The 288,358-nt window shown below is 35.5% G+C and overlaps 1 protein-coding gene across 1 annotated transcript; it reads left to right on the top strand.

Moving 5' to 3' along the window:
- Positions 1 to 63,928: 63,928 nt before the first annotated feature.
- Positions 63,929 to 264,089, top strand: Pdgfc (platelet derived growth factor C). Its single transcript, XM_026395953.2, has 6 exons — positions 63,929 to 64,905; positions 176,266 to 176,458; positions 215,333 to 215,513; positions 251,204 to 251,411; positions 256,066 to 256,283; positions 262,578 to 264,089. The coding sequence occupies exons 1-6, from the start codon at positions 64,788 to 64,790 to the stop codon at positions 262,692 to 262,694; spliced, it is 1,035 nt and encodes a 344-aa protein (XP_026251738.1). The 5' UTR covers positions 63,929 to 64,787; the 3' UTR covers positions 262,695 to 264,089.
- The last annotated feature ends 24,269 nt before the right edge of the window (positions 264,090 to 288,358 follow it).

Below are 288,358 nucleotides of genomic sequence, written 5' to 3'. Positions count from 1 at the left end.
CCTCAAAAGTAACTTGAGACTCATATATAATCAGATGCTACTTTTAAAAAATTTATTAGACATAACATTGTCCAAGAGTTTAATTCTCTTTGTTTAAAACAGCTACAAGAGAAACAGCACTATAACAAATGCACTCGTTTATCAATTGGTAGTACAGCTGCTACATGGCCTCAACATCTAAGTTCTCAGGCCAGAGTAACCTTGCTCTGAAGGAAGTTGACATTGACCCTGAAAGATGCTTAGTGATGAGGAATGGGAACCAGAAAGAGTCAGTTATGTAAATCCATTGTTTATTGAAATGAAACACAGTAGAATGATTTCATCTTCACAAGAAGAATTAAAACTACCATAAGGATGAGTCAGGTCTGGACCATCACCACCAGACCACACTCAATCCATACCAGAGACTCCCAAATGTTCTCAGCCCATAGTTGCCCTTAGTGGCTTCAAATTTGGGTTTGTTTTTTTTTTTTTTTTGAGCGCTAAATGGATGAAAGAACTACCTAATGGTTTCTTTTATTAAGCTGCAAAGGCCAAATGATTTAATAAGTATTAAGGTCCTCATAACTTAGCAACCAAAAGAAAAGCAACACACGCAATTTTTTAAATGTAACATATTTCATTCTACAATTTCTTACTAAGTGTGTCCGTGGAACCTATATCACTTCTCAGACCTATATAACTTGAAATCAAATTAGACAACACCATCTCATTTCCTGTTTCACTTTGAATTTCATGGGGAACTTGCTCTTAATCACAGAAACTTCTGATAACCCAAATGTCCAAGAATGTGACATCATTGAAAGGAATATATAAAATCCAGTATTTGAACCATGAGTTACCTAGTAGTCTGTGAAGTGTCTGACACAGGTCAAATACTGCTGTGCTTCCACTGAAAATTTGTAATATAGTATCACACTCCAGTGTGAACTTAGGGAGCCCTTGATAATATTTGGACAGGCACAAACTGACCCCATTTATGTGAATTAGTCTATGGTATGCTGAATGATCATTTCCCATAGACTGGGCTTACCTTTTCTTTAGTAAAGTTAATGTATTCTACCTGGTACTTTGGTCTGGGGTTAAGTCCTTTAGACTCTCACACTGACTATATAGTTTCTTAGACTGATTATTGCTTCATTCTCAGAGGGCAGCTTCATTTGCCTTGTTCCCTGTCCCAAAAAAAGAACTTCAATACACCTCCCTTGGACAAATAACAGAAACTACTCAAAACCACCTAAGAAATTGGTATGGAAACTACCATAACCATGTTGGGCAGATCATTGATGTAAAAAGCTTTGGACTTATCACTGTGCTATTTTAATATCAGCCCAGTCCCCAATAAAATGTACACATCAGGCCTCGAGGAACCCCAACTCCTCACTTCCACTACTTGGACTTATTTTAGAAACTCTACAACAACATACCTGAACAGGCTGATGTTCCCATGAGTATCAAAGCATCCTCTGTTTACTGCACACAAAGTGTCTTCCCTCCATTGACTTAGCAAAACATGTTTCCTTATTTTTTATAACAAAGAAAATAAAACTGTATTTATAAAAACAAATAAACATTAACTAATATATTTGGCTACCAATGAATACATTTCTCAACTACTCAATCACTGTTGCTTCAGAGAATTCAGCAGACTCTTAAAATGCCACTGAAACATAATTCTTAAAAGACTGCTCTAAATATTGTTTCTAATCTAGTCGTTTCTATTTTATATATTTCAGTAATAGTTAAGGAAGAATTTGAGTTTTTATTTTTCCTCTTTTCAGTATAGCATATGTCATTATTGCTCAAATGTATTAAATACATAAAATCAGGGAAAATGTTATTTTAAAATTTCTTTTTTCATAAAAGTGATTCTCCTGATCAATAAAGTCCTTCAGTCTGAAGGCATACCATTACTGTTGAATAACTCCCTTTTCAGTCTTTATACTCTGCTAATAATTGAAGGTAAGAGTGAAGATTGCTGAATAATAAAACAATCTTCTGGGACTGGGGTTGTGGCTCACCAGTGGAGCACTTGCCTCTCATGTGTGAGGCACTGAGTTCAATCCTCAGCACCCCATAAAAATAAATAAACAAAATAAAGATGTTGTAACTAAAAAATATTTTTTAAAAATCTTCCCCTTAACATACAAGAAAAAGTTGGGGAGGTTTTACTTATTGAGATTTTTCTCTGTTAGTTGATTCAAATACTTTGTTTTACAAATACATATACTTACACTTTAAGGGGATTGAATATTGTATTTGCTGTTACACTTTGGATTTGGAATGTCCCCCAAAGTTCCATGTGTAAAAAATACTACCAGCCTGGTACTATTGGGAGATGGTGGAACCTTTAGAGGTAGGGCCTAATGACAGGAAATTAAGTCACCGGGAATGTTCTGGAAGGAGATTACAAGACCCCTTTCCCTTCCTCTTCTCTTTGCTCCCAGATTGCCTTAATTGAGCAGCTTGCTACACCACATGACAACAAATGGTGCAAATGGTGTTCTGCCTTGACACAGGCCCAGAGCAATGGGACCAAGCCATCAGGAGCTCAAATTGTGAGATAAAATAAAACTTTCCTTCTTATAAGTTGATTATTACAGTAAGGAGAATCTAACACATGTTCCTCAAGTACTGGTCCAGGCCCTGGTCAATTGGGCTATGTTCTGACTCTAGAAAGCTGATCTCATATTAGTCAGATTTTACTAGTTTACTGTGAAATTCTGGGAGCTTTTAACTACATATTTTTACTTCCATAATACATGCTGTGAGATCTCCCAGGACTGCAGTCCAGATACAGATGTTCTTCCTGTACCACTTCCTATCCTAGGACCCAGGTGTGAAGCACCCCTACCTCAACTGTGCTGCTCATCTCTTAAGGGACAAGAACAGCTAAGAGTTCAGTGCTCCATAAAGCCTCAACTGAGACCTTCTGCTACGTCACTTCATTCTCTATTCTACTGGCAAAAGGAAGTTGCACAGTAATATAACATTAGTGGGGCAGGGAAATATACTTATCAATCTACCTAAATCTGTTGTTTTGACCATATTCACCTGTTTCCTTTGGAATACAAAATTTTCTCACCCCTTTTGCAAGATAGAAAGGCACCGAAAATTTTCATCTAACCTCAGTCCCAAGAGTTAAGTCCAGGATCCCATAACTGTCTTTGCATAAAGTTAATGTGACTCCTGTTGATTTTTGAGATCTTTGAAGTGAGAAGACAGGTGATCTCCTCACAGTTCCACTCCTGGTACAATTGCAGGCAAAGCACATTAACCAAGAAAGTACTCCTACCTGGAAATTCGAAGAGTGGGAGACACAAAGCCATCACTGGCTCTTGGAAATTTTGAAATTCTTATGAGAAAATATTGCGAGGAACCTTTATTCCTGGAGGTAGAAACTTTTATCTATCTATCTATCTATCTATCTATCTATCTATCTATTTATTAATAGGTTTCACCTTACTTCCTGGGAATAGCTCCTCAATCTATTTTTTCCATAGCTCTTAGAACCACCTTCTGGAAAGTCCTTTCTCCTCTTTATTTTCTTGATGACATATCTTAAGAAGTCATTGTGTTTTTTTTTTTGACATTTGGGATTCCCCAGCTGCTGCCTTTAGTCTGGTTTTGCCCATAGAATGTGGACCAAATGTCAGTTTAATATAGTTTGTATAAAATGTTTAATATAGTCACACTCTTTTCTAATCCATACTGGCAGTACCATTAGTAATACAACTCTCCAAGAAAAATACCAGAGACTTATTTTTTTATTTTAGAGGTATAATCATACCAAATTATTTTCAAACCAAGTCTCCCTAGATGTAATTACAAATGCTTTGTCGCATCACCCCTCCCAGGGATTATGTCCCTTGTCTCTTGAACCATTTTATCCAATTGGGATAAAAATTGGGATGGGAGGCCTCAATCACCGTCTTAAATAAATGTATTCTTGACGTGCCTTGTTTGATCTTGCTTTGAGGTTGTGTCTTGACTATTAATCAGTATTTATGGCTCAAGCAATTTCTCAAATTTACCTTTGATTAACTAAAAATGAGAAATCACTTCACTTTCTAACCCCCTAAGTTTCCTTTGACTCCCTGTATTTTTCATTCTCCCTACAAACGGTATTATCTTCATAAATCTAGAAAATGACAACAAGCTCCAAAGACAAAATACAATAAGTACATGCTTAGCCTTCCAAATATTCAAAAGTATTTAAAAACATTCAAAAGTTTAGTCACACATATCCTTTTCGAATAAAACGGGCTGTCATTTTTCCAGATTTTCTAAGTTTCTACAACATACCAATGGTGCTCATCAGATTTTTGTCCTTTCTACCAAAATACCTGTCAAGGACAACTTACAGGATTAAAAGTTTATTTTGGCTTATAGTTTCAGAGATTCAGCCCGTGGTTCGCAGAGTTCATTGCTCTGTTCTGCTCTGAAGCAAAACATCATGGTGGAAGGTGGTGGAGGAAAACTGCTTCACTCATGGCAGCCAGAAGTTGAGAGAGGAAAGCAAAATGGCCATAGAGAAGATGAATTCTTTCAAGGAACACCCTCAGTGACCTACCTCCTCCTGCCACAGCCCAACTGTCTATGGTGACCACCCAATTAATCCATTCAAACTAGGATAGCTGACTAGGTTACAACTCTAACAATATTGAATCATTTCCCATATGAATATTACTGCATTAACACAGGAGCTTTGGGGGAGGGGACACCTCATATCCAAATAATAACACCAACCAACCAACCCCAAGCTAATATCAGATCTTTTGTGTCTTTATTGTTATTGGGGTAAACATTTTAATTCTAAGTATCAATATTTATGTTTGCTTAAAAATAACAAAATGATTAAATATCTCAAAATTTCAATGGCTTTTATTGCTCCTATCGATTGTTGTGGTTCAGGGGTGCTGTGGCTGTGCTCAGGCTGTGAAATGGGTTCAGGTGTCCTCCACAATTTGCTGGATCCTGGTAGTTAGTGTCTTTTCAAGTCCAGAACTGTTAATGTGTCACTTCTGCCCACATTCCATTGGCCAAAATAAGACATAAGACCAAGCTCAATACTGATGAGATAGGGAAACTCATTTTTCTCAGTTGCAGAAGAAAAAGGGATTAAATATTTTTGAAGAATAATAAAATCACCATAGTTGCTACACATTTTTGGGTCTTACTGTGGTGAATCCATAAAGGGAAAGTGCAACATTTAAGTATCTATCCTATGTCACTAAAAATTAGAAGCTGGAACATCTTCTATGTTTCTGGTATTGACAGGGGAGTTTTAATAATGTCATACTTGTTTTGAAATACAACTAAAACAGATATATTCCTTGGTCTCCATAAATGCCTAACTTTCCTACTATTAGCACATATGCTAAGGTAAATGAGTATATAGTGATGACATTTTGGTGCTGTATAAGTTATGTGTAATTCATAGTTACAATAGCAACAAGAAGTGATAATATATTCTCTAGCTATAATATCAAAACATACAATTTTTTTCCCTTTGGACAAATTTTAACCTTGTTAAATCACTATAGTGCCACCCTGAGTTTACCATTTTAGTATTACCATAGTATTATCAGTCTGCTATAATCTCTGGCTTTCCATTTGGAAAATGTTTTTCTATAACATGAAAAGGAATAAGGCAAAGCTTCTTTCACCACCAGCCCCCACCTCTTCCTTTCAGTATTAGTAGTGAGGAATTTGGAATTCTTTTGTATTATGTGAATTTTTAACTTTCATCCTTCAGAAAATATATACAACAGTCAGACAGACTTGGAGCCATCATCTTGAAGCCTAGCGCTGAAAAGGAAGTATAAACAAAGATAATGTGTGCTTCTACGATGAAGAAGTTAGCTTATCCATTCTCAGCACCTTTAAAAATCCCACTCTGCACCTGATCATCATTTCAGAATGCTAAAAGATCCCTGGCACTCTGTAATAAGCAACTACATCAGTGCCATTAGCTTTGTACATGTGTCCTGTTGTTCAGCCATTCTATGACTATTATGTTATCCATCTGTCAGGCTTCTCAGCTATAGCGATGAGGGTGAAAGATTCAGTGCTTCTGAAGGAATTTTATACCAGCTGCTGATGTCAGTGTTCCACCTGTTCCTTTTATAACAAGCTCAAATTCATAAGGAGCATAACTATGTTCAAGGCAAAGAGTAGGGCAATTCGTTCCAGGGTTAGGACTGTCTCCTCAGTTCTTTGGGGCATAATGTCATTTCATTCACTCATCACAGTAGCTTGACCTGCACTGGGATATGAGCCAGAAAATACCAGAGTGAGTGAGAAAGGGACAGAATTCTGATTCTGAGAGACAACCGGAAGTCCCTTCTGGGTGCATAAATTAAAATGAGGTTAAAACTCAAAAGGTGATTAATGACCCAAATATATTAAACCTGGATTCTCAGAGGTAAATCCTAACTCTTTATTATTATTTTTTTATTTATATGACAGTGGAATGCATTATAATTCATATTACACAAATTTCTCATATTTTTGGTTGTATACAAAGTATATTCACACCAATTCGTGTTTTTATATATGAACTTTGGATAATGATGTTCATCACATTTCACCATCATTTTAATCCCATGTCCTCTTTCTTCCCCTCCCACCCCCTGCCCTATCTAGAGTTCATCTATTCCTCCCATGCTTCCCATTCCTACACCACTATGAATCAGCCTCCTTATATCAGAAAAAACATTTGGCATTTGGTTTTTTGGGATTATCCAACTTCACTAATCTCCATCGTATGGGATTAGGCCCCAACTTCCTTAATAAGACTCCTTTGGCACAAGAATTAAAATCAAGAATCAATAAATGGGATGGATACAAACTAAAAAGTGTCTTCTCAGCAAAAGAAACAGTCTGTGAGATGAATAGAGAGCCTACATCTTGGGAGCAAATTTTTACCACTTACACATTAGATAGACCACTAATCTCTAGGATATATAAAGAACTCAAAAAAGCTAAACAACAAAAAATAAATAAATAACCCAATCAATAAATGGGCCAAGGACATGAACAGACACTTCTCAGAAGATGATATACAATCAATCGACAAGTATATGAAAAAATGTTCATCATCGTTAGCAATTAGTGAAATGAAAATCAAAACTAAGCTCTAAGATTTCATCTCACTCCAGTCAGAATGGCAGCTATTATGAATACAAACAACATAAGTATTGGCAAGGATATGGGGAAAAATGTACACTCATACACTGCTGGTGGAACTAAAAATCAGTGCAGCCAATATGGAAAGCAGTATGGAGATTCCTTGGAAAATTGGGAATGGAACCAACATTTGACACAGCTATACCTCTCCTCAGTCTATACCCAAAGGACTTAAAAACAGCATACTATGGGGACACAATAGCTAAACTGTGGGACCAACCTAGATGCCCTTCAGTAGATGAATGGATAAAAAAAATGTGGCATATCTACACAATGGAATTTTACTCAGCAATAAAAGAGAATAAAATCATGGCATTTGAAGGTAAATGGATGAAGAAAATCCTAACTCTCTACTATTTTCTTCCACTTGCCATAAGTAATAAGGAGAATTTATGTCTGAAAACAAATGATAAAATGAAGTACCATAAAATAAAAATATAAACACCGCTTAAGATTAGAATGACAAAAATTCAAAACATCTATAAAATCAAATGCTGGTGAGGATATGGAGGAACAGGAACTCTCATTTACTGCTGGTGGGAATGCAAAATGATACAGATATATTTGAAGCCAGTTTGGCCATTTCTTATAAAACTAAGCTTATTCATACAATATGATCCAAAAATTTCACTCCTTGGTATTTACTATAATTAATCAAAACCTATGTCCACATAAGTATATGAATATATAGTAGTTTTATTTCCAATTACCAAAACATGAAATAAACTAAAATGTCCTTCAATAGGGGAAAGGATAAATGAAGTATGATACATCCATTCAGTGAAATATTATTTAACATTATTAAAAATCAGCAATCAGGTCTTGAAACAACCTGGAGGAAACTTAAATGCATATTGCTAACTGAATGAAACCAATCTGAAAAGGATGCATATTGTATGATTCAAACTATATCACATTCTGGACAAGGCAAAAATATGGAAACTGTGAAATTATCCATATTGTCAGGGCTTCTAGGGAAGGGAAAGAGGGATAAATAAGTAGAAGGGATTTTGAGGGTAGGGAAACTCTTCTGTATTATACTGTAGTGATGAAAACAGGTCACTCACTATACATTTACAACCGAGTACAATGTATAATATAAAAAGTGAGCCCTAAAAAATGTGAACCTTGGAGTGTCTTTAGTAACAATGCATCGATATTGGTTCATCAATTATAAGAAATGGGTTACACTAATGGAAGATGTTAATTAGAGGGAAAACTGGAGAGTAGGAAGATATTTATGACATTTCTGTATTTCCCACTCAAGTTTTCTGTAAACTTAAAATTGTACAATTAAAGTCCCAGTGTAAGAGAAAATTTTAGGAAGACAGAGATGTGGGGAGATTAACTAGCCTATATATTATATGGCATCATGAGTTAAAATTAATTGAGCTGATTCTACCAGCTATACATGAAAATAAATTGAGTTACATATGACCTTTTTACATATTAATTCCAGATATATTGACAAAAAGTTTTTAAAAGGTTTCATGAATATTGATACATATCTACTATGTGCTTAAAAGTTTTGCATTTTTAAAATATTGTTTGTCCACTAACAAATATTAAATGTCTAAAGTAAAAGTCTTTTAAATAATTTAAAATGTAAATATTCTCTTTTAGAATAATTTTAAAATGAAGATGATTTTATTTTTATTATTTTTCAGAGTTGAGGATCAAACCCAGAGCCTTGCGCATGCTAGGCAAGCACTCTATCGCTAAGCTATGTCTCTGGTCCCTGAAGACATCTTTAGTAGTACTTTTATACTGATTTCTGCCATTTCTTTAGTTAAAGGGCCTATTATATCTTGCCTAGAATAATAATTCACTTGTTCAAAATATAATGAGTACTTAATATGTATTACATATTACCCCAAACATTCCAGTAGAAAAGAGAGATAAATAAAAGAAGACCTATGAGCTCAGCAAATACACAAAATGTAATGAGATGTCATATACTATTTAAATCAAAGTGGATTTAATTCTACAACAATGTCAAAATTTTAGGAGTATATCACAATGAATGCCAATTTTCAATTTATATCATAGTTTCATGTGGATTGATGTGCATGTGGCAGGAGGTGGAACTTGGATAGAGGAAGAATACTCCATGCAATGACTCAGAAATTCAAACTCTATCTATTATCTCTAACTCTAAAATTGAATGTTTACATTTTTCTCAATTAAAAAAAAAGAAAGAGAGATAGAATATGGAACACTGTGAAGGAGTTCTATTGTAGGTATATATGTCATACGGCCCCAAACCTAACTATAAATGAGGGTAGAAAATAGAATCTATGTGACCAGGAGAAAATGAGATGAGTTAGTAAGGAACACAATGTTTTTTCTATTGCATAGACATACAAGAAAATATTTACAATATAATGTAGTAAGTGATATAACAGCTATGTGTGGGCAGTTTTATTTTATCCAAGGAGGTAATTTCCAAAGACTCATATTAAAATATAATTCACCTAATTTTCCCATAAAGAGAAATGTAAGATGAGGAAGTTTATGTTCTTTGATGGTATAACTCTCCAAGTATTTTAGCATATTGTTGCTTGAAAGCTTTTTTTTTTCATTTTTCAGCAACTGTAGTAAAGCCATCACTAACAAATAACCTCCATATGACACTAGTAAAGGATATAAAAAGACCCTAAATTGTGATACTAGAAATGGTAAAATATAGCCCAGTAACCCTAAATCACCTAAATTTAGCCCAATAACATAAACCAGTTCACTCAATACTGAGTAAATATGAATCAAAGACATCTGTTTACCAATCTGCCATCATTTGGAGTTTAAGTCAGCTTTCTGTCACTGTGGCAAAATATCTGAGTTAACAACTTTTAATGAGAATTTTTATTTCATGATTTTAGAGATTCTAGTTCATGGATGGTTGTTTTGTTGCTTTGTGCCTATGACAAGGCAGTACATCATGGCAGGAAGTGGGTCTTAAAGCAAAGCTGCTCACCTCTGGGCAACCAGTCCCACGAAGGAGACAGAGAAAGAGAAAGAGAAGGGACCAGGGTCCCAGTATGCCCTTCATGGGCACACCTCCAGTGACTTTCTTGCACTAGGCCCCAGCTCCTGAAGATTCTACCACCTCCCAATAATTTCACAAGCCAAGGTCCAAATCCTCAACACATGTGCCATTGGGATACATTCAACATTCAAACTATAACATATGGCAACAGTATTAACACAATTTAAAATTTCCTCTTCTTTGATAACTTTGTAATCTTGATGAATATTTTATATTTTATCAGATTCTCAATATTTCAAAGTGTGATCTTAATATTTTAAGTTAGATTATTTAAAATTATATAAGAATCTTTGCATAAAATTTCACCAAACTTATAAACTGTTCTTATAATGGCCTCATACACTTCAGATCAATCTGTGATAGTTTTTCTAGTCTTAGCTGCCTCTCCGTGCTTCTATATGTTGTCCGTGAGAATTATAACTAAGAAGCAGAAATCTCACATTACTCATGTGAATAGAAGCCTTCCTACTTCGTCACCCACTGACTCTGCTACATGTATGAACAAGACTAAATGCAATGATTAAATACAATTTCTGACAACAAATATTTAAAGAAAATCTACTTGATGACAAGTGTTTTTGGAGGAACAGAATTTTAAAACTCTATAATTTTTGCAAAACTTACTCTTCATTCCCTATTTTTTTAACCACTTTCCATCTTGGGCTCCAATATATTTAGCAGATAGATATTCCCTAAACATAGAATAGTGTGTGTGTGTGTGTGTGTGTGTGTGTGTGTGTACATATTTCCTTGCCTTTGTGTGCTGTCTAAGCCAGGGTAGAGTGTAGTAAACAGATATTATTCCAAGACTGGGATTGGTCACAGGATATTAAATGCTTACAAAATGATTAGAAGGGCTGGAGGAGAAATAGTCATGTGACTGCCATTGGACTGGTGAATCACAGGACAACTAGACCTTAGTGTGCTGACACTGGGTCTTGCAATTACTATGACTGCCTTTAGCTACAGTAAAATCTGAAATTTCAAGTCAGCTGCCACAACTGTCTTTAAACTCTAATGTCTCTGTGTCATTATTTGCTAGTTAAAATAGCAGCAACAAAAAGGCTCCCATCAGATAGTTACATTAGAATTTTCACAAGAATGCATCTAATTAGCATAACCTAATTTGCAATCAGGCATTGGACATCAGTAAGTCTAGGAGATGGTCTTTAGCTCTCTGCCAAACATCATTCCAGTGGACACATAGAGGGGAGTAAGAATGAACACTGAGTCATATCCAGAGCACAGTACATTTCTAATGCCTGGATCTCTTTCTCACACTCCCCTCTTCCCCTGTTCTTTTCCTACCACAATGTGCAGTCCAACATTCCGCTCCAGTCTCTTTTACAGGATGATCTCCTGGCTCCAAGTCAGGATCACAACATTGTTCAATATGGTGGCACCATTCTAATAGAGGGTATTGAATAAAAGGTCTGTACTGTCTTAGGTTCTGAGAGAAGGATGTCTCCTGAAATTTCTCACCATAGAACCCCACCCTAAGTCTGACTCTTCCCTCCCACAACCAATATTATTGTGCTATGATGTTTGTTCTGTTGACCCCACCCGTTGGTTACTGTCAGAACACAACAGCCATATCTCATCTTCCTTTGTATATTTCCCTTTTCTTTTTCTCATGCCACACTGTATAAAGGGCACCTGAAAAATATGTTTTTTTTGTTGAGGGAGTGAATAAAAGAATTAATGAAACCACAAAATACCTTTAAGTTTATTTAAATTTAGATTTTGATTAAATTTAGGTTGTCATATCATTTTTGCTTGGTATTATCAAAGCTTTTGTAAACTTTGTTTTTAAATAAATATGGAGAAAATGTTCTGTGAGAATTCTAAATATTTAGGAGATCCCATTGACCACAGATTTTACATATTTACAATGGCTATTTGGAAAAAAACAGCCCATTAATATTTAATGATTTCTATTTCCAAGTCAGCAATCCGAAGTCATTTATGCTAGTTTTTAGCCATGTATTTGTGATCTTCCAGGCCCGGGGTTTCTTGTTGTTTTGTTTGCATGTTTTTTTTTTTTTTTTCTCATGTAGAGTTTAGAATTAAGCTGTAAACAAAGGATTGTGTGATGGGTATACATTCTTTCTAAAAGTTTGCTGTTGCTGTGGCAAGGAGCAGATACTCACTTAGACTGTGAGAAGGGAAATGTGTTTCATAGTTGGAACACTACACACAGACAGGAACATGAACTAAAGCTGAAAATCCAACAAGCAGCTGCAAGGATGAGCCCTGTCTCCCCCACTCCCACCCTGCCCCGTTTCTCTGCAGCCACATGACTTCATCATCTCTCTCTTGCTCTCTGTACATTTATACTTGTTTCCCCCCTCAACTTTTCAGCTTGATAAAGTAGCCTTCATTCCCACCTACTCATTCACATTCTTGCTCATCACAGGTTTGACTTCTCTGAGAAACTTTGTGGCTCTGACTAGATTGATGGCATCCATCTTTTCAGTCTTTTTACCCTTTAAGATGCTGCTATTTGATCTCATTTCCCCTTCCAATCTTGAGAGAAAGACCATGATTGCCCCAGCTAATCTTCTCACACTAGCCTACATCATGGTGAATTTTCATACCCAGCCTGTGCATACAACCAGTGCAAGGTTAAGACAGCTTTTCTTTGAGTTGCATATCCTAAGTGTTCCAGGTGTGTTGGCTTCTCTATAACCAATGAGAAGATTATTTCTTTGAATTCCTTAAGCAGTCCTGGGTTGCTTCTCTCATAACTCCACAATTTTTTATTCCTGATGTTCTGGGGCATATCAAATATTTTCACTGCTATTTGTCAAACAGTATCTTGATCTTTACACAAATCATAGTGGTGTCAAAAAATAAGGATTTGAGATTATTATCCTGCTTGTAAGCTAAGTCAGATTGCCACAGTTTCTTGGTTGTGCAAAAAACATAATACTTTTTGGTCAGAGAAAAAGAAATTTTATTATTCACAGAGTTGGAGTTTAATAAGCGTCTCCCAAGGGCCCGGGTGGTAAAGGCTTGGTCCTCTGCCTGTGGTGCTATTGGGAGGGAAGCTTTAAGAGCTAAAGCCCAGGGAGAGGAAATCACTGGGGGTGTACCCTTAAAGGGAATACTGGGATCCTCACCTTTTATGTATCTTTCTGTCCCTTCCCCATTGACTGGAGGTTAGGAGCAAAACTACTTCCACCATGATGTACTAGAACACTGCATGCCTAAAAGCAACAGAGCCAACCAACCTTGGACTAAAACCACTGAAACCAAGAACCAAAATAAACCTTTTCTCCTTAAAGTGGATTATCACAGGTATTTTATCCCAGTGGTGGAAAGTTGACTAACACACACAGCAACAGCAATAACCAGAATATCATCATTTTCTTTCACCAGTTCTATAAGCCTCCATAACCACTGAGCAACATGACTAGGGCCAGATGATTCTGGTACACACAGTGGATTGTGTTATAGGAAAGAATTATCAGGCTTAGGATGCTCTAATCTTTTACAAGACTAAAAGCAAACCTGCACACAACCTATACTCCAGAGAGAGAGATAGAGAAAGATAGAGATAGAGATAAAGAGAGAGAGAGAGAAAGAGAGAGAGAGAGAGAGAGAGAGAGAGAGAGAGAGAGAGGGAGGGAGAGAGATTGTCTTTATTACTGTAGTGGACAACAAATACATGTGCCCTCTGTCCCAGAGTGAGATACTGTATCTTTCAAAACTATGTGCTATACAAATACCTATGAAAAAATAATCTCAAACAAAAGGTATAACTACTTCTGCTTGTAAGATACTCAGAAAGAAATACAAGAGACCAAAGAGGACTTTTTCTAGCATCAGTAGCTTATTCCTTCATACCCAAAGAGAAATGGACATTTCATGATTCATATAACCAAATGACAAGTTTAATTAAATTTAATATATTTACCAGTACTAGCCTTGCTCACTTTTTCCTTTCTAAATTGGTAATAAATTATAATTATAGGCTGACTCTCTTGATATCAAGATTCTGTTTTCTCCATCAATGGAAAACAAATTTGCATTGAAATATTTCTTTATTTGAGTAATCTTATAATATTCTTTTGATTCATATCTATTAATAAAACGTTATATAAATTTGTGTTTATATTTTGTTTTCATTATCAGATTTTATTAGACTGCTTAACAAATTTATTAAAATAAATGAGTCTAATATTTAATGTAGATTTATTTAGCCCATAAAAATAAAATTGCATTCCTAATTTATTACAATAATTTATTGGTTTTTTTTTTTCTTAACAAAGTTTATCAAGGGCCTTTATTGAGTCTGGGCATCACATTACAAACTCTTGCTTTTGCTAGTTTTCATTTTTAAATAAAAGATTTATTAAAGCCAACCACACATATATGCTACATTTGGTAGAATCCAGAAATAAGTACAGTAATAAAATTAAGAAAATACTATAATCTCAACCACCACAAAGGAGACCAAGGCCAATCAATAGTCAACAACCCAAATCAGTCCATTTGAGTCCCCAGTCGAGGGTGCATTCTTCCTTTTATCTTGGGTTAGCCAGTTGGGCAATCCATTCCAGCTCTGTACCTTTTCCAGTTTGTTCATGTCAGAAGTCCCTGCAGGGAGGAGGCTTTCTGAAAATAACCTCTGATAATATAGATGGGGCCCTCTCACTAGCTTAAACTCTGATGGGCGACACTAGCCCAGTAACAAAGAGCTAATACCAAAGACAATAAGCAGGATGCATGAAAGTGATGCTAGTCGTGAAGTTCTTTGTGCAAAGCGCCTATACAACTGAACAAGTTCTCCATATGCTGATGCTCAGTCAGGTTGCTTCCACTATCCACTAAGAAGGACAACTGGCCTCCAAGCTCTTTCACTATCATTGGTCTGTTATTGTTGGATCCTTATTGTTGTTATTAGGTAAGTTCATTATGACTCTATTATTATTTCCTGAATTGGGCAGAATTCTATTCCTTTACATTATTCAAGGAAAGAAGTTGTATTGACACAGACTAAAATCCTGATGCCTAGAAACCTGATGACTGACTAGATAGTTTCACCTTGATATTTGGTATCACAGATGAAGCCACAGCTCCTCTTACTTCTATTTGGGAAGGAACACTTTTCCACTGCATCCCAGCAAAGAAAGAAAAAAACTATTCTATCAATTCCAGTATATCTGGATGTTTATCAAATAAAATGATTCTTACTGGGTGAAGTTCTCTTTTTCAGGCATCCCCACTGAACTCTCCCATAAAACAGACGTCACATGCCTTTCCCTAAAACTCTAGTCCTTATCAGAACTCCTGCCTACGCCCAGTTCAAATCATCCCTGATTAGTATAGCTAGACCCCAAAAGTTAGGAAAATATGTTTTTAACCATTTCCTTCTTTCCCTATATCTTCTGTTGTTTAGAACACTAGGAATTCAGTGGAAGGAAGGTAGGATTTGAATTGGGCCGTTGTTTCTTTTTTTGGTATCAGGGATTGAACTCAGGAGCATTTATCCACTGAGCTACAACCCCAGCCTACAATTTTTTTACTTAAAGACAGTGTCTCACTAAGTTGCTTAAGGCCTTGTTAAGTTGCTTAGGGCCTCACTAAGTTGCTGAGGCTGTTTTTGAACTTGCGATCCTCCTGCCTTAGCCTCCTGAGCTGCTGGGATTATAGGCAGGCGTGTGCTGCTGTTTCTTCTAAATTGTTCCCACCTCCCCCATCACACTTTCTCAGCAGAAAGTTATTAATCAAAACAAAATCTTCACCTCACATTTCCCCTTATCTATATCTGATCTCTCCAAAACCCAACATGTCACACTTTGATGTTCCAACATGCAACTGTTTAGTGTTTACCTGGAAATGGGAAAGCTTTGATGTCACCACCAGCCCCAAGGACCACAGAAATCTTCACCAGTTGAGTTCCCATTTCTGAAACAAATGCCAAAATCGCCCTGTCTAGTTTTTAAAGTCCACAAACTCAGCTTAGTTGTTGTTGTTGTTGTTGTTGTTTTTAACTGCTCTTCTCACAAATTGTAGCTTCCCTGGGTTTCTAGTATCTGAATGTCTCTGCATTTCTTATATTAACTAACTATTCATTAACTAAAGGCTAACTTACTAATCCTTTTCAAAATCTGATATTCTAATGTAGCCATGACTGGAAACTCATTTTCATCTTTTTTACAGATAATTTTAACTGCCCTCTTAATGATGCTTAATATGTGCTATAAGAACACCTGTACTCTTCCAAAGGCATCACTATTAGACTCTGAAGTAATGTACACCTAAAGTACTAGGAAATGACCTTCAGAGTTTAGGAGAAAGAGTCAATATATCTACTTTTATTTTCTTTCTCTGTAAAACATAGAAATGGCTTTTGAGCTTCTGGAGCTGTCTTGGCTAACAGCAGAACAGATCTGAGCAAAGACTTGCTAGGGAAGGGAAATGGCTCCCAATACATCACATAGCCAATTCAAGCATTTGGTAGAAAGAGGAAACAGAAGAGACTCATTGGTAACTTTCCTTCCATTCAAGTTACAGAGACAAAGAAAAGCACAAGTCAGGTAGATCAGTAAGTATAGATTTGCTACAGGTAAATCTGGAAAGCTTATTTGGTTTGGGGAAGGGAGAGGAGTGGTTCTATGACATAGAACCTCAGACTTTAGAAGAGATTGATTCTCTGATTGGAAAGACTATCCTTTCTAAAAGTTTCAGGAGACATGTAGAGGGAGAAGAATGCATGGGGACTGGTGGGGGAGCACCTGTCCTCTTGGACAAATCAGTCAGCCCTGATAATCAAGAAGGTATCAAATGAGCATTCATGTAACGAGTTGTTGTTGTTGTTGTTGTTGTTTTCCCCACTATGCAACCTTCTTCAGTGCCAACAGCCTACAGGCACAGAGGGCCGGAAATGGTTCAGGGCACGGTTTGTTCTGGCATGGGACACTATGAGAGTAATGAATATTTTTGAGTGCTTACTAAGTGCCAATAACACTTATTAACTTGAAGCTAGATTACCTTTATATTGAACTTTAAGTTCTTAATGGGCAGGAACTATTTCTTTTACTTCTTTGTACTGGACAAAACCTAGTATACTTCAGATCCTTAATTTAATAATGGATTTCAAATGACTTATTGAAAAAATATTTATTATCAGGATTAAGTAGTATCAGATGTCTATCCCTTCAACCATCCCCTTCAATTTTATAATTATATAGGAGATGAAATGAGATATGAGAATCTTGAAGTGGGTAACAATGGGTGTGGGACTGTGATGAGCTTTAAGGAGGTAGAGAAGAAAGTAAAGATAAAATGATAAATTGATTCTTTGACAGTCCCGATTTCTATTGCATGATCCGTTCCTCAGCTAAAGCTGAGCATATACAAAAACAGTTGAAAAGATGTCAGAAGAAAAGAATTCACTGATATTCAGTTATATAGGACCCTGTAGAAGTTCTCTCCCAGTGTGTGATTAAGAAAACAGAGGGATGGGGATATATCTCAGTGATGGAGCACTTGCTTAGCATGTACAAGGCCCCATATTTGGTCCCCAGTACTGGGTAGGGTAGGGGAAGAAAGAAAAAGAGAGAAAAATAGATTTTTGATGTGACTGATAGAAAAATAGTAATGACTCTAAAGTATGTAAGTTACAAAGTGCTAAAAAGGAAGAGAATGGGGGAGGAAATAGAATTAATTATTTGGATGCCACATTCCATTTTTCCACCCACATTTGAAGACAAAAAGATAAAGTACCATCTACATTTCTTACCCCTGAACTGTCTTACATAATTCTCTTCCCACTGCCACACTCCCAACCAAGAATACTGTTTACCTAACTGCAAGATTTGCATGTAAAGATGAAGTAGCATTTGCCTCAGCCTTCACAATAAGCTAGTTTAAAGTCTTTGACAGTCTTCATTTAGATCCTTCTAGAAGTGATCGTTTGCCTTCTGTCCTGCTTGAAGGCAGGGGCAGAAGTGTTCAGTCCAGCATCAGCCTTTGACATTAGGCTTCTAAGAATCTTCATTTTAAAATGTTTAAAGTCACTTCATATTTTTCAAACTTTAAGATATAATAGATTTATTTTGATCAATTCTGGACACCTTTCAGGGGCATGTGACCTGGTATCTAGCCAGGACAAATATGGCTGAGATAGCAACAATCAGAGAGTCATCCTTGTCCCCAGTTATCGTGGGCATTTTTCAAGATTTTTTTTTTTTATGATGTCAACTTGACTTTCCCTTTTGAATCCTTGTTGGTATGAGTCTCAGAGGGAAGAGAACCCTTTTCTCAGGTTTTCTGCTGCATCTGGCTCCATGCCTAGCTTAATCCCAAAGCAGCATTCTGGGTGTGTGGGGCCACCAGCCAAACAAGCCCCTATGGAACAAAAAGTGTGTCAGTGTAGACAAGAATGAGCCTCCAAAGGTCTGTGGGAGAGGAAGGCAATGAGCCCCAGAAATGACACAGCAGCTTCACTGGCCCTGGCCCATGTGGACCTATGAGACCAAACTCTGGATTGGTTCCAGTACCAGGCTTAGCTACCTTCTTAAAGTCACTGGGCTTGCTGCCAGTCTGACTTCCTGACACATAAGTGGTGACTGGGTTAAATGTCTCTTCCTAGTTCCTTCCAGTACCTGTCCACATGGCTGAGTTCAGAGTGCAAGTTCCTATGCAATTGGCTGGGATCATGTCATTCAAGATCCTATACAAATGTCTGGAATAGTGCAGGCATAGAAGATGCTGTGTTCTCATCTGAGTTAAAAGGTACTAGCACTTCTGTGCTATGCTGGGGCCTCCCTGCCCCTTCTTTCTATAGTATCATATTTTAGCATGGTCCATAATGGACATTCCATGGTTCTCAGATGAAAACACTCAGGAGAAGCTACTTAAGTTGCTTCTTCATCCCATGCCAAGTCACCAAAGTGCCACCATGGCACCCTAAGAACAAGGCCATGCCGGCATCAGCTGATGGTGCTGACTGTCCTAGGCCAGAGCTACCAAGCCAGTAAAGCCTGCCAGAAGAGTTATCTGTATGGCTCCACCTTTACTTCCTCTCATATAACACTCAAGATTTAAATATAAATGACAGTTCCAGTATTGTTGACAGTAATATGACTGATACAGGCTGATCTATGAGAAAGGGAAAGAGGATTAAGGGAATATATTGGCCATATCTAAAGAGAATCCCCCAAAGCTGCAAGAGAACTAAAAGCATTTAGCTAACATGAATTTGGAGAGTCCAAAGCAAGTCCTCAATATTATATAAAGGTCTATGGGGGAGGGGCTACAAAAAGATAAATCCTGGCCTTCTATGTGATGGATCTTTAAAATTAAAGTTTTAAGATTAGAATTATAAGTTCAAGGCCACATTCACTTCTTGTTTCTGGTGACAAAATGATGTGGTTACTCAGACTGAGCTACAACAAAGTCAAACCAAACTAGAAAGGACTGGTGATTTCCTGAGCAATCTCCTACCCAGTGCAGGGAGTCCTTTCATAGTATCCCTGAGCAGTCACCCTGCTTCTACTTAAGAGAACTCACTCTCTCATGAGGTCACTAGCTCCAGTTATAGGTACATTTTAGGGAGCTCTCCTTTTTCACCCACGGCTGCTATTCCTGCCCTCTGGATACAAAGAGCACAAGTCCACTTCCTCTGTCTCATGTAAACAGAAGAACATATTTTTTTTTTTATGGCAGAATCACATTGGTTACACACTCACATTTTTACCTAATGGCATATTAGTGACTGTTGTATTCTGCTACCTTTCCTATCCCCTACTACCCCCCCTCCCCTCCCCACCCATCATCCCTTTCTACCTCATCTACTGTTGTTCAGTTCGCTCCCTTGTTTTCCCCCCCTTTCCCCTCACATCCTCTTCTATGTAATTTTGTGTAACATTGAGGGTCTCCTACCATTTCCATATGCTTTCCCTTCTCTCTCCCTTTCTCTCCCCCCACTCGTCTTTGTTTAATGTTAATCTTTTCCTCATGCTCTTCCTCCCTGTTCTGTTCTTAGTTGGTCTCTTTATATCAAAGAAGACATTTGGCATTTGATTTTTAAGGATTGACTAGCTTCGCTTAGCATAATCTGCTCTAATGCCATCCATTTCCCTGCAAATTCTATGATTTTATCATTTTTTATTGCTGCGTAGTACTCCATTGTGTATAGATGCCACTTTTGTTTTTATCCATTCATCTATTGAAGGGCATCTAGCTTGGTTCCACAGTCTAGCTATTGTGAATTGTGCCGCTATGATCATTGATGTGGCAGTATCCCTATAGTACGCTCTTTTAAGATCCTCAGGGAATAGTCCGTGGAGGGCGATAGTTGGGTCAAATGGTGGATCCATTCCGAGCTTTCCCAGGAATCCCCATACTGCTTTCCAAATTGGCCTTACCAATTTGCAGTCCCACCAGCAGTGTACAAGTGTACCCTTTTCCCCACATCCTCGCCAGCACTTGTTGTTGGTTGACTTCATAATGGCTGCCAATCTTACTGGAGTGAGATGGTATCTTAGGGTGGCTTTGATTTGCATTTCTCTGACTGCAAGAGATGGTGAGCATTTTTTCATGTACTTGTTGATTGATTGCATGTCCTCCTCTGAGAAGTGTCTGTTCAGGTCCTTGGCCCATTTGTTGATTGGGTTATTTGTTATCTTATTGTCTAATTTTTTGAGTTCTTTGTATACTCTGGATATTAGGGCTCTATCTGAAGTGTGAGGGGTAAAAATTTGTTCCCAGAATGTAGGCTCTCTATTCACCTCTCTTATTGTTTCTCTTGCTGAGAAAAAAACTTTTTAGTTTAAGTAAGTCCCATTTATTTATTCTTGTTATTAACTCTTGGGCTATGGGCGTCCTATTAAGGAATTTGGAGCCCAACCCCACAGTATGTAGATCGTAGCCAACTTTTTCTTCTATCAGACGCAGTGTCTCTGATTTGATATCTAGCTCCTTGATCCATTTTGAGTTAAATTTTGTGCATGGCAAGAGAAAGGGATTCAGTTTCATTTTGTTGCATATGGATTTCCAATTTTCCCAGCACCATTTGTTGAAGATGCTATCCTTCCTCCATTGCATGCTTTTAGCCCCTTTATCAAATATAAGAAAGTTGTAATTTTCTGGATTGGTTTCTGTGTCCTCTATTCTCTACCATTGGTCCACCTGCCTGTTTTGGTACCAGTACCACGCTGTTTGTTACTATTGCTTTGTAGTACAGTTTGAACTCTAGTATCGCTATACCTCCAGATTCACACTTCCTGCTTAGAATTGCTTTTGCTATTCTGGGTCTTTTGTTTTTCCATATGAATTTCATGATTGCTTTATCTATTTCTACAAGAAATGCCATTGGGATTTTAATTGGCATCGCATTAAACCTGTAGAGAACTTTGGGTAGTATCACCATTTTGATGATGTTAGTTCTGCCTATCCATGAACAGGGTATATTTTTCCATCTTCTAAGACCTTCTTCTATCTCTCTCTTTAGGGTTCTGTAGTTTTCATTGTATAAATCTTTCACCTCTTTGTTAGGTTGATTCCCAAGTATTTTATTTTCTTTGAGGATATTGTGAATGGAGTGGTTTTCCTCATTTCCATTTCAGAAGTTTTGTTGCTGATATACAGGAATGCCTTTGATTTATGCATGTTGATTTTATATCCTGCCACTTTGCTGAATTTATTTAATAACTCTAGCAGTTTCTTTGTAGACCCTTTTGGGTCTGTTAAATATATTATCATGTCATCCGCAAATAGTGATAATTTAAGTTCTACTTTTCCTATTTTTATGCCTTTAATTTCTTTTGTATGTCTAATTTCTCTGGCTAGTGTTTCAAGAACTAAATTGAATAGAAGTGGTGATAGAGGGCATCCCTGTCTTGTTCCAGATTTTAGAGGGAATGCCTTCAGTTTTTCTCCATTTAGGATGATGCTAGCCTGAAGTTTAGCATATATAGCTTTTACAATGTGGAGGTAAGTTCCTGTTATCCCTAGTTTTTCTAGTGTTTTGAACATAAAGGGATACTGTACTTTGTCAAATGCTTTTTCTGCATCTATCAAGATGATCATATGGTTCTTGTCTTTAAGTCTATTGATGTGGTGAATAGTATTTATTGATTTCTGTATATTGAGCCAGCCTTGCATACCAGGGATGAATCCTACTTGATCATGGTATACAATTTTTTTGATATGCTTTTGTATTTGATTCGCCAGGATTTTATTGAGAATTTTTGCATCCAAGTTCATTAGAGATATTGGTCTATAGTTTTCTTTCTTTGAAGTGTCTTTGTCTAGTTTCTGGATCAGGGTGATGTTGGCCTCATAGAATGAACTTGGAAGAGCTCCTTCTTTTTCTATTTCTTGAAATAGCTTGAAAAGAATTGGTATTAATTCTTCTTTGAAGGTTTTGTAAAACTCCACTGTATACCCATCCGGTCCAGGGCTTTTTTTGGTTGGTAGTCTTTTGATGGCTTCTTCAATTTCTTCCTTTGTTATTGGTCTATTTAAATTGTGTGTGTCTTCCTGACTCAATCTGGGCAGATCGTATGACTTAAGAAATTTATCGATATCTTCACTATCTTCTATTTTATTGGAATATAGGGTTTCAAAATACTTTCTAATTATCTTCTGTATATCTGTAGTGTCTGTTGTGATATTACCTTTTTCATCACGTATGTTAGTAATTTGAGTTCCCTCTCTTCTTCTCTTCATTAGCATGGCTAAGGGCCTGTCGATCTTATTTATTTTTTCAAAGAACCAACTTTTAGTTTTTTCAATTTCTTCAATGGTTTTTTTTTTTGGTTTCAATTTCGTTGATTTCTGCTCTAATTTTAATTATTTCTTGTCTTCTACTACATTTGCTGTTGTTTTGCTCTTCCTTTTCTAGGTTTTTGAGGTGTAGTGTGAGTTCATTTATTTGTTGGTTTTTTCTTTTTTTTTGAGGAAAGAACTCCAAGAAATGAATTTCCCTCTTAAAACTGCTTTCATTGTGTCCCATAGATTCCGGTATGTTGTGTCTGTATTGTCATTTGTCTCTATGATTTTTTTATCTCCTCCTTTATGTCTTCTGTAACCCATTGATCATTCAGTAACATAGTGTTCATTTTCCATGTGATGTAGGATTTTTCCTTCCTTATTTTATCATTGATTTCCAGTTTCATTCCATTATGATCAGATATGGTGCATGGTATTATCTCCACGCCTTTATATTTACTAAGAGTTTCCCTATGGCATAATATATGGTCTATCTTTGAGTAGGATCCATGTGCTGCTGAGAAGAACGTGTATCCACTTGATGATGGTTTATATATTCTATATATGTCGGTTAAGTCTAGGTTATTGATTGTGCTATTGAGTTCAATAGTTTCTTTATTCAGATTTTGTCTAGAGGATCTGTCTAATGGTGAGAGCAGTGTGTTGAAGTCACCCATAATTATTGTGTTGTAGTCTATTTGACTCTTGAACTTGAGGAGAGTTTGTCTTATGAACGTTGCAGCTCCATTGTTTGGTACATACAAATTGATAATTGTTATGTCTTGTTGGTGGATGGTTCCTTTTAACAGTATATAGTGTCCTTCTTCATCCCTTTTGATTAACTTAGGTTTGAAGTTGATTTTATTTGATATGAGTATGGCCACTCCTGCTTGCTTCCGAGGGCCATGTGAGTGATATGATTTTTCCCAACCTTTTACCTTCAGCCTGTGTATGTCTTTTCCTATCATATGAGTCTCCTGAAGGCAGCATATTGTTGGATTTGTTTTTTTTTGATCCAGGTTACTAGCCTATGTCTCTTGATTGGTGAGTTTAGGCCATTAACATTTAAGGTTACAATTGAAATATGATTTGTACTTCCAGTCATGTTTATTTATTTATTTTAGTTTGGCTAGTTTTTACTTTTTGATTATTTTCCTCCCCCTTTACTGAGATACCTCCTGCTGTTAGTTTGGGGCACTATTTTTCAATTCCTCTTCTTGTAGTATTTTGCTCAAAATGCTTTGCAGTGCTAGTTTTCTGGATGCGAATTCTTATAGCTTTTGTTTATCATGAAAGATTTTAATTTCATTGTCAAATCTGAAGCTTAATTTTGCTGGATACAGTATTCTTGGTTGGAAACCATTATTTTTCAGCAACTGAAATACATTGTTCCAGGATCTTCTCGCTTTTAAAGTCTGTGATGAAAAATCAGTTGTTAACCTAATTGGTTTACCCCTGAATGTAATCTGCCTCCTTTCTCTCGTAGCTTTTAATATTCTCTCCATGTTCTGTAGGTTGGCTATCTTCATAATTATATGTCTTGGAGTTGGTCTATTACAGTTTTGAATGTTTGGGGTCCTATAGGCTTCCAGGATTTGGCAATCCATTCCATCTTTTATCTCTGGGAAGTTTTCTAGAATTATTTAATTTAATAGGTTGTCCATTCCTTTGGTTTGATTCTCTATGCCTTCTTCTATCCCGATGACTGTCAAATTTGGTTTTTTTATGACATCCCATATTTCTTGAATAGATTGCTTGTGGGATTTAAGCATCTTTTCTGTGTTGACTATATTCTTTTCACGTTGATAAACTTTGTCTTCATTATCTGATGTTCTGACTTCTACTTGATCTAGTCTATTTGTAATATTCTCATTTGAGTTCTTAATTTGGTTTATAGTTTCCTGCATTTCTAGGATTACTGTTAGATTTTTTTTAAGATCTCTATCTCCTGGTAAAGCTCATTCTTTGCCATTTGAATTTGCTTGCTTAATTCATTTTCAAAATGTACTTTTATTGCTTGGACTTTCTGTCTCATGTCTTCTCTAATATTCCTTTCCATCTGAGTTAGGTATGCCTTGAGTTCTTTCCCTATCCCTGTTTCTGATGCTTCTAGGTCCTCCTGTAGAATTAAGTTGTCCTGCATTGTTTGTACTCCTTTTTTCCCTTGTTTTTTCATGATGTTCACACTACTTTCCAGCTCTATTTGACTGCTGTGTTTCTGCTCTATTCTATAAATTTGTTTTGGTTTTTTATATCTCTGTTGTCTCTCCTTTGTGTTGGTAGACTATGCTTGCTAAAGTGGATTCCGCTGGAAATGAATTCCGATGGCCGAGCTCCAGTGACGTCACCTCTCTGCTATGGCGGGCCCCAGGCTCCTTACTGGGGTGTCAGAATGGAGGGGTGGGACTGGACTGTCTCTGGTTGGTTTCAGCTCCCAGACGCCGGTGGCTGGGCGGTCTCCAGCAGCCCAGTAGCGCTGGCAGCTGGTGGGCGATTGGCCACTGGTGGGCGATTGGTCGCTGGCGGGCGTGGGGTCTCCAGCTGCCCAGTCGCAGCGGCAACGGCCGGCTGTTGCTGGTGGGCGGGCGATCTCTAGCTGCCCAGTAGCAAGGGCAATGGGCTGGCTGTCGCAGGCAGGTGGGCGGTCCCCAGCTGCCCGGTCGCGTGGGCAGTTGGCAGGCGATTGGTCGCTGTCGGGTGTGCAGTTTCCAGCTGCTCAGTTGCAGGGGCAATGGGCTGGCTGTCACTAGTGGGCGGGCAATCTCTAGCTGCCCAGTTGCGGGCAGCCGGCAGGCGATTGGTCGCTATTGGGCATGCAGTTTCCAGCTGCTCAGTCGCAGGGGCAATGGGCCAGCTGTTGCAGGCGGGCGTGCGGTCTCCAGCCACCCAGTCACAGGGGCAATGGGCTGGCTATTGCTGGTGGGCGGGCAATCTCTAGCTGCCTAGTCGTGCAGTTGGTCGCCGGCGGGGGGCGGACTCCAGCCGCCCAGTCGCGAGGGCCTGGCCTCTAGTCCCCTGGTTTCTCCTGCTAGACCAGATTTCCCCTGAGTGATGCCTCTAGGCAGTTCAAACTGTACTCTGGGCGGGCTGTTTGTTGGGTGTGGAGGGTGGCTATTGAGAACCCCCGCCCCCCGCACTCTATTGTTGTGATTTTTTCCGCTTACCTCTCCCCCCAACGCTGGCAATACAGGTTTCCTTTTCCCGACTGATGGGAGGGGAAGTTGAAGGTGGGGTGTCTCTAGTTTTCCCCGCATCTTTATGCAGGCTTGCTCTGATAATCCCTCCCCCGGAAAGCCTAGGAGAGATTTTATGCGAATTCCCCGCTGTATGGGAGATGAGCTGAGTAACAGGCACCTGTTTTATTGTTGCAATCTATCTGAGAGTGGTGGTGATTACTTCAGCTCTCCAAGATGGTGGCCGCTGGTTTCCTTGGTGGAGTTTCCGTTGTGGGGGATAGAACTGTCCCATTTCCTTCCCGTATGAAATCCCGAACTCAGCCTGGGACTCCGTGAGTGCTCAGGCGGCAGGATTCCACAGAATCTGCAGCAATCTCCCTGCTTGCTGGTCGCTTCTCGGCGGCTCCCCGCCATCTCTATCCGTGGGGCGGGCCGCGCGGATCAGTCAGCCCGGATCTCCAGTCGCACAGTTGGCTCCTGTATGAGAGTCAATTACCGGACCTCGGTGCTGGAAATCCTTCCTCTGGGTTTCGGTGCACCCCCATTTTGCTGTAAGTTCCTAACAAGATAGTTTTTTGTCGTTCTAACTCATTATTCACCTGCGCAGTGGCACTGTACATGGGGTGTGATGCACTCTATTCGCGGCCATCTTGGGGATCCAATTTATTGTTTTTTTCCAATATAAAGATATCGTATTTTGTAAAACATTAGTACATATTTCCATTGATTCATACTAGTACTTTGTTCTATATGTAGTGACCTATTTGAAATATGTGACAATGTATTACTCTTTAATTTTTAAAGAAAACAGTACTGTTACAGCTGGAAACTCCCTAAATTTATAGTCTTCCAAATAAAATTATGTACTTTTTTCATATTAAAATGCCTATTGAAAGCAGTAATATAAACGTTCACACTCTCATTCATATAATGGAATGAACTGGTAAAATTTAATAAAGAAAGGTACTGGGTATTTTTTAGTTAAGGGAATTGTTATTCCACAAACATAGTAACCACTGTGAAGTTACCTGCCATCTTTATGGTTTGTGTAGAACAGCATATAAAAGTAATAGGTCTTGAATTAAGGAGTAGACAATATTTAGAAATCAAATTACTCACTTTAAAAAGAGGAATAAACTATATTTATATGGAAATCACATGGGAACAATACTATATTAACATAAACCCAATTCTTACACAAGTTATTTTCTATTACAAGCTTTTTCATTGTCACCTCAAAATGCAAACGTATTTATGAAAAATGATCTGATCTAATATTCAGGCAAATTGATTATTTAAAGAAATATAAATATTTGTGTAAACAAATATACATTTGTATAGTGTCTTAAGAAAGTGATATTAACCAACTTTCTGGGAAAGGAATTATGATATAGCAAGCTCTTATTTTACATATTCTAGGCATTTTTATATATATTAATGTAATATGCATGTGACTTGTAAAGTAAGTGCTATTACCACTAGTTTTAAAATTAAGGAAATAAGAAAATAATGTCACACTGTAATTAATGAAGCTTACTAAGTAGCACAGTCAAAAAGCAAACTCCAGCAAACTTTGCCTCCAAAGCTTGTAAATTCTCTGCCTATAGCATTGAGACGGATATTTAGTGGGAAGACTCATCTAATTAGTGTAAGAAATTACATGATCATCTTTGCTTCATTTAATTTGTAATGAACAAATGGAACCTCATGTATTTGTCCTTGTACTAGGGCAGATAGGTGTGGTCACCCTTATCATGAACATGGTGCTCTGAATGAAGGAGATACTTCTGCCGAGTTTGTGCATCTTCTTGCTAGTAATGTATAGATAATACAGGCTTCAGAGTTGATCCAGATTTCCTTACTCTCCACACTATCTAATAGCTGTATGATCTTGAGCATTTTAAGAAACTTCTGTCTTGATCTTTCATTTATAAAATGAGGATAACAAGAATGCCTAATTCTCCCAGCATTTGCAGAAATTAAAGAAAATAATAATGTGCAAATCTACTTGCAAGATTCCTGCACAAAGTAAGCATCCAGTAGAGTCTTATCATTTTTATCACTCTTCTAATATATATGCACACACATGTAGCCTGAATATAACAGGGCCAACCTAGACTACACTGTTATTAATAAATAAGTAAACACAAATATCGCAAATTCCATGTTTCAATAATAATAAAGTTCTTACCAAAGGGGTGGCCACACATAACCAAGCTTCTGAAAAATAGTCTGTAGGCTTCTTTCTTCCCAGTTTCTAAGTAGGTGCTCTCTTCATTTCTATGACAAATTCTGTGTGTCTCCATCTCTGCTACTTTGGATCTTAACTGTCCCTCAAAAGCCCATGTGTTGGAAGTTTTGTGCTTAGCCCATAGCACAAAGCCTTTGGGAGGCAGGGACTAGGAGGAGGTCTTATCATTGGAGATATGTCCTTCACAGGGATAATGGGATGCCAACCTTTTGCTGTCTGTGTCTCTTGTACTTCCTGACTACTGTAAGGTAATGGGCATCCTCTACCACATGCCCCAGCCAAGGTGTTTTGTGCCATTGCAGGCCCAAAGCAATGGGAGCCAATCAGTCATGAAGTGAAAACTCCAAAACTATAAGTCAAAATAAACCTTCCCTCATTATAAGTTGATTTATTTGGGGTTATTGCTATAGTAACAGAAAGCTAACTAACACAGTCTTTGTCAATCTCTCTCTCTCTCTCTCATTCTCTTAGCTTCAAAATCAAGCCTAGGAAGTAGAGTTGGCTTATCTTAAAGGAGAGTGGTTTATGCTAAATAAAATTATCCGTTCTTTTATACAGAAAGCTAATTTATGCTGAAGATGATGAAACTGAGTCTTTTGGGGCCTAGGAAAGAGCTGTAGTAGTGTATTCAAATGATTATGAGTTCTTACAAAATGTGCAAATGTTAGATATTGTCACTGTAATCCTTTAATGGTACTCTGCTTCCATGCTGACTCTCTCCAACACAAATTCCTTTATAACAGTGTGGGTGGATATAGAGCTGAAGTAGTCACAAATATGTTGGGATCCATGTAAAAGAAAGTAGATACATTAAGTAAATCAGTTCTAGGGAAATCCTACTGAGTAGTAACTGGCAGTTAGGAATTGTTAAGATTTGGATATAAGATGCCCCCCCCCACTTAAAGTGCTCCTGTGTTAATGCAGAAATTTTAGAGGTGAAATTATTGGATTATGAGAGATATAGTATAATCAGTATATTAATCCATTTTATGGATTAATAATTTGAAAGGATTACTAGAATCACTGTACTGGGTGCAACTGTAGGAAGGTAGGGTATGGCTAAAGAAAGTAGGTCATTGGGGACTTGCCTTTGAGTTTTATATTTTGTGCCTACTGAGTGGAGTGTCTCTCTGCACTTTCCCACTGCCAAGAGCTGAGCAGCATTCTTACTCCATGCCCTTCCGCCATCATGTTCTGCTTTACTGTGGACTCAGAGCAATGGAGCCAGCTGATTTCCATTGATGGAAACTGTGAGTCAAAATAAAGTTTTCCTCCTTTGAGTTTTTCTTGTCAGGTATTTTGGCCACAGTGACTAACACAAGAATCAAGTCAAAGTTTGTCTAAGACTGATATTTCTTGAAGCCCTTTAACCAAACACTACCAAAAACATTGGTAGTCAAAAAGTTAGTGGAATGTTCCTTTGTTGGGTGGACTATTGGGATTTCTTCTGTTGTCATCATCTTGTGTTTATTTGTTTGTTTCTGCTAGTTGCTGAAAGGGATAAAACCACTCAGAGAAGCTATGGAATGTCTCAGAAAAGAGCTTTGGGGATATGTTTCTTGAAGATCAGAAATTTATGTTTGATTAGGCAACAAGCTATTCCTAGGTTGGACATGGACAATTTAGTGACTGGGTACTGAGTCATTCTAGAAAAGCAGACAGGAAAGATTTCAGGTTTTAGGCATTGACTGGGAGAAAGAGTTTTTCCCACCTTGTGTGTAATGTTCTCCTTGAGAAAAGGTATCAGATTGATGGTTCCACCTTAAGCAAGTCAGAGGTACCAGTCACTAGGTCAGCACTGGTAAGTGGGACTCTGTTCAGTTGGTGTTGGGAGCAGGGAATGAATTTTGGATCTTTGAACTGCCCAGAGATAGAGGCTGGTACCTTCCTTGTCAATTTCTTGGTGCATAGGTGCTGAGAAGTTGGTGCACATATGTGCACCCTTTTCTGTCACTATAGTTACCTTATCTGTGAGCCAATTGTGACAGTTTGAGGATGGACGATAACCAAGTCATTTTGTCAACATGATTGTTTGGTACTTTTTCCATGAGGATGTTCTCCAATAGGCATGAGTATGGGATTAAAAAAAAAAAAATACCTTCACACTACATACTCACTCCCACACATCTACCTACATGCCTCTACCCTCCAATTTTAGTTCATTTCTTTCCAGGCCCCTGACCAACTATCCAGGAAATTAGCCACTGCCTAAAAAATCTTAGATCCTAAAAATTACCCAATCCCCTTTTTGGCCTACTTCTCTTTCTACATAATGGAAGCTCCAGTCCCATTGCTGAGGAAGGTATTCTGATTCACTGTCCCCTCAAACCTTTCCATTGTTGGAACTGCCACACTGACAAGGCCATTGCCTTCCACCAGGACATATTCCCAGGCTTTCCGGTGAAATCTCCAGCTATGGGGCTGCCACCTCGTTCCAGGGATTATCTGTGACTCTCACACCCCTTGAGTCAGTCTTGCCTTTGCCAATCAGGTGATAAGTGATACAGTCCACAAACCCCATCCTCCTTCCTGCTTTCTCAATCTACTTGCAATACCAACTGTGTCCTGGTAGGTCCTCCAGAAGGAAGGCACCAAATCGTAATTAGAAATGCAAGATTTATCAGGGGAAACATCTGTGAAGAATAAAGGGAAGAGGAAGGAAGAGCAGGCAGGGTAGCCTACAGACCACAGTGTTGATCTGACCTGTGAAGAGGAAAAGCAGGACTGGTTAGGGACAGTCTGACTCTAGTGCTGCTATGGCAAAATCTTGGCCAGGCCAGTGGGGAAACCTAGATTGTCCATCAGAAGAACTCGACATCAGGCAGAAATGTCCATGCTCTAATATTTCTGCCACCTGGGATCACTTGCTGGGAGTCACCAAGGAAAAATGTGTCTTCAATGTGGACACTGATACATTTCAAAGATGGAGCAACTACCAGCCATCAGCTACCTGCTCTCCTGGAGTCAGGGAGATCTGGGCAGTGGATTATCATGGCTGCCACATGTATCTCAATAACTTTTATCTAGAAGGCAGGAAAATCAATCGGAAAGATGGAATTGCCTTTGTAAAAAGGCAGTGTTTTCTTTTGTTAGTCACAGGAAGGAAATGTCTAGTCCCTTTTATGGCTGCAGAGTGAAACTCCCTTGTCTGTGCATTGTTTATGCCTGTGAAGAACACTGTGGACTGTCTGCCAGCAGAGATATTTTTCACTTTCTCTTCATCGTAACAGTAACAGTGCATTCTATTGCTTTCTGTTGTCTTTGTGGTCTACTCCCAGGCCTGTAACTCTGGCAATATGGTCATTCTCAACTATTTACCAGGACTTAGCACCTCCTATCTGGATCTCCCATACTTTCCTGATCAAATCACCAAGTGACTCCCTACTCTGGCTCTGCACACCTATCTATCTAACTGGATGCCTTAAATTGCCAGGCCATTCCTCTGTCCATGTTGGTTCCATAGTCTGCAACAGGCTTAGCCATGTCTCTGCCATTCAGCACCTTATTTATTTCTTGCTGACTTTAAGAAGAAATACTAACATCAATAAAATCCATATATAATTCATATTTATGCATGCAACTACAATGAGGGAATTGACACTATAATGAATGACCTTGACATTCTGGATAAAATGGATCATGGCACAGAAAAAATGAAAACCTTAAAATCATATAGCTCTCATTTGAAATAAAGAAATGGAAACTTTCTTAAATTTAGTGAAAATTCTAAAAATTAAAAACTGTTTCCAATAATAAGTTGAAAATCTGAGGTGATCACTTATAAACCATCAATAATGAGAACTAAATTTTGACCCCACATCCATGCTATCAAAAATAATGAATGGTTTCTTTATTTAAGCAATGATACTACAAAATTGAAGTCACAGAAAGAGATGGATTAGAGCATACATCAAAATAATTTAGGGGAAACAATATAGGGATCTATCTGGGAATTAATTTATTAAGGTAGTATATTATTTTGCTCAATTTTATGACATTTATATAATTAGTCCTTTTTAACTTATTTGTTTTAATGTGATATATTTTGTCCTTCTAAATAAAAATTGAGGCTAGTGTCTACTTTAATGTTTATAATTTTGTTTTACTTCTCATGAAGACAATGTTCCAAATTGTATAAACCCTATGTTTCCAAATTATATAATTACTGAGAATTGAACCCAGGGGCACTCTACCTTTGAGGTAACACTTTTCATGTTTTATTTTGAAACAGGATCTCACTAAATTGCTGAAGCTGGCTTGGAACTTGTAAGCCTCCTGCCTCAGCTTCCCTGGTCACTGGAGTTATAGTTGTGCATCAAATGCACCCAAGAAAGTTAAATATCAATATGCAATGTTATTTGTGTTTTAAAAATCTCAATATAGTTTGGATGTGATGTAAATTGACATAATCTTATTGAAATAAAATTCTGAATTTTAAGACCACTTACAGACTATTTTTTATTAGTTCTTTTTAGTTATTCATGGCAGTGGAACTAATTTTGATATAATGGTGTAAGCATGGGCTATATCTTATTCTAGATAGGACCCTGCCGCAGTCTGGCTGGGCACAATTCAGGAGCCACTTGTCAAAAGAAACTAACTTTATTTTTAGAACTACAAAGGCCAAGCAAAACAGCTCCTCAGGAAAAAATCCTCAGAGCCCAACTGCCACCACCGGCTTCCACAAGCCTCTCACCCACACAACCCTCTCCACCTCACACAATCCTCCTGCTCTTGAGGCCGATTGGCTGGGTTTCGTGGGCGGAGCCAAAGAAGTCCCCCAATGAGCAGCTCCGTGGAGGAGCCAATCAGCTAGAGCTTGCTGGGGCCCCTGTGAGCCAATCATCAGCTGGCAGTCTGAAAGGCAGGGAAACAGCCCAATGAACATCACTGCAGAGGAGCCAATCAGCTAGATGTTGCTGGGGCCGCTGTGAGCCAATCATCAGCTGGCAGCTGGAAGTTTGCTGGGGCCCCTTTGGCTGGTTCTCAACAGGACCCCATTCTTATAGATGTACATGATGGTGGGATTCACTGTGATGTATTCATATAAGTACATAGAGAAAATAATTCTATAATTAATTCTGTAATTCTGGATTCATTTCACTGTCTTTCCTTTTCCTATCCCCTTCCCTTCCCTTCATTCTCTTTTGTCTAATCTACTGAGCATCTATTCTTCCCCTCTCTGCTGGCCTTTAATACATATACAAGGGGCTGATAAGAGCACTTATGCAATTGCATTTGGAGAAAAGGGAGAACATACTATCCCTTTTAAAAATACTGGCATTATTAGCACAGTAGAAACTACCAGTCTGAAAATCAGTATTTTTCATAAGCTTACTCTGAAGAAGCAAATCAAAAGTAGGAAGGAGTTTGGGTCTGAGAGACTGCTAGTTTCATTTCTACCATAAATTAGGGATTTTTTTTTCTTACTTTGGTCAAGAACTTTAATCAGTCTCTTTATTTGAAAAATTAGTAGTTTGGGCAAAGTTTCTTGCTACTCTAAAATTATAGGACAATTGCTATCAATTCAAAAGAACATATGAAAACCATTATTGCAAAAGACATTCTGCTTTGTACTGTGGAACAAAACCATGAAAAGTTTTAAGTATCATAACAGTTTACTCAGTGCTTAATATCATCGTCAGTATCAATGTTTATCAAGCTCTCATTTAGATATGTCTCAGCATTTTTTTAATTGTATTCAAGATGACTCCATTGTTAGAGGGAAAATGAGAAATAGCTGCAACTTCCCAGGTCAATTGGAATCCGGATTAGCAGTAACACAGACTCAAAAAAAAAATGGTGGCTTAAATAAGATAGGATTTTCTTTTCATGTAAAACTGATCATAGGTAAGCAGTTCAGGGTTAATAGAGCAGTCTCTTAAAGACTCTACAGACCCAAACTCCTTCCTACTTTTGATTCGCTTCTTCCAGAGTAAGCTTATGAACCAAATGGCTGCCAGAGTGCTCCCCATCATACTCACATCATATAGAAAAAAAATCCAGAAATGATATACAGAGTATCTTTAAAGTATATTTCCTTTAAAATATCATGCCTCTAGGAAAACTTTTGCCACAGTCCATTGGCTAAAATTCATTAATTTGGTCATAACTAGCTAAAGGAGAGGGTGGTGACATGTCTCCACATTTTCCTGAAGTACAATATGTTCATCAAACTTCAAGGTTGTTATTGATAAGAAAGCAAGGGAGACTAGATACTAGTATACTGTTAACAATCTCTGCCATAGTTTATTTACTTTATCTTCTAAGAATTTATTGCAGTTACTACTCTTCATTTCTAAGAACTAGTTTAGGTCTAGGTCTCTGTCCTCCATTCTTTTTTCCTGATTTCTGCTTCATTGCTTTAATCTGATTTTTTTTTCCTGTTTCTAAAGAGATTGAATTATGGTTCACTTGGATATCTGCCTTACTACTAATTTGACTTCTTTCCAAGACAATCTCTATGATCATAGCTGCAACTGAACTCAGCCACTTGAGCCAGAGTCACATGTCCCTGTCCCCCAGCTTAGTTACCATTCAAGCCTGAACCTAACACTCTGGGTCCCTCTCTTTTGGGAGAATTTGGTCACAAATAGTTCATGCTTTTATCTTTATTTTTAAAAATTTACTTATTTATTTGTTGTTATTGTTGTTATCGGGGAGTGAACCCAGGGGTGCTTAATCACTGAGCCACATCCTCAGCCCTTTTTTATATTTTTATTTAGAGACAGGGTCTCCCTGAATTTCTTAGGTCCTCGCTAATTTGCTGAGGCTAGCTTTGAACTCTTGATCCTCCTGTCTCAGCCTCCTGAGCCATTGGGATTATAGGCATGCACCTCCACGCCCGGCAAATTCATGCTTTTACAATGAAGATTCAAACCTTAGGGAAAAAATATTTTTGAAGTTTCATTCCAGTACAGCTTTTTATTTTCTAGACCAAAAGCTCAGTGGCTGTATTATTTGATTCATTCATTCCTGTTACCAAAATTTATAAGGGTACCTTCCACCCACTACACTTTGAATAGCAGAGGGTTCTTTTTTCCTTCATATTGACATAGTTTTACAAAACACACTCTCAAGACCTCGCAGTAAAAGTGGGTTACTCATAGATAGCTTTCTTTCCCCCACCAGAACACTTTGCCACATGAAACAAGGGATCACTGTGTACTTTCACAATGCCTTCCCAGTCTAATATTTCAATATTTCAAGACAGTTATAGCACATTTCCTTATTTATCTCCCTGACTCTTTCAACTGCTAGGTTTCAGATGTTGGCAGGTATACTTTGGCACTTTTCAGTGGATATTCTTATACACCTTCCAGCAGGAATGGCTTCAAAGAATTAGTCTATTTACTGTTACTGATTACGCAAGGCATCATTTTTGACAGACATAGCACTACTTCCTGGAATAATGAGAACACATTGTTTTTCACTGGCAATTGGTAGAAGAAGGATAAAAACAGTTTCCCAAGAAAACAGTCTATGAAAAACTAAAAACCATTTAAACTCTTCTTTGTATTCAGTGCTTTCTAAATATATTTTAATAATCTAGGGGATGTAGGAAGAGAGACTATCATGGAGTGTTAAGAATGTCTACCATACTCACACTCTGTTTATTTTTAAAAAATAATCATATTTCCTAAAGCCTTATATTTTATTAATTTAATTTTTTGCTTGATTATCCTTCCAAAATTTAATTATTACCTTTCCAACTTTTTTTAACCCTTAGACAAGGTTGCAGACATTCTTTTTATTTATTTATTTTTGTTGCTGCTTTCAAGACAGCATCTTGCTAAATTGCCCAGGCTGGTTTCACACTCCAGGACTAAAGCTGTCCTCCATCCTCAGCTTCCCAAGTAGCTGAAATTATAGGTGCATACCACCATGTTTCGCATCAGTCATCTCTTTTAAAAATCAAAAAATTGACCTTGGCCTCTGTGTCTGCACCTCAATGGATTCATTTGGATTTCTTTCCCTGCGCCTTCTTGCCAATCCACTAGCAATCACTCCGTGTCCCTGGTTCCTATGAAGAACAGAAGCATTTGACCCTCACACTCAGAAAGGACACTGAGAAAAAAAACCCACACTTTACCGTCTGTGTTAACAGGAATTTGCTATTACACTGTCTTTCATTAGTATTATTTTACCTTCCCTGGGGACTCTTACCCAGGCCAATGATCTGCTCGCTCATTGGAAGAACTTTCTGACAGGCTTATAAACTTTTCAAAGGGAAGCACTACTAGGTAGAACCCTGATGCTTTGAATACCTCTGTTCAAAATCCTCACCTTGCGGTTTTCAGCAGTCCTGCCCTGCAGTGTGAGCTCTTACCTGATCCTCACCAAGTCCCTGAATTTATGGATCCACCTTCAACTTAACTTCCCATTGTCAATAAATTCTGGCTATTACTTCCCCCTATTCTGAGACACTATCAGTGTTCTGTGGAGTTGGGTTCTTTGGTAATATTTGGGGAGCCAAGACACTCTCTTACCTGATTTCTGATTTTTTGTCTCAGTAATTAAATGAAAGTTTTGTTTAAAATGTCTTTTCCTTTCCTGATTTTAATTCCATTGCTGACTCCATCTTTCATTACGGTTAATATTATCATCTTTGGCTTTATACTCTGTAGAAAAGAATCAGTCTACTCCCACCTCATTAGTCTGGCTTCCAGATTCCCTCCTGAATCTAACTTCCTCAAAAAGCGTTTTTCCTACAGAATAGGGCAGAACACTGATTTGTTCTGAAAACCCCACTTTTCTCCAAGTGACCCATAGTGGGTTGAATAGTGTCCACCACAAGTTCATTTATAGCCAGAACCACAGAATGTGATCTTATTTAGAATTAAGGATTTTGCAGATCATCAAAAATCAAGAGGAGGCTTTCATGCTAAGTGAAATAAGCCAATCCCCCCAAAAAACAAAGGCAGAATGTTCTGTCTGATTTGTAGATGCTAACCCAAAACAAAGGAAGTCGGGGAGGGAAATAATAGAAATCCACTGGATTATACAAAGGGAAATGAAGGGATGATGGGAAGGTGAAGGGGAATAGGAAAGCTAGTAGAAAAGATAGTAGAATTAATCAGCCATACCTTTCTTAGCTTGGTATTTGTATACACAACCAGGGTAACTCCACATTATGTACAACCACAAGAGTAGGATCTTAAATAAACTATACACTGTGTATGCTTAATCTGCCAAAATACATTCTGTCATGTTTAAGTAAAAAGAACAACAACCAAAAAAAAAAAATCAAGAAGAAATCAAATGGGATTGGGATTGGGATGAGCACTAAAATCCAAAGACTACTGTCTTTATAAAAGGAGAAGAGGACACACCAAAAAAAAAAGAAAAAGAAAAAAGAAAAAACAGAGAAGACGACTACATGAAAATGAAGGCAGATACTGAAGCAATGCTGCTACAAACTGAACAATCCCAAGGATTGCTAGGAGCAGCCCAGAGCTAGGAAGAAGCTAGTAAAGATTATTCCCTGTAGCCCTCAGAGGAGTCCTGTCCGTGCTGACATCTTGAATTAGGATTTCTAGATTGCTGAAGTGCAAGAGGATAAATTTCTAGTGTTTGGTTCACCAGTTGTGGCAATCTGTTATAGTAGCCTTAGGAAACTAGTAGTGATTTTAATCTAAACTAGGAAAATTTTGGAATCTTCTTTCGTTTCCCATTCTCCCTTGTCCAATAGCATCCCCTTGTTATCAAAACAGGCCTGTTTTGCCTGCTGGGCAATCTGTCAATAAGCAATGGGTTTTGGAAAAAAGGAAGAGTTTATTCATGAGATGAAGAGATGTGAACTTCCAGACTCAAACCTGCCTCCTTGTGAATAGGACTTCTGGGTATTTATGGGATAAAGAAACAGGGTGGTATGAGGCATGGGGAAAGGCAGTTGGAGGTGAAGTAATAATTATTGGTCTGCACGCGTGTAAACAAACTTCACATCTCTTCATAAAATTCATGTTCAGAAATGGCAGCATTAATCAAGATCTGTGGGGAGAGTTTTGGGCCCTCAACTACCAAAAGGATGCCCGGGTACTTATGCAAACCAAAAACTGAAGAGGTTAGTGGCTTCAACCGGTTTAAGCCACATAAAGCTATCTACAAATCACTTAAGGAAAAAAACAACAACATCAACAAAGAAAATCATTACCAAGGCGATCATATATCAGAGGCATTAGTAAAGCTAGTAGGGGTCTGTTACTTTATTATTTGCTAAAGTGACTTCTAAAATCAGTGATGAAAGCAAGTAAATAGAGAGAACCTAGAAGGTTTATTCAGGTTGTTCCTAGGTCTCAAAAGTAGGAATGTGCTTTGGGGTATCTCAACTTTCACTAGGGAAGGAGAATGGCTCAAACCTCTCACAAGAAACACACACACACACACACACACACACACACGTGTGTGTGTGTGTGTGTTATGTGATTTTTAAAATTTATATATATTTCATTATAGAGAGTAACTTACATCCTCTTGCTCCATGGCAAAAAATATGGCTGCCAAGTTATATAAATTTTACTTCTAGGGATCTCTTTTCCTCAGTGTCTGCCTTTTCCAATATAACTTTCATTGTTTTCTTAGATTAAACCACAATCTTTCTCTTATCAGGTAAATAAAGTTTCAAAAACTTCCAGTTATTCTCCTTTGTTGATGAATGAAATATAAATTCTTCATCTTGACATTCAAGACCCTTGAGTGCCCAAATGATATTTCCAAATGTTCTAATCTAGCATCCATTTGCTTTATTTTCTTTCTGTGTACATCTTGTACTCATTATAATTTGGGGGAATGCAATCATCCCATTAAACTGTTTCTGATTCTTCTAACCTAAGATTACCTAATTTTCAAAAAAGCTCCATAACTTACCTCTTGCCTTTACATGGGTTATATTTTGCCTTATAATATATTTATATATGTTTTCTCCTTGCTCTCTACAACTCCAATATGATTTTATGTAAATAAAACCTATACTTTCTTATATTCTTATTTGTCATACATATTATCCTGGCATGCAATTTAAGCTGATAGTTTAAAAATTAACTGGAACTTGTTAATGAATTTGGAAATAACAAATCTGAAGTCTGTGAAAAGTAGAACTTGGGAGGAAGGATGTAATTAACAGACTATTGACATCAACCTCATTTAAGATACAACACAGATGGGCAAACTTTCAATGCCAGTGTTTAATTTTTATTTATTATTTCTTAAGCGAAAGGACATCCAATTAATCCTTGTAAATGTGAAGAAACTCGTTGAAACCATATGGCAATTTTATGACTGTCTAGGTGTTGGTTTATATATTCATTATTATTTTTGCTGAACTCAAAGAAAAAAAATAGCATTCAGAGAAAGAGGAGAATACTCTTCATTGTCTAGACTCGACACTCTCCTGGTTATCTGATCTGAATTTTATGGAATGTATGAAAGCTGTTTCATACCTCTACAAGTTGTAGATAACCGATAGCAATGCAAAGTTGATCTTTTAGATATACATGCAAATGTTCTCCTGAACAGTAGAGGGTCAGTCAATGAGCCCCAATATCATGGAGAATAGGGTTTGCCTACATTGATACATTTATTTCAATACTCCTTATCTTTAAATATGTCTGTTCTTTGGATTTCTTTTGAATCAGTTACAATATCTGCCTGATTTCCTCATGGATTCTAAGTTTAATGAAATCTTTAACAAGTGTTCATTTTTTGTTTGTTTTTGTTTTTGCCACTGCTGGGAATCATACCCAGGGTTTCTAGCATATTAGGCAAGTGCTCTATCACAGAGCTATAATCCCACTATATACCCATTTTTATATATGATTTTAGAATGTGAAAATTAACTTGTCACAAGTGTGAACCTCATGTCTTGTTTTACCTGGTGTTTTTCAGACATTTTGGGCACACAACAAAGTGTCTACCAGCAGATGATTGCATAATAAAAGTGTTGTATATATTATATATGTTGTATATATTTGTATTTTATATAATATTGTGGAATAGTATCCATCCATGAAGATGAGTGAAGTCTGGCATTTTGGACAATACAAATGGAGCTAGAGGAAATTATGTTAAGTGAAATAAACCAGGCACAAAAAGATAGAAATCATATAATCTCACTTATATGTGGAATTTTAGAAAAGTTCATCTCATACAAATTGAGAGTACACTGGTAGTTTCCAGAAACTAAAGAGAGTAGAGGAGATAGGGGATGGGGAGAAGTTACTCAATGAGCATATCCCACTTAGAAGTAAGTTCTGGTGTTCTGCATAGTAAGTGACTATTATTAAAAATAATATACTGTGTATTTCAAAATGAAAGGGAGAACTTTAAATATTCTCCCAAAGAGACATGATAAATGTTTAAGGTGATAAATATGCTAATTATCCTAATTTGAATATTACAGAAAGTATAACTATTTTAAAACATCACATTGTACCTCCTAAGTATTCATCATAATCATTATGCCAATCAAAAGAAAATTTAAAAACATAACTAAGTAACCCTTATGACCATCATACAAGCAGTATGCTAGAAAAAACTAGAAAACAAAAAAGAGGGTCCCAAAAATATTAAGGAAACCTCAAAAAGTGCCATATAATTGGAAAATTGGGGGGAGGAGATTTAGTTTAGTGAAGCTAAATTAAATTTAAAAAAAAAACACAACAAATCCCAAAGTGGGTTTTATGACTCTGATTTTGCTCTGATTTTTCAGAAACTCCAATTAGATTTTGACCCTTTCAGAGAATCTAACCACGCTCAGGTCAAGTTATGAACTTTCAGAGGATACATTTGAAAAATTGGGTGAAATTTGCATGTAGGTAAACTTTTACTCAGTTGAAGTCCAAATTTCCCAATAATTAGAATTATGGGAATGGTTTGGTTTGTCAGTTTTAAGAAAATTCAAGGATTGTTATGAGAATTCTTTTGCTATTGATGAAATTATTGTCTATGAAATTGGATCAGATATTCTATGGAGAATTCCATGCAGAAAACCAATTTTATTATTCAATTTGGTTTTGAACTGGAATTTTATGAGCATGAGAGCCAACCTGACATACTCTCTTGAAGTTATGTAATTTGTCTGTTTTGTAGGAGGATGTTAAGGTAATATGCTTCCTTTTGTCTCAGGCATTCTGAGTTTTGGCCCAGGCTCCAAAGTTGAAGACAAGGCAAGATAAGAACCCTTGAAGTGAATGATTTAAGACAGTCACTTATAGAGAATGGGGTGCTTGTCAGCTTGCCAGAAGCACAGAAATATATCTCTGCACCCAGCTGGGTGCCGGTTCAGCTGCAGAAACTCAGGCCTTCTCTCTGAACACAGTGACAAAGCAGTTGGGAGTTTGCGATCTCTGGATTTTAGTGGGAAATGGTTGGTTGAGACCCTGGTGATTGATTCCTCTGTGAAAGAGTCAGTCCAGTATTGAATTTCTTGACAATCAGATCAAAGATTGCAGTTGCCCAGGGAGTGGCCAATCTTTAAAAAAAAAAAAAAAAATTGGTGGACAAGAGAAGTGTAATATTTCCCAAAGCCAGAGGTAATAGCCTGGAAGACAGCCAGGTGTGAGTCATGGGGAAAGAACGCTACACCAGCAACGGCTCCTCTGTGAATTCCGCTGGGGCAAGAGTTGAGTGGCATTTGCAAGGAAACTCTTAGCCAAAAAAATTCATTGCTTGAGTTAGGAAATAGTACAATGTTAGAGGGGGGAGAGTGGGTGGCGATGAGAGTAAAGAGTTCCCAAGTCCAATCTGAGAGAAATGTTATTTGGACCTATGCCATGACATAAGGCCCATATTCCATATTGCAGGAGCACAGTGCCTTAAGACCATGTCCTTTCCCTCTCATTTCTCCACCCTCTATGCCTCCGGAACCAGAGGCAGCATGGTGAGTGAGACAGTCTACTGCCCCACATACAGAACTGCAGAATGTATGGGTAGGGTCTAAGCTGGGATGGGGAGAAGCTATGAAAGACAGGAATTATGACACTGGATTGGTGCAATAGTTTAATAACCCCAAATAAGACTGTACCAATATCCAAAAGGCACTGAAAGGTTGTGGCCTCTGTCCAATTTATTGGGCAAACACAGAAAAGTGGAGCCTAAGAAGCAGGTTTATAGAGCTGTGGTGAGGAAAAAAAGGTTGTTTTCAGCTCGCTCCTCAGTAAGTACAGCTAATTTTATTAATCCGCCTCGGTTGTCACAGCAAACTTTCCTATCCAAGCATAAGATCACTTTTCACAGTTAGATATGGAGCTGATGACAAAATGTCCCACATTGTGATCTGAAATTCATATCCCTCAGTGAACACAGAGTTCATAGATTTAATTTGTTGAAAATATTCTTGTTTTCATGGCCTAGTAGGATATTTAAGTTTTCTCTCTTTGTCTACCTCTGCCTATAGAAATAGGAAATGTAATCAATTTGGGGTAGTGGTTATCTGAGAACATTTTGTTTTACTGGAGAGTTTTTTCTCCTTCTTGACCATATCCTTCACCAATGACTCCCCTTTTTCTATTCATTCCCAGCTTGAATGAAACAAGAGAATGGGAAGAAATATTAATATCATAAAAAGTATATCTAAAAAAATAAATTGAAGTCGGTGAATGAGAGAGACATTTGTGTAGCCTACTATTGGAAGCTCACATTGAGGAAGGCCGTTAAACTTAGAATTTGATTTTCATTTAAGTAGTCCATCTTGAGGTTCCATGATTTTGAAGCTCTTGGTCCTCAATCACCCACCTCTGCCCTGGGAGAATCCTGTGGAACAGAGGGAGGAATGGGCAATGGTGAGGATCTCTGCTATTAAGGGATTCAGGACTGAGGGATGGAGGGAAAACAGATTGACAGCGAGGGCCTATAAAGCAAGTGCTATGACAGACATCTTTGAAATGGAGTCCTCTGTCTGGGAACTGAGCTATAGACCATGTGGAAAGAAATGAAGCCATTCAACAATCTCTGGCTATCTTATGGATTTTATATGGGCCAAAATATCCACTTCTTCCCTTGTTTAAAAAATAATTAACTGACACATAAAAATAAAAATTGTAGATGTTAATGAGATGCAATGTAGTTTTGATACGTGCATAAATCGTATGCTGTTGAAAACAGGTTTAACATATCTTCTCAAACATTTATCTCTATATTCTAAAAATGTTCAAAATGCCTTTGGCCATCTCTAGTTCAGTCTTTAGCCTACATCTGGAGGTGCTGCTCTAAAACAACCTTGGAATCAAGTCACTCATCTTACCCCTGGCCCTGCAGCATGAAATCCCCAACCCCTACACTAGGCTTGCCAATGTTGGTACCTCTCTGGCCTTCATGTTGACCTCTCCCTTTCTTCAGTCCCCAAGAGCTGGTAATACCGTGATACTGCTTATCTTTGTTTCAAGGGCCCCTATAAGCCATTCTCACTTTTGCTCCAGATTTTAATACATGATTGATTATTTGTATATTTCTGATTAGAAATTTCTTTCCCTTCAGATTTATCTGAGTATCTCTTATCAATTCTTGATATCTTTCCTTAGAAAGATATCATGTTTCTGGAAATGCCATTCCTGCACCCCAATCTGGTGAGGCTCCTTTCTATGTTCTTCAAATGCTAGCACTTTTTCTTGCCTAGCGCATGGCACATTGAGCTAGAGTGAGGTGCATACAGGCCTGTCCTTTGCCCCTGCTGCAGGGGCCTCTGTAAGAGCAGAGACTTTATTTATTGATTGATCCTTAACACCCAGCATATGTGTGGCATTCATTAGCTACTTGATGACTTAGTCAATGGGTGATATTAATGTTTTCTACAAGACACATTTTATTTTTAAACTAAATTTAAGAATTAAGAATTCGCTTCTTATAACCAAAAAAAAAAACAGTATCAATTTTCTAACGCTTCTTGGCAAAAATACATATTTTGATCTCAGTATTAATTTGATCAGATACATGGAAGGACTTTCTTTATCTGGGATTCTGGGGTTGTTTATACTTCTCTTTTATGTAAGTTTTAGATTTATTATAAAAATTTAGCTCTAAAAAGTGCTTCCTTTTGGTCCTCACAGGAAACTAAACACATCTCTCCATTTAAGTTTTGGGTTACCACATAGTAGGTATTCATTATTGCTTGTTTAATAATTACCTTATAATCCATTCAGAAAAGTGATCCCCCTAGTGGCTAAACTACATCAATACTTTTTTTTTTTTTTTTAATTTTGACAAAACCACAATTTGGCAACATACATAAAGTAAACATTAAGTTTCATTCTTTTGGTTTTATGTGATATTAACAATAATACTTGTTTTTTGTGTAACTTTTTATTAATGAGAAGAGGAAGATATGGAAAGGATTTATTACTAATGCCTTAAAAATACAAACAGTGCATTCTAATGATTATTGATTTAATGTATGCCTTTGAGCAATAATAATTCTTTAAAAACACTAAAGAAGAAAATATTTTTAGGTTTTGTGGAAATATTAATAAATATTTAAAATAAAACTTGTTTATTATTAAAAAAATTTTAAATATTCTTTCTAATTTTTTTCCTACATTGCTGTGAATCTAGTAACAGGGAACATAGTAGCTTAGTGATATACATTTCTTATCTAGAATCAGATTATGGATGGATTCATAAGTTTGTGCCTCTTAACATTTGACTTGATGCCATGAGTTTCCAAGAAAACAAATTTTAAATCTGTTTTTATCTTCTCTTCTTCATATTAGTGGAGTCTAACATTTGTGGAAAAAATATCCTTATTTGATAAAAACATTCTTAGCAATTTTTGCATTGGCTCTATGGGGATGAAAGTGGAAATAAAATGGGTTAACTCCAATTTTCATACTTACTGCATGTTGTACCTTAAATAATTACCTTCCAGTAGTTTAATGATGTAATAAGAATCTACTTTTTAATTTATACTTATACTACAACTACATGTGTAAGTTAACATGGCTAATTTGATCTCAGAAAACATCTAATCAAAAAATCTTTTTTTGATTTTAAAAGGCCTTTAGGGTATCCATACTTATACTAATAAAGCTGACATTGCTCAAATATATTTTGGGGTTCCCCTTTTTAAAACATCTCTTGTTTGTACATTTTGATCATACATACACTTATTCATTCTTTTAGCAAGTATTGAGTGAACATCGACCATGTGCCTGCCTTTAGGATACAATGAGTAATTCAAGAATTTGGGGAGTGGGGTGAGTAGATAATTATAAACAGTATAGTAAGTGAAATGATGTTTGCTAAGTTTGGTTCTCAATGTCCCCAAAAGGCCCAGGTGCTAAATGTGTGATCACCAGGGTGGTGCTCTTGGGAGTTGTTGGAGGTTTTTAAGTTAGGGCTGGTGGAAGGTCTTATATCACTGTGGGCATTTTCTGAGGAGTGTAATGGGACCCCAGTGCTTTCCTTTCTTCTTTGAATCCTGGCCAAGAGGTAAGCAGCATTTTCTACCACAAGCTTGCGGCCATGAAATGTGTCATCAACACAGGCCCAAAGCTATAAGGCCAACCCGTCATGGACTGAAACCCACGAAACTGTGAGTCCAGATAAATCTTTGCCTTTATAAGTTGATTTTCTCAGGTAGTTTATTACAACAATGGAAAGCTAACACAATGTAAATCATGATAAACTCTTGTAGAAACACTGGGAAGAATTGCTAACTCAATAAGAAGGTATCTAGACAGTTTCCAGAGGGAAACGGTACCTGAGTTTTGACTTAATGTATAGATGGACATTAATCAGGGAGAAAAAAATTATTAGCTTATAGGAATGTGAGAAAGAACAAGATGTATAAGAGGAAACACAGGCAGTTTCTGGTCGTGGCTAGCAATCTTTGACATTGCTTGGCTTGTAGCTGTGAAAGTACAGTCTCCATCTTCATCTGATATTTTTGTGTGTCCGTGTCTTCACAAGATCATCTTCCTATAAAGGCACCAGTTGCATTGGATTAAGATCCACACTAATAACCTGTTTTATCTAGATTAAATCCACAAAGATTCCGTTTTCAAATCAGATCACATTCACAGATGTGAATATGTGCTAAGATTTTAAGCATATTTGGGGAGGATTACTCAACCCTTAACAAGATGACATGAGTATATATATAGGAAATCATAAGGAATCTACAAAGAACTAGTAGAATTAGTAAACAAAATTTTTAGGTGAAAAAAATTCAATGCACAAAAAATTGATATTTAAGTTGACTAGGTACACACAATTAGAAAAAACACACCATTTCATTTATAATGGCAAAACAATAATAAAACTATTTCAGTGCAAATTTCACAGTGAAAACTATAAACATCGTTTAAAGCAACTAAAAACTAAAATAAATGGAGGACCACAATGTGCTCATGAATCAGAGACTCAAGACTATTATGATGTCAATTCTTCCTTTACTTATCTGTAAATTTAAAGTAATTTTAATAGAAATTTCATCCAAAATTTTAGGGGTAGAATTTTATAAGCTGATGCAAATTATTTAGGGTCATGAAAGCAATTTGAAAAGGAAAAAGAATGAAGCTGAACGACTAGATTTCAAGTCTTATTTTAAATTTACAACAGTTGAAAATACTATAGTATTTTGGAAAAAAATAAAGATCCAAGGTACTGAATAAAGAATTCAGGAATAGACCCACACAAATACATTCAATTGTTTGCTAATATAGGTGCCAAAGCAATTCAATGAGGGAAGTAGAACTTTTTCACAAATGATTTTGGAACAAATAAATATTTATATTGTAAATACTTTTTTTTTTAACCATTCACCATTATCTAAATGTTAACTTGAAATGGTTTATAAACCTAAATACAAAATGTTAAACTATAAACCCTCAGGAACAAAACAAAGGAGAAAATCTTGCAATCCTGAGGAGGCAAAGTTTTCTTAGATAAGACAAAATGAAACTCAAAACCTTGAAATAAAAACATAATACACTGGACTTTATCAGGATTAAAAACATTTTTTTTGAAAGAGGCCATGAAGCAACTAAAAAGCCTAACCACATAACAGGAGAATACATTTACAAACAGTGTTTTTGACAAAAGAGGAGAATACATGGGAAACTCTTATAACTTAATTAGAAGACAGCCAGTAGCAACAGGGGAGCAAAAACCTTGTGTTAATTTAATAGGGCTCCAAAACAAAATACCAATACTACAGTCTGTGTGGCTTAAATAAGAGAGGTCTATTTTCTTACAGTCTGAAAGTTAGAAGTACAAGATTAAAGTATCAGTAGATTTGGTTTCTTTTGAGGTCTCTTTCTTGAGCTCGCATATAGCATCCTGCTTTCTGTGTCTTTTCACGGTCAACATTCTGTCTGTGCATGTTTCTTGTGTTTCTCAATGTGTCCAAATTTCCTATTATGATGATGTCAGTCAGAGAGTACTACATCCTACCTTAATATTTTATGATACTTGAATAGAAACTTCATAATACTTGTGTAGATGTCCCATAAAAGAAGAGTTATAAATAGCCAATAAGAACATAAAAAGATTACAAACACATTAGTTTTGGGGCAATAACAAATGAAAACTATAATAAGATATAAGTACACATTCATTAGAATGCCTAAACTTTAAAATATTGACAATGTGAATAATAGAGCAACTAGAACTCTCATAAACTGCTTAAAATGAAATGGCACGAGCACATTAAAAAAAATGGACAACTTTTAAAAATGTTAACTATACACCTAGCATGGAACCTAATGATTTTGCTCAAAAATATTTATCCATTATAAGTGAATTCCTATATTTTCACAAAGAGTTTTACATGAATAATCATAGAAGCTTTATTTATAATAGTAAAAAAAAAATCCCTAGGAACTACCTAAGTGTCCATCACTAGGTGAGTGAATAGACATATCATAATATAATTATTAAAGGGACTAAGTCTCATCAATAAAAAGTAATAAATCCCTACCTCCAGCAATATGATCAATTTCAGAACCAGCACACAGACTAACAGAAGCCATAAACAAATAGAACATGATTCTACTTAAGTAAAATTCTATCAAGGAAAACTAATCTAAAGTGACCAAAAGTAAGTCCATGTTTGTCTAGGAATGGGTAAAGAGAAGGTTAGGAAATGACACAAAGAAGTTTTTTGGAGTGATAGAAATGCTCTGTATCATCACATGAAATCATTGCACTTGAAATACCTGCATTTAATTGTGTATACATGATGATTCAATGATGTCCATTTTAAATAATTAGCAATTTGTTCTTCATCTTATTCCGTTCTGGCTTATGGAATGACATTATCACTAGGGCTGCTTTTGCTAAGGTCCCCTATAACTTCCACATTTCCAAACTCACAGCATTTTAGACTCACAGCATCTATTCTATTTCCACTGGACTCTCCCCATTAGCTGTGTTCCATACCTCTGGTCTCTGAGAACATACTGTTTTCTCAGCTTCATTTTCCTTTTTTTCTTTTTATTATGACAATACTCTTTTGTTTTTATTATACCTCACGAGGTTGGCTTTTCTCAGTCATTCTTCTCTACCCAAAGTCTACATAATAGAGTGCAGTCTCAGAATAAATCTGTAACAAGACAATATTATGATTCACAATCTGAAATGTCTTTTAAAGAGGTTTTTAATGACACTTTAAGTAAATAAATTACTTTATTAAATTTAATTCCCTGTCCCCTCATTCTAAAAATTATTTTGGCTACCATACTCAAATCCAATATATGCATTATTTATTTTAGTTCCTCTTTATGACTCCTTTTGTTCCAGATGACAATAAAAGTCAAATAAGCAGCAGAAGCAATAATTTGAGCAAGATTTGCTGTCTCCAGAGCCTATATACTTAATAATGATATAACATTTTTATGAATAAAACTAAAAGTTGTGGTTTACTATTCATAAAAACTCAGTTTGTCTGTGTTGTTGAAATTAGTTGTGTTTTCCTTGAGAAGAAAAACAGAACACATGCAACTTCAAATGGTTTTTAAATGTGATGTCTACTTCACAACAATTCTGAAGTACTTGGACAGTGATATTTTAAATTTATGCATACATGATAGTTGCTTTCCTTTTAAAATATGCCTACTGGTCACCATAGTAACATATGCTGAGTCTCCTCTATGTGCCTCCTGGTGTTATCAATGTGAATAACAGCACAATATTAGACTCAGAGAAAGGCAAAGAACAAATCCAGAGCAGCACACCATAAGTCTTAATAACTTTAGTGCTCTTAATTTATATTTTAATCTAGAGAATATTAACATCCATTGTCTTATTACTATGTAATGATAAAGTAAATATTTCCTTTCATAGGTATAAAATATTAATATTAATGCAAACATGATTTGCATATGTATAGAAGAATAGCAAGCACCATCAATCACCATCCTTTTACACTGCTCTTCGGATTTCAAACAGTGTTTTTCTACAGAACCACTAGCACAGGTCAAAACAGAAACTGGCCACTCACTCACATTTTGTAATAATTATTTATTTATACTAAATAATAATGCTAAGCAACAACAAAAAATTCTAAATTCTTAAACACTTAAAAGATAATCAGACTAATAGATTTTTCTTTAAAAATGGCTTCTTTTTCTTTTCCTTTTTCTAATTGTAGCTGGACTCAATACCTTTATTTTATTTATTTACTTTTATGTGATGCTAATTATCAAACAGTGCCTTGCAGTGCTAGGCAAGCACTCTCCCTAAAAATGGATTTTTTTTTACTAGAAGATCTTTATCTTCCTCCCAAGGGAGCACTTCCTTTTTTCCTTTGTTCTTAGATTTCTCATTATTTTTCTCCTTCCTGAATTAGCTTTTGTTTGTCTGTTAACCAATGTTAATCTTTTTAGAGACATGTGTAATCAGCAGAAATGTCATTGAAGCCTGGACCTTAGGATGGTTTTTAACAATTATGTCTCCACAGGAATGAATATGAGAATATATTGGGATCTATGTCTCTCTCTGCACCCTTATCTATCTACTTATCTATCTATATCTATCTCTGCATCTCTATCTTTCTATCATTCATCTACTTTTCTTTCTATCTAGAGAGAGAGGAGGAAGGGAGAAAGAAAAAAATAATTAGATATTGAATCTGAAAATGTTGGAAATAGATAGTCTCTTCAAATGAAGCAGGTAAATTCTACTTTTACGGTATGGAAAGTGGGGATCAGAAAAGATCCCTTCTTTTTCCTTGTTTACTGCAATAAATTAATATCCTGTATATTTTAATTTGTATATTTTAAAGCATTTTTAAAACTTTGAAAATAAAATTAAAAGTGAAAACTCTTTCAAAAAAAAATGTGGTACCTCTCTCCTATGAAACTTTCTGCCCAATCAATCCATGATGGCCATTTAAAGGAGTTGTGGTTGAAACCCTCTTACTATGTTAGCTATAAATGAACCATTTCTGCACATAAAATTGATCAGGTAAAAGCTATTGATTGATAAGGAAAATATCTCCAGAAATAGTATGCTTATATGACACTAAGTAGAATAAATATTTATGACTTTGAAGAGTCATTTAAGTATTTTTATTTTATATGAGCTCATTAAGGCAGTTTGCCATTACTATGCTATTAATTATTTCTTAAAATAAAGTCTCAGCATATATGCAGTTTTTATAGCAATTGACAGGGAAAAATTCATGTTTGCTTCATCACTTTCAAGGTATTAATTGAGAGCTAACATCTATAATTTTAAATAAATTTCTCAAAGCACATGAAATGTAAAGTGAATTATTATTTAATTACTGTACTTTCATTAAACCACACACTTCAAGTCCTGTTTTAGTTTGGTGGCCCTTACAATTTCTTCATTTAGGCATTAGTAGTTGGTAGTTATTATTTTAAAACTGTATACATTCACATACAAATATACATTTAAACTGTATCCTAAAAATTTCTAAACAAAACAATTGCATTTAACATCATATTATCGCCATATGAAGAAGATGTTTTCTTAGATGTTATTTCTTTTTTTTTTTTTATTGGTCGTTCATAACCTTACATAGTTCTTAATACATCATATTACACGGTTTGATTCACGTGGATTATGAACTCCCCCTTTTACCCCGTATACAAATTGCTGTATCACATCAGTTTCCCTTCCATTGATTGACATATTGCCTTTCTAGTGTCTGATGTATTCTGATGTCTGTCCTATTCTCTACTATCCCCCCTCCCCTCCCCTCCCCTCCCCTCCCCTCCCCTCCCCTTTTCTCTCTCTACCCCTTCTACTGTAAATCATTTCTTCCATTTGTATTATCTTGTCTTACCCCTCCTTTCCTCTTGTATGACATTTTGTATATCCCTGAGGATCGCCTTCCATTTCCATGCAATTTCCCTTCTCACTCCCTTTCCCTCCCACCTCTCATCCCTGTTTAATGTAAATCTTCTTTATTTCTTAAAATAATGGCATCTTGGATTAAAGAGCTTGGTTATTAGATAGGCACTCATGAATCACCTGTTGTGTAAGAGGTCTCTATCAGAAAGAATTAACTCTATTTAAATCAGTCAGAAACTATAAATTCAGGCTATTTTTCTTGCCTTAGAAACAGCCTTGTAATATTTGAATGAATGTTAGCATACTGTTTGAAAGAAAGACACATATGTCATTGCTTCCACTTTGGAGAGTGCCTATCTAGTCTTCTTTCTGGCTCACCAGATAATAAAATTACATGCATAATTTTCACGTAAGGTTTAGATATGAATTCAGTACAGCCTACTGCTGTTTTCTATAATTTAGTGCTTCCTTTTACTAGATCCTGGACTTTGACTGACAGCTAACCAAGAAAATGAACTCCACATGGCTCTAGTCATCCTAATTCTGTCAGAAGTAGCTGACTGTCCTGTTTTTTCCATGAAGAATCAGCACAGGTGTATCTGTATTTGGCAACTTTATACTTCTGTTAATCTCATTAAACATTTATTAAAGTGTGCGTTAAATGTGGAATACCACACAGTATTAGACACAGGAGTGACGTCATAAAGCAGGAATGGTTAACGGATAAAAATAAGTAAGTGAATGAAAAGCAAACTTTCTGCCATCAGAAGTTTATAATCATCAGGAGGATGAATCAATAAAACCATAAATAAAATCATTAATATTGGGTATCAAGGTTAAGGATTTATCCTATAAAGGTTTTAGAAACATGAGACACTCACCCAGGTATTATAGTTAGAGACGGTGAAAAAAAGGAGACAATACAGGGAAAGGTTTCTTCAGTCAAAAATAGTATTTAGTATTTTCTTGATTTAAAGAAACTCTTGATCATAAAATTAGCTGTTGAATTACCTACAGGCTTTTGAGGAAGAAAAAAAGAGAAATAGCTGGTGAGTTGCTCAGCAACTACTTGAGTTGTCTTCCACTTAATTTCAAATATATTAAGATATACTAAAATGTTATCTTATAATTTGCTCATTAAGTCCCCAGTTTTCAATTCTTCAATTAATGTAATGAAATTGACACCAATGCATTATATTAGGTCAGAAATCATAATCTAGACCTTACATATATTATTAAAGTAATAGTTATTATTATATTAGTATATTATAACTATATCCTTACGTAATTATATTATATATTTTATATACTATATTTAAGTTTTTAATTTTTTACTTATTTTTAGTTGTAGGTGTACATAATACCTTTATTTTATTTATTTATTTGTTTGTTTATTTATTTATTTATTGTGGTGCTGAGGATCGAACCCAGGCCTTGGACATGCAAGGTGAGCGCTCTACCACTGAGCCACAACCCCAGCCCATATTTAAGTTTTTATTGATTTTCCACATTTGAGATTATGGGATGAGTTAAGAAAATAGAATTACACAGTTGATTATAGATGCTGCATGTTTAAAGTATGCATGGCATTATAACCAAGTCTTTATGTGCTTTGTTTTATTTGATTTCCACAGATTTCTGAAGTAGATTCTGTTATTATCTATACATAGTTACAGTCAATCTAATGTGGAAAATATTAGATGGCTAGCACACAATTCCTCAGTTGGCAATCACTGACTTTAGTGATTGGGCCTTGATTGGTGGTTTACACTGCCTACAAATAGTGGTGAATATCCTTTATTAAATAAAGTCTAGTGATGGAATTGTCAAGTCCATGGACTTTAGAATTAGCCTACTCAAGTTCAAATCCCAGTTTTGCCACTTACCACCTGCATGGGCTTGGGCTCTCTTTTTAAGCACTTAGTATATTAGTTACCTCTCTGTACCATTTATTATGATTTTATAATATCTCTTTGGTGTGTTTGTTTTGAAGATAAAGAACCAAACACACAGGAAGTCCTTATAATAGTGGCTGGCACAGAGGAAGAATTAGTTATTATTAATTGATGAAAGCACTGTGTTCAGTGCTGGGGAAAAGAAGATGAAAATAAAGGTAAAATAAAAGAGAATAATTTCCATGTTTGGTTACATAAAATTATGGAAGGAGCATAAGACAAGAAGCAAAATCACTAAGGATGAGTACATAAATTACATTATGTCAGGAAATTACAAGATACAAAGAGTGGGGAACTTGGACATGTAAGGAAGAACAGATCCTTGCTAGGATAGTGCAGGTTTGATACTGTAGGCAAAAAGGACCTGAAAACTTTACAGGAGTGTGTCTTGATCTAACTAGGTCAAGCTGGCAATTGGAGGACAGTTTAGAGGAATGCAAGAGCAGACAACTGCAGAGAGCAATTGGGAGGCCTGTGTGTAGCAAGCAGAAAACATAAGACAGGAGTTATATTTGGGGTGGAAAAAAAGCAAATGAAGATTGATTGGAAAATAAGGAAGAACTGGTTAGAGGTCACAATGATATATTTTTATTTGCATTGTAACTTGTTGGACCCAAGAGCTCCTGATAGGATACTTAGCTATTTGCATAAAATCCATGATCACCTCAAAGTTAGTGATTAACAAAAACTGTGTCTTGGACTTAAAATTCTCACATTCACCAGAAAATAGAAAGTCGTTGCACTTAGTTTTTTTTCCCTACTGCTGTCCTTCAGGAGTGTATTTGAATAGAACTTCATTGTAAGTTGTCAGAACTAGCAACACTTTAATGGTGATTTTATGGCAAGGTTTTATTACTAAGAACAGAACACCAGATCCTTTTTCCTTCATATGGTTTCAGAAAATTCATTTCTCATTCTAGACCCACTGAAGAGTATTCAATCAAGTTATTGTGACGTTTTCATTGACCAAAATGCCTATTTCTTGTATGCTAGTGGAGCCATCCCTTTGATATCAGACAAAATCAGGATGATTTATGTTTTGTTAGTGGCAATAGAATTTGAAGTTACATATTTCTGATTAGAATAGTGTGGAGTTACAAAATAAACACCAAATGTTTAGTGTAAATAAATACTCAATAAGTTTTTTGAGGCCCTATATGTTTATCACTGTGTTAGGGCAATAAAAAATGGCTAACAGTGCCATTTCTGTAGCCAGTTGTTTTAATTCAAATTCTGTCTTCAATCCTAGCAAACTAAATTCAATGACAAATTAACAGGATCATCAGTCATAATCAATAGGCATCACTACTTACAAACTCTTTGACCTTGGACAATTTACAAAACTGGTCTGTGGCTAAGTTTCATTAGGGAAATGCAGAGTGAAACCCCAATGAGATATCATCTTACCCCTAAAAATGGCCTTATTAAAAGGGCCAAAGATAACAGGCATTGGCAAGGAGATAGAGAAAAGGGGACACTTGTACAATCTTGATGGAAATGTAAATTAATACAGCCATTATAGGAAATTCTTTCCTCAAAAAGCTAAATCCCACTATGAGAATTTACACACAAAAAATTGAAGTCAGCTGGGTGCGTGATGCACTCCTGTAATTCCAGAGGCTCAGGGAGCTGAGGCAGTAGGATCCTGAGTTCAAAGCCAGCTTCAGCAAACTTAGCAAGGCACTAAGCAACTCAGAGAGAACCTTTCTCTAAATAAAATACAAAATAGGGCTGGTAACATGGCTCAGTGGTCGAGTGCCACTGAGTTCAATCTCTGGTACCCGCCCCCCCAAAAAAAATGAAAGTCAATTTTTTCCAAGAGATGCTTGTATTGACACATTCACACAACATTTGCCCAGTTGTGAAATCAACCTAAGAGTCCATCAATAAATAAATGGACAAAGAAAATATGGTATGTATACATACTAGAATAGTATTTAGCCTCAAAAAAATGGAAATTTTGTGATTTGTGAAAATATGTAAGAAATTAGAGAGTATTATGCTAAATGAAATAAACCAGGCATGGAAAGACGAATACCACATGTTCTCATTTATATGTGAGATCTAAAATGTTTTAAGTCACAGAATCAGAGAATAGAGTGGTGGTTACAGAGGCTGGGGGTAGAAGGATCAAGGAGACCATGGTCAAAGGGCATAAATTCTCAGAAAGGTGGGAAAAAAAATATATATGTATATATTTAGTTCTTTTGTATAAAATGGTGAATGTAGTTAATAGCAGAATCATACACTTCAAAATTACTAAGACAATAAACTTTAATTTTTATTTAAAGAGAGAGAGGGAGAGAGAGAGAGAGAAAGAATATTTTAATATTTATTTTTTAGTTTTCGGCCTACACAACATCTTTGTTTGTATATGGTACTGAGGATTGAACCCGGGCCTCACGCATGCCAGGCGAGCACGCTACCGCTTGAGCCACATCCCCAGCCCAAAACTTTAAATTTTTTTAGCATGAAAAATGTTAAGTATTTGAGATGATAGACATATTAACTATTTTGATTTAATTATTCCACATTGTATTCATAAATTCTAATATCGCCTTGTACTTCATAAAACTATACAACTATAAACTGTCAGTTTACAACAACAACAAGGAAAAAGCAATTTTCACTCATTCTCCAAGATATTAAAGAAAGAGGGGGCTTCTATAGGCACCAAGCCAGGCAATAGATATTTCTTATACCAGTCTAAATAGATTCTGAGAATTTTTTTTTTCCATTAGCAGAATTGAGAATGCTGAATATGGTTGTATGTAGTGATAATAATCTTCAAGCAAAAGCCTCGCTAGGCAGAAAGAACATGATATTACAAAGTGCTTTGGATTCTTAAAATACCATTTTTTTATAGAGCCATAGTAAAATCATTTGCCTCAGTAAATATGAATAATAGTAGCAATAATAAGTGGCTGATTATCATATTTTTCTATTTAGTTTTATGTGTGTTTTAAGAGCCATTTATGAAAAAAAAGATAATTTTTCCACGTGAGGTCCAGTGTTATGAAAATGGCACCACTGGGGTCATTTCACAGGGTATTCCTTATTCCCCCTAGGACTCAGAGGGAGTTTATCTGTGGAATTAGAATTTCAATTGAAGACTTTTGCTTGCCTGAGGGCTTAACAAGTTGCCAAGTTAGTAGCTGTAGCAGTCTCCTGGCTTAGAATAACTCCACCTAATCTAAAAATACCTTTGTAAATTTATCAATGGAGATGCAAATTTGCCTCACCACATAGCTTAAGAAAGCTCCGACTGAGCAGCCACAAGTTTAAAAAAAAAAAAATGTAATGCACTCCACTATTGTCATGTATGTAAGAAATAAATTAAAAAAAAATAGAAAAAGGTAAATAAATAGAAGGATCAGTAGAGGAAAGGCAACAGGGAAAGAAAGGAAGCTTAAGTACTAGGGACTCAATTATTGAGTAAGTTATATTTCATGCATTTATAATTATGTCAGAATAAATCTTAATGTCATGTATGACTATTATGAACCAATAAAACAAATTAAAATAAAAAAATAATCTCATGACACGTAAATTTTAGTGAAGGTGGATTATATATCCTAAAGCCATGTGTAATTATGGGAATTATAGGGCAAACAGGATGTTTACTACTTACATATAGAAAAAGCTGTAAAAAAATTTTTTTTTGCTAAATTATTTGAAGATTAAAGAAAATGTTTCTTTGTTGATTATTTTAAAAAACAAAAGAAACTTCTGGGATACCTGTAGGAGTTGTATAAGCCAGAGAGGCCTAGACTCTGACATCTACAGTTAATCATAAATTGATTCTTCAAAGGGGTAACTTGGAAAACAATGTATTTCTTCCCAGTCCTGATGCTTCAATTCAGTAGCCATTATGAGTAGGATCGGCTGAACAATAATTTATTCCCTTTGTCCTCAAAGACAAGGAGATAGAGTCATAACTGTTCACAGATGGTCTGGGCCAAGACATTAGCTGGATGACTAATGTTGGCCTGGATAAACAGGATACTCATGCAAGCCCACACTTTGGGTGGGTTTCATCCCCAAGACTAGCTGACCAAGGCCTTAGTCACCACCTCTGCCTCAGGTGGCCCACATTCATCCTCAAACATTTCATTTAGGCTATCCCAGAAAGGTAGCTGTCTGGTGCTGTATTAGTGTTCTTAAACATGTGGGAGCTTTTTCAAATTAAACACAGGGGAAGACAGTCACTGTGAAGAAAAGTTAGAGGAGAAACATAAGAAAGCTCAAGTAAGAATGTTTTTGTCCAAAGTTCAGGGCCTAATGGTTGTCAATCTGAAAGCAGAGTGGACAAGGAAAACCTGCAGTCAAACATTAACTCTACCTGTCATTAATCCTGTCACTCTAGAAAAATGGATGCTCCTAATTCAGCTTCAGTTTCTCTGCAGTAAAATGGGGAAATCATGACCTTCCTCAAAGTACTAATGGGAAGATTAAATGAAAAACAATAAATGTACCTTAATGTATTTTCAGTTCCTGGGACATGATCAATGCTTCAAAAAATAAATTTGAACACAAATTTATATCCCCTCATTTGTGTTTTCCTTGGTTTGCTTTTGTTTAACTGTAAAACATTTTGAGCAGTCTGCAAGAGAAAAACATGCCCCTTCACTCGCCCCCATTCCATAGAGGACAGTAGAAAGAAGATTCTGCTGATGCAAAAAGCAGAAAGATTCGGGAAATATACATGTAAATTGTGCTGACAAAAATAAATTTTAAGAAAGTAAAGTGATGCCATAAAAATGTTGCAAAGACTGTTCTAAGAAGAGAACAGGCATTTTTATTATGATAAAGATGTTGTGGGCAGCAAAAATTAATAATCATGATAGAAAAGGGGATAAAAATCTCTTAATCTATCCTGAACTTCAAAAGCAATCCAGGGCACTTTTGATGTTGTTGAAATCATATTTTCCTTTCTGTTGCCCACAAAATTTTTCATTTCATTTGAAAAAAATCGAATTAACATATAGTAATTGTACATATTTATGGGATACAGTGTGACATTTTAATACCTGCAGATAGTGCAACAGCACTTTTTAAATGTTTACTATGAAATAGTGGATGGAGACCATTCAGCCTCTTTAAAAAGGCAAATAGCCAAGGAAAGGGTTGCATTTGAAATAATGATCACAGAGTAAAAGGGTCCTTCTCCCATGACCTTTGAAATAGGAGGGTCAGTATGTGAGAAAGGAAGATCTGTGGTTGTGACTTGACCTTTTTACTATGATTTGTCACAAGGCGGACAACAGTCTTCATATCCTACAAATGATTTCAAGGGAGAGAAAAATGACATCATATTGACTTTCAGACATGGCCAAACATAGTGTTGGGTTGCTGTCCACATTTTTATGGGATGCTCCTTGCTCTCCAGATTGTTTCACATTCCACCGGTGTGACTCTATAGAACAGTATGAGATTGGCCGTTTGTTCTTGGCTAACAATATTATTTCCTTATTATTTACAACTTTGCTATGTTTGCTAGCTGTTTCTCTTTACCTGGGCATTCCACTTGGGCCATGGTTTACCTCTTTGGAGGTTCTTACCATACCAATCAAATAATAAAATTTAAAATGGGAATTCTATATATAGTTTATTTAGTTTCCTTGAAGTCAATGAAATTCCTAATATTTGCCATAGCCAGTGATTTTGAAACACCACCCCCACACACTTCTTTTTGTTTATCTGGAGAATTTCTTCCTAAATCATCATAGTAACAGTTAAAACAGGACTACTTTGGTTGGGCAAGTTTAGGAAGAAGTGCCCATTTATCATTTTTCTTGCCAACCATGAGGACATCCTTGAATTGAGACTGAGTAATATTTATTATCCTGGAATCACAAAGAAGTTGAAAAACTATTGCCAACATTACCTATCACAGCTCACAGAATCAACGAATTCTAAAGCAGTAAGACTCCAGACAGAATCCAGCACACATTTCCTATGTGAAGAAAAAGAAACTCAGGGGCAGAAAGGATCCCTAGATCAAGGCTGTACTGTTTGTTGGTGGTAAAGCCAGGCTGTTTCTGATCTCTCATTTCTCAGTGAAATGATCTTTTGTTGTGCTGGTTCCAAGGTTACCAGGGCTTGCCTTTTGGGGGTTGCAGTTTCTGACTACTTACTTTCTCTGAGTTCTGAGTCAGACAAATATTTCTGAGACTTTTGGGAAAATCTGTGCATACTCAACTATAATTTTAAAATGGAAGTGGCAGCTCTACTTCAATGAGAAAGGCCACAGAGAATCACTTCAAGACCACTCCTTGTCATTCATTACTTTGGGCCACACACTTTTAACTACCCCCCTTCCCTCTCCCCCCCCCAAAAGGCAGAATTAAAAAGTGTATCTGCTCCTTCAAAAGCAGGGCCTTAGAAAACTTGTCTTTCATCTGCCACAACAGATACCCTTTTCTTAGATTAGCAGTTATGCTGAGAGGTAAGGGTATGTGACACCAGAAGAAAAAGTGTTTTATTATTTCCAGGCTGGAAAACCAGAATACTGATCTATACTAGATACCCAGAGATAACAGGTCATGTTTCTCCAGACCTGATAACTGCAGAAAGTCAGGAGAGAAGACAATGATTTTAAGACTTGAGTCCTTACTTCATTTATGTATTTATTTGCTTTCTTCCACACCCCAAGTACAGCATGATTTGTCTGTGACATTTTCTTTGCTTATTAATGACTTCTCTTGGTCCAGTCTTTTTGATGTGTATATGAAGTTGTTGCCTGTTATCCATTCTGGAAACACAATGGGCATTTAGATCTGATGAAGCTTTCTGAATGTTAGGAACTCTTGCTCAATTACCTACCACTAAAATACTCAAAAGTCTTAGGATTATGTATAACTAAAATGTTGTATAAAAATGTTATATAAAACATTATGTATAATTAAATTTATAAAAAAGAAAAAAAGTTTCTGGGAAAAATCTTAAAATAACTTTTCAATTGTGTGTGTTTATATGTGCGTGTATTGAAGAGCAAGAACATTTGTATTATTTGATTTTCTGTGGCAAAATGTTCCATGGTTCCTGTACTTCTGAGGGTTTTAGTGATTGGATAAGGGAGTATTTTGTTTAAAAGCTTATTCCATTTGCTTTACTCTGCAGAGCTCCCTTCTAATTATTGTTATTGTTGCTTCAATTGTGTGTGTGTGTGTGTATGTGTGTGTGTATAATTCATTGTGGTATATTCAAACATGGACATAGCATAATTTGGTAGATTTTATTCCCCAATATGCAAGCAGTTCTGGGAAAGAGGTGGGGAGAGAAAAGGAAGGTACTGTAGAATGCTGTTGATCAAATTATGTCATGTGCATGTACAGATATGGCATAATCCCACTGTTATGCACAATTAAAATGCACCAATGAAAAAGTTCAATTCTAATTGGCATCTGGGCCTGATCATCCAAAATGTCTGTGGCTGATGATGACAGCAACAACAAAAAACAATTGCCTTATTCCACTTTACAAAAAAATGTAGTAGAAACACCTATTCCCTCTCCCCCAAATGATCACATTTAACAACCAAGTACAGGGTCCTTGCTCTTTAGTAGGAGTTTATAGGTTGTGCTTTTCATGCATGCAGCAGGATGGCCAGTTCCTCCTAAGTTTTAAGAAAACATGAAAACCACAAAGAATGTCTGAAATTATTTTCTCTTGGTTGGTGGGACAGATGCCTTTCCTCAAGGAAAATGCCTTAGGCCAAAACAAAGCCAAATTCGTTCAAAATATATTGTTTGGTAATTGCACAGACTCTGGATTTCATAAACTTTACTTTCAATGCAAGGATTTCACTTTTCTAGGAAAGGTTCATATGTGAAATGGAACAGGCACACAGGCAGAGGATGAAGTGTTAAAGAGAGTTGACAATGCCAAAGGCTAAGGCAGTTCAAACAAAGACTACACAAGTACATTGAAAGGCAACCAGCCAATGTGGGTGTGATTTTTGTCTAGGGGTCATTCAGGAGCACCTGGCTGGCTTTATTTATAATGCCATTGTCAAATCAATCTGTAGAATATGGATGAGGTGAAACACAGAGGTGGAGTATTATTCTAGATCATCTGTAACTTTTCAAATACAACCTTCATGCTGAAATTCCAGGGAGAATGTAAGTGACTCCAATAAAGAAACCTGTCAGTCAGTCAAGTGTGTTTATTTATTATCCCCCTGTGCCAGGCACTGTTCTAGCCAATATGAAATGATACAAAATAAAGAGTAGTCATCACCCTTACAGTCTCGTTAGAGCAAATGGATTAAAACTGCAGACACACATACACTCCATGTGGGTGGTCAGGAAACTCAATTCTATGGATATGCAACAACCTCAATTAGAAAAGTTCTGATTAGAAAACTAAAGTTATAAAATTGGAAAGTCTGAAGAATAATGACTTATATTATAAATAGATGAAAATGGATTCAGAAGGCATGTCTTTTATATGTCCCATTATGCTATTAAAATGGAGAACCACTCCCCTTCTGCACACATTTACAAAACACCTTTAGAATACATTTATTGTGCAAATATGGATTCCCAGGAACGATGTGAATGAGCTGGTAAGTTGAATAAAATAAAAAATCTGTATCCACTAAAATGTAAAATCCTTAAAGTCAAAGATCCATTACTCTGAAGATAGAAATGGGAAAGGGGGAAAAAATGAAGGGGACTGATTGGTAAGGATTTCAAAGGCCAAATAAGCCCAGAATTCATTGTTTAATTTTCTTTCATATTTTGCGTTTTAGTATGGGGATGGAACCCAGAGCCTCCCGCAGGCTAAGCACATGGAACTACTTCTCTAGCCCCCAAATTTTAAGGAATAAGGAGAATAGAATATACCAAGCAGAGAAGTCTTGTTGGTTGTTCTCAGTAGGTGTCCAAGTATAGAAAGAGGGGTTGGAATTTTAGCTTGGCAGAGGAAGAGTCAGCTCCTGGTTTGGTCTAGTAGTATATCTCTGCTCAAAATCCACTTCTTAGTTTTAGGAAGGATAGTATCTCAGATCACTGTCCGAGCCAGAAGGCCCAGGTGGTTGGATTGTTTGCACTGACTTGCTTAACAAAAGGTTGGGTGATGCTTCTGATTTGTCTGCCATGGCACTTGTGTGATATTATCATTTTTTCATTGTGTTTTTTTATTTCCCCCCAAGGCTTCACTTTTTTATTTCATGTTCTGACTCTCTGCTTGTGCCTTCGACACTTTCACAAGGATTTTCTGCTCCTAGATAAGGAAAGTACACTTGATCCTGTCACAGACACATGTAGCACACATGGAACCATCATAGGCCCCGCTGACATGTTTTTTCGTTTTAGACAACCTCCTGAGAACTTTAGGTCTCAGTACAAACCTCTCAAGTGGGGCCGGGCACGTGCCACACGCGGATTTTGGTGCTTTCTCAAGCATCTTGCTATAAAGGCAGAGGAGTCTCTTACCCGGGGTCTGGGAGGCTTCATTGCGGTAGAGGCTGTAAGGTGGGAAAGCTTATGAATGTATGTCTAACCACGGGCCCTTATGCGTGTCCCTAGACATAATTTCCAATAGAGCCTGATGTTAATTTAATATTAACCAAATAGTATTCAAGTTTCCAGAGACTTTGGCCCCAGCTCTTACTTAGCACAGTGCCTGACACAGTAGTCATTCAATAAATACAGGACTGTATTTATCCAACTATTTTGGCTGTTCGACTTTACTTTTGCTTTCTGCATCCTGTTTCAGAGATGCTTATTGGAGGGAAATCTTTGAATTCAATTTCCCTTTTTCCTTCAGTCCAGAAAGTCTGGCCACGGGTCCTGGCATAGTCCTTTGGGACCGGGGAACCCCTTGGAAATAAATGACGAGGAACAGGAGCGCAGGAGGAGGAGGGTCGCAGGAAGTTCTTTCCCACTTCTTTCTGCCTTCGCAGCACCCTTCGCCACCCCCTCGTGCTCTGTACTTGGGGACAGGGGCGCCCTAGGAAAGGAAACCGGGGGTCGCCCTGGCGGCATTCCTCGCCGGGCCGTGTGGGTCCGGTCTGCAGTGAGCCCCGCAGCACCCCGGGTCTGTGCCAGCACCTGTTGGACAGCCAGCTGGCGGCCCGGCCGGCGCGAGCGGCCACGACCGAGGCTGCCCCTCCCAGAGGTGCCGACCCCCTGCCACCCCCTCGGCAGCCCGCGGGACCGCAGCTCGGCCTCCCCCGCTCCGCCAGAGCTCGGCCCACGGCCCCCACCTCCCGACAGCCGCGGCAGGGGGAAGGTAGAGAAGGGGAGGGGACAAGCCAGATCCTCCCGGCCGCCCGGCCTTCCCTCTCCGCCCCGCGCTCTCCGAGACGCCGCGCGGAGCCCCGAGGTTAGCGCCGAGCGCCAGGCGTGGGGGAGGGGACGGGGCCCGACCGGAGCCCCGCGGCGACCCGGAGCTGCCCAACTTTCCTGGGCTTGGAGGAGCAGGGGACTCGCCCGCACAAGGTGAACTTTGGTCGCGGAAAACTCAAGCCAGGTGCTGGGATCCGTGCTTTGGCGGTGTGGACGCGCGCACAGTGCGCGCGGAGCTGCGAGTCAGAGTACCGCGGCCCCCTCCACTCGCGCCGGGCCGCCTGGGCCCGCAGCCCCCGGCCCCGCTCCGGCGCCTCGGCCCGGGGGACCAGCCCGGCGCCCTCGTCTGGTTTCCTCCCCCTCCCCCTTCGGGGGTGGGGGTGGGGCGGGGAGAGGGGCGCCCGGAGAGCCACCTCGATTGGCAGCTTTGTTATTGATCAGAAACTGCTGGCTGCGAAACTGGCTTCCAGACTGACTTGGCGCGACCCTTGAGTGTTCGCCTCTGTCCAGGCCCCCCAACTGACAGGTGCTCCCAGCAACTTGCTGGTGACTTCTTGCCGCTCCCCCGGCTCCCCCGCGTCCCCACCCCCTCTTTCCTCCCTCGCCTTCACCCCCACCCCCACCACTTCGGCACAGCTCAGGATTTGTTTAAACCTTGGGAAACTGGTTCAGGTCCAGGTTTTGCTTTGATCCTTTTCAAAAACTGGAGACACAGAAGAGGGCTCTAGGAAAAAGTTTTGGATGGGATTATGTGGAAACTACCCTGCGATTCTCTGCTGCCAGAGCAGGCTCGGCGCTTCCACCCCAGTGCAGCCTTCCCCTGGCGGTGGTGAAAGACTCCGGAGTCGCCGTTTCCCAAGTGCCCGCCGTGAGTGAGCTCTCGCCCTACTCAGCCAAATGCTCCTCTTCGGGCTTCTCCTGCTGACATCTGCCCTGGCCGGCCAGATTCACGGGACTCAGGCTGAGTCCAACCTGAGTAGTAAATTCCAGTTCTCCAGCAACAAGGAACAGAACGGTGAGTCTCTCCCCCCACGCTCCCCCTTCTCGATTCTCGCTGTGTGTGTTAACGTTGGCATTGTGCGTTGGTGTGTGATGTAGACCAGCCCGCGAGGGTATCCTCGTCTCTCTATCCATGCAAATGCGCGCTCCGTTCATTGGCGTGGACTTTTGGAGGTTACGTGTAGTTTGCAACTTTAGGAGTTGCCACAAAACTCTTAACAGGGCAACGCGAGTGCCACTGCAGCCTCAGCTAGGGAGAGGACGTTCTGGGAGCGATTGTGAACGTCAGTTCAAAGCACATTGCAGGATCGCGCATTGCCTGAGTTAGAAGTTCAAGAACTGCCTTTAGAAGAGAATCCAAAATGAATGAGTCTTGGGATGTTTGACTTTGTTGGGGGATGGGGTGGCAGTGGGGGCATCAGGAAATGTATCGACTGCATTAATTGAAGCACTTTAAGTGAAAAGGCATCAATTAATCAATAAGTAGATAAATACAGAGGTCAAGAGGCCGTGTGGACGTGTTTTAGGGGAATGAAAAAAAAAGTATTTTTCTTGTTCTCACTTTTTTTTTTTTTAACGTGCCTTTGTACTCCAAAGTCCTTACCTTTCTGGTGGTGTGTTTTTTGTATGTGTTAGTCAATGACTGCTATTTTGTGTGTGCTGGAAACGACTTAATCCTGCATAGGAAATGAGAATTACTTTCAGCTTTCAAGTGTACCTGAAATGTTTAGAAAACTCTCAAACGCAAGTTCCCTTGGGCTGGGATTGCACAGAGCTGGAGAAAGGCTCCTTTCATAAAGCCAGAGAAGCTTCGGGGTGTGTAATTTGCTTAGCCTCTGAACCCCATATGATTTACATCATTCAATTTCTAAACTCTTTTTCTCTTGATCTACCATTATGAAGTCATTTTTGAGAATCCTTTGTAAATAGAAATTTTATACTGCACATGAAACCACAATGTTAATGTAGGCTGTCTAAAATTGGAATATTAAACACTCTGTTTACAAGTCTTAGTGCTATTTGAAAATAAATGTACATGTTTTTTTCTGCTCTTAATATCACCTGTTTACAATGCGAGTATGCTATCACTTCACTAACCAGGTGAGATGAACACAAGCAGCATACCTGGAAAACCAGAATGAAGTGTGTTCTACTTTTAAGTCACACTGACTTTTTCTTTATATGTGGGGGTGTTTTAAAGCTCCGGCTCTGCATTTAAGCTGTATAAAGTATTCCTTTCTAAGAAAGCACAGAAAGTTCTAGAGTACAAAAATAGATAAAATAAGTATTTCTTGGACATTATTTGTATCTGTTGCTTGTGCACCAAAGCATAGGATCACATTTATTAGCCAACATTAATGTGGCTGCTCCTTGCAACTTGCTAATGTGGTGGCGCATGGCACCTGCAGGTTCCTTGAGCTGGTGATCAAAGGGCAGCCTGGGGATCTACCTCTAATCACAGGACCTGCAGAGGGCTGGGAGAAAGTGATCAAAGGAGCCACAGCACCAGCTGTACCCAGGCAGGAAGCAGATCAGACCAACCTTTGTTCTTTCTCATGTAAAATAAGTGTTCTATTCAAAATATTACTTCATACTAGACAGGCTTCTCCATATGACAATAGTGCACAACATTCCTAACTTCTATTTTTCTTTTATTCTTCTGGTCCCATATTATTTCTCCTACTACACATGCCTTGGCATGTCCTGGATTCTCGTTGCCTCTGTGTCCATTTCTTGTAGTCTCTCCTGTGATCCACATGCTGTCATTGTTTTACAGTGGGCCCCAGAGCTTTCAGGCAGCCCAGGGTTATTGGCCACTTTACTGAGTAGGTTCACACCCTAAGAAGAGGTGAGGTCATTAAGCCAGGGCCACACACATTGCTGCCATCTGAGGCTGGGCCATTTCCATTTCTAAGATGCATGATGCTAAAAATAGCCTGGTTATTTCCTAATCTGTGGGTAGTGGATTGGGCTATGTTTAGCTCCTGGACATTGGCAGCAGGAAGTAACTTGAAGTAGAGGAACTACTCACCTTGTAATTTTTAGCCTAAGAGGTGGCACTGGCCAGCACTAGGGGGCAGTGTAGAGCTATTTTTCTGCACATGCTCAGGTTGATTTTTATGCTTCATCAATGTTCCCAGATTTGAGAATAACAGGTGGGTATTGAAGACGATCACCCTGGAAGGAGAGAAAATTTGCAGGAATAACAACAACTTCTTTTACATCTTCTTTGACTTTAAAATTTCCACTCTTCCTTTTTTTGGGGGGGTGGAGTGGTGATATTTTTTGTCTTCATATTGAGTTACAATTGATTTTTGATTATTTTATTTCTCTCGCCATTTTGATGATTATCTAATTTCGTAAGTGCAAACCCTCCTGAGGATACCACATAGAAAATGTTGTGGGCCCAGTTTGTGCATTGCGTCATTTCATGAAAGGTCTTCCAAGTACTAAATATGAAGTGTCCAAATTGATCTACTGGGATTATAAGAGCTCATGTCTGCTTTCAAGGATCCCTCCCCATGATACTCTCTTTTCCTGAGTATCATAAACTCTCAAATGGTGTTTACTCAATCAAATCCCTAGGCCTTCTCAGCTTCAGTATTAACTTGGCATCATAAATGAAATTGATTGCTATAGCTTTGCCATAGCCAATGCTGGATACATGGATTTAGACTGGAATATGTGGACATGATTCAAAATTAAGGATCAGTGTCATTTAAACTATTATTCGTTACTTATATTATTTGTTACCTGGTTTTTTATTTACATGAACACTGCAACTTTTGTTTCTTTACTGTAAAGGTAGCTTTATCCTCCAGTAATACAAGTTGCATTTCTGTCTCTCTCAGGCCACTGCCCTCCACCCCTTGCTGTGTGGGGATGGAACCCAGGGACTCACACATTTTAGGAAAGTTCTCTACCACTAAGATACATCCCAGCCCTAGTCCTTCTTTCTTAATCTTCCTTTGAACCCTAAAGTCTCATCTTACATATAAAACAAGGGTCTCCTGATTTAACTTAAGGAAAAAGATAAAAGATAATGCTGACTTTACTTTGAGGGTTTCTGATCTCTAAACTTCCTGTGTAACCATGGGAAAAAATGTCAATGGGCACTGGTTTTTAGATGTGAACGCCTACCAGGAAATGATTAAGTCCTGGGATGGTGCTTCTGAGTTGCAGCAGAAGCAATCATATATATTCATAAAGAAAAGTAAAGCTTATTTTTTTTCCCATGGCATGTACCAAATAGATGATAATCACAAAAGTGGTGGAATAATGCCTATTCTACCTTGCTTCATTGGTGAGTTATTTTAATACCTGAAACCTTCTTACTTTTCCCATTTTCCTTAGGCATTTTGAGTTTTGAGCTGGAATATGCTTCCATTAACTAAACTTAGCCTACTGGAGCACAAGTTATTGTATGCCCTGTTTTCTGCAAGGGCTTTGTGACATGAGGGGCAGTTAACTTTGGGGACAGTGGTCCTCTAGGAATGCCTTTTTGCTGGTCTCTTATGTTTGGATTTTCAGCCCCCTCTTTTTAAGTTCTGGCTTTCTCTTCCTAACACTGCCAATATGCTCATGCCTGGCCTCTTTGGGTGGTAGTTTCAAAGCTCTTCTATTAACAGATAATCACAATATTTTGAGTAGTGTCCAAGAGCAAATAGGCTCTGCCAGAGAACTGAGGGACTTTCCTGCAAGTTAGTCTATAAGTTTGACTACATGACCTTTGGGATATTTATTTTTGTTATTTAGAAGCTTTTTTTTTTTTTTTTTAAACTTCCTCCTGATTTTCTGTTCTGTTCGAGAGAGTTGAGGAAGTTGAATAAGTAAAGTACCATTATGTAATGATGAATTTTGTTTTTCACAGTAGGTGATTTTAAAAAAGCTCCACTCTTTTATGTGCTTAACTTTTCTCCCCTACCAACTGTTATGTTCTGTATTTAATTTGAAAGCCTTTATATTTAACTTTAAAAGGTGTCAGAACATATGAAAGGTCTATTGGAAGCCTCAGGAACTAGTATATCATTTGTTAATTATTTGTAATTAGATGTTAGGATCCCACACTACATTTGCCCAAAGGAACACTTTCCCCATTGATGCCATCTTGGCAGGCTTTGTCTCATGCACCTAAACTTTAGATTTGTTTATTCCTAATTTCATCTTTCCTGACACTGATTTTTTACACGTCTTCTTTGTGTTTGCTTCTACTTAGCTTATTTTTCAACCTTTGTACTGCCAAGAACCCAATTTTATCAATGAATGTTAACATCTTTTATATAAACAAAATTCTAATTCTAATGTGATGTATTAAAAAACTAGTAAGTAGTCAAGGCACATATATACCCCTACTCCCACAAAAATCCAAGACTACTGAAATTTTCCCCAGATTTTGCTTTTGTGTCAGTCAAAATGGTGGAAGCCACAGTCAAAATCCCTTTATTTACTTACTCTCATTTAAATGTTTCTAATTGTTTTATTTAAGCCATTGCACATAGCCAGAATCTGTATATAACCTCAAGCAGTCTCTAAATAATTTTCGTATTATTAAACAGTCTGTGTTGTGTCATTTCTCTCCACCATTAACTCCAACTGTGCTTTTTTCTTTTTCCCCAATCTCCCTTTTCTTTCGCCTATGAACCAGTCTAGTGTTTGATCTGAAGTTGGTATGTTCCCAAACTTATTACCATAATGACTGTTAAAATAATGAAATATTTCCAATTGGTTGGGCAGAACCTAGTGGCACTCTCTAAGACAAGTGGACCAACCATCTGAAGCTACAATCCCTGACATCGCCCAAAGCCTCTGGGACACTTCTTCAACACTGCTGACTCTGCCCCGATTGATTCATGTTCCTGTCCTACCAATAGTTAAGCATTTTATCATATTTAGCAGTGAACAGTTTAGTTCATATTGGTTGTTAAAACTTTTATCTCTTCTCCATGCTGGGAAACTCAGTCATGACCCATGATTTGAAGGACCTGGGGTCAGGAAGGGGTATGACTTCTTTCCAGGCTTCTTCCTGCAGTTCCTTTAGTTTTAGCTCTCTGAGGGTCAAGACCTGGCAAGACAGATGGAGAATGTAGGCATGACACCCTCGGTGTTTTAGTCAGCTTTTTCTCTGCTGTGACTAAAGGACCCGGCCAGAACAACTGTAAAGGAGGAAAGGTTTGTTTAAAGGCTCATGGGTTCAGAGATCTTTAGTCCACAGAAGGCCGGCTCCATTCCTTGGGGTTGCAGGTGAGGCAGAACATCATGGTGGAAGAGTCTGGCAGGGGGGAAATAGCTCACATGTTGATCAGAAAGCAGAGAGAGTCTCTACTTGCTGGATACAAATATATATACCCCGATTCCCACCTCCTCCAGCTATACTCTACCACTTTAGTTACTGCTCAGTTAATCTCTATCAGGGAATAACTTACTCTCACAACCCAATTCTCTCAGAACCCAATCATTTCTCCTCTGAACCTTCTTGCATTGTCTCACATGTGAGCTTTTGGGGGACACCTCACATGCAAACCATGACATTGGGCCTGGAATTGCAATTCTCAGTTGGTTGCCTTCTCTGGCTAACACTGACCAGCTGCTTTTGCATGGAGAGACTTCCTATCATCTAGATTGAATGGATTGCCTCCTCAGAGATATCTGTTTTATGACCAATCTAAATTGCCCCTTGCTGTCTCATCAAGGTTAATTAACTGCCTAGCACTTATCACACTTTGATAATTTTCCTGTTGTTTCTTAATTTATTATTGTTTACATATCCTCTCCTATTCCCACTATGGAATCTAAGTTCTTTAAGAGCATGCCTCTTGTCTGACTGGTTCTTTGTAGGAGGATCTACAATACCTGGAACAAGGTATGGCATATCGTATGTGCCCAGTAAATATCTGTTAAATGTTTCCGAGTGTGTCGTGCCATATTAGAGTAAGACTATGGTGTTTACCCTGACAGCAGGCCATCTTCGAAGGAGTCTTTTTGGTCTTAGAATTTCCAGACTGTTTGACATGTTTTATAGAAAGTTAAACTTAGTAGTGACGGGGTGTGCCTACCAGAGTACTACTTTATAATCTTGGCAAATATACTGTGTTGCCAACTGAACCTATACCAACCAAGTGTGTAGGTTCCTATCTCTGGCTTTGTTTACTCTCTTAAAAGTGCCATTGCTATGCATACCCCAAAGGTGGGAGTTTGATGTGGGCCAAGGACCCAAGAATGGTGAATGGATGTCAAGCCTGCAAAATGTGGGTGCTTTTCATCTTTTACTTGTGGCTCATGGATAACTAGTACAGGCTTGCAACGAGTAGCAGGTTGTGTTCAAGGACTGTTGGAGCTGGGAGGATCCAAAGAGCCTGTCTTCTCACTGATGTGCAAATTGAGGCCTAGAGAGTGGAAGTGGCTATGGCACACTGTTGTACTGCAATGGTAATAAACTGCTAACGTGGCGAGATATTTTTCCTTATGTTATAACCAATTAGGAAAATGGAATTATGGTGTAAAAATTCTGACTCATTTCATGAAAGTATTCTGTGTCATGTTAGAAGCTTGTATGTTTTGTAAGTTGTGGGGTGAGATAAGAACCATTGCACTTGAAGCATTATGTATAAAAACACTGAGGAAAGCAGTTTGATAATGATCACATTAGATTACACAACAGATTATCTGGCTAATATGTATTATAATACTTCTGTCAGTATAGAAATCTGAGTTTGGCAAATGACTGGAAACTATGACTTTAAAATTGTTCTTATTACATGTTAGAACCTTATGTTAAGCAGGTACATCAGGTTCATAGATGAATGATATATATAATATTTTGGTGTATTAATGAGATGAAGAGGATAGTTGACATTGGCATGCTTGGTTCTACAGGGGAGTTTATTTTTATATAATAGGATGTTTAATAATATGTTGGTTAAAAGTACCATAGAAATTAATAATAATCATGTTGAGTCAACTCTAGAAAGCACAGCTTGTTATTCTTTTGATGAATTTAGTGAGTGATCTTAAATTTTATTTATATTACATTATGTATATTATTCTATTTAGAGATCCATGTTTTCTCTTTAAGGTCAAGAGCATCAGAAAATAAATTCACAGCAATGGACTGGAATATTTTCCCTAAAATAATAATATTCATTTAACTGTTTAAAAATTTGTGAGTTTCCTACATCTGAAAACAAAAGGACCTAAAAATTATAAAGAGGAGCTGAAATAATTACATTTATCATTAAAACCAAGTTGTTAAAGAGTGATTTTTTTTTGGTAACATTAATATATTTTGTCTTTTCCATCATGAGAATACATTTTAACTTTAATTTTTTTCTGTTATTCATTCGATTTTGCATTAGATTTCTTGTGTCACCTTAAAGCAGTTATTTCTAGTGCCCTAGTGACTGCAAATCCTTGTACATTTGCCTTGTTTCTAAACCAAACCCATCTTTTGCCAGGCTAGATTCACTAATTTTGCTTTCTTGGTTTCTGGAATTATTATTTGTTATTTACAAACTATTTTGAATAATAGTTGATTTGTTTCTTAGTCAACTAGAGATGAGATGTGTTGTTGAAGGTTTTCGGAGGCCGAGGAAAAGTGGAAGTCTGGTTCATGGAGGGAGACCAACATGCCCATACTGCACAAGGCACATTAATGTAATGCAAGGATAAAGATTTACATGGGTATTATAATCAGTAAGGATCACCAGGAAGAGCACAGGAGTGGCTGTACTGGGATGCATTCTTTGCATGTAGTTCGATGGGTATAATGGTTCTGTGTGAGCTTCTCATTTTGTGAAGCTTAATGACTGTTCAGGAGTGCTTGTTAGGTGCCACATTTATGCTCATTGTTTGCAGATGGTATGCAGTTTATTTGCAAACATCCCAATGAGGTATTCAGAAAAACAAGTAGCTTAGTTAGGTTCCCACAGCTGGTAAATGTTTCAACCTAGGTCAAACTCCAAGCCAGAACAGAGAGCCACACGCCTTTTCCTTTATCAGTTAAATGGTCTAATGTTTTATTAGAACATTGTTTTCATTCAGCAAATATTTATGAGCATGTGATCGGTGCTAAGGTCTGCCCGAAATGTGTGGTGCAGCGAAAAAGAAGATGCGGATCTTGCCCTTAAGAACTTATTCTGAGAAGGATTCCAGGTCCATTCTTTACCTCATTACCTATTAGTTTTGCTTAATACCACCTAAGAAAATCCTCTGTTAACTTATTAAATGATTGATTTTGCCTGGATAGGAAGTTCAAAGAGAAAAGTTCCTACAGAGAATAGGTGACACAATTTGCAATGAGGTTTTGAGGGAAACAGAAAAAACATTCTAGATAGTGGGAACAGCCTGAACAATAGGATATAGGCTTGAAAAGTCAAGAGACGATCATGATGAGAGACAGAAGAGTCTAGAGTAGAGTGTGCATAGATGAGGAAAAGAGTGGAAAGGTGTCCCTGAGCTTATGAATTGAAAGGCCCTGATGCTGCTTGCAGTATGTGCTTCCTGTAGGGTTATTAGTTAACAGAGCAAAAGAAAAACTTGTCTTTGCGTTCAAGTTTCAGTCAAGACCCATTATTTTCAGTTATTTTCCAAGCAGGCATGCAGTGGCAGAGTGCAGCGGTGGTGTGTATTAGTGTAGTTATTGCTGGAATTTTCTTTCCGACATTAGGTTTGTTGGTAAGTTCTGAACTGGTTAGGAGTCCAGGCTGCACAGCCTGGGTTCCTGCCCATGAGGGAGGCCTGCATCACTCTAGGTTGCCTTCTTTATGTAAACAAAGAGCTGTTTTCACACTTCATTCACAAAATGGATGGCAGGCAGGATGAAGCTGAGTGAGGGATCAGGAAACCTGTAAGAGAGAGGCACATTCTGTGAGTGTAATGAAACTCTCACACAGCAAAGACAAAAGCCTTTAAGGGAAAGAATGTCAAGTTTGGTGGAACATTAATTCTTCTGAGGTTACCTCACATTGAGTAACTGCCTCATTTCTCCAGTGAGGTCTGTAATACCAGAAACGTTTTGTCATAGTTAAGGATTTGAAATGACTGAGTTCTCTTGGTGGAGGTGCTGTCTTGATACCATACTGTGTTTTCTTTCTTTTAAAAATTTTGTTCTAATTAGTTACACATGACAGTAGAATGCATTTTGACATATCACACATGTACAGAGCATAACTTCTCATTCTTCTGGTTGTACTCAACATATGCACATAGGCTAGTCATGTCCAATTCATTCTACTCTCTTTCCTACTCCTGTTCCCCCTCTCTTCCCTTCAGTCCCTTTTGACCATGCCCTATTTTGAAGCTGTATTGTTTGCATTCTAGGAAATCCTTGTTCATGGGTGGATACTATTTTAAGCATTTCAGCATTTGCAAAATAGAGATAGGCTTAGATGTTTCAGTATGCACAGCTGGTCATTGCACCTGCCCTTGGAGTCACTACAAAGATGAAAAACTATCAACAACAGGAGTTAGACTTGTGTGGGACTTATCTCATGTTGTTCCTGGCAGTTATTTTTGCTGGGTATTTATAAGGACATCTGTCTTTTAAACAGTCATATTACTTCTCTCTCTCTCTTTTTTCCACTGAGGAATAAATCACATCTTGTTTCCCATACTGTCATACATATTCAGCCTGGCATGATTAGAGATGCAAATTGGGAGTCATTAAAGCATTATAATTTCTTTTTCTATGGAAGCAGGGGATGTCTAAAATCATTGTACTAAGAGGGAACATTTGCTTAAAATCTTAAGATGTGAACAAACAAGAGGAAAGATATTCAGTTCTCTTCCTGGAAATTTCCTTCTGAGTTTCGGAATAAGGGCAAATCCATAGTGTTCATTTCTGATTTATCGTGTTAAACCAAGACACGATGACAGGTAGGATGCAAATTATTTAAGAATGGGGAACACACCATAACTCCACAAAAACTCTTGGTAGAGTGTGACATGTTATTAGATTACCCAAAGGACAGATAAAATTTCAGATGGGGCATGGGGGTGTAGCTCAGTATCTCTAGGTTTGCTCCCCAACACCAAAAAAAAAAAAAAAACAATCACTGGGTTTTTTACAGTAATTTGTGGATATATAAACACTATATAGTCAAAAAATGTTGGATGATGCTGGTATGAAAAATAGGTATCTGTATATCCATATCCAGAGGTAGCTGACCTGGAGGCAGACCTCCAGTGCTGGAAAAGCCTTGATATTATAGGTGGAATCAGACACAAGAGTGTGCCTTTTATTTAATAAATAGCTATTTCTTCATAATCATGCGTTTTATTACTGACTTTACTTTTATTTGTAAAGAAAACTACATTCTTCCTAGAGCTCTATAGGAAAATGAATTGCCTTTACCATTAAAGAAACTCAAAGATCCCTGGTGTTTTTATGGTTTCATATGCAATTTTACATATATTAATGGGTTCACCTGTATCTTTGATCTTTGCCTTGTGTTGGTCACTGTAGTCAAAGTTGTCTTGACCTTTGCCAGACAAAGCAGAAATCTAAAAATAGCAGGGTTTTCCAGGGCAGAATCTGGCCAGGATGTTGAGAGATGCTGAGTCTAAAAACCTAATTGATAAATGCTAACCCTTTAAAAAGTGGTTTTCATTTCTGTTTTCTTGAGAACATTAGCAGGCTTGAGGTTTCAAGCCATGATTAAGTATGTAAAATTAGGAATTAAATCATCTCTCTGCTTCCTAAAAAAAAATGTTTTTCTTCCTGGTGGAAAATTTATTTTTAATCTGTACCGATAACTTTTAATAGGCATCAGTTGGGCACCCCATTAAACTAACTGCTTTAAAATGGTTTCCTTTTAGAACTAACATTTACATCCTAGGAAATCAATTAGGGTGTCTGGATTTCCCATTTCCCCTGCAATCTTCCTTTGCAGTCGTTTCTGAATGGTTAACCTACCATAGCAAAACACTTAGAGGTGCAAATCTTCTGGAAGAAGTGCAAATGCCACGCTCCTGCTTGGAAAAATGGAAAAGTAGTACTTATTTACTATATCTGCCGAACATTTAAAACTGCATAAAGCACAGGAAATACTTTTGGTGTGTGGGAATGTGTGGTGTTTCCAAACTACAAACATTGTTCTGAAAATGTCCCCAGTAGTGGTGAATTATATGAGACCATGTCCATCTAAGGAGGGCTTGTTTAACTAGCTTGTGGTTCTGGGGCTCATTCAAACACTCTTAAACAAAATAAAGGGAATGGATGTAATAACTTCTTTATGGAAAGGCCATAAAAAGCTACAGGGCCATGTAAACAAATTGGGTCATTTACTAGATGTTTAAGTGATAGATTTGCAGTCCAAATTCAGGGGTGTGTATTATGTTTTATAGGATCATGACTATATTCTACCTTGAGAATGAGATTATAAGCTTATTGGTTGGTTGGTTGGCTGGCTGTTTTTCTCTTAAGCATTGGACCCAGTGTTGTTATTTTACAGTGGAGTTTGAAAACACACCTAAAATTTGACCATCTATATTTATAAATCTGTTCAGCTTTGGAACATGGCTAGAAACCTATGTGTGTAAAGTTGAATTGACCTGATTTTTAGTAGCACTGGGTTCTGTTCAAGGAAAATAATGATGATTGAAATTGAAATTTTCCTTCTGGGCTCAGACATGTCTAAACTAATTGTAAAATAATTGTTCTGGCTTACAAGAGTAGACTCATAACTACAACTATGTAAAGTAGAAATCCAACAACAGTTATGATTTACAGTCTCTGTAACTCTGCCTGTCTTGTAATGAAACCGCTATTATAACCAACCTCATGTGACATTCATTTGTCTTACTGAAGAGTAGATAATAAGTCTTATCCCAAGTTCCCTTGATTTTAGGAGAGCCACGTTATTTCATTAAGATATTAATGTAACCATTTAACCTTCTCTGAAGTTCAGTATGAGGTTTTGGACAGAATAGTCCATGAAAGTAGAATTTGGTGGTTGCGAATGTAAAAATGGTGTTACCCATTAGTGGTGATGACCCTGACAATGGAAGCCAGAATTAATTTGGGAATTGAATGAGCACAAGACACTGTATGATTTTTATGTTGCTACCACAACATTTCTTTATTCTGCAACTTCTCTGAATTATGGTTGGCTCATTTGGTCTTAAAGGAAATGGTTGTGTAAGAAACCTTTAGTGAAAATCAATGAGTCTTTCTAAGTTTTAAAATTTGATAGCATCATACCATACAGGCAATTTTTAAGTGTTGCCACTGGAAGTATGGCAGCAGAAATAACTATCCAGTTCCACAAGTCTAATAAACAACAGACAGTGGTGGATGTTATAGTTCATGTGTAATGTGTGACTTGCTATTTCCTCATGTTTTTTAAGTAATAATAATGAGTGACTTAGGGCTAAATGACCTTTGGTCTATGAAAAAAAAAAATCCAGGATTTTCCCTTAAATTGGATTCTATGTGATCTTGGTAACAACAGTTCAAGAAACCATTTAGGAACCATTTAACCAATAGGAACCCATTTAACTCCTTTGTGTAGTTAATTGTATACTAACTAAATGCAAGCTCTCAGAACTGAGGTGAAAAGCACAAAATGATGCTAATTCCTGTTTGAAACTGTTACTGCTGTTGACCGGTGATGAGTTCTTGCTCCCCGATGTTGAAGAATAACACCAAAGAAGCACGCCCAGGCAAGGTCAGAGTAGAGATTAGAAGTTTATTAAAGGACAGCAGAAAAGACTTCTCCTGGAGGAAGAAGGGGACCCAGAAGGTGGAATCCAGTTAGCGGGCAATGTGTTCCCCTTTTTATAGGTTTGGTGATGGAATGTAGGTTGGAGGGCCAGAGGGGTGGGGCACAGGTGGGCCAAAAGGGCAGGAAGGACTTTTGGGATGGGCTTATCACTTCTCTGGGATGGGCTATCTCCAAATCTGTTGGGGGCTGTTCATTAACACTTCTTTGAGGTGGACTTTGGCCTAGGGCCTCTTGGGAACTTCATTAACATTCCATGAATGGTCCTGTTCTCCCTGAGTCATTCCCAGCATGGTCTCCATTTTAGATTTCACTCAGTATTAGACCCGATTTACCTAACTACACTGACTACCTAACTTTAAATCTGGTTTCAAAACTGCAAGATACCTTGAAAAAAGCAAAGTTGAATTAGACGTTGTGTTAATCAGCTTCCTGTCATTATAAAAAATGCCCAAGACAATCAACTGAAAAAGAGAAAATGTTTATTTTGGCGTAAGGTTTTACAGGTTTACAGATCAGACTGCCCATTGCTTTTAGGCCTCCGGTGTGTATATGTTGGCAGGGGTGGAATCAGCATATTATAGTGGAACCCTATGGTGAAGCAGAGCCACCTACCTCATGGCCAGGAAATGAAAAAGAGGGGAAGAGTAAGAGAGGGGGCCAGGGTTCTACTTTCCCCTTCTAGGGTTCATCCCAATGACCTAACTTACTCCCTTCATGCTCCACCTTTTAAAGGTTCCACCACCCTCTTAAAGTGCCATGGACCTTTGGGGAATACTTAAGATCTAAACTGTAGCTGATGTTGTTATTTGCCTTCAAGTAGTTGATACTCAAAGGAGGAGATAAGATAAGCAACTAACTATACTACAGATAGTGATAAGGTGTTCAGTGGGAATTCAAAGAAAGCTGAGCCATTAGAAGAGGCTCAGGAGACCTGTTAGTTGGGAGGTGTATTTTGAACAAAGGAACCTGGTAAAATGACCAGCACTTGTATCTGTAGAATCAGAGATGGGGGAGGACTGTAGGAGATGGGAACTTGCTAAGTAATTAGATGGAGAAGGAAGTGTGGTAAATTCATGCAGTCTAAAGTGTAGTTTGTTTTGACAGCAGTCTAAGAAATAGATTCAACAGAGGGTCATTGGAAAGAGGAGGCACAAAAGGAAGCACATTGATGTATTACTTACCCTGGAGAAAATAGTAGTGAACTCCATGATCGGCCCTCTCATAAAAGCTATTCAGGCTGCCAAATATGAATTAGATCTGATTCCTGATGGAGTATAGCAGATAGGGACAGAAGGAATGTTGCTGAAACGTGAAGCATGGAGTTAGAAGGAAAAGGAAGGGTCACATGAAGAAGTCTTCATGAAGAGGAGGCTATGAAGGGGAAAGAAATAAACAAACAAACAAAATCCTTAAGGCAGATGATGGAGGATATTAAGAAGGAGAGAGAAAAGGAAACTGAGATTGGCTCATGGTGTAAACTACAGGGATTTGAGAATACAAGGACCAGTAACTAATAGCCTATGCTTCATTATAATGAGGGTTCTAAAAGAATGGTTATGGGATAAAGTGAGGAGGTGGTGCATTATGTTTTTAAAAGGGAAAAAGAAACTGTAGAAGTTCCAGAAAGGAACTGAGAAAAGACGTTTTGTTTCTTGGCTGGCTTGTTTTGGGGGTTGGGAGAAAACCAGAGGAGAGGAAAAGGTTAAATACCTAGCAGGAGATTGTTATGCTCGAATTCGGGACCCCCAATAGACCACCAGAGATCCAGATCGATGTGAGCAGCAAAGAGGTGTTTATTGTGAGCTAGCTGGGTCCTCCACGCGCACACAGCAACAGGTGATGCTGAGAGGCCCCGAGCCCAGGGTTTGCAGCAGTTTTATACACTCTTTGGGGAAGGCAGGGACCCCACATACATCATAGCATCTCCTAGCAAATCATCACACACTGCGGGAAAATCAAACAACTCTAAAAAATGATTAGCTTATCAAGTGGCAGGAAAGAATCTGAAAAGGACTATTGGTTAGTTCAAGGGCTTGACGCACTTAAAAAAATTATTGGTTGAAACGGTGAGGGTGTCACAAGGGGGGTATGTGCCAAGCTGCAGGGCTTCTGGTTTAGATATTGGTCACCACAGCTAGGTGGGGCTATCTGGAATTTCAGATATTTCTGGCCTCTCTGAGGCCATCACCATCTGAGGCTTTTCTGAGAACTGTTTCCACAGAGCTTTTCTGTGGTATTTCCCTGACTTTAGGACTGCAGTAGGTCAGGGGTTAAGTTTCAGAGGAAAATGAGATCCCAAGTAGAATGAGGTTGCTTAGGTCTTTCAAGATAAAGTCTTTTGGGTGTGAAAGTTCTTGTGCAGTTACTGTTGGAATGCAGGTAAAAAAGATGCACAACATTAAGCAGCATATTAAATTATTACAGCAAGAACTGAGCACACCTGCTAGAGAAGTGGGAATTAAGTAATAGGGGAAGTGAGCCTTGAGACAATTTTTGATTAAGTGAGGAGTGAGAAGGTACAGGGGTGAATTTCCTAGTAACTTCCTAGCAATGGGGTTAGATAAGTCCCTATAAGGTTATTTAATTACTAATAGTTATATTAAATATTTTGATTCTAATGACTACTGTAGAAGTATAATTCATATGAGAGGAAAGATAACACAATAGGTGCTTATGGTTTGCCAGTCTATCTACAGGAATATTGAGACTATCCCTTTGGGATTTGGGTATGAAATAAAGAGTGGGGTTGATAGCCAAGGAAGAGTCAAGAATGCATTTGGCAGAAATTACAATTAAGTGTGGTAGTAAACAAGAATTTTGGACCAAGGAGTGATATGTGGGGAAATGAATGTTAAAAAGCCACATCTAAACCTGAATTAGCAAGCATTTTTCCCTTATAAAAACTCCATGGAAATTCAAATGGTGAATTTGAGTGGTCATTTAAATGACTATTCCAGTGAGTTTGACTTTTGTCCTCATGCTCATTCTAGTGTACCCTCAGAAACCATAAAATTGGAGAAAACTACCACAAACCCGCTTTGAGTTCCTGCTATGGCAGGTATAGTGTCTGTTGGATGCACTGTACAGGTTTGTTTTTGTATTAACAGTTTTAAAGCCACATAGCAATTTTCTGGGGTGAGTCCAAGTCCTAGCAATTGTTTGCATGGGAGGGGGCATACCTTGGGATGCCTGTTCTATACTCTCCAAAGGCTGTTTTTCTGTGTATATTTGTAGAGCAGGGATTGTGTAAGCCCTTACCATGGGGAAGCCCACTTTATGTTTCTGTACACTGCCAACATGTGCTTGGAATTCTTCTTGATCAAAACACAATTTCATTTTTGTTGTTCCTGAATTTTAATGGGTAATGAAAATCTTCTCTTTCTTCAGGGTGCATATTCCTCAAGACTATTGCTTTTTGGTTCACTCTTTAAGCAGAACAGTTGTACAATAACTTCCAACCTGAATACCCTTACAGTTCAGAAACGTAAATGCCCAGTACTTTGGATTTATTCAGTCTCTGAATATGACGACCTTGGATTGCTCCACTTCTGACTCAGGCCTGCTCCTGACTGAAGACTACAGCTGGACGAGGAGTGGGATCAAGGGGAGGGGTGTCTGGGTAGGGTCCTTGCTGTGTCTTAAGAGATGCAGCATTCATAGATCAGTTTCTGGCCATTTCCCTTGAAAAAATACAAATACAGGAGATGTATGTGTCACTATTGCTTTACTGTCTTAGCCCCTGTCTCTGTTACATTGTGCCATAAAATGATACATATGTTTAGAGGACTTTGGCCTTCTCATAGATTGGCTTGTTCTTAGCACCTCCAAGTCTGAGAATGTAACTTAAAAACTAACAGATTTTGTTCTGCATTTTTTCACAAAAATTCAAAATATATGATATAATAGATTAAGTGAGCCCAGGATTATTGTCAAGCTAATAAGCAAATGTTAACATTTCTATTTTTAGGTAAGATAGTTTTTATGTTTCTAGCTTTTGCATTTTCATTGTTACTATTCCACATAGGGAGCTGATTACCTGTGAATTTAACTGAGACAAAGGTGTCCTTCTTCCTTCTAGGATCCAGCCAGGCTTTGCCTATGCCCCTCATCCCATGTCCATCATTTATAGGAAGTTGTTGCCATTTGTTCTCACAGTGGAGCTCTGGTTATTTGTACCAGTTAAACTTGGATGGGTGCCTGACTGTAACATACACACACACATCACCTGGGGAACTTATTAAGATCCAGATTCTGATTTCATAGGTCTGGGTTAGGGCCCAGGGATTCGCATTTGAACAAGCTTCCAGGTGATGCTAGTGCTGCCAGACGAAGGACCAAACTGGGAGTACCAAGATTCTGCTTTGGTGTTCCTAGGGTCTACCGTGATCTCACCCCAATCTTTCTTCTGAAAAGATTACTCATAACTGACCTCTGCTCATCACAGAGATCCGTAATTTCCTGACTCCATATCATTGCCACTGTGACTCCAAGTCAAGAAGTCAATTCAGCGAGATAGATACCAAGTGCCACTTGTTCTAATGACCCTGTTATGCTTGGAAAACAGGTGAACAAAATACGTTTCTTTGTGTACTTGATGTTTCCTGTTAAACCCAACGGTTTCTACTTCCAGGGCAAGAAAGGCTCCGTAAAGCCATAGTTTAGGTTGGATCTTGAAGGATAGGGAAATCACCAGAAAAGAAAGAGTAGTAGAGGACATGGACTCGCTAGATAGCATACTCTATTTAAAGATCAACACTTTCTGGTGGGAGATAAGATTTTAAAAAATTATTTGCTGATCATGAAGGGCTCTGTCTGACCTACTAAGGAACATGTGTAGATGTCATCTCATAAGATCCTAGGGCACCACTGAAGGATTTATGTTGTTAGATAATGTGCAACTTTCTGCATTAGTTCCTAATACACAGAGCCTATCTTTTCTCTTTTGTAATATCTTTCACTTATAACAGATCAGTTAATACTTAATGAGTAATCAGATATTTTTCTTTTTTATTATTTTTATTTAGTTTATTATTTATTTTGCATTTTATGATTATTTTGCCATTTCTGATTTTTTTACTTTATTGAATATAATTGATGAATAAAAATTAAATATATTTACCACATACAGTATGATGTTTTGCTATATGTATACACTGAGAAATCTTTACCACAAAAAGTTCACTATATGTCACTGCATGTAGTGAGCTTTATATGATTGATCAGACCCTTTCAGATCTGTACTCTTAACAAATTTCAAACATATAGTTATTAACTTGTCTTTTATTTTATGTTTTGCCATCTCTCTAAACAAAGACACATCGGGATTATTGTAAAGGGTAGAGTTACGGTTTGGATATGGGTGTTCCCCAATAAAATTATGTTGTAGACAAGCAGAAAAGTTCAGAGTGAAATTATGGGATAATGAGAGCATTACCATAACCAGTGGATTAATCAATTTGATGGATTAATCATTTGAGTGGATCACTGGGTGGTAATTGTAGGCAGGTGGGGTGTGGCTGGAAGAAGTAGGTCACTGAGTACAAACCCTTGGGGATTATATTTTGTCCCTGGCTCACCACACTTTTCCACCATTATATCCTGCCTCACCTCTGGCCTAGAGCACTGGAACTGGCTCTCTATGGACTAAACCTGAAACCAGGAGCCAAAATAAACATTACCTCCTTGAAGCTGTTCTTGTCAGATATCTTGGTTAGAGCGACAACACATTGACTAATACAGGCAGAGAAGCTAGAGGCTAAGACAGCAGTTTGAAGGCATTTGCAACAGTCCCTCTGCCAGAATCTGAGAAAATGGCCCAGATATTTAGTGCCTGTGCTGTGGAGTGGAAGTCCCTCAGTTGGAGTGCTCAAAGCCCATATGCATTTAAGGCCTAGTCTGACTGGTGCTCCCTCCCCAAACCCTTCCCCGTTTCTTGCAGCCTGGCATGTCTGCTTTCTCTAAACTCTCAGCACAGTGCACAAGTTACCAGTTTCTACTTGGGATTCTAATTATCTGTGTGTCTTATCTCCCACGTTTCCAAGTGTCAGAAAATAAAATGATGAATAATCTTTAGCATAGTACCCATTGGATGGAAGATCTTTTAAGTGAAGTGAAAATAACCTACTTAGACCCAACACAGCCTGTTCTGTTGCAGCATTGGCATCTGGGATCATAAATCATCATTGACTGTCTTTAAATGAGTCATATGCCGGATTTCACAACTGAGAGATGCAACTAATGTCTGGCTTCATTTTGAGGAACTAGAAGGGAATACATAGGAGGGCCTCAATGTTTCTGCTTAGACTAAGTAAAATTAATGTCCAAAGAACCTGATGGGCAAAATTATAATGATGACTGCTTAGAATGTTATTTCCTCAACAAGAAAACAGAAATGTATCATTTCCAGGAAAATTATTTTTAAAGTGAGAACTTTATGATCATCTTTAATTGCAATCAGTTTATTAAAGAGAAAAGCATCATTATTGGAAGGTCATTAACTTTAACCTATTTTTGTTTTGAATTATTTTCCCCCTCTGTTCTATCTTGTTAACATAAGACATAACTCATGTGCTGTCTTATTTTTAGTTTGTTTTTCTTTTTGTGCTTTGGGGTTTTGAGATTGACAACTCTGATTTATCTCCTGGAAGGCAAAAATCTTGAAAAAGTTATTTTTTAAGAAAGTCACTCAAAGGATTCCTTTTTTTTTTTTTTTTGAAATAAAGCTGATTTTCTCAGCTCTGATCATATGAGATTATGGGCAAGTAGTCCTTAGTTCTGGCATGTGGACAAAACAGAAGCAGACCCTGGAGAGAGAGTTCAGAATTCATGGCAGGAAGCACATGTTCAGTATGCCAATATTTATGGTGTCATAAGCAAATTAAAACCATACCCTCTGCTATTTACATAAGTATGGTGCCCAGACTGCAAGAGTTTATGCCCATGTTTCCCAGTAAATTTAAGGCAGTACAAATGTTAAGGATGCAGAGAGCAGAGTATATATTTACACATTTATTTTATTTCTCTAGGAGGGAGAGTGAATTGTCTTTTGCTTTTAGTCATTTTTGAAGTCATTCAGAATTAGAAAGAATAATATTTACCAAGGATTGACTGAATGTTGTACTCAGGTACATCCTGTGCTAAGGTGAGTTAAATGTATTGATTATTGATAGCGGCCATAGATTGCTTCTCAGCTAGGTGGGTAATTCTCAGTATGTTCTATCTTGTGTCTTACTCTTACTCTTAGAAAGCTTAAGTTTCACCCCTTTGGGAAAAAGCAGACACACATACTTTTTGTAAAAAGAAATATTTTACATCTTTTTATGGCAACTTTTAAAGTATTACCATCTGGTAAATTTTTTAAGAATAATAGCATGTCAGAAACATCATTGGGAGTACATCTGTTTTTTTTTTTTTCTCTTACAAGACAAAGACATCTAGTAATTTAAATTATAGTAACACTTCTGTACTTGCATAACAATGTGAGAAAGATTATAGGAAAAATGCAGTGGTATTATTAGAAATAGATTCTGCAGAAAATAGCACATCACATTTGTTCGGGAGATTGACATTTGAATGTGAATGTATTCTTATCCACTCTTTTTAAAGTCCTGGATTTTTCTAGATTCTTTTTGCTGCAGCCCTTGGTGGACTGCAGTTCAGAAATCAGCCTGGATATTAACCATATTGTTAAGAGTATTAAGTTGGCTAGTTAATTTGCTCTTTGAGAGATGCAATCCAATGTCAAGTGAAAGTTTTTCAAAACAATTAGTGACTGAAAGTGATGATCTTTTGTGGAAGGAGAGAAGGCTTTCTCAATTGCAAGATAAAAGGAATTCTTTTGAGTAACTCCTATGTGAGCAAATGAAGCTTGACTATGTAAATCCTTTTACTTAGGGATAGAATCCAAGATATTTAAGAAGTCATTTTATTTTTTGAGTTCAGTAATTTAAACATTGTGCTTTGGCTTTTCCTTTGTACTACAATCTTTTATTGTTAAAATTTCACTTGGCATTTCTATAAAAAGACAAAGTTCAGCATAAAGTTTTGTAAATAATTGTCTTCTACATAGATAAAAGAGTCAATAAACTTTCCTGTGGTATTCTTTTCAGACAAATTAATCAATGGTCTTTATAGCCCCCCGAAATTTGAAAACAGTTGTAGATTTTCACTGATCTTTCTATGTCTAGTTTTGTTGCTTGGAAAAAACTACTGTACACATCACTTGGAGTGTTTAAGTTTAGTGCAGATTAATGAACAGTATCAAGGAAATTTCCCTGGTGGTTATCAGAAGGTTGAGGAAGATTGCTGGGTTTTGCAAAGCAGTAAAAGATCAATTCATTGAATGTTTAGTGCTCAGAATTTCATTTATCAGGAAATGTCTTAGGCATTCAGTAAAATTGTCCTCTTCTATTTATATGCTAGCCTTACTGACCCAATTGATTTTCACATTCTGTGTGTGACTTAGTCTTTGTACTGGAACAGATAGGGTAAAGAATAGTGCATATCTTAAAACATTGAGAGATGTAGTTTTCAGGCTGTCAATAATTTCAGCAACTACCAAAAATACACTTGTATTAAAATATTCTTAAAGGTGTCTATCTGATTTTCTAGAAAGTGTTAAATATTGATATCATCCTTGGTGAAATATGGACAACAAACACATATGAAATTTCCTAAGAAATCTGGCAGTATCCTTGCCTGCCTGCTTGTAATGAGCAAACCTATAATTTAGGCTAAACCTGCCATTATTTTGTGACTTGAAATTCTTCGATTCTGACTGTTTCATGACTCCTCTATTTGTTTAAGTGCAAGGAGGATGTTGGTAGAATCAGACATTTAGGAAAATCTCTAGAAAGGAGTCTTGCTTTTGTGAATCATGTGGTATTTTGAAATTCAGCAGATTCATTCCTTTGCTGAGCATACTGTCTTATGCTATAGTGAGGGCATATTTTATTTGATTTCAGTGTACATGTTAGAACAAGTTATACCCCAAATAAGATAATGTGACTAACAGTAGTCATTGTACCAGTTTTGGGGAAGGAAGTCTAAAGCAGAAGACTATTCCTGGGGCAAGAACATTTTTTTCCCTGTTTAGACATTTCAGTGGCATTTTCGTTGCCCCTAAAATTTGTGCTTGCAGTGGCCCAGGGTTTTTAAACGTGGAGCATATTAGGGGCTTAGTGTATCTACATATTAGGAGAGATTTGATTTGATCCCTGTGCAAGGAGTCCTGCTTAACTTGTACCTGATGGCCATCTCCTAGAATCTCCTCTTCCAATGATTAAGAAACAAAATCTATTTATTGATCACATGTATATGCATGATTAATAGTGATTTTAAAATTAAAAAAACAGTATAAATAAACATGTATACTGTTCATTCCCTTTATTCATTTATGTTGATTGTACAGGTAATGAAATCTCATGATGAAACCTGATTTAATAAGTCTAGTAATAATTTATGTTCCTTTATACTTTTTTGGAGGGAAAGCTTTTATTAAGGCTCCAAAATGAAAGGTCTTTGAAGGCTGAAATTTTTGTTGTTGTTAATAGAGATTTATTTTACCCTTTTCACTGCTTAATTTTAAGTACCTAGAATCTTGCCTGAAAGGCAGTGAAGATTATGTAGAGATAAAATATACTGAAGTAAAAGAGAAGTGTCTACTTTCCTTCCTTCCAGTTTAGAATAAATCATTTGTGTCCACAGTGCTTAGATCAGGACTGGGTAGTGACTCAGAAATTAAAACAACTGATAAATAAAAATTTAAAGCCCTAAAAACATGAACTCCTGATTTTGTGATATCAACTGACATTTTATCTTGATAGTTTTGCCATTTTACTTTGCCATTTTTTAATTTTTCATTTTAGAATCTTATAGTCAGTAATCCAACAACTATAAATATTTAAGAAATCCATATAAGTTGTGAATGTAAATATATATATTTTCCCAGTATAATACTTTTTTTTCAAATTGCTTATTATATAATGGTAGAGGGATTAAAACTTTATCTCTTAGCTTCAGTAGCTGGGGGGCTTGCAAATTAAACTGGCCAAAGAGTTTTAACAGGAGAAAAGACATACAGAATGAATAGTTTTAATTTTATGTGTGCTGGGGCTTCACAAAAAGCAAGTGAACACCTAAAGAAGTGGTTAGACATGAGGTTTTATATACTGTCCTAACAAAGAGTGATATATTCTGGAGAGGTGACTAGACAAATGGATGGGGTTTGGGCTTTAATGACCAATACATTTTGGAAAACTGACAAGGAAAATATAGGGAAATTAGTGTTATGTAAGGGTTATTTTAATAGGCTCTGTTTATTCTGTTTATACACATTCATTTTGGGATTCTCCTTATCCTGGTATGAGGTGGGGGAAGGGAAGGATTTGTGCCACTTTCACAAAGGGAAATTTATGACCTATTTTAGGCAGATAAGTAGGAAACTCTTTCCTACACTACAGAGAGTCCCTGTTTTATTCAGCTCAAAATAAACCATATGCCAAAGTAGCATATTTTAGAGTAGTATCTTCTGGACTTTTTCATAGCCACTGCTTAAAACATTTGACTTTTCTTAATAACATGTATGGCCTAGAAAAAGGGTCTTAGGTGATGCTGGTATGTGTGGGTGGGGCCTGCTGATATTATTTTATCTCCGAGTAGAGCTACTTTTCTTCTATGCTGGTTTTTATTTCTCTTCCGGAAGGTAAAGCTGAGTTACAAATAATATGTCATCTGCTCTGGAATTGCTTCTACCAGGATAGACCCGGTATCATCTCATAGATGTCCAGTTTCCTAATTGGTGCTGTTCTTGACTTCCATGGAAAGCCAAAGGCCATTCCACAAATACACAGTTAGGAAATGAAAAGTGCTATGACTCATTTCGTTTTTGGCTTTGCACAGTTTAGAAAAGCCTAGGCAAGGAAGGGATTCTCTTGGAGCTGCCAGTCTTCACCAAACAATTCCCTTCCTTCTGAATAGGTAGCTCTCTCTTTGCATAGACATTCTTCTGGGCTTAGCTGCTTTGTAACCTTCCAACCCCCTCATTAATAATTTCCTGAGGCCAGTTTGTTATAAAGAAAGACTGCAGCAAGATGCAAGTCTCTCTCTCTCTCTCTCTCTCTCTCTCTCTCTCTCTCTCTCTCTCTGTGTATGTGTGTGTGTGTGAGAGAGAGAGAGAGAGACAGAGAGACAGAGAGACAGAGAGACAGAGAGACATACTACTTTTTAATAACAAACTGGAATGATATTAATTCTTATTCTGTGAAAGAAAAAGAAAAGCAAATGAACATTAGATTCTTTAACCATTAATTTGCATGTTAAACAGGACTATCAAACTCATGAATGCTTTATTTGATTGAACCCAGGAGTGCGTTACTACTGAGCCACATCCCCAGCCCTTTATTTTAATTTTTAAATTGTGAGACAGGGTCTCTCTATGTTGATTAGGGGCTGGCTAAGTTGCTGAGACTGGTCTCAAACTTGCAATCCTCTTGCCTCAGCCTCCCAAGCGGCTGGAATTACAGGTGTGCACTTCCACACCTGGCCGTAAATGCTTTTTAATTTTTTAAATTTATTCAAACGAGCTGGTCTAGTTTCTACATTGTGCACACGTTTAAATGGTTTCCTTATGTAAAGGAATAATTATGAAATTTTTAAAGGCTTCTTAATAACAGGGGACTAGAGAATGAATTGATCCCCTTTTTGGTTCTTAATAAAAGGAGGTCTCTGCCTTTTCCTGAAGAAACCTCTAGGGAACTGGATGTTATTTAGAGATGGGCCTTTGGGCTTCCACACACTGCTATACTGTAATCCTTTCTCAGCTTTCTCATATTTCAGCTGCACATGCCATCAGTGCATTTAACACGGGTCCTGTAGCTGGCCAGTAGAGCAATAAACCTCCCTTGGGAAATGCTGTGAATTATACAGAGCTGTCATTACTCTCGGGATACAGGGAAATGATCAAAATCTAATCTCCCCATGGGCAAATGCTCATGCTCTAATGTTAAGTGAAAATGCAGGGTGAAATAGGATTTTAAATATTTTATGTATGCCTCCATAAATATTTCTATGTATATAGAAAGACTAGTGTAAAATTCTCTGAAGTGTTGTAAGTGTTTTATCTACAAGGGCTAGGAAAGAAGTGAAGGTATTGGTGTTTTCCTTCTTAAATTGCATTTACTATTTTCTAAAGGTTCTCTAGTGAACTTATATTATTACTGGATTAGAAACAGTGCTGTGCTTATTGTTAAGCCTAATTCAAACAGAGGGTTGCGGGGAGCAAATGTATGCAGAATTTTCTTCTGTTCTAATAAGATGAATCTAAAAGACAAGACTGAGTTTTAGTAGTGTAGGCAATGGCATTCTTAACGGTGGTCCTTCAGGGTTAGGATTTAAAGTTGACTCTTACTGTTATCCCAGAGGCTAGATGTGCATACAGTCAAAGCAATACAGCCATCATAACAATTATCTATGTTGTTTTTGGCACGTTACAAGAAATGTTGTTTTCACAAGACCTAGAGTTTTGTCTGGGAAGAAAGAAGATAGCTGCCAACATTTGGCACCATATGGGGGTTTCTGCTTTTTCCTTTTTTTTTTTTAAGCTTGGTGTGTAGTCTGTACATCTTGCTCCTAAGCATTAAAGATGTTGTGATTTTTTTTTTTGTACACTTGTTGGAAACATCTGGAACATGCCATTAGGTTACACACTATGGGCTTTGTTTATAGACAAGTGTGGGAGATATAAACCATGAAGAAAAATTCCTGCTTTTGTAGCCATATTCTGTAACACACCATCCAAGGTCTCTATTGACTGAAAAGACTCCCACTTATAACATTTATTGAGACTGGAAGATTGGGAAACTACAAATTGATTTGCCTTCCTAAGGATAATATATCCATCACACATACTAGCACCTGCCCCTTAATGAAATTAAGCAATTTCTGATTTCAGTGCTACTTTGGCCTGACCCTAAGGTTGCATGCTTATAGACTATAGTATATGGACATTATACAATTATCTACTTTGTAACTACCTTTTAGAAAATAGTAAAAAAAAAAAAAAAAAAAAAAAAGTCCTTTCAAACTCCAGGTAGAAAACATGTAGAAAATTCTTCCCTAAAGAATACTATATTTATTTTTGGAAAAACATTATAGTTTGTGTTTATAATACTCAAGTGAACTGAAGGTTCAGTTTAGGGGAACAGAAAAACAAAAAATAAAACTCAGTGATGACTTAATTTCTAGTTTTGCCTATGACTGAAATTGTACCTCAATGAAGGCATTTATTTTGAGATCACCTCTCATTAATATGTCATACATAAAGAAATAAGCAACAAATAACTAAGAAACAAATAAATGAATAAGGTAACAAAAACTCCATAATGCTCTGTTTGCTTAACCTATTTCTTACACACACACACACACACACACACACACACACACACACACACACTTTGCAGGGCTGAGAATGGAACCCAGGACTGGTCCTTGCTAGGCCAATACTCTACCACTGAGATAACCCCTAGCTCCTCATTTTCATGTGTTCATCTTGATGTTCACTTATAAGTCCCTAAGTTACAATGAAAATCGCTGTCTAAAGAGTTTAAAATCCCTCAAAGTGCACTGAGTAGGCCATATTAGGGAGAGTTCAATTAAAAGAGAATTTTGGTAGGACAACTAATTTGGAATTTTGAATAGGGAAATAAGTGCTGAGTGGACGCTATGTGTCACATGTAGCTGGCATGCCATGGCAGAGTGTCCTGGTGGTACATCTGTTCATGTAGATGGATCTTTAATAAGAGCAGGCTGATTAGGGGCTTGTGAGCTTTCCTGCTAATTCATTTCTTTCTTTGGTCTTAGATCCGGTGCGCTTCCTGGTGGCTAGGATCCTAAGAAATGAGAGGGCATTCTCTTTTCTCCATTCTCCTGGTCTCCTTCCCTTAGATTTGTAATGTTGACTCATTGACATTATGCTAGGATGTCGGACCAGAGTGATACCCATTTCTGCTCCCAGCCTTCTCCACAGAGAAACTGAGATGATTCTGGCCCTCTGCCTTCTATTCCAAAGTAACATCAAATGTCATTTCAAGCATTCTTAAATAAACTTGAAGATGAATTTTTATTGTTTTGCTCTGGAATTTTTCAGGGTTAAGCAAGTCTTTAAAAATATAAAAACATACCCTGGGAATGATTTAGATATCATCTTGTCTAGTCCTCCCCTTCATGTATAAGTGAGGTCATTTTGTAATGGGTGAAGTCATTTTCTTAGTCATGTGGATTTTTGGCAGGGGACTAGAACACACAGCTAACCCTTAGTCCTGGGCTTTGTCTGCCTCATCAAGACAAGCCTTTCAGTTTGTGTGGTCTTGATGACAAATAAAGAATAAAAAACAATTTAGTAAAAATACTCTTTTAATAAAAATTGTGTTTTTTTAAAAGAAAAAAATCATTTCTTTTTATTAAAAACAAAAATAAATTTCATTTTTCCAGCAGTGAACTCTTGATTCAGTGACCTTGGCAAATTTGAGCTCCCTGTTGTCTCAGAAAAGGGAGTTGTTGTTGTTTTTTAAATGATTTCTCATGTCATGCTCATTAAATGAAGAAGTAATATCAATGCCTTTTTTCATCAATTGAGATAAAAAAAAATTGTTATAAAATACTTTCAATTTTTGTTGATAGATGAATTTAACTTGATAAATGAATAAAAGAATACCTGTACTATATAATATTTATATATTTTGATTAAAGTGTTTTTGGAGTTCTGTTTGTTTACCGTGTGCTGGGAAAGGCACTGTTGCTTTTACTTCTGTTAGATTGCATATTTCATGTTCTAGATGGCAGATAAGGAAATATTTTAGCATTTTGAGTTTCTTAATTTTTAAAAATATCCCCTACCTACTGTCTCTGTCAGACGTGATTTTAATAAGTAGTTCTTTCTGTAGCACTCACAGTACCTCTTTTTGCATATTCTGTAGACTTTTTATAGATCATAGGTAACTTACTTTTATTCATTTTGTCATAAACATAACAAATGTTCTATATATTACAGAACAGATATCAAGGCTTAAGCATCCTGATGTTGGAATGACAGATATTACCAAACCTAATAGTAGAAGGGGACAGAGTGAATTCTAACTTCCTAGTTCTCAGCATTTGATATAGATAAGATGTGATTAGCTCCTGGCAGCAAAGGACTGGAACCTGATAATGAGCCAGGTGATTTAGGAGTCAGATGGAACTCATATGTGAGTATCATAATACAGAGAGAGTGGTACAGTATTGAGTATTTTTCAGATGAGAATTGAAAATAAACTGCTGAATCTGTATGTTCATTAAAATTCCCAACGTGCTTTTTTTGCAAGATTATGAGTTGGTAGCCAGCATCCTGATCAAATGAATAATTGCTCTGTCAATCCCGCCTGCAGTTTCTTTTGTACAAGGTCATTGCTTCCCTTTCCTGAGCTAAACTTTCGTGCTAAGGGAGAATGGTTTCTTTAATTGACACAGGCTGATCTCATTAATTAGCAAACTCATAAATTTATAGTTTTCCCTCTGCTTTGTAAAAAGAGACAGTCATTGTTTGGCATCTATAAACTGAAGTTTTTTTTTTTTTCCTTTAAAAAAATCATTAGCTTCTGATTTCAATTTCTGTCTAGGAGAAAGCAGATTGCTTCCTTACTGATAGGCTCTTCCCTACTGATAGACTTCGAGATAGATACACATATATATGAACTATTAAGAATTGTCTTTAGAATTTTCTGTTCATGTATGCTTTCAACAGATTTTCTTTGAACATCTATCACATATGCATCAAGTTACCAGGCACAGGTTATACAGCTGTAAACAGAACACAAGAAACCTATGCTCCAGGGTTTAGGTTCTAGTGAGAGGAGAAAAAGGTCAACATGAATGTGTAAACCATTTGTATGGTAGAAAATGATCTGTGCTTTGTATTTGGGGTGGCGAGTGTGGGAGTAGGGAACGTTTTTCGGGTTTGGGGAAGATCTCACAGGCCTATTGAGGAAGGAATTTGAGCATAGGTTGAGGGGTGGGATAGGTGGTCTTGACAGCATTGGCCAATGGGAAGTGCACAGGCCCTGTGTTCCTAGTACAACTGAGGAGCTGCAAGGGATGGTGTTCTGGAGTTGGTTGAACACATGAGGGTTGTATTTCATACATAGGAACTATTATTTCCACTGACTTGAGAATATACTGTTGGGGATTAAGGAAGCAAATGCCATAATGGTGATTTAGGAATAAAATAGCTAAGTGGTCAGGTTTTGGATATATTCCGACATTAGAGCTGTTGGTCTTAACAAATGTGTTTGTCTTTGGCCTGCTATATTTGTCTTCAAAGTCCTCAGGCTACTTGTTAATGCCCTATCGTGGTAACAGTTGGACATGTAAATTGATTGTGACAGTGAAATTGTGTAGAGATAGAAGTTGATGGATTTCACTGTTCACTTTTAATCATGATCAGCGATCAATGCATGCGAGTAGAAGATTAGTAGAAGTAAGGAAATGTTGTATTGATTTGGAAGAATATTAACAACTGCCTAGCTAAGTGGAACACTGGCTTTTTTTTTTTTTTTTTAAAAGAGAGGCTGTTGTCCCAGAATCACTTCCATTTAATAATAAAAACAGCTGACACTGAGTTCTTGCAATACACTAGCCATACCTCTAAGCACTTTATATTCTTCAATTCCTTTCATTCTCACCAAAAAATCTGGGGGAAATTTACCAGTATTATTCCCAAACTAAGGAGATGGTAAGCTACTTGGCCAAGGTCAAGTGGCTGAGCAGGGCCTCCAACAAAAGCAGTCTGGTGCTAGGGCTCCTGCCCTTTATCACTGCATCATGACGCCTCTAACAGCCACTTTAATTTGTTAGAATGAAACCTCTAATTTGGTTGGGTGCTAAGTGGACTTGTCCACTTTACAGTTTTATTTTCTTAAATGTAGAAAAGTCAATGAGAGTTCTTAAATACCCTGGGTCTTATTCTTATTTAGGAGCACTAATTTGTTTTAAGGAATGGTTGGACATTTGGGGAAAGGCAGAGTGTGAAAATGTGTGTAATGAAGCCTGCATTGGGGTTAAAAACCTGATTTACCCACCTGTTAGTAATATGGTCTTAACTCGGTCACTTAATCTTTCTAAGCACAAGTCATAACTTGTAAAAATTTAAAAATTAAGAACTATCTCACAGGGTCTCCTAGCAAAATGCTTGAACTGCTTAATAAAAGTTTGGCTTATCTGTCCATCTTCCTGGCTGGGTCCATGGGAAATGACTATAGAGCTCTCTAACAACAAATTGGATAGAGTGAAAAAGCAGATTTAATGTCAGGAGGTCAACAAATGCTCCAATATAGCTCCAAAGGAGAATATTCAAGAAATAATCTGTGTACATTTAGGTAGATGAGTGGACATCAGCTTGGCAGGTTCATGGGAATCCTGGATCTTGTTAAAATGAGGATTTGGCTCCAGTAGACTTGGGGTAGGACCTGAGATCCTGCTTTTCTATTAAGGTGATGTGATGCCAATGCTGGTCATCTGTGGGCCACATTTTGTGTTAATGAGGACTTAACAAAATAGGCTTTTGGAGAAGTACTGTGGGAAGTTATGGTGAATAATATGGAGGTCAATATCAGCAAGACAGCTTAGCAGAGCTCCTCAGAAATGAAATGAACTACAGCATAGGTGTTCATTCTCAGTCCCAGCCTCTGCTTGAGTCACTTCTGATCTGTGCCATGGAAATGTGACATACTGGAGGCTGAGCCAGACTTGGATTTTTTCTTACTCATTGATGGGGTTGAACAGAAGTGGGCAGAGTAGGTTCCTGGACTCTGAGGCCATCAAGCACAAATATTTTAGAAGGAGTTCACTCATTGAAAATATATTCAGATTGGGTGGTGCTATAGTTCATTCTGACTTGTGATAAGTAAAGCACTGATTCTAGCTGAGGGTGATAATCTGGGATCTCTATGGTATCTCTCTAACATGTATAATGAAGCAGAAGTCTCAGAATTCCCCCAGAGTCTTAAATGAAAGCACTTTTCATTGTATTTATTGTCACTCATATCCACTAGATTACTCTGTGATCACAGTATACTAATAGCATAACCACATGCAAACATACAGGCACGCACACATACACACATGTGTGTGTGTGTGTATGTGTATATGCATACATATATCCATACATGGTGTGTGTGTGTGTATATGTATTTATACACACACACACACGTGTACATATATGCCAAGTAATGCATTTCTCTGGAATGTAGTTCCTTTAATTTCTTGTTTGCAGCATTCTATTTTATTTTTTTGGGGGGGGGTCTGTTTTAGATCATGGTTTATGTACTTACTGTATGTACTTAGTTTCTCAGAAGTTTTAAAAATTCAGCCTTCCAAGTTACTAAGAAATATAAATGGATAGCACATGGTTATTGACCACAAATACATTTTTCTCTATTCCTCCATTTTCACACAGCTGTAATGTTGCTAGAAAAATGTGTCTATTTATGGGAAATGTGTTTTCTCTCTTCCTGTGGAATCTTATAGGCTTATTTTCAAGTATTTCTAAAGCTGCCACCTGTTAAATTATAGTGACTCTATGCTTTGTAGACTTTTTTTTTTTTTTTTTTTTTTTTAATCATGAAAGAAGATAAGTTAGAAAAGTAAAGAGCATTAGATGTTGGGGGAAAAAAAAGTCCTGGACTTTTTGAATCCTGTTTGCATTGAGCCCTTGGACCCTCCTTCCTGGCCAGCCTTCAGGAGTGCCTGTGAGCACAAAGGAATGGCATGTATTTATACTTGTGTAAATAAGATCCTGTATACTTTCCACTGAGAACATGCAGGCGGCCCTTTTATGGTCAACAAGGGGTTTTCCCTCTGGCCTTTAGGCAGACCACAGGGCTGCATGCTCAAGAATGCATTTCTGATACCATCCCTAATAAATTTTTTTTTTAAAGTTTCTTCTGCTCTTCTTAAATTTTGTTCATAGATTGTGCTTGTAAAACAGTGTCAAATTATTTTGATCATAGAATTTGGTATGTTAAGAGTTGTTAGTCTTCCTTCAAGGCCTCTATGGTGTCTTACTTTATCATGAAGTAACTTCACATTTTGTCTTTGATGAGTTGTCTACTGCATTCATATACCCAAATAAATGATTAACCTGCCTAACAGTTGAAAGAAGGATAATGGGTGGGTAATTTTCAGGAAACACCATTGAGCAAAAACATTATCTGGTATTTCCTTTGCCTTTGACACTATCTCTTGTAACAACAAATATTAACATCAATCATTGTATCATTATTTTCAAAGTTTTGCATTCTAGAAAACAATAAACTAAGAGTAAATGACTTTGTTTTACTCAGCACAATTTTCCAATAAAAAGTGGTTAGATGTCCAGTTGTGAAACCAAGGTTTTTTATGTGGGGGTGGGGGATGGGAGAGGATTTAACTCAGGGGTACTTTACCACTGAGTTACATCCCCAGCCTTTTCTATTTTATTTTTTTATTTTGAGACAGAATCTCCCTGCAAAGGCTGACTTCTAACTTGGAGTCCTCCGCCTCCATGTGATTACAGGCCACTGCACCTGGCTTGAAATAACAGTTCTTTATAGAACTAAAGAATGGATTCTGTTGAGAGACATTGACTTTCCATGGAAGTTGCCCCCTCATCCTGTTCCGTTTCTCATTTATAAGGGAATGTTTCATTTTCAGTCATTTTTTTTCATGGGTTTTGAAAAATTTTAAATGGAATTATTTATAAATTGCATATGTTATTTTTGAAAAAGTCCCACCTCTCCACCCATTATCCTTCACTCTTCATAGATCTCAGCCCATCCCTGTGATCTCAGCTCAGTCATTACATCAGTGTGGTGATCTTTATTCATTCACAATTTAATCTGAAAATTATTAAGCACAAACCATCCGTCTTCAATCTTTACACTTGTGAAGATTTCTGAAGGTGCTGTTGAGCTTTGGTATATGTGAATTATATCTTTTGAGAGTTACCCTATTATAAATTAAAACTGGTCTACTGTGTGGCTTCATGGTAAAGGCCCTGGATTTCATCACCAGCTCTGTTAATTTTTTTTTTGTTGTTCAAAAATTACAATAACATATGTAACACTAACATTTTATAAAAATTATATTTTCTTCTAAAGCAAAAGCAATTTGTGTAGAGAGTGGTATCATTTCATAGTTTGTGAACATCGCCTGAGTGTCTGGCTCACTAGAAGACAGTTGGATTTTTTTCAATCTGCTTTGCATTCAGTGATATCACACTTTAGGCAACCTTAGGAAAATGTGGTTGTACACTTGTAATAAAATGGGATCAAAAGAAGCAAAAGCACCTTAGTAATATTATGAAAATACCCTGACCTCATAAACTCCCCAAATGGTCTTATAGGCAGACATCCAGAGGTTTTCACATGACACACTGAGATCTTAGATCATGGGTGTAGACCACTGCACAAAAAGACAAATCCCTTCTTTTGAGAACCTGGGTCTATTCCCTTAGTAGTAAGCACTTGTCCTTTTTAACACTTTAATCTTCCTCCAAAGAAGGTGGAGGCTTCTTGCTTTTAAATCTCACTCATTGTTTTATTTTTCTGTTTTATATTATTAAACATTTGTTGACTGAATGGAAAAAAAAGAAACTGCTTGGAATGTTGTATATGTATTTTTTTAATCCTATATTTAGGTTACTCACTCTACTAGTACAAACACAATTCCAAAATCTTAGAGAAGAGTGGTTTAACTCTGTCTGGATTTAAGTGCTGTAATTTTTGAGTATTTCCTGTATACTTGGATATATATACTAATGTACTTAGGAAAGGCAATTGTAAAATTGGAAAATAATTGATTTGATACAATAATTAGATGGTTTCCTTTATAGTTTTTGACTGTAAATTAGTTTGATTCTTTAAATGTGTTTTTTTTTCATAATTTTATCACTCAACCATATGTGAACAACCTCTCTGGATTATTGTTAATTGCTTCGGATATGGTGAGGAAAGGAGAAAATCAGATCTTTTTTCTTCCTGTGTGACTGCAGGTAGGGAACACTGCTGCTAAGTGTTACATAGCAACTGTAATATTTACCATCTTCCATAGCTTCCTTTCCAATTAGCTCCTAACATCTTTGTAAGTGGTAAACCCAAGTAGTTATATTTCCATTCTGATTCTGCTTTCCTTCTACATGAAGATGGTATTGGTGGTAATAATTTTGTATATGGTTACTATTTCAGGAGTAAAGCTTGCATAGGAAGGTTTGGATATAGAATCCAAGTTATTATTTAATAAATGCTTAGAATTAAGTCTTATCAGAAGGATGCTTTAATTCCTTCCTCTGAGGACACATTCATGTCTTACATACTATTTAAGTAATCCATTTTATTTAAATAAGCCATGGTTTAAGTATGAGATGATAAGCATTTTCTTCATGTATTTTATATGGATCCAAGTACAGGTCTGATATCAATTCCCAATTGCCATTTAAGTGAAAAATGTGCTTTCTTATATATTAGATCCTATAGACTAATTCATCAAAGTATCTTTTATGAGCCTATTTTTATTTTTTAGCTTTATGAGACAAAGATCCAGTCAGTGAGAATAGGGCCTGGCTGATCATAGGATTTTCTTTCCTATAGGGTTGAACCTGTTGTGTTTTCTTGCTATTATACCTGACTCATTATTTTTCTACTGAATTCACATTGTTCATGATGTTGATAATAAAAATAAACATACATGTCATTATATGATATAATTTAAGATAATATTTGGAACCACAAAAAAATACAAAAAATATACATACACACAACTTCAAACTCGTGATGATAATAACTACAGTCAGGTGAGGGTGTGGCTTGGGATACCTGAGCCTAAAACAATGATGTGTCAAATATCAAAAGAGCTGTAATTAATTAATAATATGAGCCTAAATTTGATTCATTCAATAAACGAGAGAGAAACTATTATGTTATTTGGGCAAATTCATGGACAGTACTGAGTCAAATCCCAGATCCCAAGAATGATCATATTTTATATGGTTTTTAACATCTATTTAATAGGAATTATAATGTTTGATAGGAATGTTGTATTTATCCAAAATCAATTTTATTTAAAAATTTAAAATTATTTACTTATCCTAGGATCTAGATTATTTTTTCTAAGTGTTGAAGGTTAGCAAACAGTATTTACAATATTAGTAATTTACTAGTATATCTGTAATTTTTGTTATGCCATTGTATAAGTAGTACATTCACTGAGATGGCATTAAGTATAGATTGGTGAAAACTTAGATATTTGTCTCCTGAATAAAAATGCTTAAAATTCACTTGCAGATAACCATGTTTAATATTTTGTTACATAGCTTTTTATAATTTTTCCACCTATGTATATTTATTAAGTTTTTAAAAATAAAAATGAGGTGTCACGTGTCTACTAGTTTTAAACTTGCTTTTTTCACTCTACAAAATTTTGCCAGTGTCTTTCTCTATAAATACTTGCTTGATATTGTTAGTCTTTCTTAAACAATTTTGTATCATTTAATATTCTTAAGGAGCCTATGCAACATTTCTTTTTCTGATAAAATTTTGTATAGAAGAAAATATTCTATAAACTTTAAAGGTCTCCGGACCACATGTTTCTTTTGTTCAGAACACCTGAATACATCATTCTTAACAACTTTACAGGATTCCATCTTTAACTCTACAACTTAAGTTTTATTTAATCTGCCTTATGGTGGGACTTTAAGGTTGTTTTAAACTGGGCTCTTGTAAACTGCTCTACAAGGAGCACTTTGATATTTCCACATTTTTATATAGTTATCTATTTATTTAATTAGAATGACTTCTTAGAAGTTAAATTGTTGGATCAAATTTTATTTTTTTCCATAAATTTTGATACATTTTTCATACTGCCTTAAAAGTATACAAATGTGTCTGCTCACAAGAAATATATTAGTACCATTTGATCTTATTTGGTAGAATTCTTCTAATCTTTGGCAACCTGACCTGCAAATTTAGTACATTAATAAAATAGTAAATTTAAATTAATATTAAATTTATTATCAAAATAATATTGATACTAATAGTATTAGTAAAAATTGAGAAGAATTTTCAGTCTCTGGTTTTGTGTCTCTTCCATTTCTTCATCATTTCTTAAAGAACTTTATGTTAATTTTTTTCCACCAAGTATAAAATTACTACTGAAAGAAATTTGCCTTTCAACAAATATTGGAGATTGTATGGTAGTAGTAAACCTAGAAAATGATTCAGAGAGTTCAGATACTAGAAAATATTTTGCCCACTATGTTTAGAGAGACAAATATACCATTCTCATTTTTAATTATTTAACTAATTTTTCAGATTCCTCACATTAGGTTTCCATTGCAGTAGTTCAAAGAAAAAAATGCCAGATATTGGGCCTATAGTGGAAAGACAGGATTTTATTTAACTTCTGGAGGGATCCTATGCATTCAGATTCCTGAGAGATAACCACAACCACAAAAATGGTTTAATGTATTTCCAAGATGGTGTTCTTGACCACCTTCTCTTAGTATAACCTTTACTTGAAAATTTCTTTTCTGATTATGGCTTCCATAACCATATATCTGTTATATGGTATTGATTCTGTATCTCTATATTTTGCACACACCTTGCTTTTATTTACTTTCCTCCTGTCCCCCCTAGTACATCAATTTTGACATATTCAGAAATGATTTTATTATTCAGCTCCTATATTTGATTGCTCTCATTAATTCCATCATGGGGGGACATACTATTTTTCACAAAATTGTATGCCTCAACTATCTGGTTCCCTTTTTCTCTTTTACCATCCCTGTATTCAGATGTTTACCAAGATTCCTTGCTCCTACTTCCTAGACATATCCTCAGCATTCCTTTTAGTTTCTTGTGCTGCTTAATTTAAGACGCCATTTAAGTATTCTCAGAATACTGTGATAACTTTTAATTGAGGGGTTCTCCTTCCATTTATGTGATCCATCCCTTATATGATGCTGCTATCATGTCAGTCTAAAATTCTGCCACAGCCTTTTGGACAAAATTCAAGTCTTTTAGCATGGTTTTCCAGTCTTTAAGCTTTTCCTAATTTTCTTTTTCCAGATTCTATTCTTGTTTTTTTTTTTCCTCCCCACCTTTCACTCTTCCTGAATTTCATGATTTAAAACATTTAGAGAAGAACACAAAGGGAAAGACAGTAGCGTGAATCGGGCATTACTTTCCTATGTGCATATATGAATACACGACCAGTGTTACTCCACTTCATGTACAACCTCAAGAATGGGAAGTTATACTCCATATATGTATAATATGTCAAAATACATTCTACTATCATGTATAACTAAAAAGAACAAAACCAAAAACCAAAACAAACCACAAAACCGAGTGTTGACCATGAGAGGTCAAAGAGAAAGGGTAGAGCTGTTTATTAGAACAGTAAATTCTATTAGTTCCTTCCTCAGCCTTGAGTAGGACTGAGTTGGGACTAGAGGTTATCAGGAAGACAGACATCTGATGTGAAGTACAATTTCTTTTTTCTTTTTTTAGTTGTAGATGGATACAATACCTTCATTTTATTTGTTTATTTTTAATGTGGTGCATTAAAAATAAATAAATTATTTTATTATCTCACACTTGCTAGGTAAGCAAAGAGATTTTCTTTTGAGGGTTCCCATGTCTCCAATTCTCATCAATTCTTGATGTGCAGTCAAGGCTTGATATTTAAATATAGTCAAGGGTGACCATTTGTATCACAAATTTATGAAATTCTGTGGAGATGATGGGCATATAGATTTAACTGGAAGACATATCAGACTGTGATAGGGAATCATACTTCTGAAACAGCAAGCATACCACTGAGCTACAACCCCAAACCTGTTCACATTTTTCATGGAAGTTAAAGTCTGAAGTCTGTAAAGTCATTGCAAATATAGAACGAGTGAACACTGAGTTTTGGCTCCTTTGGGATACACAGGATTAAGTTCTTGCACATCCCTGGTCCATCAACTAATGGTCCATCACATTTCCATCAACTAATCAATACATAGCATTGCCTCATGTGTGTGTCTGTTACAGAAACCTTATTTAATATACACTGCTGATCCATTAACATTGAACTCATAGCTGAAAGCATGAGTCTGGATGAAGCTTCTCTAACACAGGTTTTCTCTGCATACACATCACAGCCATCTGTAGCTTTGAACCACTCGACAGGACTTTAGAACTATGCTTGGGGTTATTCTAAAGCAAAATTACTGACAAAAAGAACAAAAATACAAAGACCCTGGCACTAACCATCCTGCAGAGTGTTCACTTGCTTGCAGTGTGAGAGCTGAAAGAGGACAGAGCACATCTGGCCTGTCCTTCTTCACCATCACTGGGAATGATATCAGCTGGAAAGGACATCACCTCCAGTAACTCAAAAGATTTTGTCACTCACTCACTGTGTATGCAAGCCTGCTAATGACCACAAATAGTGCTGCTTATTAGGTATTGATTTTGAGATTATAAGAAATTTTAGCAAGTAGGAGAATTTGCAAATGTGGAATTCGTAAACAATGAGGATCTAATGTAATAGGTTTGGCTATTTTATCGAATACAGTCACTTGTCACCTAACAATGAGAGAAGTTCTGAGAAATATGTTATTAGGTGATTCTGATGTTGTGTGAACATTCTAGAGTGCACTGACATAAATCTAGATGGTCTAGTCAGTTACTCCCTGGCCTCTCGATGCAACCAACCAAGAGACTTGGTCAACACCAGATGGATGATAGGCTGGTTGCTGGAGTTACATGGCATACTTTTTTTTTTTTTTTTTTACAATAAACATTTTTTTTATATACAGAATAAATATACTCTAAAATAACAAAAAGTATAGTATAGTAAATATATAAATTAGTAATAACAAAGCTGTTTACTATCCGGTATTATGTCCTGTAATATTGTACATGAGCAGGCTTTCAATTCATTTAATTTCATGATGGGATGTATAACTGGTATCTAGTGATACTGTGGACCACCATTTCGTTTACTTTCTTGCTTTGAGGTCTTTAAAGAACATTATTAATTGCCTGGCTTCCTTGTACAGGTGACACATCTCAGACTCAGAGAAGGGAGGGAACTCACCCAGGATCTTGCAGTCAGATATAAGATGGCAGAACCTGGGTTCTCAACAGGCCAGTCAACTTCGCCTTGTGATGATTGCGATTAGGTGTTAATTCTCCTCTCACACTGTTTTCTTCATTTTTTTTTTTGAGAACAAATATAGTATATTGTTCCTGGTTTCATATAGTAAATATGCCTGTCTTGATTTCTGAAGGTTAAACTCAAGTGTATTCATTCATTAAAACAACAACAACAACAAAAATGGGCTGGGGCTGTAGCTCAATGGCAGAGCACTTGCCTAGCATGGGTGAGGCACTGGGTTCGATCCTCAGCACCACATAAAAATAAACAAATAAAATAAAGGCACTGTCCATCTTCAACTATAAAAAAAAAATTAAACAAAAGCAAACAAAAAAACCTTGCTCTTGAAAATGTAAGTTGTAGAAAATGCAACAATGATTTTAACACAATACTATTCCTAATTAAAATAGAACATATATATGTATATATACATATATGCATACACACATACACACATATATATGTATGTATGTACACATATAACATTTATCTATCTATCTAGCTGTCTGTTTATTTATTTATATTTTGTAGTGCTAGAGATTGAACCCAAGACCTTGTGCATTCAAGGCAAGCACTCTACCATTGAAATACATACTTATTTCTAACCAAGCATATTAGATGTGTCTAATAGATTAAATTTAGTACATTAGTAAATAAATATTATTCTTTTATCCCTTTTATTTATACATTTTCTTAACTTTGAGCTATTTTTAAACTAAGATTATATATTGTATGGATCATGGTCAGTTATTGTAAATGATTTTTAAATATTGCTGAATTATACTTTTTATGAGGAATGTATGGATTGATTTTTAAGGGGAATATGTTAAAATTTAAAAAACATTTTAAAGTGTACTCTACTACCTGAGAGTTTTCTGTTCAACAGATGTAGTTTTTTTTTAAACAGCTCTTATAAATGTAATGTTTAAAATCTACGCAAAGATTTGTTCCCCTGTAAGTATAAACCATAATTCTGAACAAATATCTCCACTTTAGTTTAAGAGGATAGTTAGCATAGTTATCGTGTGGGTGGTCCAAGGTTCCAAGGAACTTGAGCACGCTAGGGAGTCAGGGCCAAAGTTTCCTTTCTCATAGTTAACTGCCTTGTATTTGTCTGTTGATGGTGTGGTTGTTCTGCTTTCATAAACAGTGAAGGTGTGAGGCACTTCAAGGTGATTCTGGATCTTCTTTCCAAGATAGTTAAGGGGGAATCCTTCCTGGCTCTCCTCCCCCATGGCAGGCCAACCCTGATGGTCAAGTGTCCTGAAGTCTTTGCTCTAACCAGAGAGGTGATTGCAGTCCTGGGCAGCTTAAGCCTTTGTGGATCTTTGCCTATAATTTAAGTTTCCTTCCCAGTCGGAATACTCTTTGTCCTACAGCATAGAGGTACTCTTAACAATCTTTTAGTTGTCACAGTTCAGTTATATTTTCAGAAGCTCTGCTTTAGTTTTGGGAAGGTAAGCCAAAAAGGGTTTAATAACAGGAAATATTTGCTATTTTACCCATGATACAAAAGAATTCGTGTTGATTGCTTTCAAGTTCTGAAGGTCAGAATTCTGAGACTGTCACATCCTTTGATGGATGTCACATTTTTTGTCAACTTTGTCTTTTCAGAACAATCTCAGTGCATTCCATACTTTGCTGGCTGTTACCTGCCCCAACCTACATCTCCAGTAGAAGGTAGCTGGAAAAATAAATTAATATACATTTATAGGATTGCTTGGCAAGATGAAATAAGATGATAATAGAAACTAAGGGAGGCTGAATTTTCTGTATGACAAAATCATAAACCTAGGTTTCTTTTTTTTTTTTTGGCCTTGGGGTTTGAACCCAGGGCCACCCTACCACTGAGCTATATCTCCAGCCTTTTAATTTTTTTATTTTCAGACAGGGTCTTGCCAAATTGAAAGTATCTCTAGTTGCTGATGCTAGCCTCAAACTTGGGATTCTCCTGCCTCAACCTTTCCAGTTCCTGAGATTCTAGGTGTTTGCCCCCACACCTGGCTCTAGATTCTTAATTATTGTCTTACAATTATAATTGTTACAAGGAGTCTCAATGTATAATGGAGTTTCATTTTTGTTTACAATTATATAGCTGTTGTGGCAATGCCTTACTTAAATATCTTTTAGGATAGCGTAAGCAATTCATTCTCTCATTGTTTCCTCCCCCAAGAAAATTCATGATAGGATTTGTAATACAAATTTTCTCTTGATGAAGCTCAAAAGTCTTATTGATTCATTCATCCACCTCAGATATCTTAAGCCAGTGATCTTGTGCAATCCTTTCAGTTCCTTAAATTTAATGAATTTGTATAAGCTTGTGCACACTTTTGCTATTGCCTGAAGTTCTTTTCCCATCTATCTACATGGAAAAATCATACAGCAATAAAGGCGAGCTATGTGAAATTTTGTGAATTAATACTACTTTTGAAGATTATCCTTAAAACTACACTTTTATATGGAATATTTATACTTGCATACACTGTCTGTGAGTTACCCAGTATCTACACAATAGCCTTTAGGTGAGGTGCAAGTGAAAGTGTGCTTTTGAGAGGTTAGAAACATGAGTCTAATGACACATTAATCCAGTGGGTAAACTAGTTCATTTAGTTTAACTCCACAATTAAATGGCAACATCTGGCATATCACCACATGTGACCCGGAGATTTTTTTCAACATCTCTCCTTGTGTGGGCCCTTGAGCAGGGCTTTGTATTTCTCGGACGCTACAAGTTCTGCCCTGTCAACACCCATGTCTTCAAAGGACCATTTGAAAGTAGGAGAGGTAACTCATGAAATAAGGAATTTAAAAACGTTATAGACTATTCCAAATATCCCCAAGTCATGACAAGATAAATAACCAGGGACTATTTTCCATTCTGCTCCACATAAAGGTTGAATACCGGCTCCCTCTTTGTTGTTAGCTGACCTTAGTTAACCCGTATTGAACAGTAAATCATTCATTGAAGGAGGAAGAGGGAGAGGAGGAAAGATTTTGTCTCTCAGGATAATTCTTTTGTGTTTTGATGCCTTCCGGAAGACTGAAGAATAGAGATTTCATGTGCAGATGCCATAGAGAAAACCAGTTTCTCTCTTTCTTTCTTTTTCTTTTTTTTTTTTGCTTGTTTTTATTTTAAACAGAGAGTAGTTCTATTATTTTGTTGATCTTTTATTGTTATGAAGAACTGATTTTATTAACTATAAAGATGTTCTTTTAAGACATACTACTTATTCCCCATTCCACCCACGGTATGTCACATAGGTAGCTCAGAACATAGTATGTATTTTTTCATAATGTCTAAGTTTTCAACAGACAATGGCAAATTTTCTTTAGAAGTACATGGATATTCGAATATTGGATTAATAAAGTGCTTGGGTAATATTTTTATTCATTTATTTTCCATAGAGTAGACTGATTGGTATATTGTTATCTTCTTGCTAGTTATATTTTTCATCTTTTTTTTTTAAAGGAAAGGTTTGCAAGTTGAGGGTCTGCTTGGTCACTCTATTTCAGAGTATTTAACTGGCAAAAGTGTTAATGCTTTCTTGGCTGCTGACCCTTCCAAATTATCTCTCATGGACTCACCTATCACATTATTTTTTTGTAATTATTTCTACTTTGGGGAGAGTTTATGCATATTCTTCACGTTGTAATTTCTTTTCCCTTCGTGTTTCTTTTTACTATTTTGCTTGGCTTTCATATCCAGGTATTCATATATTGTTAGCATGACTGTCCTCTTAAAGAACCACTCTAGAAATAAACGCTTAGTTCTTTGGTAACTATTTTAATTTTATTCTTACGATAACCACTATGAGAAAAAGTAAAAATCTCATGTAAGCAGTGCTTTTCAGGAAGTCTGTTATTTTAAATTCTCTTCTGGAGCTGTGTACTAAAATGTCTTCAAAGGTCACCATACAAGGATGCTTCTTTGTAGTCTCTTAAGGTTTGGCAAAAAGGAACTCGACCAATGGATCTAAATTGAAGAATATCCAAAGAGACAAGTGCAGAGCATGAAGAGGTTTCTAAGACTCCTTTGTAGCCAATATATCCTTCAACGTTTGAGCCTCATTCATTCATCCTGTGACTTTCTTGTTCAGCTATCTATTCTGAGCCTGTTTCATCTTTTCCTTATCCAGCCAAAGTCTTCTGCTTTTCTTTATCCTGATCCAGTAATTAGTATTGCCACATTACAGATCCAAGTATAATACATAAGTTTGCAAACTCTAAGGTTAAAATCAGATAGATATATAGATGAAAGGGTGCCAGTAATTGATCTACAGTGTGGCAAACTATAACCCAAATGGACAGTATAAGTGAGAATTGAGTTTCTATGCTCATGATGATTGTTCATAGTACACAGTACAATGGAAAATGATATTATGTAAAATGGAAGTGAAATAAAATTATGGTTTGTAATTTTGAGGTCCAACCAAAAAATATTTGGCACCATAGTAAAAGAATTATTTCCTTATTTAGAGTATTTTGAAATGTATTTTATGTGTTTTTGGTCTTCTAGATATAGTCACCATCAATTATTTTCATACATTTTATCATAAAGCAGATTGAGCTATTTGATGAACTCCAGACCAGTGTTCCCCCTCTGCAGTTTTGTTCTTTTAAGCCTTTTACTCTTGAAATGAACTCACCTCCTGACAGTTTACAGATTGAGCTTTACAAAATGTAAAAGGCTTTACGTCCTTAAATGCTATTTTCCCCTCAAAACATTCTGTGGTTTCAGCAGTTGAAAATAATCCTTTCCTTGAGTTTTCATGGTTCTTTATCTGTATGTCTTTTAGGATAGTTATCCTGGTCAATCTTTAAGGGTCTTTATAATCCTAAGCACTTAAAAAGAAAATTTATTTATATCATTAGTTTCCCATGATTCTTAGCATAATGCTGTAAGTTATTTGATATTAAGCAAATATTTATTAAATGAGTGAAGGAAAGAATGAGTTGGCAGTTTAAATGATTGTTATAATAAAAGATTATTCACACAAATTTATTCTTTGGATCTTCATTTCTTATTTATATATTATACTGCCGCTGGGTTATATCATGTGCTCTTTTGCCTTCAGATGCTATTTATGTTGATAACTCCCATATATAAATAAATATATGTACATATATAGTTTTTCTGTTTTTCTGTGATTCCAACTAATTATTCGCCTGCAAATATCTAATAAGCATTTAATTATGGCAAAGCCAAAACAGTTTTTTGTTTTCTTTCCACTGATGTGCTTTTCTCAGTCTTCTTCTTAGAAGGAGGGATTACTGTACTTACCATGTACAGAGCTGCTCATGAAGAGAGTCTGAATAATTCTTTTTTTTTAAATATATATTTTTAATTTTTTTTAGTTGGACACAATATCTTTCTTTCTTTCTTTCTTCCTTTCTTCCTTCCTTTCTTCCTTCCTTTCTTTCTCTCTTTCTCTCTCTTTCTTTCTCTCTATTTCTTTCTCTCTCTTTCTCTCTCTCTCTCTCTTTCTCTCTCTCTTTCTCTCTCTCTCTCTCTCTTTCTCTCTCTCTCTCTTTCTCTCTCTCTCTTTCTTTCTTTCTCTCTTTCTTTCTCTCTCTCTCTCTCTCTCTTTCTTTCTCTCTTTCTTTCTTTTCTTTCTTTCATCGAACCCAGGGCCTTGCACATGCTAGGAGAGAGCGCTGTACTGTTAAGCCACAACCCTATCCCAGAGAGTCTGAATAATTCTTGATGGAGCCTCTCTCCCACCCCTAGTAACTGAATTCTTGTTTCATCAGCAAGTCAACTTTTCCCTGCCACCGCCCCCCCCACCCTCGGGATTGTGGGGAGTGAGGTGGGGGGCTTCCTGAGTTTCTTGCTTGCTGTCATGATCCCTACTATTCATTTGCACCAGAGTAACCTTTTAAAAATGCAAAAAACCTGCCAACTATTTTACCCTGGATTCTGAAGCCTTTCATTATCTGGTCTTTGCCTGCTCTTCTGACCTGATTTTATACTAATTTTTCTCTTTGTCCCATCCATTCTGGCCAACTGACTTTCCTTTCCTTAAGCACACCAAGCTCCATCCTCTTCTGGCAGTTCCTTCCATATGGAATCTTTTAGCCCTGACCCTTCTCTCCATGTAGATTTCAGCATAAATGTCTTCTCCTCCAGGCTTCTTTCAGGCCCAGCATGTACTCTGCTATGCACTCTGCCTCTGTGCTAACTACTTCACCCTGTGATAACCTGTTATTTCTTCCCCTTCTTGCTACCTGTTTTCTGTTTAAGCCTTCCAGCAGACCAGAAGTACTGGGTAATTCTCTCTGCCCTGTAAACTCCCAACTAATGGCAGATAGGATTTGGTGCTAAATACCCTGAGAACTCCCCTATCCCTGAGGGGCATACCCCTGACTTTCCCCAGTGGGATTAACATAGTTGCTGCCTATGGTGATTGTCCTTATAAGGAACCCTTTATTGGTAACTTCATTTCCTTTTCTATTCCCCATCCTCCTCTTGATATTTTTTCTCTACCTCCCTATAAACTTTTGCATTTGTATCCGTGACCCAAGATCTATTTCTGAAGGGGTCAGGAACACTCCTCTGTGACCACTAAAGGAGCTAGCTTGTCTTTGACATCACATCATTTCAATTCTCTGTATAGCACTTACTATTTACATTTTCCTTGTTGCTTTATATCAAATTTATTAAAAAACAAAAACCAAAAAACCTTTTTTTTTTTACCTGCACTGGATTTTAAGAGGTAGAAAAGCAGAGTGTTTTTCTTGCTTTAATATATCCAGAATATTTTTCTCAGTATTCAATGTACAGGTACTTAATAAATGATTGATGATTAAATGGATGAATGATTTTACATAGACAAGAAAGGACCCAATTTCAAAAATGTAAATTGCAAGTTGAAACTGTTCAGCTGCTCATGAATAGACACTTGATTTGGTCTTAGTGAAGTTTTGAACTTTTATATGGACCAACTTTGCAGAGAGCAAAAGTTTTATCTATTCATTTGGGCAACATTTATTGAGTGGCTCTTCTGTGCACTTTAGACTAGGCAACTTGCCAGGCTGGCATATTAAGCTGGTGTTTGGAAGAATAATATTGCAACTCATGTAGCTAAGCATCAAAGTGGGATTTTTTTTTTTTTTTTTTTTAAGAATAGACATCAGCAGTTCCCAAATGCACAGCCCTTTCCTTCCAGTGTGCAGCTATGTCTTCCCATTGGTCCCTCTGATGCTGCCCTTCCATTGCACCTCCATCCCTTTTTTCTGTTTTTTGACCCTGTGTCTTTCTCAGGATTATGAGCTGTATTCATACATCAACTAGTTTTGTTTTACTTTTTTTCTTCTCTTTGTCTTGGTTCCTTGCATTCATTAGTAAAGGATGAATAAATATCTGCTGACTGATTTGATGTTATGTCTTGGAGTGTGCATATGTGTTACATCATCCAATTTCAGGAATTTCATAGGCTATTTTAAAAGTAACTAGTAGCAAATGTTCGCTCTTCTAATGACATTGAATTGAACTTAGAAAAAGAATCTTTGCTTTTATATTTCATTTTAAAAGATGGCTTGAAGAAAATGGCTTGGAGTTTTCTTTGAAAATGCTTCTTTGTTTATTTACAAATTAATTGCTTTCAGCAGCATTTCCCTTTAGTGCTAGTAATTAGAAGTATTTAAAAATAATTAGTAACCACATCCAGTCCTGGTTTTCTATGTCTATTCATTGAATAATATTGAATAGTGTGGTTATTCTTTCTTTCTTTTTCTTTTTTCTTTTTGAGTTAGTAAAGTTAGCTATTTTTTTTTCTTAAGGTTTAAAAAACATTGAGTTTGATTCATGGTTTTAAGAGGGTGTTTATTTAGGTGTAGCTATTCAATTGTATGATGTTATTGTGGGAGAATGTGAGATCCAATATAAAGAATCTATATTAATTTTTTGCATAAATTTAAAATTTTATAAAAGGAAAACTTAATCCTTTTGGCTTCACTAATTATTTCTAATGAAAATAAAATCAAAATATTTGGGGGCATTTTAAAAACAAAGATTTTACAAAGTTAAACTAGGCATCAGTATGGTCTCTGGAATTTCATTTCTAAGGTATAATGTTGCTACAATCTATAAGGCATTCTTATGGGCTTTTATATGTGAAAATATAGGAAATTCAAAACTTAATTTGACATTTTATCACCACATATGCAACTGGCAGATCTGACTTTAACCTAAGCCATTAATAAGAAAATAAAATGGGGGTGGGGCTTTGCTGTGGGAAACATCATATTACCCTTTAATAAATTGTGACTTTTATGAGACATTATTTATTGACATGGTATTAACAATATTTTTGGACTTCAAAATATTTTAAGAGTAAATTCACATTTGATTAAGTGAATAATAAAAGATAAATTGTGATTGATGCTATTATAATGATTTATGAAACCTTCATTAGATGTTTGTATTTCCTGGACTGTCAGATGCTTATTTAAAGAAATTGTCCATTGTTGAAGTTGTACTTTGTAGTTAAAGTATATCGAATACTCTTTCTTTCAAATACTGTTACTAAATCAATGAAGCATCAGGAGCATCTTGGTATATTAATTACATGCCTTTTGAAGTGTGAAGTATAGTGACCTAAGTCATACTTATTACAGCTGAAAATATTACCTTTGTGATAATGCAGATGAAGTCCAGAGAAGTTAAAAGGATTATTATACATCACATGGCTAATATATTAATGGAACTTCAGTAATATGTTGATCATTGATGCTTTATGAAGAATATACTATTTTAGCCGAGTTAGGTGGTGCATACCTATAACCCCAGAGGCTTGGGAGGTTGAGACAGGAGGATTGTGAGTTCACAGCTAGCCTCAACAACTTTGTGAGGCCCTAAGCAACTTCCGGAGACCCTGTCTCAAAATAAAATATTTTAAAAAATGGCTGAGAAAGTGTCTCAGTGATCGAATGCCCCTGGATTCAATCCCTGGTACCAAAAAATAAAAAACAAAAACAAAATACAATAATATATATGACATACATGATACACACACATACACACACACAATTTTAACTGCTGTTCTAAGTTGGAGGAAATTTTGATTTCTGTGTTAGAGAGAAAGAAAGAGGCAATATAACGTCTTATATTCTAGCTTCTATTAATGAGTATTGGGACCAGACCATTGGCCTTATTGCTTCCTTTATTTGGGCAGCCACTAGCCACATATGGCAATGTAAATTAACTTAATTAAAATTAAATTTAAAATTCATTTGCCCAGTTGCTGTTGTCACTTTCAGGTGTTCATTTGCTGTCCATGGTTGGTGGCTGGGGTTTTGGAGAATGCTGATTCAGAACATCTCTGTCATCCCACAGTACTGTTGAACTGTGCTGGTTAACTGAACAAAGAGCCATAGTGTAGTGCCACTTTCAGGCAACTACCTTTGAATCCCAAAGCCATCAGAGAGGAGGAAGTTTTCATTAAGATGTAAGGTGATGGAATCTCTGTCTATACCCTGGGAAACCTGTTTTTGTTGATTCAGGTTTACCTACTTGATATAACTGGAAAGACCTCTTGGTCTCTCTTGCTCCAGAGTCTCCTTCCACAGGCTGATTCTGCCCTTGCCTTCTCTTCTGAGGGTCAGAAATTCCCAGCCTTAAAGTTGGAGATCAGCAGATGCTGGTGCCATAAGGCTGCTGTTAGCATTTGTTCCAGGAGCTGACAGTCCATGATTATTGCTCAAGGGGGAATCAAGTATTAAGATAGTGTTAACTTTAGCTTCAGTGGTTTGCTCAGCATATCATAGGTGCTCTTTAAATGTTTGAAAAATGACACAGGAAAGGAAAAGAAGGATAAGAAAAGAAAGATTAGATGACTTATAAAAACTCAGTGTTGATGTTAGAAGATTTTATAGCAGAGCTATGTCTCTTATAATGATAAATCAGTTTTTTTCTGACTCATATAAGAACAATTTATTAAATTTCTTCTCTGTGCTGGGCACATCCTAAGCACAGAGGATTTACTGTTTTCACTTACTCAGTTCATGATCCAAACATTGCTGGGGTTGATTTCACTGCCCTTTCATTATAGTTTCAGGAGATAACATTTAATCAGGTTTCCTTCTTTATTTGTCTGAGAATCCCATTACTGCACTTATTTCCTATGAACTTTTAATTCAAGCATGGGATATTAAAATTTCTCCCCTTGTGTTCTAATACTGTATCTTTTGAACTTATTCTCTAAATGTTACCTCATATTTGTCTTTTTGGTTTCACCTTCTATGTCACTGTGTTAGTCAGCTCTATAATATAATAAAATGAGACAATTAACTTAATAAAGGGAAAAGGTTTATTTTGGATCACAGTTTTTCAGGTTTCAGTCCTTGTGAGCTTGGTTGCTTTGGGCTTGTGGTAAAGCACATCAAGATAGGAGCACATGACAGAGCAAAACCACACATGTCATGACCAGGGATCAAAAAGGGAAGAGCAAGAGATTGAGGACAACAATCCCCTTTGGGGACACACCCCCCACTGATCTCAAGACTTTTCAGTAGGCCCCACGTCTTACTTGGTTCACTTGGAGCACGTAGCATCCCATCACCATTCCAGGTTCAAGCCCTTCTACCTTCATCTTCTCAGAATGTTCCCTCCTCCTTCAGGTATTAATTGACTCTGTCTTCTGTAGCTCATTTTCTCCCATTTCGGCATGTTAGCTAGCAGTCTTAGTCATTAATGCCCAAGCATACTTCTGACCTTATTTCAAACTACATTTTTTGAAGTTCAGTTCATTGCATCAAACTAGACTCTGTGGGACCCTCCTTCTTGCTGCTATTAAAATGCATATCACAACAGGAGTTAATTGTGTGTAACTTAAAAAAAAACTTCTGGGTTGGAGCTGGGTACATTATGTTCAGTGTTATATTCTGAATGCTTGCTGTAGTACTTAGCCTATATTAGGCATTTAATGAATAAATGAATGAATTTTCTAGATAAGCTTATATGAAATAGCAGAGTCTGTTCTTCAAAATTCAGTACAGGTGAAGACTTTAACTAACACCTGCTGTATTTAGGAACTGAACTAGGAACCAGAAACACTGCTGTCCTCCATCCCTTGATGACCCCAGGAAGATGAGTCCCTGTATAGTCACTATAACACTATCAGAGCCTGTCCTCTGGGCCCCTTGACAATGCAGAGTTTCATATCCCTAATTACACTGATTTTCATTTTTGTTTCCCACTGGGCTGAAGCTCCATGAGATATAGGGCTGGGCCACATTCATCACAATAGTCTCCATATCCATGTCAGTACAATTAAGGAGTATATTATATCAATTGGCACGTGTGTGTGTGTGTGTGTGTGTGTGTGTGTGTAAATGAAAAGTATGGAGGTAGTTGCTAGGGAGACAAGAACATTGAGAAGATGGCTTATGAGTTGGGGAAAATTAGAATTATCACCCAAGGAAATTCAAATTAGAAGAAATAATTATCTGTGCTTCTTTTAACAATAGAGTTCCCTGACATTCTTGAAAACAGTAGTTTAGGGCATTTGTACTAAGTTAAATTTTCTTATGATGAACTACCCAAAGTGAGTGGTTCAGGATAGAATGAGAATTGTCCCTAAAGAGTTGTAAGATACCAGGCTGGCTCTTAACTTTCTGAAAGTCACGTTTGGTTTTATACATTGGAGAGGATTGAACTAGATGAACTCTAAGATCGTAAAATTACTCAGATCCTCATTGTAAATTTGAATGTATGGTGTTAACACAGGCAACATCTTTTTGTCCCTTGGTTTCATCAACAGTGGGGAGAGAGACATCTGGTCAGCATTTATCCTTCCTCCTTCCCTTCCTCTCTTCTCTTTTTTAAATTTTATTTTCACAATTTTCCTTGTCTTTCCTCCTCCATTACTCTCTTCCTCTGCCCTTTCCTTTAATTTTTATTTTTTGGTAAATTCATGCTCACCAAATTTTCTGAACCTCTGGAATTATATTCTCTTAATAACCCAAATTATCCTATTCCATTTTTTATGGGAAATTCAGTCCCACTCTCAGTATTTTGGAGGCTGGGATGCTAGTAAATTTTCTCTTGTTCTGAATGCCTGCTTATACCTTGATTGGGTTGTTGGTCACCTGCCTTTCTCTTCCTGCCATTCTGAATTCTGTAGCTTTGTTCTTTCCTGAATTTCATAGCTTGGTTCCTAGTTTCTTTCTTTGTAGCCAACTAAAAGCTCTTATATGTCATAGGAAGATTGTAGAATGGGAGATAAATAAGAAATGTGACTCAGCATAGCCCTGGAAGAGAAAAACTTATGGTTGCTTAGCAATCTTAAGAGTTTGTGATTACCCCTCTAGAAAGAGATTACATTGCTGGTTTCTCATTCTATACAGCTATTGTCTCCTCCCATATTTGAGGGGTCCATTCTCAATTGAAATCTATTTATATCTTCACTTCTAGATGTTTACCTAGAATTACATTTTTTTGTTATTTTATTATGCAGGAGAAGTTAACTCTCAAGGCTCCAACCTATCTTGGCATTTACAAAAGACTTCATTATACTTTTCCAAACAAAAGAACCATCTTTGGAACCATGTGCTTTTAGAACCAGAGAAAGTAGAAAAAGGTTGGCAATTTAAATACAGAGTTATGAAAAATTGTGCTGTGAAGGGATAATTATGAATATAATGCATTCCACTATTTTCATGTATGAAATAAATAAAATAAAATAAATAAATATCTTTTTTTTAAAAAAAGAAAAAGGTTAACAATTATACTTTTTATTTAAGTTGGGCCAGGGCAAATTCTTGGGAAGAACTGTTTCCCACCCAAAGGAAAAACTGCAGAGGGATGCATGTGTACATATGTGTCCATTTTCCCTTTCTGTTCAGCTTTTCTAAAGCAAATATTTGTATAGTCTCAAAATATGAACGCTTTCCAGCTCATTAGCTTTTGTTTTAATTGAGGGTATCTACTGGTTTATTAAAAATTATATAAAATATAAACTATTTTGAAACAGAAAAACTCTTTTTTTTTTTTTTGAGATGATACAGAAATTTGGTGATGATATACACTTGGGAGCTTTTCTGTGTCCAGACTTCCATCTACCATATTGAATGTTCCTTCTGTGTCTCTAGTGGATTTCTGTCAGCAGAAGTGGTGGTACTAGCTGGACATGGTGGCGCATGCCTGTAATCCCATCGGTTTAGGAGGCTGAAGTAGGAGGATTGTGAGTTCACAGCTAGCCTCAGCAACTTAGAGAGGCCCTAAGCAACTCAAGGAGACCCTGTTTCTAAATGAAAAATACAAATGGGGTTGGGGATGTGGCTCAGTCGTTAAGTACCCCTGGATTCCTTCCCTGGTACGAAAAAAAAAAAAAAAGTGGTGGTATGAAGTCTCTTCCCAGAGTTGTTACCATGGGAGCTAAATGAGACAGTGTTTAAGTAGAGTTCCCATGCAGTGCATTTCTTAGATAGTAACTATTCAAAACAGGAAAGTGGATAACAGGCTTGAAAGTTAAGGAAAGATCTGTTTTTAGCTGAAATGTTTTGAAATTCTGATTAATATTTTGTACAGGTTATTCTGTCCAGATTAATATTCTCTTGTCACTATTCAGATAACTTCAGAAGTCACAGTGACTTGTATTCTGCTTCAGGTGCAAGCTGTTCTGTGGGTCTTCTCCCCTGACCGTGGTGAAGACACATCTGGGAAGACTTCTCTTTGGTTCTGGGCTTCTTTTCCTATCCTTTGCGCTGCCTCCCAGATCACAGCGCCTGGTTAGGCTGCTGTTTAAAAAGAGAGGTAAAGTCTATGGTGTGGTTTGGGGAAGGGTCCGCTAAGGCCCTTGTGTTAAGAAGGCCTGGTCACCAGTTGGTGGCGCTGTGGGGAGGTAGTGGAATCTTCAGAAGGTGGGGCTTAGTAGGAGGAAGTTAGGTCCTGAGGGCCATGCTCTTGAAGGGGTGTTGGATCCCTGCCCCTCCCCGTTTGCTTCCAGTGGCTATGAGTCCAAGAGATTTCTTCTATTATATGCTTCTGCCAGGATGTGCTGCCTCACAACAGGTCCAGAGGCCACCCAGACTGAAAGCTAATATAACAACTTCCTTAGGAGTCCATTATCTCAAGTGTTTGTCACATAATGGAAAGCTGACACCCTCTGACCAGCAGTGTTGGGTAAAGAGGACAATAAAGAGGAATAGAGTATTTTGCACGTGAGAAAATTGAACCAGGTTGTCATTTGGCTGCTCTGGTCTTCCTGTATGGAATAATTTACTTTCTTCAGTTAGGTGTTATGGAAAACTTTTCAATAAGTCCTTTGGACTGCTCCCTTTTCTATACTAACAGATTCTGTACTCAGATTATGATGATGGAATTTGGAGGTCATTTAGGCCTGTTGAGCATCAACTGCATGTAAACGCATGTTCATTTTCCTGTATTGAATCATTCCTCTTTTGTAAATTTTATCTGAGCTCAAGTGAGAAAATTTGATTAGTAAAACCAGCCTGATTTGCTTTTTTCAGGTATCTTGATAAAAACAACTTTTAAACTATTTGCTTTTCATTCTTCATTTACAAAACTGTATTGTCTGTATTCAGGTTGACTGTATATTTGGAAACAAGTGAACATTTCCATAGGTCTGAAAAGAGGGCATTTAATAGTGTTGGCTGCATACATGTTCATGTAAAAAATTGTTCTTGTAAAAATTACTTTATTTTGGCTTTAATTTTATTGCCATACAATTTAATGAATTTGGTGCCAGAAATGATTATAAACTCTATAATCAAAGCAAGTTCTTTAGGAAATTTGGTGTTAACTTTTTTGGAAACTTTGTGCATCTTGCCTTTGAAGAATGTTTAATGTAACAAATGAGTATAATATGCTTGATAATCTTTCTAACCCCTATCCTCTCCTTCATGTCTTTTAAATCGGTTGTATAAGCTCAGCTCCTTGTTGGTTGCATGTCTTTCTTTGAGTATTGAAATTATTATGATTTCTTAGACTAACTTTCCCCAAATAGTATCTCTAAAGAGATACATATGCTTTAGAAAAAAAACAAATTTAAAAGGCACCACAAGACAAAAAAAATAATGAAGTGTATTTGATTATGACTTAATGATGATGTGGTTCAAGTGTTTGATTTAAGCCATGTAAGCTTTGTAAAGTAGGTCAAGATCCAAAATGAAATGCACTTAAGCATGCATCTAAAATGTAACATGCATTTTCCCCCTCACTAATGGAATTTAATTTGATTTGCAACAAATTAAAACTCTTTAGAGTGTTAGAACAGACAAGTACTTTGGAGTATGGATCTACTTGAGCATCAAATGAAAATAAAAGAGTATTATTTATAGTTGGTACAGAATTTTCTTTTAAGGTTGTAGAAGTTTGAAGGCTAGACTCTACTTGTAAGTAAATTATTCCATTGAATGTAAATCATGTGAATTAGGTCGGTTAAATTTAGATTAAATTAATTTGTTAAAGATTTTGCAGAATAAATATTTTGTAACTCCCGTTTTATATCCCATTTAGGAGTTTTTTCCCCATATTTTTAAATGTGTAAGTGAAAGATCAGACTCAAGGTTAGAATTTTTACATTGTATTTTAATGTTGGCATAATTAGTGTCCAAGTATGAAAGCACTCAGCTTAATGAAAAATGATTTTAAAATTATGTTTATTGAAACCCCTACTATAATGCATATGTTTTATCCTGGGGGTAGAGACAGAATTTAACAATATTCTTTTGTGTCTGTAATTGTTATACTTATAGTAAATGTGAGGCCTTTTGTATTAGACTTACATATCTCTTTAGAGATAATTATTCTTGGGAAACTTATTCCTGGGTTTTATGGGAACACAGAGGAATTACAGGAACATGGGAGCCCCTGAGCTTCTTCATTCTTCAGCCTACTTGAGTCTCATCTCAGCCAAGTTTATACAAATTAAATGAAACAAAACAAAACAGGAGAAGGTAGTTTTATGCCAGGGTGGATATAGGCATTGGCTAATTTTAAAGTGTCCAATTTTGGCGAAGACAGTGTTCTGAGACCTTGTTGAGCCAATCTTTTTGGTAATTATGATAAGAGTAAATACTAGGTTTGAAAGTTAGACTAAAAAATTGGCAAGTCCTTTTTTTTTTTTAAAAAAAATTTGGTTGTTGATAGAACTTTATTTTTATTTATTGATATGTGGTGCTGAGAATTGAACCCAGTGACTCACACATACTAGGCAAGTGTTCTACCTCTGAGCCACAACCCCAGTCCCTGGCAGTCCTTTCTTAATCAAGTTAGTGAGTTAATTAAAACATATTAGTTGTGCAACTTGGTGAATATACTAAAACTGTTGAGTTATACACTTTAAAATGGATGAACTACAGGACTGAGTGGGTTATGTCTCAATAAACTGTTAGCCAAATGATTGATCCAGGGGTTCTAGAAATTTCTGTTACAAATGTCCTGTTACTTAGCTAAAGAATGGAGGTAGGAATCAGTACCTGCAAGAATGTCTTGACATGTAAGTGATAATTGATGCCCAGGGATATATGAAATCTTGAAAGATTTCATTTGCTTCTTAAGGAAAAAGACTCAAAGGAAATCCGCTTTTAAGAGGCCTATGTATCTGAAGTGTACAATTAAATGGTTTGTAGTGTATTCACAGAGTTGTGTGACCATCACCACAGCGAACTTTAGAATGTTTTCATCACCTCAGGAAGTAACTGTTACTCTTTAGTGCTCAACTTCTTACTCCTTCAGATATCTCATTCTTTAAGCAAGTACTGATGTACTTTTGCCTCTAGAGATTTGCCTTTTTTGGGTACTTTTTATAAAGGGAATTATATATGTGTGGTCATTTGTGATTGACTTCTTTCCCTTAGCATGTTTTCAAGGTTCTTTCATTTTTGGAGCACATCTCTATGCTTACTTCCATTTTATGACTAAGTATTAATTCCTTGCTTAGATACACCGCATTCCGTTTAACCATCGATCAGCTGGTGGGCATTTGTCTTGTTTCCAACTTTTGTTTGCTATGAATAATGCTACTAAATTTGTTTGATTTTCCTCTAAATCTATTGAGGTGATAATACCTAGTAGAGGTCACTTTGAAAGATAACTGGCTTGAGTGGACATAGTTAAATGCTTGATAGGTTGAGTTAGCCAGAAGTCAACACCAAGTAACTGGCTGGGAAGGATGTCATTCAAAGCATCAGGGTTTGCAAAAATAGAGTTAGGATATCATTACAGACCTACTGAAATTTTGCCTAATTTGTTTCTGTCTAATGTTCTTGTGGTAACATTTTCCCATTGCTAGTCAATATTCATGCTTTGTATTACTTGGAATTAAAAGTGCCCTACCTTTTGTTCTTCAAACTTCAAGCTTTTCTGTTTTGCTGTTTGGCAGCTAGTGTCATTTATAGAAATATTCTAACTACACTGGCATTTCTAGATTGAAATAAATAATTACGTGTACATGAATGGAGATAACTATGGGAGGCAAATTGTTCAGTAAATAGCCTCTGGGGAAGTGTTATACATGGCACCTTGCACCCCAGATAATTAGAATACTGTGTTGACAACAGTAAACTGTCTTTTAATGTTTTATTATTAGTCTATTATTGTGTTGTTGACATCTTAAAAAGAAAATTTAATTTATTAAATAAGATATAAGGAGAAGTTCCTGCTTCCATCTTCCTCCAGGACAGGGCGGGAAGGCCTGGGCATTTTGGGGGACTTGGGGTTCAGAGGCATCTGCTTCAGGGCATGGAGATCCTAGCCATCATGGAACCTCACTCCTAGGGGTTATATCTATGGAGACCATGTAGGGGTGCCCCAATAATGACCACTATTCTGGAACACACATACTTCCGAGTGACTGACACAGCCATCCTGAGATGCCCAACCCAAAGACTCCTGGCAGACAGAGCTCCACCTGTTGATTGAGGTTTCCAACACAAGTCTGAAGGGTTCAAACATTTTGAAGGTTCTTGTCATCTATGGGGAGTGAGTGGGGATCCTAACTGTCTGGAGGCATGGAGCTGAATTAAAAGATGCAAAGTAAGAAGAAAAAGAAATCTTCATTGTATCCATCTTAGGAAACAAAACCCCAGAATTTTTTGTTCTATTCTTCTGAATGTGGATTGTTAATTAAGTTAATTAAGTGAAGTTGAATTTTCTTTTGTTTGCATTTTTGGTAGAAATTTTATACAATCACTAGCAAATGTATAATTTAAGAAAATTTGGTACAAAAGATGAAAATGTGTAAAAAAGGGGGGTTTAGTTTTTATGTTGCAAAGACATTGAAGACAGATGATACTTAAAAGTCATGTGTTAAAAAAATCTCTTATTGTTATGCTCTTCTTAGTCCTCTTAATTTTAAGTCTTTATGGTATAAAATTCTCAGTGTGAATGCTGAACTCCAAATACGTACATGTTCCGAGTAAAATGAATAGTTAATAAACAGTATTGCTATTTATTTATCTGACAAAAGTGCACTTTGTTTTTCCTACAGTCAGTACTTAATTTCTATTATGAAAGATATTTTGGCTGAATTCACATGGATTGGTTTATTGATTGATATACTATACAATAAAGGAGACAGAATTGACATCCAGCATAAAATAGGCCATTCAGGGGCCTACCTCCTTGGAAGTTTGATTATCCTAGAAATTAAAAAAAAATGTATATGATTAACTTTTAAAGGTCCCATATGTCTTCAACATTTTTAGTAATATGCCTATTTGAAGTTGCATTAATATAGTATATAAACTTAATAGTATCCTTTAACTTTGGAAAAATCAGTTTTAGGCAACATATTTTTGACATGAACAAAACATAGAAAATTAAATGCCTCATACTAAGAAAATAATTGTTGTACATTGTAGAAGATTTTGGTTCTGTTACTTCATCAAAGCATTTAATCTTCCCTTCACGCGTTTGTCTAAAAATGTTACCTTTTTCCAATAAAATATTGTTTCTAACATGCTTTATTTTGGTTATGTTTGTACTGTTATCAGTAGAGATGCCTGGAGAAAACTAGGCATAGAGAATACTAAACATGTAACCTAGCCCCACAGTCAGGTAAGCTGGGGTGATGAGAATACACTTCTGAAGAGTCAGTTCCGGACTAAAGACCTGAGACCAGGGACATCAGTGTCCCAAGGCAAGAGAAGATGGATGTCCCTGCTCATAGAGATCAGATTTGCCCTTCAACCATTTTGTTCTGTTCACACTCTCAATAGATGATTAATGCACTCTTCTGTGGTGAGGGTGATCTTCACTAAATTTGCTGATTAAAATGCTAATCTCTTCCAAAATCACCCTCCCAGGTACACCAAGAAATAGTATTTTACTAACTATATGAATATCTCTTAGCTCTAGTCAGAATGGCTCATAAAATTAACCATGACAATACATATAATAAAGTTGGAACCTATATGAATCTTAAATCTATTGCTCAGAATATTTTTACCTGTTTCCATCCAGTCGGTCAGTATCTTTCTCTGCTGTGACCACTATTTTGAATTCTGTCACTGTTAATTACTTTAAATCAGTAGAAATTTATAATGTTTATCTATTTTCTAAGTGTCCAGAAAGTTCCATTTAGTAAGTTTCAACTTTGAATTTATTGAATCAGACTTATTCATTAATGGCCTCAAAATTCCACCTTAAGTAATGTGGATATTCTATGTATACCTGCAGAAGTAATCATGGAAGAGTTACATAGTTATGACAGCTAATAAAATTGGCTTGTTTTGCTGTTACATTTTGATTGGAAGTTTAGGTTTCTCAGTTTCCAGTGTTCTTATGGAAATCTGTTTATATCTACTTAAATATTTGATTTTTAATTTGTTAGATAACATTATTACCAATTAAAGTACAAGCCTTTGATGCTAGAATGTATTATTCTATGGAAGAATCAAGGACCATTTATTTAAATTATATATTTTTAACAACCTCATTTAAAAAAATATTGTTTAGTTGTCAATGGACTTTTATTTTATTTATTTATATGTAGTGCTGAGGTTCGAACCTAGTGCCTCACATATGCTAGGCAAGCGCTCCACCACTGAGCCACAACCCCAGCCCCAAACAATCTAATTTTTAAAATAATGTTTTAATGTAAGTTTTTCTTCTCTACCATTATTTCAAAATAAATAAAACAGTGGATGATATTTATTTTATTTTTGTATTGGAAAATTACCATTTTTTATAGATTGCAGTAGCCAGATGTAGAAATGACGTTAAAAAGTACATACCAAATTCATGCTGATGTAACATTTAAACTAATATCTATAGTGATGTAAATAAGTATTGAATAGTTTAATAAAGGACAGAAAAGAGATAAAATTTCTTACGCAGACAAAATTCAAATACATTTTGTAGATAGGAAGTTGTACTAGTCTGCTTTTTGTCATTGTGACAAAACACCTGAGGTCATTGATTTGAAAAAGGAAATATTTATTTTGGTCAGGGGAGTCAGAGGTTCCAGTCTGTGGTTGCTCCGTGCAGTTGCTAGACCTGTCGTAAGGCAGCACATCATGGCAGAAGCAGGTGGCAGAGGAATCTGGTCACCTCATGGCAGCCAGAAAGCACAAAATAGAGGGGTGTTGGGTCCCAATATCTCCTTCAAGCACATGCCTCTGTAGCCTTTTTCCATCTAGCCCCTATCCCACGAAGTTTCCATCACTCTCCAGTTTTGCTATCATCTGGGGATCAAGCCTTCAACAGGTAAGCTTTTGGGGAACATTAAAGATCCAAGTCATAATGGAAGTGAAGCGTAACTCCCACTTCATACGTGTGGGGTGAGACTTTTAATTCCTTCAGAAGACCAGAGCCAAAAGCAGGGAGGACAATTTTATAATGGAGAAACCTAACAAATACCATTTCAGCAAGGGATTGAGTTCACATCAACAGTGAAAAATCTTCTTGAGACCATACTCTTGACAGGATGTGAGGAGACTGGCAAAACTTCTATTTTTTGGTTCTCACAGCCCATAAACCCTGTCACATTATGGGGAGGAATTAAGAAGCAAATCTAAATTGAGAAACCTTAATACCTCACCAATACTCCTTAAGACTATCAAAGTCATTACAAAAATAAGAAGAATGTCTGAGAAGTCTGATGTGACATGGTGACTGAGTGTAAATATGATATCCCACAACAGAAAAAAGACGTTAGGCAAAAACTAAGGACCTTTGAATAAAATATTAGCATTAGTTAATAACAGTTAATACCATTGGTTGAAGGATTAGGACAAATGTACTGTAGGAATGTTAGATGTTAATGAGAGGAGAAACTTGGTGTAGGTTATCTAGATAGTTGATATTATTTTCACATTTTTTTTTACTCACTTAAAATATTTCTAAACTAAAAAGTTTATTTTAAAATTACATAGAATTATAAGTAATTGAGGTGCTAAGTTTAATTGCCTTTCAAGGGGAGCCCATCCTGTATTTCCCTTTTCTGGCCTTTAACATGCTTCAAAACAATGCCAAAGAACAATTAGAAACCCAAGTCTGCACAGAGCAACAGATAGGAAAGCATTATGAATCCAAGGTCTATTTACATTTTAATTATATCCCCTAACTTCAAAGATAAATTTTGCCCATGCTCAGGATTTTTTAAAAGTACACTGTAAGTCTTAACACCCCCCTTCTCCCCACCCCCCCAAAAAACACTATCCTCCTAAGCTACCTTCTAAGAATTGTTAATTACCACAGAATGTAAAATCAGGAAGTTCACTCCTATTATTCATCTGTCCACTCTTAAAATTGTAGTGTTACTTTCCATTGTATCATATTTTACAAGTGATTGTAAATCAAAAGGAGAAAGTGATTATTCTTTTTTTTTTTAAATTACATAAATGAAAATCTTCTTCTCAAGCTTAAATGAAATCACTCCTCTTGGTGAGCTACAAACACTGGAAAGAGGATTTTTTTTTCTAACTCTCTTTAATAGTAGATATAATTTTAATGAAAAAATAGCAGAAAACATTTAAAAAATTTAGGACCTTAAGAAATCTGAGCAAGTGGTTTATGTTATTTAGATACACCAAGTTCATATGAATTTTTAAAATTTTGAACCTGATAATTCCAGAAGTACTAGTGTATAAATTATCTATTACATTTATTACATATACAGCTATAGACATAAACATATATGCCAATGTGTGGATAATGAATGGTCTTTATATAAATTAGTACACACAACTAGACAAGGGACATATTTCTTTCAATAGGTTTCATTTATTACCTTTGGTCAATGTCATTTTATATAATAGATTTTTAAGCGGGGATAAGGTATACGTTTGAGATAGTTATTTTTCCATTGTATATTAAATATGTATATTAAATATGACACAGAATGTGGCATTCTGCTTCAGATAAAGGGTGTAAACCTTGAATGCTCTGTAGGCAATATAGAATGACCTTTCTAATATAATTAAAACAAAGTTGATCTCTTCACGTTCGAAATAGATTTAGATTGGTATCTGGGCAAATAGTATTTCTTTTGGAATGAATTAGAGATTGGCTGAAGAAATTTTAAATGGTCACCGGGGAGAGGGGGAAAATTGAATACATATTTTCCACTCCAATTTTATAGAAAATCTTGGATTAGAAGTTTATTTTAGCCGGAATATGAATTTTGAAGGCCTTGGGTATGGATTCTTGGTGTAGTACTTAAATCTATAATATTTGGGTAAATTTTATTAATCTCTTTGGGATAAACAGACTCAGTTAATGTATCAGCTCATGGTGGGTAACAATCATATCTTTGAGAAGCAAAATAAATATGACTAAGTGATTATGTTAAATACCTTATCAAGATATCTGACTTATGGAATTAAAGAATGATACTGTAGCACTCATCAGCTTTGATTAAAGATTCAGGGAAGTCATAAATATAAAACATCAAAACCAATATCTGTATATAGCAAACACTCAAAATACAGTGCCTTTATTCAGCAGGTGCTCTCAGATTGCTATTCACTAAGTAATAGTAATTATTTCATTCAATGAAGCTTGAAGGTTGCTTTTGAAGCTGGTGTTTATTTCTGGTTCTAACCCTTCCAAGACTGTGCCAGCTCAGCCTCTTGATCTCTTTGTTATTCACCTATATTTTGAAAACCACAGACCCTGGTTCTGTCATCGTATAGTATCCAGTGTGGTACTTCTAACATATGGGAATTTACATGAGTATAATTTTTCTAATGTTCCATTGCTTCAAGATAATCTTCTTTTTAAAAGATGTTTCTTAGGTAATTTTTTAATGTATATTTTCAGCAAATATTGATTGGGCACCTATTATTGGTCAGCAATCCAACAGTAAAGAACATAAATTCTCTGCTCTTGCTAAACTTACATTCCAGTGTGGGTAAGCAGCCAGGAAGCATTCAAGTATGGATGTGTCAGGTAAGGATGGGTGCCAAGAAGAAAAATAAAACAAGAGTAAAGACATGGTGCACTAATTAGTAGGAATGGTTTTAGTAGCCAGGAAAGACCTTGCCAACAAGGGACATTTGAGCTTTGGGTGAGAACGGCCAGTTGATGTAACTTTAAAATAACACACAATATACACAATGGATGAAATTTTCTTAACATTTATTCATTTCTACAAAGGTTTACCCCACACAGAAATCTTAAAATCTTCTTACCTGAATCTTATCACTGAGGGAACTAGTATTGTGAGTGCTGGTTAAATGGTAGATAGTTTTTTTAAGTAATTTATGGGTTTCTGTGGGCAAAGACACTTCCCATGTGTTATTTAATGTTCACTGTGGTTTAAGAAGGTATAATTAGCCTTGTTTTTTAGAGGAGTTAAATGCTCAGTAAAATTAAGTAATTTGCCTACAGTCATGATTAATGACTAATGGAAAAAAGATTTCAATCAGGATTTCTTTCCATGACTTTCATGATAAATCAAGGCACAGAAAGAATGAAAATTCACGTCAGGTGATGAGGACAGAGTCAGTGGTCTGTCTAATTAAAGACTCAGTGATCATCCTCCAACTGCACTATCCCATTTTAATCCAATTTTCCTACAAACTATGCTAAAATCTCATTGCAACAATGTGATTATTATGTTCACTTTAAGTTACAAAATCACTTAACTTTTTAAAAAAATTTTTTTAGACATTGATGGGCCTTTATTTTGTTCATTTATTTACATGGGATGCTGAGAATCAAACCCAGTGCCTCACACATGGTAGGCAAGCATTCCACCACTGAGCCACAAACCCAGCTCCTTGTTTAACTTTTTTAAAATATAGATTTAGATTTATAGGTACCTGGTTTTGGATTACTAACAAGGCATCATTTAGTCAGCATTCTTAAAAGCAGGTATCACTTTCAATATTTTGTCCCATTCTTGAATTTTTCTGTAAAGACAAAACAAAACTTTCTTGTCTTCCTTCTTCTTCCTGCCAAACAATGCAATACTTTCTCTACCTATGCTTTGCAGTATTTTTAATTAATCTTGAAATTATGTCAAGAGATTCCACTGAATTGTTTTATAGAAATGGATTGTGTGGTCCGCTATTGTTTGGTAAGGCATAGTTTGCACAAATGGATTTATTTCTGTCTCTGTGATATTCTTGGCAGGTGTGTGATCTGGAATTGCCATGTTTGTCTTATCTGTTTCATAAGTCAAAATTCTTTCTTTTACTTTTGAGTCACTTTCTTCCTTAATATTAGTTTCTGAACTTTTCAGTGTTTGTGTGATAATTTGGGATATAGTTTTCTACTATTCAAAGGAGAAAATATCTTTCAAGTTACTTGTAATAATGCTGTATGCAGAAGAAGTACTTAGTTTTATCTTCTAGGAATGGTTTAAGTCTTTTCATTCAGCTGTTGTTTTCTATCACTTTTACTTAGTTTCATGTGGTCATCCAACTATGTAGTTTCCTATTGTTTTCATTAAGTACATGATTTCCAATTAAGACTTAGTTGTGTATGTACACATTTAGACAGTGACTCACTCATGCATCATCTTGTTATAGAAAGTTAATGTTTAATTTGCTGTATAAATCATTTTATTTTCAATAATATTACCTGTACTGGTATGCAGATTTAAAATTTTATCTCTCTACCCAATTAAGATGTACTTAGCTAATTACCTTTGTTTTTTTCATATATATGTGTATGTACACACACACACACACACACTGTTTTTCATTCTGTCTTTTCTCTTTGTTGTTGTTGTTAATATTCTTCATTATAATTGCTATGAGTGTGGGAAGAATTTGAAACTACTTTATAGTACTGTAACAACTGAAACATAGCAGCAGCTCCATAAATTGATTTTTAGGAATTTGACCATTTTTAATTCTTAGATAATTATTAAAATGTTTACATTTTCTTTGTATAGTTGTAGATTGAGAATTATGTTTGTATGGATCCTAAAGGGAAAAGAAAGAAAAAAAGAAAGAGATAGTAAAGGACAAAAAGCATTGTGTGCTAATGCTGGAAAAGTATTTCAGGCAGACAGGACAGAAAAACCAAGGCCAGAAGTCATGTGCCACATGAATATGCCGGTTCTAAAAGTGACTGGTTTGGCTGAGATACAGAATGCAAGCAGGTTGTTAAGGTTGTTAACTGCCATTCCCATCAATAGAAAATTGTGTGAATAAACAAAAGTCAATTTGAACAATGACCTGGGTAGCAATTATAATAATGCAGAGTCCTTGTTAGTGGATAAATTCCACAAACATAGTATTGAAGAAATAAAAAAGAAAAAAAATCCAAGTAAATTCTAGATGATCTTTATAGGGCAATAGAATTTATGTAAAGCATGATCTTTATAGGGCAATAGAATTTATGTAAAGCGTGGAAGCATGCAAAACAGTAGAATGTATTACTTACACCTATAAGTACATTAGAGTTAGTATAAAAACATGTCATGGTTTGGATATGAAGTGTCCCCCCAAAGGCTAATATGTGGATGCAGAAATGTTCAGAGGTGAAATGATTAGATTATGAGAGCTGCAGCCTAATGAGTGGATTGGTCCATTTGATGGATTTCTAGATGGTAACTGTAGGCGGGTGGGGCATGGCCAGAGGAAGTAGATCCCTGCTGGCAAGGCCCTGTCGATTATGTTTAGTCTTTAGTTCCTTCTTCTCTTTTTCTGCTTTCTACCTGAAGCAGGAAGAGCTAAGCAGCTCTCTTCAACCCCTTCCATCATGATGTTCTCCCTCACCTGGGACCCAGAGCAATGTAGTTGGCCAGAGCATGGACTGCATGTCTGAAACTGTGAGCCTGGAATAAATTTTTTCCCCCTCTAAGTTGTTCTTGCCAGTTATTTTGGTCACAGCCACTGAACGCTGATTAATAGTCCCCAAGAAATGATTAAACCAAATTCAAAATAAATGTTACTTCTGAGGAGGCAAGGGGGATTATGAGACTGTAAAATGGGGCACAGGGTCTCCAACTGTTTGTTTCATGATTAGTTTCCCTTAAAAACTCTGAAACAAATTTGGCAGAATATTAAGATTTGTTGAAACTTGGTAGAAGCGTATTATGAACTTTTCTGCGCTCTTTGTTTTAAGTATTTTACGACAGAAACGACACATACATTTTATAACAAGAAAAGTAATAGAGAACACCTAAAAAATAAGTTGAGGCCAGGTGTGGTGGTTTAAGTCTTTGTATTCTGCTGTAATCCCTGTAATCCCAGCAACTCGGGAGGCTGAGGCAGGAGGATCACAAGTTCAGAGCCAGCTTCAGCAAAAACAAGGTGTTAAGCAACTCAGTGAGACCCTGTGTCTGAATAAAATACAAAATAGGGCTAAGGATATAGCTCAGTGGTCAAGGGACCCTGAATTCAATCCCTGGTACCCCCTCTCCCCCAAAGAAAAAGTTGGAGATGTAACCAGGAGTAAGGATATCTTATGTGGCATGCTGAGTTTCTAGATTGGCCATATGAGTGGGTCTACTCTTATGACCTTTGATACTAATCTTTATCTTGATGATTGATGATTCCAAAGTCATTGATTCAGCCCAATGCATCCTACTCCTCTGAATGTCAGATCTCTATATTCTATTGCCCTTGTTCTGCTGTTACTGTGAATATAGTACATCCAAATTGAGCATCTGTTACTTTAATCTAGAAACCTGGGCATTATCCTTATCTTTCTCACCACTGGTTTATAATTGTTTACTGACTCCTACCTATGTCATTCCTCATACGTGTATGTCATGTCCTCTTTCCATCCTTGCCATCCTTGCCTGAGTTGGTACCTCAAACCCTCTTTGCTGCTCTGCTGCAAAGTCCTTGCTGATGTACCTCTCTTGGATTTATTCTTCCTATATCCGTTGTGCTTGATGAGATCCTTTTATGACCTCTTTCTCTCATGTAGAATTCATGAATATCCCAATATCAAAGCCACCTGTGGTCCCTGTTAAAAATATGTTCTCCCTTGTGTAGACTCTGAGCTGATGGATCAGAATCTTGAGAAGTGCGTCCCAGATCAGTATTTCTAAGAAATGTCAAGGGCGATTTATGTGCATGGTAGAATTTGGGAAACTTAAATCTCTTACAGAAAGTACAAGCTCTTTAACTGAGTATGGAAAACTCATTCCTCACTCCTCCATTTCATTTGCTTGCATTCTCTGCTTTTCGCACCCATTCCCTTCCCTCTTTAAATGAGTAACTCTTGCTAATCTGAAATACAGCTGCATTTGATCTCAAAGTCTAACCTGTCACTGTCCACAGTTCTGCATACTTATCTTTGATACTTATTCCAGCTTTGCTGCACCTCTCTTCATTAAATGATAGTGTTTCTGAGGCCAAAAGATCTTGTGTACATTACATGTAGCACAGGGCCGACAAGAGGAAGGCCTTTGCAAAAGTGCATTAAATAAATGGCATTGCTTCTTAGGTGACAGGGAACCAAGTAAGAGTGTATAAAATTAGATGTTCAGTAGATCCAGATTGGAGATCAAGATTAGATGAAAGAGAGGTGATTAGTATCTTAAGGCAGTAATGAGATAGATGAGGAGGACAAGGCTGTAAATGTCACATATTGTTGGTTCAAATTTCTATTTTTTACTTTACAATGGATGATCAATATATATATATAAATATATATATATATATATATATATATATATATATATATATATATATATTTTTTTTTTTTTTGAGGTGCAGGTCATGAACTGAAGTCTAGAAATAAATCCTTTTGAATATTTCAGCCAAGTTGGGATAGCTGCAGTCATGGAATTAGTTTTGCATTTAGAGTAAGGAATGGAAGGTATAATATCATGAGAAGTATAGTAAATACTAATATCATGATTTCAGAGATGGAGTAATGGGATAAATAGGAGTACCAGAAGAGGAGTATTATGTTGAGAAAGAATGGTAGACTATGACAAATGCTGCAGAAAAGGCAAGTAAGATAAAGATTGAAAGCTGTCTTCTAGATTTAGCAGTGAGAACACTAGTAGACACTAGATGGGAGTGAAATGCATAGACATCAGTGGATGAAAGGTCATGAAGATGTTTTGATAATGAGAAACACTCTGTTCAAGTAGTGTAGGCAAGAGCAGGGGGACTGTGAGGCACACTATATTTTAGGGTTTGGGCTTGTTTGTTTTAATTATAATATGTATATCCTAAACATGTAAAAATGCCAGAAAAATGGAATTCCTAGAAAAATAAAGGCAATGACTTTGAGAGATTGAATATTACTATTTTCAAAAAGAATGGGACAAGTGATTATCAGCTTAAGGAGAGGAACTGCCATGGGTGTAGGGGGACATGCACCTCTTCCTGTAGAATGACAAGGAGAGGGAACATGAGCTGCAGTCACAGACACATGTGAAGAGATGTAATCCAGAGAGCAAGAAGTGTAGAGGGAAGTGGTTTGTTCATATCCAACTCAGTTATCCTGTGCCACATTTAGATGATGGTGACTTTCATTTTGTTTAACTCGTGTTTTGTCTTAGTCTGTTCAGGCTGCTGTGACAAACTGCCAGAGAATGAGTGGGTTATACACAACAGACATTTGTTTCTTCTGGTTCTGGAGGCTGGGAAATCCCAGATTAAAGCACCAGCAAGTGTAACTATATTCAATTTAAGTTCTTTCAGGTGTCCTACATATGAGATGCCAAGAAATAACGAGTTAATGCATATTTAATGTTATTATGACTTCTCTAAATATATAACTGACATTTTAATTTGGTTGTATTAAATATTGCATCGATCTATTAACTAAATTGCCAGATTTAAATTGTGATAAAAGTTCATTCTGAAAGTGATCCCTATAATTAGGGGCTGGAGGAGTCCATGTCATAAGGAATTTCTCTTTGCCATATGAAAGCTCTGTGATCTTGAGCCTCAGATTTTTCTACTATAAAAAGAAGATAATATTTACTTTTCAAGGTGGTTTTAAGGAATCAATATACACAAATACAAAAACACGTATGCATCAAGCACCCTTTCAAACATAGATTAGATCCTCATAAACATTGATGGAGAGTTATTGATTCTCAGAAACCTGAAAACAACAATGATTTTTATGTCTAATCTTTAGACACTATAGATTGTTGACTTATTCTAATAAAGCTTAAGTTATGCCCTGCATATTTCTGAATTGTGTATTTAGTTAAGAGGTAAATTATGTTTGGTGTGTTCATTGCTTTCACTAATATTTAATTAACCAAAATTTCTTAATTCTGTTTTCTTTTTCATTATTATTCATTTTCTTTATAATCTGTAGTTAAAATGCTGTAATCTTCCTAATCTTACTCAGTTTTTATGAAGATTTAACTAAATTAGCTTGTTTTGATTCACTTCAATGGGATTGGGTTAATTTTTATTGTAGCAACATTAATGATTAATACATTAGTCATGTTTGCTTTCCTAGTAAATCATCACTCGGATCTTTTGTTACTTTATTAACTTCTCTGTTTGAGTATTTCATTCTTCCCTGCTCAATTACTTACTCTTTTGTCCTCCTGTGACTCATTTTAATCTGTTTCTGTTTAAAGTTATTTATGCATTATATATGTATATAGTACTATACAAACACATACACCTGCATAGTTTTAAAAAATTATCTTTGAGGAATAGAAATAGAATTTATCACTTAGCAACTTCAAATGACATCCATGTTTTTTTCTATTTATATGCTATTCAGAACATCATATACAAGCATTTATATTTTGTGTATTTTGTAGTATGTTAATATTATGATCCTATTTAGAAATAAAAAAAAAATGGAGAACTAAGTGAACAGTACATGCTGGTTTGGTCCATTGTCTTGTGTTATTAGTAATGAAGTCCCCATTTATCTCACATCTTGTTGAGTAACTCCTATATGATGCAGATGAAGGGTACAGCAAAAATATGTCATTTGAACTCAAAGAACTTTATTTGCAAATATGATAGTAAGAAACACAAAATGGACATTTCCTAATTAGACATTTCCTAATTATATACTAGTTTGCATGCAGAATTAGTAGATTGCATGTACAGGGACTGTGACAGTCCTGAGGATAATAATAACTAGAGAAGTTTCATTGACAAATATGGCAATGGATCCAAATCTAGAATAATTACTAGAATATAAATTGGAATTGATGGGTCCCAAAGACAGAAAAAAACTTTACTTGATTTTTGTTCATCTCTCTTGTTAATTTTTCAGAGAAAGTCTGTCTTCTGATGTATTTACCAGAATCCTTTCAATTTCCTATTTGGTGAAATCCAAATTATTCTGTCAGCTCATGCCATCAGTCTTATTTTTGCACATTCGTCTCTAAGCTAGAGGATTAATTGATTTCAAAGATGTGATTTTGGAGTTTGACATATTGCTGTATATTTTGCTCAAATGAGTTGCTGAAATTTTTAGAAATGCATTTTAAATACTTTTGGTGTCCATTAGAAATGTTGGGATTGTTCATAGTGAAAGTAGGATGACTTAAATTCTGGCATTTTGCATCAATATGGGGGGAGGCCTGGGTAATTAAGTTTCCCATTTAGGAAGTCAGAGTGATAGTCTAGATTAAAAGATACTATATTACATAATTCAGACTATTATTAGGCTATTTATCTCTTTAAAAAAATTTAAGACAGTCCAATAAAAAGTCAAGATTATTAAAATACAGTATAGTTAATCAAAATTATAAAGGGGAGAGTTAATACAACATAGTTGGTGCTAATATGCTTGTGGTGGTGAAGTTGTAAATTTAAGCATAAATGTCCTTTTAGTCATGGAATGATGAATGTGCATAAATGACGAATTAGCTCAACAAGTACATCTGAGCACCTGCTACCCATCAGGCACCTGGGAAGGTGTCCTTAATAAAAGATGAATGATACATAGCTGTGCACTTCAGGGCATGTATTCCTAGGAAAGCCCACAAGCTCTGGTTGTGTGGGAGAAAAAAATTACATAACATGTGGCATGCTTTTTATGCATATTTTACACTTCCATAAAAAGTTAACTCTAAAACACAATATGTTGGGGTACACACACACAGGTATAAATTTATATTTTCCATCTAAGTTGTGAATACATTTGAATTTCTACATTATACTTGTTTTGATTGCCCCTTGAATTTTCTGGTATACCTCATAATTGGTCAACCAATCATAGAAACTGACAGACAAGGATGAATAATAATTTGCACCCCACCCACTGCCTTGGTAGGGAATAAAAAGTTTAAATGGTGATGAATAACTTCATAAACAGATCTAAAGAGCTCTTTTTATTGGTTGTATCCATTGAGTCCGTCTTTTCATAAATTATAGGACTAAAGTTTAAAACATGAATTGCTACTTCTTTATGTAACTAACAGCTCTTTTCACTTTAAAGAAGCCAGACTATCTTAACTTTTTTACTTTCTTCACTAAGATTCTTTTGGTTATTTACAAAATATTTGAAAAAACTTCTAGCAAAAAATGTCATTCTATTTCCAAATAGAGAGTATTGCAGTACAAAGTATAAAGTAGATCATTGATAAGTAAAGTTATAAGTTATTTAATATTTGTCTGATGTTCTGAGCACATGCTTCTAAGTCTCACACAATCGTAATCCCAGTGCCTTGGGAATCTGAGTTAGGAGGATGGCAAGTTCAAGATCAGCGTCAGCAACTTAGCCAGTCTCTCAGCAACTTAGTGAGACCCTGTCTCAAAATGAAAAATAAAAAAGGGTTGGGAATGTAGGTGAGTAGTAAGTGTCCCTGGGTTCAATCCCCGGTACCAAACAAACAAAAAGATTTGTCTGATGTTACCTAATGAATCTGTGTGCTTGTAGAGGTGGGAAGTAAGGTCTTCAAACATATATGCCTGATGTTTATGTTGTTTAATTGCAAAGTACATAGTAGGAAGGACAAGCCCTTCATATCACCAGCAAGTAACTAGCTGTGAGAGCCCTGAGCCTTGCCTTGGAAAACTGGCATGTAGCTTGAATGACAGCTATTGAGTGACAGCTGTTGTGGTGATGAAGTTGCAGCCTGAACATGTTTATACAGTTCCATTGTCTGCTGAGAAATTATAAATTTAGCTGAAAGCCTTTGACTGAATTGTTAATTTATGGAAGTTTTGTAACAAATGCATGTTAAGTTTCTATCAGTTTTGAAATGCATTGTATATTTCTAGTTTTCTTTAACTTTTCCCACCCTAATAATCCCTTGAGATTTTTATATAAATTGTTTTGGATGTCCAGTTTCCCATTCATTTCAGATTAGAACACTGTGATGTTGTGATTACATTTCTTTTCCATCTGAGAGTTTTGGTAAGAGAAATGGTGCCATCAGAAAAAATAAAAAAAATTGACAAATTATAAGAACAAAAATTGCAAGAACTGCTTCTAGGAAAGAAACCATTAATTGTACATGGGACGTGATAAATTTTGCTTGCTAGCAGGGCTTCAAAGCTGAGTTGAAAAAACATATATCATTTTGTTTATGCCTCAACTAGTTTATATATTTTGTGATTTTGTCACATGAGGTAGACATTATTTCTTCATGTTTTATAGGTGAGACCTGTAGGTCAGATATTTTAATTGCTCCAGGTTAGATAGCTAGTAGAACTAACATTTGAGTGTAGTGATGACTGAATCTAGAGCTTGCTGCACACTTTTACTAAACCAGAGGGGGTGAATAAATAACCAGCAAGTCCTACATGTCTAGGAAAATAGTAGTCTATTCATCAATACAGTGACACTTAGAATAAGATTTCTCATCTGTGTCCAAGATTTTTATTTATAAAAAGTTCATCCTTAGTGGAAAATGATCACATTATTAAATCTTTCCCTTTGCCATTAATGAATGGTCAATTATTCAACTGTCAAGGCAGCTACTACTGGCCACCATCGTACTTTAGGACCCTTGTTAAGGAAGGGGTGAAAGTGTATATTGTTTCACTAATCTTTGCTTGACTTACTTACCTGAGTATTGTGAAAGTTTGCTGAGAGGTTAATCTGTGGTCATTTCAACTTGTCTTTTGTTCCTGACTGGGTGGAAATCACCATTCCTGAAAACATTTCATAACACTCAGGAAAATATTCTTAGCTTTGTTTAATCTTCATTGAAAATAATTTGAATATAAACTTAAATACAATTGGATGCCAATCTTAAAAACTTTTATCCATTTCTTAAAATCTTCTATAATGGTTTACAAATTCAATTTAGTACACGATCTTTTTATATTCACGCACACATTACTAAATGAATACATATAAGGATGTTTGCAGGAAAACTTGAACACTGAAATAATACAGTTAGGAAATAATTGGGTTTGTGTAATGCGTTTTTTAAATTTATATTTGCTATTGCATTGCTTTCACAATATTTACATGCAATTTTGTATAGTTTGTTCAGTGACTTTTTAATATAATCATTTTATTCAACACATTTATTGTACATCTGTTTACTTTATTTACCTATGAACTAGGTAAATAAAGCTGAGAAATCTTGGTCTTGCTTCAAGGAGATCTCAGCTTAGTGACACAGTAAACCAACCAAAGGAGGTCCAAGTGGTTTTGTAGCCTGCAAAGGAAGAAATCTTAACCTTGAGTAAGTTGAGAACATGGGTAGTGGTGGCCACATGGAGTATCAGAAAAGTATCTCTGGAAGGAGAAGAGGAATTAGTTAGGTGGAAAATAGCATTCTGAGCAAAGGCAGCAGCAGGTGCCAGGTGCTGAAGCAGCATAGTTTGAGGTCCAGAGGTGCATGGTGATTTGGCTCAGTTATAGTGATGGGTGGAGAAGGCAGATCATCACTTTTTGGCTAGCAAGATTCAAAGTCCAAGGAGGAATGCAATGTGTCTTGCAGTGGTCAGACATCTGCCCCTCCTGGTCTCTGATCTCTGGATGAACTCCCTGGCATCTCCTCTTCCTTTCCATTGAAACCACTGCCTGCTTGTTTGTGCTATTCATGTCCACTACTTCCAACTTACATATCCTTCCAATGTGCTTCAGCCACTGCACTTGCTACCTGAAGATTCCAGACCATTGCCTACCCTCTCTGTAACCCCAGGAGTTAGCACAATCCTGACACTTTGCATGTATAACCCAGGCAACAGACAACAGGTATTAACTTGGATGACCTGCTTGGTAAGAGTAAATTTAAAAAAAAATCAATGAATCAATCAAGTAGCTAAGAAAACTCACAAACTCTTTCCCACAAACCTTTCCCCACTATACACCAACATTTGGACCATTCAACACTTAAAAAATAGCGATGTACATAGCCTTAGATGAATTAAGCCTTTATAAATCAAACTTTAATGTTAATATTTATATGTAGACATGTTTGAAATTCCATTTATAGGGAAAGCCAATTAATTGACTGCTATTAGAAAAAAGCAAAATAATATTGATAAGCTTCAGATCTCCTTTTAGCTTTGGCAATTGTTGAATGAAGGTGGTCCACAGGCCCCATGGAGTGGATGGAGTAGAGCTCTGTTGGCCTGCGAGCTTGTTACCAATGAACAAAGTCTCAACTCTCACATATGAATCCCTGATAACACTGTTATCATAGACTTCTGAACAAATGTTGAGAATTGTCAGAAAGCAGTATGGCAATAAAGATCATTAGTCTTAAAAGTCACTCTAGTTGGAATTCCAGTTTTAACACTTGGGCAAGTTGCAAGTTGCTTAACTCCACTAAAGCTAAGGTTTCTCTCTTGTGTCATGGCAATATCTGTTCTTTCTTAGTACCCCTGGGACACTGTGAGGAAGAGATGACATCTTATATACAAATGTATCTTAGAAAGTATGAGATGTTATATAAATTAAGTTGAGCTTAATATGGAAGTCTAATATCTAGAGGAACTGCTAGAACTGTATGGTATCGTATGATTTTGTGGTCACAACTGGGTATCTGAGAAGATGAAAAGATGAGAAAAAAAGTAACCCTGGATAAGATGAGAAGGAAATAATAACCATGGAGAGTGTTAAGAAGTCATGGCTGAGGGGAGGAGGATGGGCGTGAAGACCAGATTTCTGAAGACAATAGCTTTGAGTGAAAGGTGAGTTTGTAATCGTCCAGAATGACAGCGTCAGGGTCCTTCATCACACAGTAGTAGACACATAGCGTGTTTGTTCTCTCTGAGTTCTGAGGGCAGTTCACAAAGGCATCATTAACACACCATGAAATTCAACATTAGAATTCTCCAAAAGGTTGGGTAACTCGGAGCATTGAACAGACTGAAAAAGTCTATTTTTTTTTCCTTGAAGCATGTAGTTCTAGGGTGAACAGTCTCCCTGTTTATGTGAGAATTGTACGTGCATTTTTTTGGTCTCTGCCATATTGGGAATGCTTAATGTCGATGGTTACCAAAGGCTCATGCACCAGTTGGTAAAGAATGCAAAAATGACCAATAGTAAATATACAATGTTGAGTGTGTCAGGATGAGGATGTAGGAGGAAAACTGAAAGAAAGTATCTGAATTGCTACCCCCCCCCCAAATAAATAAAACACCACTGACAACAAAAAAAGATGAAGGAAGATAAAGTCATCCATGCAAATGTTAGGCATTTTTAAAGTGAGGGACTTCTGAGAAAGACTTCTGGATGGTGGAGCAAGGAGAAAAACATCATTCAACAGGGGTGCTCTTTAAAGACTATTTTAATCTCAAACCTAATTTTGTATATCAATTTAGATTCACAAAGGGCCTGTTTCTTTAAGAGCCCTAGCAAACTAAATAAGTTATAATTATTTAGATGGTAGGAATATGTGCACAAAGTTGTTTTGAAACAATGCTTGTATAGTAGCCACTTGATTAGTTGTAGTCCTAAATGACTTATCACAATATTACATTTTCTTTTTTTTAATATATGGGATTGAACCCAGAGCATTTAGCCACTGAGCCACATCCCCAGCCCCCTGTTTATTATTATTATTATTATTATTATTATCACTATTATTATTTTATGCCATTATACATGTACGTTGCCCTTTTTATTTTTTATTTTGAGATAGGATCTCACTGAGTTGCTTGTGGCCTCACCAAACTTCTGAGGTTGCCCTCGGATTTGCAATCCTCCTGCCTCTGGCTTCACAGTCTCTGGGATTCCAGGTGTGCACTTCTGTGGCTGGTTTGATGTTCCTAATAAATACATATTGAAAATGAGAAAATGCAGCTTGGGCAATGGAACAGGGGTGGGTTTCCATTATTTTACTTTCTGGTGGTGAAAACACCAGAAGTAAAGTACTACAATTGACTACCTCAGGAACTTCAACATAGTCTCCACCATAACTTCACATGAAATTAAATTACTGCAACCTTTATGACTTTTTTAGACCTTTAATACACATACTCATTATAATCATATTTGAAATTTGTGTTGATCATTATGAAGAAGAGATTTAAAAAAATTTTTTGTAGTTGTAGATGGATAGCACACCTTTATTTTATTTGTTTATTTTTATGCGGTGCTGAGGATTGAACCCAGTGCCTCACACATGCCAGACAAATGCTTTGCCACTGAGCTACAAATCCAGCCCACGAAGAAGAGATTTTTAAGTGAATTATTTATAATGGAGATTACTATTGTAAAGTGTTTTTTGAATTATTACTGTAATTAGTTGTCAAATTTTTAGTTTTCCTCTGCTGGCTTATTTGTGTATTCTTTCTCTGCTGATGTTGATGTGGACTCGTACGTTTTTTAAAAAAGTTGATTATTTCTTTTTGTGAAAAATGTTATTACATTTGTAATATTGTCAGTTTTCCCATTAGTAAGAGTTAAATTGATAGGTGACTTTAGTAAGAATATAAAAATGTTCATATTTAATAACATACAACCTGTTGTTTATTTGTTTATTTATACCTACACACTGGGGATTGAACCCAGGGATGCTTTACCACTGAGATATATCCCCAGCCCATTTTGTTTTTTTATTTTGAGACAAAGTCTTGCTAAGTTATTGAGGCAGGCCTCAAATTTGCAATCCTCCTTGCCTCAGCTTCCCAAGCTGCTAGGATTACAAGCATGGACCACTGTGCTGGGCAAGATTGCAAACTTAGAATGGCAGAGTAGCACTGAAATGACCAATGCTCTATGTTCTTTGTTTTTACTGCTTACCAAATAGCTGAGCTAGAGGAAGCCTCCTTCTACCAAATGAACACTTTTAAATAGAAGTGATCTCATGAAAGCAGAAGAGAACAGTATAGTAGAAGAAGGAGATCAAAGGGGAAGCAGGAGGGGAGGAAAAGAAAATGTACTAGGGAATGAAATCATTCAAATTGTGCTATTGTGCTATGTGCATGCATGAATACGTCAGAATGAATCCCCTCAGAATTCAAAAAATACAAAATATGAACTGAGGGGATGAGGGAAGGAATGGAGGGAAAGGGGAGGTACTGGGGAATGAAATGGAACAAATTATGTGCATGTATGAATATTTCACAATGCACCCTATTATTATGCATGATTATAATGCACTAATAAAATAAATAACTTATATAAATAATTACTATAAATAATTTACAATTCTAAATTAGGTATTCACATGTACACTAAGCTTTGATGCTACTCAACATTTGTAGTGATCTTTTTTCCTCACCTCTTAATAAATACATGATCTTGAATATTTGAATACAGAAATAAGCTTTTTTTGTAGTAAGTTAAATGGCTTTTTTTTCGAGATGCATTTTATGTATGTGTACATGCCAAAATTCTAATACTGTGTCATTACTTAGGATACTTCTAGCTGAAGATAATGAAAGAATGAAATTAGATTTTCAAAGATTAAGTTTATTTTCTCATGTAAGTGTCACATCTAGAGTTAGGTTAGGGCAGTGTCAGGGTTAGTTAATTCAGGGCTCAGTGTCATGATCACTAGGTTCTTTAAGCTTTTTTTTAATCATCCTTAGCATGTAGACTTTAAACCTCTGGCCTGTCACAGAGATACTACCTCACAGCATTGAGTCTGTACTGAAAAGAGAAGCTTTTCCACAACATCTCTTTTTAAAACTATTTCTCCACCATTGGCCAGAGATGAGTCCCATGACCCTGCCCAGAACAATCATAGCCAAGAGGCAATTGAACTAATTTTATTAGTCATAATTCATCTTATTATGTAACCATAACTCACCACTCTGACTGGTGAGGTGTCGGCGTCCCATGAAGGACATAATCACTTTGAAGAGAGAGAACAGAATCAAGATTCTGCTAACAGTATAGTGAAATCAGATGACAGTTGGGGTTGGGAACAAACTCAGTGCCTGTCAAGTATCAGTTCAAAGTGTTTATGTAACCCACTAAACAATGAAAACCATTGTTTCTGTACACAGAGTTACAAAATAAGTTTCAACTTGAAGTGCAAGTTTTAAGGAATGAGCTTCTAGGATGGACTAGCAGTTAATCCTTGGGTGTTCTATGAAGACTGAACTCATTTCAAGACAGTTTGAAATGTATTGGCATTTTACCAACAAGTGAAGTCTCTAAAAAATTGCCTCCCTGATATTATAATGTCAAGAATAATATTATGCGAACTATCTTTTTTAAGTTTCTGTTGTTTTCTCTCACATTGTCTTTTTTGTTTATTATTCCAAGCTGAGTGCCAATTCCATTGCTACCCACATTCAACTCTCATGTTCTGGTAACCCTTTAACATTCTGGCTTTTCCAGCACAAAACTTTGGTAATTTAACAAGTATTTTAGATAATTATGAACCCAAGATTAAATGTAGATTAAATGTTAGTCTAGGGTTATGGAGTTAGCTTAGTTAGCCTTCTTGTTATATGCCAGGCCCTAGGTTCCCCCAGCAAAACACACACGTACACACACACACACACACACACACACACACACACATCTAAATGTGCTTAGATAACCCAAAACAATTGCCAACATTAATAGTTCTATGAGAGGCTGAAAATAGGCAATATAGATACCCATATCTTATTACACAGCATGAAGTGGCAGCAATTTGCCAATTTAAAATTACCCATTGAAATTTATATACATTACAGATGTATATTTTATATACTTCATATATATTATATGTGTATGTGCGAGTGCATGCAGGTGTGTGTATTTTTTTAAATTTCCACTGGGGATTGAACCCAGTTCACTTTACCACTGAGCTTCATCCCAAGCACCCCCCCCCCTTTTTTTTTGGTGGTGCTGGGGATTGAACCCAGAGCCTTGCTGGAGGCAAGCACGCTACCCAATGAGCTATTTCCCCAGCCCCAGCCCCAGCCCCACCTCTTTTTTATTTTTATAGTTTGCAGTAGGGTCTCTACAAGTTGCTGAGAGTCTAAGTTCCTGGGTCTGACCTTGAATTGCTGATCCTCCTGCCTTACCTTAAGGCTGAAATTTACATTTTTAAATGATATGTATATTTAAAGTTTTAGAAACTTAAAATCACAAAGCTCCACATGCTGCTTTTAAAAAGCACTTAAGTACTGTAAGCCTAATGGAGAAGTAATTATTGTGGTTAAGAAAATTTTAAATTTGTATTTTCATTGATCTGTATGTCATCTGTAAAAGCAATCAGCAATCCTTGGTTTTAGGCCATATATGGCATGATTATATTGGATGTATTAAAATGAAAGAGACCAGATAAATAAAGGACACATATACATGTATTATAGAACATAACTCATGCTAAATATTAAGCATTTAGATTTTAAATGTTCCTGTGAAGTGTGTGTGTATGCGTGTGCGCGTGCATGTGCATGTGTGAATATACTTTTCTCCACACATCCTGTTTCTGCGTTAGGTTAGTATATTCATTCTGAAATGTTTAACACATGAAATATTATTATTATGGGCTCTCCAAATATGCAGGCCCTGAAGCAACAGTGCCAGTGTTATTATGAAAATGTCTTTCATCTAAAGGTTTATGATATATATATATATATATATATATATCTAGATTGGAAAAATTCTTTTCATGAGAGTTTTGCCTGAGCCAAGTCTGTAGTCCTAGCAAGTTGAGGCCCACAAATCCTTCCTGTAGTTTCTAAGGAAAGCTTGGTAAATTTCTACTTTTGTAGAATGCATTAGGTGATTTAGTGTGTCTTATAAAAGCAAGGTAATAATTTTGCACAAGTATATATGTAAAATCACTTTCCCATAAAATACTTGCTGCAGAGAATTTGGATTCCCTGTTTGTTAAGCCTTGGCCTGCCTGTGTTTGAGGTTTGGACCTGATAAGCATCTCTTTATCCTCTAAGGGCTGCTTGAAAGTGCTTGTCAAACTCAGGTCTGTTTTTCAGAATTTTATCAGCAGGTTCTTTTCTCTTCATTTTTTGAAAAATTTGGAAGTATTGAATTAATTTGTGGTAGCTAACACAACAGTAGAGACAAAAGAAAGTCACCTGCAGTAGTTGTTTACCAAATACAAATTTTCTTTTTGTATATGACATGTGACCATAAAAATTAAGTTTATATATCCACATATAAAAAACCAGTTAAACAAGCAAATAGTTTCGCCCTATAAAATATAGAATATTGTGTGTAACTATTCCTAATTGTGCTTTTGTTTCTTAGTCTATTTCTGTTGTAAGGAAAGGGAAATAATTACGATGAATAATTCTTGAAATTTTACAAATTTACGTTGACATCAGCTGTTTTTTATCAAAATAAGATAAAGTGAATAAACGTGGTGCTGCAGAATCTAGGTATGTTTAAATATAAAATTTGTTTACCTTTTAATACATTAGATCCTGGGAGCAAACTCTGTAATTATTTCATTTATAGGTATTTACATGAATAGTTTTGATGTGTATTTCTTTCTGAATGCCAAACTGAATTTTTAATTTGTTCTTTTTAGCTATGCGTAGCAGTAGAGTATATTTTGACATATTATACATACATGGAGTATAACTTATTCTATTAAGGATCCCATTCTGCAGTGCCAAGACTGAATTTTGATGAGCGGCAGGAAATTATAAGTTGAAATAATAGTACTAAAGATGGAAAAACTAATAAAAGTTATAGTTATTCTATAACTTATTTTATAAAACAAGAAAAACAAGCTAATGGGTAAAAGTGGGTGATATACCACTATCAGAATTGAGTCTATCAGTTTGTTTATGGATTTAGAAATAGAATATAATTGACTGGACACCAAGTTATGTATGTATCATTACTAAAACTTGTTTGTACAGAGGGTTGAAAACATGATCTATCATAAGATAGTCACATATCCATTAATTATTTGTATATGCAATAAAATGCTTTCCACTGAACTAGTTTCCTAGTGGGTATATGTTATGGGTGTATTTGGATATAAATGAATTAATTTCACAGTGTGTTTTGAATTAAATATTAAATTTCCTCTTTTCACTTTCATAAGTCATTAGTAAATCAGTATACAAATGCTTAGAATAAAATGTTAGAAAATAATGTTAACAAATATAATACAAAAATATTGAAATTTCTTATTCCTTTTACTTCTATATCTTTCACATACAAAGTATGAATTGGCAGACTATTTTGATGATCTGGGATTGTTTTCTTGCTCTGTGGTGATTATTTTACTCCTTTGAATCCCGGTACTCAACTACTGAAGGTTTTATTTATTAGAAAGAGAAATCGCCAGAAGCTTCTCTCTGTGAGTCAGATTTTCTATAGTCTGGCAGAATGTAACTGTCTCTCAATCCAGGGCCTGCTTGCTGTGTTAGTAGCAGGGCACTCCAAGGAAAAGGTACAGTCTTTATTGCTAACCTCTGAGTTTCTTCATGATGACCTTGGAAACAATAGAAAGCCTTTCCCACAATCTTTGGTGTCAGGGTATGTGATGTGTTTCTTGTTCCTTTGACTAGGATTCAACCCTGTGCTTGGCCTTACAAAATTTTTTTCATTCAAGCTGGGAAGGAAAGAATTCCAGTAAGATGATGGGAAGTACCCTTCCCAAATTCACTGAGAAGACACGAGCCACCCTGGCAGTTTTTTTGATCTTCAAACTTCCCTCCAGATCTGGTTTAGCTTTTCTGTTTGGACACAGTCCATAGCAGAACATGAACTGAAACAAGGAAGGGATCCTCAAAGCAATAGAACACTTGCCTTTAATTCTAATGCTGAAAATCAGAGTGAATTAATTCTAAATGGCCCATGGAGGTAGAAATGCCTAAGTTCATTCGCAAGATTGGTGGAACATTGTTTGCCAACAGAGACCCTTCTCTTGAGGGTGTGCATGGATTAAGGATGAATACTTTCAGCTAAAATGAGAGCTGAAAAGGAACACAGCATCTCTAAAGGACCCCCTGCAGGTATGATGATGATGTTAATTAAATTTTTAATTAGTTGAAATAAAAGTTTGGAAAATAATGGTTTAGATACCCCCCCCCCCCCCCCCGCCTTGTTTTTTAAACATTGAGAGAGAAAGAAAAACAATCCCAGATCATCACAATGTCTTTTTCAAGAAAAAACTTTCAGGAATAACATAAGATTGCTATAATTCATTAATGTGTATTAGTGAATGGTCTCTGGCAGTATTTTAGTTAATTTGTTATTTTCTGCCTGTTATAAATGGGGGCTGTAATCTGTTAAGGAATTCATAAGGGCTTACATGAGTTTAGGTCTTCCACAAAAAAAGAGTTAACAGAGCTCCTGCCTCAGGTTTATCCTTTATCATTTTGGGGGTAGGCAGAAGTAATCATGAGAAATAGAAGGTCAGATAGCAAGCTGGAGTGAGGCATAGGAATATGACTCTCAAGAATCACTTGGGTGCATTTTTAGTTTCTGTACTCATAAAACTCTGATGACTTTGATCCAATATTTGCATTGATTGTAGTCAACTATCATCTGTAAATTACCACAGTTGGATCTGATGATTTCTAAGGTCCTTTTCAACTGTACAAGATTATGAAGTAATAAAACAACATAGCAATATAGAAAAGCATGCAGAAGAGATGGATCTAGACAAGGACATGTTCAAAAAAGTGCTCAGAAATGAATGATGAAGCTGGGCAAAGTGGTGCATGCCCGTAATCCAAGCAGTTTCGGTGGCTGAGGCAGGAGGATCTCTAGTTGAAAGCCAGACTCAACAAAAGCAAGGCACTAAGCAATTCGGTGACACCCTGTCCCTAAATAAAATACAAAATGGGAGGGGAGATGTGACTCAGTGTGCTAGTGCCCCTGAGTTCAATCCCCAGCCCCCACCCCAACACCACCACCACCAAAAAAAAAAAAAATGAATGATGATTATGAGTGACTCAATGAAACTTCAGAGTTAATGAATGTCATTTTCTCTATTTTATTGTGGAACCTGACAGGTGAAGCAGCTAATAGGACAGTAGTCATTCATTTGAACATGTGCCTAAAATGGTTTTAGAAATATCTGTTTCAAAATTTAATGTTGCTTATTTTTAGAGAAAAGGTTGGCATTGAATAGAATAACCATTTATAAGAAGGGAGAGTAATTCTTATCAACATGCAGTTTTCTGTAATTGTTAGTGTTAACACGTGGTGTGTATTAGCATTGTTCTCTGCTTATGTATTTCAGATAGTGATTTTAACTATTTCCCAGTATATTTCTGAAATCTTTCTTAGATTATCTTATATTTAGGGCATTAAATACACACTTAAGGATAATTGCTTCAATATTGTTCTACTTATTTGCATTAAATTGATTATGTGATCAATTATACTTTTGTATTATTTTGACTTCTTTGAGTTAGGGAGGAAATTATGCTAAGGTTTTTGATCTTTATTTTCCTTAAAACATTTCACTCAGAAGATTCTTTATTTAGAATTGTCTTCAAGGGCTTAAAAGGTAAATAATGAACTCCAAACTTAGAAGCTCAGCTTTCTAAGTTTAGAAAAAATTAAAGTGCAGATTTCTTAACAATATCTTGTTTCAGTTTTGGAATAAGGAAACAGCAGGGTACATAAGGTTTAGGAGATTTACCATCTTAGGTCTAAAAATTCATCCTGGAATGTATGCCTGGAAATTCATGATCAAAAAGTAATTGATAATTTTACTTTGCAGATTAATAAAGACTTTGAAAGAATTAATGCATATTTCAGGAAAGAAAAAATAGTGTATTGTTATTGAAAACCCAAAACAGTATATCTGAACATTCTTTCCGTAGCGAGGAAATGTCCAGAAATCATGTTTTAGAATCCTGGAAGTTGAAGAAAATGCTCCATTGTTTGTATAAAGTTTTAAAAACTCCAATCAGGTCTTTTCATGATTGACATGTATGCTGGTGACATGCACTTGTCTGAGGGTTTTGGGGATTCTTGGAGAATTTATTTTTGTGTTCTTTGTCACCCTTAGGCTTTTTACTAAAGGGAGTGGGAGGAATTCTTTTAAGTAAGAAACTTAGGAGAAACAACAAAGAACTGAAATATAAAATACTTTGATTTCTCAATTTGGCTTTGCTGCTTCTGTTTTTACTGTCTAGGATTGACTGACTAATTCCATTTCCTGGTAGCTCATTTTTGTTATCTGTAAACCTGGAGATCAGTCTTTCAGAATACCCCTCTTAAGATAACATAAATTAATTATTTACTCTTATCCATCAGCAGGAAGAAACAGTTCCTTGATACGATTTTCCAAGAGAGGTTGTTGATGTAAGGTTTAATTTTTTTTTCTTTTGTTTTATTCCTTTCTTTTTTTTTTTTTTAGTTGGGGATTGAACCCAGGGATACTTTACTGCTGAGCCACATCCACAGCCCTTTGTATTTTTTCAGGGTTTCACTAAGTGCTTAGGGCCTCAGACTTGTGGTCCCTTTTCCTTAGCCTCCAGAGACACTGGGATTTGGGGCATGCACTACTATGCTGGCCCATTGAGTTTTTCCAAAGCAGTGAAGAAACTTCCAAAAGGAAGGAGGATGGAGTCAGTGGGAACTCATTTTCTTAGCATATTCAGTGCATCAATTATCCAATGAAGCGACTGATATTATCCACATTGATAGAGTAGTTAATCGAGTCTCAGGGATCTTAACTAAAATAGTCATGATTTTACAGCAAATAGTTTGGAATATTTATAATCATGCATATTTCAGACCAAAAGATGCCAAGAAACATGTAAGTCTTTGGAAGAACAATGCAAACGAGACACAGACCTTCTAGTAGAAGATGTTGGTCTCTAATTCCAAAGCCCTAATTCTGTAAGTATATTATTGATTGGACTTGGAGATGGAACTTATAGACTGGTGAAAAAAATGTGTAAATAGAAGAAGGAAAATTTTTGAATACTTCATTTTGCAATGTCGAGGCATTCCTGTTTGTGAGCAAAGGAATAACACTTGAACTACTTGTGATAATTTTTAATCATTTCCAGGTGAATGTTATCTCTCATAAGATTTTTTGAGAGAGAGAGAGAGAGAGAGAGAGAGAGAGAGAGAGAGAGAAAGAGAAAGAATTTTATTTTATTTATTTAGTTTTCAGCGGACACAACATCTTTGTTTGTATGTGGTGCTGAGGATCGAACCCGGGCTGCATGCATGCCAGGCGAGCGCGCTACCGCTTGAGCCACATCCCCAGCCCTCTCATAAGATTTTGTCTGTCATATTTTGGTTATTTGCATTTTTGGTTATAAGCACAAAATTATTGGAAACGGGACTTCTCTGCTTCTTGCTCATGCCTTCTGGGACACATCTCTTTTATCTTTTCTTTTTTCAAGTTCTGAATCCTACATCTCAGTACCAGATAGCCATCCTTGCTTCCATTGACTAAATTCAAAAATGCTTGTGCTACATGTACAAAGCCCTGAGAAAACCCTGGTATATGGAATTTAGCCATTTAAGTAGGCAAACAACAAATGACTGCTTAGTTGAATTTATTAATTAAATGTGCTTTGGAAGACAAAGGCAGCATGTGAGAGGAGCAGGTTGCGAGGGCCTATCCTAACATGGTAAATGAGGGAAATGATATTTGTGTTGTGATTTAAAGGATGAATGGAGTTAATTGAGGGAAAAAAATGGGACGTAGTCAACAGGAGGGTTGGAAATTGGCTAGGAATTCCCAAAAGCATAATTTCAGAAGAGGATGTATATTCCATTTTATTTCCCTTTTGTCTCTTCTAAATTCCCTGATCCTTTAATGTCTGTATAAGTCATTTAGATGTTATTAAATAAAAATATAAAGTAGTATATTATGCCTCACCTCACTTCCTGATTGTACATGCCTGGGAAATGGCAATTCATATTTTAACTACCGTAGTCTCCCAAACAATGCTTTGCATATTATATTTGCTCAGCTGATACTTGATTTAATGTACTAATAGCTTTTGCAAGATTTGGAATGGAGTCAAGAAGGAAGAAATAATTATCCTATTATAGGCCTTACTTATCCTATTATAAATTCATAATTGACTTTGAATTATTTAGTTATGGTCATTTGAATGTGCCACTTAAAATTTGTCATGAGTAATTTTTGGATTAAAGAAAAGCAGTGATTTACTCTACTCTGTACAGTACTTAGGTATGTAGAAACAATATAGTTAAGTGATGTTGAAATTATTAATTTGAGAGGCTTAGACACATGGATTGCTCCTTTTTGGATTATGCATTTTTTCTGACTATTGAAAAGCTGAGTACACAGATTTGGTTTGTTCATTGAAGATACATATTGCAGTTCTTTTCTTTGATGGCATTGCAGTAAATAAAATAAGCTAATAACAAGAGGCAAATATCTGATATTAAGTAATTTAGTAAAGCTACTTTTTTCACACAAGGTAAAATGAAGAAAAGTAACATAAAGTTGTAGATTCAAGCACTTACTATTCCAAAATTCTCACCAGAATTCTGAAAAAGGGACTGATGTTATAATCTACTTATAACAAGAACTTGACAGGGAAGTAAAGGAGAAATAAGCAGAAACACTGATGACAAAGACTTTAGCAATTACCAAAGCTTTAATTGGGTTTCTCAGTATTATTTTGCAGCACATTAACCCTATCCACGTAGTCCTTTGTAATTCTCCACGGTTCAGTTTTCTTATCTGTAAAATGGGTGATTAAATAGCACCTGTTACAAGGTGTGTTGGGAGGATTTGACAGAGTAAGTAACCTGAGTAAGTAAGCCCAATGAGTGCTTGGTGCAGATTAGCTTGTATTGCTAGTGGTAGTATTTGTTTTCATTCATTAGAATGAATACTCAGGCAATTTTTTCTAAGAAGGAAACATCCTTTGTTTCTTCTTCTTCTTCTTCTTCTTCTTATTCTTTTTTGGTATCAGGGATTGAAGTCAGGAGCGCTTAAACACTAAGCTACAGCCTCAACCTTTTTAAATTTTTTATTTAGAGACAGGGTCTTGCTAAGTTGCTGAGGCTGACTTTGAACTAGCAATCCTCCTGCTTTAGCCCCCCAAGCCACTGGGAATAGAGGCATGCACCACATCTGGCTTGGAATATTCATGAGTTGTCTTTAATGACAACAATAACAGCCTCTTATTTGGGTTAGTTTTGTTTCTTAAAGGAGAATCTTGGAGGATTGTGCCTCCTCCCATTTTTCTAATTTAAAGTATTGCAAAGAAGTACGTAGGAGTAGATCTTCTTTTAGTAAGTTCCTGAGGGCCCAGGGACCCTTTTTGCCTGTATTCTCAGGTCTATATTTTATATTGTGTGTGGCTTTTGCCTTTGATTCTGTTTGTTTGAACTCATGTTTTCTTCCTCAGCAGCACCAATCATTCTTGGTTTGAATCATCTTTCTGTGTGTTCTCTATCTATTAACTTCTCTCCATCTCAAGATAATTGGTTCCTCTGTATTTTTTTTTTTTTGGGATAATATAAAACAGTTTTAAAATTGTTTTTTCCACTCTCTGTGCTAAATCTCTTTTAAGATAGATATTTTTTTCTCTGATTTGTCAGGATCCAATTGCCTTTTGCTTGTGTGGTGGTTTTTCTTTCATAGTCTCCGTATTTACTATTTACCCTGTTTGAATGAAGAGACATCTGGTGCCACCTGGTTTGTACTGGCAAATAGCAGGAATTTCTTTGAATGGCTCAACATCTACCTTAATGAGTGTCACATACTCTTCTCAATGTTGTATTTGGAGTGAAGGTTGATAATCATAGACTCAGCCAGATTCCCAGTGGCTCACATCATGTGAAATGATGTTGGGATATTATTAGTTTCTTTTGTCTCTGATTCTGGTTACTCCTACCCTGAAGAGGGCATTGGAGGCATCTGCAAATCCTGCCCTGTGCAGTTACCTGGGGGTTTCCCAATGTGCCCTGTGCACAATGGTCCACTTGTGGGTATACCTTCTACACTGCAGTTTCACCATCATCTTTCCTTCCTTCTTCTTCTTCTTCTTTTTTTTCTTCTTGTTTTCTGGTAACTGCAATGTTTGAATTGTGATACACATAAGAGGCTGGAAAATAGTTCTCTGACCATTTAAAAATAATTTACAAAATAGAAACATTCATTTCACCTGGTGTAAAACCGGTGTCTGGCCTAAGCGGCAGTTGAGGCAAAGATGTTAGTATCTTCCTGGCCTTTCCCAGATGCACTGGCTTTCTTGTTTCTTGAGCTGAATCATAGATAGGCTGCTGGTGGATTTTTTTTTTTTAATTTTAGCAGCATTGACTTTGCCATCTGTAGAAATTCTGTCCAGAATATAAGAAGTGTCTTGCTAATAATGGGTTTCAATTAAATTATGGTTTTCATCATTTCCCAGGGTTTATCTTAGAAACCACTAAGAACTCTTAAACTAAGCCTCTTTTGTGCTTGAGTCCTCAAAGTTAGCTATTTAATAAATGATGAAAGCATTCAAATAAATGTTGATACAGAACTTATGATCTATAATATTTTAACTTATTCTTTGAGAACATTTTATGGTATATATTGCTTTTGTTTCCTTAATTGTAGTTGTCAATTTATTAACTATAAAATTCACAGCTGGGGCTGGGGATGTGGCTCAAGTGGTAGTGCGCTTGCCTGGCATGTGCGGGGCACTGGGTTCCATCCTCAGCACCACATACAAACAAAGATGTTTTGTCCACCAACAACTAAAAAATAAATATTAAAACAAAAAAATTCACAGCTGTATTTTTCTATGATCCATCCCATTTTGTGACCATCTCACAATTTGATGTCATGAGTAAAAGTTCAAAGAGCTCTGTTTTAGTTAACCTTTTTGCTGCTGTGACTAAAAGACCCAACCAGAAACAACTTTAGAGGAGGAAAAGTTTATTTTGGTACTCATGGTTTCAGAAGTCTCAATCCAGAGACAGCAGGCTTCTTTCCTCCGGGCTCCTAGTGAGGCAGAGCATCATGGCGGAAGAGTGTGGCAGAGGGAAACAGCTAGCGTGATGATCAGCAAGCAGAGCAAGACTCCACTCACCAGATACAAAATATATATACCAAAGGCCCACCTCCTCCAGTCATACCCTATCACTTCAATTACTACTCAGTTAATCCCTAACAGGAGATAATAAGACCCATATAACCTAATCATTTCTCCTCTGAACTTTCTTGTTTTATCTCACACAAGAGCTTTTGGGGGGCACCTCACATCCAAACAGGCTGTTAGCTTGTCCATTTTCCTTTTAGCATGGAAAATTTAGTCTAGTGTTTGGCCACATAACACATCTAATGTCATATTAATGTCCTGAGAAAAACTGCTATAAAGGATGATAAAGGCATATATTGCAATAAACACCAAATTTGTTTCATAGCTATGATTCATGGATGAAGCTGGTTTATGATAGTAGCAGACCCTTTAGTGAGTAAGGAGATCTTTAGTGCACTTAGACATTAATAGTCTTTTACTAGCTCTGCTTAGAGGATTTCTTTGTTGTTGAAAGCTATTGTTTTTCATTTTTTTGTTGTATATCAGTTACATTTTTTCATCAAAAAATTACTGAAAGCATAAATCCAAAGACTGTGCTGAGGATTAACACAGTGAATAAATCAGCCTTGCTTCCATCCTCAAAGGATCTTTGAGCCTGTATCCTAAACTCATAACATTGCATTGTACACTTTCACCAAAGTGGTATATATTTGTGTTATTTTCCCCAAAATATGTTTCCTTACATTGAGAGCTTTTTTTTAAATAAATAGATTTTAAAAGAAAAACATGGAGAATGTACATAGAAACAAAATATATGTATACACACATATATTTAATATCCATAATGTGAACGATCAACTGTTAAAAAACATACTTTTTAGTATTACCTATAGTCACACTAAGGACAAACAATGTTATAATTATCCACTGTTAGAGACAGAGCTCCAGAACCATGATTCTGAACCCAATAGCCTAGGAGGAACTTGGTTAACTTAATCATTTGGGAGTTGGTGATAAGGCTGTTGCTAATGAGCTCCTAACATTGAGAGTAAAAAGTAGGTGAAGACACTAGTCTTGGAAATGGGGATATATAAAAAAACAGAGAAATGTTTTATGTATTTTGTAATCTTGTCATGCATGTAGCAGTATATATGTATGCATTCTTTTTAAATGCAAGAATTTTTAACAAAAATTCTATAAGTACAGATGAATTTTTAAATTCATAACAGTTCTAAAATGTCTACATACTCAAATGCTTATTTTTTTGTGAAACACTATTTTTTAAAGATCAAGTCCTTTGAGATTCTGTATTCAGTTGCATTAACATGGAATGATATTTTAATAAAAATTATTTAAATAAATAGACATACTTTGTAGCCTTAAGTAATTTTCAAGCTAGTTAGGGAGATGAAACATAAACATATCTTTCAATTAAAGAAAAGGAAATACCTATAAACTTTAGTTGAGAAAAATGTCTTAGGCATTTAAACGAGATGAGAGCATTATGATCCATGGGAGCAAGTACTAAGTGCAGCAGACTGTGGGTGGCCCTTTGAAATCTTGAATCAACAATGTATTCTAATCAGAGTGCATCAGTAATGTTTGCTAATGGATGTGTTGTTGACAACATGTCCTTAATCCCTTATTTATTTACTTTTTTTGATCAGAAGATCTAGTCTTGGTTTTTGTTTTTTTTTTTTTCATGCCATAGACTCATTGTTTGGTTCCACAGAAATTATTACCTATGCTATATTGTTTGGAATTTGGGTTTATTGATATATGTGTGCATTTGCATGTATGTGTGTGTACATATGTAAATGTCAGTAGGTTATCCTACTATCATATATAAAGTGGCAAGTGCAGCAAATGGGAGCAATTGTGTCTGTTGTGGTTTAATCAGAGTGAGCAAAACTATTATTTTTAACCCATATTGGGGGCTGGAGTTGTAGCTCAGTGGTAGAGTGCTTGTCTAGCATGGGTGAGTCACTGGGTTCAATCTTGAGCATCACATAAAAATAAATGAAAGTATTCAACTCATGGTAAATTAGAATTTTAATAATCTTATATTGCATCTGGTCATTTATGAAAAGGTTCACTTTTTTCTTTTAGATTTCTTTTTTCTTTTCTTTTCTTTTTTTTTTTTTTGGTTAACTTATTTGTGCTAATTTGTTAACATTGTTTCTTTAAAATTGGCCACTGAATTTTTAGGAACTTTAAAAGTATACATTTATTAGAAAAACCATTTTGAGGGCTGGAGTTGTGACTCAGCAGTGGAGTGCTCGCCAAGCTCCTGTGAGACACTGAGTTCGATCCTCAGAACCACATAAAAATAAATAAATTAATTAAAGGTATTGTGTCCATCTACAACTAAAACAAAGTAATAATCATAAAAAAGACAAACCATTTGAGAAGTAGCCTTTATAGTTCTATAATAGGCACTAGTGCAGAATTATAAGCATTACATCAATAAAGTCTCCGTTTACACTTTTACCTTTTCATCATAAAACATGGCTGGTATTCTAATGCATGTTTACAATAATGTTTAAATATAACACTCTGCCCCATAACTTATAAATCATTTACAGACTCTAATCTGGAATATTATTTTAAACACGGTTTTATATAAGCTCAGCCCTGAAGCATTTAAACAGTATATTTTAAACTATATTCTCCTTAAAAATTTGTTTTTATAAGTGTATCTTAACTAATTTGAGTTAAATGTATTTTAAGCACATTTTATATTTAGTTCATACATAAACACATAAACACGTACATATTGAGCAAAAATGATGGAAGGCCTTTAAATACCTGAGAGTGGTAATGGATGGGGTCTTTTACACATGACCCATTCACCCATGGAGAATTTCTAGATTTATTACAGCTTTTTGATTAGAACTGCACCATTGATTATCTTCAATCAAATTTGTGAATCAAAACTCAAAATAATATACTGTTTGGTTAGACTTACCAGGTCCTTGTGGTTGCTTGTTTGTTTTCTTGATCGGCAGTCTTTTCCAGGAAAATATTTTAATGCTAATGTTTTCAGGGAGCTTCTTAATGCACTTTCCATCATAAGCGGATTAAAAGCCTTCTGTTGGCATCTACTTAAGAGAAGTTGCAGCTGCTGCTACAAACTGAGCAGTTAATAGGAAGGAATACCGGCTTATGGCCTTTCCCACCTTGTTGTTGCACCAGACTCTGCACTCACAAAACGTTCCTGCATGTAAATATCCTCTTTGCCCATAGGATTTACCCTCTACATGGAGTGTATTTCAGATCACTCAGCATTTAATGTTTTCCATTATTTTTTTTACTTTAACTTTTTTCTTTGTAGAGTTTCTTTAATGAAACTTAAACACTTCTACAAAGTGTGCTTTTTTTGGTTGTATAAATATAGCAAGATGTGATAGACAAATTGTATTAAAATTGGGTTAAACTTTGTAAAACTGCATAGACATGTACTGGTGAGAGTCATTTAGTCGCCCTTAGGAAATGGCTTTTTATTAAAAGGATTCTTAATCTTTGTGGTGTTTAGGTATCAACTGTTTAGGATTGAGTATTCTTTTGAAGCATTCATCCCATATTTCATTAAACATATTTAGATTAATAAGCCTTGTGGAAGCAACTTTATAATATCAATTTTATTTATAGGTGAGGAAGATAAAAGCCCTTGATATACAGCAGGGATAATACATTGTTCAAGCCGATTATAGGGAAGAGCCTAGTTTCACAGAAATGGTAGACCTAAAAGGAAAGCTTCTTAGAAGTGGAAGATAATATAATGTCATGTGCTCATCTTTTCATTCAAGACTTAAGACAAAAATATTTCCTTAAGCTCACCCCAGCCTTGTAGTTTTATAACACCAGGAAATATTGTCTGTGCCAAAACACTTTAAGCTTTATTTCTAATGAAATTCCTTTGGTAATACATTGGACGAGAAGAAGAATATTTTACTAAAGTAAAATCAAAATTAAAAAAAGACATTAAAGGGTAATAAACACATAGAAAGAAGTAAAAAAGAAATGGGTAGAAGAGACATGAATAGGGAAGCAAGACAATCATTTCTGTGAGCAGAGTCTTCTAATTTATTAATGACTGCTGGCTACAATCTCACCTCTTATTGGATAAGAAGATTACAAAGTCATAAAGCTGTTAAGACAAACTCTGACTATTTATGTAGTTACATTTAAGCCATATCATTAGATAAATAGAAATGTATTAATTCAACAGGTATATGTTCTGTACCCCCTATGGGCAATGTACTCTAGTTTCTGGGAATGTAGCAATAAACAAGACAGACAGGATCTGAGTTCAAGGAATTTACTTTCTGGAAAGGAGAGAAGAATAAAGCCTTCCTGTCTTCTACAAGGTAATTTCAGAGTTCTAAGTACTAAGGAAATGCTTAATTTAATGGGCAGACTCCCATAGTAATAATGATAAGAAGATCTTATTAATAACCACTGCAAAATTTATACCCTTTCAAAGAAGAGATGTTAAGATCTTTGTGAAAACAATGAAACTTAAGAAAATAGTAGCTAGAGAATTCTTAAAGGCTGTAAATGTGAATTAAACTAGGGTAATAGCTTTTAAATTCAGGGTGAGGCAACCAATATTTAGAAAAGTTTAACGTTTGAGAGTTTCAAAGGATATAGCACTGGTTACTTTTTCCACTATCCATCTGTTTTATTCATACCCTTGGAACTGAGGTTGGAATATTGTCCCAAATCTGGCATTAGTGTTTCCCAGTTGGCAGGGCTCAATAGATTGCCATTGCTCGTCGATTGTTATAGTTTTATGCTGAGCCCCTTTATTTTCAGTAACTGCATTTGGAGTTACTCAAGTAGTATTAGAAGGAAAAAGATGACATAAAATGTAAACAAAGGGACAAAGTGACGTCATGTTTACTGGTGAGAGAATTTAATACTGTAGTTATGTAAAATCTTTCTAAGTGATTTTATAAAGTATAACTACAATGAAATCCTTGCAGAATTCATGGAACTTGATCAGAAACTCTGTCCAATAATATAGAAAACTCAAGGGCCAGGCAGCTGTAGAGTGCATGTTTAGTATTCAGGAGTCTCTGGGTTCAATCCCCAGCACTGCCAGAAAGAAAGAGGGACATTAGTAGCCAATGTATTGAGTCTTATTATAATTAATCAGTGTATTTTTGTGCAAGAAAAAATTACATAGAGGCTAAAAATTTATTCACATATTTGACATATTGAGGTATGAGACAAAATGAGGAAAATCTGAATGTACAGTGATAGAATATTGACTGTTCATATAGGAAAATAAGTCTAATAAAGCATAATTCATACCATAATCAGAAATATTTTTAAAACATTAAGAGTTACAATGTTAAAGAATGCCTTTTTGCATCATGCAAGGTCTATATATTTTTTTTCACAATACCTTTATTTTATTTATTTATTTTTATGTGGTACTGAGGATCAAACTCATCACCTTGCACATCCTAGGCCAGTGCTCTACTGCTGAGTCACAACTCCAGCCCCAAGGTCTATATTTTTTAATTTGAAAAGACTCACAATCAGACTATGTTAATTTTAACCCTTAGTGTATGCATGACAAAATTTCACCCAGTTTAAAGAATAAAAGACAAAGCAGAACCAGCCTTTCTGTAAATTTTTTCCACTCACAAATTTAGTAAGAACAGACATGAACAAGTTCATTTGGTAAAATATTTTTACTTCCTAAATTGATTCTTTAAAGAGCTATGAGATTATCTGTTCATTTTAACATAGTTTTGTTTAGCTCATAGATATGTACAAATAGTATGCAAATATGGTGTTGCAATTTTTAAATGACAAAACTATTGGGTTAAAGGACTAGAAAACTGAAGATTTATTAGAAAAAAATTACAATATGAGCAAGTTGAATAATTCTACATTGAAGACAGTTGCAACAACAATAAATATGTATTGCGTATTAACCATGTGTTTGTCCATGTTTAACTTAAAAATTTTCTCAATCATGTTACAATGGCAACACTGTCATAAAGGATAGTGAAATGGATCAGATTTTTGAGGCTAACTGGCTTGTGAAATCGTGTATCCACACGTGGAAATTAAAACATAAAGCAGAGGAGGAGGTAGAGCTCATAAAGGTCATGAGTTTGAAGTAGCATATACTGAATTTTAGTGAGACACCTGGGAATGCGATTGTGACTTGGAAGAAAGTTCTGAGCTACTGTTGTAGATTTAAAAGAGCATATGCTTGTGAAAGATATGAATTTGAATCCAGGAAGTACTTTGAGATGATAAAAAGAGGACAGAATTTTGGAGAAAAACCAACTCGGGGCATTAAGAGGGTGCAGTTCTGTTGAGTATCTAAAATAGGAAAGATTTCCCAAGTGGTGCCATATGACCCAGTCAAATAAAACCATTAGGAGAATCTGTAACTCTTATTTCCCAATTGCTTGCTGGTGGTTGGTTCATTAATAGAAACCAGTTATCAAATCAGTCCCTGAAAATGTGTGTATTGCTTACCTTTTCTGTTGTACTCAAACAGGTAGCATGCTGTGACATTCAGGGAAGTTAGTAAATTAATCCTTATTGAAATACAAGGGTACAGTTGAATGATCTACTATATGCTTTTATGTAAACATTTCTTGATAACAAATCTTTAACATTTCTCTTCAAAAGTTAACTTTTTAGGTGGGGATCTGGGTTTTAGTTCTTAGATTTAAACTGGGTTCTTGTGTAAGCACATGCTCCAAAACTGAGGTAAACCCTCAGCTGGATTTTTTTTTTAAGAGAGAGAGAGAGAATTTTTTAATGCTTATTTTTCAGTTTTCGGTGGACACAACATCTTTATTTTATTTTATTTGGTGCTGAGGATCTAACCGAGGACCCTGTGCGTTCTAGGAAAACGCATTACCACTTGAGCCACATCCCCAGCCCTGGATTTTTTTTTTTAAATTAATGACTACAGAGAATTATTAGATTGTTACACATTACACATTGGAGATATAATTTTCCTGACAGTATATTAAATACTTTTAAACAGTTGCATTGGAAGTGGGTTCATGGTCATTGTTTTTATATAAAAATTGTGTGAGGGGTTGGGGATGTGGCTTAGTGGCAGAGCAGTTGCCTAGCATGTGTGAGGTACTGGATTTGATCCTTAGCACTCCATACAAAAATGAATAAAATAAAGACATGCTGTCTATCTACAATTATAAAAAATAATTTGTGTGTGTGTGTGTGTGTGTGTGTGTTGTGTGTGTATTTTCAAATATTAATTAGGGCTGGGCATGTAGCTCAGTAGTAGAGCATTTATTTGCCTAGCATACCTGAAGCCCTTGGATCAATTCTCAGAATTGAACAACAACAACAAAAAAAATCAAAATCAAAAAACAAAATCCCTCAAATGCCACATAGCTCTTCTGTTCCTGGAGCAGAAAACCCATTGTTTGTTTTGCTTTATAATTGCCATGTTATTTTTGAAGAAAGCATTTTCACTGTAATTTCATAGATAAAAGGGTTAATAGATGTCTTCCGGGGGTTGGGTGAATAGTCTGAAATTGTATGCTGTTGTGTGAAAACTATGAGAGTATATATTTAGGTATATAATTTTCTGGTTTGAGCATCCATACTTTTCATCAGATTCTCAAGGGTTTGTCAAGCCATTCCTTTAAAAGGATCAGAAAATGGCTTTTGTTTTTAAATAGTTGGTTCAGAAGTTTAGCATACTTGAGGAGTTTTGAAGGCTAGTTTTATAATTGGAGCAATTATATAGGAACAGAGGATTACAGACATTATTTAGCAAATCACCTTAAGGTTTGTTTTTGTCTCAAAAGCTTCCTACATTATTATGTTCCTCTGTCTAGGTCATCCTGCTGGCATGCTCTTTACCATAATGGTGCTACTGTATTATCCAACCATACCACAGCACTTAAAACCAGTTCTAAACATTACCTTTTATAACTCACATCTGGCATAGAAAAATAAAAGCATCAGGCTATCTCCTCCAAGTTTTGATCTTGGAAATGTGGAAGGAAGACAATCACGAAGAGAAAATCCCAGGCTTATCATTTATTAGTAGTATATATATGTGGTTCCTGAGTCTGGTTAAGACAGTGGAGATTTTATTTTTACTTGATTTCTGATTTCAGAAAGGAAAGAAAAATTTCCTTTCTGAATGTGATTTTTATTAGATGGAATATCGAAGTTGTTGGAAGTCGTATTTTGGAGATTTTGTAAATCATGTTGAAGTATTCCAGACAAGAATTTCACATAACTCTGTTTCCTTTGGACAGATTTTATGTCATCAAAGTAGGTTGCTGGTATCTTTTTAAATGCAATGTGGAGGATCTTTATTTGTTCTTTTTAAGGCAGAAAAACAAAAATGAATACAACAACAACAATAAAAATAACTCTCATAAGGCAACAATACTCCATGAATCAACCCATATAATGTCTATCAAAATTTTTTAATAACTATGTCAGTGGGTGAAATATTTAGTTAAGCCAATCAAGAAATATTTAGCAAGTGTACAGGTTGTAGAATCATATTGGTCATTTAGTATAGTTCATTTCTCCATATTATAACACATTTTAAATATTTTAAGTGATTACTTGCTTTCTCTAAATTAACCACTTTTTAGAGAGTATTAAATTCTGGAACAACATGAAACTTGTAAGTAGAGTTAACTCTTGATCCAGCCATGAGAAGAAAACCAGAATCCAGTAAATTGATAATAATTGGGAAAAATGTCTCCTCTTGATTGGTAATATTGGACAGATCTCACAAACAACATAATGAAAAACAATTAAAGAGAAAGAGTTGTTAGGGGTTAGGGTCCTTGTTGTTTTAAACTATTTTGAAAAAGTACTGTAAATATAATGGATATTACCATGTTTCTGAAAACAAGGAAAATGGTAAGTTGATCAGGATGCAAACAGGAAAACATACTTGTGAATAAATCTAGTAGATTTCTAAGTTGAAAGATGTCCTAAGTAGTGTGATGAAGTACAAAGAGAACAGATAGCAATGAGACCCAAGAGCTTTGGATTGGAGGTTAATGCTATGTTTTGTCATTAGGATAATCATGTGTTCCAGATTCTGGGAATTAAAGTTGATCATCTCTCTTGCTCTGACACAATTAGTAATATTCTCTTTCATTGTTAAAAATGTTTTGATTTGGATAAGAAATTGTATGATTACCCTACTTATTGTGATGCCTCAGTCTATTTTCATAGGGAAAAAGTATATGTGCTACTTTTAGTTTTTTTAATGATATGTATTTTTAAAATTTTATTCATTCTTTTTCGTTATACAGTGCAGCAGAATTCATTTTGATATTCAAGTATAGAATATATCTTATTCTAATTAGTATTCCATTCTTAAGGATATTCACAATGGTGGGATTCACTATGGTATATTTATGTACGTACACAGGAATATTATGTCAGATTCATTCCACTGTCTTTCCTTTTCCCATTCCCCTTTGTCTAATCTACTGCATATCTGTTCTTCCCCTCTTCCTCTATATTGTGGTGGATTAGGTTCCATATATTTCTGAAAATATTTGACCTTTGGCTTTTGGGACTGGCTTATTTCACTTAGCATGATAGTCTCCATATCCATCCATTTACAGGCAAATGTCATGAAGTCATTCTTCTTTATGTGAGTAAAACTCCATTGTATTACTATATATACCATATTTTCTTTATTCATTCGTCTATTGAAGGGTATCTAGGTTGGTTCCACAGCTTAGCTATTGTAAATTGTGCTGCTATAAAATTGATGTGGTTGTGATACTTGTAGTGTGCTGATCTTAAATCCTTTGGGTATATGCTGAAAAGTAGGGTAACAATCAAATGTGGTTCTATTCCTAGTTTTTTTGAGGAATCTTCATACTGTTTTCCAGAGTAGTTGCACCAATTTGCATTCCCACCAGCAATGCATGAGTGTAGCTTTCTCTTCACATCCTCACCAACATTTATTGTTATTTGTATTCTTGATAATTGCCATTCTGATTGGGGTGAGATGAAATCTCAGTATAGTTTTAATTTGCATATTTGTTGAAAATTCATATCTCTTCTTCTGAGAAGTATCTGCTCAGTACTTTTAGTTTTTAAAGTTGTAATAATTGAAATGAAATCTTTTGTATAATCAAGAGTTTTACAATCAAAAATTCATTATAAGAATAACTGGGATAATTAAATATTAGTATATGCATTTGGGCAGAATGATTTGGGTACTGTTATAAGAGTACTTTTACATGAATAATGTAATTCTTGAACAAATTAGTTTTATTCCCAGTTAGTTCTGTAATGCCTGTATTTTCCAAAAATGTGTTGTGTTGAAACCAAGTCACACACCATGACTACAAGCAATGTTGAGATTTAAACTAAGTTTCGGAATAAAGAAGAAGCACAAATTATGTTTTTATGAAAATTCAATGGCTTTACTGAACTGAATGAGAAAAATGGAAGCAATTATTTCATAATTTCTTCAGTTTTCAATTCAGTGTGGAATGTTTTTAGTTTGCTTCTTATCATCTTCAAGAGGTATTTAGGTGTACTTCCGTTAGCTTTTGAAAATGATAATAATTTTATTCTTTTATTAAATCATTATCAGCAATCATGCATTTTAATGTATGCAGCGTGCAGTCCTTAAACAAAAAAACATTTTTTTCATACAGCTCTATTCCTGAATCCAGTTGTATTTCTGAAAATCCATTTAATCTCTTCAAAATGACTGCACTTTAACTTTTTAAATTTCTTCCTGCAAAGCTGTTGGAGGACTTGTATTAATTTGAAACAAAATAAAACAAAACCACTTTTTATCACTAGCAAATGAGTTTCCAATTGAAGGTCCCTTTAGCAATAAAAAGAGGAAGCTGATTTTGCCTAAATCTGAGAATCTTGACCATCAGGAAGACTCCAGAAAGTTGGCACACAGGAGCCAGCTCACCATATGGAACTTTAAAATACACAGTTTCAGGGGGGAAAAAAAATAGAGGATATCAAATGCTACACAGCCTTAATAAAAACATGAATTAGAAAATGTACATGAAAGTATCTGGTCACTACTTGTAGTTTTGATTTGATACTCAATGGATGTTACTTGAGTGAATGAGCAAGATCTAGGAAGAGTAGGAAGATCTAGGAAGAGTCAAGGGATTGTATACCAAATAATGCTCTTTCTTTTATTTTTTTCTATGCCAGCCAAGAACCTCTCCTGTAAAGAATAGTACAAATGACCAATAATATAAGTTCATTTCACAGACTCAGCTATTTTTACGAGCTTTATGTGTCCTTTTCCATCATTCAAATTATTTTTTTTACCACCCAAATCTGACATTGAAGATTCTGAACCACCTAGATTAGGATCTAAGGTCACCAAAAGACTCAATTTTACTATCTCCATCTACTGGCAGGGAGGAACTATACCCAAGCATCTGGACTGGCATAGAAAAGAGGAGAAAGAACATTTAAAAGGTAAGCAAAACATATGTTTTTTTAAATTTTTTAAAAACGTGTCTCATTACACTCTACTATAACTAAGATTGATACAAGCCATCTTAAAGCAAGCAAGAAAATCTCTTTAGGTGGAATAATGTTCTTACCTGTAGCTCTAATACAAACAAGTGGAGACCTGAACACCTTCTTTGATGTTGGCTGTTACGTCTTTGCTCTTCCCAACTTCTGTCTAGTCATTCCAAGGCTTAAGTGCTATTCTCACAATATCCCTGATAGTCTTCAGACTGCAGTGTGCTTGCTGGAATGCCTATACATATGTTCTCATTTCCTGAAATTCTCTGACATATTAAATATGACTTTACCTGGCAAATTATTATGACTGTTGAGAGAGTAGAGATACGTTTCTTTATTGAGCTGGAATTTATTATTCTGGTTTTCCTCTGGTATTTTTCCATTGTTCATTCATTAGTATTTTTGTTTGGCTGAAAGTGCCAAATAATGGTCTGGGGTTGTGGCTCAGTGGTAGAGTGCTTGCCAAGTATGTGTGAGGCACTGGGTTTGATCCTCAGCCCTGCATAAAAATAAATAAATAAAATAAAGGTATTCTGTCCGTCTACAACTTAAAAAAATTTTTCAAAGATAAGTGACAAATAAAACTTCCTTGGTAATTGATGAGTAAGCCTTAGTACATATTTATATCAGTATTTTTTTTGAATTTGGTATTTTGCTTACTCATTAGAAATCTTCTGAAATTGCATTGGTTCACTTTTAACAAGATTATTACGTTGTGATCAAACTTTGCAGTATGATAACTGGTATAAAATACTTCTGTGGTTTGTGTGGTTGTACAGTCATAGATCTCTGTAATTCATGTTTTAGATAATGAGTACAGTTGTCTCCAAGGCTTATGTTATGCATATCTTTCTTTAAAAAGCTCTCAACCTGAGAATAGGGATATCAGCCCCATGTCAAGATAATTAATAACATTACAATTGCTGCAATTACATTAATTATAACTTGTACATATTTCCTAATAGTTTTCTCCTTTCTCCTTTCCTCCAACCCACATTGGCTTATATTTTTTGTACTTTTTTTTCATGGAAAATATTACGTTTCTTTCAGAAGAGGAATGGGTGGATTCATAGGGAAACATGGGTGGAGAGTTCTCAACTTCAAAATTAGCTTTCAGAGGCAAGAATTTTCAAGGCAATGCTGTGCTCAGACAGGTCTGTTCACTTCTGGGAGGTCATGAATGCAGCTGTTCCATTTGCTCAGACAGGGATTAGACTCATATAAACAGTGCAGATGTCATAAAGAGGGATTCTCAAATCTTGTGGTGTCTGATGATGCCCAATCTGACAGACATATCCTCAGAATCTCCCCTGAGATCAGAAGACAAGGAAGTAGATATTTTTGAACAATGTTGAAAGGACTAGTGATAATGGAGTGTTGGAGAAAAATCTCGCCTCACAAATGGAACTTCTGGTGGACTTGGTTAAGTCAAATTCAGTCTCTACACTGAGTAAAACCATGTATCTCCTGCAATCTGTTCCTTTCTCCATTTCACCTCCTCTTTTCAGCTCTCTTTTTCCTTTATGTTTGGCTCAATTTAAAGTTATTGTGATAAAACTCGTTGCTGAAGAATCCAGCTAATGGATATGTTCAAGGCCACTCTAGAATTAAGGATACTGAAAATCTTCTTTATGTGAATTCACTCTTTAACCCCAACCCTTCTATTTGATAAAATAGGGTAAGCTGGAATGGAGTAGGTTGGCACAGGGTATCCTCATCATTATTTAAATGTGTGTTTTGAGAAGGACCTATTTTCTCACCAAAATATATTTTTTATTATTAATTTTCATTCATTGTTTCTTCTAAATACATCACATTTACATTTTTCATATTTTTACATCACTAAAATGAATAAAAATTGTTAAAGGGTAGTGCATGGGTTTCTACCAGAGCAGAATGGTTAGGACATTCATGAGCATATTTTATTTATACTTTGTCTAATGAAGGGTGGTCTTGTCCCAGTGTATTTATTCCAGATTTCATTATGTGGAATTCCTGAAAAGAAAAACCACATGTAGTAATCTTTTATCTTGCTACAAACATAAGTTGTAAATAGTAAATATTTCTTATGGAAATGTAAACACGTTATCACTAATTGACAACACTTAGTAACTCTGAAATACAAGATATGAGGATATGTTTTGCATATAAATGACTGAATTTTTTTTAATCTTAGGGTAGAATTCATGAGTCATGGACTCATTACAGATACATTATATGCATTCACTTTTGAAGGTGAAATGCTAAATACAAACAGGAAACAGTAGTCTCATTTTTCAGCAATAACACATATGGCTGAATATATTAACACTGTAATAAATATATTCCTACCTATTTTCCTTAGGATTCATTCATTTGCCTAAGGTACAGCTTAGCCTAATGCACAACTTAGTCTAAAAAATTTTAAACATTTTAAATTCTCATTAAAAGCATACAATAATGGACTTACAAATCTGTGAAAGACTTAAGTTTGTAGTGACTGTCATTTTCTTGTAATTTTCATTGGTAAATTCTAAAAATTATCCCATCAGAATGTCAATACTTTACCTAGTCATTGTGAACTCACAAAGAAATAGGAGGTAACATCAGGCCATTTTGGAGATTGCTGGTAAATTCCATTCTGAATGTTGTAAATTATATGTCCCATGCAGTTAGAAAGTTGGTAGATCCTGAGACTCAAGAACAGATGTTCTTTATTGAAAATATTTTCTCTTAAATTTGTTTCTTAAAAGGTATATATAATAGGAATTTGTGCTTAATCATCTTAGCCATTTTTTGCCATAATAATATTACTTGGTATATAAATGTACTTGTTGCTTAAAACATTTCAGAACTCCTAATATTGTTGCTCTCTACATTGAATAATAATATAATTCAATAGGAGAGTTGATTCACTAATTTTTAAGGTGAATGTTTCTTATGTAATTGAACTACTCCTAATGTATCTCTCTTCTACATTCTGGTTTGGCCTCTTTCTGGTGTCTAAAGTAATGTGCAACTTAACAAAGAAAGAAAACAGCATTGCCTAAACATGTTTCACAGTATTAGGGTGTGTGATTATATGTGTATGCAATTATATTCATTACTAATTGGTGTGTGTAAAGGCCTTAAAGAGATTCTGTGTTTATGCACTTGACTATTTATCCTGTGCCATAATAGGTATGAAGATTATTGTCAGTTTTTTTTCCATATTTGAGCATTCATGTTAAAGTCACTCCATTGTACAAAACCAAAATGGGTTATTTTTATGATTACTCAGAAGCTTAAAATACCAGGCTGTCAAATCCTGACCATTTCTAAATCATATGTCTCAATACAAGAAGATTTTATGGCTCTTATTTGATGGGTCTTTTTATGATGTAAAGTCAGGCGTTTTTGAATGTGAAAGTGGATACTAACAATAATCACACCAGGGAAACAGATTTAAACCAATGTTATTCCAGGCAAACCCAAACACTTCTACTACAGAATGATTTTGATTGCAGTTATAACAAATTGTAACTGTAACTGGCTTAAATAGTAAAAGTGATTTATTTATTAAAGTAACTGAGAAGCCCAGAGAGGAGATGAGTTTATTGTATGATTTAGCTCAACTTTTCTGTACAGTGATATATCTGCTCGTTTCTGTGCATTGACCTTTTTATCAGACTTTTTTCAGCCTAAATGACTACCATAGTTTTGAGTCTCACTTTTACACCCAAAATTGTCTAGTCTCCCAGTGTTGAAAAATGGCCTTTGAGTTCACTCTGATCTGTGCATTAGAGTGATCCAGGCAACAAAGGAAATGGACTTGTCTTGATTTCCCAGAATGCTTCTGGGTAGGATCAGTCTCACCTTTATCCAGGGTTGTCATAATATTGATGGGGGACCCTGGGAAAATGCTCATTATTTTAACTTTCCTCATGTACTTCTGAACACAGGCCTTCATTTACAACTATTTCCATAGACTAAGAGGCTAATAGTTTAGTTCTTGTACTCCTCATTATATTCAAAAGAATGACACATCTTTTTTTTTTTTTAATGTTAGCATCATGAAACAGTAAAACTTCTGCAAATTGTTTCTTTTCTTCCTTCTTTAGTCAGCTCATAGAAAGAAATTTTAAATCATTGCCTAAAAGTCAGTGCTTCTTGCATAATCACTTTGATCTTTTTGAGACTGGAACCTTTATGCATATGGCCAGTTTTGCATTATGTCTTACATAACATTCTCCTGTTCTCTAGCATCAGGAAAGTGGATATCTGATTTTTATTCTCATTCTATTAAACAGAATTTGATAGTCGTTGTTTCTCCTTTATTTATATACTGCTTTGTAATTATTTTATTTCGTATAATTATCATATCCTTTGAATTTTTAGACAAATCACTGATTATTTCCAGTTGATACAAAATAAATCAGTGATTTGCTTAAAATAACAGATTTTGTCATTCATCAATTCATATTTCAGAGTTTTGGTAAAATAATTACTGCAATTGTAGTATTCTCAGAGTGTGGCAAATTATAGAGCATGTTCTAATTTTACAAATAAGTGGGCTTAATAAGAAAATGGAAAGTCTCAGTAATGAGTACTCTGACTTGTCACCTTCAGCTGTGATATATGTGTAGATTAAAACAAATGAACCTGCAGTAGGATATAAAATGTTAATTAAAGGACTTTAGTTAGGGGGTATTCATTGTTAAATCTTCTTATTTTTATTCTGTACAGTCTCTGGAAACTTAAGAGTAGTGGTTGAAATGTTAATATAAATCTAAAATTGTTTTCTGCCTTGTCCCAGGGTATCAAGTTTTCTTACACTATCAAAGAGTGTTAGATAGTGCTGGGTGCCAGGCTCAGAATTGGAAACTAGATATGGATGTCAACAAAAATAATTTGCCACCTTGAAATCATAGTGTAGTGGGAAAGAATATAGCCAGCATATACATTATAATTAAAATACGCATTACATTAAATTAATGTAAATTAAAATCAGTGATTGTATTTTTAAGACTCTTACATCTGAACTGGGTTTTGTTTATGAATATTAAATCACTGGTATACATGGTCTAGGAATGGTGCTATATTGAAGACTTAAAAGTGACTGTATTAGGGCTGGGGATATAGCTCAGTTGGTAGGGTGCTTGTCTTGCATGTACAAGGACCTGGGTTCAATCCCCAGCACCACAAAAAACAAACAAACAAACAAAAAGTGATCACATTAAAAGGACAGGGCTTTGTTTATTTTCTGATGTCCTAAGCTCCTGGGGAGGTGCTGATATACAGTAGGTTCTCAGTATGTAGTGTTAGGCTTTTCATTCCCTCGAGGAGCAGAAATGACTATTATCTAAAATAAGTTCAAGAACTTCAATTGGACATATCCCAAATGATTGTTAGTTTTTGCGGTTTACTTAATATGGAAGTCCCTTCTTTCATTTTCTTTTAGTGGACATTTTGTTCTTGGAATTTGTAAATAGTTTGATGTAAACAAAACTAGATTTGTTGATTGTTTTTGTTTTATTTGTGTTAAAGATATGGGAAATGGTAGATCGAACCCATGATAAAAAAACAATAAAACAAAACAAACAAAAAACTAGAGTCTGGGTTTTCTGTCCATTATAGTATCATACTTTTGTATTAATGATTGGAATTAAAAACATTAAGCGTGCCAATAGGTTACTTCTATAGAGATTGAATTGATGTGGGAGATATTTGTCAGTGTTCAATTATATCTTGTAGAAAATACAGTTAGAATGAAATTCCTCTGGATTTTCTGGACAAAAAGGAACTAGCTTTGGTGTGTGTGTGTGTGTGTGTGTGTGTGTGTGTGTGTGTATAGAGAGAGAGAACCTTAGGATTTTAACGAATTACTAAAATGAAAAATAAGATACAGTGACTATTAATGAAATGCTTTTTACATAATACGAAAACAGTGGCCTGGTAGAGAGGTCCTTCGGTTAAATTCCTACCACAGTCAAAAAAAAAAAAAAAAAAATTAAAGAGGAGAAGAAGAAGAACATGTCAGAAACCTTGGCTTTGTTGGGGAAAGTGCTTCCCAGAGACATAAGTTTCCAAGGACACATTTTCCTCACTGACTCTCAGGAAGCTGAGGCAGGAGGATCAAAAGCTCAAGGCCAACCTCAGCAGCTTAGTGAGACCCTGAGCAACTAAGCAAGGACCCATCTCACAAATAAAAATTAAAAAGGAGATGTAGCTCAGTGGTAAAGAAACCCTTTGTTCAATCAGTAGCACAAGAAAAAGAAAGAGGTGGGAAAGGGGGAAAAAGAAAACAGTGTATATCTGGAAATGAAAACATCTAAACCCACAGAACATCTGTGAAGTCTATCAGTTTTTGGGTGACAGGTTGTTACAGTCTTGATCTTGTGAAACAGAAGCAGAATTCTTAAAGCTGGTAAAACCTAACCAAGATTGGAGACTTGTTTTGTTTTTCCCCCAAGATTCTCATTTCTGAACTTTTATGCTAAAATCAAATTAAAATATTAGAATACAGAAAGACATGAATCATTTATCTTTATGAGTTATATGTTATCCTTAAACTTCTTTTTTAGTGCTATCTTTCTTAATAGTATATCATTTTGAAATATTACAACTTTTATTTATTTTTATAATTCTCTTACTATCACTCTCTTTCATCCTTAATAAATAAATTTTTAAATGTGTAAACCATGTGTCATGCAAGGCAAACATTTTGGAGTTGCTGTGATTTTAATTGCTGTGATTTAATACATACAGAGTATAATATATATATAATTAAATTGTATATGTATATATATATATATATATATACACATAGTCAACTATTTTACACTGTTTACATTATTAATCACTTTTGTTTTCCTTTTTAATATATTTTTCTTCATTTTAATTCTCAGTACTCCTATCTTAAGAAGAGTTGAACCACATAAAATGACTTTGTGCATAATTATAATTTTCAGAATTTAGTGTTTACATATATTTTTCTTTTTAAATCTAAGCTATATAAGATTTATTCTTGTTTCAGTATACATTGCAAGGATCACAATGTCAATATTTTAGTCATTTGACTACAAATGTGTTTTATTTAATTGGTACCTTGAGTAGTCACAGAAATACTGCATACTTGTCTCATCCCTAAAATATAATAAACTTATGTTTGAAAAGATGATGTTTAAAACAACAGAACTGTTAAGTTCAGAGTTCTTATTTCGTAGAACTTAATGTTTGTTGCTTTTTTCTTTCTTTTTTTTCATCTTGATTACAGGCCCTCCTTGCTTGAGATTCACATAAAACTTTGATAGTCATGTGCAGATCACATGTTGGGTAGCAAAGCATGTTTAGGTGAATATTTTGGGTGCAGCAATTTTACTTAAAAAGAAATTACAATTTTTTTTTTTTTAACCACAGATACAGGCTAGATTGTCAAGTCTTTAAATGATGTTTAATTATACTGTGACACAGTTATGAATTATAAGGAAAAATATGTTAACCTAAGTTTAAGTATATGCATGTTAGCCATGAGCTTTTTTGATTGAAGATATAAAAATAGAATTCAGATCTTTTAATAGCCAGGTAGTTTTCTAGATTTTAAATGAAAGTGTAAACATAGTTGTTGGTGAAGCAGAGTCATTTGTCTAGAGACTTAGCAGACACTCAATTTTAATAAATCTGTCCTGAAAAACTAATTTATTAAAAAAAATAGTCACCTAAATATAAGCTATTATTGTAAATACTTCTGAAATATGTAATTATTGGAAGAAACTTTAGAGAATGATAGTTTTTGCTTCTTTTTTTTCCTTTTTTTTTTTTTTATAACCAGAGATGTTGAACCCAGGGGTGTTTTACCACTGAGCACATCCCCAGCCCCTTTTTTTTTTTTTTTGAGAGAATTTTTTAGTATTTATTTTTTAGTTTTCGGTGGACACAACATCTTTATTTTATTTTTATATAGTGCTGAGGATGGAACCCAGCACCCTGCACATGCCAGGCGAGCGCACTAGTCCGCTTGAGCCACATCCCCAGCCCCCAAGCCCTTTTTATTTTTTATTTTAAGGTAGGGTCTCACTAAGTTGCTGAGGGCCTCACTAGATTGCTGAGGCTTGCTTTGAATTAGTGGTCCTCCTGCCTCAGCCTCCTGAGACGCTGAGATTACAGGTGTATGACACCACAGCCCACAACAGCTTGTTTTTAAAGGAAATATTTGCGACCAAAGTTCAAGAATTTAATTTGAATAGTTAACAATCATCATTTCCTTAATAATGTTGTAGTTTGTCAGTATGTGGATTATCCATCTCACTTGATAGTGCCATCTGTGTTAGGAGATATACTGGTGCTAAATTATGGGCACAAAAGAAGTAATAATAATTTCATATAAATTCTTATAGTCAACAGCAATATTCAAATATTAGCATCCAGTGTGGGGGAACATGATACCGAATAAACTGCTTATTGATCATGAAAATTTAGGCATTGAGAAGAAAGGCAGCATTAGATTACGTAATTTTAAAGTCACAAATACATCTTTTAAAATTGTTTTTATCCTTACACTGTTCAAAACAATTTTAATTATTAACCTTAATGATATTCTAAGGAATTCATGACCCTTTTCTTGAAGTGTCTCTTAAATTCAATAAATTTCTAAGATACATTTATCAACGTGAAATAATGTTAACATAGTTTGCCTAACATGAATATCAAAAGAAAAGTAGGTGTAATTACTATAATTAGTGTTGGAGATTAGAACACAAAGACATACCTTCAACCTAACCAGCTTTCCACAACAATAGAATGGTATTTGTTTTCTAATATTATATAAGAAATTATCACAACTTTGGCAGCTTAAAATTCCCTTTGTTAATGCTCCTGTCCACACTTCAGAAGAGAAGGCCTCCTGTTATTGGGCTTTTGATCAGGGTTTCAGAAGGCTAAAATCCAAAAGCTTTGTTTCTAGAGGCCTTGGAAATGACCCTGTGTCTAGGTTCTTCCAGGTGGCAGGTGTTTTAGGACTCAAGTCCCCCTTCCTTGTCATAGTCTACTCTTAGCTTCCAGAGGCTTCTCACATCCCTTGCCAGATAGCCTCCTCCATTTTCAAAGTCAGCAACAAAGAATCTCTCTCCTTTTGACTCTCCCTCACACTCTGAATTCTCTGAGTTGAATACAGTGAGTTGCCTCACTTGATGAGTGTAGGCCCACTTAAATTGTCTGCCTTTTGATTAACTCAGACTCAACTAACCTGTTCCTGGGAGGAATAGCCCATGGTTGCCCACTCCAGCCAGAGGTTTATTGAGAGATGAGGAATGTTGGGGGTCATCTTAGAGTTCCGCCTACCACTTAGGCAGTGAGATCTCTGGTGTGCATTCAGGAAGTTTAAGATATTGAGTAGGGAAAGAGGGGACTGGGAAATCTGTTAGTTAAAAGGGAATTAAGTTATGGCAAATGAAAGTCATAGAGAAGAGGAAGGGGGAGGAAACTCTTAATAGAAATGCAAAGAAGAAAAATGTAAAATGTAAAATTGATGATTTAATAGGACTTACTAACTCTGTATTGAAGTTTGAAGGGAAAGGACAAGAGGAAATGAATTAAATGAGGTTTATCCTATTTCTGTTAAGTAAATATAAATGTCTGTGGCATCGGATGTTGAGAGAGGGGTAAATAAATAATCATACTCTTATCTTTCTATAACTACAAACCAATGTTCAGTGCTGGGGAGCAGATCTCTCAGTCATCAAAATGAATGCAGAATTACTATGGTTAAATGTGTTCTCATGAAGTTATGAGTGTATAAATGTTGACCAAAAATATTGAGTGTTAGATATCTTGGCATGAATATTTTATTATGTGCTTTGCAGTTTGAAGGAATATAATCAGAGGAAATGAATATCCCCCCCTCTTGAAGTATTTGGGTTGCCATTTAGGGCTTTAAAAATTTATAAAATTACACTGCAAATTGAATGAAGGATAGTTTAAAAGTTCTGTTGTCATTATTATTATTATTATTGTAGTAGTAGTAGTAGTAGTATTTAATCTACTTAAATGGACTTTCATGGCTTGAACACCATAGTGTCTTACTTCTCAGGGTTTTTTTGAGTGAGAGAACGACTGCTCATTTGACAAATAGCATTTATGAATTTTCACTTAACTCTCAAATTGGTGGGTATAAAAACAGATTTATTTTAGAAATGCTAATTTGCCCTTCCCCTCAATTTTTCTCCCAACATTCAAATCAAAAGAAAGATGTTATTAGCAACATATTTTAGCAGATGTAAAATAATTCAAGATGTAAAGTAATCCGTACCTAATGAACTTGGAATCTGTTTTGTGCTATCCTCTGAAAATTCAGAATTCAAGTGAGTATATTTAGGCCCTAAGGTGTTCTGCAAAATTTCTTATATTTTAACATCTTTGATTAATGCTTACTATTTTCGTCATAACAACACATTAAGACCATAACTTTGATCTCATTTTTACATTTTAAGTTCCTTTAGTAATTTCAGTTCATGTGAAATTTTGAGGTTGTGTTGGATGACCCTTCTTCCAAAATTATGGGCCCCTAAGTAAGCATAAGTTTTTAAGATTATTTTGTCAGCTCTGGTTTGAAAGCATTAAGAGTAAGAAGCAGGTAAAAAGCTTTAAATGGCATGTGGTGTGGTGTGCTGATTGACATTTAATAGATCAATAAGAAGAGCAAATAACTTCGTAGTTTATTATTCAATTTCTGCCTCTTTTATCCCCACATTTCTTTTTCTTCAACTATCTCATATTTTCTCATATATGATATTCATACAAACTCTAAATTACTTATTCCCTGAGCTCTGCTGTTTACAATTAGGGTACATTAATCATTATTTGCATTTTTAATTTTTATAATTGTTGAGAGATCATTATTTATTTATATGTGGTGCTGAGAATTGAACTCAGTGTCACACACATGCCTGGTAAGTGCTCTACTGCAAGCCCCAGCCCCAGCCTCATTATTTGTATTTTTAAAAGCAAAAGTATATGAAGCTTATTTTTATTGTAATATGGTTTATGTTTGATAATTTCTTGGATATTTGAATCTTAACTTTATTGTGATTTTAGGATTCTGCAGAGCTGATGATTGACACTTTGGTAATTAGCTTTAAAAAGATGACTTTGCTATATTATTTAAATAGTAATATACATAGGATTTTATTTAATAATGTTGAAATAACTTTTTTGGATGTGGTTTGAAAAGAGTGGTGGTTGGTTTATATTTTTCACAAGTGTACTAAACACTTGTGTGGGGTAAAATGTGAATAGTGAAAAACACTTATTTTGAAACCTATAATTTTTGAAATGTCTCTTCTAAAAAATGTCCATCTCTTATGTTTTTCCTTTAGGAGTACAAAATCCCCAGCATGAGAGAATTATTACTGTGTCTACAAATGGGAGTATTCACAGCCCAAGGTTTCCTCATACTTACCCAAGAAATATGGTCTTGGTATGGAGATTAGTAGCAGAGGAAAATGTGTGGATACAACTTACATTTGATGAAAGATTTGGGCTGGAAGACCCAGAAGATGACATTTGCAAGTAAGTTAGCATACTTCATCTGGAATTCTGACAGAACTTAACAACTGTTGTCTTTCAAATTTTTTCCTTGTTGTACTTTGAAATGGCACCTTTGTTTTGATTTTCTAATGAGCTAAGAAAGTTACCACCTTATTTATGCTGTATTTCATTTAGTCTTCATTTAAAATGAGAAGACACATAAATATACATAAACAGTTATTACTTCTATTTCTAAAGTGACTTGTGTTAATTTTTGGTAAAAAAAAAGTGTATAAAAAAGAAAAGGAATAGAGAACAGAAATTCATGTAAAGGAATGCAGTTGTGCTAGAAAACATAAATTAACATTAGTGCTAATAATTTTACATTTGAGCTCCCAGACAACCAAATCAATAAGATAAATATAAGCAATTTAAAGGAAAAGCTGTATCTGTGGGTATATATTATCTAGATGTGCATACTGATCCATAGCTATATCTATTTCTATATATATCTGAATTGATAGATACATGGTATACATACAGAGGTGATTAAGAACTTTGAATGTTTCATCACAAAGAAAGAGTATAGTTCTGACAGCAGAATTTGAAGTTTAAGCTAGCTTTATTCCATAGGTGGGAATTCATCATAATTCTTATAGCAGCATCCGTGAACCAAAGTCAGCTGGAATTTTTCACCCACGCAAAAGACCACCTACTGTATGTCATACAAATATTACTCTTTAAATCCCATATGAATACACTTGTCAAGGTTGGGTGGTCTTATAGAAGATTTTTCACTTCAGTGGCATTCATGTATCATGAAAATATTTTACTTGAACTTTGTCACAGGGTCCTTTATTTTCTCTTTGATTCACAACTTAAAAGAGAATTATTATTTTATCATATACTATAGATAAATATTTCAATATGCATGAAATAAACTTTGTACTTGCTGTCATCACAATTTTTATCTTTAGCCTTTACATACTGTTTTTCATATTTCTTTGTTCAGTGACTGTACATTTCATATTATATTTTTTTTTCCTTATATCAGTGATTTTAAATCTCCAGAATTAGGTGCTTTGCTAACTGTCTTCAGAAAATTGTGTTAACATTCTTTCATTCTGTAGATGAGGAAACAGAGACCAGGGAGGTGGGATAGCTGTACTAGATCTCATTTATATATTGTAACTAAGCAAATGCTAAAACTAATTTTTCCTTACACCTCTGAAGGGGATTTTTCTACCATGCACACCTCTCATTTACTTCTCATAAACAAGATCTCATAGTCTTGTTAAAAATTGTGCAGGATCTATGAGTTTGCCCTACTTGCAAAGTAGTAGTTTTGTCCACCAAAGTTTCGTGGATATTAAAAGAAGACAGGAGACTCCTTGGTCAGAAACAAAAGACTTTATTACAATAGTGGCAGCTTGAAGAGTAGCACTTTCTTTTGCTTTTTACCTGATTTCCATTTCCCACAAGTCAATACCAGGAGGGTCCATGTGACAACTTCTCACCTAAATGGTAGTTGTACAGAAAAGGAAGCATACTATATGTGTGTACATATGTACATATTTATGTGTATATAATATACATTACTAAATAATAAAAACTAAACTATCAGTCCTGCATGTCACAAGTAATGTGTGATACAACTTTAACCAGAATGTGACTTAACTTTAGAAAAGTGATCCTTTCAGTGCTTTTGAGGTCCCCTTTTCATGTTCCTCCCTAATTATCTTCTCTCTGTGAATATAATCATTGTCCTAAATTCTTTACTTTTTTCTTGATTTTCTCAATAATTTTCAACATGTGTGTATTTTCCTAGTACTGTCCTATGATACATAGTTTATTGTTAGCCTGTTTTAAAATATGTATCAGTGGATTAATATTATATGATTTTTTGTGACTTGATACATATTTCAAAACAAGGAAAACCTAATGGTATTGTATTTTTAATATTAGTTCACGTTGATGCTCATAGCTTAGATTACTTTTTTTCCTTGATGTCTACTCTTCCATTGGATAACTAGTTAACCTTTTCTGTCTCTTCTACTTTGAACAACAGTTAGCTTGTTTCCAGCTCTCCTGTGTACAAATGCAAGAAAATTTGTCTGCATTTAAAAATGATGAGACAGCAGTCTTAAGATACTTATGTTTTTGGGCTGGGGCTGTAGCTCAGTGGCAGAGTGCTTTCCTAGCATGTGTGAGGCACTGGGTTCGATCCTCAGCACCACATAAAAATAAACAATTAAAATAAAGGCATTCTGTCGATTTACAACTACAATTTTTTTTTTAAAAAGATACTTACATTTTTCAACTTTAGTAGGTAGAGTTTAATTACTTTTAAAGTGACCAGTTTACCCATCTACTAAGACTAAAAAATTTCTGTTGTATAATATTCTTAACAACTTTTGAGATGTCTTTTTTAAAGTTCTGATAATATGAAATTGTTATCATTATGTTGAATTCGTTTTCTTGGTTACTAAAGGGGTTGAGAAATTTTCATTTATCATTGATCAGTGATAAATGAAAATTCTTGGTCCCTTTTCTCTGAAATGCCTTGTAACATCTCTTGTCTAGTTTTCATTTGTCTGTTTGACTTCCTAAATTTTGCTTTTTGTATTTAAGTCCTTGATCCACTCAATTGGTTGTTGTCTGTGGTCTATGACTTTTTTTTTTTAAATGTTCCAGTAGTATCCCATCATCATTTATTGAATACTGCTCCTTTCCCAAGGATGTGCAAATTTCTGTATGTGGTCTGATCTGTTCTGCACTCTATTCTGTTCCTTTGGTTGTTTGTGTGAAAATCTTAATTGAATGACATGGCCTTACTTACTTTTTTTAACTTTATAAATGCTTTTGTTAGGGGAAGACTAACCTCATTTTTTCCCCCTTTGGGAATGTTTTGACTATTTTGACTTCCAATATATTCTTTAGAAATAGGTTGTAAAATCCCTTGAAAACTGTTGCAATGATTACTCCAGTAGATTTGAATGTGTAGATCATTTTGAAGAAAATTAACATCTTTGTAATAATGGTTCTGCTTATCCTTGAGAATTTTACGTTTCTCCATTTATTGGGGTCTTCTTTTATATCTATATGGTTTAAAATTTTTATTTATGAAGATGTTGTACATCCATTATTTAGATTTAATTCTAGATTATTAATACATTGTTGCTAAGCATCTTTTTTTGAAAACTGTTAATTATATACTGCTGGTGTATGAAAATGCAGTCAATTTTTGTGTTGATCTTTTTATCTGGCAGACTCATTTAGCTCTTTTATTTATTTTAACAATTGTTCTGGGAATTATTTTAGATCTATGCAAAAAATCGTTTGGCTTGTGACAAGTGAAAAAGGATTTCTTTCCCCCTTTATATTCTTTTACTCTTTCTTTTCCAATTCTTGTTAAGTGGTTGATTGTGTTATTAGGCAACTATCTTCTTGCCAATTTTAGACAGTTTGCTTTTTTAATTTTATTTATTTTTTATATGTGGTGTTGAGGATCCAACCCAGGGCCTTGCACATGCTAGGCAAGCACTGTACCGCTGAGCCACAACCCCAGCCCAACAGTTTGCCTTTTTAAAATCAGTTTAAAATTTGGAAGAACTTTGGATTTACAGAATGTTGAAAAAAGAGTACAGAAAGTTTCCATATACACTTAATCTAGGTTCCTCTGATTTTAGCATCTCATGTAACAATGGTACATTTGCATAGCTAAGAATTTAACACTTGCTCAATACTATTAACTAAATTACAGATTTTAATTGGATGCTAGCAGTTTTTCCACTTCAAGTCCCTTTCAGGATATGCACATTGCATTTAATTGTAGTGTCTCTTTACAAACTGAATCTGTACAAATCTGAACTTTGTATGTTTCTCTCTTGTGTTTTTTTACTTGATGGTTTTGAAGAGTGCTGGTCATGTATTTTTTTTTTTTTTGGTAGAATGTCTCTCAATTTAAACTTTGCAAATCTTTTCTCATGATTGCACTGAAGTTATGAATTTAGAGGGAGAATTCCAAAGGTCATTTGTCCTTGTTGTCATACCAGAAGGCACATGCTGTCAATCTCACTTATCATTGCTGATGTTAACCTGGTTACTGAGGTATGGCATTATCTCCAGGGTTTCCCCCTGGTAATGTAATATATTTCACTTGCTAGAATGTTATTTGGAGTTATGTAACTTTAGTCTCATCTGCCTTTAAGGAGATAAAGCTCTACCTCCTAAAATTCTTTAATAAAGAAGGTTTTTAGTTGCTTACCTGCCTGCCTGACTGCCATCCTTCCTTCCTTACCTCTTCTAAGATTTTAATAATATTTGTTGTATTCTTTGAAATCATAGGTAATATAGAAGCAATGTTTTATCAGTCCTGAGCTGGGGATTGAGCCCCCGGGTGTTCTATCAATGAGCTACATCCCCAACCCTTTTATTTTACTTTTAAGATAGAGTCTTCTTAAGTTATGAAGTCTGGCCCAGCATTTGTGATCCTCCTGCCTCAGCTTCCAGATTACTGAGATCACAGCTGTGCCCCCACCATACCTGGTTAGAAACAATTTTTAGACTTACACACACACACACACACACACACACACATATTCTCTCTCTCTTTCTCTCTCTCCCTCTCTCTCGACTTTCTAAGAAATGCATTTTTTATTACAGATTTTTAAATTAATTGTGTTTTGATAAAGATTTTGGCCTCTTTGTATGATTTGAAACTTAAAATTTGCTTTATTTGCTTTGGACATATCATTATTCCCAATAGGTTTAAAAATGATGCATTTTCTTCAGTTGTGGGGTAGAATTCAATATATGTCCATCACATAATTTTTGGCAATTTTGCTGCTCATTGCATATGAATCTTACCTTATTTTGTTTCTTCTTGATATATCTTGATATTATTTCTTGATATTCTTTCTTGATATATATTATCTTTCTAAGAGAGATGTATTAAATTCTCTCAATATAGGATAAGTAGATATATCAGTTTCACCTTGCAGGTGTGTTAATATGTGTCTTAAATCTTTTAAAAGTACATCAGTCAATGCATGTTGATATATATGAACTTGTTTGTTTATCTTCTTTATCAATGTTTTGTTTTTACTTCAAAGTATAATATGCCTAATATCAATGTAGCTACAGCAGGTCTCTGGTTATCATTTTTGCCTGGCTGTCTTTCCATGCTTTTGTATGTATATGCATGTTAGAATGTGTGTCTTCCTGTGTGTTGGTTGTCTTTTCTGAAAGGTACATGAGTAGAATCAAAAAGAAAGATTCAGTAAAAATATCTTGGTATTTTCATTATAGAATTTAATCAAGCACATTGATTCTTTTTAATGGGTATTCTGTTCCATTAATTATTTTGAAAGTCTGCTTATACTAGTTTTTCTGTTTCTTCAGTTTTCTGTCTTATATTTAATTTATTTTCTCATTCTATTTTTTCTTTTCTACAAATTTAGAAATTGCACTTCAATTTCTGTTTTTTTAATTACCACCATAGAACTACACGTTTAACAAAATAATATCTAAATTTGATCAATGATTTTTTTTTTTTTACCCTCTTCCCACAATATGAAATTACTTTCCTGGGACAACTCTGTCCACCCTATGAGAACTGGCCTCAGTGTCCCCTGAAATAAGAGAGAGGTAGACAGATCCAGAATTGCACAGAACAGGATTTATTGGGGACTGACAGAAGCATGGTCCTAAGTGGCAACAAGACCAGTAGACCTCTGCAGTTTAGGTCAGAAGGAGGTGGTGTGTGGAGTGGGCAGGACAAAAGTTATTTTACTCAAGCCAGAAGGTACTTGGTTTATCTTCAGATGATAACAGACTATAGGCACATTCCTGGCACTCTTCATGTCATTGTCCTGTTATATTGCCCGTCTTTTATTGAGGTTTTTGTTGCAGTGACCAAAATACCTGAAAGGAACACTTGAGAGGAGGGAACATTTACTTTGGCCCCACAGTCTCAGAGATTCAGTCCATGGTCAGCTGACTTCGTATCTCTATGTCTAAGGTGATGGAGAAGATGATGGCAGGAGGGCATGGCCTAGGCAAGCTGCTCAGCTTATGGCAGCCAGGAAGCATGGAGAGCTCTACTCACCAAGGGCAAAATACTAAAACCTCAAGTTCAGCACACTCCCAGAGACCTATGTCCACAGCTACCTTTCACCTTCCTACCAATCCATGTGAGTGGATTAATTCACTGATCAGGTTAATGCTCTCATAACCTGATCACTTCATCTCTAAACATTCATGGCATTATCTCATACGTGAGGTTTTGGGGGGATGCCTCATGTCTAAATCATAACAGCCTTGCATAACACTCTGATGGTTTTGTTTAATTATAGTATTCGGGGACACTGTGCAGCCAAAACCTGTCAGGACTACTCAGGGGCAGTCATGGTGATCATCATCCAGAATGGCTTCCTTCAGTATGAATCCCTATGGTCTAAGGGGGAACATTTTACCTTAGAACACATTAGTTACGGCTGAATGCTAGCTACCCAGTTATTTCTACATCCTGTTGGTGGAACCGAAATACACTGTGTCATGGAGAATACCACCTTTGCAGCTGCGGTGGCATCTAAGAGAGTAAAAACAAAACCAGGTTTTGTTCATTTGATGTTTTTTTTTTTTTTTTAACACAGATCTTTTACTGTAGGTATTTGGTTGGATAAGAATTCATATATTGTAGCTTAGAATTGGCAGAAACAACAAGGCAAGGGTAGTGAGGCCTGAGTTCAGCAACGTTAGTTCTGTTGCTGCTTTCTATTGAAGGAGTTAATGGTTCTTTGGGGGTAAGTTCCTGTAGGAAACAGTAATGTCATTTTCCTGGACAAGAGTCTTCTGGATTCTACTGAAGACATGAAGTAGTCAAGTCATGTTCCTATAAGTAATTAATAGGGTGGGACTTTGATTTTAGTCCTTTATGCATGAACTGGTATTGGTTCTCTCTATGGTCATCTCTATACCAGATTTATTTGCAGATTTACTGAGGATGTTAGTTTTGTATTTTTTTAACTCCACAAGTGTTTTATATTACTGCATTATAATCCATATTTCTTTACTTTTACCTATGTGTTCATTTTCAGAGCTGGCTATTTCTTCTTAACTTTCACAAATTTTTCAGAGGTTTATTTTACTTTGTTACCTACTATATTTAAGTTTCTTGATTGAATGACTATTGGTATTCAGTACTCAGTTATTACTTATTTGTAAATAAATGTCTTTATTTCACCTTCATTCTTAGGCATTAATCAGATTGACAGTAGAATTTTATGTTCGTTTGTTTCTTGACATACCATTCCTCTATCTCACTGCTGTTGAGAAGCCTGTCATCAAATTTAGTTGCTACCATATCACTGCGGCCTCCCCTGGGGGTTATTCTTTACAGAGAGACCTGTGTGGGTGACAGGAGTAAAAGGGAAGGGGCAGGTTTACATCCCTATGCAAGTTTCTCTTGTAACCCCCTGGGCTCTATAAACTTTTCCTTGCATGCCACAGTTTAGCAGATACTCCAGAAATCGAGGCATTATTTGCCTCACTGAAATCTCGAATTCTTATGTTTGTTGGTCCTCCAAAAAATTGTCTAATTCTCATGACAGTTGAGTATTACATTTTAAAACATTCTTTTTTTCCCAATTTATCCAGCAGTTTTACTTACTGTATTACTTGTAATATAACCAAGAAAAGTTTCTGTGCTTAACTTTGTCTGCCATGTGGCTGGAATGTAGATGGTCATCAAGCAAAATAAAGTGTTTCCTGACAGGGCCTGGTACTGTTAAGTTCAAGTTTAAATTTGATGTTTAAAAAAAAAATGACAAACTCAACTCTTATCCATGACAGTGCTTTGAAACTAAAATAGAGATGCACTCCCCTGAAATGCACCTAAGAATTTAGACTGCCACATTTGAAATGTTTTTTCAAGTCTGAAAGATAAGAGAATCTAAAATACCTGAATCATTATTGTAGCTGTATCTTTAAAACAGATTCAGCTGAGATGTTTGACTAATTCCCCCATGGTCCTCTTGCCCTTCTCAAGCCATCTTTATGAAGAAAAAGAGGATGAGTTGTATATTTATACGATTGGAGAATTATTACAGAATGCAAAGTATGTCAGATACGAATTATATTTTATTACTCTTACAGCATGATCAGAATGTGCAAGCAATGTGGGGGTGGGGCACTTGGGTAGGACAAACAGGAAGAGGAGAGATAAATGTTAACTATACATATGTACAAACAGTTTTCTCTGACTAATTTGGTATAAAAAAATAAAGAAATGTATTGTTTCCCAGTGTTCATTCTCCCTCTCCCTTCCTCTCTCCCCCTCGCTCTCCCTTCCTCACTCTTAAGGAGAAATAGGTTGATCAATATAGATGAGTGTTTCAGGGGACTTCCATTTCTGTTTTACACAGTCATATCTCACATAATATTTGTTGATTGTGTTTCCTTCACAACCTTTGAAGTTTGTGACACATTATTCCTAAAAGCACACTTTTTTAGTGGAAAACTTTAAAAATACTTTTTTGAAGTAAATAATTTGTTTATTGTATATAAGATTTTCCAAAGAGAAGGGTAATGAGACAAAAGTTTATAAAGGATGAGTTCATCAGGCTGTTCATATAGTACCCCCCTCTTCATCAAAACCCTGAGTTTCTTTATGAAGAAATAAAATAACTGGTCCAATGCAGAAAAAAGACTTGTTGGCTAAATTGCATACATTTTTTATAATATGTAGAATTTAAGAGCATCAAATATTGTTTTTTTTATTTAAAATTAATAAAAACCTTTTAGACATTTTGTTATCTACCTCCTGTTTATACTATAATTAATATGGGCTTCTTATTTCCTCATTTATTTACTCTTATATTTGATAAACATTTATTGAGCGCTGTGGTAGATAATGAGGTGACGTCAGAGAATAGGAGATGGCTTGTACCCTCAAGTAGCCCATAGTCTGGGGGAAGAGACAGACATGTAAATAGGCAATTGAGATAAAATACCTCATTCTCAGTTTGTGGTAAATACAGACTGCAGTTATTACTATAATTGGTTATGTTTAGATTGCTTTGCTGTCAGTTTTCTAATTCATACCATTACTTTGTATTTTTACCAACAACAGTCTCTAAATAATTATTATTAATTTACTATGGGCAGAGTGGGTTGGATAGATGAACTCTGCCATGCCAACCTCAGAATACTCATTTTTTGTGTTTTGGTCTGGTAGATGCCGCTTTCAAGAATAGTGTAGATTTCCTGCATCTAATGTACACTGCCAGTGCAAGCTATAAACTATGTATGATAACATTTTAAGGAAATATTATTTTGAGAGAATAATAAGAATTTTCCTTAGTTGGGTGACCATTGACTGAAATAAAGATGATGTTTATTTAGTTGAAAATGATCATAGTGGCCCTTAAATGCATCACAGGAGTTTACTTCTCAAGCAAAATTGTTTCATGGGCCCCTCATAAGGACTAAGGGAAAGAAAAGGTACCACTAGTTTATATTTAGCATAAGCAATCTCTAGTTTAGCCCTAAGAGATCCAAAGCCCTCAATGAAGCCTTTTACATACGTGATTCCCAGCCTATCTGCCCACTCTTAATCTTCAGAACTGATTCTGACAATAGGTAGCTGGGTTTTGGATTATAACTCTGAATTTCAGTCTTATTATGATGAAAATAAAGAGATAAGTTAATCAGAAAGATAAGTACCTTTTTTAAAGATCTTATGTGGGAACCCTGTTGTAATACTAGAAGAGATTGTTTACCTGATGGTAAGGAAGGTGGCATGGTGACTTTCAGTGGTATGCCTGTCTTTCAAGGGGAACCAGGCTGGCTTTAAGCATAGTTACACCTCTTGAAGATTTGCCTGAGGAGGCCACCTGTGCTGAAGCATGTGCATGTTGGTTATAGTCTTAATTTGTTGTAGCTACTATAACACAATGCTATAAATAGTGTTGCTTATAAACAACAGAGGTTTATGTCTCATAGTTCTGGAGGTTGGGGAGTCCAAAACTGAGGATTGAGCACATTCAAGATATGATCATGGACATCATCTTGGTTCATTGATAATTGTCCTGCTATATCCTCACATGGTGGAAGGCAGATGGGTTTAATTTATTTTATTTTTATTTTAATCTTTTTTTACTTTTAAGAATACTGATCCAGTCCTAACCTAATCACCTCCCAAAGCCATATGTCCTAATACCATGACTTTGGGTATTAAAATTTAGCATATGAATTTTGGGGAGACACAAATGTTCAGATTATAGAGGTTACTTGGAACAAATTTTTACCATTTTAAGGAAGAAGGGGAAGATGTGCTGGAGTTCTGTAGTCAGAATACTGACTGCTACAGTGCTGTGTCATAAAAAGAAGTGATGTAAGTATTAAAGTATCCAAGATTAATTATGATCAGGAGGGTACAGGAAGGCTGTGGGTATTGGTAAGACTTTAGCAACTAACAGTTAAGAGAAACTCAGTGAAAGTTAGTTAAAATAAAAGAATAGATGAATAAAAGAAAAATGAGAACTCCAAACAGAGTTAGTTAGGCTGCACTGGAAACTATAGGGAGTAATTTGAGAATGATGAGTTTCCCCAGATCACGAGATGCCTTGGGGGTGTGGAGAGTGGAGAGTCTGCTGCAGTGGAAAGAGTCTCTTGTGAAGAACTTCCAACATTTGGATGGATATGAACTTTTTTTCTCATGCTGTTAGAAACTAAGGGTTTCGTTGCAAACTGAGGTTATATACTGATCCGTATTTTACGAAGACAATTCTGACAGAAGCATGCACAGTAGGTGAGAGGAGAGAGTGATGGCTATTGGGATAGTTGAGTATTTATTTTTTCCTCAAACAAAAACCTTTACAGGAAGATAATTTCTCAGACTTCCATTTTGCATAATTCTTTTATGATGGATCCAATAGTAGAATGTGTAGTTCCCTTACCACTACTCCCTGTTTTGTTAGCAGTCTGTGTGGTGAGGGCTGGGTTTGCCCATGCACTTGAGTGTTTAGAAAACCTACAAAGAATGCCAGTGCTTTCTTTTTTTTAATTTTAAATTTATTTATTTATTCTAATTTGTTATACATGACAATAGAATGCATTTCAATTCATAATATACATATAGAGCACAATTTTTCATGTCTCTGGTTGTTCACGAAGTCACACCATTTGTGTCTTCATACGTGTCCTTAGGGTCCATCTCATTCTACCATCTTTTCTACCCCCATGCCTCCCTCCCTACTCCTCCCTCCCCTTCGCCCTATCTAAATTCTCTCCATTTCTCCCATGCACCCCTGTCCCCATTATGAATCAGCATCCACATATCAGAGAAAACATTCGGCCTTTGGTTTTTTGGGATTGGCTTAAATCACTTAGCATAATATTCTCCAACTCTGTCCATTTGTCTGCAAATGCTTGATTTTATTCTCTTTTGATGCTGAGTAATATTCTATTGTGTATATATACCACAGTTTCTTTATCCATTAATCTACTGAAGGGCATCTAGGTTGGTTCCACAATTTAGCTATTGTGAATTGTGCTGCTATAAACATCGATGTGGCTGTGTTGCTGTAAGTATGCTGTTTTTAAGCCCTTTGGGTATAGACTGAGGACTAGGATAGCTGGGTCAATTGGTTGTTCCGTTCTAATTTTTCCAAGGAATCTCCATACTGCTTTTCATATTCGTTGCACCAATTTGCAGTCCCACTAGCAGTATATGACTGTGCCTTTTCCCCCACATCCTCGCCAACACTTAGAGTTGTTTGTATTCTTAATAGTTGCCATTCTGACTGGAGTAAGGTGAAATCGTAGAGTAATTTTGATTTTCATTTCTCTAATTGTTAGAGATGTTGAACATTTTTTTCATATATTTGTTGATTGATTGTATATTATCTTCTGAGAAGTGTCTGTTCTATTCCTGGGCCCATCTACTGATAGGGTTATACCAGTGCTTTCTATTTTAAGTGCAAATTTTCTTTTGCCTCAGGATGTAAGTATTAGAAATCCAATTTCAGCTTTAGAACTATCTATATTAAAGACAAACCAGAGAATAACATAGTTTGCTAAATGGCTAATTCTGTCATCATATAGAAAAGATGGCCTTTCTCCTAGAATTGAGCATGAAAATTTTACACGGGCTCTGAGAAGAAAAAAGACCAGCATTTCATTCTGTCTAGGAGTGCATGATGATGATGCTGGAGGTGTGCCATACCAAAGTTGTTTCCCTGATAGGTAATGGTATAAATTGAAGGATAGTGCAATTCATGCAAGGAATTACTAATTTAAGAATCTCCATTTCAAGGGATCACAAATAGTTGGCTAGTTATTCTAACCAGTTTTGAAAGTAAATGTTTGGATAATGTCACTGAGATTCAGAGGTTGACTTTGTTTGAGTTCTAAAATAATGACAAGTTTCTATTGCCTTTCCTCTGCCTCTATAGATTTGCTTCCATCCAAGTGAGCCTATTATCAGGCTGCCTTCACAAGGTGACAGAAAGAGACACAGGGACAGGAAATTTTGTTGCAAATCTTCTGGGAAGAGATTTTATTGTCTAAGTTTGGTCCAAATATCATAGTTCAACTATATACTACAAAAGGACCAGAAGTCTGTAAGTTGTTGATTAGCATGATTTGGGTTGCACTCCCATCCCAAGAGCCAAAGTGATGCACTCTGATTGGTGGAGCAATAGTTCCTGAAATTAAACTGCCCCACCCCCCATCCAAAGAAGGAAGAAGTGCTGGTAGTGCAAAAATAATGTTTTATCAGTGTTAAGTACAGATAGGAATTACAGCTTCCAAATTCGCAGTTACTGTTTTTCCTACCTGCTCTTTGGCTACAGAATAAAGTTCTCTTTCCAACGCAGATTTTGCCAGTGGCCTTTCCAGCAACTCTTTTGAGTATAGTTAGCTCAATGGCATAATTTATAGTTTTGTTATCCTTTGACCTCTGTAGCATTTACTTTTGTAACTTAAAAAAATAAAAGTCATTCCCAAGAGGACTTAAAATGAAGGGTGGGGATCTGACCGAGTCTGAGATCAAGGGACTATGCTTTTGGCTAATGAGATGTTTTGGTTTTATGTTTTGAAATGTTCAAAATCAACATTCCAAGTAGAGAAAGAATGTATCCTGTAACTCCCCAAACTCCTGTCTGGCTCACCCAGTGTTTGTCTCTCACCAATCCTTTATCTTTTTTTTTTTTTTCCTGCAAGTTATCCTTTTCTTTTCTACTCCCCAAACCTCCCTGTCTTCTTTGCCTTTCCTTTCCCACCATTCTGGTTTGATTATTGCCCAGAGATCACTTGCCTACATTTATTCAAAAAGAGTTTTTGTGGTTTGTAGGCTGCAAGGATGTAGGGAGGAGAGCAGCGCTAGTCATGGTTGTTGCCTTGCCTACCCTGGGATGATGATGCAATCTCTTATTTGGGTCAACCAATTGGCACAATGGCTTCAAAATGGGAAACTCTATGGAATATTAAATAGATCATTGGTTTACCAGAAAGGAATCAAAGTCATAGTGATAAAGCAGTAATCATTAAAAATAAAGGATTTCTAAATGTATAAATCTTAAAATATACTGTGGTAATATTTCCTTAGCCTTCCCTCTCTCAGATTCCTCTTCAATGTTTTGTGAGATTATATCTCTAATATTGAAATATTGTATCACTTTTGAAATAAAATACTTTCTTAACATTCACTTAACCCTCTGGCTCTTGGAGAGCTAGATTCTGATTGGGTTCCAGCTGCCTTCATGGAACAAGCTTCTTATATTCATTTATTTAACTATTTATTATATTTTTAGTGGTACTGGGTATGGAACCCAGGGCCTCATTCATTCTGGCAAGTGCCGTGCCACTGAGCCATATCCCCATTCTAAACCCAGTCTTTAAATAGGCTGCCTCCACTGCCTTTTATAGTAGAAGCAGATGCTGACTTAAGTTTTATTTCTAATTGATTGATTGATTTTATTTCTAATTGATTATTTCTATTTGATTTCCCTCTAAGGTTTTTGTCACAGTGAACTAATAAAAATATAACTTACACTAAGACTATTGTTTTACTATGTACTTAGCAAAGGTTAAATTAACACACTTTAAAAAGCCCTTACAAGTTAAGCCTAAAGAGATTTTATTGCATCTGATTGATGTGCAAAGGAAAAGAATGGAAGTACACATCACTTCCCAACTGCATTGGAAAGGTGGGTCATACTTAAACCTCCATTTTCAGAAAGAGGACTGATATGAATTTATCTCCTAGTGAATGTTTACTTCAGGTAAAGCAGGCTAACTGTACACCAGTAGACTGATTCTGTGGCTGATTCAGTAGACAGATTCAGATACAACTATTGTCATTCACTGAAAATTGGTGAAAAAACAAAGAAGGAGCAAGAGAGACTCCAGGATAGCTAGATAGAGTGCCCTGCGCTTGCCTCCTTCACCGGGATGAACCGAATCAACAAACAGATAAATGTATTTTAGGTGAAGTGGCTGAGGAAGAGCACTGGATCTCAGCAATGGAGATGCAGGAACCCTTTAAGACTTAGAGACATGGAACAGTAGCGAACAAAACTAACTGGCAATGTGACGCTGACTCCTTGGCCCTCTGGTACTGTGACAGGGGAAAGGGTGAATCAGAGAGATGCAGCAGATGCCAGTTCCACAGAGGAAGCCATCAGCCCAGGAGACTTATACAGTTGTCTGGAACCCAGTTCTGGGTGGGTGCTGCCTGGCATCCACATAGTAGCTTTGCTTCAGAGAAGGAACTCATATCGTGACCTCCCAAACATCAGACCCCAGGATGCTGCAGTGTGGTACCATTGTGACAACAGAACTGCTCCAGAATTCATTCTGCCCTAGGATACAGAAGCCTCTGCTGATCCCCATCCCTGGGGCCTCCATGGGCATTCCACCTCACTTTCATCAAAGGCTGTAGCTTCATAAATTCAGCCATAGTATTGGCTTGCCCCTGAGACCTAGAACCTTCCAACCCCCACTCAACATTGTCCACTACCATACTGCTTAGCACTGCAGGGACTGAAGACACTTTTTGGAGGTTCTTGTCCCTCAGGACTTGTGTTGCTACCAGCGAGAGCACATACTATGAGGGACCTGGGGAGGTACTTCCCACTGGGGCCTGCTATAACCAGTGCTCACTGATGCAGGTACTGAGGATATATCCCCCATGGACCCTACTCTGGCATTGAAACCGAGGAAGGCCCAAGGACATGTTGCTCATAGTCCACAATGCCAAAATGGCTATTGCTGTAACTAGATGGCTTGGCCACCAGTGATGTTCATCTTTGTGGTTAATAAGAAAATGCTCTATTGACCCTGGTGCCACCACTGTCATTGCTAGAGTTCCTCTCCAATAGTGAACTATTTGGATGGGTTCACTGTGCCCCATGTCCCCATTCCCATTGCTGGAATTCCCTGCAGAATACACATCCTTCCCATCAGCACATGGGACATTCTCCAGGATATTCCATGCATTATCCATCAGACCAATTCCAACAAACTTTAAGAAATGGAAATTGAATATTGTATCTTCTTTGGCCACAAAGGAATAAAATTAGAAATCAACACAAAGAACTCAAAAATTGTATGTGTACCTGGAATCTGAATAGAATACTCTTGAATTCAAATGAGTCAATAAAAGGAATCTTAAGGAAAATTTAAAAATTTTCTCAAAAGAAATAAAAATGGAAACCCAACATATAAAATCTATGGGTTACAGCACAAGCAGTCATAACTGGGATTTTTATAGTGATAAATATATCAAAAAGAACATAAAAATTTTAAATAAACCATCTAATTATGACACCTGAAGGAGCTAGAAAAGAAATAAGAAATCAAATCCAATATTAGGAGGAAAAATATTAACTATCTGGGTGGAAATAAATAAAATAGAAAAAATTTAAAATTATAAAGATTAATGATGTTGTTTAAACAAATACAAATCAAGAAACTTTTAGCCAGGCTAACAAGGAAAAAAGAGAGAAAAAAACCAATTAAATAAAATCAGAGATGAAAAAGGAGACAAAGAGAACATGGAAATCATGAAAAGACTCATAATGAGCTGCATGTTTTAACCAGTAATAAAAAGTCTCACAAGAAGGAAAAGTCCAGGACATAATGACTTCACTAAAGAAATGTATAAAACATTTAAAGAAGAAGTAATACAAATTCTTAAAAATCGGTGCTTTACTACACTTATTCTACAAGGCCAGAATTACCCTGGTACTAGCACAGTGCATCAAGAGATTGAAGAACTAAAACCATGTGATTATCTCAATGGACAGAAAAAGGCACTTGATAAAACTCAACATCTCTTCACGATAAAAACCCTCGCCAAATTAGGTATAAAATGAATATACCTTAACAAAATAAAGATTATTCATGACAAGCTCACAGCCAACATCTTCCTAAATGGAAACAAGCTGAAAATATTTCCTCTAATATCTGGAACAAGATAAGAATGTCCCCTTTTACCATGCTCACTCAACATAGTACTAGAAGTCCTAGCCAGAGCAATTAGGCAGAAAAAGAATTAACAGGCATCCAGACACAAAGGAAGAATTAACATTATCCTTTTCTGCAGGTGACATGATCTATTATAGAGAAAACCATAATGGCTTTACCAAAAACATTTTAGAACAGATTAACAAATTTGATGAATTTTTAGGATATACATTCAATATACAAACAATAGTAGCATTTTATATACCAATGATGAACTTGCTGAAAAGTGAATTTAAATAGCCACAATAAATAAATAAATAAGTAGCTGCAACAGAATTTAACTAAGCAAAAGATCTCTACAATGAAAATTATAAACTCTGGATGAAGGCAATTGAAAAGAAGACATGAAAAATAGAAAGGCATACAATATAATGAATTGAAAGAATTATGGATTGTCCATGCTAACCCCAGCAGTCTACAGAAGCACCATAATTCCTTCACAATATGAAGAATATTCTTCATAGAACTATTTTTTTAATTGTAAAATTCACATAGGACCACAGAAGACCCCACATAGCCAGAACAATCTGAGGCAAAAACAACTAAGCTAAAGGCACCACAATTACTGACTTCAAAATACACTATAAAGCTTCAGCAGTCAAAACAACATAAAAACAGATGCAAGGAACAATGGAACAAAATAGAAAACCGAGAAATTAATCTTCCTATCTACAGTCAACTGATTTTCAATAAAATCTCCAAAATCATACACTGGCGAAAGCATAGTCTCTTCAATACATAGTGGTGGCAGAACTGGATATACGTATGCAGAAGAATGAAGTGGTATTCTTGTCTCTCACCTTACACAACATCAACTCAAAAGGGAGTTAACACCTAAATGTTAAGACCCCTAGTGAAACTACTAGGGGGAAACGTTGTAAGATATAGGTATGGGCAATGAGTTTTTGGATAAGGCTCCCGAAGCACAGACAACAAAACAAAGTAGAGAAATTGAATTATATCAAGCTAAGAAGTTTCTGCGCAGGAAAGGAAATAGTAACAGAGTTAAGAAGCAGCTCACAGAATGGGAGAAAATATATGCCAACTATCTATCTCACAAGGCTTTAATATCCATGATATATGAGAAATTTAACTCAATAGCCAGAAAAAAGCCAAACATGTATTCTGGCATAAAAATGTAAAATCACTGAATAACCAGTTATTGGAAAAATATATACAAACACCAAAGTAGTATATGAAAAAAAAATGCTCAATGTCATTAATCATCAAGGAAATGCAAATGAGAATCACAGATGTTATCTCACCTTGGTTAGAAAGGCTCTTACCAAAAAATCAAAAAAATAACCAGTGCTGGCGAAGAAGAAGAAGAGGAGAACCTTTGCACTGTTGGTGGGAGTATAAATTAGTAAAGCCATTATAAGAAAACAGTACAGAGCTTCATAAAAAAACCAAACAATAGAACTGCCATATGATCTAGCAATTCAACTACTGAGTATATATCCAAGGGAGATAAAATTGGCTTATCAAAAACACATTTTCACTCCCACATATATTGTTGCACTATTCGTCATAGCCATATGGAATCAACTGAATGTCGACCACCAGAGGAATGGATTAAAAAATGTGATATGTACACCTGGTGGAATATTGTTCAGTCACAAGATGAGGGAAATCCTGTCACTGTGTCAAAATGGGTGAAACTGGAGGATATTGAATGAAATAAGCCAGGCACAGAAAGACAAGTACTGCATGGTCTCGCTCTTAAAGTTAAAACAATTGATCACAAGAAATAGAGAGTAAAGTAGAGGTCACTAGAGGCTGGGATAGAGAGGGAGGAGGGGGAGTAATGAGACAGTTGGTCATGAAATACCAAATGGAGGTGGGAAAGTAATTTTAATATTCTATAGCACAATAGGTAACCACATTCCATAACAATGTATGGAGTTATGCTTTCCAAATTATACAGAGAACTTGAATGTTACCAACACATAGAAATGATAATGTTTGAGAAGATGGAAATGCTAATTACCTTGATTAAATCATTACATGTTGTATACATGCATCAAATTCTATTATTGTACCCCATAAAAGCATAGTGTACATCAATTAAAAGTAAGTTTTAAAAAGAAGAAAAAATGTTTTCTGTTGGTATGTATAAATAGATTTCTATAAATCAAGGAGAACATTCTTTATTAGATTAAAATACTCAAAGGAAATGTTATAGAAAAGACTTCATTTAAATTTACCATTTCATTAAGTCAAATCAAAGGGGAAAACTTAGCCTAATTTAATGCAGTGCACTAAAACAAAGATATATGGTAGGCCTGACTTGCTTACAGATTCCTTGAAATTGAATGCTTGTAGTGGTAGATGTGTATATAAGCCATGTCCTGCCTTAAGATTAATTGGCAGGATCTCTGTATATTCATAGATTCAGTCAAAGATGGGAAAGAAGAAGGAAGCCACAGACTCTTGGCCTTAAGAAAAAAAAATTTCCTTTGTGAATACCATTTCAGAGCACTAAGATATTAGGTGATATGATAGTGTTTCTTTAAATTATATTAAAAATACACCTTTTGGGACTGAGGATGTAGCTCAGTGGTAGCATATATGAGGTGCTGAGTTCCATCCCTATCACTGGAAAAAATATATATTTACATATATCATCTATATACCTTCTTTAACTTTTACTGGTGGCATGTTTAGGTTACCAGTAAACACAGATTTGTATACCTGTTCCTAGTTATTGAAGTCCTGAAAGGGACCCTAAAGAGAGAGGTTGTTCCATATGCATCAGGGTAAAATTCTGAATGCATTTTTCATTACCCCCAGCATTGGGACCACTAGTTTGGAAAATGAAGAGATTTGCTCCAGGTACCATACTGATTAGAGGTTTTTGTAGGATAAATTAGCAATTTATTTACATGAGCAAGTTTAATTTCCTAGCAACAGCACCTGCTTAAAATGCCTAACATGTTTCAAATTCAGGTCAGCCACTAGCCACTGGTACTATGTCCTTGCTTAAATTACTTTGCCTATTTTATCACTATATTTTTAAGATATAATAATTTAAAGGTATTGGGTTCCAGATGAAGATTCAAGATCATGCTGACACTGAAAGATCTGTTTACTTGTATATCTACAAATAAACGGGGACACTGTTTGTGTGTGTGTGTGTGTGTGTGTGTGTTCATCCTAACAGTGTTTTTAGAAAATATTAAATTTGAAGATATTTTCAAGTTTCTTAAATTGTTGACGTATTGGGTTAAAATCCATTTATAATTTGATGTTGTTTTTAAATAGAAAATGTTTAAAGTTCTGATAAGCTCCATATTGTAATTGCAATCTCTGGAGGTGCCTAACAGCCCTATCTTGTTCTTTTATCACCCCCAAACCATAATTAAGTGAATGTTGTAATGCCTTACCTAGTCCTGTTCCTTCCTGTTTTTGAACTGGGAGAAATTCTTCAATTAAAAGAAATTTAATGTGAAAAACTCTTATAAATTAAGTTGTTCAATTGTTTGTTTTTTTTTCGTTATTTTTAAACTCTTTAACTGTATAACTCACAGCCATGAAAATTCCTAAATGCAATTAATAGAAGGCAGAATTCTTTTGGTTCAATTTGCTGCTGATATTTATGAAGTAGTGAAGGACTTATCCACTACCCACAGCCCATTTTGAAATTTCTTTGCCCAAAGCTATTTTTCCCTTACAAGTTATTCCTCCTAGCAGTTTCAGGCGCTTAGAAAATGTTTGAATAAATTTTCAAATCTCAACTATGCTTTCCTCCCTCCCTATCGAGAGACAGATCATTTTCCCATATGGCAGCTGATTTAACCCCCTACTCCTTTCTCACCAGAACCCCCCACACTAACTTCAAAAACATCATCTATTTCTTGACCTTTCTATCTGTAACTCTCCATCTCAGTCCGTCAGTTTGAATAAGCAAGCTAGTTCACGATATCAAAATATTTGTGTAAATGGAACCAGTCATAATTTATTGCTTCTAAAATTATTTCATGTGATTGTGGTAGGTACTGTTTTTGCTGAGGCATTGGGGTTAATCTCAGTGGAAATGAGGCCTGCACTCTATGTTATTATAGCATATTTTTGAGGGGGGAAAAATCTCTCTAATCACAGTTTACCTGCTATTTATCTAGATTAAGAACTTCCAAAAAAGTGACTATCATCATTTGACATCATGATGCCGATTGTGATTCTTCTCATAAGCTTAGCAAAATTCAGATACTTGTTTATATGTCTCAGGATCTGTAAGATAAGGAATTTCTCAAGAGATAAAAAGGAAGGTATACAAGTCTGTTTTTCATATAGCATACAAAGGGAGAAAGCAACAAAAGAAACGAAGGAGGGGATGTGGAAAGCCTTCCATGAAATGTGTGAGTACCTTTATTGCATCGCAGCCAGTGAGGGGATAGGTCTGGCACTGGGAACTTCCCCTGGCACTCCCACTGAGACAGACCCCCCCAATGCACTTGACCTTCCCCTCTGCTCTGCTACAAAGGTCCCACTGGAGATGGGAGGAATCTGTTAGGAACTGGGCGTCTTACCTGCCCCCACCTCTAACCAGTTTTGGTGAAGAACTTTCCATTGTATCCCTTTGATGTTTTCAGATATAGAATCCCTTTGATGTTTGCAAAGGTGGGCTCCTTTCTGTGTTAGAAGCTGGACCTGGCTGGTCAAGCTTGCCCTTCATGCCCTCGCTTTTGAAATTACTTTATGTGTTTTTTGGTTATTTTGGTGTTCTACTTTTCTTAGCTTTTGTTCCTTAGCCAGCCCCTTCCACCAAAGGGGAACCCATTCTTAGGGAGAAAGATGATATCTGCATTTGCAGGCTGTTTTCAGACTGCATGTCTTTTTGAATGTTCTAAGAGTCCAGATAGAACCCAACCAAAAAGGTCCACGAAGTAAGTTTATCAGGAACCTGTTTTTTTTTTATTACTATTATTTTATTTTATTTTGTGAAGCCCTGGAGTAGGTAGATTACCCCTCACAGCTCTAAACTTTCAGCAATCTTTCCTGGTGGTAGGTATTACTGCCACTTTTTTACATTAATGCGCAATAATTGCTCTATTTCTGGAGTACAATGTTCTTTGAAACATACATACATTGTGGGGTGATCTAATCAGGGTAATTAACTTATCTCTCACCTTAAACATTGTTTCTTTGCAGTAAGACCCTCTTGTAGGTATTTTGAAATTTATACTATATTATTGTTAACTGTAGTCACCCTGCAGTATAACAGAACATCAGAATTTATTTCTCCTCTCTCATTGTAACTGTCTACTGACTGATACATCTCTCCTTATTCCCCTCTCCCTTCTGCCCTCCCCAGGCTCTGGTAACCATTGTTGTACTGTTTACTTCTTTCAGAATGTCTTTCTTGGGATCCACCTCTTGCAATATGAATGCTCCCTGTTTTACAAAGGAGCATGTAAAATGGAAATCACCCCAGTTTATAGAGCTAATAAATGGTGGAGCTAGTATTCACACTTTTGCCCTACAGTGTAGTATTATATAGGAATGGAATTATCATTGTTCATATTAGCTGCTATATTATTTCCTAGGCAAAAGATCACTACTGTCTTTCCTGTTCAACATAGGACTGAATGAAAAGAATACATGACTGAAGAGTATAAATCATAATTAATGCAATCATAATCACAGTAAATAATTTACTTACTCTTGGGTGATTTTGATGCTAATGTAGGCACTGTTAACAGCATATAACTCCACTCTCAAATTGTTTGTGAATAGGTATTTATGGTCCTCAAATCTTCAATAGTTGGTGCAGAGTTCTATTATGTTCTGGTCTGTGCTGTTGTTAGGTCATGTGAGGTTTCTCCCCTGTAGTCAGAGAGTTAATAGGTGTTTTTTGAACATCTGCTAACTGTAAACTTTAACAGGGAACAACTGAATTCACCAGAGAGAACCTTTGCTTGTTAAATCTAAGCAAGGAAAAAAATCATAAATAAATTAAGTTCTGTGTTACAAAGGGTAAAATATACTTGCAAAGTGTATGCTATGGTTTAAATGTCCCCTAAAGGCCCAGTATTAAAGGCTTGGTCCTCAAGTTGGCATTACTAAGAGGTGGTGGGAACTCCAGAGATGAGTGCCTAGTGAGAGCTTTTAAGGACAACAGGACAGAGTGTGCACTTGAAGGGGACTGTGGGACCTTGACCCCTTCCTCTCCCGCTTTACCCGCTGAGGCTTGTGAGGTAAGTGGTTTTATTCCATCATGTACTCCTGCCTCGGTGTGCTCCCTGGCCACAGGCACAAATCACTAGACCAATTAATTATGAACTAGAACCACCAACACTGTGAGCCCAAACAAACCTTGTATTTTATAAGTTAATTATCTCAGGTATTTCATTATAGTGATGAAAATCTGACTAACACAGTGTAGAAGTCTGAACAGAAATGCACAACTTTGTTTGATGTAAGTTCATCTTCAGTCTGGCTGCCAAGAAACTAAAAACATTGACATTTATCTTCATGAATTCACCATCAGAATGTGGCCTTTAGCTGAGATGATTCAAAGTCTAATTTGAACTACACATTGGAAGGTGACAATATTTCTCAATAATCAGCTCATATGAACAAAACTCAAAATACTAGCCAATAGCTAAGAAATAAATGTATTACATTTAAATGAAAAGGATGCCATTATGATTTGATAGAAAAGAAAATAATTAATTCTTGATAATTTTGCATGTGATATGTGCGGCTAGTATACCAGTGCGTAAAATAAATAATGTACACATGTCATGAAATAAGGCCTGTTTTTAAGGAAGATAGGTATGGTATGGAAAAGTGAGTGTGCTAGAGGATAAAGAGGATGGATTGTTGAGGTTTTATGAAAGGCCACTGGAGAGTTAATCTGTGTTATGTTAATGAAGGACTAGAATAATGGGACTTCGGTATGAAAAGAGGCAATAGGCAAAAATAGTTTCTAAATAGATGAGATTCTTTGAAATAACAATTTATTGAGTGACAAAGTGTGTAATAAAGGAGGACTGGTTGTATACCACTTCAGACTTCATTAATCTCCTACTTAAGCAGGTGAAAGAGTTGAAAACCTCTCAGTTTAAGTCCTCGTTCCTTCCTTGAAAAAGTAAAATATTGAATCAAAGAGAATCGTTAATAATCAACCAGAAGTTTTAATATCCTTGTGATTATATAATCAATTATATGTCTAATCACAGAGGATGAGATATGTAAGTACATCCCCAATTAGCTGAGTTTGCAGTATGGTCTGATAATGTCCCTAGGTGTGGAGACAGGTTTGAAAAGGCAACAATAAAGTAGGACCTAGACCATAGAATTCAAATACAACAAGTCACGTAAGCTACTATGCCAAATTGTACAGCAAATCAATGTGACCATCATCGTAAAGGATTAATATTATAATGAATTTCTAAAAAAAAAATCACGACCAGTTTATTACTTAGAATAAAGTCTAGAATCCTCATTTTTAAACAGCCACTTGTAGTCAAGGGACAGTCATGCAAAATGTGTAATTCGAATTAGTCATGGGTGTGGTAGGGACTATGCCGCAAAAGACTTCACAACCTCTGCCTGTGGGACCCACAGAAGGCTTCTCTGAAGAAGTCACATTTAGTTGAAATCTGAAGAAATGAAAGTGTGCCAAGGGAAGTGGCAAAGGTTATATTAGTGGTAGTAAGGAATTTCATCAATTAATTTGAACTCTGGGGAATGCAATCCTTGCAAAGTTACCATGTGGCAGTTTCTAAGCGAATCTGATGAAACGGACCACGGATGTGCTTGGAACCCATGAGTCATAACGTGGTGATATAAAGTATGCTCTTGACCTATGACAGGGCTATTATTACTGGAGTTGCTGTACCAGAAAATATGATCATATTTGCCATCTGGTGAAATACGGTGTCTCGCCCCGGTTGAGGTTCACAAATGACTAAAGCCCTAAGTAGCCCACAATTACTCAGTTGCCCAAAGGCCCACAAGTAGAATGGAAGTTGTCTGTGTTTCATCAGAGCCCTGGACTGGATGGAGTCTGCAGTAGGGACTGGGGGAGGATGCACACTGCTTTATCTTTAATTTTCCTTTGTGGCGTGAAGTACTTCAGTCCCATCAGCCAAATGATTCCTGATCATGCACCAGTGTCATATAATAAGATTCTGAGGACATGAAGACAAAAAATAAAATGCAGTCCTTGCTTTTTATTTTTAGAATTATCTTTGATATGTAATTTTAAAGGACAAATGTGTATTTTTCATATTGATGTTCTAATCTTATTTTTAGAATTCTGTGTTATATAATATTTGCAAGACCTGTGTATTTTCCATAATTTAAATTCTAGTTTAAGTGAAAACCTAAACTGCTTAGTAATTGAAATCAGAGTATAATAATTGCTAAAAATGACTACTTCTTATTATACCTCACTTTTGCCTGTGTAATTAACACAGCTTTTTAGATAAGTTTCTGAAATAATGGGGTTTAATTTCTATGTGGTTCCATTAAATGAAGTATTAGAAATGGGAATCTTCTTACAGGACCAAATGATTTGAGAATCTTGCATTTTTTTATTGTCTTGTATATTATAAGGTTAATAACATTTAAGAAGTGAAATTTAACATTAATTCTCGGTACTTGCAGAGAAGGAAATTAAGGCTTAGTGGAATAAGCAGGTAGACAAAAATGTTTGAATATATTAATGGAAATCATGAGATAATAAGAGCCTGAATTCAGAAGTTACCCTCTCTCTTCTGTTGAGGAGAAAGCAACCTGAGAGAAAACATCTGGAGCAAAAGAGGAAATGAAGTGAGTGATATGTTTTAAGCTATTAAAAAACTGCCAAATTTTCTGGTAGCACAGGAACCTATTAAAAGGATATGGTAAGAATCCGGGATATTAAAGCACCTTGAAGGGGTAATTGTAACAGGAAAGTAATAAATAGAGAGTAAGAGGAAAATTTTTAAAAGTGAGAAGAGGAAAATAAAACAAACCAAGGGCCAAATAATCCCTGCCTAGGGATACTGCCCAGGAAGGCTGATTTCGCCAAATGGGCAGTAAGCCTAGCATCTAGCATTTCTTATTTCCCTTTCACACCAAGAAACATGAAGTAATCTCCTTAGCAGCACTTATTACAGTGATCAGATCACCTAACAATCCGAAATGTTTCCTTTTATATGAAGATTTTTGTTTTGCTCTGTTTCTTGTGAAATGACAGCCTTTTGTTGTCATTAACTCCTCCTTCAGTCACTAGTTTCCATGAAAAAGCATAATCCCTTACACTCCATAGGTCCTTTGTCATCATTGGAAAGAAAGGTGTTTGAGGATCCTAGAAAAACAAGAATAAAAAATGTTGTTTTTATATTTTTAACATGTGGTGTGAATGGGATAACTTGCTTATTAAATTTCTGAAGTTATTAATTTCCCATTAAAGTGATTGGATTATTCACTTTTGTCAAGATTTGAAATCACAAAAAATGTTAATGATGTGTATACTTCACTAAATTTCCCTTAAACATTTATTTTAGTCTTCACAAGTTGCCATTGTGTAGTGAAGATGGATTGTCTTAAAAATTGCTAAGTGAATTTTATTTTTAAAAAATCATACCACCTTTAACTAATCCTGCCTGTGCAGTCTGCATGTTTATGATACTTGCTGAAAACAATGCTATATAGACCTTGGAAAAGTTGCAACAACATTTTCTGGAAAATATAATAGTAGGTATGTTCTAAGTCTAAGCTGCTTAATTTTTGACACAATACATCAAAGGAAGTATGCTTTGGTTCTTAAACCAGGAAAAGAAATTAAAATTTTTAAAACTGATCTTCTAGATCATCTGCATAGACCTTTGTTTTGAAAACCAGGAACCAGAAGCCTTGAGCCTTTTTATATGGAACACCTATTTCCTTAAGATAATAAGCTGGGCAGGGGGGTAAGCTCAGTGACAGAAAGCATGCTTAGCATGCATAAGGCTCTGGTTCAATGTTTGCCACTAAAAGAAAAAAAAATATTGAATTAGATTGCAATATTCTGTTCATCTGTTTGCATTTGCTTGAGTCTATGGATTTGTTCTCAATTATTTTCAATAATGAATAATGTCAGAGGACTTGAAATTTCTTTTAAACTTCATAGAGTACATTTTCAGATGCATTTTATGAGAAACCATTTCATTATGAAATAGAAATTCAGTAAGTATAATTACTTAGAGGTTTTTGGTTTTTCTTTTCAACTTTCATGTAAAGGAACTGTACCTAAATTTTCCTAATATCCTAAAAGGGAGAGTATTTTCTTTTTACTTTGCTCTATTCTAAAACAAACTGTACCATTTTCACAGACATCACCAAAAATTAAATTTTTATATCTAAACCCATGAGCCTTCTGAAATGTCTGTGCTGCTGATTAGCTATTTAAATGTTCTCTTTTAAAATAAGATCTGAAGTTATTATAATGTTTTGATAAACAGTATATGAATCCTCTCCAAACTGTAGTGTCATGTTGCTTAGATATTTGTTTCAGGTTTAGATAGATTCATTTTTAAAATACCTTGCCATTTGCAAACATAGCAAAGGTAAAGTGTAGATAAGAAATGAAGGAATAAAACCTATAGTAGGTAAAAATGTCTTGATTTGATGATACAGTGATTAAAAATTTGACTCATCTTTACTAAAAATAATTTCCTTTGTAGTCGTAAAAAATTGTTTACTAAGTTAAAAGAATGGTAACATCAGGGTCATGGGCTTTTATGGATAATTTAGGTGATGGCATTCAGCTAGTCAAAGAATATAACTTGGTTGGTAAGAAACCAGTGTAAAAAAGAAGTGGCCTGTAGAGTGTCTCTGCTAGTTGGTAAACTGTGGTTTCTTGTACCCAGAACAATCTTGATATTGAAGAGGTAAAAGAGTATATCCATAGGCCTAACATCTTGTGTTACATTTTTTATGCCCTTCATGCCCTATAAGTAGACCTTAACATGTGCCTTTCCATCTCAGTCTTTCTAGATATCTTAAACTCAGGAGTTGGAATGCATTGGAAGAGGTCCTTACTCTCCCTAAAACCATCTACCTCTCTTCCTTTAGTGGTACCCAATATGTTGAAATGATCAGATGATAATCCCTGAGAGAAAGATTTTGCTTAAGTTGAAATAGAATGTTAATTTCTTTAATTTTAGTTATTCAGTTTTCTTTCAGTCATGCACTGATTCAATTACTGGCACAAGTAATAAAGGTATTCTATCATGTAAGTGTTATTTGTGACTAATATCAATCACATTATGTTTAATAAACACCCACATGCCAACAAGCATTACTCTACACAGGCTGACATGTTAATGAGACTTTTTTGTATATATCATTAAAATTGAGGATGCAATGAAGAGAACAGGAAGTAACCCTCAGAGTAGAGAGGAACATGAATCCAATGCACCTTGCGTACTAGTAAAATGTACTATGTACAATTGTCCCTCAAGGAACAATCCCTGAATTGGCATGGTAACATTAGCTATCTAAATCGTGGCATTATTTTAGTAATAGTACAGTGATAAAAAGTTAGTTTTCTGTATAGCATCCAGGTAATAGCTATCTGAGAATAGGTAGTCATGTTTCAGGCACTGATCATCTTAGGAAAGAAATGCTGAACAGGTAGGTGAGTGCTTTTGTGTATTAATTGATATTTCCACAGCACTCATAATTTGATACTATTTTATAATTAACAAAATGTAGACACAAATATTAATTACTCAGAATTTTTGTAATATATTGATGAATATATCTTCTACCACAAGGAAAGGAGAAATTGTTAATATTAATAGCAAATATATACATGCTGGCATTGTTCTAAGCAGGATAAATTTTGGACACTGTCAGCCATAGGTAAGAAAGTACTAGGAAGCTGGTTCTGGTTTTGTTGTGAGTCACAAGTGATCTGGGCTCACCACCACAAAGAGCAGTAGATGACTGAAACTTACTCCTTCAGGTGACTTTGATTAATATCTGCCCTTCCCCTTGCTCCTAACCTCTGGTAATACTGATATTAGGTTGATTTTTATGAAGTATCTGATTCATCCTGTGTACCTTTCTATTCTGTTTCTCTGAGATCAACTGTTTTGCCTTCCACCCAAGATATCATATAGTATTTATCTGTGTGCCTGTCTAGTTTACTTAGCATAATGCCCTCCAGTTCCAACCATGTTGTTGTGAATGACAGAATTTCCTTCTTTTGTAAACACTGTGCAGTATTCCATTGTGTTTGTATACCACATTTCTTTATCTCTTCATCTGTTGATGCTTCCTTAGGTTATTTTCTGTTGGCTATTATGAATAATGTTGAAATGAGCATGAGAGCACAAATATCTCTGTGATGTACTGATTTCAGTTCTCTTAGATGCATACACAGAAGTGGTATTCCTAGATCATTTGGTGATTTTATATTTAGTTTTTTGAGGAACTTCCAGACTATTTTCCAAAATGACTATACACCTTTACATCCCGATAACAGCATATAAGACATTACTCTGTACCATGCAAAAATATACAATTTTTGTCAAAATAATTTCAACATTTTAATTTTTAAAACCAGTGTTTGTGCAACTTATTGTTAAAATAAAAGTAAACTTATTACTTCATGAGGAACTTCGGCGTCTGCCTTTCCCCAGCAATAAAGTGTCCTCTGAATTGTGTCTATGGTTTAATTAATGTCGTTTTTTAAAAAGGAAAAGTATAGCTGGGTGTGGTGCACGCTTGTAATCCAAGAGGCTTAGGAGGCTGAGGCAGCAGGATCTTGAGTTCAAAGCCAGCCTCAGCAAAAGTGAGGTGCTAAGCAACTCAGTGAGACCCTAAATAAAATACAAAATAGAGCTAGAGATGTGTGGCTCAGTGGTTCAGTGCCCTTGAGTTCAATTTCCAGTACCCACCTCCCACCAAAAAAAGGAAAAAAAATCTAGTACTTATTGAGTACCTTATTGTTAGGCACTCTACTAACACTTAACATAACTTCGTTCTCTCATTTAATACAACAACCTTAAAACTAATGAATATCCTCATTTTGTATAAGAGGCTCTACAGAGTTTAAATCAGAATTTTTAACACTAAATTATAAATAGAAACATTTTGGGCTAGATAATTCTTTTTTGTGTCTATTTAAAGTGAATATAAATAAGTGCTTAAAAACAGGGCTTTTGAAGTCAAAAGCTAAGTTTCTGCCTCAGCTTTATTAGTTTATTAGTTAGTTGTATGACGATATGACCTCTCTGCTTCTCTAAAATGGGTATAATAATAAAAGCCAGATGAGGTATGTTTGAAGATTGCACGAGTTAATATTTGAAGTGTCTGGTTCCTTGTATGTACTATGTAATATTTGCTTTATTAGGATGATTATTGTTTCTTATAAATACTTTAAAAGACTATTGCAATTTTAATAAAAATAAATCCATGCCTTTTGTCACTTAGTAATATTATGTATTTCCTCATATACTCTGCATGTATTCTTTGTTGGTTAAGTTTATAACTAAGCATTTTTTTAACTTATACTATAAATGATATTTTTCTTCCTATGCAGTTGCTGATTTTTCTGTCAGAAAACTATTGATTTTTGTGTACTGATCCTAAATTCAGACACTTCATTGAATTTTCTTATGACTTACAGTTCATTTTTAAAAGCTGGAACGTTTGAATCTCTTTTGACTCCTTTCTTTCTTTCAAGCCACACACCAAATCGCATCAGGTCTACCTTAGTATGTACAGTATGTAGACATTCCCATTCTGTCCCAAGCATGCCATCCTACTCCTGAATTATTGGCAAGTTCTTCCAGCCTCTGGATTCATCCCACTGCAATCTATGCTCAAAAGAATTTAGGACCAACCTAGGATCATTTTTCTCCTCTACTTCTATTGCCATCTTTTTTCTTTCCTCTATTGCTAAATCAGCTAGCACTCCTCATAAATGTTGAAAAATAATAGTGAGAAAGACCAGTCCCATCTTTATTCTCACTTTAATGAGAAAGACTTAATATTATTTAATATACTGCTGTGGTTAGGTTCTGTTAAGTAATTTTTAGCATAATTTGATAATTTTCTGATATTCAGTTTCCTTGGATTTTGTCTAAATAGTTGGTTTTGTCAAATTGTTTAGGTAGCTATTAACACAATCATGTAGGCTTTTCTCTTTCTCATAGTCCATAGGGTCATTTTTATATCCATCATCATATTAATGAGTGAAGCCTGTACTGAGTTGAAAAATACAATGTCTTTTAATATACTGATAGATATTTAACTAAAATTTATTTGGATATTTGTTCAGTTCCCTCTATTTGTGTGTGAAGTGGATCTTAATTTTTAATGTTTAGTTATGGTCATTTCAACAAAACTTTGATACAAGATTTCAGGTGGCTTAATTAAATTAATTTATTTATTTTTATGGGAGAAAGGATTGAACCTAGGGGCACTCTTACTAAAAGTAGTGTTATATCCCCAGATCTTTTTTTAAAAAAAATATTTTTAGTTATATATGGACACAATGCCTTTATTTTATTTATTTATTTATTTTTATGTGGTGCTGAGGATTGGACCAAGTGCCTCACACATGCTAGGCAAGAGCTCTATGACTGAGCTACAACTGCAGCCCTCCTTTCTATTTTTAAGATAGGGTTTTGACTACATTGCTGAGGGTACTTTTAAGTTGCTGAGGCTGTTCTTGAATTTGTGATCCTTCTGACTCAGCCTTCTGAGTCACTGGGATTACAAGAATGTACCACTTCACTTGACTGTATTTTGTTTTTGTTTTAACTTTTAATTGAGAAGATAGCATCATTTAAAATTTTTTTTTATATTGTAACTGTAAATTTGGGATTATGTGTTCCTGTACAGTTCATTGGAGCTCTCTTAGGAGATCCCATTCTATTTCATTTTTTTATTGATAAAGGTTTGATAATCCTTTCAATTTCTTCTAGTTATTATTCTGTTCATTTTCTATAATTTTCAATAAATGTTCATCGTTTGCATTTTCCTAGTCATCCATTTATTTGGTTTTTCAAGTTTAATTAGCATGAAGTCACATAAAATATACTTATAAATTTTAAATATGTTCTTATCTGTGTATATCTTCTTCATTGCTTTCCTTGTAAATTTGTGATTCATTATCTCTCCCCCTATTTTTTCTGAGAACCAGTTTTGATTTTAATTCTGATTTTTAATTTTGTTCTTGATACTTATAATTTTTGTCTTTATTTTTTTTTTGCTTTCTTTTAATTTATACAACTTTGTTAGTTGAATTCATGGCTTATATTTTATGCATTATTTTTATTAAGTAATATGGTTATTTTAAACCACCTATTTCCCACCAAGTACAATTTTTGACAATTTCTCATAAAATTCTCATAGTTTCATGAAAATAACTCCATCATGTGTTTGGTAGTCCTACTAAACATGCTTATTGGCTTGGCATGCTAAATATTACCAAATTAATTGCAGTCAATATTTTTAAAACTCATATACCCAAATTACCAGGCTGACTGATGAGTTTTATTTGTAATGGTCCTTAGTATTTTTCTAGCCCCTGAATATAACTGTTTGGCTGATTTGAGTATAACCTCAAAAATTCTCTGCAGTAAGACCTCAGAATAAAGCAAATATAATTAAACAGTGAACACTATGGCTTTACACTTCAGAGGCTGGGTTCTGGAATTTAACTCCTGAAATTGAATCTTTGGCTTTTTATGTATTTGCTGTGTTACCTTGGTCAAATTACCTTTTGTATATTTGGTAACCCATAAAATGAACATAATAGCGGTCTCCACTTTTATGATTTCTGTAAAGAGAATATGAGTTGATATAAAAAGCACCTGAAAATGCATGCCTTATAGAAACCATTTAATAGATGTAAATATTACTACTTAAAATTATTTCCAATATAAATCATGGAACAGATAAACATTGCGGTGCTCAAATAGAAATCAGGAACATCTATTTCTTTGTATGAGTAGCATTCTTCTAAGCTGAAATATAAGCCAATAAGCACTGCAGAATAATTGCCATCTTATTAATTTTATTACCCCTTCCAACAAGCTCAGACTCCAGTTGACACTTGCAGAGCTGGGCCTTTTTAAAATCCACATTCATTTGTTGGCAGGGTTTCACACTCCTGTCAGGTTCGATAATTCATGGAGTAGGTTTAATTGACAGGATTTTAGTTAGTATGAACTAGAAACAGCCTGTTTTGCAGGGTTGGTTTATTTTTGTTGAAGGAAGCTGGGTGTCTGACAATTATGTTTACCAGCGAATGTGTTCTCTGCTATACTCCTTAAAATTCTTGGGAGTGAGAAAAGAGCCCTGTGTCCTCACGGTTTTTAAATTCCTACATGAGAACGAAAATTTTGTCTACAACACCAGACTTGTTTGTTAAACATAAAAGAACATAAATCCTCCCTGGGTCCCCAGGGGTATGTTAGAGAAAGGGAGTGATCATTATAAACCACTTACCACTGTGTGCGCTGTATCATGTTGCCATGAGAAAGTGATGTTTGATTGGCTCATAAAATAGGCTTAGTAAATCCTTTAAATACTGACGTGGGCAATTGTGCACATTGAAAATTAATACCTGAGAGTGTATTATAAGGATTACTGTGCCTCCAGAGTGGTCACCTGGGCATGGATCTCTCTGAATTGGAAGATGATTGTGTATTTCATGTCAAATGTTATTTGCTTTTATCATTTCTCTTTCATTTAACTATGGCCTACAGTTAGGCTTTTCATCATTGTTTCCTCTCTCCGTTTTCTTCTGCATGTTTTGAGCTGTGTTAGAGTACATCCACCAACCAGCCTCTGCTATGAATCTGATATTCTGCAAATGGCACTCTTTGAAAGCAAAATAAAGAGACAAACAAAAAACTTCAAATTATTAGGGATATTAAGGGGATTTAATTTATTATTCTGTTTCCAGACTCCTGCATTCTCAGTAGGTTGAAAGGAAATATTAAAATCAGGTGGCAGGGGTAGTTTTTTTTTTTTCTTTAAGCAATTTTGAATGATAAGCCATCAACAATGAGGCATGGAAATACTTTCCAGGTAGGTCCTCTTTTAATCTGTTTTATTTTATTTTTGTGGTGTCGAGGATTGAACCCAGGCCTCACGCACACAAGGCAAGATCTCCACTATTGAGATATAAACCCCAGTGCTGATCTCTTTTACATGATTCTTGATGCAATTTAAGTCAGTTTAAAAAATGCTATTTTTTTAAATCATGTGCTTTCAAAGGGTTATTTTCTGTTTCCATTAACAGGAAAAAAATTAAGCCTTAATAAATATTTATTTTATTAACAATTTAAAACTATGTAGAAGGGCTGGGATATGGCTCAGTTGGAGGAATGCTTGCCTAGCATTATTTTGGGGTTCAATCCCCAGCACTGCCCCCAAAAAGAAACAAACAAACAAACAAATAAAATTATGTAGATAGCTTAACAATTGTTGGATATGGCCATAAAAATTAATATTGGAATAATTGGAGGAATTTTAGAATTATATTTTTATGACATGAGTTCCGAATACAGCTTAAAATGCCTAATTTACTGTGAAACACTAACATATGCTAAGTTCTCTGTTTTGTAAGCAAATAATATGGTACTTTTTTAGATGTGCATTTCATTTAACCTTCATGAAACACAAATCTATGCAGTATTTTTAAAGTGCTATGATAAATGTACTTGCCAGACTTGCATGAGCATGTAAGAATTAATTGCCCACTATGTAGCTGTAAATCCAGAAATTGTTATAAAAGTTGTTTTTAAATGGCATCATATTCAGCAGAAAATCTTCATAGAGTAAGTAATAACAGATTCATTACCCCTCTCTTATTTTCAGGACAGTGGTTTTGCATCAGCATATAGGTTATTCAGCCCATGATGTTTTTCTTTTGCAGTGCTAGGTAACAAACCCAGGGCATTGCACAGGCTAAGCTAATGATGTACTCTGAGCAATACCTGCAGCCTTCAGCCCAAAGCCCAACAAATAAAAGACTTATTTGTTGTTTAATAAATTCTTAACCTTTACAATTCAGACATATTCTTATGTAGTAAAAATACCTTTTTAAATACTTCCAAAGAAGTTACAAATCAGACAAGCACATATGGTGCTTCTTTTTTTTTAACAGAAATAACAAGAAAGTTATGTATATTAAAATAGCTATGAAAATTGGTAATTTTAGGTTTCCTGAGTGTGATATTCTTTTCTCATAGGATGCTTTCTATATTCAAAAGATTATAATAGTTATTTTTGAAAATGTTCTCAAGAAAAATTTTGATATAGGTGGGTGTGGTGGCAGATGCCTGAAATTCCAGTGGCAGGAGGCTGAGGCAGGAGGATTGCAAGTTCAAAGCTACCCTGAGCAACTTAGCAAGATCCTGTCTCAAAATTTAAAAAATTAAAAAAATAAAGATCTGAGGATGTGGCTCAGTGGTTAAGTGCCCCTGGATTTAATCCCCAATAGCAAATGAAAAAAACAAAACAAAACAAAAAAACAATAATCTTTTTGACCCAAGTGTTCTACCCATGGTGTTTATTGAAAATGACTTTATAATTGATACTTTCTGATTTTTATCTTTTCTGGTCTTTCTTTGGTGCATGGCTCTATTTATTGACTGCTTCTGCTTCTGGAGGAAATTGTCCCCTTTCTCCTTTCATCACGTCTGTGCCATTTCTCACTATGGTTTTCCCTTTTTTCCTTGACTGTTCCTTTTAAGGATGCTTTTGTTAAAAGATCTTTCCTTTTCACTCACACTTGAAATGTTTCTTGGTATTCCTCAAGTACATGGTGATTCTTTTACTTCCACCGGTTGAAATCTATAAGGTTGGCAAAAATCAAATGCTTACAGGACTGAGTAATGTAAATAGATTAAATAGATGAAGAGATCTGGTGGTTTTTGTTTTGTTTTGTTTTGTTTAGCTTTTAAAGTATAGGAAGTAGATGAGGATTTCTAAAACTAAAAAGAACATGGCTCATCCAGAACTGTTCCTCTTAATGTTGGCTTCATTTGATATGAGAGCCATGTGCATGTCCAAATACTGATACCATGTTTACTATGTGCCTGGGATGTAGGTACTAGGGAGAAGACAACTCTCCTGGAGCCCACAGCAGCTTTGGAAATGGACCCTCATGGAGTCACACTAAAGCTAAAGATGCTCACTTATTCTTTTCTTTTCTTTTTCTCTTGTTTTTTTTTTTTTGTTGTTGTTGTTATTGGGGATTGAACCCAGAGGTGCTTTATCATTGAGCTATATCCTCAGCCTTTTTTATTTTTATTTTTGAGACAGTGTCTACATACTCAATCGTACCAGATCACCAAAAAAAAAAAAAAGTCAGAAATCCAGATTTTCTGTTCAGTGCTACTTTTTAATCTCCTTATTTTATTTTATTTTATTTTATTTTTTTAGAGAAACATAGGGCCTATTAAAACTGTGTTCCCTCTTTTGTTAGGTTGATTTAAAAAAGGAAGTTCCTAAAATCTTACTCCAAAATACCAAGGACTGCTCACCTATGCCTGTTTTCACAGCATGATCTCCATTCTCTTCTTTGTTTCCCACCCTCTATTCATGACTGACCATGCTTGGAGCCTCCGTTCTTATATTACATCTTAGGTATTAGACTTCTTGCTAAAATGCATTTCCATTTCCCTCCCTTGCCACCCTTGGTCAGTCAATATTCTTTGACAGCCCAGATGTCAAGGCCTTAGTAAATTGACCCCAATTTCATTGTATAAAGTTACTCTTACTCTTCCAGTATTCCTCAGTATCCTTCAGTAGAGTTCTTATCAATGTGGTTTGTGGACCCGGAACCCAGTGAAGCTGCGGTTTCATTTTTGTATCCTGAGAATCCCAGCTCAACATTTTATACCTAAACAATGCTTCATAAACACCTATAGAAATAGTGGAAACCTGAGTCAGATTTACCTCCCAACAAACAGATAGTCTTGAACAGAAGCTTTGTTTCCCAGGTGGACAGTCTTGGTGTGAAAATTTCCTTTTGTTGAAAACGATAATTACCAAATTTTGAACTAATTACACTTGAAATATTTTTAGATCTGTTTCACTCAACTCCCTTTACTCCTCCCTCTCCACCTCTTCACCTCTCCCACACCCTCACACCCAAACTGCTGCAGTGGGTGTAAAGAATGACTTATGCATTTGTAATGTATGACCCTGGACTTGTCATGATAGAGCACAAACATTCCCTCTCCTTTATTTTTGAGTTTTCTTAAAAGAGGTGTCAGGGGAGTAAGAAGGATGCAGACTAGGAATGGATATAACTTTATTGACTGGTAACTTGGTGCCAACAATATTTTCAAAACCATGAAAGTACTGTGAGTTGGATAGCAGTGTCCTCAATTTACTGATGTGGAAAGTGAGGTTAATTTACTTGTCATAAGAGAGTTCTGGATAATTTCTGAGGAGGAAGATTTATAGCTGTAATTGGTTTGTTGTATATTCTGTTTGTTTTCAACAATTTTTTTTCTTCTTTGAATTCAATGCTATTTAAAATAAATTAGTTTTGGTTATCTGGTATCTCCTGAATTTAAACTAAACTAAAAAAAAAAAAAAAAAACCCAGTCATTTTAAATTAATGTCAGACTTCCCTTTTAACAGAATTTCTGGACTCTCCTGTTTAGCATTCTGAAATGCAATTCATAGATGCCATCATCTATTTGTATGTGCAGTTCTTTGAAAAATAAATATAATGTTGGAGCTGGGGCTGGGGGTCAGTGGTAGTGCACTTGCCTAGCATATGTGAAGCACTGGGTTCATTCTCAGAACCACATATAAATTTAAAAAAAAAAGGTTTATCAACAACTGAAAAACCATAAATAAATAAATAAATAGATATAATGTCCTGAGTATTATATAAACATGAAATAATAGCAAAATAATTTATACTGAAACATGTATTCTAATACACACATACGTATTAATAGTTACACAAGAAAATAAAATAAATGGTCAGATGTTTGCATCTTTTAAGTAGACTTATTTTAAATTTTGACTGCTGTAGATATAGATTAATAATAGATTTAACTGGGAACAGTGGTGGACACCTGTAATCATAGCAGCTCAGGAGGTTGAGGCAGGAGGATGGTGAGTTCAAAGCCAGCTTCAGCAACTTAGGGAGGTCCTAAGCAACTCAGACAGATCCTGTCTCTTAATAAAATATTTTTAAAAGGGGCTGGGGATTAAGTTCAGTGGTTAAGCACCCATAGTTTCATTTCCTGGTACCAAAAAAATAAAAATAAAAATAAAAGATTTAATTGTCTTTGTCTTAATTGTGATGCAGATATGATAAGTAGTGTTCCTATTGGTGACGCGTCTTTCCAAAGTAGTAACTAACTCTTGGCAGAGTTCCAAGCAAAATGTGAAAATCTTTCCTCCATTAATTTGAAATTTGATTTTCTATTTCTAGAAAATTTTGCTTAAACTAAAAAGTATATAAAATATATGTATTTATACATAAAGTAGGTTAGGTTCCACACTCAGATGCATGATAGCAAAAACTTTGCCTCAATGACATATCCAGTGAAATATTTTATAGGTGTTGGGAACATAGGGCAATATTTATCATCAAGATTTTCTGGTATTAAGAATTTCTGAATCTAGTCCAGTATACTTTACTCATTCCCTTTTTTACCCCCAGTCATTGAGAAAACTTAAAAGTTCCTATTGATTTTTGAGGTTTTCTCTCATGGGGTAGTATTGTTCTAACTATCTCTTCCAAATCAAAGTTGCCATTTGTTTAGAAGAAATAATCATTTCTTACTAGTGCCAAGTAAAACAGAAATATATAAGAATTGATTCCTTTGTTTAAGGATTTAATAGCCTAAGAAGATATTTAATATTAAAAATCTGTGTTTATCAAAATATATGTGACCTGAGAAGACCCAGGAAGATCATGCAGAGGAGGTAGTGTTCAAAGTGCATATGAAGCAGGTATACTGGAGTGGCGTTAGAAAAGTTGACATCTCAGATGAGGAAACAAAGCCAAGGAGTGTGGTACAAATGGAAGAGTTATTGCTAGGAACCAATGGGCAACAATAATAGGAACTAAGACCGGAGTAAGATCATCCTATCCAAATGGAAATTAAATTGAATAATTTAGGAATCAAATGTCAAATGTAGTTCTTACAAAAATATAAGTTTACAATAACTAGTAACTTTAGAATTTGTTAATCGCAAAACTGGAAGACTTTGAAAAGAAGACTCGTTTCTTCAATTTGGATCTCATTTTCAGTGTATATCCTCTTTAAAATATTTAATTATATCTCATTTAATTATAACTCATTTCTAAGGTCAATAGAGTCATTGAATCTATAGACACAGAATATGATTTATCAAAATAAGAAAACATGACTTTCAGTTCCTTCTACCTTTGTCTCTTTACAGGTATGATTTTGTAGAAGTTGAAGAACCCAGTGATGGAACTGTATTAGGGCGCTGGTGTGGTTCTGGTCCTGTACCAGGAAAACAGATTTCCAAAGGAAATCAAATCAGAATAAGATTTGTATCTGATGAGTATTTTCCTTCTGAACCCGGATTCTGCATCCACTACAACATTGTTATGCCAGTAAGTGCCACTTTAAGATCCCCTTATTTAAATGAGTCAGCTCTTTGTTTACTTGATTTCTCCTTTTAAATATGAGAATCAGAAAACCAAAACCAAAAATCCTTTCCCCAGCTTGGACTTCCCTCCGTTAAATGTCACTGTCTTTATCACAGATAACTTAAGTATTGCCACTATAGCACATTAGCAGTGTTAAAATGCCTTATCATTGTAATTTAATATTTGTTTTTGCATTTATAGAATTATAGTCTGCCCCTCACCCTCCAGCTCTGCTCTCACCCCCCAGCTCATTGACTGGTATTTCAACATTGTTGGAAAGTACGTAGGGATTTTCTGTTCAGAAAAATAGAGAAATTTGCATTATACATTACTCACTTGGAAATCACCGTAAAATTTTTTCTCTGTAATGTCTTTTCGAGTTAATTTCTAGTTTAAGTCTATTAAATAATAAAATACAATTTTAGTTTTCTGGCATTTTTCATGACTTGTTATATGACATTTTTTAGCATTTAACTAAATATTCTTATGTTAAAGTTTCAATTTTTGAAGGATGCTAGGTACTCTGGTGCTCTTATTTTCAAATCCATGTATTGATTTTGGAACGAGTATATTGTAGAGCTAGAAAACCAGCACTATTTGAGATTAATAGCACTAAATAGTTGTGTTTGCCTTAAAATTCCATGCTTTTATGCGATTTTCTACTATTTTTTTTACATTAAAGCATTATCATTTCTTTCTGTACCAACCAAAAAGTTTAATATTTAGTTTGTTGTTTATAAATATGATCTGTTTCTTTTGGTGTTTTCTTAGAGAAAAGCAAATTTATTAAATATTAATTTTTTTCAAATCAATGCAAAAATGAAATATATTTTTAAATATAATTATCCCTGCTTTCCTACTTAATATTTATTGTGTTAAAATAATATTTATGCCCCATTGTTTCCCCCAAAAAAGGAATTTTAAAAATTCTCACTAGAATTTAAGAAATATTTCTAATATTTTGTCTAATTATAATTGTGCATTGTATAATAATTGCAATGCTCTTGTATTTTGCGTATGATTTTGAATATTTGTATGTGTTTGATGCACTACAACAAAAATGTTGGAAATTTTTTGATTGTATCCTGTGCCTAAATAAGCTATCCAGACATTCCTATAAAGATATATTAATATTGTAGTGTACCTTTAATAATCATCAGTAATATCACAATTTAAAAGAATCTAAAAACTTGATATCTTTAATGGTTTTGACAGAATATTTAATATATTAGTAGGCACACTGAGAACACAACAAAGTGTAGGCTGCTTTTATTACAATGTATACTCTTACTGGGTATAAAAACACTTAACATGTGCTAGTGACTCATGAGTCAAATTAGAAAATATGGAATCAATATTTGAATTTGTGTCTTACATTGTTAAGCTACAATTTCTCATTTTGATTGCCCACAGTGGAATTTTACATATTCATTGAGCAAAGAACTAAGAATAAATAATAAAACAAACTGGAGTTTGAGAAACATAATTTGTTTATTTATTATGAATAGAATCCTTTATTATATATTATTGCTGATAAAGGAAATAGCTCTGAAATATTATAAATTAATGCTATGAATTTTGATCCATTTTCTTTATAGATTATTAAGATATCCAGATCATGCCATTCTAAAATTCTTTTTGCTATCATAGATTCTTTATCATTTTCTTTGTTACTTTCCAGAAATTTTCTTAATAATTTAATATTTTGAAATTTAAATGTAATAAAATTTAATAATTTTACCTAAAATGAAAATTATTAAGAATAGATTTTTAAAAACAGTATTGATGAGTAATACATATTCTTTGTTTTTTCATGTGTGTTTGTGTGTGTGTGTGTGTGTTTGTGTGTATGTGTCTGGGGATTGAACACAGGTCCTTGTGCATGGTAGGCAGACACTCTTCCACTGAACCACATCCCCAGCCTAATAAGTAATACTTTTTTTTTTTTCTTGTACCAGAGATTCAACTCAGGTTGCTTTACCACTAAGTCATATCCCTACCTTTTTTATTTTTTGAGGCAAGTTCTCACTAAGTTGCTTATAGCCTTGCTAATTTTCCAAGGCTGCCTTTGAACTTGAGGTCCTCCTGCCTCTGCCTCTGAGTGGCTGGGATTACAGGTATAAACCTGGCCTGATAAGCAACATTTTGATACTGTAATTGAATAAAGCCACTAAGAATCTATTTAACATAATTGTTCAGTATCCTCCTTCACAGAATTTATAATGTTAAAATTTTCTTTTAACTGAATATGGCCTTGGGATCCTTGGCTACATTTTTACAAAGTGATATGATGTACAGTTTCAGTTTTATCTTGCCTAAGGTTGTTAAGATTTAAGTATGGAATGATTAAATTTTAGTAGAAAACATGACACTGGTTTTATGAGAGCAAAGGTTTTATTCATCCCTAATCTGTGATGAAAATAAAGTTTAAGTGTATTTGTATTATAAATTATACTCTTTGCATCATATTAATTTAAATGTGCATACATACTCGACTATTCTGCTACAGAACAAAACGTGAAAGCTAATATATATATATATATATATATATATATATATATATATATATATATGCCACCAATAAGGGTTATCTGATTTACTGATCACATGGGTTATCTGGTTATATAACCCAAAGAGTTGTGGGAATTAAACGAAATATGGAAGATTAAAAAAAATCACAAAATTTTTATGGCACCTGGCCCCAGAGAGCATATTATAGCTTTTCAATAAATACTGGAGTATGAGTCACTGCAGTTTAACTAATAAAGATTCACCAACACTTGCACTGTATATCTAAAAAATGTGTATCAGAGTCATTAACATTTTTGTGAGGCAAAGAACTACAAGGATCTACAAAATGTACCGTATGTTCTTTTTGCTAAGAAAGCCCTGCCCCAAGGATTAGACTCAGTAAGAGATTTACAGTGATCCTGAGGAGACACCACAACTGAGCGATGTAAATCAAGTTATCACCGGTTAAGCTGCCATTAAATTAAATTCAGTAGATTTTGAAATGATCTTTGAAAGAGTTTGGTAAATGGTAAACAAGGGCTTTGGTGTGCTGTTGTCAGCTATCCTTGGTTCTGTTGAGCCTTTGTTTGCGAGGCCCCTATATGGACCTGAACTGAGCTGTAGATAATGGAGATACAGGAAGAAATGGCATAGGAGATATTCTAAACCTTACCACCTTTGAGATGCTGGGCAGAGAGAAACGAGAGTGCTTGAAGGTGGGGTCTTGCATTTATTAATACATGTAACTTGGTGAATTTAATTTTAAAGATTGCTTTCTGGAGAAATTATTTATATGCAATCTGAACAAGCTTTGGTTCTTTTGTGGTTTAAGTTTGCTTTCTCCGCTGACTGGCCATTTCTTCACCTGTCTCTTGTCTAGATCCCATATACCCAACTCTCCTGACTTGCAGACACATCTAGTCTATACCTAATAACTGCCTAAGGAAGGGCAAGATTTGATGAGTGAAAATTTGACAAGCGATTATGCTTTTAAGCCTTGCAGAATGTTTTGAATTATCGTTGTATACTGCTAAGTGACATCCCAACCTCCATGAACCCCCCCAACACTTTGTACCAGGGCAGCAATCCATCAATCTTATCTGAGAATCAGATAAATGAAAGCCTAAAGGAAGAAAGTGTGCCTCTTAGCAGACTTAAAAGTTCTTGTGGCATTTGCTCAGGGGCAAGTGCCCCTCCAAGCCCCTGGATCATCTCCCATACTTTTGTTATTTTTTCATTCTTGCCATGGGTGAACTTTCATACTAGCACACTCAGTGTCCTAGAGGCAATGGTCCCACTGATTGCAAACCCTCTGCTCTGAAACAGAACCTCTGCCGCAGCTGACCACAATGGTTTCTTAGCTTTGTAATGATAAAACTAATATGAACCGCAAGTCTTTAGTGAATGGTTATTCTTCCTGCATAGAGGTCTGTCATGAATGCCTCACACCAGACACATTATAGCTGCTCGGGATTTCATACCCATTGAGCCATTTCTCCTTAGAGTTGTCTAAAACAAAGTAGAATCGCAATAACTTCTCCTTGACTGCATGTTACCTTTATTGCTGCTACATGGTAGAGACCATTCAGCAACAGGAAAGCTGTTGAATCACAATAATGACACCAGGTATTCTGTTATCACCAAACCATCTTCTTTATATACTAAAGAGTTGTTCTAGTATCCATTTTGTTTGTTTGTTCTTGAGGAGTGGGTTGGATGGGGACTCTCATTAAACATTCCCTATTTTACACATAAATTATTATAATAACTGTGTACTATCATCCTTACCTGCGTTTTGCAATCAGTCCAATGAATATTTTGCATCAGTTTATAAACAAAGAAAAATTTAAGTTAAACCACATTTTTTTCTAGGATGAATTACAAAGAAAGTTTATTTTAAAACTGTATTTTATAAGTAAAAAAGATAACTGTAGCCTTCCTTAGGAGCATGAATGGGTATCTGATTCTGGTCAGCCTTTAGTTCTTTGTGATTCTGATTATCATGTGTCTTAGATGCGAAGTTTTAAATATATTACTTAACAATCTCTCAGGGTTGGCACCCAAGTTGCTATTAAAAATTATGTTCGTCCTTGTAAGATAATTTGTATATACTTCTTTTCCTTCAATTAATGAAGGCATATTTTATATATAAATGTACACATATTTATATGTATGTAAAATATATATAACAAATGTATAGGTAAACAAGTGATGGAATATTACTTTGAATAAAGTGATGCTGATACACTACTTAAGGATTTTACATGTTTTATAAATATATCATTTATAATGTTATAATTTCAACATCATTTTCTTGATTCCCAAGTCCCTTAGAATAAAACATTAGTAAAGTTTATTTCTTCCTTTTACCATGTTAATTTGGTATTATAGGCTGTTTAGTTTTTTAAATACCAGCATGAAATGTTGTCTTGAAATGGTAGGTAGTTGTAGATTTTTAGAAAAATATAGTAACATCTTTGCTACATAAATTTAAAATTTTAGCATTTTAATGCTTTTTTGGAGAATTATTTATAGAAATATTATTCCCCAGTCATGCCCCATTAATAAATCATGAAAAATAAATATATGTAAATTGATACCAAATGATACACACACACACACACACACACACACACACACACACTCAGCTTTGATGATTGTGCTTAAGGAGTTAAAAGTGTCTTATATATTTTTTTTCTTCCTGCTAAAGGAGACGGGGAGAAAAAGGACGGAAAAAATTTCCTGATAGATTAGCAGTGAGAGATTGTTTGAGAAGAAATGAAGCAAAACTGAAATAAAACAGTGCAAGCTCATTTGTGTTTGGAGGCCACACACAGTGGGATCCCAGGACACATTTCAGATCTCTTAAAAGAAAATTTCTTGTTTAATTTTGGAGTAAATTATAATAGATTATGTATGTTTTACTCTGAAAACTGCAGCATAAGCACCATTATTTAAAATGTTAAGAGACCTACAAAGGCTGGAAATAATATCTTTTTCTCCAGTATCAAAAGATCTTTTGAAAAGTTTTATTTTGCAGCCTAAAATGTAAAATCTACCAAATATTTTTGTTAGAAACATTGCATCCAAAAACCATACCGATATTTTAAATGAGATGTATAAATCCAAATATGAATCTTCTCAGTGTTTTTTCTTAATATGTATAATTATTCTTAAGTATAATGCTACTTGTCATATTTTTTAAAAATGCTTATGAGACTTAAGACTTTTCTTTCCCCCACTCCCATCTGGTTAACATTATTTAAAAAATGATAAAACTACCACTAATTTGTCTTAAATCGTTTTATTGAATATTATATCTTTAAGTGTTTTAATCTAAAATTTCTGAGCTAAAGTAACACAATATAATATTTACAACAATTTATTTTCTCTTTCTACTTAAGCATGGATCAGTTTTGATTAAGAGAAAAGATATTGGTAGCCACCATGCCAATTGATCCCCATGAATTTTTACTCTCTTCTTTATTGCCTGAAAAGGTGGACAGGGAAGGGGTGAAGACTCAGCTGAATAAACTTTTACTTCCAGGATATAGTGAAACTCATTTTCTTTTAAATTCTTTTCAAAATTGTTCGGTTATTTTTTGACATCTTTTTTTAAACACTTACAATCAGTGATACTGGTTTGGATATTGAAGATTAGTAGTTGATGAAATAATAATGCAGAATAGTATAATAGTACATGTTACATACTATAGTACAAAACTGTTGTATTGTAGTCACATTATAACCCCAACTATGTGATCCTGTGAATGACCTGTCTAGAGTTAAGTCAGAGTGCCCGCCATTGTGCTTGGTTTCCGTGGGGAGGGGTTAGAAGGACACTTGATGCCTGAGGTTCTATTAAGGAATGCATGACTGATTGCCAAACTAGTTATTAATTATGCAGGATACAGAGAACAAAGCAGCTCAGTGAATACTGAAGTTGAGGAGAAGGGGGGAGACTTTTTTTTTCATTTCTTCTGGCATATGCCAGTAGACTATTTCACTGTTAATAACATGGAAAGAAAAGTTTTAACTGAAGGCCAAATTTGCTTTTATGTTTAGGTTAGGAAAAATTCCACCCAACTCTCAAATAAGGTTTTTAGTTCAATGTTCACTTTCTTACTTAGAGGAAAAAAAAAAAAAAAGCAGCTTGCCTAGCATAAAATTACATAGAGCCTTATCATAACAGTAATCCTACTGGGAAAACATCAAAGGCAGAATATGCTCCATATTTTTTAAAAAAATTTATCTTTATAACAATTGTGCATTCTCATATCTTCATATAAAGTTCACTTAAGTAAATTAACATTTATGTGAAACTTTTTAACAATTCATCTTTATTTACATGAGGAGAGAATTAACAGAAAATTTTGATGTTTAAACTTTTTTGTAGTACTTAAAAATGAAAAGGGTATTTCAGGTATTGCATATCTATGCCATAGTCTGAAGCACTTGCTGAATGATTAGATTTTTATTAAAATATACAATGCACTTTTATATTTATGCAAGGAGTCATGAAATGACAATATTTTATTGTATTAAGGAAATACTACAATTGGTGCAGAGACTAAACTCTCACTTGGCTAAGAGCCATTTAGTGCATTTTTCAACCCAACTTCTACCCCATGGACATAGTCCTCTTTTTGATAGGAAGATCATGTCCCTCTGCCATTTCTACTGATTCTTTTTGTTTCAGTTAATTCCTTGTTATCTAAGAATTTCACAGATGGTAGGATTTTTATTTAGAAAGCAAAAGTTGGTAAAAGCTGAGAGACCACTTGAAGTTGTTTTATAAGGGAGTTGTAAGTAAAAACTATAAGTTAATTGAAACCTTGACATTTGATGATTCTTATTTCATATCTAAAGCCATAAAGATTTAAAAGCTTGGACTTTATATAACAACCTCATCCTGATGGAGAAATTTCTCTTTAAAAATGTCTGATAACAAGTTAAAATTATTTAACAGTTTTTCTTTAATAGCCCCATCCATTTTCACATCAATTTTTGAGGGCTATTTGAGGAGACATTTTATCAAAATATTTTCAAAAATATATGGAGTCTTTTTTTTTTTAAAGAGAGAGTGAGAGAGGGGAGAGAGAGAGAGAGAGAGAGAGAGAGAGAGAGAGAGAGAGAGAGAGAGAGAGAGAGAACTTCTAACATTCATTCCTTAGTTTTCGGCTGACACAACATCTTTGTTGGTATGTGGTGCTGAGGATCGAACCCTGGCTGCACGCATGCCAGGCGAGCGCACTACCTCTTGAGCCACATCCCCAGCCCATATGGAGTCTTTTATAGATTTTTTTTGGAGAAAAAATATACACTTATGTACAGTATGTAACTGAGTACCCATAAGGGATTTGGAAAGATTTTGAGATACAAGAGAGATGATTGTGGAGAGCAAATGGATGTAAAAAAGATTAAAGAAAAAATATTGAAACAATCAAAAACCCTGGAAGTTTTACAGTATAAATTCAACATCAAGTATATTATAAAAAATCTCCTAAGAACTTATTAATATGTTTATCATCACATGTAAAAAATTCTAGTTCTTTTGGTCTGAAGTAGTGCCCAGATATCTACATCTTCATGGAGATTCTGATACAAAAAGTTCTCTACATTGTATTTAAGTGTCTAAAATATAATAATTGAGTAGGATGTAGAGAGTTTTACCACAAGATTTTGGAGAATTTTTTTTTATATTCAAGCAAACATGAATATTTTGTGGCATGGATTAGAAACTCTGCATACATTTTTAATGACTAACATACTCATGTGCTCCCTTTATTTTTTCAGGTTTGCAGAAAGAGTGGGACTTTCCTGTATTTCAGTTTGTAGCACTTGTCTATATTGTACCAACTTGTCTAAGCTATACATTGAAGGCTGTCAATTTTGTCAGCTGTCAGTGTCTGTGATCCACAGAAACGATGATAGATTGTCCTCTGCCTTCTTTTTGTTCAGCACTAAGCTTGTTGGTAATTTACAGATGGCATAGATCCAGCATTGAGGTACTGTTCTAGAATAGATGATATTATGTCATTCTACAATGTGTTAAGACACTCTTAGTCATATAAGACATTTCCCACCATCAAGAAATATTATTTTTTTCTCCTCACACTTGATTTTTATGTTTTAGTTTTTGTCCAAGTTAATCTTGTACTTCCCATCACACCATCCTCTATTATATCGGATCCATACTCCTTATGAACTATATAGTGGCCATGTGATAATTTTTCAAACTGAAATATTTAATATACTTTGACCACATTTAACTTCTGCCCTTTTAAAATTTTACCTAGAGTTGCATTATTTTTGGTTTACTTAGTTTTATATATATATATATATATATATATATATATATATATATATATATATATACTATTGGTTCATCCCCAAACCATTTCTAAGATTGCATAGATCTTTTCTTAATACAAAGAAATTCCTGGACAAATCTTCGTAAGAATAATTTGGCCTACTCCAGTCTTCAGTGGTTGCACTTGAAAACCTGGACAAAACTTTCATCCTCGGGACCTCCTTACCCTTGCCATCTAATGCCATTTTCTTGCATTAGATTCTTTGCTGGATTTTTCGGTCTTCCTCTATTAGTTTATTTCCTTGTTTGGAAAAGAGTAACATTTCGTGAACTTACTGAGAAAATTCAGCTTTGCAGATACATTTTTCTACCTTACATGACCAAAAATGCCTCCATTTAACCCTCAAATTTAAATGACCAGTTGGCTATTTCTTGAATTCTACTTGGCTACTTAAAATCTGATTAGGCATTTTCTGCATATGAACAGGGTTGCTGACTCTGATCTTTCCTGTACTGTGAACTGGCTGGCTGAGTCAATTCCTTAAAAAGAAAAAAAAAAAAAAAAAACAACTGATTTCCCTAATCTCTTTCCTAGGAGTATAAACCTTGGTTGCCAATTCTGTGGACTGGGAAGCTAAGTGGACTAAGACCCAAAGTCTTAGCATTCAATATAAAAGTTTCTACTCTAGTCCCTTCCCCGTGGTTAGAATAATATCACCACTCGCAAGACTGCGTAGGTTTTCCAGTCCATAAATTTTCTGTTTTATTCTGTTTAGGGAACAAATCTGAGCAGGGAATAAGTCAATCTTTTGCCAAGAGGGGAAATAGATCTGGGGTGTCTGACAATTTCATTTACAGATTTTCAACCAGCTCTTATGTTTTTAACTCAGCGGGCATCATTCCCACTTCTGTACTTACCTGGAAATGCCACCAAATCCAGAGCTCTGGAGGCCTTCCGTTAGTGTATATCAGATTGCTTTCTGGCTTCGTCCCCTGCCATACTTCATCAGGTCCACATCCACCTGCTCTTCCATTTCCAAATCCTGTTGCTGCTGGCTTCTTTCCAATTTTCTATGGAGTTAAGGTATCATACACTTTAATAATACCTTTAGAAACATAGTTGCAAGAGATAACAGAGGCAAAAATCACCATCTTTTTATTCTTTTTCATTATTTATTGAGTTTAAATATTGATGTCCTTATTAGAGATTAGCTTTATCTTTGATTAACAATATCTTCAGAAACTCTGCACAGGTTCATTGACAACTTAATATGTGAAGGTATCCTGGTTCTGTTACCCTCCCATGCCAGGTGAAGTAAACCCCATTAGAAGATGGCTTTGCATGATTGTATTAAAATTATGTTCACTTTAATTTTAATGTTAGAAATGTTGGATTGGACTAATGTGATGAGCTGTATAAGATATCCTGAATACTATTAGGGTCTTGTCTACTCATATCCACAAATGACGCAGGGAGGGTTTACTGCTTGATACATATAAAAGCCAATACTAAAACACCACATTTTTGCAAAAAGATAAAGCTTTTATTCAAGACCCACCATTCAGGAGACAGAACTCTTCCTCAAATCTGTCTCCTCAGTTGGTTGGTAACAAGGGAATTTATTGAAAGGGAGAAAGGAAAGCTGCCTGTTGACCAGATGTCAAGAAGGGGGATTTGGGTTCTTTTGGCACAGCCTCTTGACATGCTTCTTCTTGGTTCACGTGTTCCTTTTCCATAGGAGTTATGTAACTGGGGATTTTGAACTTGCAACATTAAAGGTCATGGCCTGTAGGAGCTGGCCCCTTCTGCACATGCTCAATAGAGGATAGTTGTTTTTTAGCAGATCTCTAGAAGGTTAAAGAGGTTTTTCCTGAAAACCAACCTTGATGAACTTTGTTAGTTGAATAATGTATACCTGGTTTCTGTCCAGGTTCAGGATGACACCAACCATGCTTTGTTCATTATTCATGATAGGTGTGACCAAACAACTTGTCATATGATCCATACATTCAAGAAAATCTTATCCTCTCACATAGTCTTCAAATACTCGTCTATTTGAGTAATAATATCAATATATTAAGATTACTTCAAATTCACATGACTCTGATTTTATATGTAACAAAATTTTACATCCTCTGACAGTCTTAGAACAAAACTGAAAGATAAGTGCAATTAGTGTATTGTACTTCTACAGAGGAGATTAATTTTGAAAGGTGAGTTTGTTGTAAGCTGTTGAAAAGGAAGTAATTCATGTGGTCAACTTTGAACACTTGACTTTTGATGGCTCACCTCTTAATTTTTTTCACCTACGTTAAAAGGGTGCCAAAGTAACACACATTGAATAGAAATCATACTTGAAATTTTATTTTCATCTTCTCCTGGGCTAGCCATATGATATGGGAAGTATTCTTCATGAAGCTCAGTGGCAGGAGCAACTGATATCCTACAGTGGACTTTGTTGCTACTCTGAGATGTTCGGTGGGATAGGTGCCTAAATGCACTTTCAAATTACAGTATCTTCAGTTTACCTTGGATTTTTCAGATTGTAACCCCTTCAGAACCCAAGGAGCATCTATGTTTGAGTCAGATAGAATGAGCATAGATTGAAACAAATACCAGATCTTTTCAGGAGTGCCTTGTATCCTTTAATCCCCTGGATGCAATATTATTTCAATTTTCCATTTAAAATTCAGAGAAAGCCACATATTTAGAAGTGAGGATATTAATGAGGCTTTTCCTAATTCTATTTAAAGCAAACCTGTTTTTAGGCTGGTTTAGGAAATACGAGGAAAATCACTGGGGAAGGAAAACAAATTTAAGAGTTCTCGCCACATTTGTTTAGTTTTTAGAATATCTATACACCATTTCTGTTGATTATGATGTAATGGATACTCTGGAAACTTCAATAAGTTTTTAAACTAGAAAATAATATATAATGTATTTATACATGTATATTTATGTGTGCACACACACACTTATTAGTAAATGACACTGGTGGTAAATAATGAGGGTTAAATTGTACTTTGTGCCTACAGTAAAAGCAAATATGACATTCGAAGGAAGATGACACATTTGAGACCAGTCTCAGCAATGAAGCAAGTCTCTAAGCAACTTAGTGTCTTAATTTAAAAAAAAAATAAATAAGTGGGGGGTTGGGAATGTAGATCATCAGTAAAGCTCCTCTGGGTTCAGTCCCCAGTACCCAAATAGATGAATCAATAATATCATCTGCAATGTAAACAAATATACAAAAGAATGTGAAAAATTAAAATGATGTCAATGTGTCACTTATGTCAACCCTATCACAAGTGAAAATCTACCCAGTTCCTTGTTATAAGTATCCCAGCAATCTTGTCATCACCAATTTTTTCAGATTTGTAGTATTCAGGAAATTTTGAAGGCCAAAATTTGTACAAAAAAACAGGAAAATTAAAATTGGACAGCAGGTATGTCCAGTGACTAGAAAGCCTCCTGTTAAGCACCTACCAAACACTCTAGAATGCAAAATACCCCAGAACATTTGTACTTTGATGCAGTCTGTGCACTGAGTCTGAAATACAATAGATGCTCAACAACTATTTAGAATTATTGGAAGAGAAAACAAGAATATGAGGACTAATATAGGTTTGAAATCCCATTTTGTAACTATTTGTAGAATGTAGGTCACCAAGGGGCCCCCAGAAGCTAGGGGTAGGGGCAGATTCGGAACCAGGATCTCTTTATGTCATGGCTCCAGACCACAGATCCTGTCTGTGCCTGGGTGCTACCATTCTTGTTAAGTCAGGTTTTGTTCAAGAATAAAAGCTATCATGGAAATATCTGGCTGACAACTTTTCTTTTTCTTCTCTGCAAGAAGTTTTTCAGGTAAAAGAGTAAGACCGTTAGCTCTTGCCTTAAAAGACTGTATGAATTATCTTAAGTACTTCCAAGGCAGGTTGTTTAAGAAAACTAAGGCTTATACTAAAAACTTTTTTTTTCCCCTTATAAAAGAATAATAGGGAAGACATTCAAATGGCAATTATCTAAGACTCTAAAATGAAATCTGAGATAGGAATTGGGAATAAATGTGCTGCAAGACTTCAAATCAGCTTAATATCTCCTCTGAAAATGTGCTTATAAATTTTTATAGCGTTGGCAAAGTGGAAATGCCTTTTTCCAGTGGAATAACATTCTGATCGGATAAAAAAAAAAAAAAGCACTTTCCTGCTGGGTATAAGTTAATGAAATGGCATTAAGTGTAATTAGTTGTTTTGGAGAAATATGCAAGACACTGAAGTGTTAGGGAGAGACTGCATGCCAAAACTTGACTTCAGATACCTGAATGAGGAGGTATTAAAATCAATGACACATCCTTTGGATGAAATTCTTCAGAAGTCATCTCAAACATTCTGACACAAATATTTTCCTTTCTTTGTGGAATATGATGATTGACACTCTGAGGTATCCTAATCCCATCACTGATAAAAGTAATACAAAGAACTCCCCAGTCCACCAAGGCATACACTGCTTTATTTTATTTTGAGGGTGAAGTCCCTTCAGACTTGGTCTTCTGCAGAGTACTGTGTGAACTAATGCTTACATGCCTCTTTTATAGTCACTTTTGAGAACACTGAGAGTGTTTAATATTTTATGATTAAATGCTATTTATTTAAGATTTGGAGTTATAAAAATGCAAATTGTGAAGGTGTGCATTGTCACTACATATTTAACCTGCTTCCCAAAATCTTAGGTTCATGCTTTTTATTTACCTTTAGGTTATATTTTATTTTTTAATAGAATTTCTAATGACATAAAAGGGCTTGCCCTTCACTGTTTCATTTTCCTTGTTGTGCTGTTTATTTGTTTGCTATTCTTGCCATGATCTTTACTTGTCCTTAAGAGCATGGCATAATTTCATGCCACTGAGCACTGAGCAATTAATTTAAGAATGTTAACATTTTTTTTTTTTGTATCAGGAATTGAGCACAGGGACACTAAACCACTGAGCCACATCCCCAGCCCTTTTTATTTTATTTTTTAATTTTGAGACAGTTCTTGCTAAGTTGTTGAGGTCCTTGTTAAATTTCTGAGGCTGACCTCAAATCTTTCAATCTTCCTGTCCCAGCCACCCAAGATGCAGGTGTACACCACTGTACCCAATAAGAATGTTAACTCTTTAAAAGGCCTTTTGGTATGATTCTTAGTTTTTTCTCTTTGAATGCCCTTAGCAGCTGTGTGTGTGTGTGTGTGTGTGTGTGTGTGTGTGTGTGTGAGAGAGAGAGAGAGAGAGAGAGAGAGAGAGAAACGTGGCAAGACGTGATTTTGCTTAAAGAAAGCATTCATTCAACTTAGATCTAAATGTAATTTTGTGCTAATACTGTACATTTCTATTAAGCAGATAGGAAAACCACACCCTACCTATAAAGATAGTATAGCTACTATATATTATACTATATACATAGTTCTGTATGCCCTACATCTTGGAGACTTACAATTATATTGGTTTCTTGCTGTGAGTCATCTCATATAGTTCCATTAGTATTTACAATAACTCTATGAGCAACTATGCCCATTTTATCCAGGAAAGAATGCAGCTTGACCAAAAAAAAAAAAAAAAGAAGAAGAAGAAAGAAAAAAAGAAATATATAGAAAAACATATAATCTCAAGCATAGTACAATATCTCCTAGGCAACTTTTTGATATTTTTCTTTGAAAGCATTGTAAACTGACACACATTTTAAAGAAATATTGCTCAGAGATCCTGTATACTCTTCATCCAGGTTTTACCCATGGTGAGGTCTTGCATAAAGTATTACAGACCCATTATATTCAGCTTAGAATAATCATTCAACTTTGATTGTCAACTTTACAATGGTGGAAAAGTGTTACGCACTCTGTAACACTTAGAATTTTAAACCATATTTAGAATTTAATTTTGAATTAAAAAAGAATTTAAGTTTTACCATTTCCTGGGCTTCTGATAATGCATACAGTACTCTTCTCTGGATGCTGGGCCTCAGCCATCAGCCACAGCTGCTAGCCAGCCCCAGGATCTTGAGGGCAAATGACCACCATTATACAGTAGACTATATAGCCAACCTGTGGTATTCAATACTTTAGGTGTATGAACCACAGTTTTTACTCTGGATATTTTCAATTTCCAATGGGTCATTTTGGAATGTCACCATCAAAAATTGAGGAGCATCTGTATTGTCTTTCACAACTTGGAAGCTGATGTTGACACAATCCACACACCTCAGTGGGAAATATCAAATAACCAAAAAGAGAAAGCACCATAGAAGGTATTAAATGAAAGTATTGTGACACATCTTTCAGAAATAAGAATTGGAAAGATATTTGATTAGCACGTTGTTTTAAGGGTACCTCAGTCTAAAATAACAAGAAAGAGTAAATATTTTTAGAACAAGAAATGGCTTCAGAATATTAGGTCTGGTAGGAAACTTATTCAGAATTGAGGGAGCTCACAATTTTCTTTATCTAAACTCTATAGTGTGGTATAGGACCATTTTGGCAGCTTAAAGTAGAACACCTATTATAGATTAAAGATTACAAAATCAAAAATAATACCACAAATCACTCCTCTTGATGTGGGATTCAAAGTGAATGTGTGAAACATAAATAGTCTCTATAAATAAATCCACGTATGAGGCTTTGCTTCCTCCATGACAGAGATTAATGATGGTTTCGGATGCTGGGAGCTCAAGATATAATCTATAGCTTTAAACTGATGTCAAGATTTAGAACTGATTGCTTAAAAACACCTTCATTTCTCCAGAGTAGATTGATGACTTTAGTTCTACTAAATCTCTTCTCATGCAAAATTTGTATAATTTGGTTCCAACAGGTATGGTATGTGGTAGTATTTACATATTAAATGTAAGATATAATATGTAAAAGTCAAACTATTTTCAAAGCCAAATATAGGGACTTACTATATTTTGAAATTATTTTTTTAATTTTAGAATTCAATGAAAGCCAGTTCAGGAGCACATTTAGAGCTTGTTGCTGGTCTATTAATTGATGTGTATAGTTCAGGTAAAGAGTCAGAAAAATAATACACGCATTCAAAAAATTAATTTTAATTTCATCCTTCTTTATAGAGGGAAAATACCTTTTTTGTCAAAGATCTTCTGGTTGGGGTTCTGATGTTTTTCTTCTACAATTCATAGCCATTGACCCTGGTTATGATTTTTCAGTTTGGCTTTCTTTAAATGAAAATGAGAACTCAAAGATGGTTTTTAAAGCAATATGAATGCAGAATTCCTCTAGGATTTTATGAAAGTTTCCTCCTTCTAGATTTTACAGTTAGTTATCTCTTTCATCACTAATTTAATGTTAATTTATTAGAGCAACTCATTTGATATGGAGTCCTTTGAAAGCATTCATCTGTTTTCAAAGAAGGAATAACTCATACTGGATTGGGTTACATAATATTTAAATGGATTAATGATTACCATAACAAATGCTACTGATATAAATACTTTGGGGCAACAAACACAGCTGCCTCTTGGGAAGTATGATTCAACCCACAGAAGCAGGAGGGATGTTATAGACAGCGTTCAGTGAGTTATGGGTGGTGGTATCATCAGTCAGTGTCTTTGCATTCAAAGGGAAGGTGATTAAGCCAGGACAGTTAGGTGCAGGTCAGGTAAGATGACCACTGTTGCCCTTTGGGCTTTGTGCAGTTCCTATATTGATGCTGCTTGATCCTGAAAATTGTTAACTGATCATGGGGTCAGTAGAAAGATAATTGGTAACTGTGTATTGTTATGCATATTAAAGGAACTAACAGAATGCCTAGCACAGAGGAGACATTTAATACATTTTTGTTGTCTTCTTTAATATTTTCTATTATTTAGCTTCATTATTTTTCAAGCTGCAGGTAATAGCTTGAAGAAACTCCCTAATACCAGAAACTCCTTAAAAGCATTTCTGCTAGAATAATGACCCGTGTACAACTCCAGATGAAGATGTACAAAAGATAATTTTATCTTATTAGTGAGATAAGAATTTCCTTCTTTCCTCTCTTCTTCCCATCCTCAATTCTTCTTTCTTCTCTTTTATTTATTGTCTTAGATGATCCATTATCCTAAACTACTTCTTCATTGGTATTGTTTTGAAAGTTAATATTTCAAAATTTTATCTGTGCCATACCTTTGCTAAAGTCAACGGTTGTGGTGGAGTCATTTTGCTTGTCTGCATGCTTTTTTTTTTTTTTAACTTTGTGTAAGTTAAAACACCTCCATTCAAATTGTGCATTCTACTTCCTAAAATAGAACCTGCTCTTCCAATGTAGAGTAGGCTGTGATTTAAGCAATCAGGAGAAAGTGTGGCGGCCTGTGTAAACTGTAAGCACTTTAGCTTCTCAACAATGTCAGCAACCCCAAAGCTATGAACATATGAAGATGAACACAGTTTAAAGTGTGTTTATTTTCATATGTTTTATTTTCCAGCTTTGGTAACCCACATCACACAGCCATGGGTGCTCAGGTGTGACATCGTATTCTGATACAAGTTACATCATCCATGTTGGAAATAGTACTTACTCCTCTGAGCCCCCCGGGGCTTGCCAAGGTGTTGTTTGCCCTTCAGTTATTGTTCTTGACCAAGACTGCACTGAACCCTTCCTGAAGGGGGATTGTATCCTTGAGAGTTTCAGATCTGACTTGTTGTTTTTCATCCTACCACTAAATCTACCTATAAAACCCTGGGCAAGTTTGCCTTCTCACAAAATGTGAATAATAAAAGTTTCTACCATGTGTTCTTGTGAGGATTAAATATCAAATGCTTAGCTCAGTGTTTGGTAGATAGCAGTCAACAAATATGAGTAACCTTTATTTTAATGTCAGGTTAACGACATATTCTGATTCTAAGGCACTATCCTTGCAAATAGGTATTTGTACTTCATGACCAAGGCTACATCTTAAGGAAAAAAAATTTGAAATATAATCACTTAGACACACAATCACATTTTAAAATATAGCCTGTTAAGTATTAAGTGTAATACTCAATATATTATATTTTCTTCCAATTTTTTTAAAGAACACTTTCACGATACATTAAATTGATTTCACCATTCCACAAAATACATCACAACTTGAGTGTGAAAGATTTACCTAGATAGTAGAAGATATTTGTACACGAAAGATTATAACTCTGGGAATGAGGATGTAGCTCAGCAATAAGGATCATGCTTAGCAAGCATGAAGTGTGGGTTCAGTCCCCAGCACCAAAAAATCTGCCTCTTTGTCCATTCTACTTGCTTTTCTGGAAAAATATCATGTTCTAAAACATGTTGGCACTGAAAATATTTTCCATTCTAACCTGTAAAACCAAACATGGATTATAGAAATTCTAGATTCAAAGTTTTTCAACCACAGAATCAAAACTTACTTCATTTAAGAACCCGTTCTTGTTGGTTGCTTTTCAGAATTTTACTCTTGCTTTCAAGGAACTATTCACTGAATGCCTGCTTAGCCTCTGTGGCATTAAGAGACAGCTTGTTCCATAGATACACTGTTGGCTTGGTTTGCCTCCCCCTTCCTGGAAGAACTTGCCTGTCTTTTGCACAGGAATTCAGAATTTAATTAGTGAAGGCTTCAGCAATCCAGCGACCACCTGTCCTCCATAACTGTTTGGTGCCAGTGGCAACATGCATGAGTAAAGGAGAGGGTATCTTCTCTGCCCTCCAGCTCTCTTGAGTTTTTTGTGAAATCAGGGAAGAGACTACAGCTACCATTTAGAGATAGCTGGCTCTTGGTAGTACTTATAAAATGTAAAGCATGAAATGTGTTCTCTTGCCCTCCCTGGCATATTTGGAAACACAGATTAAAGGTTTGGAAAACCAGTTGTTCATTGTTTAGACAGGTCTGTAGGCTTTCTAAACTATGCACACTCCATGGAACGGGGCTGTGAGTGGTATTCACTGTGGATTAATGGCATTTCTGCCTGAAGATAATGCATTTTTGGAAGAAATAACTTGTCATTCGGTTGAGACATTTTGCTTGGGAGATGCTGGAATTTTGAAACATTCTCTGCTCATGCATGCTCTCTTGCTTTCCTCCTCTTCTGTATTCTGATCTTGATACGTATGTTTTTGTTTTAAATAATTGACTGATTTTTCATGGAATGTGTTTTAGGTATTAACTCATTTCCAAATTGGCTCAAGTGTTCCACTAATAAACTTGCTTTATTTATCTTAGGAATAAATTCTATTAATACAATTGTATTTCCCTGCATATATATAGACTGTAGCACTGGTAAAATTACATATTTTAAATTTTTATGCAAGTTGTAAATAACACAAATATTAATATTTTTATTCACTTTTCTACCCACCCACTCATCCGCAGTGCTATACCTTTGAGAACAAATAAGAAAGTGCATTGTGTTACTGCATTTGTTTTAAGCATAGATAGTGATATTAGATTCTTTTCCTTGGATCCTTAGGATTGAGAGAAAAATTGTACAGATGGTAAACATGAGGATTTCATTAAGTATATCAAAGTTTCCATACTTTCCCCAAATAAATTTGAAAGTTCATGGCCAGATGGAGATTAGACTTCCAAGATGATCCCATGCTGGGTGTTGCACTTTTTCTGCCACACCTGTATGTATTAATCAGTGAGTACATGTTTATAATGTTTAAGGCTTGCCTTGGTATTTCATCTATGACAGGTTACCACTACTAACATGTATTATTACTTCTAGAGCAGTTACATTAATGCTAAATTGTTAAAACTTACTAATCACCTAGAAAGCAAAACATATGAGGGATTTTAGGACTTACTCTTCGTATCAATGTTGTTGGCACTGTTTTGCATTTAGAAGATTTTTTTTCCCCAGTGAGTATACCAATAAATTGGAATTTGAGGTTTATTTTATACAAACTTCTTTATTAGATTATTTTGAAATCTAATTTCATTAAGTATTTACCTTATTTTCTGTTTACCTTTTTTCCTGTTTTGCTTCTGGATGTCCTAAACTTGTTGCTACTATATTTTTGAGGCCTCTTACCTTGGATGTGTTAAGGCATGTCAAATGCAACAAGGTCATTTTTGAATCTCCAAGTTCCTCTAAATGTATGAAAAGTTAAACATAAACAATAATAATTAGATTTTTTTAGGGATGGCTGCAGTTTATCTAAATGCCTTCAGATCAAAGACTATTTTCACTTCATAGCAGAGAATCTGTACATAAGCAAGCCCTCCAGAATTTCAAATAAATAAATGAATGAATGAATGATAGGAACATCTCTCAAAGGCATTCTAATGGCAGGCATAAATATTCCTGTTAGCCAACCACACAAGGTCATTAAGCAGAACCTACTGGAAAAAAAATGCCAGCCTTTGCATTGTGTGGTAGAAAAGCAAACTTCTAAAGCCCAACGCCAGGGAGCAGCAGCCCTGTGTTCCTGTATGAATGTTGATACTAGGAAAAATCTTTGGTGGATTGCCCAAGAAATCATTGGCACCTTCAAGATGTAAAATTGATGCTTACATAAGATTTAAAATTTAAAAGTAAGACAGGAAAAATTCAGGTCATATAAAACAATAAAAAATGCCCAACATCCAGAAGGGAGTTAATTTATTGGCTAACCAAGTCTCAGTTATAACCTCATAGTAGCCAAAAATCCTGCTAAATGCAGAGCAGTACAAATACAGATTTTATGCAAAGTGTAAGCCATACAGTCTTACAGTAATAATCATGACTTTCAAATTACACAATACTTTGACATGCCCTAACATGTTTAATGGGCAATTGTGGTGGGAAAAAAAAACTCAGTAAATAACTGGTATAAGTTCCTATGTTTACATTTTGAAAGTAATATTTTTATTTAGATAATTTGGGTTGCAACAGACTTAATAGTGGGTCCACCACAAGGCCAATATAGAGGAAAGACTCTTTTTGTATTATTAATATTTGAGTATTTTTACTTGATCCAAAATCATAAAGTTTCAAAATTGATGGAAACATTTAAATTATATTTTACCTTTACATTTTTATTATTTAAGGTATTGATTATTTTTGCATGTGTTCCATCTGATTTGCAATTCCTTTTCCTCTGAAAACAAAATGATTTTGTGACGTGGACATAAAAATTGTGAATTCATTGTTTTGTCACTCTTGAGGACACTCCATTTTAAACAGCATTATTTTTAGAAATTTATTTCCTGTATTAAGCTAAAATCTTTCTCTTAAGTTCCTCTTACTGATCCTAATACTTCCTTTGAAAGTTCATGCAGTAATTTCATGACTTTCCTTATTATTAATAATGAAGATTTGCTTATCACCTAGTACAATATATTTATGCACATTATTTTAATTGAGATTCAAAGCAACTCATAAGTAGGTTGTCATATATTATTATCTTTGACTTACAGATAAGTACTCTAAAACAGACAGGAAATGAGTGATTTGCCCTTAACCAGACTCACCAATAATATATGGTAAATCCAGTGTTCATACCCAGATATGCTGATTCAGAGTTCCAATTTCTTTCTTACTCTCTTTTTATGGTACCAAGGATTGAACCCAGAGGTGCTTAACTATTGAACAACAGCCACAGCCCTTTTTATTTTATTTTTTTTAATTTTGAGACAGGATCTTTCTCAGCTGCCTAGAGCTTTGCTAAGTTTCTGAGGCTAGTCTTGAACTTTCCATCCTCCTGCCTCAGTCTCCTGAATAACTGGGATTACAGGTGGGCACAACCACACCCTGTGTATGTTCTTTCCATAATTTTGTGTTGTGTCAAAAGTATCCCTTTCAGGGCTGGGGTTGTGGCTCAATGGTAGAGCGCTTGCCTAGCACCTGTGAAGCCCTGGGTTCGATTCTTAGCACCACATATAAATAAATAAATGTCTATTGACAATTTACACACACACACACACACACACACACACATAAAGTATCCTTTTCAATAATGTTCCATAAATTATTCACTTCTTCAGTCTATGTACCTAGGGCTCCCTCAGTTTTGTCAGCCATTCCTCAAATCACCTGAATTTCAGGAAGCATAGCTTTTGTGCTGCTAGATGGTATGTGCACATGCACACACATTTTTACACATGCACACCCTGGAAAAAGTTCATAGCCTTATGACTTGTATTCATAAAATATTTTATAATCATATCCAGTCTTTAAACATGCATCCTGTTGATAATGTTGGTTTATCTCACTATCTTATCTCATGTAAAATTGTATATAAATATTTTTTAAATGTATGCATCATTTACCATTTCAGAGTAAAGGGTTTTCAAGTGATGTATTATGACTCACACACTTATTATGTACATTAATGTTTAATGAAATCAGAAAAATTCATTTTGTTTTGGAAAACTTTTTGATATTTATAAATTTCTCTCCTTGTGCTCTTCATTTTGGTTAAAGAGAAAACCTCACATCTTTCAGCTTTATTCTGACTAGTAAAAGAAATAAGTGCTTTCAGGTTGTAGACTCAATAGAACTAAAGTATTTCCAGAGTGTACTGAGAAATTGCTTTGTCTAGTTGGCACAGAATTATGCCGTGCTGTGATTATCAAAGAGGTTAGCCCAATGTCAACAGTTATATAATTCTATACTCTAGTCCCACGAACAAAACTAACCAGTGGCAGTAGTGTAAACAGAAAGCACATCTGATCAGCTCACATAAAACTACAGTTTTCCTACTAGTTTACAGTGATTACCATGATAATCTGCGTAAAATCATCAGAAGCCAGAAAGTATTTCCGCATCAGTGAATAAAGAAGATGTTTAGAAAGATAAGTTGCTTTAACCATTTATGAAAACTATTTCTAAATTGCATATTTATTGCATGACTATTCACATTATCAAACTTAAATTCTCCTCTTTAAAGTTAAGATTTCTCAGATTAAAAGAATTAAGTTCATGAGGGAATTGAAACTTAACCAAATATCCTTTGTTGAGGCTAATTGATAGGAGATGATTAAAATTAGAATTTTAATGTCAGGACTTTTTCACCTCAAATAAAAATTAAAATTGAATTCACCGTGGAGACAATTAGCCAAGTACTCAATTCAAGCAAGGATCTGGGGCTCTTCTGAATTTTTTATATGAAATTCAACACTTTAATTATAATGAATATTTTGGATCATTTTGTCTCCAAAAATCTCTGCAATATATTATATACTGTTCTGTAATTTCTCATAGTCAAGTTCTTAAAAGGCTTCAACAGCAACATCCTGAAAGCTACTGTGGGTCTCTGAACACTTTGGAGGTTCTGGGAAACCTGTGATTCCTCCAGGCATCGTTCTCTCAGTTCCTCCATGTTTGTTCTCTTTTCCACACCCTTCCAGCACCAAAGCCTTTGCCAAGTCAAAACTCCGTATTAGTGAGACTCCTTAGCTGAGATTATTGGTCACTACACTTGATTTCAGATATACCCAACCACAAAGTTATGCCTCCCCACCAAGAACAGTGTCCATGAGTGAAACCCTGTTGTTACTCTAACAGAACTTAGATTTACTTTGGATTCAAATGTTCTATGGTGCACCTGGACAACCATACTACAATTTCTTTGTCTTTCTTCCCTCCAATAATGCAGGGCTATTATTGAACATGTTTTATCTCTTCCAACCTCCAGAAGATGATCATTTTCCTTCTTGTTTCACAAGGAAAATTTAAGCAGTCAGGAAAGAACTTCCACAAACTTACCTCCATGCTTTTATCAACCTGTTTCATTGGTACCTGGACAGATAGCTTCCTTTCTTGTAATCTTGGGTGACCTCTGTATGCCTGCCTTATTCCATCACTCCACCCCTTGTCTAACCAGTGATTATGTCCACTGTTCTCTTTCTCCTGCAACACCTCCACCATTACCTCTTCCTCCTCCTTCTTCTCCTCTCTCCCTTCTTCCTCCTCTTCCTTTCCCTTTTCCTTCTAATACTATTCCTCCTCTTCCTCACTCTCTTCCTTTCCTTCTTTCTCCTCTTCCTCTTCTTGTGCCTCTTCTTCTTCCCTTTCTACTGGTTTATTTTCCTCAGTGTGTGTGTGTGTGTGTGTGTGTATAGATAGATACATACATACACACTATCATTTATCCCGTCTTAATAAAAGTAAGTGCTTCTCTTGACCCCATATTACCATTCAGCTTTCACTTATGTAATCTGCTCTCCATGTCAGCAAAGCTGCAGAACATTTTTTGGGGGTTTTCTGTCTCTAGTTGCTCTCCTCCTTTTTCCTAAACTCATATTTATCATGCTTCCCCACCATCACGAAAGTCCTACCAGAATCTCATTTGTTCAGGTCTCCATTGCACACCTATTGCAAATCCCATGGAGAAGTCTCAGTCCCCCCTTATGGTACCTGTCATCAGCAGTTGGCACAGCTGATCTTTCACTTCATTTCCTCCCATCAAACACTTTCTCACTTGATTTCTACAACTTCACTCCCCCTATTTTCCACCTACCTCTCTGCTCACTACTCAGTCTCTTTACTGGTTCTTCCTCTCTGTGTTCTAGAATTATGGTGATGTTGTTAGGTCTGCACCTTTCCTTTTTTTTTAATATTTATTTTTTAGTTGTAGTTGAATACAATACCTTTATTTTATTTATTTATTTTTATGACATGCTGAGAATCGAATCCAGTGCCTCACACATGCCAGGCAAGTGTGCTACCGCTGAGCCCTAGCCCCAGCCCCTTAATTTATTTATTTTTATGTCATGCTGAGGATCGAACTCACAGCCTTTCATGTACTAGGCAAGCACTCTACTGCTGAGCCACAACCCCAGCCCCTGTGCCTTTCTTAATGTGTACCATTTTATATGCCAAGGAAGACCATGGCACTTACTTCTTCCTAATCAACACACAACTGGCCATCCATCCATTCTCTTGGTTTTTAGTGTTATCTATAAGCCATTGGCTCCCAAAGCTACATATCTAGCCAATCATCTGACATAAAGTCCTCTCTTGACTGTACACCCACCTCTTCAACCTTTCCATTTGAATTGGTGAAACTACTCCTAAGTGGCTTCTCTACTTCCACCTTTACCTTCTTCAGTATAACCTTTCTTAAACATAAGTCAGATGTTATCACTCCTTTGCAAGACTCTTTAATGGCCCAAATTAGGTTTGCTTTAGTGAGAAAATGACAACACATGAACCCTGTTTCATATTTGAATTTCAGTTAAACAGTGAATGATTTCATATCTTCTTGACTGTATTTATACCAAGAATAACATTCATTGTGTATCTGAAATTCAGATTTAACTGGTCATCCTGTAATTTATCAGGGAACTCTACTTTCATCTCTGTAAGTTCTTGGTCCTTGGCCAATAATTTCCCCACATGAGGTGGGCACTGCTTTATTCAACCTTTGATCCACCTACATGGTCCCCTTATTGCTCTTCTTTAAATTTTAATTTAGCAAATTTTCCACTTCAAATTATTTGCTGTGCTGTTCCTCATACCAGGTATGATCTTTCTCAGGTAGCCATGGGACCATTCCTAAATGTCAGGTTTTCCCAGGGACCATCTCTTTCTTATCCCCTCCCTGCTTTACCTTCTTCTGTAATACATCTCACCATCTCACATTTTGATGTTTGGTTTTTCTTAATGGCAAATATGTACCTCATTAAAGCAGAGAAATATATTTCCTTTGTTCACTTCTCTATCCTCAGCACATTGAGAAGTGCCTGGCCCATGTGGGCTGTCCAATATGTATTTGTTGAATGATCAAATGAGTATGCATCACACTAACAATACCTGGATAATGGAGAGTCTGTGAATGCAATTATGAATGTGCCTGATTTTCTACAAGGTAACATTTATTAGTTTTTAAATATCCTATCTGAAATCAGCTTAAGCAATAGGACTTTTAGGGAGCAAGATAGTCATCAGGGAATTAAAGATGACACTTGAGCATTGTGTTCTTTCTCCATAGGTTTTAGTAACCCATATGCATTAGTAAAACTCTTCTATGAGTTTTCTGTCCCTAACCAATCCTCTATGTTTAACAGCATGGAAATGTTTGCCATTGTCCATTGGGCCTATTCATATCCACCATTTACCATTCCTCCACTTAAAATGACCAAACCAGAACTTGTTCCTTGTTACAGTTTACTAATTTTGTCTGTATTAAATAATTATGTCACTATCAACCTATCTTATCAAGCTAATAATCTCCTTTCCTCCACACTTCATCATCTGTCAGTTCCTATTGGTTCTAATCTAGTCACAGACTTTGAAACATTTTCTTCATTTTTGCTCTGCAAGGTGATAAATTTATGTAGTACACTGTTTTGTTTTGTTTTTTGTCATTTCCTTGATTTTTTTCTGCCAGATCCAGAAAGCCACTAGAAATCAAAAAATTATCCAGAGGTCCTAGGACTGAGCCCCTGCCATGATAAAACTCACAGGCAAGTAGGAGGAGACAGAGGTGCAGTGATTTGAACTCACCATCATGCTAGAGATATGAAGAGAACAGGATCCGAAAGGGTAGCTAGGTTGATGATAACAGTGTAGAGAAGGAGAGGTCATTTGAATTTCTTTACCATTAGTCATTTCTTGAATATTTATATGAAAGCAAATCCATGGATATTCAGTGTGATACAATTAGGAAAGAAGTCATGTGATACTTTATTGTCACCCACTTGCAGCTGTTGGATGTTGTTTGAGTGTTTTAATGGCCTGTTCACTTTTTTTCTTTTTATTCAGATGAATAATTTTTCAAATATTCATAGGAAAGAAAACAGCAACCTTCATTTTTGGTTTCCCACAGATGCCATTGTGGAAATGTTCTTGGGACTATGTTATTTACATATTCCCATGGGATTTTAGTTTGCAATATAAGTTATTACTTACATTCCACAATTTTACCTAAAAATTGTAAATACTGTGTGTTGATGATCATTGCCACCAGTTAGCCTGCTCCATGTGTGGTAAAGCATCAACTGCTACTGAGACCTTCAAACCTGAGATGCAAGCACTAGGGTGAAACTCTTAACTACCAACACTGTAGGTAAAGAGGATTCCAGGTAATAATATCTTAATTTATAAATACAGGCAGATCCTGGAAGTTCTCAAGTTGCATGCTGATAGGAAAATTCAGCCCCCCGCAGCTGTTTCGTCCATCAAGTTAGTAAGCATCAGTACTTATGAACATAAGCATTACTGTTACTTAAGACAACATTTTTGGCAAATTGGTCATCTCTTTGGGGAGAGGCAGAATCCTGCTGTTCTTCCCAGTTTTTCTGAAACTATGAAACTCATGACCCTTGAAAGTCGGCTTCAAGTTTGAGGCTTGAATTGACTGGATGATACACAGCCTTTAAGTGCTGGATGATACACATTGTTCATTTTACATCTTGGACTGTCACCAGGTTTGGTTACATAAATATGTCAAGTTTTATTCAATTGTCATGCTCATTTAATAAGACCTTCTCAATAGTAAGAGCTGATATGAATACAATTGGCCACCTGCCCTAGGATTTCTCACTTAAATATATAATCTCCATTACCCACACAGTATTAAAACATCTGTTCTTGAGTAGGAATGCAAGCATTTGCTTTACTTTGCTGGCTTAAAAGTAATTTTAAAACATAACGCAGATAACTTTTCGGATAAATTCAGATAAGAACAAGGGAAAAGAGAAAGAAGCATGTTTAAATGAATTGTTCCAGGGCATTTGGGTCTCTTTACAGAACCTCCAACCAGTTCTTCCAGGAAGTCAGCTCTATCTGCAGTTTCTGCTTCTTAAGCTTTTAAAGTCAGAACTTTCTACCGTATATTAGCATGGCACACATAAATGAGAATGAAGACACCTTTAAGAAGTGGTGTTACATAACATTGAACTTTTTTCTTTCTCTTTTCTCTTTTTATCTTTCTTTTATTGGGATGGGGTCTTGCTGTGTTGCTCAGTCCAGTCTTGAACTTGTGGGCTCAAGCTGTCCATCCTTCTCCTGCTTCAGCTTTCCCAGTAGTTGAGACTGCAGGCACATGGCCACTGCGCCTGGCTTTGAATGTTTTTTTTTTCTTTCTTTTCCCCTTTTCCTACAACATCTGATAATGTTGTTCTTTTATTTTTAACAATAAAACAAATCTGCATTCCTAACCCTGTTAGGTATGAATGAACTGAAAACCTTATCAGTTTGAAATAGGATGTATGCCTTTGACTGAGAAAGCTTAACATAAATCTTAGTAGGCCTTAGAAGTTTTGTCCAGGTTGCTATGCTACTCAAGGTAAACATTCGCATGTGTATTTGTTCAAGGAAACTTCATTGTAGATGTTGTAATTTTAAAATTGTACTCACTACAAAGATCCTAATGAAATGATAAGCTGCAGTATTTTAGAGATCAGTAGCTACTTTAAAATTATCAGCAGCTCTTATTGCACTATTCCAAATCAGTTTTTCTTTTTTCTGAAAGAAGGAAGAAATTGAAATACATAAAATGCTTAAGATAGCCATGATAAAATACAAAACACTAAAATGATGGCTTTAAAAGGTCACACTGGAGGGCTGGGGTTGTGGCTGAGCTGTAGCAGTGCTCACCTAGCACGTTTGAGGCCCTGGGTTCGTCCTCAACACCACGTAAAAAAATAAATTAATAAAAATAGGTATTGTGTCCAACTACAACAAAAAAATAATTTAAAAAAAGTCACAAAGGAGAAGTCAGTGAGGAAACCCTAACCCTAATCCTCTCTCACTTGCTATCTTGAGCTCATAACACTGACTTGCTTCATATGATTATATTGCTCTGTCTGATCTCATGACATGCTAGTTATTTTTAAATAATAAAAAAATATTTACCATATATATCTTAATAATGAAAACAACTACGTTTTTCAGTTATTGTTTTTCATACCTCACTCACCTTTTATGGTTGGCACTCGCCAGTATTTATGTGATAACTTGTTTGATTAGTTATGTGATTCATAGTAGGAAAAATTCTGAGTTTGGCTTTGTTTAGGCAAGAGAAGAGTCTCTTTGAGGATGCAGAACACTTGCCTTAGAAATGATCAGCTTTATAGGGTCCAGAATTTTGGACTATATCATGCACATATCTCACCTCACAATATTCGATGCATGTTTATTAAATAATTTGATGAGAAGAGTATGTTAATCTTTGTTTGTTACTGCAATAGGTAATAAGTCATCTGTAACATGCATTAGTTTTCTAGGGCTGCCTTAACAAACTTCCACAGGCTGGGTGGTTTAAACAAAAATTTCCTTTCTCTCAGTTTTGGATACTAGAAGTTTGAGATCAACATGTGAGCAGGTTTGGTTTCTTCTGAGGGTTCTCTCATTGGATCCTAGATACCTGTCTGCTACCTGTGTCTCACATGTCTTTCCTCTGCACCATTCTGTGTTCAAATTGCCTTGTCTGGTAAGGATACCAGTCATATTGGATTGGGGCTCACCCTATTGATCTAATTATAACGTAATTATGTCTTTTAACTCCATCTTCTATATATCAATGGAGAATGTTAGTTGTATCTGAGAGCTGTATTTTCCAAAACTCACTGATAATCTAAAGTAACAAGGAAGAGTTAAAAGAAAAAAAAATAGAGCTCAGCCTTATCATCAATTTACCAAGTGGCGTACTGTACTTTTGAAATTGCCAGATAATTCTCCAAAAACTATATTGGACTCCCTTGCATGTGATATGACATCATTTTAAAAATATTTGAGACCTTCAAAGAAACTTAAGGTTACTTAACTAAGTCATGTTTTACATAGGAAAAAACATGGACAGAAAGGTGTTTGCCCAGATTCTCTAAATATGAGCAGCTCCAGGGAGAGATCAGGCTGCTCTACTTCTGATTAGGACTCTTCTTTCACATCATGTCATTCAGAGCAACTTTCACTGCTGAATTCAGAGACCCTATTTTGCTTAGGACTCTGAGCACCTGGAGACCACATTTTTTAGAAATGTATTATTTGACAGGATATGTCAGTGCCTAAATATTTCAGAAATGCCCCCTTACAAAGTAACGTATCTGAAAGGGCTTAGGCTAGGGCCAGGTATTCACTGCCAGTGTCACTATATTGTGCCCTGCAGGCGAGAGCAGAGCTCTGTTGCCTAGCCTGCTGAGATAAGGTGGGTTGTTTAGTTATGGAGCACCAGGAAACTGCTCTGTCGATTATCTTAGGACGACTAATAATTTTAAGTAGCTATTTTTATGAGAATAAAAGAAATAAGGGGTAGGGAATATGAAAATCCAATTCAAGTCAAGGTACCTTTTGTATATGCTCAATAGTTTAACTGCCCAATCCCTAGCATTATTAAGTCTCAAAAGTATTGTTGGAATTTTCTACATGCTTAATAAGGGAGGGAAATCTATTAGTCTGCATTGAACAGTGGAGTTTTGTGACAGGAAAATTAAAAAAAATTAAGGAATTAGAGGACATGTTTTCCGCTGTAACTTCTTTTTTTCATGTCCCCCACCCCTTCTCTCAGAGAATCCCTCTAATCAACTTAGAAAAGTAGAACTTGCAAAGTAACCAACTTGCTGTTCCTTGGACAGTGGAGGGGGTGACAGTCATGGGAGATCCTTAAATGGAAGCAATGCTTCCTGTTTTGTCCAAGGGTTGATTCTCTGAATCCAGGGAAAGTGTGCTGATTCTTCATGTTTTGTTTTGTTTCGTGGAAAATGAGCTAATTCTTTGTGTTTTGTTTTGTTTCTCCTTTATGAGGGGGTTGTTTTATGGTAATGTGACAAGATGTCACATTACCATAAAATGTGGTACCAATCTATGTTTTATGGTAAAGTGACAAGATGCTTTCCTCCCAGTTTTATCATATTTGGGGGGTTGATATCCTGGTACTTAATTGAACCCAAAATGTAAGAGCTTTTTTTTTTTTTGTCCAATATTATAGGTTTACTTTATGTTGCATTCCTTTATGTTAATATGTTGAACTTTATCTCAGCAATATCGATTCAGTTGTAGCCTTTTATTGCTTCAAAGGGAAGGCTGTATTCAGTGAGTCTCCAACAGACTTGGAAGCAAAGTACACCAACTCATTGTTGGGTCACAGTCTAATTGAAAGTAGCCTAAGTAACAATTTTATATCATGCTTAAAATAAGCATCTGCTACTTGCCACATTCATAAATAATGTATACCTTTTTCATGACTTTTATATATATTTGTTTTTCATGTGCAGATTATAGAACTTTAGATTTATTTTATATCATCATAATCATGAATAACGCTCAGTTATTATTTGAATATTACTGAACTCTTTTAATATTCATTTTATAAAAGTATATACATTTTAGTTTCTATTTTTTGAAGGTATATAGGATTTTTTTATTTGTTCTAATTACTTGCACGTGACAATAGAATGTATTTTGACACATTTTGATATTTTTTTGTGCAACTTCTCATTCTTCTGGTTGTACATGATGTAGAATCACACCGGTTGTATAATTATATGTGTACATAGGGTAAAGATGTCCGATTCATTCTACTCTCATTCCTATCCCCATACTCCCTCCCCTTGTTTCACTTCCCTCTGCCTAGTCCATACTACCTCTATTTTTCCCTGTCCCCCACCCGCTTATTGTGAGTTAGCATCTGCATATCAGAGAAAACATCCAGCCTTTGGTTCTTTGGGACTGGTGTATTTCACTTAGTGTGATATTATCCAGCTCCATCCATTTACCTGCAAATGCCATAATTTCATTCTTCCTTAAGTGGAGTAATATTCCATTGTGTGTATATAGCACATTTTCTTTATTCATTCATCCATTGAAGAGCACCTAGCCTGGTTCCATAGTTTGGCTATTGTGATTGAATTGCTATAAACATTTGTGGCTGCATCACTATAGTATGCTGATTTTAAGTCCTTTGGACATCAACCAAGGAGTGGGATAGCTGGGTCAAATGGTGGGCTTTTATTTTTGAAAGCTGCAAAAAAAAAAAAAAATTGTAACTATGAAACATAAATCTAATCATAAGACAGATTGGTTAAGTCAAAAATGAAAAACTTAATTAGATCATTTGTATTTATGTCTGTGATGACATTATCAATCATCATATTATCTCTATCAAAGCAATTTTGTGTTTTATGGACAATTATAAAAATCACTATGTATATAATAACATACTAGATTTGGTTTCTACTTTCCAAAAGTTAAGAATGTAAGTGGTAGAGCAAGAACATTGTCAAATATTAGGAAAACATCTTAGTTGTGATATTTTAACCAGAATCTTGACATTATTAAAATTAGGCCTTTAGCTGCATGTGGTGGTGCATGCTTCTAATCCCATGGATTACTAAGAGGCTAAGGCAGGAGGATCACAAGTTTGAAGCTAGCCTCAGAAACTAAGCAAGGCCCTAAGCAAGTTAGTGAGACCCTGTCTCAAAATTAAAAAAAAAAAAAATGAAAAGGGCTGGGGGTGTGGCTCAGTGATAAAGCAACCCTGGGTTCAATTCCTGATACTGATAGATAGATAGATAGATAGATAGATAGATAGATAGATAGATAGATAGATAATAGATAGATAAAATTAGCCTTTAAAATAAGAAGGAAATCATTGTTGGCCGGTGGCTGCCACATACTTTTCTTCTGATCATGCTCTGTGAAAACAGTTCCCCCTGTCCAGGAGAACTCTTCACACACAAAGCTGTGAGTCCCAACAAGGATTGTGCCTTTCCAGAGAAAGATACTTCTTTCTTAGCTTGCAGTATCTGCCCCTCAAGCCGGGTGACCACAAAGCATTCCATAGAGACCCACTCTTTCAGCTGCACTATATGGGACAGTAATAGCCCTCTGCCGTGGATGGTTTCATGGGAGAATTGGATTTTTTAAAAGGCCATTATAAATGGTAAAAATTTATTGTGTAGGTTTACAGAAGGGGAAGATTTGTATTTATAGGAGGAGGGGCAACATTTAGCCATGGGTAAAGGCACAAAGTCTGAGATGGATATGACATATGTGGCAATTAATGAAGAGACTACATTTATTGGAACAAAATGTTCATGTCTTTGATGAGAAGGGGATTAGATGGGAAAGAAGCAGAGGTCAGATTGTGGGGCCCTGGATGCTGACGAAGGAATTTGGATTTTATCCTTTAAATGTGAAATCACATAGGCATTTGTCCAAAGTTCATCACATGGTCAGTGATATCTTATTTTAGGAAGATTAACCCAAGGTTTTATAGCACAGAGTAAAAGGAATAAGTAAAGATTAAAGACAAAGAGACAATGGAAGAAGCTGCTATGTAGAGTACATGACTTAGTATATAGCTCAGGATCCCAATAATGAAAATAAAAATGGTGAGCTGATGTGACAGTTTTGTTACAATAAATGTTATTAATTTTGTAATATTTCCAAAAGGAATACATAGTTACTCTAGAAAACATTGAGAATATGTATATGTATAAGGAAGAAAATGAAGATCACCTCTTCTCATTTTTTTTATTAGAGCATTACAATTATACATAGCATTTGGGTTCATTTTGACAAAAATCATACATGCTCGTGAGGCTGGGGCAGGAGGATTGTAAATTCAGAACCAACCTCAGCAACAGTGAGGCACTAAAGCAACTCAATGAGACCCTGTCTCTAAGTAAAATAAAAAATTGGGCTGGGGATGAGGCTCAGTAGCTGAGAGCTCCTGAGCTCAATCGCTGCTACCCCCGCCACCAAAAAAACATCATACATGCAAGGAATTTGATTTCAATCGCTATTCCTCATCACCTTTTCCTCCCCTACTTCCTTCCCCTATTAACTTGCTTTTTTCCTTCCTATTCTACATAAAGGTGAAAATTCCCTTTGTTATCTTTATATATGATTATGACATGATTCTGTTCAATTCATTCCATATTTCTTCCCCTTTCCCTTCCTTCCTCCCTCACTCTTATTCATCTTCTACTCCACTGATCTTCCTTATCTTTTTTGTTTTGTTTCTTTTTAGTTATACATGGTAGAATTCATGTTGATATAAGTATACAAGCATGGAATATACCTTATTCTAATTAGGACCCCAGTCAAATGTTTCCTCTGACATGTGGAAGCTAACCCACAGAAGGGGATAGAAGTTCAGTGGATCATCCATTCTTGTCTGATCCATAGATTAGCTATCTTGACTATTTAAGGCACTTTTGAATTTTTTGTTTTGTTTTGTTTTGTTTCAACGTATATAACCCAGAATCATGACATATTAAAGGTATACTTATGTCATTTATTTTGTTTATAAAAATTCCTGGTTGACCATATTTTAATGACTATGCACTTTGATTGACTCTTCCACTATTATATGTGTACATTTTCTCCCACTTTTTAGTTATTCTAAGCGCTGCTATAAATGAGCATCAATTAACTTATGTGTTTAATTCTATACTCTTTTCATATATTTATTTGAAAAAGTGGTTTTGTTGTTACTGAAATGAATGCATTTGCTCATGTAGTTTAACACTGATCTACCAATCCCAACCCTTAGTCCACACTAAATTTTGGGAAGAGGGTGACTCCTTTTGTGTTTTGAAAACTCCATATTAAGAGTATTGATGGGCTAGGGCTATAGCTCAGTGGCAGAGTGCTTTCCTGGCATATGTAAGGCACTGGGTTTGATCCTCAGCACCACATTAAAAAATAAAAAATAAACCAATAAAATAGAGGCATTCTGTCCATTTACAACTACAAAATAAATAGATAGATAGATAGATAGATAGATAGATAGAAGCACTGACACTCCCTCCACTTTATTAAAATTACCTTCTTACTTTTTTGCTTGTTTATGTAGTTTTATGATGTATTTTTATTCATTCCCCTATACGTGGGCATGTAGGTTGTTTCCAGTGTTTCTCTGTTTGAAACATTACTGTGATGAATATCATTGTATGTATTCCCATGTGCATAAATGAAAGGATGTGGACCTCAAAGTTAAATTCAGGGACCTAAGACATATAAGTCCCAGTATCCAATGCACATAAGTTATATCAGTTAAAGTGTTTGTGCCCCCTTTCATTCATCCTTGTAGGCAGAGCACAGGAATTCCAGTTTACTCACATTCTTAGTAATCCATTTTTTGAAAAAATTTTCTAGTCTTATGTACGTGAAATAGAATCTTTTTGTGGAATGTGAAATATTATCTCATATTTTACATGATCTAATGCATTTTAGCATATTTTCTTGTTTATTAACTATTCAAGCTTCTTGTCTGGAATTTGTCTTTTTTTTTCTCTGTGGAGTTGTTTTGTTTGTCACTTTACTTTCCATATATTATGTATATAACTTTTGTGACAATCATTTAATTTGACAAGGCATTCTGCCAGAGTCTCTCTTATCTTGTAATCCTGGTTTAAGTTTTTTATATTAAAATACATTATTGATAAATGTGTCAAGTTAATCATCTATGGTTTGGCATCTTGATTAATGAGTTCTTCTTCAATGTCAAAGGATTGTCACCAGTATTTTGTTCTAGTTCTTATGAGTTACTTTACATTAAAATTTTAATTCATCTGACACTAATTTGCATAACTATGGGGTGATTTTTCTGAGCTGAGGAAAAAAAAGGAAAACAAAATAAAAATTTGGTAAACTGTCGAAAAGTTTCTATTTTAAGTCCATAACTGAACCATGGTGATATTTTCAATGTTTTTGTGTGAGCGAAAGATGCCCACACCTACCATGGTCTGTGATAATGGAAAGTTATATCTTTCTCACTGACTTCACAGAGAACTTGTTAGAGTTCATCTATGTGAAGTACTTGAGTTAGAAGCAAAATAGTTTCTTCTACCTTGGGGGTTGAATGTAGTTTCACTTCCCATGTATTTCAGCCTTAGTTTCTGTCTCTGTAAGAAGAGAGGGAATACATTATACATTTTAAAACAGTTAACAGAAGATCCCTTTTATTTTCAGCAACTCACAGAAGCTGTGAGTCCTTCAGTGTTACCCCCTTCAGCTTTGCCACTGGACCTGCTTAATAATGCTGTAACCGCCTTTAGTACCTTGGAGGATCTTATTCGCTATCTTGAACCAGATAGATGGCAGCTGGACTTAGAAGATCTATACAGGCCAACATGGCAACTTCTTGGCAAAGCTTTTGTTTTTGGAAGAAAATCTAGAGGTAAGCTTGCTCTTTGGATTAGAACTCATTTAATTTTCTTAGCAGAGAAATGTTTCAGATCCCTTTGCCACAGCTTCTAAAGGGGAGAGTTTAAGACTCTTCAGTGTTGTATTTAGGCAATCCATTTCCTTACCATTGGAATGTATGTATTTTTTAAATGAGAATATAGACAAAATGAGTCAATTACAATTCAGTGGATTCGGAAAATTAGGAAAGATATCTGTAAAAATTCCTATCAGTTCTTATCTTCTAAAAAATAATTTTGGTGAAGTGGTCCATTGCACTTGATAAGAATCATTGCTTACTCCAGTCTACTTTTGGAGTATATTGACTTTGAAATTTAAAAGAAAAGATCAGAGCTGCAAAATTGGGTTTGGTGCTAGAAAAGGGGAGGCACTTTTATAAAAATCGTTATTATCATGTCAACCATGGGTCAAGGGTTTTATCTATTTATATTTCTTAAGTCTCGAAACATCTATATAATATGAAAAATAACAATGGCCCAACATAAAAAGTAATTAGAAGTTTCTAAGGTAAGATTCTCATCAATAAAACAAATGACCTGAAGAAAACACCCCAAGGTAATTTCTCTCTGGATACAGTTGCTTTTTGAAATGAGGAGTTTTGGCCAAAAGGGCCTATCTCCTTTTAAGAGTGAAAGTGTTGTTAATTAAATCTAATTCCACATGATTAAGAAATGGGAAATATGTTAACTGAGTTTTCTACAAGGTTAGCTAATTTTTCTAATAACTTAGGATTAGGAAGTATCCATATCAGACACAAATGAAAATGGAACAGGAATAACTGGATAATTAGGATACACTCCAAACAATCTGTTTCATTCCGTCAGAAACATTGAAATCTGCCCAGCGTCATTTTAGAGAATGGAATGACAGTCTGGAGAATTTATGTTTCAGTGTTTAGTTAATTTGAGCCATTCACAGAGGCAGATTGCACCAGACTTGTTCTAAATCTTGTCAGAAAGAAACCTGATTCTTGCCCTTTCCTGTGCTGATTTGCAGCCCTTTTGGCTGAAGCACTAAATCTCAGCAGGTCATGTTCCAACTTGCCCAACCCTGGTATTTTGCTATGCCAACAGAGGTGGTTTCCTTTTGGCAATATTTGAAATCCGTGTTCAAGTGCATGGGCAGTGAGATCCTGTCCAGATGTGAACACTGTTACATATTTATAAGATTTGATCCTGATAAATAACTTGATGAATAGCTTACCAACAGCACTTCCCTTCCCTCCCACTTACACACAGGGAGATGAAGATCAAGCAAGAGAGGCTGAAACACCCATGAATAGAGCCCTTGTTAGCAAAAGTGAAGTAGATTATCTTGTGGATCTGAAAGAAGCAAGGGAGGAAAATAGGTTCTAAGCTCAGATCTAGTTTTTTTTCACAGCTGATTTCTGGATTCAAGCCTAAAATCCTCCCTCCTAGCCATGGCTTTCTGCCGAAATCTCTGCCTACTGCCTAAAGATTTGGCCAGAGGCTAGCATATATTTAAAAGCATCCAACCCTGAATCATATCTTTCAGATATTCATTTAACACTTTCAAAATTGAAGTTCTCTGCAGTTTGCCAAAACTATTAACTTTTTAATCATACAGTAAGTGTGAGAAATGTGGTGTATATTTTGGGGACTTTACATAAACCAAAATGCAGGTGTGGGATAACATCTATGTAGACATAATCAACTCCCCTCCTGAGAGTCTTTCTACAAAGGAACCAGGAGTAAAACTTTTAAAAGCTTCTAATTAGGCATAGAAATAGATTTTCTCCAGAATAAACATATCACAGTGTTACCACATTCATCTTAGAAAGACCACCCTCAGGTTGCATTCTGGTAATACTATACCTTTGGATTGAATATCTTAAAAAAGAGTGAACAACTACCAAAGAAATATGTGACCATTTTTTTTCAGTATTATACTTTTTAGTAAAATTTACAATACTGATGAAATTTTTATTAGGAATAATGATTTTGACCAATGGTGTGCTCAAAATGTTTATTGTTTAGAAGGCAAACCAATGCTTAGGTGGCAATTATGAAAAGGCAAAATAATCTAAAGGCTGAGTTTCACTTAAAAATATTTTGCAGAAGAAAACTTCCTTAGTATTATAGTTAAACTACTGCAAAGTATACCTTGAGGTACAATCTTCCTTCCTTCCTTCCTTCCTTCCTTCCTTCCTTCCTTCCTTCCTTCCTTCCTTCCTTCCTTTTTTTTTGCCTAGAAATTCTGCAGAATGTTTGGAGAATTTATGATATAAGATTATGGTCTCATGACTAATTTTAATGAAGTTTCTGAGTTCAAAGTCTTAGGTTTAGGAAGCATAAATTTCAAAGATTGTATACAAATTTAACTTCCTTAATTGTATTTTGGACCACTGTGGTCTGCATTGTTTTTATGCTTCTTTTCTTTCCCTTTCTTCCTCTGATTCAAAGTTTCATTAATCCATTGCCACTGCAGGGAAAAAAAAAAAGTTTCTAAGTCAAGCTTAACTAGTACTTAAAAAGAGGCTTTTGACTTTTGTGTCAAACATGATAAATGAGTGGAAGCTAAGTTGAAAGTGTGTTTAAATTTTCACATTGTAGCAGGTATCATAACTTAGTTCACTTGGGAAATCTATCTAACCTTTTATTGTGGTTAAGTAAACATTTTAAAGAGAACATATACAGTCTCGTTTTCTAGTTCGTGAAATAGTGTGTTTAAAACTATTTGGAGTAGGCGACTATCCTTGAAAGCTAAGAGCTTCATTCATTCTAAAGAAGTATAAATCTTGAAGCTTTGAAAATTGGGGCAAACAGCTTTTGTGTTTCTGCATGGTTTCTCTATATTACCTTCCAGAGAAAATGTCCAAATAAGATGATGGCGTTAACAACACCAGAGCAAAGGTATGCATATACTATTGGTTCAGCAAAATGAAATTTAGCAAAATATGTGATATCATTTCACCTAATGATATCCTTAATTGTATAACACATAAATTGGTCTTTTCAGGGTACTGAGAAGAATGAACTCATTTGCTTTTAATATTTAAAAGCTTTTCATTCATTCATAAAATTATTTTTAGGTGAAAAACAAACTTTTAAATACTCAAATAAAGCAGTGATTTTTGTATTGAATAGGAAAACTAATTATTTAGCTGAATAAATTGTCGAAATGGACCATTGAATTAGCCATGTTTGGGGGCCTTCCTATACTTGATCTGGGTTTTAGTCAATTATACAGTTATCATGTTTGTAATTTATTACTACATATGCATAATTTTACACTTCTCAGAAATACTAAAACACCTCTTTTTGACAATTCCAAAAAACTTGATCACATATATAACAAAGCCAAGAAAATAAGGATTTATTAATATTACATCATCATTTAAAAATTATTACACTTAATTTTGAAAATTGGATCTACATATTGATTATTGCTATTTGAAGCCATCTTCAGGCAAATAAGTTTTCTTTTGACTCAGGCTTGTTTCTTATAATAGTGAAATTATTAACTAGATCAGTTGTATTTTAGGTAACATTTCTTAGTTTTATTTTTCTTTTAAGTACATTATTGGGTGGGCTGGAAGAATATATGTCATCCTGAAACTCTTCAATATGGTTGAAATGGTTTGAACAGATCTAGAGACAAAAATAGAGCTTAGAAGAAATTAAAATTATGTTACAAGTATTTATCCTAGTAACTACTGTTCATGTATTATCTATGAATTCATAGTAAACATGACGAGTTATTTTGATAGGATTTTCCTGAGGCAGTATCATTTTGTAGTTAAAAACAATGGTTCTTTGAGGTTTTACTGCAGCTGTCCAATGAAAGGATATTTTGTTTGGGCTTCACAAGTAGGTAATTCTTTTAAAAAATAAAGGACAACATAGTTAACCAACTTGCTAAAAGACTAGAGACAATGCTTACAAATGAGATACTTCTTCCATCCTTAAGCAAGGGAACAATAGAAATCTAAGATTCTACTCAGTTTAAATTGCAAAGACCACAAATCCCTAATATTCTTAAAACTGCTTCCCCAAAGCTTCTGCTCTTATAAATTATATCCTTTTTTTTTTAACTCATGGTCCATTTGGCTGTCTTCAATAATATATTTTCTTCATTCTTTTTTTATATTTTATGATTCTTATTGCCAAAAAGATTATAGAAAGTTCTGTTTACCAGCTTCTAATAAATTGTTCTTCATTAAATGTCTGAGCCTATCATCCTTTAAAAATTGTATTTGTTTTTTAATCAAAGCATTCATCATTTTACACTGTATTCTTCCCTCCAGCGCTCTCCTTGTGTACTTTTGTACTGAGGTTAAAAGGTGTAGACCTTTTTCTCTCTGTAAAATTTCCTATTTATAGCTCTCAACTGTTTTGTTCGCTCTGTTCTTAATATTACACAATGGCGACTCTTTAGTGGTCACTAAGTCATAATGAAGCTTTGTTTACTATGAAATAGAAAGTCTAATTTGTGAGCTGAGTAGCCTTACAACCTAGTTAAAATAAGAAGGGATATTATTAGCATTATTGTTCATGGAATAACTAGATTATTTTATGAAATGTGCTTAATGAAATAGATTCAAGTTCAAAGCATGAACTTCTCTCTCTTTTATTTTTTTTTTCTTTGCTTTCTTCTATGCCATGCAGTGGTGGATCTGAACCTTCTAAAAGAGGAGGTAAGATTATACAGCTGCACACCTCGTAACTTCTCGGTGTCCATAAGGGAAGAACTAAAGAGAACCGATACCATTTTCTGGCCAGGTTGTCTCCTGGTTAAACGCTGTGGTGGAAACTGTGCCTGTTGTCTCCACAACTGCAACGAATGTCACTGCGTCCCAAGCAAAGTCACTAAAAAATATCACGAGGTAGGTGTGTCATTTTCTTTTCGATTTCCTTTGAGTATTTTTTCTTAGAACCAAAAAGTGAAATTGAAAAGGATTCATGTTTGGAAAGGAGATGTGGTATTCATGGAAAATTTTTAAAAACAGGGTTTTACAAAGAGTTTATGTTTCTACGTTTTAAAATTAGGACCTTTCATTTAAAAACCCAGACATCAAGGATTTAGAAAGCTTATTCTCTGGTAGTAGTACATCATGGGTGGTCAGTGAAGTTTGTACTTCTCATACAAAAAATTAAAAAAAAAGTTTTTCTGAAGAAAAAATGTAAGTGAAGCTTTTCAACTTTTAAACTTTTCAAAATATGAAGGGAAAATATTTTAAAGTCAATCTTAGAGATAAATCATTGTGTATTTTGAAGAAAGGAGATCTTTGATATTTATTTTTATATTTGGGCCAAAATGGGCACATAAGTCCCAAGGGAACATGTTCACAGTTATACCAATCTTTGTGTTATACATGTTGCTACAAATAACTTGTTCAGACTTTTATGAATGTGTTTACCCTTTTGGTTCTTTTTTTCTCTGGAATTAGGAAAATAAAGTTGAAATGGTAGTTATTATTACTTTAGAGTGTTGGGAACTTGCACATTCCAAAATTTTCATTAGTGCTGGAATATCCTCAATTCTATCCCACCTTCTCCAGCAGTACTGTATAGCATATGTAGAAAAAGTCAGGTTTTGATGAGTCAATGTTAATTTCTACAAAATATTCACATTGTGACAAGTTAAAATCTGCCCTCTGACTTCATTTTAATATGACTTCATTATTTTGACTTTCTGCTTCGGAAAAGGTACCTACTTAGAAAGACATCAGCAAAATGCTCTCTGTTGAGTAATCTGAACATGTAGAGTTTCATAAACTGCACTTCGGGTGACATGGTCTTCCCGCCCTTCACCTATATTATGTAGGTAACTTGGCAAGAAAAGGAAGAAAACACATCATTCTAGAAGACAAGAGACTCTGTGTCCATTCAAGCTCTGCCATTGATTGTCATCTGCATACACTACCTCTGTAACAAACATGAAATATCATGATCTCTCAGGTTTTTATTCCATGACAGTTACTGGATGGCAATTTTTTATGAGGTAACACCCCAAACTGTCATTCAGTGATTAAAAATAGAACTATTTGCCATCATTTCTCATGTTCTACTTTTTATTTGCATACCACTTTCTTGTAAAGATTGTGTGCTGGGAGAGGAGTTGCCATTCTAGAGTCAAGAAGTAGATAATCAGGGACTGAGGGTGTAGTTTAGCAGTAGAACACTTGCTTGGCATATGCAAAGCCCTGGGTTCAATCCCTAGCACCAAACATACAAGCAAAAAGCAGATGTTCATGGGCACAGAGGCTCCTGGGGCTCCAGACAGGTAGGATGTGCCTACAGTCCAGCCTTATGCCACTCCATGAACTGGGAATCTAGTCAAGAAAAGAAAAAATTAATATTGTAGTTCTTAATAGCATTCAAATTAAAATGCCTCCGAGGCTGGCAGATGTTAGAGTTGCCTGGCATAAGATAAAAGGATGTGATAAGAATATGTATTAAACTGGAAGGGTCTTTTCCCACTTAAAGTCACTCAATTTTGAAGCTGTCGAAATGGGTACTTAATAAACAAGTATATTTGGGGACCTAATTTAGCCAGCCAGTCTTGCATTTATAACCCCCATTTTATGAACTCTAAAAACCCACACTTGACTTAAACAATTTCTTAAAACAAGTCTATGGGGTGCTGAATCTTATTCTGTGGTTTGCTAAAGCAGTCCCCTAGGTCAAGCATGCCCCCTCCATCCTATAGCTATCCATTTATTTTACAAATAACATTAGTGTTATTATCCAGAAAGTTGCCACAGAGTTTGTAATATCTGTTTTCGAGCCTCAGAAAATGAAGACATTACTGTTTGGGGCAAGGCTGTGGGCAGTGCTTGTGGACCAAGTGGTGTTCTTCCAGAATGACATTAATCCACATTTCCTGGTCTTCATTGGGTTGATTACAGATACTCACCTATACACACGTGCAACTATGAACATTTTTCTAATTATATTATAATTACATGAGCACCCATTAGTTTTGCACAAACATCTCTAATGATTAAGTATGAAGAAATATAAAAATTTCCTACTTGATGTTTATCACAAATATTTATAATAACAACAATGTCTCACAAATATCTCTAATAACAATAATATTTTTGTCCATTTACCCTCTGGAGAAAGGACTATTTGTTTAACACGATTCAGAATTTCTGAGGCCTTTGTTTTTCTCATTCCCATATTCTTGAGATCACTTCTGATCTAGCACTACTATTAATTAAATGCATTTTTAAAACAATTTAAAATTGTTCAAAGATATTAGATAATTGAATATTATGGACCTGGACATGGAGACTTAACTCATTTAAATACAAGTCTACCTTCAGCTTTATTTATTATTATTATTATTATTATTATTATTATTAATGCACCAGAAATTAAACCAAATGCACTTAACCACTGAGCCACATCTCCAGCCCTTTTAATCTTTTTCTTGAGACAGGGTGTCCATAAGTTACTTAGGGCATTATTAGGTTGCTGAAGGTGGGTTTGAACTTGAGATCCTTCTGCCTCAGTCTCTCAAGCTTCTGGGATTATGGTCTTGCACCACTATACCCATCCAACCTTTAATATTTTTAATGATATTGCCAATTGGGTTTTATGATTATTCTACTTCATGGAAAAATGAAAAAGCAAAGACAGGTTATAGGTTCTATTTGTCCTCTCCTGCATCTATTTGTATTATAACAGCTTCTGCAAATATTAGGGTTGAATCATAGTCATTGTATTACTACAGATAAAACAAGTATTTCTTGTGGTTTCCTATAGCATTTTGCTGGGTTTTTGTTCAACCACTATACCAAAAATAAGTTCAGATAATTAAAGAAATCATACAGTATGATATAATGTTACTGTGTTGCTGATAGCATAATAGTATTATAGCATGATAATGTTCTTAGTAAGATTCTTACCTCTTCTCTATCAATCATTGGATCTCTACATTATAATACATTTCACCAAAGAAATATATTTCTTAATAATTTCTCTGTCTCTCCAGTAGGAATTTTCAGAAAAGTGAGTTAGGAACTTTCTATGTGTATGAACTTACATGTCACATCTTCCTTGAAACACTTTTAAGAGTCCTGCCCATCCTAGCAGCACCAATTAGTTCATCCTTAGAGCATGCATGGGACTTCAAAGATATCTCTATTAGAGAACTATTACTGTTTTAAAATCATTGTTTATTTTTCTTTGTTTCTACCAAATTGAGGGCTAAGAGAAACAAAGATCATGTTACAGTACAGTGCTTGCAAGTACTAATTCCAACAACAGACTTCCCATATTTGAAGCTAACATTTGTTCGCTGTGTCCCTTTGAGCCAGTAACTCAATCCCTCATGCCTCAGTTTCCTGATCAGTAAGATGATTTTCCAACCCTCGTAACTCATGGTGAGAATTCTGTGAGTAGATTTTTATAGAATACTTAGAACAAGATTTGATGCAATTTATACTTTTCATACATTTTAGCTTATTTTCTCTTTCTTTTTTATTTTCCCCTTTCTTCAATTACAGTAAATGATGAATAAAAATCTAATGAATTCAGAGGGAGGAAAGGTATTCTTCGCCCCCCTTCCCCAAAAACTTTACAAAACACTCTGACAATAGTAATATATTTGTTCTTTTTTCTCTAATCTTATTTTGTTTATAACATCTTATATTTAATTTCTTTTTTCCATAACCTACAGGAGTCTTGCTTTTCTAACCTTAGATCTGTCTGTATTAGGAAAAGTTTACCATCCTGTGACCTTATTCTAGTACTGAATCCTGTTTCATTAATGCTCTGGTTTGCAGAGTGATCATTCCATCTTGTTTGACTATACTTAGTACCCAGTCCTTGGTGGTTCTTTCTGTATCTGATCTATTTTCTTCCATAGTCTCTGGTTTGAGACATAACCCTGATATTTTTTTTCATGGACTTGTAGTTTTAGTGTTCACTTTTTCCTCAATTCTTCTTTCTGTCTTTTCTTTTCCTTTGGTGCTAGGGATTGGGCCCAGGGCCTTACACATGCCAGGCAAGTGCTTTATCGCTGAGCTCCATGCCTAGCCTTCCCTCATAGTTCCCTGAGATAGACTTCTGACATTTCCCTACCCCCATACTTCTGGTGTCATAATCCACATCCTGAAGATGAAATTTTCCTCTTTCATATTAGGTGGCACCTGCTGATCATTCTCCAAGTCTATTTCTTGCTTCCAAAATCCAAGTTTTCAAAAAGAACTGAAAAGGAAAACACTAAGCAGATTAGAATATTTTATCCAAACTACTAGGACATTTTGAGTTTTATCTACTATATGTGAATTTCCACAAGCGTCATCAGACAAAGCTAGGAGGAGGAGCTTTTATTTAGCATAGTTGTTGGGAGAGTGGAAGCCTAATGCATCTGGGCTGGCCATTGGCATGGTAGATGGCCTCCCTAATTTTACCCTTTGTACCATATTTTTTTCTTTTCTGAAGTGAGAAATGCAGACAAGTAGACTTAGAAGATGAACATAATGGCTTTGCTGTTACTTCGATTTATCTTACCCACCCAATCTCAATCCAGAAACCATTTGTAGCAAGAGTATGATTAGGACTGGCAGGGGTGCCTTAAGTTCAGATTTGATGTCACCCCAGCTTATTCAAACAACAAGTCAGTACTGATATAAAATAACACCCAAGTAGATTAAGTTTCATGCTGAAGAAATATAGTCTTCACAATTTTTGTTCTGGAATTATGAAATGTCACAGAAGAGAAAACCTACTTTAAAAGTTTACAGTTTCTGATGCTGTAAAATTATCTGAATATAAGACTTATGACAAGACTTTGAAGTTTATCTCTCTAGGAAGAAAGTTTATAGAATAATAATAGAATGTATGAATGGTAATATTATGAACTTTTATAAAATAAGTATCATTCTTACTTTAATAATTCATATTTGGTCTAGGTTCAGATAACTACTATGTCACTTAGTCTGTCTCTCTGTTCACTCATGTGTAAAATAAGGATAATAATTGTAAATTACTTCATAGAATTCTTGTAAGTTAAAGTATGTAAAAACATCATTGTTCCTGGCACCCAGCAAGTATTCAAAAAATGTTAGCTAATTAACCTTCGATAGAGCCACATACTTGAATGAGGTATGCATTCTGTAGTTTTCTTTCTTGAGTCTTCAAATTGAACAGTCATAAGACTTGACTTGTACTTTTGTAGATTAATGAAAATTTACAGAAATGATAGCTTTTCAAAGTTGCTTCTTGAAGTCATCTGTGTCATACCCAGAAGGAGAAAGCTAGACAATTTAATATTATTATGCACATTGGTCTTTTTCAAAACCCAAATAAACATAATTTCTGAAACTTTGTCATTTCTATTATAAGAAATGTATTAGAATTGAATAGGTAGCTGCTTTCCAATACATTAGATAATCTTTAATAGAATACACTTCTAGAACCCTTCGTCACAGTATTAAAAGGAAATATGTTTATTTAGGGTGCTTATTCTGCTATATTTCTTACTAAAAAGCTCAACAAGCCAAACTGCAAATAGCTTCCTTGAATAGAGGCGTTATTGTTATTATTGCCAAACCTCCTTAGCACTGTACAGTAGAATCCAGCTGCAGAAAGTTAGCTGTGACTGAAGCTGATGTCTATGAAGTACATCTAATCCGTCTCATCAAGTTTATAGAGGACTTGAAGTGTAGCCAAGAAAATTAATGAGTGGCATAATTGAGCAATCTCAGCTGTGGAGTGATCATGTTTCCTTCCACAGTATTCCTGTACTTGAGTGTACTGCTTCAAGTATAAATATTTATTAAATGTGTGAATAAATGAATGAGAATAAGAAAGTAACAAACAGAGAAACAAGATGTGCATTAGCGGTTGCAAAATACTTGAGGTGAAATTCTGTCTAGTTACATAAGAAAAATAATGAGCAGACAGAGTCTTTCAATTTAAGAACTCTTCTTTATTCTAAGGCGGTACACTTCTCAAATTGTTGGCATTGAAGTGTCCTTTTATGAAATGATAGTTTATGATATTTTTTATGGAGAAATGTTTACATAACACTTTCAAGAGGCAATGTGAAAATAAGTCTTGTTGAGCTCTGAGATTGTTTTTGAAAATTCCTTTTTATGCAGGAAATCAAATGTTATAGTCATGCATTGATTTTAAAGGTGGTTTACATTCTTCCCTTTCAGGTCCTTCAATTGAGACCAAAGATTGGTGTCAGGGGATTGCATAAATCACTCACTGACGTGGCCCTGGAGCATCACGAGGAGTGTGACTGTGTGTGCAGAGGGAACACAGGAGGATAACCACATCACCACCAGCTGCCCTTTCGCAGAGCTGTCAGGTGCAGCCAGTGGCTGATTCTGTTAGAGAACTAATGCATTACCTGCATCCATAATCCCAGTTGTTTGCTTCAAAGATCTTCCATCTGCAGGATTTACAGTGGGTTCTAAAGAGGAGATACCAAATGGAATTATGAGTTGTGCAACATCGATTTTGAGAGGAGCCCAAAGGACAGGAGAAAAGGTCTTCAATCATGGAAAAAAATTAAATATTGTAGATCGCTAGCTAGTTACCACGTTCTTTTTCCACTTGCTGCAGTCTGTATTCCCTATGTCATGATATGGCTTAGGTTAATGTCAGGACAAGAAAAAACTGCAAGTGAGCACCTGATTCTGTTGCTCTGCTTAACTCTAAAGCTCCATGTTCTGGGCCCAATATCACAGAAAATCTGGAATGTTTTCCCCTTATACTTGCATATATAAGCCAGAACGTTTCATGTTCTATAAACTTGGGTTTTAAAGAGGAACTATATTGCTATGAATTAAACTGGTGTCATGCTGATAGGAAAGACTGGATTTTCCTTGTTTCTTATTAAAATCTCTGCCATTTAGAAGAAGAGAACTACATCTACATTCATGGTTTGAAAGAGGCAAACCTGAACAGAAGAGTGGCCTTATCTTCACTTTAAGTTGGTTTATTTGTTTTATTGTGTACATTTTTTATATTCTCTTTTTTTGACATTATAACTGTTGCCTTTTCTAATCTTGTTAAATATATCTATTTTTACCAAAGGTATTTAATATTCTTTTTTATGACAACCTAGATCAACTATTTTTAGCTTGGTAAATTTTTTCTAAACAGAATTGTTATAGCCAGAGGAATAAGGATGATATAAAATATTGTTGCTCTGACAAAAAAAAATACATGTATTTCCTTCTTGAATGGTGCTAGAGCTTAGATTGATGTGCATTTAAAAATACAGAAGTATGAAACCAATAGGATTGGGAAGTCACAATGACATTTTGGAAATAAATTACCATATCTTCCACCCTGTTTATTGGATATGCAAATAAAAAATAACATATGAAAAGTAGACATTCAACTCCAGTTCTTACTAATTTAACCTGTTTGGGGGAAAATACGAACCCAGCTCGGAAGAACAGAAAGCACCTTGATAAAAGAGACTGACAGCTTCTTGATAAAGTGGGCTGTGGAGTAGGAACACATCCTATTTATTGTGATGCTATGGTTTCAATACCTTTAAACTCTGTTCCATACGCTTGTATAAATACATGGATATTTTTATGTACAGAAGTATATCCTTTAACCAATTCACTTATTGTACCCTTTTGCAATTGAAAAGAAAATCAGTAAAACACTCTGCTTGTAAAATGCTTAATATTATGCCTAGGTTATGTGGTGACTATTTGAATTAAAAATGTATTGATTCATCAAATAAAAGAATGTGGCTATTTTGGGGTGAAACTCAGTGTGTGCATGTGTGTGTGTGAAAGTTTTATCTCTTGGACTCTGAGACAATGAAACTGATAAAAGTTTTATGTTACTATGATTTTTGTTATGCAAAAATATATGCAGTTTCAAAGAAAGGTTATAAAAGGACCATTTTTGCTGAGGCTCCCACCTGACGCTTCTTTCTAGTGCCTTTGAACAGTGCTTTTCTTTTCTTCACAAGCTTAATAATAATGTCTGGTAGATTAAATTGAACCTGACATTAAAGTTATATGTGGTCTTAGAAATACTTAGTGATAGGTTATATGATAATATGCGGTGGGGAAAAAGGCCCATAAATCTCTGCTCCTGTCTTCGTTTCCAATAGCAGTTACTAAATCAGGTGAGAAGAAGTTGATTTGGTATAGGGATTAAAATATTTTACATAGCACACTTCAAGATGCAGTTCCTCAATTCCAGGCATAGATTCGTCTGAAGGACTAACATTTTTAGCACCCATCCTCACCTTAGTGATCAGACCCATACAGACTGCTGTTCTAGTAAGTACCCTTTTTATCCATCTTGACATCATGCAGACCTAGCCTGCCTTCTACCACATGACATACAAATATAAACAAAAGAAGCACATGTGTTCTGTCTTGTTTCCTTAGCCTTTTCATACTTTTGTCCCAGCCACATAGAGGCCACTGTGCTTCACTATTTATAATTCACTAGCTTGGTAAAGACTATGAAGTCTTTCTGTAATTAATGTATTTAGCTGTGTTTAATCCGTTATTTTAAACCATTGAATGGGATATCTTATTTCCCTTGTAGTTTTTAATATTTATTTATTTTTATTGTAAAATGTTAATAGTCAAAAGAAATGACTCCACATGCTGTTTTCAGTCAGTGAGCTGGCCAAGTGTGAGGAATAACTGCATTATGACCAATTTATTCACTGTTCTTCTTGTGTATTTTATTAATATAAAAATAATGCATTAATAGAATATGTGACTCACTTTCTCAGAAGTCCAGGAACTATTGACTGTTTGGACCCTCTTTTGCATATGATATCTGTGGTTTGTCCTTTCACTAAGGTATGAACCAGTTTTACATAGCGATTTTTATTAAAAGCAAAGAGGAAGGCCTAGTTACCATAAGACAGGTGTTTCTATCTACATTTTTCATTTCTACCTCTCCTTTCTACCTTTCATCTCTCATCTAGTAATCTTTGCATGCACTTTGAAATCATAATAAAAATCAGCACTGAGTTCATTTTGTCCTGAGTGCATCACTGTCTCCAAATGTATTGACTTAAACTCGTGATTTAGTTTAAGGAAAGGCAGAAAATAAATGTTTTACATTTCATGTAATATCCTTATCTCCAAAAGAATAATGTAATATCCTATCTCTTCTGTAATTTAGTGTACTTAAATGTGTATTGTAGATGCACTAAAAACATAAATATCATTTTTTAGATTCTTAAGGAACAGGAAAACTGAAAATTTAGTAGGTATCTTAGTTCAGTTGCTAGAACAAAGTGTCACAGACTGTATGACTTCTAAACAGATTTATTTCTCTCTGTATTGGAGGCTGGAAGTTTGAGATCAGAGTGCCAGCATGATCCAGTTTGGGTGGTGGCCATCTTCCTGGCTTGTAGACTGCTATCTGTTATGCCCCCAAGTGGTGAAAAGGAAGGTGAGAGAGCTCTTTGGGGACTCTTTCAAAGGGGCTCAATCCTATTGATGGCAGTTTCCACTCTTGCAGCCTAATTATCTCCCAAATGCTTCAGCTCCTCAAACTCATTTTGGGAGTTAGGATTTTGACAATGACATTTAGGGAAGCACAAACATTGAACTCGTTGTAACAGGTTAATTCCTTCTCGTCCTGTCTTCCCTTCATGCTCCCATGTGATCATTGAGTCTCATGGACTTGCCTTTTCTGTCTGTCTCATATTTGTATCTACCTCCACACTTCAATAGCTGCTGGTCTAATTGAGTCCCTCATCACATCTTACCCTCTTTGTGCTGCAACAGCTCCTATTTTTCCATCTCGCTGCCCCGGGTCTGTCTCGTCTCTGATCTACCCTCCACACCACTAACAGAAGGGTCCTTCAAGTAAATCTGATTATGTAACATGGTGGAAATTTTACAGTGTAACGCCACAAGATTAAATTTTAATCTTTGTAAGGCACACAAAATCCTCCTTAATCTCATTGTTTACCACTTTCTGCTCGTTTTGCACCATCAATCCTAACACAGCTCTAGTGAATGCTTGTGGTTTCCTGAACGCCCTCATAGTCCTTCACATTTCTGTGCAAACATGTGCTGCACTTTCTTTTGAGCACTGTTCCCATGCTGACCTACCTCAGTAACTTCCTGTCAATGCCAGTTCAATGACGGTCTCCAGGAAAGTTGCTCCTCCTTCCTTCCATTTATTCTTCCATGCTCTTAGGAATTTTTCTATTATAAATATTGTCATATTGTATTATAATTAAATACCCTCATTCTGATTTCTCATTGGACTCTTATTCTAATGGGCTCTTAGCAATAACTATCTCACTCTTCTTTCCCCAATGCTTAATTAAGGATTGAATCAGATTGGAAGTCAGTAACAATTTGCATCAATAAATAAGGGAAGTAAACATACAAATGAATAAATGATTTTTTTAAAGACAGCACTGATTATGACATTGAAAACTCCAGAGTTCCTAAGTGTATCTGAACTTCCATGTACTGAACTACTTTTAAGTAGACTGGTGTATTAGTTCTTTTGGGCACCTGTCACAGTGACTAGAACATGTAGACAAAAATGTCTATTCCTTAAGATGTAACAGGATAGATTATTTTTCTCTTTAACAATGTTTTGTGACTATATGCTTGACTTTTCAGTTATTAATTTTCCTACCAACCCTAGCTCAGATATACTTTCTTTTAAATTTGATATTTACAAATTCATCTTTTACTCATATTTTAGATACACTATGATTATTTTTTTCAGTATGTATAATAATGTTCAAAATGTGAACACATAAATATAACAGTGATTGATGATACAAAATCTCCTTGTAAACCTTTTTTTAACTCAGTTCCCATCATCAATCTTAAAATGCAAAATTGGAGTGAATACTCATCTTTTATGGAAAATATCTATATCCCCCTCCATGTCCATGCTAGCATTTCCTGTGTTCCCATTTTGTAACGTTGCTCCTGCACTTACCTATATCTATAACTTCCTCTCTAGTCTGCTGAAAAGTTAACACTGCCTCAGAAAGTATTTGTACACCCACCTCTACCAGATCCAATCTCTTTTGTAACAGACAAGTCATCTTTTTGACTTATCCTGTGAAAAATCTTTACAAAATTTAAAGGAGAGATTTGTAATTTTTATAGGTAGTATATATTTAAAGGTGAATAATCTTATTAGTATTAAAGTTATATATGCAAATCCAGCTCTCTCTTTTGCAGAAATTGACAAGCTGCTCTTAATATTCATACAGAAATGTGAAAAAGTCAAATAACCAAGAAATCTGAAAAAGCAATACAAGGGTAAAGAATTCAAATTCACAATTTAGAACTTGCTGCAAAGCCATAGAAATAAGATTAACAGACATACAAATCAATGGCATAGATTTGAGAACCCAGAAATAAACCCTTACATTTGTAGTCAATTGATTTTTTGACAAGACAGTTCAATGGTGAAAGAATCGACTATTAGCACATGGTAGCAGGGCAACTGGCCATCCACATGAAAAAAAATGAATGTGAATTATTTCCTTATACTATATGCAAAAATTAATTCCAAATTAATCAAAGACCTAAATGTTAGAGATAAGTTATGAAACCTTTAGAAGTACATATAAATTTTTGTGACCTAGAATTGGCTCTCTGATATGATACCAAAAGCACAAGAGATGAAAGAAAAAAGAAAAAAAACAGATAAATAGGGAATCTTGAAAATTAAAAATCTTGTCTGATTCGAAGCCTCACCCTGTAACAAAATGAAAGATGAACCATATAATCAGAGGAATATTAGCAAATTATATATCAGAGTAGGGTCTTATATCAGAATATATAAAAATTTTAATCCAATAATAAAAAGATAATTAAATTGAAAATGAGCAAAGTGCTTTTCTCACACAGACAAAAATATACAGATGGCTTGGAAGCACACAAAATGTTAGTATCTTTAGTCATGAAGGAAATGCAAATGGAAATTTACCTTTTACACCCACAGAAATAACTAGAATTAAAATTAAAATTAAAGAACTATAATTTAAAGATAATAATAAATATTATGAGGATGTGCAGAGAGTGGAATCCTATTGTAAAATATTGTGACCATGTTGGAAAGAAGTTATGAAGTTCTTGAAAACATTAAACATGGAATTAAATATGACTAAACAATTCCACTCATAGTTAAAAACCTAAGATAACTGAAAATCTGGCACAAAAATGTCAATGTTCATAACATTTTTCAGAATAACCCAACATTGGAAACTATCCAAATGTCCATCAATTGATAAATAGATAAGCAGAATGTGGCACATTCATGCAATGGAACAATATTCATCCATAGAAAAAAAAATGGAGCACTGATACATACTACTGCATGACTGAACCCTGGAAACATGCCAAGTAGAAAAAGCCATTCACCTTTATATGTTCAGGGCAAACAACTCAATCAACACAGAAAATAGATTAATGCTTTCAGAGGCTGGGGGAAGGGAATAAATAAGGAGTACTGTTAAAGATTTCAGGTTTTTCTTTTTTGAAATGACGGAAATATTCTGAAATTGGATAGTGGTGATAGTTTCAAAACTGAATATACTAAAAACCACTGAGTTATATACTACTCGAAAAGGGTGACATTTTTAGCATGTGGATTATATCTCAATAAACTTGTTCTTAAAAAATAGCTGAGGGCAGTGGCACACACCTATAATCCCAGTGGCTTGGGAGGCTGTGGCAGGAGGATTGCAAGTTCAAAGACAGCCTCAGGAATGTAACAAAGCTATTAGCAATGTTGTGAGATCCTGTCTCAAAATAAAAAATACAAAGGGCTGGGGATATGGCTAAGTGGTTAAGTGCCCTGGGGGTTAAATCCGCAGTATGGAAAGAGAGAAAGAAAGAAGTACATGTAATTCAGTACTCTAAATATACCTCCCTCAAAGCAAGAAAAAAAATTCAAAAATCATCTACAACTTGTCATTCTATCATTTATTATCAGCTCTCTATGCACATAGGTATGCACATTTTTAAAAAATGAATGATATGGTAGAATTGCTGGTCTCAGTTCTGCCCCTTGTAGTAGTACTCTGCTACATCTTTACCATGGTCTAATGGTGAATGGAGTATATTTTCCCTCTTCCTGAATTTGGTCTTTATTTCAATTTTGCCTGGCTTTAACCATATGGATAAAAGTGCATGTGGTGTGTACAAAGGCTTCAAAAGCCTTTGTACACACCACATGCACTTTTGGATTTGTGCACCACATGCACTTTTTGGATTTGTTCTTTTTGACTCTTGCCATCTTCATAAGAATATACTTCCAAATGTTTGCCAGTGCCAGAAAATATCTGATGCAGATTTGAATCCAGTCCATGCCATGGAGTCAAGTCCAGCCAAATCCAGGCAACCCACACATGCTTGTATGATAAAGTAATGCTGCTTGCTAGAAACCAACAAAACACTAAGAGTACTTGTTACATTATATGACAATGGTTGACCAATAGATATTTCATTTAAAATGAGGCCATGCCATGCATGCTAGTTTTTTTTTTTTTGTTTTGTTTTGTTTTTTTTTTTTTAGTGAAACTATTATGTACATACTTTCACTTGAAAGTTAGGGACAAGCAATTAAAATGGAACAAGGAAAAAAAACACACATATTTTGGAAAATTTCTCATCAACACAAGATATAACTTTAAAAATAACCCCAGTAAAGTTGTGGGGAAAAATGTTACCGAAAACATTGAATCAGGAAATTATTTGCTTAAGCACTTGACTTTTGTGCAGTCAGTGTCTGTTTCTTCTCTAGTAAAGAAGAGGAAATACAGTCCCTACCTAACCCATCTTTTCAACTACTGTCCTTACTTTGGATAATGATGATGTTTATTTTATAATTTGATAAATATCTAATAACAATTAACATTTAATGAAATAAAACAGTAAATGAAATAAAACAGTAAAAACAGTTCATAAATGTTTGATTTAAAATATTTCTCATTTGTGTTTTAATAAATAGTTTTATAATGTGAAACACTCTGAGAAATTTTCTTCTATTCTTTATTTTTCTTTCCAAACTTGATTATTGACTCTGGGTGTGTCTATCTATAGCTCCCCAAATCTTCCATTCTCTTCTTCCTTCCCTTTAAAAAAAATAAATAAAACAAAATATTTGCACAATTCCTGTATCTTTAACTTTTGTTCTGATCATTTGCATATTACATAGTTTACCTACAAACTACTATTTGCTCAGATGTAGGAAGAGTGAATTCTTGATTCCACTTTTACTTTTCCAAAACCTCTTTGCCAAACTGAGTTATAGTTTGAGGATTAGATATAGTCTATTTAATTTTATTTCTTTTGGAGGAAGAAGGTTGAGAGCAAAAGGAGGAATGTGCAGCCTTTGATGAAGGAATTTTGCTCAGCTCTCTCAAAATATTTTTTGCTGGGATTAACTCTGGCAGAGGCATGTATCCATTCCTCATACAGTGGAAAAAGGGGACAGATAAAATAGGTTTCAGATCTTATTCATAACTCAGTGTGAAGACCTTCAGGCAACACTTTTATCTGAGGGCATCGGTTCCAACTTTTCAATTTCCATGTTTCATCTGAATCTCCCCAGAAACCATTTCACTTTCTACTTACAATAGAGAAAAGAAGATAATGCTACTTCTTTGGACTGCTTCTCTCCAAAGTTAGCTGTAGACCTGAGGATGCTCAGAATTTTATTTCAGTACTATTTCTGGAAAGAGATTAGGATGGGAGTTTTCCTAAGCCTCACCACAAGTAACTCTTTCATAGCTGAACTATTTTCTGAAGTTTATAGCATGGACTGTGTTTCTGTCTTGGTAGTAGTACATTAACTCTTTGTGAGAATTTTATTTCTGCAATTTAGCTCCTTTTTTTCTCTTATTATCCTGATGTTAGAAAATAATATTTTAAATGGTTGTTATTCTAATAATATTTTTATTTTTATTTTTTCCACTAGCATAAGCAGTTTCCATTTTGTACTTTTGAACCAAATTGCATGTGATCCTATAAAAGCATATACATTCTATATTTCAGTCTTGTTACTGATTTAATGCTACTTAGCATAGGGAGAGTTCTGGATATTCTGCCTATTTATGGGGAACACTGGGTTCTCAGTATATTCTCATTTGTGAGATAAGATCTTCCATAGAACTTGGATAGAAAGTACAATGGTTTCTAAAGCTAAATTTAAAACAAACTTGTGAAAGAGTTTTTCATCTGTTTAGGAAAAAATCAAGTTAATGTAAATTCTGCAATGATCTTAATCTATAAGTAATATTTTAGTAAGAACTCTAAACTTTAATTCTGTTTAAAAAAATAGTATTAATCTGTGACACTTCTGATATGTAATATTCATAACAGCCCTCTACATGCTATTAGAGTTCCTGTTAGCAAAGAGATCTTTTTTTAAAAAAAAAATCATTTTTATACCTGTTGAAAGAAATGTCTTGCTGGACTTACCAAAAGACAACCAGCTACAATGACATCCCAGGTAGAAGTATATAAAATAATTTTTGCACAGAATAACCTAGTTTGTGATATAGCTCAAATATCTATATATTCAAAAATTGTAGGTAACAAAAATTTAGAAAGGTAACCTCTTAAAAATATGTAAAATAAGATATTTTCCTATTGTCTCTTATTTAACTTTAGCAAGGAATATAACTAATGTTTCCTAATCCAGATGCTAACGTTTTTAATGATGATGCCAACAGTAGTGATTATTTTTCAAATTCCTCTACTGATAATATTAATTTTATGTGTGTTCACAAATCAACAACTCTGTGTCATATTTATTGGGAAAGACCTCTTATGAAGGAGAATAGAAATTGCATGAATGATTCATTGACTTGAGTTTGATGTCTTTGTTTTCAATCCCAATGCTCTGATCTAAAAATATGATTTTGCCAGCATTTGAAAAGAAGCAGAAGGAAGGAAGCTAAGTGTGCCTCTTCAGTCTATCTAGCTCAGCAACTTCAGATCCTGGGGTCTGAGGACTACTGTCATTCACCACTATGAGAAGAAACTGACTTTCAGCAATACCTGTAAAATGAGAAGTCTTAAATGGATCGATCGTATATTGAGTACCTTGAGAAGTTTTCTGGAAGCCCATAATAATTTGAAGAATAAATTTTGATTCTCATCATATGTTTTCATAGGGTAATGTAAATGTCTTGCTAAATCAAAATCTTACTATATTACAGAGCAGTTGCTTTTTTGATGAAATATTTTGTCAGCATGGTAGAATAAAGTTATACAAATTGTTAACAAGACCCGAGTCTTGTTGCAACCTTAACTGGCATGGTAATACATCATATTGATTTGTTTTTAAGACTGTCTCTTACCCAAAGATACTTAGATACTTTGTAATGATTACTTTTGTGGAAAGTTTTCATCTTAATTTTTGCAGCTGGAGATTGAGTCAGAAAGTGGGAATGTGAGGACTGAGTAATTGCTCAACGTCACACACAGACATGTAAAAGCCTTTGAAGAAAATTATGAGGTTTATATTTGGTTTCTATTCATGGAAGAAGGCAAAATGTTTTGCATGCACATGCATCTGCTTTTAAATTTAGCAACATGATTCCCTGAGCAAACAAAGTCTATGTACTCCTTTCCGTAAAGCAAACTTCAATTTTATTTGTGAACTACATCAAAGATGTTTCTTAGTATCTATTTAGGAAAACCTATACCCTAGATGCCCAGTCAAATCCTGGGATCAAAAGAGTTCATGATACCCTCTATGCTCTATCCACAAACTATTACTATTTCCATGAGGCATGACAAAGGATAAATCAAGTCACTAATGTGCTACCTCATCACCCTGCAGTTACAGGCCATCAACTTTTGGTCCAAAGACACTTAAATACGTTGACAAGTGATGGCTTGAACCTTCCAGCACAGCTCCTCTCCTTAAGTTTTATGTGCTGCCCTTGGTCCTACAGTTATCCCAAACAAGTAAATTCATCACATCACTTTCATGATTCAGCCCAAAGTTTTGCATCTAATAAGTGCTCAATTAATTTTGGATACATAAACATAGAAGTCAATATCCAGTTTACTTTTCTCAGACATCTCAAGCTTTCAACTGAGTGTTGAGACCATTTATAGCTATTTAATCATATATAATCCTGCATAATCTTATGATTTATTATAGATGCAAATTATTGGTATTTCTCAGAAACCCACACTCCACAAAAATTTCCTCTTTGTTTAAGAAGATGGCCATAATATTTGTCCATAATATCAAGAAATAGACATAATTGTTCCAGTTTATCAATATAGGAAGTGGGGTTACAAATGGCCTTTGAGGTAATCAAGTCTTCAGTGCAGTAACTACTTTTACAAGATAACTTTAGTGCTAAGTTCTACTTTTACCTGCTTTCTCCATCTGTTAGATTAGTGAGTAGTTTGAACTAGAGAATCTCAGATGTTTCTCCTAACAATTACACTGAATGCTTTATTCGAGAATGTAGCAGAGGGGGTCAGGATTCTGTTTAACACTCGGAATAACAATTCTGCTCTTTAGAACTTCCATTCATCAGTCCAGGTTCTAACCTTTGTAACATTAGGACTATTTTGAGAAGCACTGATCTAGTAGAGTTATCTATGTGATTGTGTACCTTGAACTGGTTGTCATCTACAACCAGTAGATATTTTGTAAGTCATAAACCTTAAACCCTATGCTAATGCTTCTAATACCTGCAAAGTAGTGTGGGATCTTATACTGTACGGCTGTAACCATATGTGACACTACTCACCAGCCTTTCTTGAAACTCTTTTCTTGCTTCTCAGTACATTCTGATTCTTGGTTCTCTTTAGTGATCTTAGCATTGCATTTCAGTGTCCTCTGTAGATTCCTGGAACTCTTATTTCTTTCCTGACTCGAAATACCATCTGCATGTGGTTCATCTCATACTCTTGCTTCTGAGTTCCATCTCAGTTCCATGAAGCCATCCACCTGTATGTGCCACTTAAACAGAATTATTCTTACTTACCCTTTCCCTTTTTTCACCCCTGCTCTTCTCTGTGGCTTTTCATTGAATTAATGGTATTGATTTCAAATACTAGTTATTAACTTTGGGAAGCATCCTAAATGCCTCCCTCTCCATCCCCATAGTACATTCTGACAACCGCACTGTTGGATTAGCCTTTTCTGTAGCCATATCTTCTACTTCATCTTAGCTACCACTGTCTTTTAAGCTTTATTATGTTTCTTAGTTGATCTTTCTTCTTACCCATGATTACTGTCTCTGCCCCTTCTTCTGTCCTCCTCTTCCACCAATCCTATGAATACTACCTATTGTTGTAAAGATGCATTTCAAACAGAAATCCCTCCTTTCTCAAAAATATCCTGTCATATTGCGCAATGCAGCTCACACTTTACTAAATCTACTCTTCCCTTGTTTTGTTCTACCATGCGTTGTCTTAGTGTCTTCATAGGTGAGATTTATCCTGCCTCAAATGATTTCTCTTTCTCTCTCTCTCTCTTTCTCTCTCTCTCTCTCTTTCTCTCTCTCTCTTTCTCTCTCTCTCTTTCTCTCTCTCTCTTTTTCTTTTTGCAAAAACCTATTCAGTTTTCAGATCTAGCTCAAAAGTTACTTCCTGTGCAATTCCTTCAATTTGTTTGTTTTAAATGTGTGCTAAATGTTTGCTTCATCAATTGTCCCTACAATAGTTACATTGGATTGTTTTGCAGGGACTTTGGAATTGACTCAGTTCTGGCATTAACCAGATACTAACAAATGGCACTAAGTGTCTATTAATCTCTTGATTTCTTACATTGCTCTCGTGTAAAGCAAATATCAGAGGACCTCTCCTGAGGTTTACATTATCTAAGTAAAGTAGTAAGTAAAGTGACTGATACACAGTAGCTATTAGCAACCATATGCTTTACCTGTGACCATTATAATTGACGTCTCCACTCAGCAGAAAATGAATGAATACCCCAAGGATGCATGGGTCTCTCTCAACATATAACATCTCCAGCTTATGAAATAAACATTGAGTAAATGTTTGTTAAATCCAGATCCTTCTCAAATATGATGCTCTGTCTTAGTGTTTGTTTATTGATCTCTAGGAAAACAACATTCCAGTGCCCTTTAGATGGCACAGTTATATAGCATAGTTGTATAATATGCACCTTTTGACTATCTTTACTGAAATTCACTCCTATTTTGCTTCTTCTTTTTTTCCCTTTGCTTTCTTTCTTTCTTTTATTTATTTATTCATTCATTCAGATAGGGTCTTCCTTTGTTGCTTGGGCCGGCCTTAAACTCCTAGGCTGAGGTGATGCACCTGCTTCAGCGTCCTGAGTAGTTGAGACTACAAATGCATGAGTCAAGTTTCTTTCATTTCTTTTAATAGAGGAGTTACTTATATTTTCTGTATTTCTATGCCTCTCTCATCAATTCCATTGTACTCACCTTCTTCTGTCTCTCCCTCACTCCCTTTATCTCTCTCTCTCTCTCCCTCTCTCTCTCTCTCTCTTGTAATTATTTTTGGGAATTTAACCCCAGACCCTTGAATTTGCTGAGCAAGCCCTCAACCATTAAGCCATAACCCTCTCCCCTCTTTGTACTTACTTTTGTGAGAGTCATAACAATGTGTTTTTATTCCTTTCCTATTTCAATTTATATTAAATTTATTGAACATATTCTGTGTATTAGTGTACAGGTATTTTAGTAAAAAAAGATTCTCTTACCTATGTTTCCTAGTTGCTGCAATGTTTTGCCCAGGATATTTATACTTCTTGAGGTATACTATTTAATCTACAGCTGCTTGAATTGCAAACTAATTCAACCATGTCACCAGCTCACCTCCTCGAGATGTATTTTGAGACACATTTCCAAAGAACTATAACGGGGATGAACAAATTCAATTTTTGTTTGAAAAATTCCACAGAGACTTTCTCCTTTAAGATAATTTCATTCCATAGTTTACTTAGTATTTTCTCCAGATTTCAAAATCTGTGATTTATTGACAAGGTGCTATTGGAAAGTTAGTGTTTTTTTTTTATTGTTGTTGTTGTTATTTATTTGTTTTAGGAATTCTTGTGTCAAAGTATTGTTTTATTACATCTTTCCATAAAAAAAGTGTTATTTAGATGTGACTCTCAAAAATCACAATAGTGGGAAAGCAGGATTCTGTTATAGGATTTTCTCATAAAACCTATATATGTCCATAGAAGAAAGAGTCCCCATCCAAAAATTTTATTACAGGGCCTGAGGGTATATTTTAATAGTTTATCACCTTCTTAGCATTTGCAAGTTCCTAGGTTCAATCCTGACAAACAGAAAATAAACAAAATTAAATAAAATGCTACTGCTGATATATATTTATGTATTTCAGTACGTAAAGCAACAGCTCTTAGACTGAGGTCCATAGATGAACTTGAAATTATAGTATCTGTCAACTTTATGATGTTGTAAGGTAACATTTTATAAATATACATATTGATACTTAATAATGCTATCAAATGTCTTCTTGATCTAAAAATTTTTCTAAGTCAGTGATGTAACAAATAAAGGATGCTAGAAAATACTGTGACAATGATTTGTTAAATTCTGGGCTTTAGATCAGGCCTAGTGACACATACCTGTAATCCCAGCACTTAGCAGGCCAAGCCATGAGGATCCCAAATTCAAGGCCAGACTTAGCAGTTTAGCAAGACACTCAGCAACTTAGCAAGACTATGTTTTTTTTTTTTTTAAGTAAACACAAATGCCTGACTATGTGACTCAATGGTAGGGTGCTCCTGGCTTCCAGCCCCAGTTTCCCCCACCCACTGTGCCCACAGCCATGAAAAATTCTGCTTCTGAAAAGTGGTAATAGGAATTATCTTGAATTTGTAATGAAAGTTTACAGTAAACCTGATCTGTTGGAAGAGGCCACACAGCAGGAAGGGGTATGTTTCACTTAGAGAATAACTCTTTCATCAGCAGTGCAGTTGTTAACTTGTTTTAGTACCACTGAAAGCAGACCCTTTAAATCAGTGCCCATGGGAATCAGGCTAGCAGCTTAACTACAGTTAAATTTTTCAGTTCAAGGATGCTTCATTGCACCACCCTACAGCAAGGTGAATTTGGCTTCCTTGCAAAACTGCAGGAAGATTCTCATGGATTAAGTTGCCAGATGTGTGTCAGTGATAATTACTAAGAAAGAAAACAGAACCTGCTTGGGTGAAATTATGGGAGAGATGACAGAGAGCACAACAAAAGCTTAAGTACATTAACCTCTGGTCAAATTTGGACTCACCTCCAACATTGTGGCCACCTAATTTTCAAATGTTGAAATTCCAAGACCCTTCTCTCCCCTGTCACCCCATCCTCTAAGAACACAAACCTCACCACATTCTTGGAGAAAAACCATATGGCTCAGGAAACATTGTCCTGATTTAGATAGCAAAACAAATTCTTTTCTGGAATGTGACCCCACTAGGTTTCTAACTTCTAAGATTTCTGATGTGATATTAGAATTTGGATAAAGTATTAAAATTTGTTGTCATTTGTTTCACAAAGTACACACATTTCCTTAAAATCACTCAAAAGTGAAAATTTTCATGTTCTATTTAATTTTTAACATATGATGCATATGTGAGAACAGAAAGATGAATCTGTCTTGATAGTCTATTTGTGAAAGCAAATTGCACAAAAATATCTTGATTAGATTTCTATTGATAAAGTATTTCCTAATGTCAACTCTTGGTATTATTTACCATCACCTTTTATAAACTTAGAATCATACTATTAATACTTCTCTGCTTTTTGCTAATAATATTGTATGATAAATCTTTTTGTCCTGTCATTAAATTTGCATGATTTAATTGAATAGCTTCATAATACTCCAATGTTTGGGTCATTCATTTATATCTTTCTGTTAAAATTTTTATTTATAACTTTTTGTTATTAAATAAATATCTTCAAATCTGCTGGTGAGTTGATTCCCATGATACCTGTGATGATGGCTGACTAATACTTAAAATTCATTACAAATAAGTTAGGACAAAGTATGTGGGTGCTCTTTGTTGGTAGTAATGATATAAACAGCAAACATTTTGGGAAGGGTAGCCCTTATTTTACCTGCTATTTCAGTCCGGGCTATTCTTCAAGTTAAAAAGACTTTTTCAACAGCTTGAATTGTGTATGATGTGAGGATTTTACCAAGGAGATGAAAATTATTGTTTTCTCTTTTTGGAAGGTCTCCACTGCACCAGAATTATATCTACATTGAAAGTTAAATGTGAACTAAATTTCTAATCAATTCGTAATCCACACTCTTGCCTTGTATGTTATAATGTTATTCTGAATAAATGATTTTTCTTTTTGTCTATCTGAAAGTGCTTTAATTCAAGTGTGGAGTCTGTTAAGTTTAAGGTTTATTTTGCTGTCGTTTAGCTCAATAATTTTCATTATCATTTTTTTAAAATCAAGATAAGTGACTTTAGCCTATTTGTGAAGAGTGGTGATATGGGTCACCTTTGTCATGTTGACATTTGCCAATCTTTTAGGAGTAAAATTACCTACATTTTCCTTACAATTGATTGAAGATTTTTTTCTCCTTTTATGTAATTTAAGGGATTATTTCAGAATGTTTGTAGTTTTTAGATCAGTGGAGAGACCTAAACCAGCCAGTACTATTAAAAACCCACTACATAAACTTTAAAGTAACTTCATAGTTTTTAAACTATGAAGAATGGTAAATCCTCAAAGAGAATGAGGGCAATAATGGTTTAATCCCCAATAAGACACAGATGCTAGCTGTGAATGATTCCCTTCATAAATCTTAGTAATTTTTCCTTCATTCATTGTAATGGTTTATGTTTTTTTCAGGGTTGCTTTAAAAAAACCAAGGCCTCATGCTTAGAAGGCAACTACCCTATTACTGAGCTACCTCCCCAGCCCAACACATTATTGTTGTTGTTATTTTGATACCAGGGATTGAACTCTTAACCTTGAGCCACATCCTGAGCCGTTTTTATTTTTTATTTTGAGACAGGTTCTCACTAATTTGCTTAGGGCCTCGATAAATTGCTGAGGCTGGCTTTGAACTCATGATCCTCCTGCCTCAGCCTTCCAAGTTGCTGGGGTTACAGGAGTCTACCACCACAACTGGTGTAATGCATTATTTTTTTTTAATGCTGAAGAAATTTTAGTATTTTGCACAAGAAACAGTGAGAAATAAAACTGTTTTATGACTTTGCACATTTATATTATTTCATTCATAGCAGATGAGCACACAAACGCATATGCAAGTGCACATACACTCTCTCACACACCATATATATAAACACACATAGGTGTACACTGTATCAAAATGTAACCCAAGGTAAAGAGTTTAGAAAAAAGGAATACTTTATAGAATATTGTTTTCTAAAAGTGCTTAATACATTTTGGAACTGTGCCTGGTACTTTTTTTAAGAGAAAGAAAGAGAATTTTTTATTTATTGTTTTAGTTTTCGGCAGACACAACATCTTTGTTTGTATGTGGTGCTGAGGATCGAACCCGGCCGACTCACATGCCAGGCGAGCGCGCTACCGCTTGAGCCACATCCCCAGCCCAGTGCCCAGTACTTGATGGATACCCAATGAATACCTGTTGCGCACTGGCTGAATAAATGAGTAAATGTATTAAAATATTAGTAAGCTAAAAATATAAGAGTTTAAAATTTTAAATGAACAAAATAAACAGATTGAATGCTCTGAAACATTCCCATTTAGTGTTTCCTTGACAGAACTCTAGAATCTGTGTTTTATCCTTACATAATTCAATTTTTCCTTGAATCAAACACACAGATTATATCAAGTGTTGAAGATGTGCTTTGCATCCAAGATTTATGTATTTGATATTCTTCATGGTGTTGTCTCCCACTCAACCACCATTCTTTCCTGTACAATGTTTATATCACAACTTACATTCTGCAGGCACCTCCTAAGACATAAAATCTATTTTAAAAAATTTGGATCCATTTAACTTCTTTTTTACTTCAGTGTTACAGGCTGGAAAAGAACACTTTCTAATTAGGAGCAACTAATATTTTTTCCACATGTAACAGTTCATTATTGCACATTACCATAGGGAGCTAAATCACAAATATTATATTTCTAAGAAAATTTCCTTTTCCCCTTTGTACCTAAATGAGAACTGGGATTGCTTTATTTCCCTTGACAAAGTTTGAAAGCCAGAAAGATCCTCTGCTAAATAGTTTCTGACTCTGAAATTTTTCACGTTTTAATCTGCCTCTTTACTGTACTTTCATGAATAACTTGAGCTCCCTGTCTTGCTCACCTCTGTTTGATGGCTACTGGTTTCCATAAAACTGGCTTCTACCATATGTATACCACTGACTCATTGTGGAAAGACTGAGAATAATTTCATGCAGTAATTTTGGCAGTCCAAGAATTCACCCTTCTGACCAAATTTAGAGGCACCGTGAAAGGTAATGTAGCCAATAGTTTATAGTTCGAACTCTGGTGTCACAGAGACTATGATCTAAATCCCTGCTACATCACTAATCAGCCTTGATACCTTGGGAAAGCCACTGAACTTCAATAAATCTGAGTCCTCAACTAAAAGAGAGAGGAATAAAATAACAATACCTACCTTATCAGATTGTTTAAAGGTTAAACAAGAAGATGGATGAGAAACATTTAGCTCAGCACCTAGAATAAACAGTCCATGCACTCAATAAACATGAGCTGTTTGCTATTTTGAAAATTATCTGGACTCAAATTTCTACCTGTGTTCTGATGCCTAATTTTGTATTTCCTTAGTGCATTATCCTTAAAATTTTGGGTTCTCATGACTGTTTGCTTAACTGCCTGCTCTCCAAACTGTCAGCTGCAGGTACTCTCATTGAGTACTTAGATCCTGGTGTATAGGATACCAGTGTCTCTTCTCCATGATTCCTTAGATGTGATTTCTTCTGCCCACAAATGGTAAGGTACCAGCACAAGTCAGCTTCCTATACCTAAAGTTTCTGTGGTTGATAAGATGATGTAAATTCATACCTGAGCTTTCATGTCAGAAAATTTTAGAAGCCTTTATTTAATCCTGGTTTATAATCAATTATATTTAAGTAGTCCTAAAGCTTATTGGTCACTCTGGAGGAAGACAAGCCATAGCGATGACTGGAAGGGAGAAATGAGGCTTGACAACCCATAAGGTGTGGACATAAGTATATTTGTTGGTGGAGGAGAAGGTAGAAATAGATGAATACTCAAAAACTAGGGAAATGTTTCACGACTACTGAATCACAGAGGGTCTGCCTGTGGGTTCTGGGACTGGGATGGGGATTTGTCAGAGCTGCAGGGCACAGGGATCCCTAGTACAACTAGGCATGCCATGGTTGGGTGTCCTGAGGATCTTTATATTCTAAGAACTCTTTTGAAAAATCAGTGATCTTAAAGTTAGATCTCATTACTTTTCTAGGACTAAACATAGAAAGTTTTTGGATGAGAGATTTTATTAATGTTAAAAAAAACATGAAAAAGCCTTATGGATTAAAATTGAAAAAGAGCAGACTACATGTTTTTAGATGAGACTTACAGGTTTGAATTCATTTGATCTTTCACTTATCTGTGATGTGACAGCTCACAGTCTATATAAGTCTATGTTCTCCTTTAGCACCTTTTACAGTACTCATCTATCTTCATGATGGTTTTTCCCACTGGATTAAGAATTTATTGAGGGCTGGGGATGTGGCTCAAGTGGTAGCATGCTCACCTGGCATGCGTGTGGCCCGGGTTCGATCCTCAGCACCACATACAAAGATGTTGTGTCTGCCGAAAACTAAAAAATAAATATTAAAATTCTCTCTCTCTCTCTCTCTCTCTCTCTCTCTCTCTCTCTCTCTCTCTTTCTCTCTCTCTCTCTCTAAAAAAAAAAAAAAAGAATAGAATTTATTGAAAGGAATTACCAGGTCTTCTTTCCAGGTTTTGCTCCCCAGGGCCTGACAATAACACAAAGTTGGTAAATATTAAGTAAAGCTGAAATTATACTATAAGATTTACTCATTCTTAATATAGTCAACAGTTTACTTAAATCTATTGTTATGTCTTTTGAATACATTCCATTCCTATAGATTTGTTGAGTAAGTATGTTCAAAATAATAGGAAGCCTAAAATATTCTCTGTCAAAATCATAAAGTTAGGATTAAATTCAAGATCACATCTTCTTAGTAAACCTTCATCAGAAGTCTGGAGCTCTAATAGCAACATCTCAAGATGGTCATTGTGCAGGTCTACAGTTACTTTTCTGAAACATGAAGAGTCCATTAAGTTTTGGAATCCTGAATATTTAAAATTTCAGTAAAGCAAAATGGGGGATTTGCCCTAATTACTGCATTGAATCCCCCATAAGGCCTAGGCAACATTCCAGACTCAAGCACCTTAACTTTTATGTAACAAAAAGTAAGAATAGGCACATAAGTAAATACGTACATACATACATACTATGAATAACTTCATGTCAATTCAGATTATAAGCTAAGTTTAAGTCGATTTTGTGGCCCAGTTAAAAGCCTTTTTAACTTCAGATTTTTTTTAAAAAAAAGTATTCAGGAATTGTAGATAAGGGACTGTCATGTTATAATAACCCTTTTTGCATACCTCTTCCTTGTTTTCAAATGTCTTTTTCCTGGAATTGATGTTTCTCCGTCATCTCAGGTTCAATATCTTTAAATAGAAATCATTTACCACATTCTCTTTATACTTCTGACATAAAGCTCAGAGATAATGCAACCTACCTTTGTGAATAATATTTCTTAAAAAGCCAATGTGATGCCCTTTTTATAGAAAGCAGAAATAAAAATGAAGAAATGTAAAATAAATTAATACATGTAAACAATATCTGTATGTTGGGGTTCTATCCCATTGGAAAATATAATGAAGTAGCCCAATGTTTTTTTGCACCTATGATTAGAATCATTGATTAGGCCAACTGTGAATGCCAACTGATAAATGGTGCAGTATAAGCTCTGCCCTTCCCTAGACTGTTGTTCTGGGCATGATTTTCAAGTTGCCATACAACTCTTGGTAAATATTCTTCAAAAAAGAAAAAAGAAAAGAAAAAAATATATCACACACATATATGTCATATACATATAAAATTTCTGTAATATTCTTTCTAGAAAAAAATGGTATTTATTAAATCAATTTAAATATGACTTCACTTTCTTAAATTGATGTTAAAAAACAATTGCCAATTGTATGTTAAGTGTATGATGATCCAAGACAGTCAGAAGCTGATTTCCCTCCTATGAGATTGGAGAGGTGGGACATTGGGAATCACATAAAACTTGAGGCGACTGTGCACCATGCAGGATTGCTCGGCCCCCATACTGCTGAACATTTCTCATTTTTGGCCCTCTCCACCAAACGTCAGCAATGCTGGCCTAATCATGTTGACAACAAAAACTGCTGCTACACATTTGCCAAATGTCCTCAGCTTCCCATGAGAACCACTGACCCATCTGCTGTATTTTGGTTGTTGAATGTCCTTTGAAGGCCCAAGTGTTAAGGGCTTGATCTCTCAGATGGCAAGGTGAGGTGAAGGTGCTTTTAGGAGGTGAGCCTTATGAGAGGTCCCATCCTCTTTTTCTCTCCTTCCATGGCTCAACATGGGGCTATTCACTCTAACACAGACTCTTATCTCCTTTACCAAAGGCACTAATCAATGGAACCACCAGATCTTGTACTTGAACTTTCAGAACCATGAGCCAAAATAAAGCTCTAGTTACTTCGTAAGTATCCTGTGTCAGATATTTCATTATAGAAATGAAAAGGTGACAAATACTCCATCTAAAACTCACAACCACCCAGTAAGCTTACTTTTTGCTACAAGTTTGTAAATGTGATAATTGAGGAATAGAGATAGTCATGAAATAAATTATCATTATCTATTAATAGTGTCCAAGGTGGATTCTACCTCACATAGACATTTTAGCTTTTGTCCATCTATATTTTCACACAACAGCCTAATGCTTATGAATCTATGATATTACTCACTTTTTCTTCTCATTTTTACAAGTGTATGAAATAACTCTACAACCTTGTCCATTCTATCCCCTTCCTGAAAGTACTCAATTTTATTGCCTAATGCAAAAATTTTGGTAGGGGGAATTTGGTTCCTGATTGTTAGATTCTAGAAGAACTACATTCAATTGTGTTTTTGAGAATTCAGCCTCATCTTGCAGCTGTACTACATTCTATTTGAATAGAAATGACTGTGTGATTGCCTTGCCCCCTAAAAGAAAGCCAGGCATCCAAACACTAGGTGGTGGCATTCATTATCTCCTGTATAACAAATTACCACAGAACTTAGAAACTTCAAGTAATGAACACTGATTTCAGAAAATTTCTGAGTCTCCAAAACTGGGGACTGGCTTAGGCAGGTGGTTTCAGCACAGGGACTCTCAGCCAGGACATCAGCTGGGGCCTTATCATCTAGAAGCATGAGTCAGGCTGGACAATTCACTTCTAAACTCATTCTTCTGTCGCTGGCAGGAGCCCACAGTTTCACGCTGATTGTTGGCCAGAGTTCTCAGCACACAGGCCTCTCCTGATTATGATATGGTAGCTGGCTTCCCCAGAGGAAAGAGTGTGTCGGGGGGAGCCATTTTACTATTTATGACTAGCCTCCCAAGTCACAATCCATTATTTCTGCCTTATTATCTTCATTGGATCACAGTCACCAATTCTAGCCTACACTTAGAGGAGAGAAAATAAGTCTCACTTTTTGAAGGAGGAAATAACAAAAGTTGTGACCATTTTTTTATTGTTTTGTTTAAGAAAAGACATCCAAAAGGTCATTTCCATTTCAAGAATCTCTTCCGACATATGTTTCAGTAAAAAAAAAATGAGTTCCACTCTTGATGCCTCATCCAGATTTCCTCAGACGCCTGTCTCTGGATTTATGCACCTGTTCTCCAGCTTCTGCTTTGGTGCCAAAGGCTGGCACTCGCCATGTTGAGAGGCCTGCTGTTGGCCACTGGAGCGTTTCACACATATGGAGAGCTTAACAGGGTGAAGTGTCCCCATGCCCCAGACTGATGGATGGGGACACACACACACACACACACACACACACACACCAGCAATCTGCAGTCAGTGACTGAGTGGTATAAAAGTTTTTTGTTTTTTTTCCCTTAAGCCCAGTCTCCTTATTCTGGAGCAGAATGAACCCTAGTATTTACTTCCTTTTCCAGAACCCTCATGAGACCAGGCTCAATATCTGGGTATTCCTCTAAAATTGCCTCTTTGCTCTGTTTTTCCCATCATCCAGTTCTGCTTCCTTCTCTCCTTGACTGGTTTCTCCTAAGAGGTTGCCCACCATAAATTATTTTAAAACAGAAACCCTTGATTCAGTGACTAGTTTGTACTCATAGCATGTAATATTTTCTTTACCTGGACTTTGCAAAAATTGTTAAGTGTATATTGCAAAACTTTATAAAATCTCAAGCTAGCTCAAGTGAAGGGGAGGAATTATAAACAACATATAATGTTATAAAAATTTGTTGAAAATATTTAATATAGCTTAGACTCAAAAAAGGAAAGAAAATTCATTTATTTCTCCTATGCTCCCCCTCCCTTCCCCACTATGAGTCAGCCTCCTTATATCAGAAAAAACTTCGGCAATTGATTTTTTAGGATTGGCTAACTACACTTATCATCTCCAACACCATCCATTTACCTGCAAATGCCATGATTGTATTCTCCTTTATTGCTGAGTAAAATTCCATTGTGTATATATGCAACTTTTTTTTTATCCATTCATCCACTGAAGGGCTTCTATGTTAGCTCTACAGTTTAGCTATTGTGAATCATGCTGCTATAAACATTGATGTGGCTGTGTCCCTGTAGTATGCTGTTAAGTCTTTTGGGTATAGATCGTATAGATCGAGGAGAGGGATAGCTGGGTCAAATGGTGGCTCCATTCCCAGTTTTCCAAGGAATCTCCATACTGCTTTCCATATTGGCTGCACCAATTTGCAGTCCCACCAGCAGTGTATGAATGTACCTTTAAGGATGGTGCAATGTGATAGACATCATTATCCAAAGTGCATGTATGAAGACACAAATTGGTGTCAACATACTTTATATACAACCAGAGATATGAAAAATTGTGCTGTATAAGTGTAATAAGAATTGTAATACATTCCGCTGTCATTTATCTTTTTAAAAAAATCAATAAAAAAAGGAAAGAGACTTTCCATACCTTGAGTATGTATGACCATTCCCATCACTGAGGCTTTATGGCTGTATTCTAAAATTACTCAATTTATTTATCTTAAACAGGATCTTATATATCTGTCCCTTTGTCTCTCTCTATTTTTATGAGTTCTTCATTTCATTACTCATCAACTCCTTATTACTTGCCTTTGTTCCTCTTTTAAGTTCTCAAGACACAAAAGTCCTGGTAAGGCAGAATACTACATAAAGACTAGGCCCCATCAACAATTTTAAAAAGTAGACTAATTGGATGTCCCAGAACAGGTTCCAGAAAACAAACGCTAAGACAAGGATTTATCTAAAAGCAGTTTATTGGCATGTGTTCTTGGAATAAACTACTCTATAGAAGAAAAGGGAGCAGGACTGAAACAGAAGGAGATGTTATGCTTTGAAATGGTTATAGTAAATGCCTTGGGATGTATAAGGTGTCTTCCCAGTTGTCCTGAGTTGGGAACCAGGGGCTGAGGTTTTGCTGCCCTGGATTGTATTATCATTCTGTGACAGTGAGGGGGTGTAATCATGGAAAGAGCAATTAAGCACAATCACAGGGAAAATACCATGGGCAAGCTCTCAGTCACCATCCTCTCAGCTGAGTTGGGTCTCTGAGCTGAGGAAATGGGTCGGGGTACCACAGCATCCACCAATATAGATTTAGATTGGATACCCTTCCCTAGTCCACCCTGAATGGAGTGATTTCATGGCCTGCTGCCCACTCAGCAATTTGCATGTGTATTGCAATCTCAGAAGGACATTTGGACAGGATGGATCTCCTAAAAGAGTCAGAGTAGGAAGAAAAAGAAACTATGGCTAATAAAATTAGTGATGGGTCTAGTGGAGAATCAGAAAATGGTTTAGGACCTTCAACTTAATTTTGTAATATGCTTCAGAAGTCATTACATGCATACAATAGAGTTAACCTTACTTGAAGTTCTGCAATTATGTGCAAAATCAGCTTTATACACTAATCATATGATAATAGCACACTTGAGCTAAATCCACCTAAGTCAAAGCTTGCTTTCCTGAGCCGAGATGAAAAATCTTTAGTCTTCAATTTAAAATAGTCCCTTTGGTTCTTGCCCCTTTAAAATACACTAATGCTTATGCGTGCTCCTTTGAAAAGGTGAAGCTAAATGTTTGCTTAAAGTACATTATAATTCCCTTTGCCATCATTTTAAGATGGCACTTAAAGAACTAAGTGCAACATTCCTTCTAGTAGAAAAGCCATGAACAAGAATCACTGTGTAAACATTTTGCTCTATGGTATTAGCATTAACGTATCATGGCTGTGAAAACAATACTCAATCATAGTGCCAGAGTTTTGGGCACTGTCTTAAATATGGCAGCTGAGTTTAAACTATGGTAAACACAAAAGAATTCCCTTGAAAGATGTCTGGGGAAGAGCAATTTCAATGTATTTGCCTTCTTCATTCTTCTTACCCTTTAGCAAAAGAAGAATAACAAGTATATGGAAACACTTCCTCATGCATATCCAAAGTGGTCCACGTGTATTTTGATTCATGGGGCCAACTAGTATTCTGCGATCTTACAAAGGCACTGCCTCCCTTGAGGGATTTAACTTGCATACCAAAGAATTCTTTTTGATCAGCTTAGTTAAAAAGGAATGAATGAAAATGTATTAGATTTTGCACTAACCCTCTGCAAAGACAAAAGATTTATTTCTATTCTCTATCTGCTTTCCTCATTACAATTTTCCCCTTTGTGGCTAGCTGAGTAGTGACTGTCATCAATTTT

The sequence above is a fragment of the Urocitellus parryii genome, chromosome 10 (genome assembly GCF_045843805.1).
Source record: "Urocitellus parryii isolate mUroPar1 chromosome 10, mUroPar1.hap1, whole genome shotgun sequence".
In the NCBI taxonomy this organism is placed as follows: domain Eukaryota; kingdom Metazoa; phylum Chordata; class Mammalia; order Rodentia; family Sciuridae; genus Urocitellus; species Urocitellus parryii.
Note: the sequence above shows the minus strand (reverse complement) of the source record. Positions and strands in the feature narration are given on the sequence as shown.

Coding starts and splice junctions, on each gene's coding strand:
- Pdgfc (XM_026395953.2), top strand. CDS start 64,788: ATGCTCCTCTTCGGGCTTCTCCTGCTGACATCTGCCCTGGCCGGCCAG. Junction 176,459..215,332: donor CCAGAAGATGACATTTGCAA/GTAAGTTAGCAT, acceptor GTCTCTTTACAG/GTATGATTTTGTAGAAGTTG. Junction 251,412..256,065: donor TTTTGGAAGAAAATCTAGAG/GTAAGCTTGCTC, acceptor TATGCCATGCAG/TGGTGGATCTGAACCTTCTA.